Source organism: Symphalangus syndactylus, chromosome 13, assembly GCF_028878055.3.
Source record: "Symphalangus syndactylus isolate Jambi chromosome 13, NHGRI_mSymSyn1-v2.1_pri, whole genome shotgun sequence".
NCBI classification, from domain to species: Eukaryota; Metazoa; Chordata; class Mammalia; order Primates; family Hylobatidae; genus Symphalangus; species Symphalangus syndactylus.
Genome location: NC_072435.2, coordinates 97,183,293 through 97,410,000, shown reverse-complemented (window position 1 = coordinate 97,410,000; position 226,708 = coordinate 97,183,293). Strand labels below are relative to the sequence as shown.

The 226,708-nt window shown below is 42.0% G+C and overlaps 5 protein-coding genes, 2 non-coding genes and 2 pseudogenes across 15 annotated transcripts in view; 5 read left to right on the top strand and 4 right to left on the bottom strand.

Annotated features, from left to right (window-relative positions):
- Positions 1–13,391, bottom strand: part of DRAM1 (DNA damage regulated autophagy modulator 1) — a 49,484-nt gene extending 36,093 nt beyond the window's left edge. For 2 of the 3 annotated variants that reach the window (XM_055240332.2, XM_055240333.2), the window contains exon 1: positions 10,617–13,391. In XM_055240332.2, coding sequence (XP_055096307.1) covers positions 10,617–10,747 — 131 coding nt within the window. In that variant the 5' untranslated portion in view covers positions 10,748–13,391. The other variant, XM_055240334.2, reaches the window with a different exon arrangement.
- A 1,386-nt stretch (positions 13,392–14,777) lies between these two features.
- Positions 14,778–15,330, top strand: LOC134732042 (10 kDa heat shock protein, mitochondrial-like). The gene has a single exon (XM_063614341.1). It carries the CDS (start codon positions 14,967–14,969, stop codon positions 15,309–15,311), a length of 345 nt encoding a protein of 114 aa, XP_063470411.1. The 5' UTR covers positions 14,778–14,966; the 3' UTR covers positions 15,312–15,330.
- A 37,877-nt stretch (positions 15,331–53,207) lies between these two features.
- On the bottom strand, positions 53,208–54,037 carry LOC129461275 (insulin-induced gene 1 protein-like; annotated as a pseudogene).
- A 26,485-nt stretch (positions 54,038–80,522) lies between these two features.
- On the top strand, positions 80,523–167,556 carry GNPTAB (N-acetylglucosamine-1-phosphate transferase subunits alpha and beta). 2 transcript variants are annotated; one of them, XM_055240295.1, is made up of 21 exons: positions 80,523–80,914; positions 114,909–114,994; positions 121,585–121,704; positions 123,054–123,095; positions 125,450–125,655; positions 131,048–131,112; positions 131,383–131,517; positions 140,728–140,889; positions 141,300–141,479; positions 141,694–141,864; positions 143,732–143,855; positions 145,608–145,811; positions 146,585–147,687; positions 150,102–150,301; positions 150,519–150,738; positions 151,723–151,836; positions 154,179–154,264; positions 154,534–154,632; positions 158,336–158,503; positions 162,981–163,071; positions 165,834–167,556. In XM_055240295.1, exons 1-21 carry the CDS (start codon positions 80,798–80,800, stop codon positions 165,909–165,911), a joined length of 3,771 nt encoding a protein of 1,256 aa, XP_055096270.1. In that variant the 5' UTR covers positions 80,523–80,797; the 3' UTR covers positions 165,912–167,556. The 2 variants fall into 2 exon arrangements, 1 of the variants encoding a protein (XP_055096270.1); XR_010114916.1 differs by lacking the exons at positions 162,981–163,071; positions 165,834–167,556 and adding an exon at positions 157,789–158,044 and having other exon boundaries at positions 80,549–80,914; positions 158,336–158,430.
- Positions 115,171–115,263, top strand: LOC129461305 (uncharacterized; annotated as a pseudogene).
- Positions 121,729–121,829, bottom strand: LOC129461361 (small nucleolar RNA U13). Its single transcript, XR_008650510.1, has one exon. It is a non-coding gene; the product is annotated as a small nucleolar RNA U13 (small nucleolar RNA).
- Positions 146,382–146,485, top strand: LOC129461297 (U6 spliceosomal RNA). Its single transcript, XR_008650455.1, has one exon. It is a non-coding gene; the product is annotated as a U6 spliceosomal RNA (small nuclear RNA).
- Positions 167,557–173,337: 5,781 nt separating the features above from the next.
- Positions 173,338–206,808, top strand: SYCP3 (synaptonemal complex protein 3). 4 transcript variants are annotated; one of them, XM_055240326.2, is made up of 9 exons: positions 173,338–173,707; positions 175,059–175,204; positions 175,688–175,754; positions 175,915–175,949; positions 177,967–178,084; positions 179,323–179,422; positions 181,339–181,437; positions 183,745–183,849; positions 183,978–184,310. In XM_055240326.2, exons 1-9 carry the CDS (start codon positions 173,481–173,483, stop codon positions 184,029–184,031), a joined length of 951 nt encoding a protein of 316 aa, XP_055096301.1. In that variant the 5' UTR covers positions 173,338–173,480; the 3' UTR covers positions 184,032–184,310. The 4 variants fall into 4 exon arrangements, with proteins under 4 accessions (XP_055096301.1, XP_055096303.1, XP_055096302.1 ...); XM_055240328.1 differs by having other exon boundaries at positions 173,596–173,707; positions 175,055–175,204; XM_055240327.2 differs by lacking the exon at positions 183,978–184,310 and adding an exon at positions 201,301–201,444 and having other exon boundaries at positions 173,626–173,773; positions 175,055–175,204.
- CHPT1 (choline phosphotransferase 1) lies at positions 183,884–215,165 on the bottom strand. Of its 3 annotated transcripts, none has more exons than XR_008650444.2 (9): positions 214,649–215,164; positions 198,538–198,685; positions 198,129–198,270; positions 195,963–196,047; positions 192,534–192,665; positions 189,437–189,595; positions 188,915–189,040; positions 185,937–186,140; positions 183,884–184,057 (listed from the first exon to the last, which is right to left on the bottom strand). XR_008650444.2 is itself a non-coding variant. In XM_055240323.2 (9 exons), the coding sequence occupies exons 1-9, from the start codon at positions 214,919–214,921 to the stop codon at positions 184,013–184,015; spliced, it is 1,221 nt and encodes a 406-aa protein (XP_055096298.1). In that variant the 5' UTR covers positions 214,922–215,164; the 3' UTR covers positions 183,884–184,012. The 3 variants fall into 3 exon arrangements, 2 of the variants coding, with proteins under 2 accessions (XP_055096298.1, XP_055096299.1); XM_055240323.2 differs by having other exon boundaries at positions 186,030–186,140; XM_055240324.2 differs by lacking the exon at positions 192,534–192,665 and having other exon boundaries at positions 186,030–186,140; positions 214,649–215,165.
- Between the last annotated feature and the right edge of the window lie 11,543 nt (positions 215,166–226,708).

Genomic DNA, 226,708 nt, shown 5'->3' with positions numbered 1-226,708 from the left:
TCGCTTGAACCCAGGAGGCAGAGGTTGCAGTGAACCAAGATTGCAACACTGCACTCCAGCCTGAGTGACAGAGTGAGACTTCATCTCAAAAAAAAAAAAAAAAAGTCTTCAAAACTTGTATGAATGAATACATACCACAAACATTTTATTTTAACTTAAAGTGTATCAGTGTATATTCATTTGCCCACCTGTGGATGTAGACCAATGCCGTTACAAGAGTATGGGTCCACTATGTCTTCTTGGCATATAAATCACATCTACTCTGAATCATCTCATTTCCAATTTTGGTTTCCTTAAAGTGGAGGGAAGTCTTAAAAACACTTTTGAAGCAATTTGAATTCAGACTCCTTCCAGTTTTCCTTATACTTGTTTCCTAAATCTTTACAGTTGTGAGATCAATTACTAAAAGGACTGCAAATTTTTTTTGGACAATTTGTCTCTTTTTAATTTTTCCAAAGCATTCAACCAGTTTTTTTTTTTTTTTTTTTGAGACGGACTTTCACTCGTCGCCCAGGTCGGAGTGCAATGGCACAATCTCAGCTCACTGCAACCTCTGCCTCCCAGGTTCGAGTGACTCTCCTGCCTCAGCCTCCCGAGTAGCTGGGATTACGAGCGTGTGCCACCATGCCCGGCTAATTTTGTATTTTTAATAGACAAGGAGTTTCACCATGTTGGCCAGGCTGGTATTGAACTCTTGACCTCAGGTGATCCGCCCACCTCGGCCTCCCAAAGTGCTGGGATTACAGGCATGAGCCACTGCGTCTGGCCCAACCAAATTTTTTTAGAATTTATAATTCTATTTTTGCCTACACAGATCAACAGTTAACATGTATTGTGTTAAGTCACACAGTTACAATACAAAATACAACTGGCATGAACATAAATACAATTTGGGAATAAATACAATTGGCATTTGGTAAGAGTACAAAGACATGCATAAGAGAAGCAAGTACCTACAGAGTGGCCCTCACAGGAAGGAGTTTTGAGGGGTCATTGCTTCAGTCAGTGCATTTTTCAAAGAACATTTTTCAAAGTGCATTTTTCAAAGAACAAATTCATCAGTTAACCCAGCAAGCTGATTAAGTTGAGGCTACTAAATAAAAGAGTTTCTGATATTACATTCACATATAAAGCGATCACTTCTAAAATTAGCTCCCAATCAAACATCCTTTCTTATCCAGACCAATGTGGACTGGCCCCTTGATAATACTAATAGCAAGTGCTTCTACACACTATGTTCTTCCAACGGGATGTTAATGAGTTTTCTGTGAGTTCATGTTAATAATGAAGTATGTGCAATTATTAACCAATAGAGAAGCAGAGAGAAGTCAAGTAACCTGTCCAAAGTTCTACAGCTGGAACACATAATAGAACCATACCCTAATCCAGACTGTCTGTTCCAAAGCCGTTGCTCTTAATCATGCTATGTTCCCTCTCAGTATTATTATTAAATATTGTAAATAGTCAACAATGCAAGTCAAATCGACCACAAACTGGGACCGCAAATCTTCTGAAACACAGGGATTTCATTTCTAACTGTGCTGGAAAACAGAACTGCAACAAAAGTCAATGAACAATGAGATGCTGGCAGAATCAGTTAACAATTAAAGAGGAGGAAACTAACAAGGTTAATGAAACAGGACCATATGACACAAATTATCTTGTTCAACATTCAACCAATATTTACCAAGTGCCTGCAATGTGTCAGGCTCTGTCACAAATGCTGTGGACAAACCCCAAATCTCTATCTTCATGGAGCGTACATTTTGTGTGAGACAGGCAATAAACAAGATCAATATCCTTACATATAGATTAAGAATGGCCACTGGGAAGCCGGGCGCAGTGGCTCACACCTGTAATCCCAGCACTTTTGGAGGCCGAGGCGAGCAGATCACTTGAGGCCAGGAGTTCAAGACCAGCCTGGCCAACATGGTGAAACCCTGTCTCTACTAAAAATACAAAAAATTAGCTGGGCATGGTGGCAGGCGCCTGTAGTCCTGGCTACTCAGGAGGCTGACACAGGAGAATCACTTGAACTGGGAGGCAGGGGTTGCAGTGAGCTGAGATCATGCCACTGCTCTCCAGGCTGGGCAACAGAGCAAGACTCGGTCTAAAAAAAAAAAAAAAAAAAAAATGTCCAGTGCGAAAATTGGAGTCTTCAGACATTTTTGCAAAAATGAACCTCTTCATATCCCCCTTCAAAAGCTAAATGTGGTTCATGGGAAACCTGATGTTAAACCATTCATAGACAGCCTGCTCCTGGGGCACGGTTTCGTAGTAGCAGAGCAGCGCCCTCCCTCGATTTGAGCTACTGAAAGTCAGCACTTGACACAAGGGTTTATCAAAAACAAACAAAAAGGCCGGGCACGGTGGCTCACGCTTGTAATCCCAGCACTTTGGGAGGCCAAGGCGGGCGGATCACGAGGTCAGGAGATCGAGACCACGGTGAAACCCCGTCTCTACTAAAAATACAAAAAAATTAGCCGGGCGTGGTGGCGGACGCCTGTAGTCCCAGCTACTTGGAGAGGCTGAGGCAGGAGAATGGCGTGAACCCGGGAGGCGGAGCTTGCAGTGAGCCGAGATTGCGCCACTGCACTCCAGCCTGGGCGACAGAGCGAGACTCCATCTCAAAAAAAAAAAAAACAAACAAAAAGAGAAGAAGGAAACTTTCTTTAAAGTCAAATGTGAAATGAAAGACTTACTATAATATAATCATAAAATTGTATTGGAAAAAGAATGCAAGGCTGGGCGTGGTGGCCCACGCCTGTAATCCCAGCACTTTGGGAGGCCAAGGCGGGAGTTCAAGGCCAGCCTGACCAACATAGAGAAACCCCATCTCTACTAAAAATACAAAATTAGGCCGGGCGCGGTGGCTCACGCTTGTAATCCCAGCACTTTGGGAGGCCGAGGCGGGCGGATCACGAGGTCAGGAGACCGAGACCACGGTGAAACCCCGTCTCTACTAAAAATACAAAAAAATTAGCCGGGCGTGGTGGCGGGCGCCTGTAGTCCCAGCTACTCGGAGAGGCTGAGGCAGGAGAATGGCGTGAACCCGGGAGGCGGAGCTTGCAGTGAGCCGAGATCGTGCCACTGCACTCCAGCCTGGGTGACAGAGCGAGACTCCGTCTCAAAAAAAAAAAAAAAAAAAATTAGCCGGGCGTGGTGGCGCATGCCTCTAATCATGGCTACTCGGGAGGCTGAGGTGGGAGAATCGCTTGAACCAGGAGGCAGGAGGTTGCAGTGGGCCGAGATTGTGCCATTGCACTCCAGCCTGGGCAACAAAAGCGAAACTCCATCTCAAAAAAAAAAAAAGCATTTTCTCTATGAAGATCAGCATCTGAAGAATTAACACATACTTGTCATAACCCAAAATTTGTGATTGTTATATAAATGCAAGTTAAAATCGTTATTTTCCTAATTTTTAGTATCATTTTTGAAGTTAAAGACCTGACCAAACTTCTTTTACTTCATTTACTCTGCAATTTTGTTCCTCCTTTTAAAGTGGCTTGATTCTAGGTGACCCAGTTTTCTGTCATCAACTACTGAGCAGAGATTGTGGGGTCATGAGGTAGAACTATATGGGTGGCCAAAGGCCACAATCTATCCCACAAAACTGTATTCACACAGAAAGTGAGACGTGCTAATAAAGAGAAAAGCCAGGGTCTAGAATTGGCAACACTGAAGAGTAAAGGATCACGGAATATCATGGGCAAGATATGGCAAGAGACACATGCCAAAAAGAAGATGGAAGAGGCCGGGCGCGGTGGCTCACGCTTGTAATGCCAGCACTTTGGGAGGCCGAGGCGGGCGGATCACGAGGTCAGGAGATCGAGCCCACGGTGAAACCCCGTCTCTACTAAAAAAAAATACAAAAAATTAGCCGGGCATGGTGGTGGGCGCCTGTAGTCCCAGCTACTCGGAGAGGCTGAGGCAGGAGAATGGCATGAATCCGGGAGGCGGAGCTTGCAGTGAGCTGAGATCGCGCCACTGCACTCCAACCTGGGTGACGGAACAAAACTCCGTCTCAAAAAAAAAAAAAAAAAAGAAGATGGAAGACAGTGGTCTATCAGCTGGAAAAAGTTAATAATTTGATAAGAAACTATAACAAGTTAAGCATGATTTGGCTTGAGAATGTGGGTGTGGCCTTGTGCAAATCTTTTTTTTTTTTTTTTTTGAGACAGGGTGTCACTCCGTCACCCAAGCTGGAGCGCAGCAGTGTGATCACAGATCACTGCAGCCTCAGAGTCCAGGCTCAAGTGATCCTCCCACCTCAGGCTCCTGAGTAAGTGGGACTATATAGGTTCATCCCACCACGCCCAGCTAATTTTTTGTATGTATTGTAGAGACAGGGTTGCACCATATTGCCCATGGCTGGTCTCAAACTCCTGGACTCAAGTGATCAGCCCACTTTAGCCTCCCAAAGTGCTGGGATTATAGGCATGAGGCACCGCACCCGAGTGCAAATCTAAACTAATTTTTTGAGATTAGCTTTCACCTGTCCTTCCTTTTCATATGCTTTTGTTAATGGTTTCAGAATAAGAAATATCACTTTATGCTATCCTAACTTGTTGTATCTCATGGTGGTTGGTCCCATGTTTTTAATTTTTTTTTTCTTTTTTTTTTTGAGAAGGAGTCTCGCTCTGTCACCAGGCTGGAGTGCAGTGGCACAATCTCGGTCCACTGCAACCTCCGCCTCCAGGTTCAAGCAATTCTCCTGCCTCAGCCTCCTGAGTAGCTGGGACTACAGGCGCATGCCACCACGCCCAGCTAATTTTTGTACTTTTAGTAGAGATGGGGTTTCACGATGTTGGCCAGAATGGTTGCGATCTCTTGACCTCGTGATCCGCCCGCTTTGGCCTCCCAAAGTGCTGGGATTACAGGCGTGAGTGAGCCACTGCGCCCGGCCTCATGTTTTTAATTTAATTTTCTGATAGGAAACATTCATGCCGGGCACTGTGGCTCACGCCTGTAATCCCAGCACTTTGGGAGGCTGAGGCGGGCAGATCACGAGGTCAGGAGATCGAGACCATCCTGGCTAACATGGTGAAACCCCGTCTCTATTAAAAATACAAAAAAATTAGCCGGGTGTGGTGGCACATGCCTGTAATCCCAGCTACTCAGGAGGCTGAGGCAGGAAAATCGCTTGAACCCGGGAGGCAGAGGTTGCGGTGAGCTGAGATCGTGCCATTGCACTCCAGCCTGGGCAACAAGAGTGAAACTCCATCTCAAAAAAAAAAAAAAAAAAAAAAAAAAAAGAAACCTATTCATTTGGCTAAAAAATAAAACAAAAAGGTATGCCTTATAATCATCCTTTTTCCCCATCTGCCAATGTCTCACTGACCTTGACCTACTCCTCCCTCCATCACACAGATAAACCACTTTTATTAGTTTCTTTATGCAAGCTACTGCAAATATATATTATTTGTCTCCTCTTTTTTCTTAACTAATGAGAGCATATGTTGTTCTGCATCTTGCTTTTTCCCATGTAACAATGTATCTTGGAGATTTTTCCATATAAGTGTATTGACATAAAAAGAATCTGCTAGGTACAGAGAGCTTTCACTTGAGGTATCCTTTAATAAATAAACCATATTTATTTAGGCAATTCTCTACTGATGGTCATTTGTAGTTTCCAATCTTTTGTTATTCAAAGCAATGCCCTGAGTAACTTTGCAGAAATGCCATTCTTCACATGGGCATGTCTACCTATAGGATAAATTTCAAAAAAAAAAAAAAAAGGCTGTTGCATCAAATGATAGGGGTGTGTGTGTGTATCTGTCATTTCCTTAGATATTGCCCAAGTCCCACCATGGAGACTTAAATCAATTCACGTTCCTGTAAGCAATGTATGAGAGAGACTGTTTCCCCATATTCTCACCAGTACTAGTATAAAACAGTTGGGTTTCTGCTAACTGAGTAGATCACAACTGGCATCAGTGAGTTTTAATTTGAATATTTATTCCTATTCATAAAGTTGAGTATCTTTTCATATGTCTAAGAGCCATTTGCCAATTTATCCAATATGCTGAAGAATAACAATGCTACAAGGAGAAAGTATCTGATAAGGAAGCTGATTCTAAATGTCATAATGGGGAGAGGTCCTCCTTATGGTTGTGGCTCTTATTTAAAGTGTTCAACTGTGCTAAAAACATTAGACCATCAGGGGCCAGGCGCGGTGGCTCACGCCTGTAATCCCAGCACTTTAGGAGGCCGAGGCGGGCGGATCACAAGGTCAGGAGATTGAGACCATCCTGGCTAACATGGTGAAACCCCGTCTCTACTAAAAAAATACAAAAAATTAGCCGGGTGGGGTGGCGGGCGCCTGTAGTCCCAGCTACTCGGGAGGCTGAGGCAGGAAAATGGTGTGAACCTGGGAGACGGAGCTTGCAGTGAGCCGAGATCATGTCACTGCACTCCAGCCTGGGCGACTGAGCAAAACTCCATCTCAAAAAAAAAAAATTAGACCATCAGAATGGCTGAACAATGTTAGAATGTAAAAGGAAACTCATCCTGAGGACTTTCAAATCACTGACTAGCCACCAAACTGAATGGCCATGTCAAGCTTTTCCTTAAGGGATCTGCCCTGTCCTGGGGTAAAGAGTGAGTGCCCAAGAAATATTCATTCAGCAAATATTGAGAGCTTTCATGGATCTTACAATCCAGTGAAGGGAGACAGAAAATGAACATAATAAATAAGTTAAATCACCTGATTTGTTAGAAGGTGATACATGCTGTGGTGAATAATAAGACTGGATATGGGGACCAGTAGTGCTCAGGAGCAATTTTTATAAAGGGTGATCAGGGCAGGTCTCATCAAGATGATAACATTTGAACAAAGGAGGTAAGTGCAAATGTCTGCAGGAAGGTAACATTGGAACAAAAGAGGTAAGTGAAAAATAGCTGCAGGGAGAACACCTGGCAGAAGGAACAGCCACCACAAAGGTCTTGAGAAGGACGGGTGCTTGATGTGTTTAAGACACAAGGCCAGCATGGTTGAAGGGAAGTACAAAGAGTAGGGATAGAGGAGAGGAGGTGATGAGCTAAGAGATACCATCAGCCTGGCATGGGGTTGCACACTTTTAATCCCAAGTACTCAGGAGGCTGAGGTCAGGGGATTGCTTGAGCTGTGGAGTTCAAGACCAGCCTGAGCAACATAGCAAGATCCCATCTCCAAAAAAAAACAACAACAAAAAAAGAGATAAGGTTGAATATTTCAGGGCCAGTGGATAAATGTAGAGTTATCACTTCTCTGTGTCTGGTTCTTTTATTTTTTTGAGAAAGAGTCTCACTCAGTCACCCAGGCTGGAGTGCAGTGGCACAATCTCGGTTCACGGCAACCTCTGCCTCCCAGGTTCAAGTGATTCTCATGCCTCAGCCTCCTGAGTAGCTGGGATCACAGGAATGTGCCACCACGCTCAGCTAATTTTCTATATTTTTAGTAGAGACTGCGCCCCGCCTTCTTCTCTATGTGTGGTTCTTATCCACATCTTGTTGCTGCACCAAGGACTTGTTTTCTAGGAGCGGGCAGAGGCAATCCAGTGCTCCAGTTACTCAGGTAAGCAGAGAGCAAACAACCTAAAAGACCCAGGCACACATGGGCAATCAGTACAAATGTGTGTTGTGTGTTGGCTGAGAACTCCTGGCAACAAGGGGGCATGCCTTTTTCTCCTGTAATTCTGCTTTTCCTGAAGGCTTCCTTGTTAAATTTTAAACCCCTTCCTTGTAGGGTCTGTGATTTGAGCATCTCATAAGTGATTCACCTTGTCAGCTTATTTTCCGATTTCTGAATGTCTCCCATTTCAAGTTCATCTCGGAGTGATATTAATCACAACTACATCAGACACCTCTATGAACATTCAAAACCTGCCTTTGACAGCTTGGCCAATATCACATATTATCTGTCCTCAACCTTCAGATCTGGGACAAACATGGCTACTGTTTACTCAATAAGAAGCACTGCAGGCTGGGTGTGGTGGCTCGCGCCTGTAATCCCAACACTTTAGGAGGCTGAGGCAGGTGGATCATCTGAGGTCAGGAGTTTGAGACCAGCCTGGCCAACGTGGTGAAACCCTGTCTCTACTAAAAATACAAAAAAATTAGCTGGGCATGGTGGCAGCTGCCTGTAATCCCAGCTACTTGGGAGGCTGAGTCAGAAGAATTGCTTGAACTGGGAGGTGGAGGTTGCAGTGAGCCGAGATTGCACCATTGCACTCCAGCCTGGGCGACAGAGCAAGACTCTGTCTTAAAAAAAAAAAAAAAAAAAAAGGAAGCATTGCAGGACACAGCAAGATGCCATCTCTACAAAAAAAATTTAAAATTAGCAGGGCATGGTTGTGCATGCCTATCTACAGTCCCCAGCTATTCAAGAGGCTGAGGTGGGAGGATCAATGGAGCCCAGGAGGTCGAGGCTGCAGTGAGCTGTGATCCCACCACTGCACTACAGACTGGGCAACACAGCGAGACTTTGTCTGAAAAAACAAACAAACAAACAAAAGAAGCAGCACTGCAGGTAGAGCAGCTCTTTACCTTTTTTTTTTTCTGAGACGGAGTCTCACTCTGTCACCAGTCTGGAGTGCAGTGGCTCTATCTCGGCTCACTGCAACCTCTGCCTCCTGGGTTCAAGCAATTCTGCCTCAGCCTCCCGAGTAGCTGGGACTACAGGCGCACACCACCACGCCCAGCTAATTTCTGTATTTTTAGTAGAGATGGGGTTTCACCATGTTGGCCAGGATGGTCTCAATCTCTTGACCTCGTGATCCGCCAGCCTCGGCCTCCCAAAGTGCTGGGATTACAGACGTGAGCCACCATGCCCAGCTGAGCAGCTCTTTACTTTTACACAAGTCTAGAAGGATCTATCCTGCTTCAGAAGCAAGATGATGGCACTTGGGCCTGAGATGTGCCATGAGAAACCAAGCCTAGGTTTCTTCCAAGCATAATACCAGATGGGAGGGCCAGGCATGGTGGCTCACGCCTGTAATCCCAACACTCTGGGAGGCCAAAGCAAGGGGAATGCTTGAGCCCAGGAGTTTAAGACCAGCCTGGGCAATATAGTGAGACCTTGTCTCTACTGAAAATAAAAAATAATAATAAAAAATAGAAAAAAACAAAAGGCCAGATGAGAACATCTCCTTGATACACATAACATCTCTTCTTTCATAGGCAAAAACCACCACCATTACTGCAAATTTGCACTATTCTACCTATTGCTCTCTTCCCTGCATCTTTTAAGTGCTAGTTCCCTGGGAAAACTGGCTCACACCTGTAATCCTAGCATTTTGGGAGGCCAAGGCAAGAGGATCATTTGAGGTCAGGAATTTGAGACCAGCCTGACCAACATAGTGAAACCCTGTCTCTACTAAAAATACAAAAAAATTAAGCCAGGTGTGGTGGTGCACGCTTGTAATCTTAGCTACTAGGGAGGCTGAGGCAGAAGAATCGCTTGAACCCAGGAGGCAGAGGTTGCAGTGAGCCAAGATTGTGTCACTGCACTCCAGCCTGGGAGACAGAATGAGACTCTGTCTCAAAAAAATAAAAAAATTTTAAAAAATGCTAGTCCCCTCTTGCTCGATCTTTGTTTCCCCTTTCTCCACATTCCTCACCCCCACCCAAAAAAAAACGACAAAAAAAAAAAAAAACACACACACACAGAACATTGCTCACCAGACAGAATGGCTGCAGGCAAAAAGACGCCCTACATTTTCTATCATAGCAGTAACAAACCTTGGGTGTCACCAACCTTATCATCCGTTCACCAACCAATGCATGTCCAGAGGGGTCACACTACTTAGATAAGGATGGATGGTTCTAACGTTTAAAGAATCCTGCCACTATGAGAAAGGCACTGAGCTGGAACCCACATAGGAGGATCAGACCATTGTCCCTGGCACTGAAGTGCCCCTCGGGAAAGGTGGAGGCCAAAGCACAGGAAAAGTGAAGGGGTAAAATAACACAAAAGATGTCACAAGTTGTTGACAAGTTGAAGGCTTTGGGGTCACAGTGCCCAGAGGTGTGTCTGGTGCAGCTCCAGAGAATTTAAGCCAGACTCCCAGAGACCTGGGGGCAGCACAGTGTTGCTTTCTGCATGGCTGGGTGTGAATTCTGCTCCTACCATTAACTAGTGTGATATCAGTGTCACGTTGATGATATTTCATCAACTTTACACCACCGCTCCCTTGCAGGAATAATGAGCCCAAACATCCACTTCAAGGGATGTTAGGATGCAGAAGTGAAAATAGTGGCTGTTTAGCATATACCTGGATCTACCTCTTGTATAATATATGTCATCTATCAGGACCCATCTTGTTTTAATATCGCCTAAGAACATCCGGCTGAGATTCTGTCCCATACCCAGACTGAAAGCTCTACCGTCTATCCTGAACCTCTCCTTGCTGCCACCCTGTTCCATGCTCCGGGTACAGGCAGAAGTGCTCAGCGCCGCACCCGCTGCCTCACTAAACATCCCAGGCTGTCGGGAGCACCTCTCCTCCCGCTCACACCTCGGCCTGACCACCAACGACGCCCCCAGCTGGGTCCAGACGCCTTCCCTCCCCATCGGCAGCGCTCCCTGTAGTCCCTGTGCCTGCTCCTGGGGCCCTGGTGCCCACCCTGCCACTCACCTGATGTAGGGGAGGAAGGGATTGACGTGCCTGGAGAGCACGGCGACCACGTAGGAGATAATGAAGGCGGCTGACGACCAGGTCACCAAGAGGAAGGGGAGGAAAGCCATTCCCTTCAGGAAGCGCAGCATCACGCCGCCGCCGACGGAGTGCGACGCCCGGGCGTCGGGTTGCTCCGGGCTGCCTGGAGGCGGCGGCCGGGCGCGGACGGTCACGGACGGTGGGAGGGGAGGCTCCGCGACTGCCGGGACAGGCCCAGCCCCGGAGGGAGGGGAAGCGCGAGGAGCGGAGGGAGGGGAAGCGCGAGGAACGGAGGGAGGGGAAGTGCGAGGAACGGAGGGAGGGGAAGCGCGAGGAACGGAGCGAGGCTGCTGGCGGCGAGGCTGCTGGCGGCGAGGGTGCCGGCCAGAGTTGGTGGGGCGCGGGCTGCCCGGGCTTGTTGCGAAACGAGTGAAGTCACAAAGCGGCCCGGCAGGGTCGGAGGTGCGCGGCGACCTCCCAGCGGACGCGACGCCGGAGCCGCCGGAGGGGACGCGGGGGTCGGATTCCTTTCGCTTTTGGTTCGGACACTCGGCGGGAGCCGGGTTGGGAGCGGGCGGGCGGGCGGCGTGGGCTCACTGGCGAGGACGCCCGCTCTGGCATTCCCAACCTGGCTCTACCGCGCTGGCCCTTGCGCAACTCTGGAGAAAAGGATTTATTTCTCCCAACACCTCCCTCCCGGGGGATTTCCGGAGTGCCGTGTCTTGCACCCCGAGGGCGCCCCCTCTGAGGTCCCGCCGCTGGCGCGTCGCGGCAGAGAGAGTGGCCACCGCGTGGTGACACCCACGCCATCCGGTCGCGCTGCCGCTGCGGGGGTCGGGCAGAAGTGTTCAGTGAGGTTCGCCAGGCCACGGGGCGCGGATGTGGCTCCCACCTCAATGGTGAACACCCGAAAACCCAGACAGGGTGGGAACGGGTGGGGTGGAGAGTAGGCGGGTGGGGTGCGGGGCAGGTGGGTGAGACTGCGCTCCCAGGGAGCCGGGAGGCCCATTGTGCTGCTTTCCAGGAGAGCGCACCTGGAGAATATTTCCTGGAAATAAGATTTCCCAGGCCAGGCGCTGTGAATAGCCATCACTTTGGGAGGCGTCCAAAAGCCATCACTCCTGGAATGCCATCACTTTGGGAGGCCGAGGTGGGAGGATCGCTTGAACCCAAGAACTAGAGATCAGCCTGGGTAACATAGCGAAACCCTGCTTCTACAAAAAAAAAAAAAAAAAAAAAAAAAAAAAAAAAAAAAGGAAAGAAAGAGAGAAAAAGAGAAAAAAAGCCAGTTCCAGTTACTCAGGAGACTGAGTTGGGAGGATCACTTGAGCCTTGGGGGTCGAGGCTGCAGTGAGCCTTTATCACTCCACTTCACTCAGCCTGGGTGAAAAAGCAAGACCTTGTCTCAAAAAAAAAAAAAAAAAAATCCCCTTTCTGCCCTCCCGGTTCTGGAGTAGCCCAGACTTGGAGCCTTGGCCTAAGATGATTAATGGTGACTTGATATATTTCAAGCCCTGTGAAAGGGATTTGTGTTCTGGAGGCACTTATAAGCACATGATTTTGATAGTTTAGGGAGTCTGAGCCCAACATATGTGGTCGAAATTGTTGGGTCATTGGTGACCAAAGGTAGGTTCCTTTCAGCCACATACACATTTCATGGGTGCCATGCTAGGCTACAAAGATGAAAATAATAGTACCCTCAGGACTAGGACACTGATAGATCAAAATAACAAAATTAGGCCGGTCGTGGTGGCTCATGCCTGTAATCCTAGCACTTTGGGAGGCCAAGGTAGGTGGATCACCTGCGGTCAGGAATTCGAGACCAGCCTGGCCAACATGGCGAAACCCCATCTCTACTAAAAATACAAAAAATTAGCCAGGCACCATGGCTCGCGCCTGTAATCCCAGCTACTCAGGAGGCTGAGGCAGGAGAGTCGCTTGAACGTGGGAGGTGGAGGTTTTCTCAGCTGAGATCACACCACTACACTTCAGCCTAGGTGACAGAGCGAGACTCTGTCTCAAAAATATAAATAAATAAAATAACAAAATTATGTTATGTGGTTTATTAAATGGAAAGGAGAGGGTTTTAAAAAATAGAGACATGCCCAGAGCTGAGAGCCAGGGGCCTGGGCTCAGATGAAGGACCAGGGAGGTTTTCTGACAGATGACATCAGAGTTTTCAAAAAGGAAATAATTACTAACCAGGCAAAGAAAAATGAGATTAGCATTCCAGGCCTGAAAACAACTGGAGGAAATGCATACACAGAGCTTCCTTCCCTGGGACTATGAAAGCACTTAAATAAGTGTGAGGCAGCAAATGGAGAGAGGAACAAAGAGGCCAAGTCACCAGAATCCTGCTGAGAATCTTGGATTTTTGGTATTAAGGAGAAAGTAGGAACATGGGCAGACTAGTATTTCAAGAGATCACTGTGGCTGTGGAGTGAGTGCCCGCCATACAAAACAAAGTAGAAAATTTAAAATAAGGCTTTTTAGAAATCACAAAAGCTGGCCAGGCGTGGTAGCTCACAGTTCTATAATCCCAGCGCTTTGGGAGGCCGAAGCCTGGACAATATAGTGAGACCCGCACCCATATCTACAAAAAATTTAAAAATTAGCTGGGTGTGGTGGTGCATAACCTATGGTTCCAGCTACATGAGAGGCTCAGGTGGGAGTATCATTTGAGCCCAGAGTTCGAGGCTGCAGTGAGCTATGATCACACCACTGAACTCCAGCCTGGATCACAGATCGAGACTCTATTTCAAAAACAAATAAAAATTAAAAAACGGTCAGGTGCAGTGTAATCCCAGCACTTTGAGAGGTTGAGGCAGGCACATGACCTGAGGTCAGGAGTTCGAGACCAGCCTGGCCAATATGATGAGGCCCCCGTCTCTGTTGAAAATACAAAAATTAGCTGGGCATGGCGGAGCACGCCTGTAATCCCAGCTACTCAGGAAGCTAAGGCATGAGAATCGCTTGAACCTGGGAGGTAGAGATTGCAGTTGAGCTGAGATTGCAGCCACTGCACTTCACCCTGGACAATAGAGCGAGACCCTGTCTTAAAAAAAAAAAAATGGCCAGGCACAATGGCTCACGCCTGTAATTCCAGCACTTTGAGAGGTGGAGGCGGGTGGACCATGAGGTCAGGAGTTTAAGACCAGCCTGGCCAACATGGTGAAACCCGGTCACTGCTAAAAAATAGAAAAATTAGCCAGGTGTGGTGGCGGGCACCTGTAATCCCAGCTACTCAGGAGGCTGAGGCAGGAGAATTGCTTGAACCTGGGAGGCAGAGGTTGCCGTGAGCCGAGACCATGCAATTGCACTCCAGCCTGGGTGACAGATAGAGACTCTGTCTCTAAATAAATAAATAAATTTTAAAAATAAAAAATAAAAATCACAAAAGTTAGCAACCATGGTTTCATTGTAATCTCTACCTAGGTTTCTGTGTTCTGAAAATCACTCTATTCTTCCCTTTTTTCCTTTCCTGCCCTACTACTGATTCATCAGACTAAAAAAAAAAAAAAAAAAAACTCTCCCTAAGCAAAGAAATTAAAATATCAAAGGGAATTCACCTGTTCATCTTACCCTTCTGCTGCTTATGTAATTCCCTTAATTAAGTAATTCAATTGGCTAATCACTTTTAACACAAATATAAGAATTGTCTGGCCAGGTGTGGTGGCTCACACCTCGAATCCCAGCACTTTGGGAGGCCAAGGTGGGCGGATCACGAGGTCAGAAGATCAAGACCATCCTGGCTAACACGGTGAACCCCCGTCTCTACTAAAAATACAAAAACAAAATTAGCCGGGCGTGGTGGCCGGCGCCTGTAGTCCCAGCTACTCGGGAGGCTGAGGCAGGAGAATGGCGTGAACCTGGGAGGCAGAGCTTGCAGTGAGCCGAGATCGCGCCACTGCACTCCAGCCTGGGCGACAGAGCAAGACTGTCTCAAAAAAAAAAAAAAAAAAGATCTGAGGCCGGGCATGGTGGCTCACGCCTGTAATCCCAGCACTTTGGGAGGCCAAGGTGGGCGGATCACCTGAGGTCAGGAGTTCGAGACCAGCCCAGCCAACGTGGTGAAACCTCGTCTCTACTAAAAATACAAAAATGAGCCGGGCGTAGTGGTGGGCCTCTGTAATCCCAGCTACTTGGGAGGCTGAAGCAGGAGAATCGCTTGAGCCTGGAAGGCGGAGGTTGCAGTGAGCCGAGATCACACCACTGCACTCCAGCCTGGACAACAAAGAGCAAAACTCGGTCTCAAAAAAAAAAAAAAAAAAAAGAGTTGTCTGACTATAGAGCTAACAAGAATTTGTCGCTTAAGATGAGTATGTATACATGAGAGCAGAGTACGAGTCTGAGGCGGAGGGAGTCATGGCAGGCCAAGCGTTTAGAAAGTTTCTTCCACTCTTTGACCAAGTATTGGTTGAAAGGAGTGCTGCTGAAACTGTAACCAAAGGAGGCATTATGCTTCCAGAAAAATCTCAAGGAAAAGTATTGCAAGCAAGAGTAGTCGCTATTGGATCGGGGTCTAAAGGAAAGGGTGGAGAGATTCAACCAGTTAGTGTGGAAGTTGGAGATAAATTTCTTCTCCCAGAATGTGGAAGCACCGAAGTAATTCTAGATGACGAAGATTATTTCCTATTTAGAGATGGTGACATTCTTGGAAAGTACATAAGCTGAAACGTCACTATTGAAATGGCATCAACGGGAGGCTGCCCATTCCACTGAAGTTCTGAAATCTTTCATGTAAATAATTTCCATATTTCTCTTTTATAATAAACTAATGATAACAAATGACATCCAGTGTCTCCAAAATTGTTTCCTTGTACTGATATAAACATTTCCAAATAAAAATATGTAAATGAGTGGAAAAAAAGAGTATGTATACATATATGTTTAAAATAAAGACACTATAAATGTAAAAGTTCTGGCTTTTTTTTTTTTTTTTTTTTTTAGACAGAGTCTCACTCTGTCGCCCAGGCTGGAGTGCAGTAGTGCAATCTTGGCTCACTGCAACCTCTGCCTCCCGGGTTTAAGCAATTCTTGTGCCTCAGCCTCCCAAGTAGCTGGGACTACAGGCAAGCACCACATGCCCAGCTAATTTGTTGTTGTTGTTGTTGTTGTTGTTGTTGTTTTGAGATGGAGTCTCGCTCCCATCATGCAGGCTGGAGTGCAGTGGCACAGTCTCTGCTCACTGCAACCTCCACCTCCCGGGTTCAAGCGATTCTCCTTCCTCAGCCTCCCAAGTAGCTGGGATTACAGGCATGTGCCACCATGCCCGGCTAATTTTTGTATTTTTAGTAGAGATGGGGTTTCACCATGTTGGCCAGGCTGGTCTCGAATTGCTGGCTTCAAGTGATCTATCGCCTCAGCCTCCCAAAGTGCTGGGATTACAGGCGTGAGCCACTGAGCCTGGCCCTTCCCAGCACTTTGGGAGGCCAAGGCGGGTGGATCACCTGAGGTCAGGAGTTCAAGACCAGCCTGGCCAACATGATGAAACCCCACCTCTACTAAAAATACAAAAATTAGCTGGGCATGGTGGTGCATGCATGTAATCTCAGCTACTCAGAGGCTAAGGCAGGAGAATCTCTTGAACCTGGGAGGAGGAGGTTGCAGTGAGCCAAGATCACACCACTGCACTCCAGCCTGGGTGACAGAGTGAGACTCTATTTCAAATAAATAAATAAATAAAATGCTACTCCAGTGAACACAAGAACAATAAGAAAGTAAAACAGCCTTATTCCTGATATGTAGAAACCTTTAGTCTTGTAGATGGAAGATCAAATCTGCCACTACGTTTCCTTAAGCCAAAGCCTAATCCAGAGCAAGGCTCTACCTCTTAGTTCTGTGAAAGCCAAAAGAGGTGAAGAAGCTACGGAAGAAAAGTTTGAAGCCAGCAGAGGTTGGTTCATGAGATTTAAGGAAAGAAGCCATCTCTGTAACATAAAAGCACAAGGTGAAGCATCAAGTGCTAATACAGAAGCAGCAAATTACCCAGAAGATCTAGCTAAGATCATTGATAAAGGTGACTACACTAAACAACAGAAATTCAATGTAGATGAAACAGCCTTCTATTGGAAGAAGGTGCCACCTAGGACTTTCACAGCCAGAGATAGGTCAATGCCTGGCTTCAAAACTATCAAAAACAAGCCCTCTTATTAGGGGCTAATGCAGCTGGTGACTAAGTTGTAGCCAATGCTCATTTACCCTTCTTTTTTTTTTTTTTTTTTTTTTTGAGACAGAGTCTTGCTCTTTCACCCAGGCTGGAGTGCAGTGGCGCGATCTCGGCTCACTGCAGGCTCCGCCCCCCGGGGTTCACGCCATTCTCCTGCCTCAGCCTCCCGTGTAGCTGGGACTACAGGCGCCTGCCACCTCGCCCGGCTAATTTTTTGTATTTTTAGTAGAGACGGGGTTTCACCGTGTTAGCCAGGATGGTCTCGATCTCCTGACCTTGTGATCCGCCCGCGTCGGCCTCCCAAAGTGCTGGGATTACAGGCGTGAGCCACCGCGCCCGGCTGCTCATTTACCCTTCTAAAAATCCTAGAGCCCTTAAGAATTATGCTGGCCAGGCATGGTGGCTCATGCCTGTAACCCCAGCACTTTGGGAGGCCGAGGTGGGTGGAACACAAGGTCAGGAGATCGAGACCATCCTGGCTAACATGGTGAAACCCTGCTTCTACTAAAAATACAAAAAATTAGCCTGGTATGGTGGCACGCGCCTGTAGTCCCAGCTACTTGGGAGGCTGAGGCAGGAGAATCATTTGAACCTGGGAGGCAGAGATTGCAGTGAGCCAAGATCCCACCACTGCACTCCAGCCTGGGTGACAGCGAGACTCCATCTCAAAAAAAAAAAAAAAAGAATTATGCTAAATCTGCACTGTCTGTGTTCAATAAATGAATAACAACACGTGGATGATAGCACATCTGATTACAGCATGATTTACTGAATATTTTAAGCCCACTTTTGAGACCTACTGCTCAGTAGATTTATTTCAAAATATTACTGCTCACTGACAATGCACCTAGTCACACAAGAGCTCTGGTGGAGATGTACGAGGAGATTAATATTGTTTTTATGCTTGCCAACACAACCATTCTGCAGCCCATGGATTGAGGAGTAATTTCAACTTTCTTTTTTTTTTAAGAAAGGGTCTTGCTCTGACACTCAGGCTGGAGTGCAGTGGCATGATTGTGGGCTCACTGCAACCTCTGCCTACCAGGTTCAAGCTATCCTCCCACCTCGGCCTCCTAAGTAGCTAAGACTACAGGCATGTGCCACCATGCCCAACTAATTTTTTTAAATTTTTTGTAGATATGGGGTTTCTCCATGTTGCCCAGGCTGGCCTTGAACTCCTGAGCTCAAGCAATCTTCCTGCCTCAAAGTGCTGGGATTACAGGTGTGAGCCACCATGCCCAGCCCCTAACTTTCAAGTCTTATTGTAGAAATACATTTCATGAGGCTATACCTTCCATAGGTAGTGATTCCTCTGATGGATCTGGGCAAAGGATTCACCTTCTGGAAAGGCTTCATCATTCTAGACTCCATTAAGAACATTCATGATTCATGGGAGGAGGTCAAAATATTAACATTAAAGGGTGTTTGAAAGAACTTGATTCCAACCCTCATGGATGGCTTTGAGGGATTCAAGACTTCAGTGGAGGAAGTAACTCCTCCATTGTGGAAATAGCAAAATAACTAAAATTAGAAGTGGGGCCTGAAGATGTGACTGAATTGCAGCAATCTCACGATAAAAGGTAAACAGACAAGGAGTTACTTTTTTTTTTTTTTTTGAGATGGAGTCTCGATCTGTCACCCAGGCTGGAGTGCAGTAGTGTGATCTCAGCTCACCACAATCTCTGCCTCCCTGGTTCAAGCGATTCTCCTGCCTCAGCCTCCCGAGTAGCTGGGATTACAGGCGCAAGCCACTGCGCCCAGCTAATTTTTGTATTTTTAGTAGAGATGGGGTTTCTCCATGTTGTCCAGGCTAGTCTTGAACTCCTGACCTCAGGTGATCTGCTTGCCCCAGCCTCCCAAAATGCTGGGATTACAGGTGTGAGCCACTCCGCCCAGCCATACTTACTTCTTATGGATGAACAAAGAAAATGGTTTCTTGAGGTGGAGTCTACTCCTGTTGAAGATGATGTTAACACTGTTGAAATGATAACAAAAGACTTAGAATATTCCATAAACTTAATTGATAAAGGAACAGTAGAGCCTGAGAGAATTAACTCCAATTTTTAAAGAAGTTGTGCTGTAGGTAAAATGCTATCAGAGTTGCATGCTACAGAGAAATCTTTTGTAAAAGGAAGAGTCAATTTTCCCTGTCTTATTTTAAGAAACTTTGCCTTGGCCGGGCGCGGTGGCTCACGCCTGTAATCCCAGCACTTTGGAAGGCCGAGGCGGGCGGATCACGAGGTCAGGAGATCGAGACCATCCTGGCTAACACAGTGAAACCCTGTCTCTACTAAAAACACAAAAAAATTAGCCGGGCGCGGTGGCGGGCGCCTGTAGTCCCAGCTATTCGGGAGGCTGAGGCAGGAGAATGGCGTGAACCCGGGAGGCGGAGCTTGCAGTGAGCAGACATCGAGCCACTGCACTCCAGCCTGGGCAACAGAGCCAGACTCCATCTCCAAAAAAAAAAAAAAAAAAAGAAACTTTGCCATAGCCACCCCACCCTTCGGCAACCACCACCCTGTTAAGTCAGCAGACATCAATATCAAGGCATTACCCTCCAAGAGCAAAAAGATTATGACTTGCTGAAGGCTCAGATGATGATTAGCAATTTTTTGCAATAAAGTATTTTTAAAAATACATATTTATCTTTTTTTTTTTTCCATAGAGATGGAGACCTTGCTGTGTTGCCCAGGCTGGTCTTGAACTCCTGGCCTCAAGCCATACTTCTGCCTCAGCCTCCCAAAGTGCTGGGATTACAGGCATGAGCCACCATGCCCAGCCAGCAATAAAAGTTTTGTTTTTTTTGTTTGTTTGTTTGTTTTTGAGACAGAGTCTTGCTCTGTCACCCGGGCTGGAGTGAGGTGGTGCAATCTCGGCTTACTGCAAACTCTGCCTCCCGGGTTCAAGCAATTCTCCTGCCTCAGCCTCCTGAGTAGCTGGGACTAGGCGCCCTCCACCATGTCTGGTTAATTTTTGTATTTTCAGTAAAGACGAGGTTTTACCATATTGGCCAGGCTTGTCTCAAACTCCTGACCTTGTGATCCGCCCGCCTTGGCCTCCGAAAGTGCTAGGATTATAGGCGTTAGCCACTGCGCCCGGTCAATAAAGTTTTTTAAAAAATTAGTTTTTAACATATATATATATATATATATTTTTTTTTTTTTTTTTTTTTTTTTTTTGAGACGGAGTCTCGCTCTGTCGCCCAGGCTGGAGTGCAGTGGCGCCATCTCGGCTCACTGCAAGCTCCGCCTCCCAGGTTCACGCCATTCTCCTGCCTCAGCCTCCCAAGTAGCTGGGACTACAGGCACCCGCCACTACGCCCGGCTAATTTTTCTGTATTTTTAGTAGAGACGGGGTTTCACCTGTTAGCCAGGATGGTCTCGATCTCCTGACCTCGTGATCTGCCCGCCTCGGCCTCCCAAAGTGTTGGGATTACAGGCGTGAGCCACTGCGCCCGGCAGTTTTTAATATATTTTTTAAGGAGCCATGCTAATCTTCTCTATTGTTCCAATTTTAGTTTATGTGCTGCCAAAGCAAGCACTATTTTGTTTTTTTGTTTGTTTGTTTTTTCTTTTTTGTTTTTGTTTTTTTTTTTTTTTTGAGTCAGGGTCTCTCTGTCACCCAGGCTGGAATGCAGTGGTACAAAATTATGGCTTGCTACAGCCTTGACCTCATGGTCTCAACAGTCCTCCCACCTCAGCCTCCCAAGTAGCTGGGAACACAGGTGTGCATGACCATACCTAGCTAATTTTTTGACATTTTTGTAGAGATGAGGTTTCACTATGTTGTCCAAGCTGGTCTCAAACTCCTGAGCTCAAGTGATCCTTCTTCCTTGGCCTCCCAAAATGCTGGAATTACAGCCATGAGCCACTGTGCCTGGCCATATTTTTAAATTAAGGTCTGGGCCAGGCGCGGTGGCTCACGTTTGTAATCCCAGCACTTTGGGAGGCCGAGGCGGGTGGATCATGAGGTCAGGAGATCGAGACCATGGTGAAACCCCGTCTCTACTAAAAATACAAAAAAAAAAAAAATTAGCCGGGCGTGGTGGCGGGCACCTGTAGTCCCAGCTACTTGGAGAGGCTGAGGCAGGAGAATGGCGTGAACCCGGGAGGCGGAGCTTGCAGTGAGCCAAGATTGCGCCACTGCACTCCAGCCTGGGCGACAGAGCGAGACTCCGTCTCAAAAAAAAAAAAAAAAAAAAGGTCTGTACATGGTTTTTAAAGACATAATGCTATTGTGAACGTAATAGATTATAGTATAATGTAAATATAAATTCTACATGCACTGGAGAACAAAAAAAAAATCTTGTGACTCTACAACCGCCATTGCAAAATTATAACAGACAGTGAAAGAGATCTGACCTAACCAACTCCATCTTGCTTCTAACCTCCAAGCTGTCCTTGTTCATTCCTGGGCATAGGCCAAACTAACTTTGGGAGGAACTTAGTTTATAGACTGTAGTTTGAAACACAGACAATAACAGCCCTTTCCCGAAATAAACCCCCTTCTTGTGTGGGGCCTAGACTGCCTTTGTAGGACTAACAAATTACCCAAAAGATTAAAAATTATGGTTTAGGAGTCATGCAGCTGGAGGCTATAAGATTTACCCTCCCTAAACTACTCCTAAGATCAATGGCTTGGCTGGGTGTGGGTGGCTCAAGCCTGTAATCCCAGCACTTTGGGAGGCTGAGGCGGGTGTATCACCTGAGGTCAGGAGTTCGACATCAGCCTGACCAATATGGCGAAAACCCTGTCTCTACTAAAAATCCAAAATTAACTGGGAGTAGTGGCACATGCCTGTAATCACAGCTACTTGGGAGGCTGAGGCAGGAAAATCGCTTGAACCCGGGAGGCGGAGGTTGCAGTGAGCTGAGATCATGCCATTGCACTCCAGCCAGGGCAACAAGAGCGAAACTCCATCTCAAAAAATAAAAAAAAAAAAATTTAAAAAAAACATCAATGCTTGAGATATTTTGCACACCCTGCACTTGATGGATCAGCTGGCACCACCCAGATTGAAATAAAACTCCAGTCTCCTGTACAGCCGGCTCTGTCTAGGCAGTGGGCAAGGTGAACCTGTTGGGCAGATACAACTCTCTTTGAGATACTTTATTCCAGTGGTCTGCAATAAATTTACACTCCTTGGAAAGTAAAGATTATGACAGTAAGAAATGCAGAAGTCCTGGAAAACAATCTGGCTGGGTATGTTTAGGATACATAAAAGTTATGCTTCTCCCCTTGGATTGATTTCTGACTTTGCCTCTGGCAAAGGAAGTAATGCTGACTTAAAGGAAGGATCTGGATGGAATATCTTTTTGAGAATGAAGTCGTTCTGCCCTGGTGGCCACCATTTAATGAAAGACTGTATGATTGCTAATCTAAGTAATCCTCACCAGCACTCAGGTATTAGCCCCATTTTACAGGAGAGGAACTGAGGCTCAGGGTCGTGCAGCTAATGCATGGTGATATGGAATTTGAATCCAGATCTATGTGGCTCCAAAGCCTGTAAACTTAACCATGGTGAGGAACTGCCTCACTCTTCAAATTCCTCAAACTTCAGAATTACTGAAGGAAACTCCTTAAAATATATATGTAGCGCTCTCTTATTTTTGCATTTTTGTGTATGTGTATGTATATATGCATGATATATTTATACAATTTGAGGAAATTATACAATATTATATAACAACATAAACAATTGAGAAGCATCTGCAATTCCCTGCCAGCAAGTCAACTTTCTTAATGTCTTATTTCCAGCAGGGTGTAGTGGCACGTGTCTGTGTTCCTAGCTCCTCAGGAGGCTAGTGCAAGAGGGTTGCTTGAGCCCAGGAGTTTGAGGCTGCAGTGCTTATGATCCTGCCACTGCTCTCCAGCCTGGGCAACAGAGAGACACTGTCTCTAAAAGAAAAAAAAAAAAAGAGAAAAGAAAAAAAAAAGAAGAACATCTTATTTCTGTTTGGTTCTTATTCATAGAAATAATCAAAATCAAATTGTAATTGCAATTCTTTTTTTTTTTTTTTTTTTGAGACGGAGTCTCACACTATCGCCCAGGCTTGAGTGCAGTGGCGGCAGCACCATGTTGGCTCAATGCAACCTCTGCCGCCCGGGTTCAAGCGATTCTCCTCCCTCAGCCTCCCAAGTAGCTGGGATTACAGGCACCTGCCACTGTGCCTGGTAAATATTTGTGGTTTTAGTAGAGATGGGGTTTCATTATCTTGGCCAGGCTGATCTTGAACTCCTGACCTCGTGATCCACCCACCTTGGCCTCCCAAAGTGCTGGGATTACAGGCATGAGCCACCACACCTGGCCCAATCCTTTATCTTGATTATTTATATATATCAAATATTAAATTGTTCTAATCTTTGAGTTACTGCTTTTTTTTTTTTTTTTTTTTTTTTGAGACGGAGTCTTGCTCTGTCACCCAGGCTGGAGTGCAGTGGCGCAATCTCGGCTCACTGCAAGCTCCGCCTCCTGGGTTCACGCCATTCTCCTGACTCAGCCTCTCCGAGTAGCTGGGACTACAGGCGCCCGCCACCACGCCCGGCTAATTTTTTGTATTTTTAGTAGAGACGGGGTTTCACCATGGTCTCGATCTCCTGACCTCGTGATCCGCCTGCCTCGGCCTCCCAAAGTGCTGGGATTACAAGCGTGAGCCACCGCGCCCGGCCTGAGTTACTGCTTTTAATGGCTTCATATTAGCCCATTAAATTGCTGAACTATAATTTGCTTTACTACCCCGAATGCTGAACATTTATGTTTTTCCAGATATTTCTTCCTTTTGAAATAACACTTAACAGACATTTCAACTTTTTCTGTATTTCTTTTCTTTTCCCATGAGAGAGATTGCTCTGCAAAAGGGATACATGAACATTTTAAAATCTTCAGAAACACTCTAAATCATTTGAACGTGTTGTATTGATTTCATTGCCTCCAAGAACATGAATGTTCGTTTCATCATATATCACTTATTTTCTGGCTTTTTCTTTTTTTGTCAGAGTCTTGCTCTGTCACCCAGGCTAGAGCGCAGTGGCCTGATCTTAGCTCACTGCAACATCCACCTCTTGGGTTCAAGCGATTCTCCTGCCTCAGCCTCCTGAGTAGCTGGGATTACTGGTGCATACCAACACACCTGGCTAATTTTTGTATTTTTAGTAGAGATGAGGTTTCAGCATGTTCCCCAGGGCTGGTCTCAAACTCGTGGGCTCAAGGGATCCACCTGCCTTGGCCTGCCAAAGTGTTGGGATTACAAAGGTGAGCCACTGTGCCTGGCCCAAACTTCCTTTTAAAGCTAGCAATCCCTTATTTCATTAGTTATAAAGATCACTAGTTACACAGTGCAGCATCCATTTTCCCTTCCTCCTTAGTAGTAGAACACTGATTTAGCAAAGGCATATTCTGCCCCAAACAAAAGCACTAGATTTCAGAAAAAAATTTTTTTAAAACCCAAACATTGAAAAAACAGAAAGAAAAGCAACAACAACAAGAACAGAAAAAACAAAAAGACAAAACAAGCACAAAAAAGGCATTAGATTTCTTGGTCTCCCTTGCAGCTACAGGTGGCTGTGTGACTTTGTTTTGGCCTGTCATGTATAGTAAGTTTTGTTATGCGATATTGTAAGAAGGCTGCTTCAGGGAAGCTGACTTGCAATGTGATGAAATGGCTGGACTCTAGCAGCCATATTGGAGTATGAAGTCACTGACCTTAAGAAGAAAAGCAGTAAGTGAGAATAGTGAAGCAAAAAGATGGGTGCTATGGTTCCTTGCTGACATGGAGCTGCTAGGGTAGCCTGGATTGCCTAGCTCTGAACTTCTTTTATGTGAAAGAGAAATAAATTTCCATCTTGCTTAAGCCACTGTTATTTGGGGAATTTTCTTTTTTTTTTTTTTTTTTTTTTTTTGAGACAGAGTCTCGCTCTGTCGCCCAGGCTGGAGTGCAGTGGCGCAGTCTCAGCTCACTGCAAGCTCCGCCTCCCGGGTTCACGCCATTCTCCTGCCTCAGCCTCTCCGAGTAGCTGGGACTACAGGCGCTCGCCACCACGCCCGGCTAATTTTTTTGTATTTGTAGTAGAGACGGGGTTTCACCGTGGTCTCGATCTCCTGACCTCGTGATCCGCCCGCCTCGGCCTCCCAAAGTGCTGGGATTACAAGCGTGAGCCACCGCGCCTGGCCCAATTTGGGGAATTTTCTTTTACATGCAACCACAGTAACATTTCCTGTATTAATTGATTTATCACATTATCATATTCTCTTTATGATGTCTCTAAACCTCAAGTACCCAGTTGTACAGTGGGACATATTCCTAGAAAACTGGATATAAATTCATTCTCCTAAACAATACCATCTTTTTTTTTTTTTTTTTTTGAGACAGGGTCTTACTCTGTCTCACAGGCTGGGGTGCAGTGGTGTGATCAGAGATCACTGCAACTTCCATGTCCTAGGCAGAGACAGGGTCTTGCTATGTTGTCCAAGCTGATCTGGAACTCCTGGGCTTAAGCAGTCTTCCAGCCTAGACCTCCCAAAGTGCTGAGATTATAGGCATGAGCCACCACACACAGCCTTATGTTTACTTTTTTTTTAAGACAGAGTCTCAGGGCTGGGCGAGGTGGCTCACGCCTGTAATCCCAGCACTTTGGGAGGCCGAGGGGGGTGGATCACGAGGTCAGGAGATCAAGACCATCCTGGCTAACACAGTGAAACCCCGTCTTTACTAAAAATACAAAAAAAAAATTAGCTGGGCATGGTGGTGGGCGCCTGTAGTCCCAGCTACTAGGGAGGCTGAGGCAGGAGAATGGCATGAACCTGGGAGGCAGAGCTTGCAGTGAGCCGAGATTGTGCCACTGCACTCCAGACTGGGCGACAGAGCGAGACTCTGTCTCAAAAAAAAAAAAAAAAAAAAAAAAAGACAGAGTCTCGTTCTGTTGCCCAATCTTGGCTCACTGCAACCTCTGCCTCCCAAGTTCAAGCAATTCTCATGCCTCAGCCTCCTGAGTAGCTGAGATTACACGCACGTATCATCACACCCGGCTAACTTTTGTATTTTTTTTTTTTTTTTTTTTTTGAGACAGAGTCTCGCTCTGTCGCCCAGGCTGGAGTGCAGTGGCGCAATCTCGGCTCACTGCAAGCTCCGCTTCCCGGGTTCACGCCATTCTCCTGCCTCAGCCTCTCCGAGTAGCTGGGACTACAGGCGCCCGCCACCACGCCCGGCTAATTTTTTGTATTTTTAGTAGAGACGGGGTTTCACTGTGGTCTTGATCTCCCGACCTCGTGATCCGCCCGCCTCGGCCTCCCAAAGTGCTGGGATTACAAGCGTGAGCCACCGCGCCCGGCTAACTTTTGTATTTTTAATAGGGATGGGACTTCGCCATGTTGGCCAGGCTGGTCTCGAACTCGTGACCTAAAGTGATCCACCCACCTCGGCCTCCCAAAGTGCTGGGATTACAGGCGCTTGCCACTGTGCCCAGCCTAACAATACCATCTTTGACATACTGTCATGAACCCTCTTTAAATTACCTCACTGAGAGGGAGGCTATAGTGGACTATGATGATGCCACTGCACTCCAGTACGGGTGACAGAGTAAGACCCTGTCTCAGAAAAGAAAAAAAAAAAATTGTCCTTTTTGTAAACCTGAATATACATAGTCTGTATTTGTTTTAAGAGGCCTGCCTATTCCTTTACCAGGTCAGAACAATTTGACAAATTCAAACTGCAGTCCTCTTGTTCCTCTTTTTTTTTTTTTTTTTTTTTTTTGAGACGGAGTCTTGCTCTGTCACCCAGGCTGGAGTGCAGTGACAAGATCTCGGCTAACTGCAAGCTCCGCCTCCCGGGTTCACACCATTCTCCTGCCTCAGCCTCCCAAGTAGCTGGGACTACAGGAGCCCACCACCATGCCCGGCTAATTTTTTTTTGTATTTTTAGTAGAGTCGAGGTTTCACTGTGTTAGCCAGGATGGTCTCCATCTCTTTTTTTTGAGACGGAGTCTCTCTCTTTCACCCAGGCTGGAGTGCAGTGGCGCGATCTCGGCTCACTGCAGGCTCCGCCCCTCGGGGTTCACGCCATTCTCCTGCCTCAGCCTCCCTTGTAGCTGGGACTACAGGCGCCTGCCACCTCGCCCGGCTAATTTTTTGTATTTTTAGTAGAGACGGGGTTTCACCGTGTTAGCCAGGATGGTCTCGATCTCCTGACCTAGTGATCCGCCCGCCTCGGCCTCCCAAAGTGCTGGGATTACAGGCGTGAGCCACCGCGCCCGGCCCGGTCTCCATCTCTTGACCTCGTGATCCGCCCGCCTTGGCCTCCCAAAGTGCTGGGATTATAGGCGTGAGCCACCGAGCTCGGCCTCTTTTGTTCCTCTTAAATGGCATTGTTTTCATCCTTGGAGCTCCCACTTTAAGACACCACATTAAGTCACCTTTGACTGAATCCTAGACATTGTATTTGGAAAATTATTTTTAAGAAATAATTTTTAGCCAGGCACGGTGGCTCACGCTTGTAATCCCAGCACTTTGGGAGGCCGAGGCGGGCGGATCACGAGGTCAGGAGATCGAGACCACGGTGAAACCCCGTCTCTACTGAAAATACAAAAAAATTAGACGGGCGTGGTGGCGGGCGCCTGTAGTCCCAGCTACTTGGAGAGGCTGAGGCAGGAGAATGGCGTGAACCCAGGAGGCGGAGCTTGCAGTGGGCCGAGATCGCGCCACTGCACTCCAGCCTGGGCGACAGAGCGAGACTTCGTCTCAAAAAAAAATAATAATAATAATAATTTTTAAAATAATGTTAGGTCTTTTTTTTTGTTTAGCATCATTGGAGGTTATGATTTTAGGCTTTAAAGGATATTGCCTTCTCCAGAGGCACCTGGGACACTCGTTATTCAGCAGCAACTCAACTCCATTTTAGAGCTTGGGATTTTCTATGCCACCTAGATATCTGGTTATTTCTTGTTCACCTTACTTTAGCCCCACAGACCTGGCCTCCAAGGCTTATTCCTCTAGCCCTACACCTATGAGTAGTTGAAAGTTCTGCTCTGTGGCCTCTCCCAACTAGCAGACGTCCCTGGGCCAAAACAACCCCAGAGCTGGGCTCACTCCTCTGGATCTCTATGTACCAGGATATTATTTGGATAAATCTTTGATGCTTTTAAAAAAAAAATGATCTTCCTTCCCCCCTCCCTCCCTCCCTCCCTTCCTTTGTTTGTTGAGACGGTCTCCCTCTGTTGCCCAGCCTGGAGTGCAGCGGCATAATCTCGGCTCACTGCAACCCCCCTGCCTCCGGCTTCCGTGATTCTCCTGCCTCGGCCTGCGGAATACCTGGGATTGCAGGCGCACACCGCCGCGCCTGGCTGCTTTTTGTATTTTTGGTGGAGATGGGGTTTCACTGTGTTGTCCAGGCTAGTCTCCAACTCCTGACCTCAAGTGATCTGCCCGCCTTGGCCTCCCGAAGTGCTGGGATTACAGAAGGAGTCTCGCTCACTCAATGCTCAATGTTGCCCAGGCTGGAGTGCAGTGGCGTGATCTCGACTCGCTATAACCTCCACCTCCTAGCCGCCTGCCTTGGCCTCCCAAAGTGCTAAGATTACAGCCTCTGCCCGGCCACCCCGTCTAGGAAGTGAGGAGTGTCTCTGCCCGGCCGCCCCGTCTGGGAAGTGAGGAGCACGTCTGCCCTTCTGCCCATCGTCTGGGAAGTGAGGAGCTCCTCTGCCCGGCCGCCCCGTCTGGGATGTGAGGAGCGCCTCTGCCCAGCCGCCACCTCGTCTAGGAAGTGAGGAGCGCCTCTCCCCGGCCACCACCCTGTCTGGGAAGTGAGGAGCGCCTCTGCCTGGCCGCTGTGCAACCTTCCAAGTGTGAAGTGACAGCCTTCGTTGTAGAATGAATGAAGACACTGGCACTGATTATATAACACCTTGGCAGCTATCTCAAGTCGTTGATGTATTGGAATTATAGAAGAAAGCAAACACACAAATTTGACTAAAGGCGATTTTGTGACTTATTTCTATTGGCCCTGGCAAACCAAGGTTATTCTGGATGGAAATAGCCTTGAACAGGTGATATATATATGAACGTATCTGATTTTTTTTCCCTGTATAATTCTTACTTTGTGCATTTGATACTCAGTTGTGTTTGTAATCATGGAAAAATAAAAGCATATATTAAAAAAATGATTTTTGAGCCAGGAGCGGTGGCTCACGCCTGTAATCCCAGCACTTTGAGAGGCCGAGGAGGGCAGATCACCTGAGGTCGGGAGTTCAAGACCGGCCTGACCAACATGGAGAAACCCCATCTCTACTAAAAAATACAAAATTAGCCGGGCATGGTGGCGCATGCCTGTAATCCCAGCTACTCAGGAGACTAAGACAGGAGAATCGCTTGAACCTGGGAGGCAGTGGTTTAGTGAGCCGAGATTGTGCCATCTGCCATCACATTCCAGCCTGGGCAACAAGAGCGAAACTCCGTCTCAAAAATAAAAAAAAGATTTTAGGCTGGATGCAGTGGCTTACACCTGTGATCCCAGCACTTTGGGAGGCCGAGGTGGGCAGATTGCTTCAGCTCAGGAGTTCAAGACCAGCCTGGGCAACGTGGTGAAACCCTGTCTCTGCCAAAAATACAAAAAAAAAAAATTAGCCGAGCATGGTGGTGCGCAGCTGTATTCCCAGCTACTTGGGAGGCTGAGGTGGGAGGACTGCTTGAGCCTGGGAAGCAGAGTTTGCAATGAGCCAAGATTGTGCCACTGTACTCCAGCCCAGGCAAGAGAATGACACTCTGTCTCTAAAATAAAATAAAATAAAATAAAATAAAAATTTTTTTAAAAAAAGGAAAAAAATGAAAACAATTTTATATTTCCTCAGATTTTTCAGTTGTCTGAATTACTTCATCCACTATTATTTGAAGCAGAATCTCGGGTATTGTATCAGGTCCATTTCTTTTATTACAATAGGAATACCAGTCTGGGCAACACAATGAAACTGTAACCACCCAAGGGGTTCACCTTGCCTGCTGCCTAGACAGAGCCGATTCATCAAGACAGGGGAACTGCAAAAGAGAAAGAGTAATTCACACAGATCTGGTTGTGCGGGAGACTGGAGTTTTATTATTACTCAAATCAGTCTCCCCAGCATTCAGGGAGTAGAGTTTTTAAGGCTAACTTGGTGGGTTGGGGAAAGCCAGTGAACCAGGAGTGCTGATTGGTCGGGGATGAAATCACAGGGAGTCGAAGCTGTCTTCTTGCACTGAGTAGGTTCCTGGGTAGGGGACCACAAGATCAGATAAGCCAGCTTGTTGATCTGGGTGGTGCCAACTGATCCATCAAATGCAGGATCTGCAAAGTATCTCAAGCACTGATCTTAGGAGCAATTTAGGGAGCGTCAGAATCTTGTAGCCTCCAGCTGCATGACTCCTAAATCATAATTTCTTTTTTTTTTTTTTTTTTGAGACGGAGTCTCGCTCTGTTGCCCAGGCTGGAGTGCAGTGGCGCGATCTCGGCTCACTGCAAGCTCCGGCTCCCGGGTTCACGCCATTCTCCTGCCTCAGCCTCCCGAGTAGCTGGGACTACAGGCGCCCGCCAACACGCCCGGCTAATTTTTTTTTTTTTTTGTATTTTTAGTAGAGACGGGGTTTCACCGTGTTAGCCAGGATGGTCTCGATTTCCTGACCTCGTGATCCGCCCGCCTCGGCCTCCCAAAGTGCTGGGATTACAGGCTTGAGCCACCGCGCCCGGCCCTAAATCATAATTTCTAATGATTTTTTTCTTTTAGCTAATTTGTTAGTCCTACAAAAGCAGTCTAGTCTAATTGAGTAGGTGACAGAGCCAGATTCCATCCCAAAAAAAAAAAGACAGGGGAATTGGGCTGGGTTTGGTTGTTCGTGTCTGTAATCCCAGCACTCTGGGAGGCCAAGGCAGGAGGATCATTTGAGCTTAGAAGTTTGAGACCAGCCTGGGCAACATAGTGAGACCTTGTCTCTTTTGTTATTATTTAATTATTTTTTAAAAAAAGACAGGGGAGGCCGGGCGCGGTGGCTCACGCTTGTAATCCCAGCACTTTGGGAGGCCGAGGCGGGCGGATCACGAGGTCAGGAGATCGAGACCACGGTGAAACCTCGTCTCTACTAAAAATACAAAAAATTAGCCGGGGGTGGTGGCGGGCGCCTGTAGTCCCAGCTACTCGGAGAGGCTGAGGCAGGAGAATGGCGTGAACCCGGGAGGCGGAGCTTGCAGTGAGCCGAGATTGCGCCACTGCACTCCAGCCTGGGAGACAGAGCGAGTCTCCGTCTCAAAAAAAAAAAAAAAAAAAAAAAAAAAAAAAAAAAAAAAGACAGGGGAAAAGGGAAAAAAAAGGGGTAAAAAAAAGGACAATAAAGAGTAATGCACCCAGAGTTGGCTGTGCACGAGATCAGAGTGTTACTATTACTCAAATCAGTCTCACAGTCTAACTCTGGGATCAGAGTTTTTAAAATTTTTTTTATTTTTATTTATTTTGAGATGGAGTCTTGCTCTGCGTCACCAGGCCGGAGTGCAGTGAAGAGATCTCGGCTCACTGCAAACTCTGCCTCCCAGTTTCAAGCGATTCTCCTGACTCAGCCTCCTGAGTAGCTGGGACTACATGTGCGCACCACCACGCCCAGCTAATTTTTGTACTTTTAGTGGAGATGGAATTTCCCCATGTTGGCCAGGATGGTCTCGATCTCTTGACCTCGTGATCTGCCTGCCTCAGCCTCCCAAGATGCTGGGATTACAGGTGTGAGCCACCGTGCCTGGCCAGAGTTTTTTGTGAAACCGGAGTACTGATTGGCTGGGTCAGAAATGATATCTCCAGGAGTTGAAGGTGTCCTGTTGTGCTGAGTCAGTTCCTGGGTGGGGGACACAAGATCAGATAAGCCAGTTTATCAGTCTGGGTAGTGTCAGCTGATCTTTAAGTGCAGTGTCTGCAAAATATCTCAAACACTGATTTTAGGTTTTACAATAGTGATGTTAGATGTCATCCTCAGGAACAATTCAGGGAGGGTCAGAATCTTGTAGCCTCCAGCTGCATGACTCCTAAACCATAATTTTTAATCTTGTGGCTAATTTTTTAGTCCTATAGAGGCAGTCTAGTTCCCAGGCAAGAAGGGAGTTCGTTTTTATCATCTTTGTTTCAAACTATAGACTATAAACTAAGTTCCTCCTGCTCATCCTATGCCCAGGAATAAACAAGGACAGCTTGGAGGTTAGAAGCAAGATGGGGTTGGTTAGGTCAGATCTCTTTCATGTCTCAGTTATAATTCTGTAATGGCAGTTTTATTATCTTAAGTAAAATAACTCAGAAACAGCAAGTCAAGTGCCAAATGTTCTCACTTTTAAGGGGGAGCTAAATAATGTGTACACGTGAACATAGAGAGTGGAACAATAGACACTGGAGACTCAGAAGGGTGGGAGGAAGGGCATGAGGGATGAAAAATTACGTAATGAGTACAATGTACCCTATTAGGGTGATGGCTACACCAAAAGCCCAGATTTCACCACTATGGAATATATCCATGTAACAAAATGGCACTTGTATCCTCTAAATTGATTAAAAAAAAATTAAAACACCTAGTGAACCCCTAGCCAAATAAATAAATAATAAAAACTTACACTGGTAATTCCATTTCCTTCACCAAGTCTTTACTTCTTTTTTTTTTTAATTTGATTTGTTTTGGTTTTTTTTTTTGTTTTTGTTGTTGTTTTTGAGATGGAGTCTTGCTCTGTCACCCAGGCTGGAGTGCAGTGACACCACCTCAGCTCACTGCAACCTCCACCTCCTGGGTTCAAGCAATTCTCCTGCCTCAGCCTCGCAAGTAGCTGGGATTACAGGCACACGCCACCACCCCCAGCTAATTTTGTATTTTTAGTAGAGACGGGGTTTCACCATGTTGGCCAGGCTGGTCTCAAACTCCTGACCTTGTGATCCCCCCACCTCGGCCTCCCAAAGTGCTGGAATTACAGGCGTGACCCACCGTGCCCGGCCTTTTTTTTTTTTTTTTTTTTTTAATTTGGGACAGATTCTCGATCTATTGCCCAAACTAGAGTGCACTGGCATCATCTCGGCTCACTGCAACCTTTGCCTCCCAGGTTCAAGTGATTCTCCGGCCTCAGTCTCCCGAGTAGCTGGGATTACAGGCACACACCACCACACCCATCTAATTTTTATTTTTAGTAGAGACTGGGTTTCGCCATGTTAGCCAGGCTGGTCTTGAACTCCTGACCGCAGGTGATCTGCTGGCCTCGACCTCCCAAAGTACTGGGATTACAGGCATAAGCCACCATGCCCAGCCTCATGTCTTTACTTCTATATGTTTTTATTCACAGGCAGTAAAAACCTCAATTATCTCTCCATTCAAAAAGTTGGAATATCTCCTCTCTTTCTTTTTTTTTTTTTTTTTTTTTTGAGATGGAGTCTTGCTCTGTTGCCCAGGCTGGGGTGCAGTGGCATGATCTCACTTCACTGCAACCTCCGCCTCCCAGGTTCAAGAGATTCTCCTGCCTCAGCCTCCCAAGTAGCTGGGGTTACAGTCGCCTGCCACCACACTCAGCTAATGTTTGTATTTTTAGTAGAGACAGAGTTTTACCATGTTGGCCAGGCTAGTCTCAAACTCCCGACCTCGGGTGACCTGCCTGCCTCAGCCTCCGAAAGTGCTGGGATTACGGCCGTGAGCCACCGCGCCTGGCCAATCCCCTCTCTTACAGTATGGACTAAAGCTGGGCATGGTGGCTCATGCCAGGAGTTCAAGACCAACCTGAACAATACAGTGAAAACCCACCTCTACAAAAAATACAACAAATTGGCCAGGCATGGTGATACACACCTGTAGTTCCAGCTACTCAGGAGGCTGAGGTGGGAGGATTACCTGAGCCCAGAGGCAGAGGTTGCAATGAGCTGTGCTCACACCACTGCACTCCAGCCTAAGTGACAGAGTGAAACCCTGTCTGAAATAAATAAATAAAATGTAAAAAAATAATAAAAAGGAGTGTGGACTAAGTGATTTGCTTCTGAAGACTTGAGTATGGAAAGAGAAAAAAATATCTTTGCAGGAGAAATATGGTAGACACCAATTTAACAAGCTGATTAAAGTTAACATTGAAACCATCATTGCAAAATTATAACTGAGCTGACCTAACCAACTCCATTTTGCTTCCAACCTCCAAACTGTCCTTGTTCATTCCTGGGCGTAGGCTGAACTACCTTTGGGAGGAACTTACTTATAGTTATGGTTTAAAATAAAGATAAGCCAGGCGCGGTGGCTCACGCCTGTAATCCTAGCACTTTGGGAAGCCGAAGTGGGTGGATCACCTGAAGTCAGGAGTTCAAGACCAGCCTGACCAACATGGTGAAACCCTGTCTCTACTAAAAATACAAAAATTAGCCAGGCATGGTGATGGATGCCTGTAATCCCAACTACTCGGGAGGCTGAGGAAGAAGAATTGCTTGGACCCGGGAGGTGGAGTTTGCAGTGAGCTGAGATTGCACTATTGCACTCCAGCCTGGGCGACAGAGAGAGACTCTGTCTCAAAACAATCAAACAAACAAAAAACAAAACAATCACAAAAAAAACAAAGATGACAACAATGATAACAGCCCTTTCCCAAAACAAACCCCCTTCTTGCCTGGGGACTAGACTGCCTTTGTAGGAATAACAAATTAGCCACAAGATTAGAAATTATGGTTTAGGAATCATGCAGCTGGAGGCTACAAGATTCTGACCCTCCCTATACTGTTCCTAATGAAGCAGGATATTTCCCTGACCCCTTCACCGGACTTGCAACAGGAGTGCCTTGTTTACTTAGCCCACCACTCTCAACTCCTTGCAGGAAGAAGCACGCAAGTGAGCAAGGCAGGAACTGGAGTGCACAAGCACTGGAATTGGCTGACTGCTTCAGCACCAGTGGGATCAAACTCCACTCACGCAGGCCCATTGTGCTCCACCCCTTGCGGGAGGGAGCACACAGGTGAATGGGTGCAGGAGCCAGAGTTAGTGCTTTTGGGCACCAGCAGTAGTGAACTTTGTGCAGGCCCCTCAGCAGCATCCAGGCAGGGGTACCTGCAACTTCCAAATCCCCAGGGACATGTTACAGTGCTCTTTTAGCTCTGCCATCCATCAGCAACTTTGTTAACAGCTTGGTGGGCCCACTGCCCTTTCGTGTAGGCGGCTGCCCTCTGCCAGCAAAGGCAAAGGGCCAATAGACAGCCTTTTGAATCCACACTTGTGGCTCCTGAGCTCTTGTCCAGAGTCCAGGAGAAACGAGGTCACATAAACTAATTGAAGGATGGTCATGCAGGGGATTTTATGACTGATTAAAGTGGCTTACAGCGGGAAGGGGAGCTGAAAAAAAAGATGGAGTGGGTAGGTAATCTTCCCCTGAAGTCAGCTGTCTCTGGCCGGATTGTTCTCTGAAGTTATGCCATCAAACTGTCCCTCTGAAGTCAAGTCACTTCTCTCCAATGTCCAGCCATAGTCCCCAGTGTCCAGCTGCTTCTCCTTGCTGAAGGTGAGTCTGGGATATTTACAGGCACAGGCTAGGTCAGGGCGGGGCCATAGGTGATTTAGGAAAAGGCAACATTCAAGCGGGAAAACAGGGATGTAAGTTTTCCCTCACTCTGAGCCATGGTCTCAGGCTTTTCAGCTTGAGGGTGGGGCTTCGCCAGAGACCTGCCCCTGTCTGTCTAGAATTTCTCTGCCTCCTGCCTCTATCATTGTATCACTAAGATCAGTGCTTGAGATATTTTGCAGACCCTGCACTTGATGGATCAGCTGGAACCACCCTAGATCAATAAACTGGCTCATCTGATCTTGCGGCCCCCACCCAGGAACTGACTCAGCACAGGAGGACAGTTTCAACTTCCCCTGATTTTATCTCTGACCCAACCAATCAGCGCTCTTGACTCACTGACCTTCCCCACTCACCAAATTATTCTTAAAAACTCTGATCCCTTGCCAGGCACGGTGGCTCATGCCTGTAATCTCAGCACTTTGGGAGGCCAAGGTGGATGGATCACAAGGTCAGGAACTCTAGACCAGCTTGACCAACATGGTGAAACCCTGTCTCTACTAAAAATACAAAAATTAGCTGGGTGTGATGGCAGGCACCTGTAATCCCAGCTACTTGGGAGGCTGAGACAGGAGAATCGCTTGAACCAGGAAGGCGGAGGTTGCAGTGAGCTGAGATCGCACCATTGCACTCTAGCCTGGGCAACGAGAGCGAAACTCTGTCTCAAAAAAAGAAAAAAACAAACAAACAACTCTGATCCCCGAATGCTCAGGGAGACTGATCTGAGTAATAATACAACTCCTCCATCTCCCACACAGCTGGCTCTGCATGAATTACTCTTTCTCTATTGCAATTCCCCTGTCTTGATAAACTGGCTGTGTCTAGGCAGTGGACAAGGTGAACCCATTGGGCGGTTACAAATTTGGGGGCTCATCTGGGATTGCCCTGTAACTACCTGCCTATGGTTCAGTAGCCCCCCTCCAGCAATGGATCCAGAGGCCAGCCCAAGCAGCCACCTAGTTCTCTTGGACTGGGGGCTGACTCTGGTACTCTCTACTGGTGGGACATGGTTGACCCAAAGAGCATGGATTTAATTGCAATAGAGAAACAGTCCTGGAGAGTCATTCCTTAACTGTAGCCCTATCATGTGGTGTCTGTCTGTAGCCCCATGGTGTGGTGTCTGTCTGTAGCCCCATTGCAGGGTGTCTGTTTGTAGCTCCATCATAGGTTGTCTGTCTTGTTTGGTTCCTGGGAGGTCTCACTTGGCTCTCCCTTACTAACAGGAAGAGTCCTGATTCTGGAGACTTCTCCTTGAGGAGGAAGATTTCAGGGAGATTTCTCAGATGGAGAATAGGATAGTTTGGAAGGGATACTCTTGGAATTCTTGGTTAGGGATCTGATTTGGAAGGCCTTCTGTCCGTCATATCTTTGAGTGTGTTTGTATATGTGGAAGGGATCTCAGAAGGAATTGCTGATGGAAGACCAGCAGGCCTAACTCAGAGAACCCTTCTTATTTGTCTGGTCACATTTGGTGAGCCCTGAAGAAAGTTCAACAGGCCCGTCTTGGGGTGTAGTTCTCATAATTTGTGTGTGTGTGTGTGTGTGTGTGTGTGTGAGAGAGAGAGAGAGACATGGTCTCACTCTGTCACCCAGGCTGGAGTGCAGTGGCATGATCTCAGCTAACAACACCTGCTGCCCAGGTTTAAGCAATCCTCAGCCTCTCGAGTAGCTGAAGCTATGGGCATGTGCCACCACACCCGGCTAATTTTTGTATTTTTAGTAGAGATGGGGTTTCGTCATGCTGGTCAGGCTGGTCTTCAACTCCTGACCTCAGGGTTTTGCCATGTTAGCCAGGCTGGTCTCGAACTCCCAATCTAAAGTCATCTGCCCGCCTCAGCTTCCCAAAGTGCTAGGATTACAGACATGAGCCACTGTGCCTGACTAATTCTCACAATTTGGAAGGCCAAGGTGGGAGCATCATTGGAGCTCAGAAGTTCAAGCCCATCCTGGGCAACATAGTGAGACCCCTGTACCTACAAAAAAATTTAAAAATTTAGCCAAGTGTAATAGCTGGACTTAGCCGGGCGCGGTGGCTCACGCCTGTAATCCCAGCACTTTGGGAGGCTGAGGCGGGTGGATCACGAGGTCAGGAGATCGAGACCACGGTGAAACCCCGTCTCTACTAAAAATACAAAAAAATTAGCCAGGCGTGGTGGCGGGCGCCTGTAGTCCCAGCTACTCGGAGAGGCTGAGGCAGGAGAATGGCGTGAACCCGGGAGGCGGAGCTTGCAGTGAGCCGAGAGTGCGCCACTGCACTCCAGCCTGGGTGACAGAGCAAGACTCCGTCTCAAAAAAAAAAAAAAAAAAAAAAAAAAAAAAAAAAAAATAGCTGGACTTGTGGACCCAGCTACTCAGGAGTCTGAGGTAGGAGGATTGCTTGAACCCAGGGGGATGAAGCTGCAGTTAGCCATGATCTCCCCACTGCACTGCAGCTTGGGCAATAGATCAAGACCTTGTCTCAAAAACCAAAAATACAATCTCATATAATTTCACCCTTCATTAGTGTCTTAGTTTGGGCAGCTATAACAAATTACCATAGATAGAGTGGCTCCAATTACAATCATATATTTCTCACAGTTGTGGATGCTGGGAAGTCCAAGATCAAGGTGCTTGCAGATCCCATGTCTGGTGAACCCCAGCTTCCTGATTTGCATCCTTTTGCTGTGTCCTCCCAAGGTGGAGCGTATAAAGAGAGAGGAAGACAGCACACTTCATGACTTCTAATAAGGGCACCAATCCCATCATGAGGGCTCCACCCTCATGACCTAATTACCTCCCAAAGCCTCCACATTCTATTAGCATCCCGTTGTGGTTTTCTTTTTTTCTTTTTGAGACAGTCTTTCTGTGTCACCCAGGCTAGAGTGCAATGGAGTGATCTCAGCTCATTGCAACCTCTGCCTCCTGGGTTCAAGCAATTCTCCTGCCTCAGCCTCCCAAGTAACTGAGACTACAGGTGCATGCCACGACGCCCAGCTAATTTTTGTATTTTTAGTATAGATGGGGTTTCACTATGTTGGCCAGGTTGGTCTCAAACTCCTGACGTCAAGTGATCCACTTGCTCGGCCTCCCAAAGTGCTGAGATTACAGGCATGAGCCACTGCAACTGACCCCATTGGGGTTTAAGGTTTCAACAAATGACTTTGAAGGGGACACAAATATGTAGCTCATAACACTCAGTCACCTTATTGGTGCAGAATGCCTGGCATCCCAGCTAAACCCACCCTAAGCCTGGCCCTAAATGAAAACAGCTGACCCCATTTTTCTACCCAAATGCTACCTTTTTGGCCTGCCCTACCCCTATGCTGTGCCCACAAAGGACATCAGCTGGAGAAGCAAAACAAGCAAACAAACAACAACAACAACAAAAAAAAAACCAGCTAAGCGTGTGGGATACAAGCGGCTGAAAGGCAAGCAGAGAAGCAGCAATTGAGCCTTGGAGACTATGGATAGACACGGCTAACTTCAGATGGTGTGGCTTCAAGGAAAGATCCCTTCTTCCTGCACCATCCCCTTTCTAACTCCCATCCCACTGAGAGCCACATCCATCAACCAATAAAATCCTCTGCATACACTACCCTTCAATCTGTTTATGTGACCTGATTCTTCCTGGACGCCAGACAAGAACCCAGATGCCAAGAGGGCAGGGGCTTGAATTCTGCACACAGCCTGCCCCCACCAGAGATGAGTGACTGGCTGGTTCCAGCGTTCATTCCCTCCGGTTCCCACACTCACTTGCTCACATGCTACCTCTCATGAGGAGTGGCCAGCGGTGGACTGAGTGAAAAGAGCCATTCCAGTTCCTACCCATGAAGTGGGTCAAGGTCAAGGGAGCAATCCTGTTTCACTATGACAACCATACTACTTTTCTTTTTCTTTTCTTTATTTTATTTTATTTTATTTTTTTGAGATGGAGTCTGGCTCTGTCGCCCAGGCTGGAGTGCAATGGCGTGATCTCGGCTCACTGCAACCTCTGCCTCTGGGGTTCAAGAGATTCTACTGCCTCAGCCTCCTGAGTAGCTGGGATTACAGTCATATGCAACCATGTCTGGCTAATTTTTGTATTTTTAGTAGAGACCAGGTTTCACCATGTTGGTCAGGCTGGTCTGAAACTCCTGACCTAGTGATCCGCCCATCTTGGCCTCCCAAAGTGCTGAGATTACAGGCATGAGCCACTGCACCTAGTCTGACAACCATACCACTTTTCTAAGTTGTATTGTAGAAGCAGAAAACATATGTTGAGGCAGAAATGATGAGACATTCACCTGGGATAAGAGATTTATGCTACTTTTCTACTGTGTAGTTCTTGCTGGGAAGGGGCTTCTCAGGCAGGGACCTTATTTCCTAGGCCTCTGAGAAAAGAAAAACAGCTCAGAGCAGCCTGTGGTGTGGGAAGTATGCAAAATTCAGCAGGCCAGAGAGACATGAGCAGAGGACTTCAGCCATGCCCTGCCATGCCCAGGCCAGGGGACAATTGTTTAAAGATATTTTGTTCCTGACTAGCTGCCTTACCCATTGTCATTGAATTCCTGGAATTTGTGATACAAAGAACAATGTATGGCCAATCAATAGCTTATGTTATTTGAATATAAATTCTTGGGAAACAAGTTAGGAATTACCTTTTCTTTTTCTTAAAAATCTACTTGGCTGGGGGCTGGGGGGTAGTTTCAGGATAGACAAGCACATTAGTTATTATGTACTTTATTTCTATTATTATTATATTGTAATATATAATAAAATGATTATACAACTCACCATAATGTAAAATCAGTGGGAACCCTGAGCTTGTTCTCCTGCAACTAGACAGTCCCATCTGGGGGTGATGGGAGATAGTGACAGATCATCAGATATTAGATTCTCATAAGGAGCCCACATCCTAGATCCCTGGTATGCACAGTTCATAATAGGGTTCATGCTCCTATGAGAATCTAATGCTGCCACTGGTCTGACAGGAGGTGTGACTCAGGTGGTAATATAAGAGATGGGGAGTGGCTGTAAATACAGATGAAGCTCTGCTTGCTCACCTACTGCTCACCTCCTGCTGTGCAGCCTGGTTCCTAACAGGCCACAGATGGTACTGGTCCATGGTTCAGGGGTTGGGGGCCCCTGATGTATATAGTATCATTCTTACTTTGTAAAATAAAATGCATGTGTATTAACTTATGAAAAATAAGCATGAAGAATGAATCTGTAAAACGATATACCAAATTATTAGCAATGTCATCTGGAACTATATGATTCCTCTTCTGTTTTCATTTATAAAAATATCTGTATGCCTAATTTTTTTACACTGGATATATAGTATGTGTTCAATAAAGAAACAGGAAGGAAAAAGGGAGGGAGGGAGGGAAGGAGGGACGGAAGGAGGGAGGGAATGCATTCACACCCACACCTTTATATCTTTTTTTTTTTTTTAATAGAGACAGCATCTCACTATGTTTCCCAAGCTGGTCTTGACCTTATGGGCTCAAGCAATCCTCTCACCTTGTCCTCTCAAACTGGTGGGATTATGGGTGTGAGCCACAACACCCTGCCCACATCTTTATATCTGTTGAAAAAAATCAAGATACTATATTTTTAAATTGCAAGATCATAGGGATCATTATACCCAAGTAGATGTTACCATCCTCCATCCAAGAGTCCTTTGAAACACTTAAGTAAGTTTATTTGAGTGAGTGTGCATAACCATTGCTCTGAAAAAAAGGGGCACACATACTAGTGCATACTCTCTCTTTAAAAACACCATAAATACAACAACATCTACTCTCCCTTTTGTAATCAGGAAGAAACTTAAAACAAGCTCTTGAGGGTAGGGACCAGGTAGAATCTCTTGCTTCTATTCCTGCTTCTGGCATTGAGCATTGTTACAATGGGGATGGCAAGACTGGGACCAGCCGGTGCAGTGTCAGTGGTCACCATGTGAATGGCTCACCCTGTGTGTGTGCATGTGCATGTGTGTCTGTGTGATTGAGTGCACATATGCGCCTGCACATGTCTTTTTCATGGCAGAGGCCCCTCATCTATGAATGGATTCTAGGCCCTGTTCGCTGGTGTGGAGGGAAGCACTCCTCTATAGAAACTGGGGACACTTCAACATTTTCTCAATGAGTTTTGGATAAGACAGAGATTACACAGCGAGCTGGAAACTTTTCTCAGCTATACTTACTTGTATATAACTAACCTCCAAAGATATGCTGTTCATTTCTTTGTAGATCATTCACCTGGCAAAGCTTCTGTTCTTTCTTCAGGTTATTCTCCTAGAATGTAAGTTCCATGCAGGTAGGAATATCTTTCTCCTTTATTCACTACTGTATTCCCAGGCTTGGAGCTGGGCTTGACATAAGCACTTAATAAATGCTTGTGGATTGTATTCTCAGCAATGGCCTTCTTCAGGAAGCCTTTCCTAACAGCCCCAAAGTGTGACCTCTGTGTCACTTCTCTGTATCCTCAGGCTCTTTCTATTACAGATTTCACAATGTTAACTTGTCAACCTAGTGGATAGACTCTAGACTCTAAACGTTGTCAGCAGGAATTTAATCTCATATATTTCTATTTCCAGTGCCAAGCACCAGCACAAAGTAAGTGGTTAATACATGTTTATTGAAAACATATGTACCGATAGATGCATGCTTGATAGTAGTTTGACACTATTACCTAGAGAATCTGATGCTATACGTTTATACATACCAGCAGCATAGTAGCACCTCATAAAAGGTACTGTTAACCCCATGAGTACAGACATCAGAAGGAAGAAGCAAAGGTTTAAAATTTTTCTTTTTTTTTTTTTTTTTTTTTTTTTTGAGACGGAGTCTTGCTGTGTCACCCAGGCTGGAGTGCAGTGGCGCGATCTCGGCTCACTGCAAGCTCCGCCTCTCGGGTTCAGGCCATTCTCCTGCCTCAGCCTCCCGAGGAGCTGGGACTACAGGCGCCCGCCAACACGCCCGGCTAATTTTTTGTATTTTTAGTAGAGACAGGGTTTCACCGTGTTAGCCAGGATGGTCTCGATCTCCTGACCTCGTGATCCGCCCGCCTCGGCCTCCCAAAGTGCTGGGATTACAGGCTTGAGCCACCGCGCCCGGCCTAGGTTTAAAATTTTTCATTACTCAAAAGGAGAGAGCACCAGTGCCCTTTATGGGAATGACATTTGACTGTTTTAAGGATAACCTGATTATTACAAGTTATTACAAGTTTGGGCAATGGCATTAAATACATTTTAAGTTTCATATTTTTTGGCAGATGCTTTCATGCTACCAGAGATGAAGAAGAAAAGCACATTTGAGAAACTTGGGAATTTCCATTATGACAATGTGAGAAATTCTTGTAAGTTTTAAGAGGTCAGGTTTTTTTTCTCCCTTCCCCTTATGAATAGTTTCTAAATTACCTCATGAATATAGGAACTCATATGATCTGACTTTCTCAGTTTAGCTAATCATAAATCTCTATTTACTTCAACAATTCTACATAGGGCTTTCCTACAAAGTGCTGTTCATGTTTTCGTTGTCATTATCTGCAGACAAACTGAGTATGATACTCCCATTCGCAAAGATCTCATTGATTTATCTCACAAAGATCTCATTGATTTATCTCCCCACATAGTGAATATATTACAAAAAGAGGAAAAGATTTTGTCAGGTTTTTTCGTTTGTTTGTTTGTCTTTTGATACAGAGTCTCACTCTGTTGTCCAGGTTGGAGTGCAGTGGCATGATCTTGGCTCACTGCAACATCTGCCTCCCAGGTTCAAGCGATTCTCCCCATTTATCTTCCCGAGTAGCTGAGACTACAGGCACCCACCACTATGCCTGGCTAATTTTTGTATTTTCAGTAGAATTGGGGTTTCGCCGTGTTGCCCAGGCTGGTCTCAAACTCCTGACCTCAGATGACCCACCCACCTCGGCCTCCCTAAGTGCTGAGATTATAGTCATGAGCCACCACTCCTGGCCACAGTTGTTTTTCTTTTTATAATCTGAGATGAATTGGACAAGAATTGAAAGTGGCTACGGTAATGACAAAAAGTTCAGAAGGTAATTGTTTGCTTCCCTGCTCAAGGACAAAGAGAGGGGGAATCTTTTGAGAGAGGGGTTTCTTTCATAATTCTTTTACTTAATAATTAATATCTTGCTAGGCACAGTGGGTCACGCCTGTAATCCCAGCACTTTGGGAGACTGAGGCGGGTGGATCACTTGAGGTCAGGAGTTCGAGACCAGCCTGGCCAAAATGGTGAAACCCGACCTCTACTAAAAATACAAAAATAAGTCGGGCGTGGTGGCGTGCGCCTGCATTCCCAGCTACTCAGGAGGCTGAGGGCAAAGAATCACTTGAACCCTGGAAGCAGAGGTTCTGGTGAGCCCAGATCAAGCCACCGCACTCCAGCCTGGGAGACAGAAAGAGAATTAGTCTCAAAAAATATGTAATAATAATAATATTAATTACTGTCTTATTCAGAAACCACCATCCAAGATCCATGATTAATTCATTCAAATGTTGATTGAGGATGTACAATTTGTCATTGTGCATTGTGATAAAGGATATGGAAAGAAAACAGTGCCTGAATTCACGGTCATGGTGTTCAAATGAACTTGATTCGTCTAGGGGATAAGTGGTCCAGTGTGACTGGAACACATGAGGATAAGGCTGGGGAGATTGGTGGTGATGACATTGTAAAGGACCTCGTGTAACATGCTAAGGAGATTGGATTTTGCCCTGAGAGCAACAAGGAGAGCTCATGAGTAGGGTGGTGTCATCATCAAGTTTATTTTTTGTGGTGATAACTCTAGCAACCCTTGGATAGATTGGAATAGAGACAGCATTAGCGATTAACATCAGGAGGGTCATTTTAAGAAATGCTAAAAACCTAATTTAAGGCAGTAGATTGTGAATGGAGAAAAAGGATTTGTTGGCCAATTGGATGAGCAGAATAAGAGAGAGAGAAGAATTGAAGAAGAGGAGGAGTTGGTTCTAGTCTGAAAGGCTCAATGAACTGGGCATGGTGTCTAGTGCCTGTACACCCAACACTCTGGGAGTCTGAGGCGGGCAGATCACTTGAGGCCAAGAGTTCCAGACCAGCCTGGCTAACATTGTGAAACCCCATCTCTACTAAAAATAACACAAAATTTAGGCCAGCATGGTGGTGCACATCTGTAATCCCAGCTACTTGGGAGGCTGAGACATGAGAATTGCTTGAATTCGGGAGGTGGAGGTTGCAGTGAGCCAAGATGGTGACACTGCACTCCAGCCTAGGTGACAGTGAGAGTGTCTCAAAAAAAAAAAAGGGCTCAGTGAATATTAATCACTAATTGAGCCAGGGAATAGAAGAAGTCTGGAGGATTATGAATTTGGTTTTAGACATCCAACAGTTTGAGATGTCTGTAGGACACCTAGGTGAAGACAACTGCTAGATAGTTGGAAATTGACTTGGGAAACGTCAGTGGAAAGGGGTTGGTATATATGAGATTACCAAAGAGCAAATGCTGCAGTGGAATCAGCACAAAGGGGAAAAGAAGAGATTGGTTTGGGCAGATAAGCAGTCACTGGCAATCTTTGTAGGAATTTCAGGAGAGTGGTACAGATAGAAGCTGGATTGCATGGAACTGAAAAATAAAGCAGTAGGTTCAGACTTCTATTCCAAGAAGATAAGTGGAGAAGCACAAGAAGACAAAATGGAGGGATACATCTGGGGGTTAGGACAGAATGCTTTCTGAGAGAGAATATGAAGACATAGCAGAAGTAAGTGATGGAGCAAGAGCAGGAGGAGGAGGAAAGAATTAATAGTAACAAAAATGTGTTTACTTCTCAGAAAATTTTTACGTTTACCAATCTCAGCCATATAATTCATGTGCCTGTGCTTAGACCGGATATATCATTCAGGAGTTCTTTCCATTCTGGCCAATTATAATGACCCCAAATCCTAAGGGGCTGGAGAGTTACATAACAGCACTGTAATGCATTGCAGTTCCAGTGAGAGGTTAACATGTGACTCAATGAATAACTCAGCTTGCTGACACATTTATGGACAATGAGCCATCTGAGCATTTCAGAAAAAATTATAGATCTACGAAAAGGTTCCTTAGAGGTCATCTGGTCTAATGCCTTGGATATGTGCAAGAGGAAACTGTAAAACCATAGAGGTAATGTGGGCATACTCACATGCTATTTAGTGGCAGTCTCCATCATAATGATCATAATCCAGGCTTTATGGTCTCATCCAGGACCTTTGTCCTCACATTTATTTGGTTAAAATTAAAATAAGAGGCCAGGGCAGTGGCTGACACCTGTAATCCCAGCACTTTGGGAGGCTGAAGAGGGAGTATCACTTGAGGTCATGAGTTCGAGACCAGCCTGGCCAACAGGGTGAAACCCCGTCTCTACTAAAAATACAAAAATTAGCCATGCGTGGTGTTGTGCACTTGTAGTCCCAGCTTTCAGGAGGCTGTGGCAGGTGAATCACTTGAGCCCGGGAGGTGGAGGTTGCAGTGAGCTGAGATCACGCCACTACACTCCAGCCTGGGTGACAGAGCAAGACTCCATCTTCAAAAAAAAAAAGAATTAAAATAAGAAAAGTCTCATTTAAGATTGGCTCAAATTACTCATCAGCAGACCAAAATCTGAAGCATTAAGTATTCTGATTACTTTTTTATGTTTATTTTTTATAAACAGGTCTTTGTGGCAGAATGCATTCCAGTGCCTATCAAGTGCAGTTTTCTGTGTTTTTGCTCAATTCTGTCATTATTATATCATCATTAATATGTATTGAACTCCAATGTTTCATGATCAAAATTTAAATATTATGTGTTAGTCTGTTCTCATGCTGCTGTAAGGACATACCTGAGCCTGTGTAATTTATAAAGGAAAGGGGTTTAACTGGCTCACAGTTCCACAGGGCCGGGGAGGCCTCAGGAAACTTACAATCATGGCAGAAGGGGAAGTAAACATGTCCTTCTTCACATGGTGGCAGCAGGAAGTGCAGAGTGAAGGTGGTGTCAGGGGGACACCCTTTAAAACCATCAGATCTGGGGGAATCTCACTCACTGTCACGAGAACAGCATGGAGGTAACTGCCTCCATGATTCAATTACCTTCCACTAGGTCTCTCCCATGACATGTGGGGATTATGGGAACTATAGTTCAAGATGAGATTTAAGTGGGGACACAGCCAGACCGTATCATATATCTTAGCTATGTAAAAACATGTACTCTTGATTTTGTATAATTAATCTAAAAAGAGAAGAGGGGCAGAAGGACACTCAAATTTAATAGTTAAAGGGTGATATAAATGTTATACCTCCCCAACTAGTTTTTTGTCTATAATATTTTTCCTATTCTTGCAAACATTCCTCACTTTAAGACTAGGAGATGCTTATTGCCTCAGGGAAAAGAAAGAGAAGAACTAGCTTTAGGTCAAGGAAGAAAAAAAAATTTCTAAAAGGGACGTCTACCCAGAGGGAAGCCTTCCTCTGGTCTAGTGGTGCAGGGTGTAGAAGATGTGCAGGAAGAGATTAGACACCAAGACCCTTGCTTTACACATAGCTCCTTCTCCCTGTCGAAACTTGAGGGGTTGTAGTGATAAGTGTTAGCCAGCTTGCTTTAGGCAGACAGTAAGGGAAGGGTTCCCAGAGAACCTCCCACCCACCCCACAAGTGCTTGCACCAGATGTTTTGTGCAGATAAGGGAACTTGCACAGGGAGCTTGCCTAAACATGACTGCAGTGGAAAATTCCGTTCCTTAACATATACGCAGTACGGGAAATAAATCAACAGGGAGCTGCTCAGTCCAAGGGCCTGCATCAGTACTGGAAGGACAGGGTGGAGCCACCAGAAATTCATGCCTTAAGCCCTGGTATTCAACTGTGAAGGGGGCAACCAGTAACCTGCTTTCAGGTCCCCTCTTTTCGCTGAGAGCTTTCCTTTCACTTAATAAATTCTGCCCCACTCACTCTTCAAGTGTCTGCATGCCTAATTCTTCCTGGTTGTGAGATGAGAACCCAGACCTAGTGGTGGTAAGGAGTAAAAAATCCTGCATCAGTAGCTGATTAGAAAAGGGAAAACGCAGTTTATGTTGAAGAGAGAAAATACATGTAAAGACAGATTTAACCTGATTTCTTGTTTTGAAATGGAGAGAACGCCACTGCAGAGTGCACCTAGGCCTATGGTGATGTAATGGTAGCCTAATTAGCCGAATTCGATAGTGCAGACCTCCCTTGATGGCTTGGAAGAGAGTCAAAAGCACCCTTTTCAGCATCCTTTCTGGGGAAGTGAAAGGTAATTGAGTGTGACCTGCCATTGGGTCACCGTGAGGAAGCGGGTAGACAGGCCTGATAACCTCTACCACATGTCTGAGGGAGACAGTGGCTGAGTCTTGACGGGATGCAAAAGTGAGGTCAAGTCATATTTGTAGATCAATGGGCCCTACCACAACTGATATGGTTTGGCTGTGTCCTCACCCAAATCTCACCTTAAATTGTAATAATCCCCAGGTGTCAAGGGCAGGGACAGGTGGAGATAATTGAATCATGGGGCATTTTCACCCATACTGTTCCTGTGGTAGCGAATAAGTCTCTCAAGATCTGATGGTTTTATAAAGGGCAGTTTCCCTGCACAAGCTCTCTTGCCTGCCACCGTGTAAGACATGGCTTTGCTCCTCACTCACCTACCACCATGATAGTGAGGCCTCCCGGCCATGCGGAACTGAGTCAACTAAACCTCCTTCCTTTATAAATTACCCAGTCTCAGGTATGTCTTTATTAGCAGTGCATGAACAGACTAATATACGCCAACCAAGAGGACAGACCAATAGTCATACTGCACACTCCAGCAGCAAATGTCCCCAGTGTCCCAGTGGCTGAGCATAACCAGGGTATCAATACTAAGTTGAGCAAAAACCTGGAAGCCTACAAGGATTCCAAAGCCTATGGAGAGACTCTTTTATGGATAAATGAGCCAAGAGCACACATGGCTTGCCCATGGAACCCTGACACCTTGAAAAGTAAGAGAAAGACGGATGAAATGGCTCTGATGTGGAGTTAAATATTAGATTATTTAATATTTACCCAGCAAGAGATAGTCTTAACCATCTTGCAGAGACTAAGGGACCTTTATTTGACAAGTTTAACTCCTGTGGCATCCTACTTCTCTGCCCTCCTCCTCCCTCAAACCAAACGGAGTTTAGTGAGATTGTTTAGATCAATTATAAACAGAGACAAAGGAGTAACAGTTGTGGCATATGGGAGTTGTGGTATTTAAATTTTTAACCTTATGCTGGGCATGGTGGCTCACACCTATAATCCCAGTATTTTGGGAAGCCAAGGCAGGTGGATCATTTGAGGCCAGAAGTTCGAGACCAGCTGGGCCAACATGGCAAAACCTGAGTCTACTAAAAATACAAACAAAATTGGCCAGGCGTGGTGGCTCCTACCTGTAATCCTAGCACTTTGGGAGGCCAAGGCAGGCAGTTCACCTGAGGTCAGGAGTTCGAGACCAGCCTGGCCAACATGGTGAAATCCCACCTCTACTAAAAATACAAAAACGAGCTGGGCGTGGTGGTGGGAGCCTGTAATCCCAGCTACCCAGGAGGCTGAGACAGGAGAATCACCTGAACCCGGGAGACAGAGGTTGCAGTGAGCGGAGATCGCACCACTGCACTCCAGCCTGGGCAATAAACAGCGAAACTCCGTCTAAAAAAAAAAAAAAAAAATCAGCTGTGCGTGGGGGTGCAGGCCTGTGATCCCAGCTACTCAGGAGGCTGAGGCAGGAGAATCGCTTGAACCTGGGAGGCAGAGGGTGCAGTGAGCTGAGATCGTGCCACTGCACTTCAGCCTGGGTGACGGAGGAACACTGTCTCAAAAACTAATAATAATAAAATAAAATGAATAAATAAAATGTTAACCTTATAACACTTGTTGCTATGTATCAGGCACCATGCTGAGATCTTTATGTGCATTATCTCATTTGATCCACACAGCAGCCTTGTAAGTTATTATTATACCCGTTTTACACATGAGGAAACTGAGACTTAGAAATGATAAGAGGAGACTTGGTATCAAATCACACTGATTGATTCCAGAGGCTATGTTTTTGATGTTTCCCTGCAGGCCTCTATGTTTTCCCTGTAGGTCAAGTAGGATACTTAATGAAAGCATAAACATTTCAATAATCACTGATTGACTGAGGTTTTATATACCACCCTAAACTCTTATGTCTCTGAAGTTCCAAGCATCATTCATTCATTCAACAAATATTTTTGAGTACTTACTATGTGTCAGTCCCTGGGCTTAGCAATAGTTGTATAATGGTTAATAAACTGCATTTGACAAAATTGGGGTGGTCACCCAAAAGGAAATCAGGATCTCTTGCCCTGATGTTGAACCTAAGTCAGTTTTCAGACTTGGTACTGGTGGACTGAAGACGTGGCCAGGTCACCAGAATAAAGAACCCTGAAACATCATCTTGAGTATATTCTGTAATGATTTTCAGTCCTTTATCAAAAAGACCAGTGGTCATTTACTGAGGTAGCTGGGCACTGGGGAAAGAGGAATACCCAAAGGCATTCAAGGACCATTCAACACAGGCTGAGTTGACACTGAGATTTGGAGTCCTGAAGCATTATCATGTGTTGTTTGTCTTTGTCTTTTAGTGTTTAATTTAATAATAAGTACATCACACACTTAACATATATGAGTTTCAAACGTTTTTTCAGGGCTGGGTGTGGTGGCTCATGCCTATAAACCCAGCACTTTGGGAAGTCCAGGTGGGCAGATCGCTTGAGCCCAAGAGTTCCAGACCAGCCCGGGCGACATGGTGAGACCCCATCTCTAGAAAAACACACACACACACACACACACACACACACACAAGAAATTAGCCAAGCACGGAGGCACAGGCCTGTATTCCCAGCTATTTGGGAGGCTGAGATGGGAGGATCACTGGAGCTTATGAGGCAGAGGTTCCAGTGAGCTGAGATCACACCACTGCACCCCAGCCTGGGGGACAGAGTGAGACCCTGTCTCAAAACAAGCCACAAAAACAAAAAAAACAAATTTTAAAAACAGGATCTAGATTTGTCATTCCTCAGAATAAAGTTTTAATTGGTTTTGGATTTTTTTTCTTTTTTTTTTTTTTTTTGAGATGTAGTCTTGCTCTGCAACACAGGTTGCAGTGCAGTGGCACAATCTCAGCTCACTGCAACGTCCGCCTCCCATGTTCAAGTGATTCTCCTGCCTCAGCCTCCCTAGTAGCTGGGATTACAGGAGCACGCCACCACACCCAGCTAATTTTTGTATTTTTAGTAGAGACAGGGTTTCACTGTGTTGGTCAGGCTAGTCTCAAATGCCTGACCTCAGGTGATCCACCTGCCTTGGCCTCCCAAAGTGATGGGATTGCAGGTATGAGCCTCCATGCCTGGCCAAATTTGCATTTTTTAGGCTACATTATTTCTAACGGATATAGATTTATTTCCAGTTTAAGAGAAAAAGACATTGCACATGATCCAGAATGTTTTAAAGATTCATTTACTGCCTTTATCTAATAACTTCTGGTTTTTCATAAAATCCTGACATCTTAATTTGAAATTTTTTTCACATAAGTAATTATTTGTTTGCATTTTCAGAAAATGTATAAAAGATCAACCCAAAGTTCAGAATAATCTTTTTTTTTTTTGAGATGGAGTCTGGCTCTGTCGCCCAGGCTGGAGTGCAGTGGTGGGATCTCGGCTCACTGCAAGCTCTGCCTCCCGGGTTCACGCCATTCTCCTGCCTCAGCCTCCTGAATAGCTGGGACCACAGGTGCCCACCACCACGCCTGGCTAATTTTTTTGTATTTTTAGTAAAGACGGGGTTTCACCATGTTAGCCAGGATGGTCTCGATCTTCTGACCACATGATCCGCCTGCCTTGGCCTCCCAAAATGCTGGGATTACAGGCATGAGCCACCGCACCCGGCCAATAATCTTATTTTTAAAAACAAAATTCCTCTAAAACAAATTAGCTTCAGGAATCTAAAATTTACTCCAAGATCCCCCGAAACAAAGCAAAAAAACCCCCAAAACGATCATCACATACATGAAACCAAATACATAGATCAACACTCATAGGCAAGTTAGTCTAAGTTTTTATTCTACTGACTGGTGACTTCTATGTAAAATGAGTTTTTTAATCAAGCCACTTTCTCAGATTTTAAAACAAACCAAAAACATTCAAATTGCAAAATACAACAAGGTAAACTTGTAGGTAAAAATTAATAAACCCACAAAACTGGAGTACTTCAAAGGCTGAGGGTTCAGTGGAGGGTATAACACGAAAGGAACTTCACAAGTGAAAGAAACCATTGCCGAGTTTCCTCCATGCAGCACTGAAAGTAATGGAGAACGCTTCTCTTGAACATCTCACACGTTAAAAAACTAAATATTTAAGAGCTACAAAGCTCAGATTGGTTTTCATATACTTTGCACTTGAAGTTTAAAATCCAATACTTCCAAATTAGGTCTAATATGGTCTGTGCCATTAAATTGTGCTCACCGTTGTGCTCACTAATATCAAGGAATATTTGGAAACACCACATGATTAATGCAGTGACATATGCACTCTCCTTTTCACAAGGCAATCACAGATTGCAAATTCCATAGGGCTGTGGGAAAATAAAACCAGTCATCTCCATTCTGGAGTAACAAAGAGACAAACCATTTTGGCCCACTAAGATTGAACAGATAGGTACTCATTCTTAGATGATTATGGATTTGGAAATAAACTTCACAGACTGAGGTGAAAATTCCAATATATCACAGTGTAGAACCATGACTTTTCATTGCCTTTTGCTCAGTAAGATTGTCTACACAAACTTCCACGGGTGGAATGAAAAGCACTGTTGACTCACTGGTGATATGCACACGTGTGACCATGTAAGCACATCACTGTAGCATGAACGAGAGACACCATGAAGTGGGGCCACACTGCAACCCTACTTAGAGCACAACCTTTCTATACTCACTGCTGCTTCTTTTCTTCTTCTTCCTCCTTCTTCTTTCTTCTTCTTCTTCTTCTTCTTCTTCTTCTTCTTCTTCTTCTTCTTCTTCTTCTTCTTCTTCTTCTTCTTCTTTCTTCTTCTTCCTCTTCTTCTTCTTCACAAACTTTTTTTTTTGAGACAAAATTTCACTCTTATTGCACAGGCTGGAGTGCAATTGCGTGACCTCAGCTCACTGCAAACTCCACCTCCCGGGTTCAAGCGATTCTCCCGCCTCAGCCTCCTGAGTAGCTGGGATTACAGGCGCCTGCTACCATACCAGGCTAATTTTTGCATTTTTAGTAGAGACGGGGTTTCACCATGTTGGCCAGGCCGGTCTCGAACTCCTAACCTCAGGAGATCCACCAGCCTCGGCCTCCCAAAGTGCTAGGATTATGGGCGTGAGCCACTGCGCCTGGCCACACAAACTTATTTTTAAAAATTTTTTGGATAAATATTATTCCTATCATGCCATACTTCATCTTTGTTAAGCACCACCAACCCATCTCCTTTGGGCAGTGATAGAAAACTGATAGTTGGTAATTAAGTCTTAGTTCAAGGCTTTGAAATATGGCATCTTGTTTTAATCATGAATGAAATTTAACACTCAGGAAACTGCCACCTGCCTGAACCCACACAGCCTTGGCAGAATGTTCCAGGGCACAGAGAGGCACTAGTGCATTCAGTCAAGGTAGGACTTCAAGGTAAAGTAGTTATTTTCTCCACTTCACTATTGAACATCTTTCTCCATGAGTCATTTGTACAATCTGAATAGATTATTTAACAAAAAAGATAATCTTTGTCATAATCCACGATCAGATTTTCTTCCCAAATCTTACTTGCTCTTCAGAATTGGTGGTTTCGAGGACTCAGTCACTATGTGGCTTTTCAGGAACACCCATAGCTAACTGTGTCCTATGCTTCCCACTGTGACACCCCCTGAGAAAGATTATACATGGGAAACAAGAATGAACATAGAGGAAATCTGGGGATGTGTACTCATAGACACCATTACACACGGAAACTGAGTGATCAGAGCAGCTAGAAAGGCTATGGTGATCCCACGCTCGAGGCCACTTCTTGAACCATCAAATGTCCACCAAAAGCCCAAAGACAGGGCTGCTAACGTCAAGGACAGCTGGACATTATTGACAAAATCCAACTTGGCACTGGGATGGTTAATGCCAACAAAAGCTTCTATGCAGCGCATGACACTGCCCCACTCTCTTAAATTTGTGGGGTTCTCCGAGGTGACTGTCGGTACAATGGTACAGTAAACCAACAACAGCAGCTACTGTCCTGCAGCAGGGAGGGACCTATCAGGCCGAGAAAAAGATGGTGGCGATCACCTCCTCGGGGAAGAGGGGGATATTCCTCTGGATCTGCAGCAGGTTGAGGACCGGGCTAGGACCGCCCCTACTGAGAAGGGCACGAGGCTTCTCTGCACCAGGCGATGATGCCAGGTGTTGGTGTGGGGGCCTTCGGGCCCGGGGCTGCTCATCGTAGCACTGCGGCCCCCAGGAGCAGGGTCAGTGTCCGGGGCCCCATAGACCGCCAGCAGGGAGGGGCCAGAGACGGAGGTGCTGATCATATCCCCAACCTTGGCAGCCGGCCCCGCGGCCCCCGCTCACTGCGGGCCTCGACAGCTCGCGCTGTGCCCTCAGGAGCAGCTCCAGAAGTGGTCGTGCAATCTGGGCATCCGTCACCCCCATCGGAGAGGCACTTCCTGGCCCGGGCGGCGTGGAATGAAGAGTCGCGGCCTGGGACATCCCCAAGTGCGGCTTAGACGGAGGGCTTGAAATCATGCTTTCGAAACATTCGAGATTAGATGGAAAATACTAAGTATAGAACATTGAGAAAAATGATAAATTACACAATTCAAGAAATTCACAAAGGAAAAAATGTAAATGTCTCATAAATGTGTTAAAATTTAGCCCAAAGAGGCCAGGCTCGGTGGCTCACGCCTGTAATCCCAGCACTTTGGGAGGCCGAGGCGGCTGGATCAAGAGGTCAGGAATTCCAGGCCAGCCTGACCAACATAGTGAAACCCCGTCTCTACTAAAAATACAAAAAATTAGCCTGGCATAGTGGTGGGCGCCTGTAATCCCAGCTATTCGGGAGCCTGAGGCAGGAGAATCGTTTCAATCCGGGAGGAAGAGATTGCAGTAAACTGAGATTGTACCACTGCACTCCAGCCCGGGCGACTTTGCAAGACTCCATCTCAAAAAAAAAAAGAAAAAAAAAATTTAGCCCAAAGAGATTATTTAATTTATTTGAACTGCTGTAAGGAAGGTCTCAGCAGTTCCCTAAGACCCTTAAAAGTGAGATAAGGCTAATACAGGGAACAGTAAGTAGCAAGGACATGTAAGAAATGAGATTGTCCCATGGGAACATTCCAAAATAATCACTGCAAACTATTAGCAAAGTAGACTTTGGGTGAAGGTCAAGGTGAAAGAATGAAATCGGAGAATTCTACACTGAGCAGGGATTCTCAAAGGGATCTAAGACCATGTAACATTGTTAACCACTCTTGTTCCCAGCACAAGAAAACAATTAAATCTTCTGGGATGAAGGGTGGAGTGGAAATATCCACATCTTATATAGTCACCAAAGGTCACCCAGACTGAAGTCAACCAAAAATGAACTCTGAAACAGCTCTTCCAGATAAATAAGGTAGCTGGGCGCGGTGGCTCACGCCTGTAATCGGCTCACGCCGAGATGGGTGGATAACCTGAGGTCAGGAGTTCAAGACCAGCCTAGCCAACATGGTAAAACCCCATCTTTATTAAAAATACAAAAATTAGCCAGGTGTGATGGCACATGCCTGTGACCCAGCTATTCTGAAGGCTGAGGCAGGAGAAATGCTTGAACCTGGGATGCAGAGGTTGCAGTGAGCCAAGATCAAGGCCACTGCACTCCAGCCTGGGCCACAGAGCAAGACCCTGTCTCAAAAAAAAAAAAAAAAAAGCAAACAAATAAATAAGGTAACAAGCCAATATAATAAAAGTCAATAGCAACAATAAAAGCAAATGTACACTCACAAAGACTTCAGATATGCATACACATACACAAAGTATAAAATATTGAAGATAAAATAATTTAAAGAAATAAAGGATGGAATCACAAACATAAGCAAGCAAAAAAGCATATTATAAAATGTTTAGAAATATTTTAAAGGAATCAAACACAGCTTCTGGAAATAAAAATATATAATTGGCTGGGTGCGTGGCTCACACCTGTAATCTTAGCACTTTGGGAGGCCAAGGCTGAAGGATTCCTTGAGCCCAAGAGTTTGAGATGTGCCTGGGCAACATAGGGAGAGGCTGTCTCTACAAAAAAATTGAAAAATTAGCTGGGTGTGGTGGAGTGCATCTGTAATCTCAGCCACTCATGAGGCTGGGGTGGGAGGATTGCTTGAGCCCAGGAGGTCAGGACCACAGTGAGCCATACTTGTGCCACTGCACTCCAGCCTGGGCAATGAAGTGAGATCCTGTCTCAAAAAAAACATATTTTTAATGTATATGTATATTTATATATTATATTTATTATATATTTATATTTATATCATATTTATTATATTTATATTTAAAATATTTATTATATTTATATTTTTACACTTGATCTTAGCCAAAAGGCCGAGAAGCGATATATTTATATTTTTAAAGTATATATTTATATTTATTACATATATTTATATATATTTTGTCAAATGTATATATTTGACAAAAATTACAGTGGATGGATCAAACAATAAATTAGACATAGCCAAAGACAGAATTAAACTGGGATATAGACCTGAAGAAATTATATGGAACAGAGCACAAATAAACCAATGGAAAATATGAAAAAAAATAAAGAGGTATGGAGAAAGGAAGAACTAATATATATTAACGGAGACTGAGATGGAGAGAATAGAGTGAGAGAAGAAAGGCAATATTTGAACAAATAATGGCTTCTAAACCTGATAAAAATGTAACTTTACTAACGTAAATATAAGAAACACATGTATACCTAGCGGGATAAATAAAACAAGGTATAAATAGCAGTATTTTAAAAGTCGACAGGCTGTGTGCAGTGGCTCATGCTTGTAATCCCAGGACTTTGGGAGGCCAAGTCAGGATTGCTTGAGGCCAAGGATTCAATATCAGCCTGGGCAACACAGTGAGATCTTGTCTCCAAAATATATATGTATACACACACACACACACACACACATATACATATATATTTATGTGTATATACACATATATATAAAGAAAAAACTTTAAACAATCAGAGAGACAGATCACCTATAACTGACTACTGACTTCTCAAAAGCAAATGGATGCTGGAAGAGTATGGAATAAGATCTTCGCGGTGGCTCACGCCTGTAATCCCAGCACTTTGGGAGGCTGAGGCGGGCGGATCACAAGATCAGGAGATCGAGACCACGGTGAAACCCTGTCTCTACTAAAAATACAAAAAAAAAATTAGCTGGGCGCGGTGGCGGGCGCCTGTAGTCCCAGCTACTCGGGAGGCTGAGGCCAGAGAATGGCGTGTACCCAGGAGGCGGAGCTTGCAGTGAGCTGAGACCACGCCACTGCACTCCAGCCTGGGTGACAGAGAGAGACTCTGCCTCAAAAAAAAAAAAAAGAGGCCGGGCGCGGTGGCTCACGCTTGTAATCCCAGCACTTTGGGAGGCCGAGGCGGGCGGATCACGAGGTCAGGAGATCGAGACCACGGTGAAACCCCATCTCTACTAAAAATACAAAAAATTAGCCGGGCGTGGTGGCGGGCGCCTGTAGTCCCAGCTATTCGGAGAGGCTGAGGCAGGAGAATGGCATGAACCCGGGAGGCGGAGCTTGCAGTGAGCCGAGATTGTGCCACTGCACTCCAGCCTGGGTGACAGAGCAAGACTCCGTCTCAAAAAAAAAAAAAAAAAAAAAAAAAAAGAAAGTAAGGACAAAACCAAGTTATTTTGGAGAAGCAAAAATTGAGAATGTTTATCACTGATAGCTTTCTCACAGTAATCAGGGCAATGTAGTATTGGTGTAAGAAAAGATATGAAGTTCAGGCCGGGCACGGTGGCTCACGCCTGTAATCCCAGCACTTTGGGAGGCCGAGGCAGGTGGATCACAAGGTCAGGAGTTCAAGACCAGCCTGGCCGAGATGGTGAAACCCTGTCTCTACTAAAAATACAAAAAAATTAGCTGGGCGTGGTGGCAGGCTCCTGTAATCCCAGCTACTCGGAGGCTGAGGCAGAGAATTGCTTGAACCCAGGAGGCGGATGTTGCAGTGAGCTGAGATCATGCCACTGCACTCCAGCTGGGACACAGAGCAAGACTCTGTCTCAAAAAAAAAAAAAAGAAAAGATATGAAGTTCAATAGAACAAAAATAGATTGATAAATATAAGATCAGTTGATTCTTAAAATGGTGCCAAGCAACTCAATAGAAAAAGGAAAATCTTTTCTTTTCTTTTCTTTTTTTTTTGAGACGGAGTCTTGCTTTGTTGCCCAGGCTGGAGTGCAATGGCGCAATCTCGGCTCACTGCAACCTCTGCCTCCCAGGTTCAAGCAATTCTCCTGCCTCAGCCTCCCAAGTAGCTGAGATTACAGGTGTGGGCCACCATGCCCAGCTAATTTTTGTATTTTTAGTAGAGGTGGAGTTTCACCATGTTGGCTAGGCTGGTCTCGAACTCCTGACCTCAGGTGGTCTGCCCACCTTGGCCCCCGAAGTGCTGGGATTACAGGCGTGAGCCACCACGCCCGGCCAGAAAAACTTTTCAATAAAACATGCTGGATTGCCTGGCACAGTGGCTCACATCTGTAATCCCAGCACTTTGTGAGGCTGTGGTTGAAGGAGTGCTTGAGGCCAGGAGTTCAAGTTCAGCCTGAGCAACATAGCAAGACCCTGTCTTGAGCTGGGTGTGGTGGCTCACACCTGTAATCCCAGCACTTTTGGAGGCCAAGGTGGGCAGATCACTTGAGGCCAGGAGTTCGAGACCAGCCTGGCTAACATGGTGAAACCCCGTCTCCACTAAAAATACAAAAATTACCTGGCCTTGTTGATGCATGCCTGTAATCCCAGCTACTTAGGAGGCTGAGGCACGAGAATTGCTTGAACCTGGGAGGCAGACGTTGCAGTGAGCCGAGATCATGCTACTGCACCCCAGCCTGTGACAAAGCAAGACTCTGTTTCAAAAAAAAAAAAAAAGGTGGCTCACACCTGTAATCCTAGCACTTTGGGAGGCCGAGGTGGGTGGATCACGAGGTCAGGAGTTTGAGACCAGCCTGACCAAAATGGTGAAACCCCGTCTCTACTAAAAATACAAAAATTAGCCAAGTGTGGCGACACACGCCTGTAATCCCAGCTACTTAGGAGGCTGAGGCAGGAAAACCACTTGAACCCAGGAGGTGGAGGTTGCAGTGGGCTGAGATCGTGCCACTGCACTCCAGCCTGGGTGACAGAGCAAGACTCTATATCAAAAAATAAAATAAAATAAAATAAGACTCTGTCTCAAAAAAAAAAAAAGGTAATGAAAAGACAAGCCATAAGTGAGAGGTAATACTTATAAAACATAGTTGTGATGAAGGACCTATATTCAGAATATACAAAGAACTCTCAAAATTCAATAATAAGAACAAACAACCAATAAAAAATGTTGACAGGATTTCAGCAGACACTATGCTAAAGAAATTGTATAGGTGGCAAATATGCACATTAAGAGATGCTCAACCTCATTAGTGTATAAGGAAATGCAGAGTGAAACTACAATGGGATGTCACTAGGTACTAAGTAACATATCAAACATTGGCGAAGAGATGAAGGAACTGGAACTCCTATACACCACTGATTGGAATGCAGTGGTATAATGCTTTGGAAAAAACTATTTGGCAACATCACATTAAGTTAAACATACACTTACCATATAATCCAGTCATCCCACTATGAATTATTATTATTATTATTATTTGAGACATTTGAGACAGAGTCTTGCTCTGTCGCCCACACTGGAGTGCAGTGATGTGATCTCAGCTCACTGCAACCTCCATCTCCCAGGTTCAAGCGATTCCCCTGCCTCAGCCTCCTGAGTAGCTGGGACTACATATGCCTGCCACTACACCCAGCTAATTTTTGTATTTTTAGTAGAAGTGGGATTTCACCATGTTGGCCAGGCTAGTCTCGAACTCCTGACCTCAAATGATCCACTCTCAGCCTCTCAAAGTGCTGGGATTACAGGCGTGAGCCACCACACCAGGCCCACTCTTTATTATTTACCCAAAGATAAAAGAATGTGTGCATACAAAGATGTGTATGTGAACGTTTATAGCAGCTATATATTTATAATAGCCATAAACTGGAAACAACTCAGATGTTCAGCAACTCATGAATGGATAAACAAATTGTAGTACTGAGGTAGGAGATGGGACTTGACTCCAGAGTCAGGGCTCAGACACTGGACCAAATTGAGGACTAGCTAAAACAGGGATGGAGAAGAAGCAGCTTTCCATAAGATACACCCAGCAGTGTGTCATGTCAGTTTACCATTGCCATGGCAACACCTGGAAGTTACTACCCCTTTCCATGGCAACCACTGATGACCCAGAAGTTACCACCCTTTTCCTAGAAATTTCTGTGTAATAGGCCAGGCGCAGTGGCTCACGCTTGTGATCCCAGCACTTTGGGAGGCTGAGGCAGGCAGATCATGAGATCAGGTGTTCGAGGCCAGCCTGGCCCACACAGTGAAACCCCGTCTCTACTAAAAATACAAAAATTAGTTGGGCATGGTGGCAGGCGCCTGTAATCCCAGCTATTCGGGAGACTGAGGCATGAGAATCACTTGAACTCGGGAGGTGGAGGTTGCAGTGAGCCGGGACCATGTCACTGCACTCCAGCCTGGGCGACAGAGCTAGTCTTGAGGAAGAAAAAAAAAAAAGAAGTTTCTGTGTAATCTGCCCCTTAATTTGCAAGTAATTAAAGGTGGATATAAATATGACTGTGGAACTGCCTCTGAGCTGCTACTCTGGGCACACTGCCTATGGGGTGGCCCTGCTCTATGACAAGAGTCCCTCTGCTGCTGCTGTACACTGCCACTTCAAGAAAAGTTGCTATTTAACACCACCAGCTCACCCTTGAATTCTTTCCTGTGTGAGGCCAAGAATCTTCCCAGGCTATGCCCCAATTTTGGGTCTCGCCTGCCCTGCATCAGTACAACCAGATCCTGGAAACTACTCAGCAGTAAAGATTAAATAACTACCGATACATGAAACAACACGGATGTATCGTAAAAGTATTGTGCTAAGCCAGGCACAAACGCTATTCACTGTATGATTCCCTTTATGTGACATTCTAGAGAAGATAAGACTACAGGTACAAAAAATCGATTTCCAGAGACTGAGAGTGAAAAAAGGAGATTCATCTCAAAGGGCACAAGTGAAGTTTTTTGGGGGAGGTTGCTGGTAGAATCGTTTTCCTATCTTGATTGTGGGGGTGGTTACACAACTGCACACCTTTGTCAGAAGTCATTGCATTTTAAAAGGATGAATTTTACTGCATGTAAATAATACCTCAATAAATCTGACTTTTAAACAAGGATGAAAACATATCCTTACTATTGGCTTAACTCAAAATCATTAAACGTATTGAAATCACAGACTGATTAACATTTAGTGATGGAAGGGGTTGGAAGTCTGTGAAACTGCTATGCTCAGGCCGGGCGCAGTGGCTCACGCCTGTAATCCCAGCACTTTGGGAGGCCGAGGCGGGTGGATCACGAGGTCAGGAGATCGAGACCATCCTGGCTAGCATGGTGAAACCCCGTCTCTACTAAAAATACAAAAAAGTAGCTGGGCGTGGTGGCGGGCGCCTGTAGTCCCAGCTACTCGGGAGGATGAGGCAGGAGAATGGTGTGAACCTGGGAGGCGGAGCTTGCAGTGAGTGGAGATGGTGCCACTGCACTACTGCACTCCAGCCTGGGCAACAGAGCGAGACTCTGTCTCAAAAAAAAAAAAAAAAGAAACTGCTATGCTCATGCATTTAATAGATGAAAAGGTGGAGGGAAAAAAAGGTTTTTTCATCTCAGTAGTAATTAGGGAAAGACAACTTAGAACACCAATGGAGGTTTCTCAGTTTCATCAAGTCTCCATCTCAGGGCCTTTGCATCTCCTGACTGAAATGATCTTTCCTCCTGCCTGAAATGATCTTTCACGTGGCTCTCCCTCACTTCATTCACATGTGCTAAAAAGTCACTTCTTCTGAGACCCTTCCTGATGACACTATCTAACCCTTCATTTCATCACTCTCTACTTCCTTATCCTGCTTTATTTTTCTTCATCACACTTATCATCACCTAACACTGTATTGTATAGTAATTTACCGATTTCTTTATTGACTGTCTATCCTTGGTAGATTACACACTTAGTAGATTGTATACAATATCTACAGGGGAAGGAATTTTTTTTTATTGTCCATCGATTGTGTCTTTGGCCTAGCACAATGCTTGTAACATAATCGGTACTCAATGAATATTTGTTAAATAATTAAATGAATAAATGAATGAATAAGAAGTGATTTTATATAGGCAGTTTTCTTTCACTAGATGTGTAAAACTTAGAATGTTCTGGGAGATACAAAAAATTGGGTCCCTTTTTTTTTTTTTTGAGACAGGGTCTCATTCTGTTACCCAGCCTTTACTACAGTGATGAGATCACAGCTCACTGCAGTCTCAGCCTCTGGGGTTCCAGCGATCCTTCCATCTCAGCCTCTTGAGTAGCTGAGACTACAGATGCATGTCACCAGGCCCAACTAATTTTTGTATGTTTTGTAGAGATGGAATTTCACCACATTGCCCAGGCTGATCTTGAACTCCCGAGCTCAAGCGATCTGTCCCCGTTGGCCTCCCAAAGTGGTGGGATTACATGCCTGAGCCATCAGGCCTTGCCAGAAATTTAGTACTATTATATTCTATAGAGGAATGGAGACAGGCACAATGTTATTGGGAGGCAGTTAAGCAATATCTATCAAAATTAAAATGTGTGTACTTTTTTGATTCAGTAAGTCTATTTCTAGAGTCTATTTGACAGAAATATTTAGAAATATGTACAGAGATATACAAACAAGGATCTTCACTGTATCGTTAAATATAACAGTGAAGAATTAGTTAAAAAGTAAGGGAATTAGGCCGGGTGTGGTGGCTTATGCCTGTAATCTCAGCATTTTGGGAGGCCGAGGCTGGTGGATCACCTGAGGTCAGGAGTTCGAGACCAGCCTGGACAACGTGGCGAAACCCCGTCTCTACTAAAAATATAAATATTAGCCAGGCATAGTGGTGGGCACCTGTAATCCCAGCTACTTGGGAGGCTGAGGCAGGACAATCACTTGAACTTGGGAGGCGGAGGTTGCAGTGAGCCGAGATTGCACCACTACACTCCAGCCTGGGTAACAGAGCGCGACTCCATCTCGAAAAAAAAAAAAAAAGTAAGGGAATTATTATTACCTTTAAGCTAATTCTGTGGAATATGTTGCATCTGTAAAGAAAGAATAGGGTAGATTATATATTATTAACACGGAGACAATGCACTAGAGGACCGACCGTACAGAGTAATAGTGCACATTTTGGGCTCTGGAGCTCAGCTGTCTGGGTTTATACCCCAGCTTTGCCATTTACTAGCACTGTGTTCTTGGGCAAGTTACTTAATTTCTCTGTGTCTCAGTCTCATCTTCTGCCACACAAGGATTGCAGTTGTTCACCTTATAGAGTTAAATTTATTAATAATTGAAAGTACTTAGAACAGTGTCAGGAATATGGTAGGCACACAATAAATAACTTTATTGTTATGTTGTTCTTATAATAATAATTTTTATATATTTTACTGCTAATTGTTATTATTGCTACTATTATAGAAATAGTTTCAAAAGCTGCATTAGAGTAAGCTTTTCTAGGATGAGTTAGGAAGTGTGTTTGTTTTGCTTGTCATTGTAACCCCAGAGCCTAGCCAAGTATTTGGCACATAGTAAACCACGAATAAATATTGACTTATTGAATGATAATATATATATACCACAAGCTGTAGAACAATATGTATAATATGCCCTTTAAAAGGTAATTTGGCAGGGTACAGTGGCTCACGCCTGTAATTCCATCATTTTGGGAGGCCACGGCAAGCAGATCGTTTGAGATCGGGAGTTTGAAACCAGCCTGGCCAACATGGTGAAATCCCATCTCTACCAAAAATACAAAACACTGGCTGAGTGTGGTGGTGCATGCCTGTAATCCCAGCTAATTGGAAGGCTGAGGCAGGAGAATCACTTGTATCCAGGAGGCACAGGTTGCAGTGAGCTAAGATTGTGCCACTGTACTCCAGCCTGGGCAACAGAGCAAGACTCCATCTCAAAAAAAAAAAAAAAAAAGTAATTTATTTTTATTTTTTGAGATGGAGTTTCGCTCTTGTTGCCCAGGCTGGAGGGCAATGATGCGATCTCAGCTCACCACAACCTCCAGCCTCCGCCTCCTGGGTTCAAGCTTTCTCCTGCCTCAGCCTCCCTGAGTAGCTGGGATTACAGGCATGCACCACCATACTCAGCTAATTTTATATTTTTAGTAGAAGTGGGGTTTCTTCATGTTAGTCAGGCTGGTCTCGAACTCCCGATCTCAGGTGATCTGCCCACCTTGGCCTCCCAAAGTGCTGGAAGTACAGGCGTGAGCCACTGCGCCCAGCTGAAAAAGAGTAATTTAATGCTAAAGTGTTTAGAGATGAAGTATATTCACCTCTGCAACTTACTCCAAAATACATTTTTAAAAAGATGAATTATTGATGAATAGGAATTCGCATAGATGGCTGGATAGATATGTGATAAAGCAATAAGGCAAAATGTTAATAGTAGAATCTAAGTGGTGGGTACATGAGAGTTTCAGTGTACAAGGCTTTCAACTTTTGTGTATGAGACTGTGTATGTGTGTGTGTGTTCACCTGCACGTGCATACGTTTAGTTAGCATGGAAGAGATTGATCGTACAGGGTTTCTCAGCAGGGGGTGTTAGCAGCATTCCACATGTTCTGGAACATTGCTCTGTTGTTTGGGAGCCTACTGGACATACCACAGTTGTTAGCATCCCTGAGCACTATGCCCTCAACGAACAGTAGAGCTACTCACTGTGACAACCAAAAATGCTCTTGCACGTTTCCAAGTGCCCAAGTGTTGCGAACCATAATCCACATGAAACTGGTGACTATGATTACTTCTATGCAGTTTCATTTGAGGGGTCTGGGGTAAGGGAAGGAAGTAGAAAAAGAGAATATTACTTGTGTTGTACTTGTAATAAAAAAAAATGCTTACACCTTTTTAAAAAAAAAACAACTACATTACAGAAAATAATTGTCTGGAATAATACAATAGCTAACTCCTTAGGAGTGAGAACAAGGCCTTGGAGAGAAGGAAGTCTTTAACTTTTTACTCTATGCACCTTTAATTGCTTTTATTTTTATGAGTATGAATTGTTTTAGAATAATATAATTTTTTTTTCTAGGGATGGGGTCTCGCTATGTTGGCTAGGATGGTCTCACACTCCTGGCCTCAAGCAATCCTCCCACCTCAGCCTAGCACTCCCAAAGTACTAGGATTGCAGACATGAGCCACCATGCCCAGCCAGAACAATATAACATTGAGGTCAATTTACAAAAGAGAAAACAAAGGTGAAACATTTACAGAGAAAACAAGCATCAGGGAGAGCTATAGGAGATTTTGTCTTCTTTTACATGTTTTGTACTAAGAATATAATACTTTAAGAAAATAAAACTAAACTTTAAAAATAAAAAGAATATTAAAATGCATTTCAATCATACATGAAAGCAAATATTTACTATTAGCAGTAGGTTCTTTTGATTCTCAACTATATTTATTTAAAATTTTTAGCCAGGTTCTGTGGCTCACTCCTGTAATCTCAGCACTTTGGGAGTCCGAAGCAGGTGGATCACTTGAGGTCAGGAGTTCAAGACCAACCTGGCCAACATGGTGAAACCCTGTCTCTACTAAAAATACAAAAATTAGCTGGGCATGGTGGTGTGTGCCTGTAATCCTAGCTACTCAGGAGGCTGAGGAAGGAGAATCACTTGAGCCCGGGAGGCAGAGGTTGCAGTGAGCCGAGATCGTGCCACTGCACTCCAGCCTAGGTGACAGAGTGAGTGAGACCCTGTGGCTGGGCTGGGTGCAGCAGTTCACACTTGTAATCCCAGTGCTTTGGGAGGCTGAGGTGGGAGTATTGTTTGAACTCAGGAGTTTGAGACCAACCTGGGCAACACAGCAAAACCCCATCTCTATTTACTCTAAAATTAAAAAAAAAAAGAAATTATTAGGTGCAGTGGCTCACACCTGTATTCCCAGCACTTTGGGAAGCTGAGATGGGGGATCACTTGAGGCCAGGATTTGAGACCAGCCTGGGCAACATACTGAGAACCCATCTCTACAAAAAAAAAAAAAAAAAGTTTAATTAGCTGGGCGTGATTGTGCGTGCCTGTCATCCCAGCTACTCAGGAGGCTGAGGTGGGAGGATCACTTGAGCCCAGACTTCAAGGCTGCAGTGAGCTATGATTACACCACTGCACTCCAGCCTGAGTGGCAGAGTGAGATCCTGAAAAGAAAGAGAGAGAGAGAGAGAGAGCAAGAAAGAAAGAATCTTCTTTAGAGTAACCCAGTCCACACAGAAAGTAATTTATTGGTCATTTCCACTAGAAAGAGATTAGTCTGACTAGCTGGTTATGATCTTACTGTAGTCTTGTTACCATGGTTACTGAAGTCACAGTGATGTGCTTGCTGGTATTGAACATCTTTGGAAGTTATCATTATGGATTCTGTCACTTACTAGTGAAATGTGTTGACTCTTTGTTGCCATATTCTGTCATTTGGACAAGGAATTCAGGCAAGTTGTAGACCCATGTCCACCGTGAACAGATCATTCATTTATTTATTTTACAAGCGTTGCTGAGTCCCTACCCTGACAGAACGCTGGGGGGCACAATGAGGATTTGAAGTATGAAGCACAGACCCTGCCCTGAAAATGCTTATTCAAGAGACAAGTACATACATGAGGATTTTAATTAAACCGTGATGTTAAGTACCATGAAATTGTGAAGTCTCACATTTATAGAGGATTCAACAGTCCAATCCCATGAGATGGGTAATGCCCCATAAGGGATAAGAACTTACTAGCAGAAAAAAAAATCCATGAAGGGAGTTGGAGTGATTTCTGAGGTTCCAGCTTAAGACACTGGGAGAGTAATGGTGCCATTGATGGAGGCACAGAAGTTAAAACAGGGAGATGATTTAGGCACAAAAGATGGTGAGGGCCGGACGTGGTGGCTCACGCCTGTAATCCCAACACTTTGGGAGGCTGAGGCAGGCAGATCACTTGCAGTCAGGAGTTCAAGACCAGCCTAGCCAACACGATGAAACCCCGTCTCTATTAAAAATACAAAAATTAGTTGGGTGTGGTGGTGTGTGCCTGTAATCCCAGCTACTCAGGTTGCTGAGGCAGGAGAATTGCTTCAACCCAGGAGGCAGGGGGCTGCAGTGAGCCGAGATCACACCACTGCACTCCAGCCTGGACGACAGAGAAAGACCCTGACTCAAAAAAAAAAAAAAAAAAAAAAAGGTGAGATGGTGAGATGTTTGCTTTAGACCCTGAATGTGTTGGCTAGTCTTCATTTGCTCCCAGACTTATTCCCATACCCTTTGCTGACCACATGGATGGTTTTACGCAGACTTTCCTAACCTCTGGTTTCAACCAATGGGAGGCACCAGGAAGAGATCAAAGGGGTGTTTCTCTCCTGCCTAGCTGCATCCCTACTCACAGTGCTGCATCCCTCCACTATGGTAGGGCCTGTCATTTAGTTTCCTTCCCACGGCTCCAGTTCTCACCATGCTCACGTAACACCAGTTCTTGACGACATCATCAGATATCTCACTGCCTTCTATAAATTTTCTCTTTTTTTCCTCCTTTTTTTTTTTTTTTTTTTGAGATGGAGTCTCACTGTGTCCCCCAGGCTGGAGTGCAGTGGCGCAATCTTGGCTCACTCCAACCTGTGCCTCCCTGGTTCAGTAAATTCTCATGCCTCAGCCTCTTGAGTAGCTGGGACTACAGACACCCACCACCACACCTGGCTAATCTAGAAATTTTCTGGAAGACATTATAGTTGCCATGAAATAAAATGTAGAAGTAAAGCAGAGGGCAGAGGTCTAGTCTATGTGAACTGAACCACCACCTAGAAAGGGCAGGAGGTAGACTACAACCCAGAAAAGGAAATCATCAAAGATCTTCCAGAAAAATCAGAAATGTATTCTGTCCTGGACACCAAAGTAAGACAACATTTCAAGAAAAGGTTATTGAAGACATTATCCAATACTGCAGGAGGGTCAAGGAGAAGATAAACCAAAATATACTACTGGACTTGTTAGTTAGGATTCACTATATCCACTGCATTTCATTATTTCAGAGGTTAGTTTTAATAGAAGCAGGGGTAGATGCCAGGTTGTTGAAGGTTAACCAAATTTAAAAAGTGGGCAAAGAGTTTGAAGAAGACTTTTCAGCAAAGAAAGCACACAAATGGCATGCATATATAGTGGCACTATTCACCTATAATGAGTTTATTTTAATTTATTTATTTTGAGACAGGGTCTCACTCTGTTGCCCAGGCTGGATTACAATCTAGTGTCACGATCACAGCTCACTGCAGCCTCAACCCGCTGGGCTTAAGCAATCCTCCCACCTCAGCCTCCTAAGTAGCTGGGACTACAGGTGTGTGCCAACATGCCCAGCTAATTTAAAAAAAAATTTTTTTGTAGAAATTGGTCTCACTATGTTGCCCAGGCTAGTCTGGAGCTCCTGAGCTCAAATGATCCTCTCTCCTTGGCCTCCCAAAGTACTGGGTATATAGATGTGAGTTACTGTACCCAGCTAATGGGTCAATTTTATAAATCTTGTTTTTTTTTTGTGTGTGTGTGTGTGTGTGTTTTGAGACAAAGTCTTGCTCTGTCGCCCAGGCTGGAGTATAGTGGCACGATCTTGGTTCACTGCAACCTCCGCCTCCTGCATTTAAGCTATTCTCCTGCCTCAGCCTTCTGAGTAGCTGGGATTACAGGCCCACGCCACAATGCCTGGCTAATTTTGTGTATTTTTTTTACAGAGATGGGGTTTCACCATGTTGGCCTAGGTCTCAAACTCATGACTTGGTGATCCACCTGCCTTGGCCTCCCAAAGTGCTGGGATTACAGGCATGAGCCACCACACCTGGCCTAATTTTATAGGATCTTAATTATAATCTCAATAAAGTTAAATAGAGAATTTTCAAGGAAACTGAGGAAGAATAATTAAAGCAATATACATGATTGCTCAGCAGACAATGAGGCTTTGACCCATGATTTTTTGTTTATTTAGCCTTATTTGAGAGAAATTTATCTTAATATAAAAGCATGTTTCTAGAGGAGAATTCTCAAAATTAATTAGTGGTGAATCTGCATATTGTATGACACGAAAATAAATCCAAGAAGAATGACTTTACTTTGAATCTAGCTTAATATGAAGTAAGATGTGAAAATGGTAAAACCAGTCCTGCCTTATCTCATTTGCAATTTTAATGTTGCCGCTTTAAACTAAGAATCCAAAGGATATATAGGCCTTAGAAAGGAATAGGGCTGTCCACATTGGAAGGGACTTATAATGTAGCTTTTAGAATCTTTGTTTTACGTGCACCTCACAGCAGAGCAATTGAGATAAACCTGCAGCTAGTTTGAACTTGATGACAGAAGAAAAGACAACAGAAAATCTTTTTCCTTTTCATAAGCTTCTCTCTATTCACACCAACCCTAATAATTATTCACCCTTCTTTTGGTATAATCTAGGGGTTCTTGCCACATTCATTTATTCGTTCCTTTAGCCTAAAATGTCAGAAGCACCAGTTATTACTCTTTCACTGTGATGTTTACACTTTGGATAAATTAACTCTGAAATTTCCTTGTTGGTTGGCATCACCTGGACTTTTACTCTGCTCCTGGAATTGGTCACAGTAAGTTTAATACATCTAGAGCACTGCCAAAGCATTATAGCAAAATATCAGAGTACCCCTGACGGTATTCTGGAAAGCAGACTGTGCAAAATGCAAAAGTCTCCCTATTTAATTATGCACTTGACATTGCAATGAATTAGAGAAACAGCATTTATGGATAATCAAATATATATATTGAGTGCTCACTGCTTTGGGTGTTTTGTTTGCTTATTTGTTTGTTTCTGGTGAGGTTGGAAGCTTTGGTTTTAAGGAGATGAAAACTAAAGAAAGTTCCAAATGCTTGGAGTTCAGAAAATTGATCCAGTTTTCAAACACCAGGTACAAAGATGAAGGTAGGAGTTAGGTTTTGCAAATAGGTAGATTCTAGAAAGTATATCATGGTGGACTTCATATTTGATCCTGAGGCTTGTGAGAACTTAAACAGGGAAGAAATTAGGAACTAAGAGGGAGACAGGAGAGACAAGAGAGACAGAAAAACACACAGAGAGAATTTTTTCTCTTTCTTTCTTTCTCTCTCTCTCTTTCTTTCTTTCTTTCTTTTTTTTTTTTTTGAGACGGATTCTCACTCTGTTGCCCAGGCTGGAGTGCAGTGGCGTGATCTCGGCTCACTGCAAGCTCCACCTCCCCGGGTTCACGCCATTCTCCCGCCTCAGCCTCCCGAGTAGCTGGGACTACAGGTGCCTGCCACCGCGCCCGCTACTAAGCCCGGCTAATTTTTTGTATTTTTAGTAGAGACGGGGTTTCACCATGTTAGCCAGGATGGTCTTGACCTCCTGACTTTGTGATCCGCCCACCTTGGCCTCCCAAAGTGCTGGGATTACAGGTGTGAGCCACGGTGCCTGGCCTCTTTGTTTCTTTCTCTCTCTCTCTTTCTTTCTTTCTTTTCCCCCTCTCTCTACCTTCCTTCCTTCCTTTCTTCCTCCCTTCCTTCTTTTCTTTTTTCTTTTCTTTTGTCTTACTCTTTTGCCCAGGATGGAGTGCAGTGGTGCAATCATAGCTCATTGTAACCTCAAACTTCTTAGCTCAAGTGAGCCTCCCTCCTCAGCCTCCCAAGTAGCTAGAACTACAAGTCTGTACCACCACACCTAGCTAATTTAATTTTTCTTTTTGGGGGGTGGAGTCTCACTCTTATCGCCCAGGCTAGAGTACAACGGCACAATCTCGGCTCACTGCAACCTCCACCTCCCGGGTTCAAGTGATTCTCAAACCTCAGCCTCCTGAGTAGCTCAGATTACAGGCATGCGCCATCAGGCCTGGCTAATTTTTATATTTTTAGTAGAGACAGGGTTTCACCATGTTGGCCAGGCTGGTCTCGAACTCCTGATCTCAGGTGATCCACCCGCCTTGGCCTCTCAAAGTGCTGGGATTACAGGCGTGAGCCACTGCACCGGCTAATTTTTTTTCTTTTCATAGAGATGGGTCTCACGGTGTTGCCCAGGCTGGTCTTAAACTCCCGGGCTCAAGCGATCCTCCAACCTTGGCCTCCCAAAGCACTGGGATTACAGGCATGAGCCAAAGCCGTTGGTGAGAATATTTTCTTTTTGAGCAAACCTGAAACTTTACAAAAATGGACAATGTATTAGGCAACGAAGGAAGAGTCAATGAATTCCAAGGAGTTTTACTATTATACAAGCTATGTTCTCTTACCTTATTTTGGTCAGGGTAATTATTTGTAGATTAAAGAATCTATTCACTGATTTAAACAGAAAGGGATTAAGTTGGCTTACCCATAAGCCCTCAGGAGGTCTGAACAAAGAGTCTTTACCTATGACAATATCCTAGAAAGAGAATACTAGGTTGAATTTGTGAGATCAGGTCCTAATACTCCACTGAACTAAGCTGTCAAGGGAGCTACGGACGCCGCCGGGATCAGAAAGAGCAGGATCAGGATGCTTTCTACAGAGGCAGGAAGCCGCTTCCAGCTGCACCACACCTGCCTTGACTCACTCCAGCCAAAACAGGCGCCCTTTGCACTGCCTCTCTCTCTCCATGTAGCTTACTTCCAGGTTGAAATCTGTGAATTCACCTGATTAGGAGAACTTCAACCACACCTAGAACCCTGGCTTCAAGGATATGCCAATAATCAATTGTTGCCTCTCAGTTCCAAATTTAATGAATTGGACTTCTTTTGAAGCGTTTCTTTTGCAGTGAGTGTGATGTGAAGCTTTGCCACTAGAGGGCAATGAAGGAATGCTGCAGGAAGAAGGTGGCATCACCACCCCCCCAACCCTCTCCAGATTTTCTCTCCCTCCCTTCTTCTGTCCTTTTAAAAATATTTATTTATTTTGCATGAATTTTTTTTTACTGCTCTTTGTGGATCAGGGCTACCCCATAGTGTGCCCATTTATTTTTCTTTTTTTTTTTTTTTTTAGAGACGGGATCTCACTACACTGCCCAGGCTGATCTCAAACTCCTGGGCTCAAGTGATCCTCCCACCTTGGCCTCCCAAAGTGTGCTGGGATTACAGGCATGAGGCATTGTGCCTGGGTTTTTTGTTTGTTTTGTTGTTTTGGGTTTTTTTCACAGGGTCTTGCTCTGTCACCCAGGCTGGAGAGCAGTGGTACAATCACAGCTCACTGCAGCCTCAAACTCTTGGGCTCAGGAAACTCTCCTGCCTCAGCCTCCTGAGTACTGAGTAGCTGGTACTACAGGCATGGGCCACCATGCCCGGCTAATTTCTTTCTTTCTTTCTTTAAAAAGTTTTTGTAGAGATGAGGATCTCGATATGTTTCCCAGGCTGGTCTTGAACTCGTGACCTCAAGCAATCCTCCTGCCTTGGTGTTCCAAGGTTCTGGGACTACTGGCATGAGCCACTGGGCCAGCCTTCTTTTCCAGATTCCATTGTTTGGTTTTTGTGTTTTCTTCTTCCTGCCACATGGTGGGTTACAGTACCAGTATGGGAGGACATCAGCTGTGCTCTGAAGCAGCCATGTGTACCCAGAGATCACAGTATCTCAGAACCTTGCCACCCTGGCCTAGGCCTGGTGACCTCCTTGCCTTGGTCCTCCTGATGGGTACATTGTGTGCCCAGGCCTGACACCCACTGCAGTGCCCTAACTCCCAATTGTGCACCTGCATTCCATGCCAATATTGATAGGATGCAATAAAATTAGTAATTAGAGGGACATTTATGCTTTGGAAAACATTTATTAAAAAACCATAAAATTGGAAAAATTGAGCTAAGTATTGAATTTGAAAAATGAGTTCAAGAGCAACAGAGCAACAGAGCAAACAGAATAAGGGGGGAAAATTACAAAGACAGAGGCACAAATCAATGAACAGAAAACCACAGAACATTAGAGAGAATGACCCAAACAGGAAGCTGGGTTTTTTTTATCTGTTTGGTGTTTTTTTTTTGTTTTTTTTTTGAGATGGAGTCTCACTCTGTTGCCCAGGCTGGAGTGCAGTGGTGCAATCTTGGCTCACTGCAACCTCTGCCTCCCAGGTTCAGGTGATTCTTCCACCTCAGCCTCCTGAGTAGCTGGGACTACAGGCGCACGCCACCACACCCAGCACATTTTTTGTATTTTTAGTAGAGATGGCATCTCGATATATTTCCCAGGCTGGTATTGAAATCATGACCTCAAGCAATCCTCCTGCCTTGGTGTCCCAAGGTTCTGGGGCTACTGGCGTGAGGCACTGGGCCAGCCTTCTTTTCCAGATTCTATTGTGAGCCACCGTGCCTGGCAGAAGCTGGTTTTTGAAAAGATTACTTAGGCTGGGCACAGTGGCTCATGCCTGTAATCCCAGCACTCTGGGAGGCCAAGATGGGTGGATTGCCTGAGCTCAGGAGTTCAAGACCAGCCTGGACAACATGGCGAAACCCCATCTCTACAAAAAATACAAAAATTAGCCAGCCATCATGCTGCACGCCTGTAATCCCAGCTACTCTGGGGGCTGCAGTGGGAGGATCGCTTGAGCCCAGGAGGTCGAGGCTGCGGTAAGCCAAGATGGTACCACTGCACCCCAGCCAGGGTGACAGAGAGACGCTGTCTCTAAAAAAAGAAAAGGTTATTTAGGCAAAGGGAGAAAAGATACGAAGAAGTAGTAGACAAAATGAAGCAAACAAACAACCAGAGTCAATAGTAATAGAAATAACAGAGGTTTTAAAACCAAGTTGACACTAGTATATTCCCCCATATAAAAATGATTCCAAACTAGAAAGTTTTCCAAATGACTCTACCTCAAAACGTAGGGTTATTCTCTATAATACTCTACTGTCCTTTAATAACACACTGTAATTCAATTCATCAAAACTTTATACAACTCTGTGATTGGAACTTTTTTTATTTTGAAACAGAGTCCCTCTCTGTCGCCCAGGCTGGAGTGCAGTGGCGCAATCTCAGCTCACTGCAACCTCTGCCTCCCAGGCTCAAGCAATTCTCTTGCCTCAAGTCTCCCACATAGCTGAGATTACAGGCATACACTATCACACTGGCTAATTTTTGTATTTTTAGTAGAAATGTGGTTTCGCCATGTTGGCCAGGCTGGTTTCGAACTCCTGGGCTCAAGTGAACCACCCTCCTTGGCCTCCCAAAGTGCAGGTATTACAGGTGTGAGCCACTTCAGCCAATGGGTGGTACTTTTATCAGTGCAAAATATATTAATTCATGTAATACATTTTTATCAATTAGTTTCTATTGGCAAGACACAATGCTAAGATTAGGGATACATTTCTGGATAAGATGTGTCAGTCTCTTGCCTTTATGTTGTCTATATTCCAGTGGATGAAATGTACAAAAAAACTCACAAGTAAATATCACATAAACAGAATAAAGTATGGTTGGGCCTGGTGCGGTGGCTCATGCCTGTAACCCTAGGACTTTGGGAGGCCGAGGTGGGAGGATCACCTGAGGTCGAGAGTTTGAGACCAGCCTGGCTAACATGGTGAAAGCCCGTTTCTACTAAAAATACAAAATCAACTGGGCGTGGTGGCACATGCCTGTAATCCCAGCTACTTGGGAGGCTGAGGCAGGAGAATTGTTTGAACCTGGGAGGTAGGGGTTGCAGTGAGCCAAAACTGTGCCATTGCGCTCCAGCCTGGGTAACAGGGCGAGGCTCCATCTCAAAAAAAAAAAAAAAAAAAAAGGACAAAGTATGGTTACATTTATGTGAAAATTACGTATTTTATATATACATGATGTATTTGAACTCACAAAAAAGTTAACAGTGGGCCATGTTATGTTTTGGCTCTTGAAATTCTTCCATCCAAGTACTAACCAGGCCCAACCCTGCTTAGCTTTAAGGAGATCAGATGAAACTGGGTGCCTTCAGGGTGGTATGGCCATAGATTTGGCTCTTGATATTCTGTCAGAGGCTGGGTGCGGTGGCTTATGCCTGTAATCCCAGCACTTTGGGAGGCCGAGGAAGGCAGATCACCTGAAGCCAGAAGTTCGAGACCAGCCTGGCCAACATGGTGAAACCCCATTTCTACTAAAAATACAAAAATTAGCTGGGCACGGTGGCAGGAGCTTGTAATCCCAGATACTTGGGAAGCTGAGGCACTTGAACCAAGGAGGCAGAGGTTGCAATGAGCAGAGACCGTGCCAAAGCACTCCTGCCTGGGCATCAGAGTGAGACTCCATCTCAAAAAAAAAAAAAAAAAAAGGAAAAAGAAATTCTATCAGAAACAGTTAAATTACTTAATAATTTTGTTTGCACTAGTTTGCAAAAATTAAAAGCCATCTCACTTTCTTTTTAAAATATGTTTAGTTTTATTCCAGATTGAAGGGATACACACGCATGTTTGTTAAATAGGTATACCGAATACTAGTAAAGATTGAGCTTCTAGTGTACCCATTACCCAAATAGTGAACATTGTACCTGACAGGTAATTTTTCAACTCTCATCACCCCCCAACTGTCACCTTTTTTGGAGTCCCTGGTTTTTATTATTAATATTGTCATTTTTATGTCCATGTGTACCTGTTGTTTAGCTCCCAATGTCTTATAAATGAGAACATGCAGCATTTGACTTTCTGTTTCTGAGTGAGTTCACTTAGGATAATAGCACCCAGCTCCATTCATGTTGCTGCAAAGGACATAATTTCATTCTTTTTTATGGCTGTCTGGCTTTCTTAGACTAAAGAAAGGAATAGGATCACTTACAGCTTACATGTCTATGAATATACACTAAGGGAGGGAATAAAATCAAAATATGTTTCCTGGGAACAAGCAAGGTTTTCAAGCCTAGAGCTTAAAAGGAAAGCATTTACAACATGAACATTTTATCTTCTTATCATTAATAAAGCAAGGACTTAATTAAATATAGACTTAACAGGAGGTATTTTAACTTTAATCAGCTACTGAAAGCTCTTTAATTTTCTTACGAGCTCACGGTGAGGCTTTTGAAGCATACTATCTCTATGTACAAAATATGTGTAGGCCTGGGACAAGAGGTCCCTGTTTGAGCAAGATTGTTTACTTTGGATGTTCAGTTTTCACCCTGGCTAAGCAAAGGGAGACTCAAAGATCGTAAATGTTTTAGGGTCCAATACATAAAAGAATTCTCATTGTCTCCTGAGTTTTGAACCAATTGAGAAGATCATGCAAGATACAGGCAGATGAGGGTCAGCTTTAATATTAATGAAATTAACTGGAGAATGTTGTTTTACATCTGTGGACAAGGGTATATATAGGCTAATACTTCATCCCTGACTCAGAAACACTTTCTAGGCACTGGCTTGGGCCAAGGGACAGGAACTCCCATGCCTGGTCAAGAGTGGCTCAGAACATCTGCGGCAAATAAAAATACAGGACACAGCTGGGCACGATGGCTCACGCCTGTAATGCCAACATTTTGGGAGGCTGAGGTGGGTGTATCACCTGAGGTCAGGAGTTCAAGACCAGCCTGGCCAACATGGTGAAACTCCGTCTCTACTAAAAATACAAAAAATTAGCCAAGTGTGGTGGTGGGCACCTGTAATCTGAGCTACTCAGGAGGCTGAGGCATGAGAATCACTTGAACCCGAGAGGTGGAGGTTACAGTGAGCCAAGATCACGCCATTGCACTCTGGCCTGGGTAATAAAAGCAAAACTCCTTCTCAAAAAAATTAAAAATTAAAAATTAAAAATACAGGACACACAGTTATATGTGAATTTCAAGTAAATAAAGCTTTTTAAGTATTGCATGGGATTTGCTTATGCTAAATGTATGTGGCTGCTTATCTGAAATTCACATTTAACTGGGTATTTTATCTGGCAATTCTACTACCACTGGTCTCATTTCAACTCCTCAGGCCCCCTCCAATACATTTTCCACACCGCAGTTATGATAACTCTTGAAATTCATTATCTGATTGTGTCATTTGTTAGACTTTATTAAAATTCTTCATTGTCTTTAGGATAAGGTCTTTCATTCTTGCTATGGCCTTTAAGATCCTGCCAGACTCTGTAGTTCCATTTCATTGCATCTCCAGCCCTTCTTGCCTTAGATTAGGGTCTTCCACGTGGCCAGCCTTGCCTGGAACATAGTTCCCTTCCCACCCCACATCTTGAGTCCTCCAGCTCAATCTTTAGCATCACCTCCTCCAGGAAGCCATCCCTGACCTCCCAGGCTAGGTTAGTGCCCCTCACAATACTAATCCAATATATATATGCCCCTCCAGAGTGTAAATCCCACAAAAGCAGGGACCATGTCTTTCTCGGTACCCAAGTATTGGGGTACCTAAGTCACTACGAGATAAACTCAATGTCCAATAAAATGCCCAGCACAAAGCATTCATTCACAAATGCTGAATAAACACTAACCATCACTTAAACTTTTCTCATAGATTGTGCTCACCACTATATGCCATATTAGCCTACTGACTGTACTTGGAGGTACTGCTGCCTTCACTCTTTCTGCTCTTAGAGATATCTACATCATTGATGTGAAGATGATTACACTTTTAGAATTCATTTGACTTTTTAAAAAAATATTGTCTATCTCATTTTTTTCTCTAGTTACTTCGTCTTTGGGAGAAAGGCAGGAAAGGGAGCTTTTTATTTATTTATTTATCTGCTATAGACTGAGAACCCAGATGACAGTTTCTCGGAATTATATTTATCAGATTTTGAGAGAGGGACTGTGGGGTTCTTCTAAAAGCAAAACTCAGGGGTTTCATTGGGTTCCCGGGAATCCTTTTTGATTTTTTGGCTTTTCTGGCTCTTTTAGGTTGCCAGATAAAATATTTCCAGATAAATGGGATGCTACTGCATATTCTTTCCACTGTTCAGATGTGGAGAGTTTAAAATCATTTCCAGGCCAGGTGAGGGGGCTCCCAGCATGTTGGGAGGCCAAAGTGGGAGGATTGCTTGAGCCCAGGAGTTCAACACCAGCCTGGGCAACATAGTGAGACCCTGTCTCTATAAAAAATTAAAAAAAATAATTTTCACAAATTATGCAGTTACATACTACTAATGTTCTTGAAGTGCATATTTAATCAGTTAATTCTCCTGCTGAAAACCTCATTGTTTTCAGAACAAGGCTAAATGTTCTTTTCTTAAGTTTTTCCAACACTAAAAATGTCCCAGGCACTTGAGCATTTTCATATGTTATTTTATATAACCCTCCTAACTGTATAAAGTAGCTACTACAGGTGTATCATATTGCATCCATATTTATTTTACTCAAGTTCAACCATACTGCCTGAGGAGGGGGAAAAGGGAGTGAACAAGAGCAAGTTCTCTAGAAGAAAGGACTTAGACAATGCTCCTGACTTCCCTTGAGGCTGTCTAGTTGGAGCCTAAAGATAAAGGAAAAAATTTAAGGGTAATTCGTACTACAACAAAGCATACTTTTTAAGAAGGACAGGTTCTAGGCAAGGCTAGGACTAAAGTGAGGACAGTGAGGCACTTGTCTTGGATGCAAAATCCGAGGGAACTCCAAAAAACTGACTAATCAAGAGGAATAATATTTTAATGCTATATATATCTATATATAGATATATATAGATATATATATATTTTTTTTAGACGGAGTTTCACTGTTGTCGCCCAGGCTGGAGTGCAATGGCGCGATCTCGGCTCACCACAACCTCTGCCTCCTGGGTTCAAGCGATTCTCCTGCCTCAGCTTCCTGAGTAGCTGGGATTACAGGCATGTGCCACCACGCCCTGCTAATTTTGTATTTTTAGTAGAGATAGGGTTTCTCCATGTTGGTCAGGCTGGTCTCAGACTCCTGACCTCAGGTGATCCACCCACCTCGGCCTCCCAAAGTGCTGGGATTACAGGCGTGAGCCACCATGCCCAGCCTAATGCAATATTTTTAAAAAATCAAAATTAATGGTTGGGTGCAGTGGCTCATGCTTGTAATCCTAGCACTTTGGGAGGTCAAGGCAGGTGAATCAGTTGAGGTCAGGAGTTCAAGACCAGCCTGGCCAAGATGCTGAAACCCCATCTCTACTAAAAATGCAAAAATTAGCCGGGGGGTGGTGGCATGTGCCTGTAATCCCAGCTACTCAGGAGGCTGAGTCAGGAGAATTGCTTGAAGCCAGGAGGCAGAGGTTGCAGTGAGCTGAGGTCACGCCACTGCAACCCAGTCTGGGCAACAGAGCAAGACTCTGTGTCAAAAAAAAAAAAAAAAAAACCCAAAAAACAAAAAAAAACAGAAAACATTACTGAAGAATATCCATGAAAAGCAAAGCACCCAAACTTTATGTTTTATTTTACGTTTTAAATTTTTTTTATTTTAATAGGAACAGGGTCTATGTCTCAAACTGCTGGGCTCCCAGACTCCTGGGCTCAAGCTATCCTCCCACATTGACCTCCCAAAGTATTGGGATTACATACATGAGCCACCGCACCCAGCCCCAATATCAAAACTATAAACAAAGTCAGAATCTGACTCCAAACTTGCATGACTCATTTCACAATACCTTCCCCTAATCTTGGCCCTGTTCTACAGCCTAAGTACCTGGTTCAAATCTCGATTCTGTCATTTACTATTTGTGTGATGTTAGACAGTTAACTTTTTTCATCACAGTTTCTTGATCTGTAGAATGGGGATAATAATGGTATCTCCATTATAAGATTATTGTGAGGATTAGATGAGCTGGGCACATGGTAGATGCTACATAAATGTTGGCCATTATCCTGAGAGTCCTGTTGAGTGGCAGATGTTTTTATATCTGTTACCATGCTTTTTTACCCCTTCTGATTAAGTCCTCAGATCTGTTATCATGCTTGAAAAGACCTCAGAACTATATGTGTCTTGTACAACTGCAATAATCTTTTGCCATGTACATATAGCATATATCAATCATCTTTTTTTAAAGAAGGATTAAAAGAAGTGACAGCAAAGTGTAAAAATCTTGCCTTGGATTGGAGTGAAGCTAACCCCTTTTGCAAGTCTGTTAATTCCACCTGACCATCAAACTGAGGGTGCAAATTTGAGTATTTCCTGAAGCTGGTTCCCAAGATATTTTTAAAAATGCTTTGAATGATGGCAACATTAGATAAGTGTATTGTTTCCCAGGGTGACTAGGAAAAAAATCTTATTAACTAGGGTGCATTGGGATTAAGAAAAAGATCTCCCTTTCGTAAATCAGAGGCACCAAGGAAAGGATCTCGTGGGAAAAACCTGGTGTCAAAGTCGGATTACCTGGCCACCCCTGAGCTGGTTCCCCTCCAGTTCATCGCATGATTTCTGTCATAACAGCTCTTGTATTTAGTGGTTTACATGTTTATCTCCCCCACTAGACTCTCTGAGAACAGTGGCCAGGTGTAGTTCATTTCTGAATATCTGACACCAAGCACTATGCCACCTAACAGGCACAAATTACATATTTAACGAATAAATGAATGAATGAAATTCGGTTTTGGCAGATTTAACCCAAAGGTTTCCTCTTTCAAACAATATAGTTGGGGGGTTGGAGGAAAGGAGCCACATACAGCATCTCCTTTTAGCACCCTGCAGAGAATGCTAAGTGCAGAGAAGGTTTTATCACAAAAATATTCATGGCATTATAGTACTGTCTATGGCACAGTCTCGACGCAGGGGGCAGTTTTCTCTTGGTCGCCTGCCCAGCCGGTAAGGGGATCCCAGCTCAGCTCTGCTCCGCCACTCCCAGCCCAGCCCTCAGGGCCCGCTGCGCAAGCGCAGGTAGGGAGGGCGAGCACCTCCTCTATGCCCCTCCGTCCTCCAGGTGGCGCTGGAGACCCCGCCGCCGCCGCCGCCTCTCGCCCGGCCAGACCCGGGCGGCGCCGGCCGCCTCGCCGGCCGCAGGTCCGCCTCCGCCGCGGCGAGGGCGTGGGCTCCCGGCTTCCGGAAGCGGCGGCCGCGGCGCGGAGCCGAGCGGGCGTCAGTCGCCGGAGCTGCAATGAGCAGCGTCCGGAGGCTGTGACCTGCGCGCGGCGGCCCGACCGGGGCCCCTGAATGGCGGCTCGCTGAGGCGGCGGCGGCGGCTCAGGCTCTTCGGGGCGTGGCGTGGCGGCGAAGGGGTGATGCTATTCAAGCTCCTGCAGAGACAGACCTATACCTGCCTGTCCCACAGGTATGGGCTCTACGTGTGCTTCGTGGGCGTCGTTGTCACCATCGTCTCCGCCTTCCAGTTCGGAGAGGTGAGTAGCGGCGCTGCAGCCTGGACCGGGCGCCTCGACCCTGCACTGCCCTCGCCGTGCCCCGCGATGCCCCGATACAGTATGTGTTTTTTCATTATTAGAGACGGGATTTTGCCATGTTGCCCAGGCTGGTCTCGAACTCCTGAGCTAAGACGATCGCCCTGTTTCGGCGTCCCAGAGTGCTGGGATTACAAGCGTGAGCCACCGCGCCCGGCCAAATACAGTATTCTTTATCATAAACGTGTACAGAGACTGAGCGAGTCAGAACTGGAAAAAGGCATGTATGTGATTTTAGATATTGCTCCCTCGCCCACCTTTTTTAAAAATAGAGACGGAAGTCTCCCTATGTTGCCCAGGTTGGTCTGGAAGTCCTAGGCTCAAGTGATCCTCCCTTCTTGGCTTCCTAAAGTGCTGGGGTTACAGGCATGAGCTACCGCACCTGGCCTAAGAAAGCCACTTTTAGCAACGAGGAGGAAAGCTGTATTTTCAAGTGGTTTGAAATCTGTTCCTTAGTTTTAGTTTTAGTTTTTTTTTTTTTTTTTTTTGGTTGGAGGTTACAAAAGGTTTTAAAATTAACAGAGTAGTTTTTAGAAATGCCACAGTATACATTTGCTTGAAGTCTTTACCCATGCTGGATTGTAAGCTCCGTAAGAGAAGGTGCTGTCTGTAAATACTGTAACTCTGGCCCAAGCACAGGTGCTGCCAGAGTATGCAGTGCAAGTGTTTGTTTAATGGCTAAATTATATGGCATGAATTCTGAGCATGTACTTTTTTAGTAGTTCTTGGTTCTAGAGGCTGGGAAAAAATGTCTTACCATAAGGATGAGAAAGCTCCAGATTTGTAAGTGTGGAATATGTACTTAATAGTATAGTACTTGCTCCTCTTTGTTTCATGTGTTGCAACTTAATGTATCTGTGTGTAGTTAGGTGCCTTATTGCTTTTGTGTGATTTTTTTTGGCCTTGATTAATTTTGAGTTAACTGTTTATTAAGTCCCATGCAGTGCAAAGGTGACTTAAAGGCATCAGGTGTTAGAGTTTTTCATTTTATTTTATTTTTTTGAGACAGAGTCTTGCTCTGTTGCCCAGGCTGGAGTGCAGTGGCTTGATCTTGGCTCACTGCAACCTCTACCTCTCAGGTTCAAGAAATTCTCCTGCCTCAGCCTCCCGAGTAGCTGGGACTACCGGCGTGTACCACCATGCCCAGCTAATTTTTGTGTTTTTAGTAGAGATGGAGTTTCACTGTGTTGGCCAGGCTGGTCTCAAACTCCTGACCTCAAGTGATCTGCCTGCCTTGGCCTCCCAAAGTGTTGGGATTACAGGTGTAAGCCACCGCACCTGGCCCGAATTTTTCATTTTATATCCTTTTCTTTTTGCTTTCATTCCATGCTTGGCTGTTTACCAAAAGAGAGACATTTTGTTGCAGTCCTGAAATGGCCACAGATCATAAGGTTTGAAACAGACAAGAGAAATGAGAGGCAGACAGTGCCAACAGGTGTCATGAGAGGTGAAGGCAGCTGGCCTGTGGTTAACTTGTAAGGCATAGTGGACAAGAGGAGCTGCATGATTAGGCAGATTTGGGCTTGAATGCTGGCTCCAGTTGATAATGATCGTAATAGTAGCTAATACTTACATTGGTCTTAACAGGTATCAGGCACTCTCTTAATTGCTTTACATATATTAACTGATTTAATCCTCACAACATCACCCCTGTGGGATAGGTACTGTTATTATACCCATTTTATAGGTGATAGAGGCGTTTGCATAACAATCCAGCTAATTCGTGGCAGAGCTGGGCTTCAAACCAAGCCAGGCTGGCTCTTGAGCTGTGCTTTTTTTTTTTGAGACGGAGTCTCACACTGTTGCCCAAGCTGTAGTGCAATGGTGCAATCTCGGCTCACTGCAACCTCTGCCACCCGGGGTTCACGTGATTCTCCTGTCTCAGCCTCCCGAGTAGCTGGGATTACAGGCGCGTGCCACCACACCCGGCTAATTTTTTGTATTTTTAGTAGAGATGGGGTTTCACTATGTTGGCCAGACTGGTCTCGAACTCCTGACCTCGTGATTTGCTCGCTTTGGTCTCCCATGGGATTACAGGCGTGAGCCACCACGACCGGCCTAAGCTGTACTCTTAAGCACCCCTTTTTATGGTTTCTCAAACAGCCAGGCTGTTCCTTGTCTGATCTTAGGAAGGATATTTAACCGCTCTGAGCTTCCTCATCTTTGAAATGGAGGCCAGAATACCTTTCTTGCAGGGTTGATGATGAGGATTAAATAAGACCTGCATGTAAAGCACCTCACAAAGTTCCTACTACATAACAGACCCTCATTAAATGGTCATGGCTACTGCTGCTATTATATTATCAACTCTTTTATGTCCTTAAACCTTATTTTGAAATATATCCTTGAATCAGAATACTTTGATCATATAGTTAATATTACCAACTTGTTAATAATCTCACTAATTGTAATGGATTGTAAGCTCACTAATTGTAAGTGCTTTTGGACTAAGAAGATCATTGTTTTTTTGTTTTCTGTTTCGAGATAGAGTCTCACTCTTGCCCATGCTAGAGTGCAGTGGGGTGATCTTGGTTCACTGCAACCTCCACCTTCCAGGTTCAAGTAATTTTCCCTGCCCCACCCTCCGGAGTAGCTGGGATTATAGGCGCCCACCATCACGCCAGACTAATTTTTTTGTATTTTTAGTAGAGACGGAGTTTCACCGTGCTGGCCAGGCTGGTCTCAAACTCTGGACCTTAGGTGATCCGCCTGTCTTGGCCTCCCAAAATGCTGGGATTTTAGGTGCGAGCCACCGTGACTGGCCCTCAGAAGATCATTGTTAACTGTAAATTCGTTATCTTCTCCTCCTCCTCTCAATATAACAGGTATTTGATGCTGTATTTTGATAAGCCTTTTCTATACTCATCCAAACTTTGAGAAGTAGAATTGAGGGAAGGAAGTATCAAACAAAACAAGCTGGGTGAGGTGGCTCATGCCTGTAATCCCAGGACTTTGGGAGACTAAGGCTGGAGGATTGCTTGAAGCCAGGAGTTGGACTAGCCTGGGAAACAAAGGAAACCCTGTCTCTACAAAAAGAAATAAAAATAAAGGCTGGGCGTGGTGGCTCACACCTGTAATCCCAGCACTTTGGCAGGCCAAGGCAGGAGAATTGCTTGAGCTCAGGAGTTTGAGACCAGCCTGGGCAACATGGCGAAACTCTGTCTCTACAAAAAAAGTAGAGTAGTCCCAGCTGCTTGGGAGACTGGGGTGGGAGGATCACTTGAGCCCTGGTGGTTGAGGCTCCATGAGCCGTGATTGCACCACTGCACTTCAGTCTGGGTGACAGAGTGAAACCTTGTCTCAAAAATAAATACATAAATAAAAAAAGTTAGCTAGGTGTGGTGGCACATGCCTGTAGTCCCAGCTACTCAGGAGGCTGTGGCAGGAGTGTTGCTTGAGCCCAGGAGTTTGAGGTGCGGTGCCTATGATTGTGCCACGCACTCCAGCCTGGTAGACCCGGTCTCAAAAAAAAAAAAAAAAAACAACTCCTACAGGGAGAGCCCTCAGAATGGGACTAGTGGTCACAAAAATGCATTGCCTTGGGCTGTAGGTAGCAGGTATCAGTCTGTTGTAAATTAGTTAGCTCCACAAATGGGGTTAGTAGATTGACTGCTCTTAAGATTCTTTTTAGCTTAGAAACTTCCGGTTTTTAAATAATTTGTTCTCTGTTAGTTGCTACTGTATAGATTTTAAAACGTGTTTTTGAGTTAAAATTTATTATTTCAGGGCCATCATTATTTAATCGAACCATTTATATACAAGTCCGCAATTCTTCACCCTCAGGAAAATACAGACTATACCTAGCCTCAAGTCAGTTTAGTCATTTTGCCACCAAATAAGTACAGGGCAGGTCAAGTTTACTTGCCAAATAAGGTACAAAAAGATCTCTAGGTAGTGCTGGTCTGTTTTGAAAAAAAAAAAAAAAAAAAAAGAATCAGAAAAATAAAATTAAAAAAATTAAAAATTAGAAACAAAAAGTTAAAAGCCCCTCCAGTATTCAGAGCATTTTGGATTTCAGGATTACTAATAGAGGATTGTAGATTACTGTGTATGTGTGTGTGTGTATCTGTATCTGTGTGTGGGGGTATGGTGTATGTATAACGTATCACTTCCTTTGTGCGCTAAGTATGGAAACAAATATCCAAGAATTAACTTACATAAGGAAGCAAAATAGGTTCACATAGAATCTACTCGTAATGAATAGTAATTTTTCCCTGACCTCTCTGCTCCCTTTTGCTTTCCTGCTTTCTGTTGCCATTTTGAATCAATGAGTTATTTTCTGTGAAAAGGAGAATTGAAAACTGGGTCTAGCTCAAGTTGTGCTCAGCCTCAGTGGTGACCAGTGTCTCATACTGGCCTTATTTCAAGAAATTCGTTATCATTTTTGTATTTGATTAGTTCACTCATTAAACAGATATATTTGAGTGTGTTCTTGGCCACAGGCAACAAATAGATGAATTAGAAAGAGGCCTGGCCTGAGAGTGGGGACCGTCTGGCCTGCTCCTAGGTGCAGCACAAATTGTGATCCTCAGTGGTTCCCAAACTGAGTTACTCCCAGCTGCATTGTGGGTTGGGAGTAGCTCCTCTTATCTATTTTGTGTGGACTTGTTTTCAGGGGATGGGAAAGGTTTCATTGTTGAAAAAATGTTTACAAACTATGAGACTGTATTTCTAAGAGCCTCATTTTAGCTTTAATGTTTTGTGAATATACATTTATTGGATACTTCACATGAGAAGCATGAATTATAATGTAATGGATTTTATACTAGAGATGCCAGTGGTCACACAGAGCCTTTTTAAAGGGTCTCTTTCTTTTGGGGGGTTTGAGAGAGATACATAGTCCAGCTAACTATCAAAGTAGGGACCTTATCTTGTTCTCTGCTGTATTCTTAGCCACTAGAAAGTGATTGGTACCCAGTAGATGCTGAATAAATACTTGATGGATGCATGAATGAATGGATTGATTAATTGGGTTGATCTTAACTGACATCCTTTCAAATTTATTTCAAGTAAACGTAAATTTTTTGCTCTGATGTAGTGTTTATAGTTCCCTTTTATTTCTCAAATGTGATTGATCTGATTATAACTTGAACATTTTCATGCTCTGAGAGTCATTCCTGCTCTGGTAACTTTCTCTAAAAACCTGAGACCTGTTGTTAGACTGTACAGTGGAAGATGCTGTCTTCAGAATATACAGTGGAAAATGCTGTCAGAGATACAAATAATTATAGCTCATGCCTCTGGCTATTGTTTAGTTGAGATGAGGCCGAGATGTATGTATGAGGACTGAATAACAACACAGGGGAATAAGCAACTGAATGCCTGAGTTGGTACACAACAATTGCTTAGAAAGTCAGAAGACAGAAGAATGTTGTGGGCTGAAACATCCTCGAGGCAGTTCCGACACCTTTACAAGGAGGCATGAGCTTTAGGGAGGCTACATGGACAAGTAGGAGTTTAAACAGAAGAGAGACAAGGAAAGATTATTTTAGGAAGTGGTGGGAGTAATTTTAGCATAAAGTTGGGAATGTCAGAGAAGTTTGTGATCGCTTTTTCTTTTTGAATTACTAGTGGCTTAAAGTTGCGGCTGGAATTAGTTAACAGCACTAGGTTGCGAGTGACAGACTCCCAACTCAGACCTAGCTTATTAACTAGTTTATTAACCAGTTTATTAACTGGGATAATTGAAAAATATAGGATGAGGCCAGGTGTGGTGGCTCACGTGTGTAATCCCAGCACTTTGGGAGGCCAAGGCGAGTTCGAAACCGGCCTGGCCAGCATGGTAAAACCCTGTCTCTACTAAAAATACAAAAATTAACTGGGCGTGGTGGTGCATGCCTGTAGTCCCAGCTACTTGGTAGGCCGAGGCAGGAGAATTGCTTGAACCCTGGAGGCAGATGTTGCAGTGAGCCAAGATTGTGCCACTGCACTCTGGCTTGGGCGACAGAGTGAGGCTCTGTCTCAAACAAAACAAAACAAAACAAAAAGGTTAACAACAACAACAACAACAACAAAATATATATATGGTGAAATTTCTGGCAGGAGTGGATCGAGGTGCTCAAATGATGTCATCAGGAATCTCTTTTTGTCCCTGTTCCTCACCTTTGCCTTCCCCTCTTTTAGTTTACTTCTCAGCAAGCTCTCCTCATATGAGAACAAAGATTGCTGCTGGCAACCCCACCTTCTGTTCTGCCAGTTCAGTAACTGCAGCAGAAAGATAGCTTTTCTTTCTCATTAGTGCCAACTAGACCAGGGCTGCCTGCCTAGCCAGAGGAATGAGTGCCCTTGTTATACCCTTGTTAACCACTGGGATCGTCTCCAGAAATAGGGGAGTGGGTGGGGCTGTCAGTCTCAACTGAACCACGTGAACTGAGAGGAGAGCCCCAGAAGATAATCACGAGGCTGTTACCCAAAGAAGGGCTGGAACAACAGGTGTCTTGAAGACACTGGCTTCAGTCAAAACCCATTTCCTTTCCCTGGCTTTACTGTTGACATTGTGTCTGTGATAGCTGTTAGCCCTTTACCTTGCTCTAGAAGTGTAAAGTGGGTTGTTTCTATTTTTAATATCTGGTTAATTAATCTATCTGGGAAACTTGTTTTCTTGCATGGATATATTAATATGGAGCTTTATTAAACACAGCTCGTGTGCCCTTATAAATCTTTCAGTAATGATCAAATATATACCTTTAACTTAATATGGTGATTTAATAATTGCATTTGATCTTTCTCTTGAGATCTAAATATTGTTTATTTTGTTAATGATTTTATCACATTGTGAGAGAAAAACTTAACCTGACTTTTTTTTTTTTTTTTTGAGACAGAGTCTCGTTCTGTTGCCCAGGCTGGAGTGCAGTGGCGCAATCTCAGCTCACTGCAACCTCCACCTCCTGGGTTCAAGCGATATTCCTGTGTCAGCCTCCCGAGTAGCTGGGATTACAGGCACCCACCACAACACCTGGCTAATTTTTGTATTTTTAGTAGAGATGGGGTTACACCATGTTAGCCAGGCTGGTCTCAAACTCCTGACCTCAAGCAATTTGCCCGTCTTGGCCTCCCAAAGTGCTGGGATTACAGACGTAAGCCACTGCGCCTTGCCTTAACCGTGCCTGCTGCCTCTCCAACAAGCTCTAGATCCACACTTCCTACCAGCTGCCTACACCGCATACCTGGCACCCTGCCTTCCTAAGACTCGGCCTTGTTCATCATGGCACTTTTCCATTCCTAAGCCCAGATATAGTTTCAGAATAATTTCTCTAACAGTTTGGTGTTCCTCCAGCTTTTGAGAGGACTGTCAGAGGATGAAGGAAGAACTTGACCCAGGACCTCAGCAGTCCTTTCCTGGTATTGGTCCCAGTTATGCTTATAGAGCCATTCTTAAGCAAATCTCTTGAAAAGAGAAAGGGGCTACTTTTAGACCAGTCTGACCTACCTCTGAATCTCGGGACTGGTCTCCCAAATATTTGTTATGTAGGGGTAGGTTCCTTTATGGAAGAAGAATAGATAAGTGATGCTGGGTAGGCAGCTGGCTGTAATTGTCATGTTGAATAAGCACATCTTGTGGGATGTGTAGCCAATCCCTTTATTCTTTATCTTCCACTGGCTCTTTCTATTGTCTTGCACCCCTGCCCCTGGATGAAAATTCAGGTGGGCCTGAGATTTCTGTGGTCACTTCACACTACAGAACAGAATGTGAATTCAGCAATTAGAGTCTTCAGTCCTAAAGCATAACAGAACTTAAAGCCTAGGTTCCCTCTCCCATTACAGGCCTGCTGCAGGCAGAAAGCCTGCAGTGGAGGAAGGGAGGGTGGCCACAGTGGGCGTCTTCTCACTTTTCCTCACTTGATGCTTCTCTTTCTGCTCTGTAACCTGTTTCTGATCCCTCCTGTGTTGGAGCACATGGAAGAAAGGAAGGAAATGAGGACAGGAAACTTCTTCTTGAATGAGTGCAGGAGCTCTCTGGGATGTGCAGGTGTCAGAGCTTATTCTTTCTTGAGTGTTTTCAAGGGGCATCCTTCAGAGACCACAGCCACCGCCGTGCTCGAGTGGTCACCTGCTTTTCCCCTGATGAGACCAAATGCCTCTTCATTCCGTTTGGTTGCTTATTCCTTGCATAGATCCTAAGAATCTGATAATAATGGGAGCTTCTCATTTCAGCCTCTTTTGCCCAATGAGTAGGCCCAGGGTGACCTTCTGCTGGTTCTCTGTTGTATGTGGCCCACGTCCTTTGCTCAGACTAGGGGAGGGTGGGCTGATTCCAGCAGAGTGACAACGTCTCTCTTGTCCCCAGAGCAATTAGCCAGCCAGCACTTTATATTTTTCAGGTGTTACACAGACATGGTACCTACCCAACTTCATGGACCCATAGTGAGTTCTCTTGGTAATTTTGTGGAGCCCTTTTCTTGGGCGTAAGGAAGTGGGAAACAGACTTCCACTGCTCCTCCTTGAATGAGGTGGAGCAGGAGTCACAGAATGCCAGCTGCCTCTGAAAACCTCTTCTGATTGCCACCTGCCGGACCTTTCTACCATGATTTGGATGAGTCTGCAACTGTTCCTTAAGAAACTTTGCGTGTTGGCCCAACACTTCACTTTGGCATGTGGTATCTTGTATTTTGCTGCCTCAGAAGAAACTTATTTTTACATGCACAGCTTCTCAGTTTGGTTACCAGTTAATTGAGCTTGCCTGGGAGATGAAACTTATTTGCTATTTCTGTGCTCAGCATCCTGGTCACAAAGATGGAATCTTCCTTATCTTCAAATCCCTGTGCCCTGGCAGAGTGCCTGCCTCATTCATTCAGTGGCTAGTTAATTTTTGAGCACTGTACCAGGCCCCTGGGGATCCAGCAGTGAACAAAGCAGACTCAGCTCCTGCTGACAAGGAGCTTATATTCTGGTGGTGCAGTCAGACGTTAACTGCCACTTCATTACTATTGTGAGAAATGCTGCAAAAAAATAGAGCATCATTATGGAAGAGACCAGCAGTGAGAATCAGTTTGGTCTGGTGGCAGGGGATCAGGAGATGCTTGCTTTTTTTTTTTTTTTTTCTTTTTTTTGAGACGGAGTCTCGCTCTGCCACCCAGTCTGGAGTGCAGTGGCCACTGTCTCGGCTCACTGCAACCGCCACCTCCTGGGTTCAAGTGATTCTCCTGCCTCAGCCTCCTGAGTAGCTGGGATTACAGGCTTGCACTGCCACGCCCAGCAACTTTTTAAATTTTTAGTAGAGATGGGGTTTCACTGTGTTGGCCAGGCTGGTCTTGAATTCCTGACCTCAGGTGATCCACCCACTTCGGCCTCCCAAAGTGCTGGGATTACGGGTGTGAGCCACTGTGCCCGGCCGGGAGATGCTTTCTTGCTTGATGCTGTTTGAGTTCAACTGTAAAGGGTAAGAATTGCTGAGGCCGAGGACAGAGGAGGTCAAGTCACCTCTAGGACAGTGGTTCTTAGCTAGGTGTGATTTTGCCACATGTCTAGAAACATTTTTGGTTGATACAGCTGGGGCGTGGCATGGGGTTGCTGCTACTGGCATTTGGTGGGTAGAAGCCAGGGATCCTGCTGAACATCCTATAGTGCACGGCACAGCCGCTACAACAAAGAATCATCCAGCCCAAAATGCCGATAGTGCTGAAGTTGAGAAATCCAGAATTAGAAGGGGCAAGAATGGCTGCAGGGCAGTTAGTCTACAGGACTGGCCTGGGACTAGGTCAGTGGAAGGACATAGGAAGAGAAATGGACAGATTCAAGAGGCTTAAGAGGCAAAATCCTCTAGTTCTTATGTTCCATTAGGTGCTAGGCACTCCACTGACATCTTGGGATACAAAAGTCAGTCAGACAAGTTCATTTGCTCTCACAGACATTACTTGTAGTTCTTCAGTGAATATTTGTTGAATGAATACTTATAAGCATCAAAATTTATTTTTGTTGCTGATTGTGACTGAACTTAGGAAGAGTAGTTTAAGTGAGGTGCCTAACGTATATAAGACATCTTGCGTAGAGCCTGGTCCTAGGCATTCAGCTAATTAAGTGCCAACTGTCCCATCTCAGGATTGTTGTCCATGTGGCCAGAGTGCTCATGAAGACAGGACAGGAGACCACCCTGTGGGCTTATGCCTCTTAATCTTTCCTTAAATACAGAACAGAAGAACTCACAGTGATTTCTTTACCTTGGTGTGCTTTGTTATGATTGCTATGAAATCAGAGCGAGCAAGTCCTTTATTTAATATCGCTTGTACTGTATACTAATATATGTAGGCTTCCTCTAGTTCCTTCTAAAATATAACAGGAGTAACTATAATAGATTATATATATTCATGATATATCTTTTTAAAATTTCTGCTGTTCTTTAGATTGTTCTCATCTTGTGATACAGATGCAGAATCTTTAGCAGTTGATTAGTCAGCCTGTGTGTGATTCATATGCATACTAAATTACACAGGAAAAAGTGATCTTTCAGAAAGACCAGGTCAGGTCACACTCATTCAGGGAGTGAAACTTATTCTACGACCACACTAAAAACCATATTGCCCACTTTAAGATTACTTCCCAAAATTGCTTCATTTTTTAGGATTCTAGTTTTTCCTTTGATAAACCTTCCCCACCCCTTCATTTTCTCACTTCATTTCTGTCTCTCATTAATTCCAAATTAGATAAAGCTTCCAAGGCAAATTTTCAGAAGTTGTTCATGTGACAGGCTTACGGAGGTGTTCACTTTGGGCCAGTGTGTTACTCCATTTTCATACTGCTGTGAAGACATATGCGAGACTGGGTAGTTTATAAAGAAAAAGAGGTTTAGGCTCATGCCTGTAATCCCAGCACTTTGGGAGGCCAGGGCAGGTGGATCACCTCAGGTCAGGAGTTCAAGACCAGCCTGGCCATCATGGTGAAACCCTGTCTACTAAAAATACAAAAATTAGCCAAGTGTGGTGGTGGGCACCTGTAATCCCAGATACTTGGGAGGCTGAGGCAGGAGAATTGCTTGAACCTGGGAGGTGGAGGTTGCAGTGTGCCAAGATCGTGTCATTGCACTCCAGCCTGGGTGACAAGAGTGAGACTCTGTCTTAAAAAAAAAAAAACAAAAAAAAAAACTGAAAAAGAGGTTTAATGTACTTGCAGTTCCACATGGCTGGGGGGATGCCTTACAATCATGGTGAAAGGGGAAGGAGGAGCAAAGGCACATCTTGCATGGCGGCAGGCAAGAGAGCATGTGCAGAGGAACTGCCCTTTATAAAACCATCAGATCTTGTGAGACTTACTCACTGTCACAGGAACAGCATGGGAAAAGCCTACTCCCATGATTCGGTTACCTCCCATCAGGTCCCTCTCATGACACATGGGGATTATGGGAGCTACAGTTCAAAATGAGATTTGGGTGGGGACACAGCCAAACTATATTAGCCAGGTTGTCTACTGCTGACTAAAGACACAAAGGGCTGGGCATGGTGGCTCAGGCCTATAAGCCCAACACTTTGGGAGTCTGAGGTGGGTGGATCACCTGAAGTCAGGAGTTTGAGACCAGCCTAGCCAACATGGTGAAACCTCGTCTCTACTAAAAATACAAAAATTAGTCGGGTGTGGTGGCAGGTGCCTATCATCCCAGCTACTCAGGAGGCTAAGGCAGGAGAATCACTTGAATCTGGGAGGTGGAGGTTGCGGTGAGCCGATCGTGCTACTGCACTCCAGCCTGGGCAACAGAGTAAGACTCTGTCTCCAAAAAAAAAAAAAAAAAAGACACAAAGCTATTATTTAAATTGCTTTCTGCTCTGGAGGAACTCATAGTCCAGACAGGGAGATGGACAGGCAAGTAGGCAAACTTAAAATGTGTTGTGATGAATGCAGTTGAGTTGAAGAGGTAGGCATGGGTGTCAGGCACACTTTCTCAGATGGTGTGATACCTGAGCTTGGTCTGGAAGGAGATGGTTGAGTAAAGGAAGGGGAGTGTTTTTGTTTGTTTTGTTTTTTAAGGAAAAGATGCCATTGGTGTAAAGGTATGGATATGAGACATTATTAACTTCTAAGAACAAAAGTAGTTCTAAAGGGCTGCAGCATCTTTGGAGTGACAGGGGAATGAAGCCAAAGAGGCAGGTAGGGGCCAGTTTAGGACTTGCCTGCTGGGTGGTGCTAAGGAATGTGAATTCATCCTGAAGAAAATGGAGACCATCAAAGGATTTTAAGGAAGAAAGTAATGAAATCAAATCTGTGCTTAGAACAGTTGCTCTGGAGGTAATGTGGAAGATGAATTGCAGGTGGGAGAAAACGGGCGGCAGGAGACGGGGTGAAAATCCCACATCAAGTATAATGCTTCAGAATCCTAAGCTTTTTTGATATTTTTATTTTTTGAGACAGGATTTCACTATGTTCCCCAGGCTGGTCTTGAACTCCTGGGCTCAAGTGATCCTGCCACCTCAGCCTCCCCATAGCTGGGATTGTAGGCATGTGTCACCTTGGCTAGCTATTTGAAAAATTAATTACTTTAATTTTTAATTATTATGGCTATATAATAGTTATGCACATTTATGGAGTACATGTGATATTTTTATACATGCATACAATGTGTAATGATCAGGCTGGGTGCAGTGGCTCACACCTGAATCCCAGCACTTTGAGAGGCTTAGGTGGGTGGGTTGCTTGAACTCAGGTGTTCAAGACCAGCCTGGGCAACATGATGAAACCCCATCTCTACAAAAAAATACAAAACTTAGCTAGGTATGGTAGCACGTGCCTGTAGTCCCAGCTACTCTGCAGGCTGAGGTAGGAGGATCACTGGAGCCTAGGAGATTGAGGCTACATTGAGCCATGATTGTGCCACTGCTCCACCCTGGGTGACAGAGTGAGACCCTGTCTCAAAAAAAAAAAAAAAAAAAGTGGAATGATAAAATCTGGGTAATGGGGATATCCATCATCTCAACCACGTATCATTTCTTTGTGTTGGGAACATTCCAGATCCTCCCTTTTAGCTATTTTGAAATATACAATAAATTATTTTTAATTACAGTTGCCCTCTTGTGTTGTCGAACACTAGGACTATCTAACTGTATTTTTGTACCTATTAGCCAATCACTCTTCATCCCCACTGCCGCCACTACCCTTTCCATCCTCTGGTAACCACCATTCTATTCTCTACCTCCATGAGATCAGTTTTTTAGCTCCCACATATGAGTGAGAAATGTGAATGCAATTTGTTTTTCTGTGCCTGGCTTATTTTACTTAACATCATATCCTCCGGTTCCATCCATGTTGCTGCAAATTACAGGATTTTATTCTTATTTATGGCTGAATAATATCCCATTGTGTGTATATACCATTTTCTTTATGCATTCATCCATTGATGGACACTTAGCTTGCCTCCAAATCTTGGCCATTGTGAATAGTGCCGAAATAAACATGGGAGTGTAGATAGCTCTTCAATACACCGATTTCCTTTCTTTTGGGTTTATACCCAGTAGTGGGATTGCTAGATCATATAGTCGTTCTATTTTTAGTTTTTTTTGAGGAATCTTCAAAGTGTTTTCCATAGTGGCTATACTAATTTACATTCCCACTAACAGAGTACAAGCATTGCCTTTTTGCCAAGTCCTTGCTAGCATTTCTTATTTTCTGTCTTTTTGATAATAGCCACTTTGACTAAGGTGAGATATCTCACTGTGGTTTTAATTACATTTCCCTGATGACTTGTAATGTTGAGCATTTTTAAATATACCTATGGCCACTTACATGTGTCGTCTTTTGAGAAATGTCTATTCTGATATTTTGCCAATATTAAAATCAGATTATTTGGGTTTTTTTATGCCATTGAGTTGAGTTCCTTATATATTCTGATTATTAAACCCTTGTCAAATGAATAGTTTACAAATAATTTTTCTCATTCTGTAGGTAGTCTCTTCATTTTGTTGATTGTTTCCTTTGCTGTGCGGAAGCTTTTTAGATTGATGTAATCCCATTTGTCCGTTTATCTTTGGCTGTGTATTCTCTTTAGGTCTTACTCAAGAAACCTTTGCCCAGATGATTGTCCTGAATTTCCCCAGTTATTTTCTTCTAGTAGTTTGAAGTTTCAGGTCTTAGATTTAAGTCTTTAATCCATTTTGATTTGAGTTTTGTATATGGTGAGAGATAGGGGTCCAGTTGCATTCTTCTGCGTATGGAAATCGTTTTTCCCAGCACCATGCGTTGAAGAGATTGTCCTTTCCGCATTGTATGTTCTTGGCACTTTTGTCAGAAATTAGTTGGCTGTAAATCTGCGGATTTATTTCTGAATTCTCTATTCTCTTCCATTGATCTTTGTGTCTGTTTTATACCAGCACCATGCTGTTTTAGTTTCTATAGCTCTGTGGTGTATTTTGAAGTCAGGTAGTGTGATGCCTCAAGCTTAGTTCTTTTTGCAGTCTTTCAGGATTGCTTTGCCTGTTTGGGAGCAGAATCAGTGAGCATTGAATATTGATTTTTATAACTGTAAAAAGACCTGAAAGGAAAGTGTCTTTGTTTTTATAGACAGGCTTTTTTTTTTTTTTTTTTTGCAACAGGGTCTTGCTATGTTGTCCAGGCTGGAGTGCAGTGGCTATTCACAGACACGATCATAGCAAACTGCAGCCTCAAATTCCTGGGCTTAAGCAATCCTCTGACGTCAGCCCCCTGAGTAGCTGGGACTACGGGCGTGTACACCACCATGCCCAGCTAACGTTTATTGCTGCCTTATTGTTTGGCTTTGGACGAGTCTCTTTATTTCTTTATAATATAGAAGATAGAATAACTTACGTCAGAATTCTTCAAAATCACTTACAGTCTAGCATTTAACAGTGAGCTATTATGGGCCGGGCATGGTGGCTCATGCCTGTAATCCCAGCACTTTGGGAGGCCAAGGTGGGAGAGCAGCCTAGGCAACATGGTGAAACCCCATCTCTACAAAATACAAAATTAGCCAGCATAGTGGCATGCCCCTCTACTCCCAACTACTTGAGAGGCTAAGGTGGGAGGACTGCTTGAGCCTGGGAGGCAGAGGTTGCAGTGAGCCTGAGATCATGCCACTGCATTCCAGCCTGGGCAATGAAATGAGACCCTGTCTCAATAAAAAATAAAAAAAAGTAAGCTATGCTGCCAGCACTTTTCAAAGTATAATTTGGGGACTCCTGGGACCCCAAGATCCTTTTCAGTTATCCTTAAGGTCAAGCCTAGTTTTGTAATAATATTAGGACATTATTTGCCTTTTACTCACATTCTTTCATGAGAGCACAGTGGAGTTTTCTTGAGGCCTACAGGACATGTGACATTGCAACAGACTGATGTAGAACAGACATTGTCTTCTATTAAATAGACATTAAAGAGATTTTTAAAAATTACGAAGTACTGTTTCTCACTTTTTTTATTTTTGAAAATATAGTTATTATTTATGAGAAATACGTTAACCTGTAATGGGTTTATTTATTTTTAAATGAGTATTTATTTATTTATGAGACAGAGTCTTGCTCTGTTGCCCAGGCTGGAGTATAGTGACATCGTCCTGGCTCACTAGAACCTCCACCTCCCAGGTTCAAGCAATTCTCCTGCCTCAGCCTCATGAGTATCTGGGATTACAGGCGCCTGCCACCACACCCGGCTAATTTTTGTATTTTCAGTAGAGACAGGGTTTCACCATGTTGGCCAGGCTGATCTCGAACCTCTGACCTCAAGTGATCTGCCTGCCTCAGCCTCCCAAAGTGCTGGAATTACAGACGTGAGCCACCGCGTCCAGGCTAAATGAGCACCTAAATTTTTCCTCAGTTTTAATTTTAATACAGTAGATATCAATAAATATAATCCACATACATTTTTCAAAGCTGTTTGGAGTCCTCAATAATTTTTTTTTTTTTCGAGACAGGGTTTTACTCTCATTGCCCAGGCTGGAGTGCAATGGCTCAATCTCAGCTCACTGCAGCCTCTGCCTCCTGTGTTCAAGTGATTCTCCTGCCCGAGCCTCGCTGGTAGCTGGGACTACAGGCTTATGCCACCATACCTGGTTAATTTTTGTAGTTTTTGTAGAGATGGTGTTTCATCATGTTGCCCAACTGGTCTTGAACTCTTTTTTTTTTTTTTTTTTTTTTTTTTTTGAGATGGAGTCTCGCTCTGCTGCCCAGGCTGGAGTGCAGTGGCGCGATCTCGGCTCACTGCAAACTCTGCCTCCCGGGTTCAAGCGATTCTTCTGCCTCAGCCTCCTGAGTAGCTGGGACTACAGGTGCATGTCACCACACCCGGCTAATTTTTGTGTTTTTAGTAGAGACGGGGTTTCACCATATTGGCCAGGCTGGTCTCAAACTCCTGACCTTGTGATCTGCCCGCCTCACCTCCCAAAGTGCTGGGATTACAGGCGTGAGCCACTGTGCCCGGCCTGAACTCTTGAGCTCAAGTGATCCTCCTGCCTTGGCCTCCCAAAGTGCTGAGTTTACAGGTGTTAGCTACCATACCCAGCCAGTCCTCAATAATTTTTAAGAGTTTAAGGGGGTCTTGAGACCAAAAAGTTTGAGAACTGCTGTTCCTAGTATTTAACAAGAAACATATTTAAAAAAAAAAATATTGTATCTCTATCACGCAAATACAAATATAAGCCACTGTCATCTCTTAACACTCTTGCTCCATTATAATTCATTCTCCAGACCGCAACCAGAGTACATTTTTAAAAATGTGAATCAGATTATATCATGTCCATTGCACATAATAGAAAATCTGGACTCCTTTCAGTGTCTTATGTATGTCCCTAAATATAGCACCCTACCCACTTCTCTGAAGAGCCTGTATCAGGTAACCAGTGTGTATTGTGTAACTATTTCTACAAAAATGTCTTGTAACAAACTATCCCCAAATTTGCTGGCTTAAAATGAGAGCAGCAAACTCCACCTGTTTTTGTGTGGGCTGTAATTTAATAATGGCTTTTACATTTTCAATTGGTTTTTAAAAATTAATGTTTCACAACAACATGAAAATTATATGAAATTCATACTCTGGTTTCCCTTCGGATTGCATAAATCTTTTGCCTTTTACTAAGATTTCCATGGGGCTGGGTGTGGTGGCTTATGCCTGTAATCCCAGCAATTTGAGGGGCTGAGGCGGTAGGATCACTTGAGTCCAGGAGTTCAAGACCAACCTGGGCAACATAGTGAAACCCCATCTTTACCAAAAAAGAAACAAATAAACAAAAAAAAACAAAAAAACCACTTAGCTGGGCATGGTGGCGCATGTTCATAGTCCCAGCTACTCAGAGGCTGAGGTGGGAGGATTGCTTAAGTCTGGGAAGTTGGCACTGCAGTAAGCCGAGATTGTGCTACTGTGCTCCTGCCTGAGCAACATAGTAAGACCCCATCTCTACAAACAAAAATAAATAAATATTTTCATGGAGAGGAGCAACTCTGACTTTTTGTTTTATTTTTGAGACAGGGTCTTACTCTGTCACCCAGGTTGGAGTTCAGTGGCATGAACACAGCTCACTGCAGCCTTAGCCTCCTGGGCTCAAGATCCTTCTGCCTCAGCCTGTTGAGTAGCTGAGACCACAGGTGTGTGCCACCAAGCCCGGCTGATTTTTATATTTTTTTATAGGGATGGGGGGGTGTTCTCAGCATGTTGCCCAGGCTGGTCTTGAACTCGTAGACTCAAGCAGTCCTCCCACCTCAGCTTCCGAAAGTGCTGGGATTACATGTATGAGCCACTGCGCCCGGCCCAGCTTTGAGGTTTTCGCCAATTTTTTGAGGCCTTGCTTTGGCAAGGTGATACAGTTTGGATTTGTGTCCCTGACCAAATCTCATGTTGAATTGTCATTCCCAGTGTTGGAGAAGAGGCATGGTGGGAAGTGATTGGATCATAGTGGGGGATTTCCCCCTTGCTGTTCTTGTGATAGTGAGTAAGTTCTCAGAGCTGGTTGTTTATTTTAATTTAATTTTATTTGTTTTGAGACAGAGTCTCACTCCGTCGCCCAGGCCGGAGGGCAGTGGTGTAATGTCAGATCACTGCAACCTCTGCCTCCTGGGTTCAAGTAGTTCTTCTGCCTCAGCCTCCCAAGTAGCTAGAATTACAGGCACATGCCACCACGCCCAGCATTTTTTTAGTAGAGACGGGGTTTCACCATGTTGGCCAGGCTGGTCTTGAACTCCTGGCCTCAAGTGATCTGCCCACCTCGGCCTCCCAAAGTGCTGGGATTACAGGTGTGAGCCACCACTCCCTGCCTGAGATCTGGTTGTTTAAAAGTGTGTAGCACCGGCCGGACGCGGCGGCTCAGCCTGTAATCCCAGCACTTTGGGAGGCCGAGGCAGTTAGATCACCTGCAGTCAGGAGTTCAAGGCCAGCCTGGCCAACATGGTGAAACCCCATCTCTACTAAAAATACAAAAATTAGTTGGGTGTGGTGGCAGGCACCTGTAATCCCAGCTCCTTGGGAAGCTGAGGCAAGAGAATCACTTGAACCCAGGAGGCAGAGGTTGCAGTGAGCTGAGATCTCACCACTGCACTCCAGCCTGGGTGACACAGTGAGACTCCATCTCAAAGAAAAAAAAAAAAAAATGTGTGTAGCACCCTCCCCCTTTGCTCTCTTCCTCCTTCTCTGGCCATGTAAGATGATGTGCCAACTTCACCTTCGCCTTCTGCCATGATTGTAAGTTTCCTGAGGCCTCCCAGAAACGCTTCCTGTACATCCTGCAGAACTGTGAGTCAATTAAACCTCTTTTATTTATAAATTACTCAGTCTTAGGTAGTTCTTTGTAGCAATGCGAGAACAGACTAATCTACAGGGATAGAGTAAAAAAGAAAACAAAAAAAGAAAAAATTATGTGAAATTTAAATGTCAGTTTCTGTAATTTAAGTTTCATTGGAACACAGCCATGTCCACTTATTTACATGCTGTCCATGGTTATTTTCACATTACAGTGGCAGAATTAAATAGCTGAGACAGAAACTATATGGCCTGCAAAGTCTAAGATGTTATTATTCTTTTACAGAGAAAGATTTCCAGTCTTTGATTTACAGTGGCAATTACTTGCTCTCTGGATGTGCAGGTCATTGGTTAATTGATTGGGGTTGGACTTAGTTGCCTCTGCTCCACGGGTCTCTCATCCTCCAGGGACCAGCAAGCGAACCTAGTCATGTTCTCCTCAAGGCAAAGGTAGAGGCCGAGAGATCCTCTAGATAATCGCAAACCCTTCTGAGGTGTAGGCTCAGAACTGCTGCAGTCACCGTCTTTTTGTTCTTCGAAGGCATTCAACTTTTCTTAGGAGCTTTGTACTGGCTGTTCCATGAGCAGGAGAGCACTCCCCCCAGATCATCTGGTGACAGGCTTTCTTGTCACATAGGTCTCAGCTGTAACACTTCACTTGGGCCTTCCCCACCACCTGTCCCAAAGCAGCCTCTTTCCCCAAGTCCTTCTTTATCACATTCCCCTATTTTTCCTTTTTTTTTTTTTAAATAATACTTTTAGTGTCAATCTGAAATTGTATGTTGATATATATGATTTCTTACCTCTCTCCTTTAAAATGTAGGCTCTGTGGGAGCAGGGGCCTTTCTGTCTTATTCACCACTGTATTTTCGGCCCCCGGAAGCCTGGCACCTGGAAGTAAGCTGAGCGCAGAAATATTTTTTTCTACTGTCTAAATATGGAAAGGTCACCCGTGGTGAGCAGTTGCTAAATTTGACCTTAAAAGAAAGAATGTGGATTTAGTTTATATATATGTACATATATATATATATATATATATATATGAAATTGGAGTAGACTTTACATTTTAGAGCAGTTTAGGTTTACAGAAAAATTATATGGAAGGTACAGGAGATTCCCGTATACTCCCTCTCCCCTAAATAGTTTTCCATATATTTTTAATAGGCTTGTTTTATTTACTTATTATTAATTTTAGAGACTGGGTCTTGCTCTGTTGCCCAGGCTGGAGTGTAGTTGTACAGTCAGCTCACTGCAGCCTTGAACTCGTGGTCTGAAGAGATCTTCCTTCGCCCAGCCTCCCAAGTAGCTGGGTGTACAGGCACACACCACACCTTTTCTTGTAGAGACTGGGTCTCACTATATTGAACTGCTGGTCTGAAGGGATTCTCCTGCCTTGGCCTCCCAAAGCGCTGGGATTACAGATGTGAATCACCATACCTGGCCTGTTTCCCCTAAAAACACCTTGTGTCAGTGTGGTACATTTGTTGTAGTTGGCAAATCAATATTGATAGATTTTTTATTAACTAATTTACATAGATTACACCAGGATTCATTTTTTGTTTTATACAGTTCTGTGGGTTTTGACAAAAGCATAATGTCCTGTGTCTACCACTACAGTATTGTACAGAATAGTTTCACTGCCCTACAGTTGTTCTTGCTCTGTGCTTCACCTATTCATTCCCATCTTCTCCTTCCTCCCGCTGGCAACCGCTGATCTTTTTGCTGTGTCTGTAGTTGGGCCTTTTCCAGAATGTCATTTCTTGGAATCACATAATATGTAACCTTTTCAGTTTGCTTCTTTCCCTTAGTAATATTCATTTAAGCTTCCTCTATGTCTCTTCATGACTTGATGGCTCTTTTCTTTGTAGCACTGAATAATATTCCATTGTCTGGTGCCATTCACCTTTTGAAAGACATCTTGATTGCTTCCAGTTTGGGGCAATTTTGAATAAAGCTGCTATATACGTTTATGTGCAGGTTTTTATATGGACACAATTTTTCAACTCAGGTAAATACATAGGAGCATGACTGTGATAAGCCTATGTTTAGCTTTGTGAGACACTGCCAAACTGTCTTCCAAAGTGGCTGCACCATTTGAATTCCCACCAGCAATCAATGAGAATTGCTGTTGCTTCACATCTTTCCTGGCTTGGTGTTGTCAGTGTTTTGGATTTTAGCCATTCCATTAGGTGTGCAGTGGTATCTCATTGCTGTTTTAATTTGTTATTCCCTAATGACATGTGATGTTGAGCATCATTATATATACTTGTTTACCATCTGTATGTTTTCTTTGGTTGGGTATCTTCAGATTTTTTTGCCCAGGTTTTAATTGGGTTGTTTGTTTCCTTATTGTTGAATTTTAGGAGTTCTTTGTATATTTTGGATACCAGTCCCTTATCAGATATGTGTCTTACAAAGATTTTTTCTCAGTCAGTAGTTATCTTCTTATTCTTTTAACAGTGTCTCCCAGAGCAGAGCAGAAGTTTTTTTGAGACCGAGTTTTGCTCTTGTTGACCAGGCTGGAGTGCAATGGTGCAATCTCGGCTTACCGCAGCCTCTGCCTCCCTGGTTCAGGCGATTCTCCTCCTTCGGCCTCCCAAGTAGCTGGGATTACAGGCATGCACCACCACGCCCGGCTAATTTTGTATTTTTAGTAGAAAGATGGGGTTTCTCCACGTTGGCCAGGCTGGTCTCGAACTCCCGACCTCAGGTGATCCACTCACCTCAGCCTCCCAAAGTGCTGGGATTACAGGCATGAGCCACTGCACCCAGCCAGAAGTTTTTAATTAGTACAACTGATCAGTCTTTTTTTCACCTATGGATTGTACTTTTGGTGTTGTATCCAAAAAGTTACCATCAAATCCAAGGTCACCTAGATTTTCTATCTTTTTTTTTGGAGACAGAGTCTTGCTCTGTTATCCAGGCTGGAGTGCAGTGGTGTGAACACGACTCACTATAGCCTCCACCTCCTGAGTTCAAGTGATCCTCTTACCTCAGCTTCCTTAGTAGCTGGGTCCACAGGTGCATGCCGCTATGCCCAGCTTTTTTTTTTTTTTTTTTTTTTAATTGCCCAGGCTGGTCTTGAACTCCTGGGCTCAAGCAATCCTCCCACTTTGGCCTCCTAAAGTGGTGGGATTACAGGCATAAGCCACCATGCCCAGCCATGTAACTTTAGAGTCAGTTTGTCTATATCCTCAAAATAACTTGCTGAAATTTTAGTTGAGTTTGCATTGAATCTGTAGATCAAGTTGGGAAGAACTGACAACTTAACAATATTGAGCCTTCCTATCTATGAACATGGAATTTCATTTAGATCTTTGATTGTTTCCATTGGCTTTCTGTAGTTTTCTTCACAAAGATTTCATACATATTCATACATATTTTGTTAGAGTTATGCCTATGCATTTCTTAGTTTTCTTTTTTAGCAGGGGGTGCTAACCTAAATTGTATTGTGTTTTTCAGTTTCAAATTCCAATTGTTCATTGTTGGTATATAGGAAAGCACTTGACTTTTGACTTTTGTATGTTAACTTTGTTTTTATTTGTTTGTTTGTTTTTTGAGAGAGAGTCTTACTGTTGCACAGGCTGGAGTACAGTGGTGCTATCGTGCCTCAGTCCACTGAGTAGCTGGGACTACAAGTGCGCGCCACCACACCTGGCTAATTTTTGTATTTTTGGTAGAGATGGAGTTTCACCATGTTGGCCAGGCTGGTCTCAAACTCTTGTCCTTGGGTGATCCACCAGTCTGGGCCTCCAAAAGTGCTGGGATTACAGGTGTGAGCCACCGTGCTGGCCTTGTATGTTAACTTTGTATCCTGCAGTCTTACTATATTTGCTTATTTGTTTCAGATTTTTTTTGTTGTTGATTCTTTGGGATTTTCTACATAGACAGTCATGTCATCGGTGAACAAAGGCAGTTTTATTTTTTTTTCTTCTACTCGAACCAAGATAGTTTTATTTCATCGTTCTCAATCTGTTTACCTTTTATTTCCTTTTTTTGTCTTACTGCATCAGCTAGGACTTCAGGTACAATTTTGAATAAGAATGGTGATGGGAGGAGGAGTCCACACTTGTTCCTGGTTTTAGGAGGAAAGCATGTAGTTTCTCATCACTAAGTATGATATTAGGTGAAACTTTTTTTGTAGATGCTCTATCAAATTGAGGAAGTTCTCCTGTATTCCTAGTTTGCTGAAAGTTTTTATCATAAATTAATGTTGGATTGTCAAGTGCTTTTTCTGCATTTATTGGTATGGTCATAACAATTTTTCTTCTTTAGCTTGTTGATGTGAAGGATTTTATTAATTGATTTTTGGTTGTTAAACCAGGCTTGTATACCTGGAATGAATCCCAATTGGTTGTGGTAAATAATTCTTTTTATATATTGTTGGATTTGATTTGATAATATTTTATTGAGGGTTTTCGCATCTGTGTTCATGACAGATAGTGGTTTATAAGTTTCCTTTCTTGTAATGTCTTTGTCTTGTTTTGGTATTAGGGTAATTTTGGCCTCATAGAATGAATTAGGAAATGTTCTCTCTGCTTCCATTTTCTGGAAGAGATTGTAGAGAAGTGTTATCATTTTTTTTTTCCTTAAATGTTTGGTAAAATTCACCAGTGAAACCATCTGGGTCTGGGGCTGTCTATTTTGGAAGGTTATTAATTATTGATTCAAATTTTTTTTATAGATATAGCCCTATTCAGATGACCTCTTTCTCCTTTTTTGAGTTTTGGATCGTGCGTTTCAAGGAGTTGGTCCATTTCATCCAAATTATAAAATCCGTGGAGATAGAGTTGTTCATAATGCTCCTTTATTTTTTTAGGGGGGAAGGTATTGTAGTGATTTACTTTTCTTTTAAATTATTGTGGTTAAACATATATAACATAAAATTTGCCGTTTTAGCTATTTTTAATTGTATAACTCAGTGGCATTAGTTACATATACAAAGTTGTGCAACCATCACCACTGACTATTTCCAAAACTTTTTCACCGCCTCAAACAGGAACTTTGTAACCATTAAATTCATCAGTCATCTCTTCCTCTAGCTCCTGGTTGCCTCTAATCTACTTTCTGTTTCTATGGATTTGCCTGTTGTGGATATTTTATATAATGGAATCATACAATATTTGTCTTTTTGTTTCTTGTTGTTATTCTGGCAGTTTTGGCTTGTTTGTCTGTGTTTACATGGGGAAAGAAAAATTGTAGCAGCCTGTTCCACCATTTTGCTGATGTCAAGCTCCAGACTAATAGTTTTGATTGTTGCTTTTTTAATATAATATTTTATCAAACACTTTATCCCTTGACTACTTTGTAATGCTCCACAAAGGAAGAAACTTTGTTTTGGTCATTGCTATGTCCTCCGAATCTAGAATGATGCCACATAATATTTATTGACTGAGAAAATTAAGTTACTATGTTTTAAACGATTGTTTGAAAATGTGATTTTTAATAGCTTTATCATATTTATATGAATGTACCATAATTACTCAATTTCCTGTTTAATTTTTAAATCATGTTTAATGATCTAAACATTAGATCATTTCATTTTTATTTTTATTGGTAATAATGGTGATGATCATACAGAAGCCTTTGGGTGGATCTATGATAATTTCCTCGGCATATGTTTCTTGTAGTGGAATTAACCAGATCAAAAGGCATGAACATTTGTTTGTTTCTTTGGTAAACACTGCCAACTGCTCCTCAAGAAAGGAGCATTTTTTTTTTAAATGGCCTGGCAGCTATTTTTTAAAAAAATAACATTCTTGGCCTGGCTCAGGCCTGAATCCCAGCATTTTGGGAGGCAGAAGCAGGCAGATCGCTTGAGCCCAGGAGTTTGAGACCAACCTGGGTGATGTGGTGAAACCCCGTCTCTATAAAAAATCCAAAAATTAGCCAGACGTAGTGATGTGCACCTGTAGTCCTGGCTACGCAGGGGGCTGAGATGGGAGGATTGCTTGAGCCCTAGGCTCAGTACATCAAGGCTGCAGTGAAACTTGACGACGCGACTGCACTCCAGCCTGGGTGACAGAGCGAGACCCTGTCTCAAAACAAAAACAAAAACATTCTTTTCACCTTTTATGACTTTTTAGCCTTTCAAATTCATTTTTTAAAAGGCCTCTTCTTGGTGTATTTTAAAAATATTTTTAGGTAACTGTGTGAAATAAAATTCATTTGTTAGTGGAGGTAAATACAATAAGTTTCATAAACAGATATTGTGCAAAACTTCATTTCAGTAAACTTTTTTATGACAATTTTGCAAAAATAAAATTTGAAAATCTTAATTTGACTAGTTTGGCTTCTGGTTTACTAATTATACTAAAAGTATATACCAAGTTAAACCATTTTTTGTTCATATGTTGGTTATTTTTTTCACATGATATATTTTAATTATTTGTTTCATATTTGTCTCCCCAGTAGTCTGTGAGCCACTTGTGGGTTGTAATAAGTTCAGTGTTGTATCATAATTTTAATACCTTATACATCCTATAGTACTTTGTAGTTGTCAGAATATTTTAATATATTAATATATCAGCTCACTTGAATTTTCTAACAACCCTTAGGGGATAAGATAGTATTATTTAAATTTTACAGTTGAAATTTAGGGTTAAGTTGACTTGTCTAAAATCACAAAACTGGAGCTTGGGTCCAGTTGTTCTGACTTGCCACCTTGTGTATTTTTGTGACAGTCTTTAAGGTTTGAATAGCTCTAGCACTAATCAAACTTAGTGCCGTGACCAAAATCTATATTTCTCTTTGGCGCATTGTGGTGACCACTAACTGCATGTGGCTATTGAGCGCGTGAAATGTGGCTAGGTGATTAAGGTAGTGAATTTCTTATATTATTTAGTTTACATTTTAAATAATGACTTGTGGCCAGATACCATATTGGACAGTGCAGGTCTACCCTCATAGGTAGAATAACTATTTGCCAGGACATCATAACAAGAACTCAAACATTGGCTGCAGAGTAGGGCACTGGATTTAAAGTTCTTCCTGTAGAATTCGGTGATTCTGAAAACTGAGCAATAAAACAAGCAACCTAGATATATTGAGAAAGTCGGTTTGAATACTTTTTGAAAGTATTTTTGGTAGTTCGTTGGTTCTTTTTTTTTTTTTTTCTCTCTCTTTTCCTTTTAGCCAAGTGTGATTGCTAAGGGTTCTTTTTGTTTTCTTTTAGATATGACTTTTATATAGTAGAGTGCATTGTCAAAGCACAAAGCAATATTTTGTTTTGTTTTGTTTTTTTTTGAGACAGTCTCTCTCTGTCACCCAGGCTATAGTGCAGTGATGCTGATCTTGGTTCACCGTAACCTCCGGCTCCTGGGCTCAAGCAATTCTCCTGCCAGTAAGTGCTACCAGGCTTGGCTAACTTTAAAAAAAAATTTTTTTTTTTTTTTAATAGAGACAAGGTCTTACTATATTGCCCAGACTGGTCTTGAACTTCCAGGCTCAAGCGATCCTCCCGCCTCAGCCTCCCAAAGTACTGGGATTACAGGCACGAGCCACCATGCCTAGCCAGTATTCTTAATTCTGACTTCTAATACAATTTTCTTCCCTACTCCCCAAGTGGCAAACGCATCCTTCCTTTTTCTCCACTTCTTTATTTCCGTAAAAATCTCAGCTCTCTCTCTGTGGAAAAGTATGTCATGATTATTCCTTTTGTCTAACAGTGTTTATTTCAATCTGTACTCATTTAAAAGCTACACAGTAGTCCTACATCATTTCATGCGAATAAATGATTAATCCTTAACAGGAATGTCAGCTCCTCGAGGACAGAGCCCTGATTTCCGTTTTGTCTTCCTTAAAAAATCTGTTATGTTGTGTGTCTATTGCCATACAGAATCCAAAGAGGGTAGGCATGGTCTAGAAAAATGTCTGAGTTTAATTAGTGTTTGGCTAAATAGTGGTCATCCATCTTCAGTTTGAGTCATTTCCTTTAATTTATTTGAAGAGAAGAAATCATTCCTGTGTTAATAACCATTGAGCGGCCGGGCGCGGTGGCTCACGCTTGTAATCCCAGCACTTTGGGAGGCCGAGGCGGGCGGATCACAAGGTCAGGAGATCGAGACCACGGTGAAACCCCGTCTCTACTAAAAAATACAAAAAATTAGCCGGGCGTGGTGGCGGGCACCTGTAGTACCAGCTACTCGGAGAGGCTGAGGCAGGAGAATGGCGTGAACCCGGGACGCGGAGCTTGCAGTGAGCCGAGATTGCCCCACTGCACTCTAGCCTGGGCGAAAGAGCAAGATTCCGTCTCAAAAAAAAAAAAAAAAAAAAAAAAAAAAAAACCATTGAGCTCCTAATTTTTTAAAGTTGTGCTTTATCGCACTAAGCCACTTTGCATCAGGAAAACGGGTGTCTTTAATTGAATGTGATTAGAAATGCTTCTGGCGATCAGCAGATTTTACTTCCTGATTAATATCATAGGAGGAGGAGGTTTAGTAGAAAAGATAAAGCATAAAATATCTTTAATATATCTTAGTCTTTCTTTTAGTGCCTCAATGCAAAACAAATTTTGTTTTCAGAAACTAAGAAGACTTTTTGTAATCTAGGAACATAGTACATTGATCTTTTCTTTTTCCTTTGTCGGAGGGAAGACAAGATTAGAGGGACCTTGATTCTGAGGCAGCTTCTATCGCCTGTTGGCATGTTAAAGTGCCAGTCTTTGGGGTATCACTTTCTGAGTCTACTTGCTGGACTTTTGAGACTTTTTTTTTTTTTAAACTCAGCCTAATTCCCTGGACATTCATTAAAGTTGATGAGAGATTCCATCTTTTTCAGCACTCTTTTCAAGTCCTGGCTTCTTACAGAAGTGGCGTAGCCCAGGAGGTCTCCTCATGGTGTTATGTCTGGGAGTCTCCATCTGCTGTAACTGGAGATTAAGGATTTTAGTGGTTTTCTTTTTAGTATTGTCCTCAAGGGTGCTGGCAAGCTGATTTGCCAAATTAACTAGATCAGAGGTGGGCACAGTTTCCCATTCTGTTCGGGCCCTTTTGACAAGCTGGGAGAGTTCTTGAGAAAGGCTGTTCACTAACATGGAATAAAAGGCTACTTGAGTAGATTTAACATTTTCTTTAAATACAGCCTGGAGCCTACTGTAATAGTTGTACATTAGGTTCTTTCTTGGGCACAGGCCTGGAGATTTTTCCAGTCTAAGGCGTTAGGAAGAGCCTCGACAATAGACTTGTGGAGTGTTTTTTTTTTCTTCTGTGCCTTTGACTCTATCCATAGTCTTTAGAGGTGTTTTTGTCGAAATCCCCCTCAGGATCATGGCAGTGAGACTTGACCATCCAGTGTTGTGCCTGACCTTCACTGACAAGAATGTGAACCACCTACTGTGGGTCAGAAAAACCTGGCTGATAACCCTAAGTTACTATGTTGAATTAATCAGCAAATTGGTGAGGGTCCCCAGTAACCTCTGGAAGTTCCCTGGCAATGGCATGAAGTTCAGCCTTGCTCCAAAGAACAAAATAAATTTGGGGTCTAGAGGAATTGTCAATGAGTTTAATTTTCATTTCTTGCCGGGCGCGGTGGCTCACGCCTGTAATCCCAGCACTTTGGGAGGCCAAGGCGGGCGGATCACGAGGTCAGGAGATCGAGACCATCCTGGCCAACACGGTGAAACCCCGTCTCTACTAAAAAATACAAAAAATTAGCCGGGCGAGGTGGCGGGCGCCTGTAGTCCCAGCTACGCGGGAGGCTGAGGCAGGAGAATGGCGTGAACCCCGGGGGGCGGAGCCTGCAGTGAGCCGAGATTGCGCCACTGCACTGCAGCCTGGGTGAAAGAGCGAGACTCCGTCTCAAAAAAAATTTTTTTTCATTTCTTTCTTTCTTCTTTGCTCTCCCTTTTTTTTTTTTTTTTTTTTTTTTTTTTTTTTTTTTTTTTTTAAGAGACAGGGTCTTGCTCTGTCATCCAGGCTCGAGTGTACTGGTACGATCATGGCTCACTTCAGCCGCCAACTCTTGGGCTAAAGTGATCCTCCCAGCTTACCCTCCCAAGTAGCTGGGACTACAGGCATGCACTGTGCCCGGCTAATTGATTTTTGTTTGTTTGTTTGTTTGTTTTGAGACAGGATCTCAGTATGTTGCCCAGGCTGGCCATGAACTCCTGACTTCAAGCCATCCTCCAGCCTTGGTCTCCTGAGTAGCTGGACTCCAGGTGTGCATCACCATGCCTGGCTAATTAAAAACATTTTTTTTTTTTTTGAAGAGACAAGGTCTTACTGTGTTGCCCCAGCTGGTCTCGAATGCCCGACTTCAAGCGATCCTCCCTTCTTGGCCTTGCGAAATGCTGGAATTACAGACATGAGCCACCATACTCAGGCTAGTTTAACCAAATTGTTTTAATTTTATTTTTTTCCTTCATACAGCCTCCTTTAACTTTAAAGGGACAGATTTTGGTGGGCGAGAGAAAGGAGAACAGAGAAAAAACAAGGAAAGGGAAGTCTCATCTGTTCCAGAGAGGAAAGAGTTTGGGTCCTTAAGGCCTTATTGTTTTTTTAATTTTTTTCCAGTTTTTTTTTTTTTTTTTTTTTTTGGGAGACAGGGTCTCTTTCTGTCACCCAGGCTAGAGTGCAGTGGCACAGTAAATGCGCACTGCAACTTTCACCTCCTAGGCTCAAGTGATTCTCCCGCTTCAGCCTCCCAGCTAGCTGAGACTACAGGCACATCCCACCACGCCCGGCTAATTTTTTGGTGTTGTAGAGACAGGGTTTTGCCGTGTTGCCTATGCTGGTCTCGAACTCCTGGGCTCAAGTGATCCACCCACCTCTGCCTCCCAAAGTGCTGGGATTAAAGGTATGAGCAACTATGCCTGGCCTTTTTTTTTTTTTCTTGAGACAGGATCTCATTCTGTCACCTAGGCTGGAGTGCAGTGATGCAGTCATGGCTCACTGCAGCTTCCACCTCTTGGGCTCAAACAATTCTCCAGACTCAGCCTCCTGAGTAGCTGGGACTACAGGTGTGTGCCGCCATGCCTGGCCAATTTTTTATTTTTTGTAGAGATGAGGTCTCACTATGTTACCTAGGCTGGTCTTGAACTCCTGGCCTCAAGTGATTCTCCCAACTCAGCCTCCGAAAGTGCTGGCTTAACAGGCATCAGCCACCTGGCTCTTGTTTTTTCTTAACTGTTTATCTTAATTAATTTTGAGATTGTGTCTTGTAGAGAGGCAATTTTAGGATCCTGAGTGTGCTTAGAAGCTTCAAGGTACCAATTAAAGTATGCCTCCCACTCAGATTTTTAATTATAGGGCTGCTGTCTTCTATTTTTTTTTTTTTTTCTTTTGAGATGGAGTCTCACTCTGTCACCCAGGTTAGAGTGCAGTGGCATGAACTCAGCTCACTGCAACTTCCGCCTCCCAGGTTCAAGCGATTCTTCTGCCTTAGCCTCCCTAGTAGCTGGGATTACGGGCAACTGCCACCATGCATGGCTGATTTTTTTTTTTTTTGGTATTTTTAGTAGTGATGGGGTTTCACCATGTTGGCTAGGCTGAACTTGAACTCCTGACCTCAAGTGATCCTCCTTCCACGGCCTCCCAAAGTGCTGGGATTACAGGCATGAGCCACTGCGCCTGGCCCTAATTTTGTTCTAAGAAAGACAAGTTTGCGGACCCAAAAAATCTCCAGGATGGCCATCCAAATTAGTTTTGATGTTCTCTATCCATTGATTTAAAATTGTTCACAAGAGAAGATCATAATTTTTTTTTAATTAAAAAATTTTTTATAATAGGGAAAAAATAGAGACGAGGTCTCACTGTGTTGCTCAGGCTGGTCTTGAGCTCCTGGGCTCAGGCGATCCTCCCAATTCATCCTCCCAAAGTGCTAGGACTACAGGTGTGAGCCACCACACCTGGCCAAAGATCGTAATTTTTGAACATGTAGCTAGCTGGCAGAGGTCCCAGGAGGGGGACTATGATTGCATGCTTTAGCATTTTAGGATCCCATTCTGCTTCTCATTAATCTCCCAAGAGCAAAATAAGAACCTTATAAGCCCTGTCAGGGAATGTTTGGGGTTTGGACCAGTGTCCAACAAACTAAAGTACACGTACAAGTGTATGGAAACAAGTCAGAACAAAACCAAAACCAAAAGTTCTCTCTATTGGGGTTCTCTTCTACAACGTTGGCAATTCTTTCCATAGAGTACCATGTGTAATGAGAATTAAAGATCTTTATGCCCCTCCCCTTCCCTCCCACCCCCACCCCAAATCTAGAGGCTGATTAGAGATGCTGTGTTTTGGGGCAAGTAGACCACTTCAGTGCCTTCAGTGTTGAACTCATGAGGTTCTGGGTGGCCATGGGCATTGTCCAATCAAAAGAACTTTAAAAGGCCGTACCCTACTGGCAAGTACTTCCTGACTTTAGAGACAATGCATCCAAACAACCAATCCAGTAAAAGAACTCTTGTTCAGGTCTTCTTGTACAACCAGAACACTGACTTTTGGTGTTAATCTTTTTCCATCAAGCCTTGGGGGTTAGCAGCATTACAGGTAAGGAAAGCCCAACAGCATTTGCACAAAACAGTAGAGTCAGCCTGTCCCTTCCTTTCCCACTTTAAATCCTGATGGCTCACTTCTCTTCCTTACTAATAAATGTTCTTTGTCACATTTTTCCCATGATTAAATTTCATCTATATTAAAAACATGTTCAGGCAGATATCCTTTCTCATCGATGATTTTCTTTGGGAACTGATCTTCTGCCTTTTGGTCTGCAGAAGGTGCATCTCCTGTTATCTTGACATTTTTAAGCCAAATCTCTTTTTAAAATGATCAAACCATTCTTTGCTGGCATTACATTCTCCTGCTTTAGACCCTTATTGTCCTTTTGCTTTAAGTTGTTATCTAACAACTTTGCTTTTACTTGCGTTATGTTAGTCTGTAGGTATGTGTTTCTTATAGCAATTCTGGACCCACATTAAAGCGCATTTTCAATACAAGATAAAGAGGCATTTAGCAAAAAATGCAGTTTTCGAGCTGGCAGTGACAGCTTCATAATTTTTCATTGCCTTTTTTTTAAAAACAATGATTCTTAGCTAAATTCTTTTGTCTTGAAATGGCCAGCAACCACTGCTGCAGACCTCAATCTATGGTACATGTCAAACCATTCAGCTTTTTCTTGTAATGACATGACTTTCCTCTGCTTCTTGGGAGCACTTCCATCAGCACTAGTGGCACTTTCTAAGAGTCCCATGATGTTCTTCGCAGTTTACGGTATTGCACTAAATATGAAAAATACATAAGAAACATGAGAGATCACTTTTTACCGCAACATGCAGTTTACTAGAGACAAACTGCTCACGTGGAGATAATTAGTGTCACTACAGATACTCGCAACACGTGAGCTCGCTGCAATAGTAACAGGAGGTGGGTACAAAATTATTTTAGTACAGTATATACTACAGTTGATTTTATTCAGTTATGATTTATTGCTGCATTTTTATGTTTGTTTACATCTCAATTGCAAACAGTACCATGTACAGTCTGTGTTTGTATAAGTTTTGATACATTTTAACTTTTTATAATATAATAGATTTGTGTAAGTTCTGGATAATGAAAACAGAAGTGGTGGGTACAGCTTCCATGATGTTTCCTTAAAGGTGGGGCATGTCTTTCCCTTTCCTTTCTGCAGCTGGAATGAATTCTAAATGCCTAGGCCCTATAGCCCATCTGAATGTAGCAGGGACACTTCTTAGGGGCAGTGGAATAGGATGCTGGAGGAAGCCTGGGCAGGAAGGAGGACATGTGGAATAGAAGGAAAGGACACACAGAAAGATTAGATAGAAGAGAATGAGCTGGCAAAGGAGATGGAAAAGGAGCCACCAGGGCGACAGGAGGGAAAACCAAGAAAACATTTCCACAAAGAGGAACTGGGCAACTGCTATGAATACTTGAGTAAGGGATGAGGAAAATGCTGTTGAGTTTGACAATGTGGGGGCCTTGGTAAGGCCACTAAAGTGATGAAAACATAAGTGATACTGGAGTGAGCTGAAGGATGAATGGGAAAGCAGGAGATGACCTTGAAAGGGACAGAAAATGTGGGGTAGAGGGACTCACTGGAATGGATATGGAGTGAAGGGAAGGTGTTCCCAAGGTACGGGAACATGTTTGTGTGCCAATGGGAATAATCCTACTGAAAGGAAAAGAGAGGCAAGGTCTTGAGAACACACAAGTTGATGAGATCCAGAGCAAATAGAGATTGGATGTCTGTAAGGTGGAGGGACACTTCCTCTATGGTAAGAGAAATGAAAAAGAAAATGGGATATATGTGTGGGTAGGTTTCTAGATTTAGGGTGCAAACATGAGGGAACTTCATCTAAAGCTTTCCATTTTCTCCTGAAATATTTAGCAAGGTCGTTAGCTGAAACCTCACAGGTAATAAGGTCCTTATCCTCCCATATCTTGTCAGTCCCTTATGTTTGTTGGTTTTTTGTTTTTTTGAGATGGAGTCTCGCTCTGTTGCCCAGGCTGGAGTGCAGTGGCACGATCTTGGCTTACTGCAACCTATGCCTCCCAGGTTCAAGCAATTCTCCTGTCTCAGCCTCCCGAGTAGCTGGGATTACTGGCTCACGTCTCCATGCCCAGCTAATTTTTTGTATTTTAGTAGAGACGGGGTTTCACCGTGTTGCCCTGGCTGGTTTCGAACTCCTGAGCTCAGGGAATCCACCCTCCTCAGCCTCCCAAAGTGCTAGGATTACAGGCGTGAGCCACCGTGCCCAACCTGTCCCTTCTGTTTCTGCTTGTGTTTGTAAATGCTCTGAGAAGAGTCTAACTTTAGATGGATTCTGTAACTGCCTTAAAATCCTTCAGTGCTTCCAAAGCACAGAAGGCACGTCACGCTTAGGGCCCAGCTTTCTTTCCTAGACCCATTTGTCAACAATTATCTACCTGTCATCTGGACAAAGCCAGCCACACAGTTGCCCTGAAACAATTTGCCCTTGCTGCTTCTCAGCCTTCCAGCATGCTCTTCCAACTGGCTGGCCCTGTCCTTTTTTCCCTACCTGGTGAACTCATTCTTCAAGACCCATTTCAAATACCACATCCTTTTAAACCTCTTTGATTCCGCTACCCCATTCCAAGCATGGTGAGACACTAAGTGTTTTAGTTTGTCTGTGTCAGGAACTGTAGCTTATTCACCTGGATCTAACATGATGTATGTGGTAGGCAGTAAGTGAATACATGAATTTGATTGCTTTACCCATTTCTCTAGCAATTCTAATGAAATTAAAATGAAATGAAAGTTATATACTCTTAGTCTTTGATGCGAAGAAAACGTTTCTTTTTCTTTGTTCTAGGTGGTTCTGGAATGGAGCCGAGATCAATACCATGTTTTGTTTGATTCCTATAGAGACAATATTGCTGGAAAGTCCTTTCAGAATCGGTAAGATCTATTTTGGAGAAATCTGTTTTTTGGACCTAAATCATAAGTCATGAAATAGCTATCCTGTAAATATGACAGTTTAAGGGGTCTGAGTTATAGATATGGTTTAACTTACTCAAAAGTATGCCGATCTGATGTATTCACTTTAGCAGCACATATACTAAAAAAAAAAAAAAAAAAAAAAAAATTGGAACAATACAGAGAAGATTAGTGTGGCCCCTCTGCAAGGGTGACACACCAATTCATGAAGTATTCCATAAAATATTTTTTTAAAATAAGGAAAGAAAAAAATAATATGTCCATCTGAAGAAAAGTGTGTTCACCACATTTTGTGGGTGAAAAATCTGATTCACAGAGAGTAATCCCACCTTGTAGTTTATTGGGTACCTTAAATTGCATGATTGCATTTTCTGTCTCCCCAGGTCTGTGAAGTAAAGGGAATTTCATCCCCCTGTAGGATGAGGAAACCAGGTGGCTACTACACAGCCAGTTTCTGAGCCCTGGCCAGAATTCTGTTGACAGCATCCTGTGAACTGGGACCACTTCCCAGTAACCACTGGGGCTGAACCCCACTCCATTGGTCACTCTTGCTGCTTATCTGTGAGGGAGGAGCAAACAGCCTCATACCTCATAGTGTGGGTCTTTCTCTTGGAAGGCCAAGCTTCTTAGTGCCGCCATTCTGGAATGCAGCCTTCACCATTTCTTGTCTTTGGGGATTTTTTTTTCCTCTTCACAAGACAGGCCTCAGAATGGAAGCAATTTTTTTTCAATACCCTCCTTCCCTTTTTGCAGATAAAATGAATCACACAAGTCCTTTCTAGTTTTTGTTTCTGTCTTCTCACTATTTTTTTGGTTTGTTTTAGAAAATGTAGTCATTTCATTATAAAAGGTGCTTATTTATTTTATTTTATTTTATTTTTATTTTTTTTGGAGACAGAGTTGCACTCTCACCCAGGCTGGAGTGCAGTGGCACGATTTCGGCTTACTGCAACCTCTGCCTCCCGGGTTCAAGCGATTCTCCTGCCTTAGCCTCCCGAGTAGCTGGGATTACAGGCATGCACCACCACGCACAGCTAATTTTTGTATTTTTAGTAGAGACAGAGTTTCGCCATGTTGGCCAGGCTGGTCTCAAACTCCTGACCTCAGGTGATCCACCCGCCTCGGCTTCCCAAAGTGCTGAGGTTACAGGCATGAACCACTGCTCTCGGCCTATTGTCATTTTAAAATGAATTAAGTATTTTTAAAATGTTTCAGTTTTATTTTCAAGTATGGCAAATATGGATAATTATAACCTTATAAACTAAAGCACTTTGGGGTCCATAATAATTTTTTAATTTTAAGGGACCAATCAGTAAAAGTTTGAGGACCATTCCTTAATATAGCAGTTCTGAAACTTTAGCTTGCAGTGGAGGGCTTAAGAAAATAACAGTTATTTCCCAGCCCAGAGTTTCTGCATCTGTAGGTCTCAGAGGGGTTCTGAGAATTTGCACTTCTACCGAACTTCCTGGTGATACCAAAGTTGCTGGTCTGGTGCCCCCACTGTGAAAACTACTGCATTAAAGGATTTTTAATGAAATATAATTTTCACTTTAACAAGTTAATTTCCCTAAGGAAAGTTCTAAGTTGATTAACTTTTTAAAATCAGATATTTATTGATTTGTGTCTTATGCTGTGCCACGTGCAGATGGTGCACAGTTGCATAGATCCCTGCCCTGAAGGAGCTTCAAACCTTTTTTAAAATTTTTAAATTAATTTTAAAAATTAATTCATTACTTATTTATTTTTAGAGATGAGGTCTTACTGTATTGCCCAGGCTGATCACAAACTCCTGGACTCAAGCAGTCCTCCCATCTTGACCTCCCAAAGTGATGGGATTAAAGGGATGAGTCACCATGCCCAGCTGCTTTAAACTTTTAGAAAACTAGCTTATTAGAAAATGCAGATTTTGAGGTCAGCAGTTTTAATCAAACACTCTTGTTCTCTTTCTAAAGAGGTTTAGAAAGTTGTACTAAAATATAGTTTGATTTTTATGTAGGCATATATTCAAAATTTTGATGATGACAAATAAATGGATCATATATAACATTTCACATGGTCTAATATATTTTAAGATACCATAACATTGATATATTTTCATTATTTTGCTAGTTTGTCTACAAATTTTTTATTTTAAAAATTTTTTTATTTTAATAGAGATGGGGTCTTGCTGTATTGCCCAGGCTGGTCTCCAACTCCTGACTTCAAGCGATCCTCTTACCTCAGCCTCTCAAAGTGTTAAGATAACAGGTGTGAGCCACCATGCTTGGCCAGTATAAATCTTTTTAAGGTTGTTTGCTCTGAATGAAAAAAATCCCATTCCATCTGTCAGTAAAAGTGAATATGTAAACTACCCACTGCTACTAATTGTGAGGCATTAAGTCAATCTGAGGCTCAATTTTGTCATCTGTAAAATGTGGATATTGGATTAAGATCTGTTAGATGAAGATTACAATCTCTTCCAACTCTTCAGTTCTAAAATACAATTTAAGGCCAGGCGTGGTGGCTCACACCTGTAATCCTAGCACTTTGGGAGGCCAAGGCGGGCACATCACATGAGGTCAGGAGTTCAAGACCAGCCTGGCCAACATAGTGAAACCCCGTCTCTACCAAAAATACAAAAATTAGCCAGGGCGGTGGTGGGTGCCTATAATCCCAGCTACTTGGGAGGCTGAGGCAGAGAGAATTGGTTGAACCTGGGAGGCATGGGTTGCAGTGAGCTGAGATGGCACCATTGCACTCCAGCCTGGGCAACAGAGCGAGACTCTATCTCTAAATAAGTAAATAAATAAATAAGTAAGTAAGACAAAATACTATTTAAGTTCTCTGTTTTCTCACCTACTTTATAGAATGTAGAACCAAGGGACTAAGTGGCTTTAATATTCACTTAAACTAAACAGTGATTAAAATGAAAGTTGTGTCAGTGTCATCGCTGCTTTGGTTCTGAGTTATGAGGGACTTAGTTTTCAGCTCCAAAATAAAGCATTCCTTCTCATCTGTGAACCAAGATAGTGGTCTGGTGGTTAGAATGAAAGATTCAGAGTGTGACCATGTCTAATAGGAAAACAACTGACTCATTGACCTCGTGCAGATCACACAATCTCCTTCCATTTGTCAGTTTCACCAAAGTTAAATTGATCATGTAGTACATACAGTATATTATGTTTTAATCAGCTAAATATATATATTAAAAATATTTAATAGCAGATGATTACTTTTACAGGAAAACTTAAGATGTAATTCTCCTCTCCTTTAACCTTTTCTTTTAAAAACACATCACTGAAGCAGTTTTTTAAAATTTATTTTTAGTCTGAGCATAAATCACCTGGGAGGCTGGGAATGAGATGACCTTGGATAATTTACATGTGGGCAGTGTGAGGCAGATGGATTTTTTTTTAGATGAGAAAGACTGATATATATGATAAAGGAATGAACTAATAGGCAACAAATATGTATTAAACGCCACCCATGTAGGAGGAACTATTCTAGGCCCTAGGCATATAGTGGTGAACGAAATGAACTCATTGGCCTTATATAGAATTGGCATTTTGGTGGGGAAAAAAAGTGAAGTATATAACCTACATATAAATCAGTGGTTCCCAAAGTGCAATTTCTGGACCAGCAACATCAGCATTACCTGAGAGCTTGTGAGAAAAGGAAATTCTACAAACACTAGAATTTATTTATTGATAAATTCAGAAAAACCCTAGATAGGGAAACCTTTGCAAATCATTACAGTAGGGAGAGAGAGCCTGAAGATGTAGGAAAGAGAGAAAATAATTAATGAAGCAGGGCACAGAATGCATGATAACATTTCTGCCCTAGAGATATTCCATCTAGTGGAAGATAGGGCTGCATGGAAAATAGCACAGCACAGTACGATCAGGATTCCTTACAGTCCAAAGTAGTGTGGAAGCTGCATATTAGCTATAGATTCTCTTTGTGAGGGGTGAGGGAAGGGAGGGAATTGAGGACGGATGAGGTGGTTAAAGGAAGCATGAAAGAAAGAATGTTCTAGGCAGAAGGAAAAGCATGTTCAAAGGTACAAAGTCCTGCAAGTTCATTTCATCTTTGGACAAGGGTATACAATTGGATCATCCAGAACACAAGGTGCAGGTTATGAAGGACTTTGGACCTTATTCTGCAGGCAGTAGTAAAGCTTGACAAGACAGTTGGTAAATACTCCGCTATCACATATGCCAGAGAATAAGGTGATTCCTTTTTTTCCTGATGAAGCTCTGGAATTCTGTTATCTCTTTGACCTTTATCTTAACTATTCTCTTCCATTTGCTCTCTCCCCTCTGCTCAGGGGACTTGGCCTCTGGGTCCTTGAACAAGCAAGATATGTGCCTGCCTCAGGGCATTTGCATTTAGTGTTTCCTTTCTCTGGCACATTCTTCTCTCAGTTACCCACCTGGCTGGCTTCCTCACTTCCTTCATATCTTTGCTGAAATGTCGCCTTCTTGTTGAGGCCATCTCTGATCTCCCTATTTCAAACTGACCACCCCCCCCCCCCCACCCTATAGACACTCTTTCTATCCCCATTTGCTGCTTGACTTTCTCCACAACATTTAACATCATCTGACTTTATTTATTTGATTTACTTCCTGTCTTCTCCCTTCTGGAATGTAAGCTCCATGAAGGCACAGATTTGGGCTTTGTTTTATTTACTGCTGAAACCCTAGCACCTAGAACAGTACCTAGCACATACTAAGTGCTAAATAAGAATTATTCAGTGAATGGATAAACTCATCCAGTTATCTCCCCTACTTCTTGTAAGCTAAAAGTTGTTGTCATTTCTTTGTATTTTTTCATTCCATAATTCAAAAGATTTATCCACCAAGTGGCATTTATTTTCCCACGAGATAATATGGTAGCAACTGAAAGTCTAGGCTGTGCCTGGGCTGTGAGGGGGACAAAAGGAGGGTATGCTTTGGTCCTTGGCCTAAAAATAAAACTGCAAAATCCATACGGTTTCTTGGAAAGTTCTAAACTTCAAATAGCACTATTTAAAGCAAATTTGCCCAACATGTGGGCCGCATGTGGCCAAGGATGGCTTTGAATGTGGCCCAACACAAATTTGTAAACTTTCTTAAAACATGATGAGATTTTTTTTTTTTTGCGTTTGTATGTGTGTGTGTGTGTGTGTGTGTGTGTGTTTTAGCTCATCTACTATCTTTAGTGTTAGTGTATTTTACGTGTGGCCCAAGACAAGTCTTCTCCCACTGTGGCCCAGGGAAGCCGAAAGATTGGACACCCCTGACCTAAAATAATATCAGTACCCAGATGTACACATGAACTCCTGTGTCATAAGTCAGAGTGGCATGCATCCAGGCAGGCCCCTGAAAGATGGGTAGGTTTTTGGTAAGTGACAGAAAAGGGAAGAGTGCTTTTGGCAGGGATAAAATCTGGGTAAAATCACTAAGGTGAGGCTTAAACAACATACTCAAGAATCAAAAGCCTGCCTGACTCTTTATTATGAGGATAAGATGATCAGGAAGAAATGGTGCAAGTTCAGGAAGGTCTTCTGTACTAGTGTCTCATATGTCAACAAATACTTATTGGACACCTATGTGTGAGGCACTCTTCTCATTGCTCGGATACTTTAGAGAACAAAGCAGGAAAGTTTTCTGCTTTCTTGGAGCTTACATTCTAGCAGATGGCCACACATAATTAATGGAATGGGTTACAAGTTAATTATTTAATATGTTAGAAGAGTAGTAAGTGCTGTAAAAAAAAAGGAAAAGCAGAGATGAGGCTGGGGAGGGTCTGGGCTTGCGGGGAGCAAGGCACAAGAAGGCTACAGCATTAAGTAGGACTAGGTCTTCATCGTGGGTTTTGATAACTTTTTTTGTAATTTGTTCTTTTTTTTTAGAGACAAGGCCTCTATCTGTTGCCCAGGCTGGAGTGCAGTGGTACGATCGTAGCTCACTGCAGTCCCACCTCAGCCTTCTGAGTAGCTGGGACTACAGATGCACACCACCATACCCAGCTGATTTTTAAAATTTTTTGTAGAGACAGGTTCTCACTATGTTGCCCAGGCTGGTCTCAAACTCCTGGGCTCAAGCGATCCTCCCACCTTGGCCTCCCAAAGTGCTGTGGTTATAGGCGTGAGCCACTGTGCAGAGCCTGTAATTTTGTTCTTTAAACTTCTAATTTATTTTCTATGTTTGACTGCATTTGCATCCCATCTCCCTTGTTTGCTAAATTATGTGAACAGGCAGTTTAATGTAAACTGAGCTTCCAAGACTACTTCACCCATGAACAATCTTTAAATCTTTAATATTAGCCTTCTTACAGAGTGGCTGTGAGGATCAAGTGATGCAAATTACCTAAGTGTCTAGCATAATACAACTCACAGAGAAGGTACTTCACAAATATTAGCCCCCCAGCTGCAGTTTGTAAACATGCAGTTCTGTGATGATGTGTCATGGTTGGATTACTTCTTCATAGATTTTTTTTCATAATCTCTGGGTTTAAACCCTGTGATATTCTTATTCCCAAATATGCTGGAAAAATGCATTTAAGCTGGAGGATTTGTTGGTTTGCCCTAGGCTTTGTCTGCCCATGCCGATCGACGTTGTTTACACCTGGGTGAATGGCACAGATCTTGAACTACTGAAGGAACTGCAGCAGGTCAGAGAACAGATGGAGGAGGAGCAGAAAGCAATGAGGTAAAACTGATTTTTTTTTTTCCACATCAGATGGGTAATGTGGCGATGTAATAAGGTCTGAGGGTGGTACATCTCACACATGAGCATGAAAACCCAATCATCATGCTAATGAACTACAAAAGGATCTGGTAAAACTGCTTTTTAAAAAACAAAACAGGCCAGGCATGGTGTCTCACACCTGTAATCCCAGAACTTTGGGAGGTGGAGGTGGGAGGATCACTGAGGCCAGGAGTTCAAGACCAGCCTGGGCAACATAGTGAGATTTCATCTCTACAAAAAATAAAAAGTTTGTTGGGTGTGATGGTGCACGCCTGCAGTCCCAGCTACTCGGGAGGCTGAGGCAGGAGAATCATTTGAGCTCAGGAGGTTGAGGCTGCAGTGATCCGTAATTGTGCCACTGCCCTCCAACTTGGGTGACAGAGCGAGACCCTGTCTCAAAAAAGAAAAAGAAAAGAAAAGAAAACAAAACACATAGTCCTGTGAGTACAAGTAAACATGCATTAGAGAAGGGTAAGTTGATTTTCACAGTGCCATCCAAACAAACTTGCCTCTCAGTTCATGCCATTACGAGATCTTGGCAGTCATCCGTCTGGCCTGTTCTTCTTGGTGCCCAAGGAGAACTCAGCCACTTTTGCCAGATACTGGCCTCACTTTGTTAGATGATGATTTTATAAATATGGTGCCCTAGTGACAGCTTGCTCTCCAAGGGACCTAAAGACAGAGGACCCCCTCCCCCAACCCCCTGGCTGCCTGCTTACTCATGTTGAGCCCCAGGTGTGGTATCTTCTTGAAATAAGTGTTTATTATGAAAAATATCTCCACAGTAAGACAGATTCTTCCCTTGAAAAATATAATAGGCCCACAGACTTGTTTCCATTTGAAAATGGCAGTAAAAAGTATATTCTTTTTATGCCTTTTAGGAATAAATTACAGACTATGGAATTAGAAACTTTGGTACTTTTTATTTAATATATGAGATTGGTCATTTTATTTACTTTATCTGGGAAAGATACAGCTGACTTCTGGATAGCCATAAGAGGTAGGAACCTGGCTGATGTAATTCCCCTTTGATTCGTTAGGAGTATTTCTTAGTACCTGCTTGTTGCCTTCTTTGTGAATGTCAAGAGTGCACCCCAGTGCAGGTCTTTGGCCACCTTATATTGGAGCAAATTCATTTTCTCTTTGTTAGAGGTTATATGACTTTTCCAGTGCATGAAAATGGCTGACAGCCTGGTACTATGTTTTACTAATAAAATATAAAAGTTTATGCTCTAAGCAAACCGTGTTGGTTACAGTGGGAGGTACACTAGCCCATATGTATGTAATAAACTGTATTTGCTTTTTATTAGAGAAATCCTTGGGAAAAACACAACGGAACCAACTAAGAAGAGGTAAGCATTTTGATTTCCTCTCAAGAATAAAAATTGAAGGATTGAAGTGAAATTTCAGATTATCATTTGTTTTTATTGGGTACACAGGATTTTGTATTTACTCTATTACTCATATAGTTTTTGACCCCAAATTAGGTACATCTATTAGATGGGAAATTTTGCAGTGCTGAGTGCATCGTTGACTGAGAACTCTGGTTATTTTGCTAACCAAAGCTTCACTGCATTGGGGAGGGTTAGAGTCCCAAGATTTCCTTCTCTATAGTTCCCTCTCATTAATCTGTCCTGGTGTATTGTTCTCTTGGTCCACTTACACTCTAACTTCTACCCAGTATTTTCATTTATAAAATTTATGTCCATCAGTTACTTATAGGTTGAATATATACATCCTTTCTTTAAAAGCTATGAAGCTGTATATTTTATGTTTAAGAACCTGGGAAGGAGATTTAGCCCAACAACAAGAACCAAATACACCTATCTTGACTTGAGTCATTCCTGACTCTGATAGGTCCTTAAAACAAGACTGTCTCACTGACAGGCAATCTCTGTTAATTGTCACCTCCCCACTTAACCATCAGACTGTTAAAAACACTTATTGATAGAGAAGATCCTGAGAATTTCAAGATCCAGAAGTGCCTTCTTTTTTGTTTTTTGTTTTTTTTTTTTTTGAGACGCAGTTTCGCCCTCGTAGCCCAGGCTGGAGTGCAATGGCACGATCTCGGCTCACCGCAACCTCCGCCTCCCAGGTTCAAGCAATACTGCCTCAGCCTCCGGAGTAGCTAGGATTACAGGCATGCACCACCACGCCCAGCAAATTTTGTATTTTTAGTAGAGACGGGGGTTTCTCCATGTTGGTCAGGCTGGTCTTGAACTCCCGACCTCAGGTGATCCGCCTGCCTTGGCCTCCCAAAGTACTGGGATTACAGGCCTGAGCCACCACGCCCAGCCTCAGAAGTGCCTTCTAAGCTGTCTTTTTGTGTTAATTATATAGCTTTATTTATAAACTATATTAACATAAATACTCTTTTTTAAATGGTTTTTGGATTATTTAAATAAAAGCAATGGTGCAACATGAGATTGAGAGGAAAGTGAAAAGAAAAAACTCACAAAATTTTATAACTCTTACTTAACAACTGTTATTTTTATTCCCTTTTCATGCATATTTGAATAGTTGTAGTTTATAATCTGTGGGCAGTTTTGTATCCTTTTTAAACTTTATATAATTTATATGTATGTATCATGTTGATGCATTATCTTCATGCTTCATATCTTTCAGTTTTAATAGTTGTATAATATTCCATAAAGTGACTACTGTAATTTACTAAATGTTGGGCATTTCTGTATTTCACTATTGTCAATATTTCATGATACTTATATATACGTCTGTGGCGTTTTCTGTGTGTGGGTTTGTTTTTCCTGTTTTGTTTCTCTTTCCTACTTGGACTGGACTAGATTCCTAAAAATAAGATTACTGAGGAAGAAGCTTATGTATGTTTTTATGGTTCTGAATAAGTATATATGTATACATATGTGTATTAGACGAGCATATATCTATATATTACCAACTTGCTTTCCTAAAAGAGTTGGTGTCGTTTGAAGTGACACCAGCAGTATTTAAGAGAAGGAGATTTACTGCACTTGTGCTAATATTGAGTCATCATTTTTTGAGGGGTGCTGATTTAGTAAAGGTGATAGCTTATTGTTTTTTACATTTCTTTATTAAGGAAGTTGAACAATTTTTTATACTGTTTAACTGGTTATAGGTCCTACTTTGTGAATTTTCTAGCCATATCCTTTGCCCATCCATTTTTTTATTCAGGTAATATGTTTATTGTAGATATTTCTTATAATCAGATAGAAGTATCTCATATAAATTTATTTTAGAACCACGTCACAGTTGCTTTTGTTTACATCAATGTAGTGTCATATCCAATGTATTTGGTTGTTTTCTAACTGGAATTGGTAACTTGTATCTGGTAACGTGACACTCTATTAACCAGAATCTGCCTCCTTCCTAATCTGCCCAATAATGGGCTTTATTGGAATTATGAATGATCTTTAAAAAATGATAGTAATGAAGTGCTTAATTTCATGTGGATTTTGGAATTAGTAAATATTGGTGGGAATCTCATTAATGGGAGTTTGAAAGCTCTATCTTTGGAGTCGGATTTAACAATTTTATATCATACTTGCTAATTTAACTTTTGTATCCATGAGATAAAAGTCTTCATTTGTTAAAATATTATGATTTTTTATGGGCTATAAAAAAATCTGAAAAATCTAGTAGTATGACAAGCTTCTCATTGTTGATTAAATTTCAAGAATGTAGTTGTAAGCTTGTTGGTGTTTCTTTCCAGTGAGAAGCAGTTAGAGTGTTTGCTGACACACTGCATTAAGGTGCCAATGCTTGTCCTGGACCCAGCCCTGCCAGCCAACATCACCCTGAAGGACCTGCCATCTCTTTATCCTTCTTTTCATTCTGCCAGTGACATATTCAATGTTGCGAAACCAAAAAACCCTTCTACTAATGTCTCAGTTGTTGTTTTTGACAGTACTAAGGATGGTAAGATCTTTTTATGGATATTTTAAAATCATGTTATCATTGGATGTTTGAATAACAAAATTCTGAGTGGAATAGAAATGATTCATTCTTAAATGTCTGAGAAACTTTTCTAAAAATGCACAAAGAGAAGCAAAAGAGCTGCCATTGTATTTTGGCCTTAACCTCAAAAAGGGATTGCTGCATATATTTTACTCTGTGTAATACACATTCCTTTCTGTGCTGTGATGAGGACTTTCAATCTGATATCACAATTACCTTGTTCTCTTGGCTATGAATTATTCTAGAGGCAATTTTTCTACCATATAACTCCTCTACAAGGTAGCATTCTGCAGTTTGGACAGAACATACCTGGAGTATTCATTCTTTACATTCTGAGATATATGAACTGAATGTCTGTGTTTCCTCCAAAATTTGTGTGTTGAAATCATAACCCCCCGCATGATGGTATTGGGAGGTGGAGCCTTTGATGGGATTAGTGCCCTTATAAAAGAGATCCCAGGCTGGGCATAGTGGCTCATGCCTGTAATCCCAGCAATTTTGGGAGACTAAGGAGGATTGCTTGAGCCTAAGGAGTTCAAGACCAGCCTGGGCAACATAGTAAGAACCTGTCTCTACCAAACAACAACAACAACAAACACAGCTGGACATGGTGGTATGTGCCTATAGTCATAGCTACTTGGGAGGCTAAGGCAGGAGGATCGCTTGAGCCCAGGAATTCAAGGCTGAGCAGTACTCCAGCCTGGACAGTAGAATGAGGCCTTGCCTCAAAATAATAAATAATAGCAAAAGAGACTCCAGAGAGCTCCCTCTGCTCTCCACCATGTGACGTTATGAGAAGATGCCATCTGCAACCTAGAAGAGTACCCTCACCAAAACCCAAGCGTGCTGGCACTCTGATCTCAGACTTTGGCCACCAGAACTGTGAAAAACAGATTTCTGTTGTTTATAAGACAACAGATGATTTGGGCAGATAATGGAATTAAAATGGTAATTCCTGGCATAAAACTGCACCCACATCCTTAGAGATCCCATTCTCTCACTTGACCAGTGCACTGCTGAGCCCATAACCTGCATCTTCTGCTCTAGCCTCTTGTCTGTCTCATTCCTCCTCTGCATGAATTGTCTCTATTTGGAAGGTCTGTGGTTTTTATGTGTGAAATGAAAGCTGCCATGCTCCCTTTCCAACACCAAGTCTAGTTCTCTAGCTCCCATTCTGTCAGTGTCAGACCTCCCAGCTTAAATCTTTGAAACCATCTTTGACTCCTTACTTTTTACATCTATAACTAATAATTAACTTCATCCTATGACTTGCTTTTTTTTTTTCCCCCATGATTCTTAGGTTCTTACCGTACTTATTTCCTCCACACCAGACTGAATTCCCTCACACAGACTCCAGTAGTAAGACTCCTGCTCTATGTAAAGTCCTTCTCAGTCTGTCTGGCACACAGGTCTCAAATAAATCTGAAAACCCTGATTTTATGGGTTCACTGCCTTTATGAAAAGAATAATAGAGCAGTGTATGTTTGCTTTTCACATGGATACAAACTTCTCTTCCTGGTGTTTGGGATTCAGCTTTAATTGCCTTGATTTTGTCAGTTGATCCCCACATCCCTGCCCTCCGTGCATCACATTGCAGCTGTCAATGTCTTCACACATGTGGTGCTAGGCCTTGTGTCCCGCTGCCTGTCCCCTTCCCCTTCCCTCTCAGTACATCCCCTGCTTCGTCCAGCCCCACTTCAAGTCCTCTCTCCTTCGTGAAGCTCCTGGACTAGTATATTCACAATGATTTTATTTTTACTTTTCTATATTTCTATAATACTTACAATCTAACTCATAACTTAGGTTTTGATTGCACAGGAGTTTATGATTTTTCTCATGGAATTTTTATATTGAACAGAAAACTTACCACTCACCAGTTTATATCCTGATCAGTGCCTAACAGTGCTCGCTCCCTGATACTTACAAGTTATTTTGAGTTTGAGGTTGGGCGTGGTGGCTCACGCCTATAATCCCAGCACTTTGGGAGGCCAAGGTGGGCAGATTGCTTGAGCTCAGGAGTTGAAAACCAGCCTTGGTAACATGGGAAAACCCTGTCTATACAAAAAAAAAAAAAAAAAACAAAAAAAAAACTTAGTCTGGCATGATGGCATGCACCTTTAATCCCAGCTACTTGGGAGGCTCAGATGGGATGATCACTTGAGCCTGGGAGGTTGAGGCTGCGGTGAGCTGAGATTGCACCACTGATCTCCAGCCTGGGCAAGAGTGAGACTCTGTCTGAAAAAAAAAAAAAAGTTATTTTTAGTATGAAAGGAAGTGTTAACCTTTCCAAGTATAAATGTCTGCCGCTTCACTCTATAGATCCTGAACTGATTTGTACCTTAGCACTCACATATTCCAACTACAGCCTGGAGCTGGGTCTACTCAGTAAAGTAGTTTTTCCAGTCAAGCTTATACTTTTTGATTTATAGCAAACAAATTTCCTCCAGTGGCAATTCATTTTACCTCTAGACTAAACTGATTTTAAAAGGAACCACAAACTGCTTCCTTATAACTTTCTCACATAGGTTAAAGTTGTACCTCATATGGTCACACAGAACTCATGTAATCCCTCTCCCTTAGGACATTTTATTTTCCTTTCTTTGGCTGTCCCTCAGGGACTTGTCAGTGTCCCAGTTTGCTCTTCTCAGATTAGTTTTAAAATGTGTCAATGGGAAGTGAACATTCTATTTTAGTGTGGTTCCGTCTTGGCAGGGAGAGCAGGACTGTCCGTTTAACGAGTGCTTATTAAGTGCCTGCTGTGTGCCAGGTACTATTCCCTGTACTGAAGATATAGCAGGGAACAGATGGGCAAAAATCTCTGCCCTTACCTTGAGTTTACATCTTGGTGGAGGGAGTCAGAGAGTCAGATGGTAAACATGATAAATAAGTAGATTACATAGTTTGTAGAAGATAATGCTGTGGGAAAAAACCAAGCAGGGGCAGCAGCAGAGGAAGTGTCAGCCAGGGCAGGGGGTTGCAATTCTAATTTGGATGGTAGGGACATTCCTCACTCAGAAGATGACTTTTGAGTGGAAATTTGAAGAAGGTGAGGTAGCCAGCAACGCGAATATCTGGGGAAAGAGTGATCTGGGTAAGTAGAATAGCCATTGCAAAGGCCCTGAGGCAGGAGTGTATCTGGCATGTTTGAAGGAAAGCAAGGAGGCCAGTGTGGCTGGAATGGAGTGAACAAGACAGAGGCAGGCAGTAGATGAACCTGAAGAAGCAAGCAGGGAACCAAATGGTGTAGGCCCTGGTAACCATAACAAGGACCTGGCTTTAACTTGGAGTGGGATGAGGAATCACCAGAGGGTTTTGTGTAGAAATGTAATGTGGTCTGACTTACATTCCAGGGGGTCAATCTGGCTTCTTTGGTGGAAATAACTGAGGAGGGGCAAAAGTTGTGATAATTCAGACAAGAGGGAAGGTTGCTTAGACTAGGGAGGTGCAGTGAAGATAAGAAGTGGTTGGATTCTGGACATTTTGAAGGTCAACCCAACAGGGTTTCCTAATGATTCGGTGTTGGAGAACATCATCACCTTTTTTGTTTGATGTACTTTACTTTTGTTTAAAAGCACAAAAATGTGATGGAAATTCAGTATGGCCACAGCACATTGTTGACTCATACTGAACTCACTGTTGAGTAAAACTTATCTTTAAAAAAAAAACAACTTATATGCTCTAATGCTCAAATACCTATTTTAGTGTATGCTTCTATAGTTGGTTTTGGTACCAAGTTATAAAGGTTTTACTTCATAGGAGATTTTATTTTGTCAGATTTGACTCATTGCTCCAAATAGTCACAAATTTGAGGAATCCATAGTCTCTTACCCAGGACAGTAGCTTCTCTGCCATCTTCATATGAATCTACACATTTCACAAGCATGCCTTCTGTAACTTCCAAAACATTGATAGAGGGTTCAGCAAGACAGGACCTGTGACTAATCTCCTAAACCTCCCTCTAGGTTGATTGTGCCTTTGTTATCTACACCTCTTTGGTAGAATTGGTTAAGTTCTAGCCCACCTGAGCATCAAGCCTGTATGTCTTTGTTATATCCATGAAGATGACATGAGATGCTTTTAGCTACTTTGTTGAGATTACAAATACATATACCAGGTCTGTTAGGTAGAATTCATCATATCAATGGAAAGAGAGAGAGAAAAGTTTATCTGATAAAGTTGTAATGAACTCATGCTCTTAGCAGCCAGTGCTTCCTCTAAAGATAAACAGTGTATTATGAAGGCTTTCTTTTCTCCAGTGCTCACCAACTATTTTGTTTTGTTTCAGTTTTTGAGACCAGGTCTCACTCTCACCCAGGCTAGAGTGCAGTGGCATGATCATGGCTCACCACAGCCCCAACCCCCGGGGCTCAGATGATCCTCCCATCTCAGCCTCCTGAGTAGCTGGGACTATAGGTGCACACCACCACACTCGGCTAGTTTTTGTGTTTGTTTGTTTGTTTGTTTGTTTTTTGTAGAGACAGGGTTTTGCTATGTTGCCCAGGCTGATCTAGAACTTCTGGGCTCAAGTGATACTCCTGCCACAGCCTCCCAAGGTGCTAGGATTACAGGCATGAGCTACTGTGTCCTGTAACTATAGTACACTTGAGACTCATGCCCAGGATTGACATCTCATCTCAACAGGCTGTAATTTGGAGAACCTGCCTTCTTTGTTTATCTTGAAGATCAGAATTGGAGCTTTCTGACCTCTCTTCTGTTTTCCACAATCCCTGAATGTCAGCAGCGAGTTTGCTGATCTCAGTTGTCCCCATCACTAACTCTCTCCCAGTTGGGCTGTGTCACCCCCAATCCCTGCCGTGACTTATGATGCTCCATTCAGCAGCACTCAATTAATTTTAGGGATTCATTATGAAAAAACTATGCTTCTTAAGGAACCACATGATCCATAGTAGCCCCCTGCTGTTAACATACATGCCACTGCCTGGCGTTCAAGGGCCCCCTTTGGTTACCCTTGTTTCCTAGTACTCACCACTCCCAAATATTTTACTCTAGTCAAACAATTCTTTTTTATCCCCCGTCTTTGCACATACATCTGTGATTTCTGTCATCCTATCATTTCCTTCTTCACATTCTAGCTTAAATTTGACTGCTTCCATGAAGCATTCCCTTTATGTCAATCACCTTTGGTATTGTGAAATTTCACATTTCAATGTACCCTGATTTACATTGTTCCCCTTTTGTTGAATGGGCTAATTTTGTCTCTTTCAGCTTCCTTTTTTTTGACCATATATTATGCTGCTTTAATAGCTCTCAGAATGTTTTCACAATGTTCTGCCAGATACCATAGTTAAGTATTCTATACAAATGTGCTTGTTTATTGTATTCTTGGTTGTAGTTGAAGATGCCCACTCTGGACTGCTTAAAGGAAACAACAGACAGACAGTATGGAGGGGCTACTTGGTATGTTATTTTAAATTTAATTGCATTTTTACAATAGACTAGAATAAAAATATGAATAATAAAGCTGTTTTTCTTTGAGAATCTTTTTAATGTTTATTTTTTATCTAAGGGTAGCTTACTAATATTAATGACTATTGATTCAAGTAATCCTAAAAATCATATTTTGAAGCTTGTGTTGTGATGCAATAGATCTTTACTAGTTTCCTCAACTGTAGGTTTTCACCAGCCCCATGATGTGGAAAATGAGTTGTGTTTTTCCCCTTATTTTAGACAACAGATAAAGAAGTCCCTGGATTAGTGCTAATGCAAGATTTGGCTTTCCTGAGTGGATTTCCACCAACATTCAAGGAAACAAATCAACTAAAAACAAAATTGCCAGAAAGTCTTTCCTCTAAAGTCAAACTGGTAAGAACATAGAAAATAGGGCAATTAGCCTGGCACATTCTCATTTAATGTGTGATTCTTTTCTTGTGGTCCATTTTTTCCCCGAAGTTTAGCTGATAAACATAAGAAGCAAAGAGGGATTCTGTTCTGCCAGAATAGCCTCACTCCTTACTTTTAATTTGGGCAAAAATCTAAGAGTCTTATTTGGTTTGCTTGTTCCCTGGATAGAGCAGGATTCATTTGTTTAACAGATGAGCTCCTACAATGTCTTAGGTGACCTTACAGCTGCTGGGGATGCAGCAGTAGACAAAACAGACAAAGGCCCGGATGGAACTTAGGGTGTGAACAGTGGAAGCATGGGAGGAGGAGATGAGGGGAAGTCATAAATGTCATCAATGTACACAGCCTGTTGTTTACCCAAAGCTTTCACTCATAAAGGTAGTGTGCTTCAGGTACGTGGAACATTTGCTAATGAGAACCATTCATTAGTAGCTAATTGAGGGACAAATATATTTAAAATTTATACTTACTAGCTCTTCAGGCTTGACCATTGATGCCATTTGTTAAGGTGGACTCCGGAGGCTGGCCTGGGACATGCCTTTTCCTTAACATGTATTGTTTTCAGAGCCTTTGTCTGATTGACTTAGGACATGGTCCATGTGGGTGTTCTATTTGACCTTACGTCAGGATGCCTGCTATTCTGTCAGAAGTGTTTCAGGTTGTAAATCGTGAATGTCCCATCTCTTAGAGTAGAGAGCATAAAGTCCTTGTCTCAGAATTTGTGAGGCTCTAGTTTTCCTGATTTTATAAAGAAATGCTCTTTGAGTTCTGCCACTGGGTTTAGCTTACCTGATTCTTACTTCTTCCTGTTGTATGTCATTTAACAATTTTGAGGGTGAAAGGATGAAGATGGAGTAGTGATGGGGGAGCCGTGATTAGAGGTGGCTAGAGAGGAGTTTTTACTTAGTTCCAGTCTTAACCATGTTTTTGTATGCACCCCCCCAACCAAATTCCTTTTAACTTGTTTCTCCCTACCCCAGACCAAGTGTTTTACTGTTTTATGATACATTGTATTATCCTTGTAATACAATGGTAATGTGAATAACCACTTACGAATTTTTTACTTTTTTCATATTTTTCTTCATAACTTTATTTTTTTTGAGAGAGAGAATCTCGCTCCGTCACCCAGGCTGGAGTGCAGTGGTGCGATCTGGGCACACTGCAACCTCTGCCTCCCAGATTCAAATGATTCTCCTGCCTCAGCCTCCAAATAGCTGGGATTACAGGCATGCACCACCATGCCTGGCTAATTTTTGTATTTTAAGTAGAGAGGGGGTTTTGCCATGTTGACCAGGCTGGTCTCCAACTTCTGACCTTGGGTTATCCCGTCACCTCGGCCTCCTAAAGTGCTGGGATTACAGGCATGAGCCACCGCTCCTTGCCCTTCATGACTTTCTTTATTGTACTTTGAAATACTGTAATGCCTGGCTATATTAGAGTTGAATTTGTTCTTAACTGCAGTTATTTTAGAATAGATAGTACATCTCTCCTTCCTCTGAGTTATTTTTAGTACTGATTTGGACAGATAAAACCATAGATTAACTTTCATTTCAGCCAGTGTTTATTTGACTTCTTGGCTTCCTAGTTATTAGTTCTAGAATTATAGATACATGTGGCCGGGCGCGGTGGCTCACGCTTGTAATCCCAGCACTTTGGGAGGCCGAGGCGGGCGGATCACGAGGTCAGGAGATCGAGACCACGGTGAAACCCCGTCTCTACTAAAAATACAAAAAATTAGCCGGGCGTGGTGGCGGGCGCCTGTAGTCCCAGCTACTCGGAGAGGCTGAGGCAGGAGAATGGCATGAACCCGGGAGGCGGAGTTTGCAGTGAGCCGAGATTGTGCCACTGCACTCCAGCCTGGGTGACAGAGCAAGACTCCGTCTCAAAAAAAAAAAAAAAAAAAAGAATTATAGATACATGTATATCTGTACTTTTGACCACCAGTTCAACTTGCTTATTTAGACAGAATGGCATTCTTGATTCTGTTTATATAATTTCAATATAATAAATGCTGAAAAGAAAGAAGGTTCATTCCACTTCTCCACACTCCACTCTGTTTGAATATCCCACATCACTTGGCCTGCTGCAGCTGCCCACCAGTGCAGACTGCTCTCATGCGTCTACCGGCGATGGGTATGTGCTGCCAGAGAATGCCACTCCCAAGTCATGGTTGACACTTCAGCAAACTATTTTTGGGTGGCAGGTGTGGTATAAGCAGGTCGAGGTGGAGTGGGGTAGCAACTTGAATTGAACAAGGAAAACCAGCAGGCTCCAGGCATGGTGAGACTCCTTTCCACAGTTCACTCTCCCAGTGGGAGATTTATTTGGATTTTCAGAGTTGTTTTTGTGGAGGCCAACACCTCTCAGAGCATCAAGCTAATCACACATAATGTTCTTTGAAGGTTGTTTTCATAATTCCAACACCTGTGATCAACTTCAGGGACTAGGACTTAAGATTTTTAGAGACTTAGAGAGAAAATGAGAAAGAGGAAGAACAGAAGCAGTGTCAGCATTTGAGTCCAGGCCTCGAGTGACTTGCTTTCCTTAGGCTCTGCTTCCTGATTACATTATGAGTACTCTGAGAATGAAGTTTCCTATCACTGGGTTCCCAACCAAACAAAACACCTTTTGTGTGTATGATGAGCTCCAAATAAGAGTTTATACAGAGTGCCATGAGAACATCTGGGCTTTAGGTGTACTTGGGGTCAAGGCAGGCTTTGCATAATAGAAGCATTTTAGCTGGGCCCTAAACAGAGCAGCCATTCTCCCAGCAGAGAAGGGAGCAGAAGAGACCATTCTATGTAGAGAGAACAGCCTGAGCAAAAGGACTGGAGGCCTGAACGTAAATGGTGTTTTCAGGGAACCAAGGCAATGGTTTCTAGCACAGGCAGGGATTTTGGTGAGGATGAGATTGTAAAGACAGGTTGAGGTCAGGTTGAGAAACGTCTCTGTTAAGAAGCCTAGATTTTTTCCTGAGGGCCAGGGGAAGTCACAGTCTGATCTGCTTCTAAGGAACATAACAGGGAAAGGTGTGGTAGGAAAACCAGTTCAGCTGCTGCTGCCATAGCCCAGTAAGACGTTCCCATGCAACAAGTTCCTTGGCAGTGGGATGCCAACGATGGAAATGGTTCCAGAAGCATCTGAGAGAAACAACATCACTTGGTGACTTACAAGCTATTCAGGAGGAGGAAGGGGAGAATGAAAGGGGAGGTGGACCTTTCTGGTGAAGATGGAAGTGATGGAATTAACCACACTCAGAGCTTCAGTGGCAGAAGCAAGTGTCTTTTGGCAGGAGACCCAGAGCTCAGTTTCGGATGTGTTGCATTAGGGGTGTACGTGGTATGTCAGAGGAGAGGGCTGTTAGGCATTGGACTTCAAGACTTGAACTGTTGAACCACTTTGCCCTCCCAGGTTCCCCCAGGAGGCCTTTGCCATGGCCTGTGGCCCTGGAGCCACCTAGGGCTCAGCTCAGCTCTGCCCCATAGATTCTCACTAGGCCACGGGTGTCTCAGGACAGGTACTGCCCTATTCACCTTTTTACCCTTAGTGATTACTTGGCACTTAGGGGGCTGCTTAAGGAATGAGCCATATGCAGCAATGTCTTGGGATATATAGGGAAACATTTTCAGCAGTATGATTATTCATAGGAGTCACTCTGGGCACAGAAATGTGTCTTTGTACATTGTTGTATATACACAACAACTAGGCCTTTGTCATCCTGTTTAGAACAAAACCTGAAGTTTTTCGTTTTTGTTTTTTTTCCTGAGGCAGGAGTATGGGACTTGAAAATAGTTTCATTTGTAAGATAATGGATTTGAATTCATAAAATCTTTTGACTGTAGTCTTATAAATCAGTCTTTTCTGTAAGAGGCTTTCTAATTTGAGATACCTTGAGGTGGGTCCTTTAATGATCTGATTAATTACTCTCTAATTTATCTGTATAATTTTTGTGTATGATGGACACAGAATTCACCTTTTGATAAATCAGATCATCAGTCCTTATTTTCAGATCCCTCTAAATCATTTTGTATCCATAGACATTTTCATTCATGGTGGGTTTTTGCATTTATTTTTTGATTTTTGCTTTTGTTCACTTCTTTTTTAAACATATTTTAGAGCAAGTGGGAAATCTTCCCAAAGCTGCCAAGTGAATTCTCATGCTAGGTTTCTTTCAATTATAGTAGTTGCTGAGTGAATGTGCAAAAGGTGGAGGAGATGTAGACCCTGTCCTCAAGCATTTATAGTCACATTTTGGAAGCAGCGTGTGTGTATAGAGTTGGCAGTTGGAAACAGGAAAGGTCTGTGTGAGTCAGAGACATGGGGGAAGTTTTCACAGAGAAAGAGGCTGCGCTGGGTTCTTGAAGACTGAACAGGTGGTTTGTGCAGGCAGGGTGGGAACAGCATATTGTCCTGCATGGACTCTGCCCCCTCAAAACTCTGGTCAGGGCCTAAGGTCACAGTAAATTGTCATAGTTTTGTACTAATGCCTTTTCTTTTAGATAATTCTCTGAAACCACCGTGTGCACTTGTTCTTTTAAAGCATGGTACCTTTTTCTTTTTTTGTTTTATTTCTAAAATAAAAAAGCTTCAGTAGATGAAACAACCAACTCTGAAACTGATTAAGTTTTAGAAAACTACCAGGATATATTAAGATCTAGTAGCGGCCGGGCGCAGTGGCTCACGCCTGTAATCCCAGCACTTTGAGAGGCCGAGGCAGGCAGATCATGAGGTCAGGAGATTGAGACCATCCTGGCCAACATGGTGAAACTCCATCTCTACTAAAAATGCAAAAATTAGCTGGGTGTGGTGGCACGTGCCTGTAATCCCAGCTACTCGGGAGGCTAAGGCACGAGAATCGCTTGAACCTAGGAGGCGGAGGTTGCGGTGAGCTGAGATGGTGCCACTGCACTCCAGCCTGGTGACGGAGTGAGACTCCGTCTCAAAAAAAAAAAAAAAAAAAAAAAGATCTAATAGCTTTGAATTGTTGAATCACTTAAAGCACTAATTTGGTTTTCAGTTGATGTTAGCAGACATGTGGGTTTTTTTTCCTAACAGATTTTTAATGATTTTAAATCAAATTAATCCAAAATGAAAGTAGATTACACCTTCTGAATTTGTAAGCACTTTAAAGTTGTTAGGAATATAACTTCTAATAGGAAAGCCTTTGTTATTTTGGATTTGCATGTTCTTCTAGACCAAGTTTTCTCCACCTTTGCACCATTGACAGTTTAGACCTGTTGCCGCTATCCTTAGGGGACTGTCCTATGTATTGTAGGATGTTTAGCAGCATCCCAAGTCTCTATCCTCCAGGAGTATTTGCAGATATGTGATTGTTTAGACAACTTGACGCAGCCTTTCTTTTTGGCATTGAAAAATGACCAGTTTGGTATCATGATTTTTAACTAAGGCTTATCTTAAAATACAACTATTTTGTCTGCCTCAAAAGGATACTTTCTCTTTTGCACTCATTATTTTTCTTGACTTAAAAACATGCATTCAAACTTATGTTGGCTACTATTGTTTTTAAAGCCAATTTTTAAATATAGGCTACAATGCTGAGAACAGTAGAACGAACTGTTTAATATTCTCATAATAAGCAATATTTTAAAGTGGTTCTATATATTTTATATTAATATACTCTAATCTTGCCTTGATAAGTTAATCATTTATAGAATTTAAAAGCGAAGATTATTTACACTGTTTTTTCAATTCTTATATCTTGTGACTTGGTCAGTTATACTGAATTATACTGAATTTAATACTCCTGGGATTGTTTTATCATCCCTGTCCTATGTTATACAGTGTACAAAATGTAAAATGTTAGATTTGCTTCCAATATATACATACATATGTCCATATTGTATCTAGAAGTTTAACTGTGAAGTATCAAGCACTTGAAATCTGGTTTCCATACTGTCATGCCATTGAAATTGGTCTCCACTGACCTACTAATTACACATTCCACTTAATTTTGTTTCTTGTCCCTTAATTTTGATGCTTGTTGTCTTTAGAAATATAACAGAATTAACATTTTTTTCTGAATTAACATTTTTTTCTCTTGGGTTCTACAACACTGCTTCTCCTGACCGTCATCTATATTGTCTTTCGTTGACTCAAATTGATCCACCAGTTGCTCAGTCGTTGTAGCCTACCCAGGCCCTGGCCTCAACCACCATTTAGTTCTCCCTCTGTCTGTCTTCCCTTGCCTCATACTCCTACAAGTACCAGGTGTATCAGTCATGTTATTCTAGATGATGCTGCTAGAACAAACATTCAAGAATCTCAATGGCTAAAAACAACAAAGCTTTATTTCTTAGGCATGCTACGTGTTGTTCACTGTGGGTCTATAGGGAGTGGGTGTAGAAGTTGTTCCCTTTTGCAGAAACTTATAATTTATGTAAACTTAAAATTTAAAGTAAGATGCCATTTATGGAGGCAGTTGCCCACAATTGCCCAACCCACGAACTCCAGCCTTAGGCACAAACTACAACTGCTCTTGCCACTACCTTCTCTCTTCTGACAAAAGTAATGATGATGTCCAGGATTGGGGTGCCACCTAGTGGCTGTCAGAGGGTACTTCCCCACCCTTTTTACAGTGGCAGAAAATCTTTCTCATACATCTCAGTATTACCTTAACCTCATTAATTTTCATCTTTCCGAATTATTGTATACTTACTATAGAAAAGCCTCTTCTTGCTCTTTTATGCATATATAATTAGAAACCAACCCTAGGCAAGGCTGCTAATAAAAGAATAGTTTTAGTGATATACCTTCTTATCAAACAAAGAGCCATCACAACTTATGAAATTAAACTAGACACACCCCTTCTTCGAGGTTACGCCAAGCCAGCGCCTGAGCCTGAAACTGGCCTGCAGCCCCTCAGCTTCGCCCACTGCCTTCCGACCCTGGACCTTTGCAAAGTGAATAAGCTTCAAGACTTCGTGAAAATGTATAAGCAGGATCCAAACATTCTGCAAACCGAGGAAATGTGCTTCCTGAGGGAGCAGGTGGAGAGCATGGGGGGTGAAGTACCATGTGCTACTCAGAAAGCTATTATAAATCAGAAGAAAATATCAAGGAATTAAAAACAGGTAGTAAGAAGGTGGAGGAAAACATAAGCACAGACGAACTATCAAGTGAGGAAAGTGATCTAGAAATTGATAATGAATCTGTGATTGAACCAGACACTGATGCCCCTCAAGAAATGGGAGATGGAGGTCATGCCCAGTGGCTCACGCCTGTAATCCCAGCACTTTGGGAGGCTGAGGCGGGCAGATTGTATGTCAGGAGACCAGCCTGGCCAATGTGATGAAATCCTGCCTCTACTAAAAATACAAAAAAAATTAGCTGGGCATGGTGGTGCTTGCCTGTAATCCCAGCTATTTGGGAGGCTGAGGCAGGAGAATCACTTGAACCCGGGAGATGGAGGTTGCAGTGAGCCGAGATCACATCACTGCACTCCAGCCTGGGCGACAGATTCAGACTCCATCTCAAAAAATAGAAATAAAAGTAAGTAAATAAATTATTCTAGAATAGTGACTTTTTCTCTCCAGGGAGCCCTCAGAAATGCTTTGGGGTGCTGTGAGAGGGAGGAAAGGAACAAGAGAGGCCAGAGGGTGGACAGGGACCCAGGCAGACTACTAATCCCCCTGTGTGGCCTGCCTCCCAATACCCAGCACATATGCCGAGGCAAGATGGTGACTCAGTGAGAACCAACTTAGTGAGTGCTAGATATGTGCCAGGCACTCACTAAGTAAAAGAGGTAAAAGTGATGAGTCAGGAAGACAGTTACATGCATCTGCAGGTGCTCACACATGCACCTGCACCTAATCTGTGAGAAGAGTTAATAGCCTACATAATAAGGGGAAAAGATATAAATGAAATTTCTAACTCTCACCTCTGGTGTTTTGGACTACATAACACTCAGGAAACTGCTTAGAAAATGAGCTAAGAATAGTCATGCGGCAAATAGAAGAGCTCAGAATAAGCTCATAATAATTTGTGTTTGCTTCTGTTTTATAGATTGAGAAGACCATAAGCTCTTTTAGAAGTACTAGTTCAGCAGAAGGATTTTACTGTCCTACATTTGTGGTTTTCAGGCCTCTCCCCTTTTCCTGAGTGATGAAAGCCTCTTCATAGGAAGTTGTGTGATACAGAGTCAGAACAGAAAACAGATAAAGAGTGGTGTGGACTTTGGTAGGGGTGGCAAAGCCTGTTTGTAGAACTTGATGTTTGTGATGTTCACTCTTAGATTTATGATTGCCCCAAAAGCTTTGCCCCAAAAGGTAGTTTTCCCATGGAAGCACTTCAGGCAGTCCTGCTGAAGATGCTTCTCCCAGGCATGTGGCACAAAAGCTGTTCAGACACCCCACTAGCAGATGTGCTTGTCACCAATTCCAGCAAGGTTAATTACATTGCAGGTTTTTTGCGCAATATAAGCAGATTGGTAATATTCTAGAAGAAAAGTCACAGAACTGTTGGCCAGCAGGCGTACTTGCAAAGAAGTCAAAAATCATTTGAGCCAACATTGAAAAATTGGGGAGATTTCATACAACACTTGGGGATTCTTGCCTCTCAGGAGATCTGGCAGCACTTGGTGCCATTGAGTGGTTGCAGCTTTCAGATGGCTCTGAGATGTCCAGTTTGCCACTGCCTTTACCACTCCTTGTTTTTAGATGCCTGTTTTGTTAACATTCATTTGGGAAATGCATCTGGTCTGTGTAGGTCTTTTTGTTAATGTTTTGATATTGTCTTACCATTTCAAGATTAAAGATCAGACCGGTTGCAGTGGCTCACGCCTGTAATCCCAGCACTTTGGGAGGCCAAGGCAGGTGGATCACCTGAGGTCAGGAGTTGGAGACCAGCCTGGCCAACATGGCGAAACCCTGTCTCTACTAAAAATACAAAAATTTGCCGGGCTTGGTGATGCAGTCCTGTAGTCCCAGCTACTCGGGAGGCTGAGGCAAGAGAATCGCTTGAACCCGGGAGGTGGAGATTGAGGTGAGCAGAGATCGCGCCACTGCGCTCCAGCCCGGCGACAGAGCGAGAGCGAGACTCTGTCTCAAAAAAAAAAAAAAAAAAAGGAAAGATTAAAGGGCAGACTGGGAATTTAAAGGTGCTTCATCCTTGAGATTCAGTCTTTTCATGTGTAATCCTCTTGTTATTTGATAGTTGCAGTTGTATTCAGAGGCCAGTGTAGCGCTTCTAAAACTGAATAACCCCAAGGATTTTCAAGAGTTGAATAAGCAAACTAAGAAGAACATGACCATTGATGGAAAAGAACTGACCATAAGTCCTGCATATTTATTATGGGATCTGAGTGCCATCAGCCAGGTAAGGGATGCACAGAAGCTTTTACAGCCCAAATCAAGGGTTAAGATGTTAAAAATGTGTAAGTTACTATATTAGAAGAGGGAAGGGGACTTACAGAGAGGTGAGTTGATTGGAATTTTTCTAATTTTCCAGTCACTGCCATTGGTTTGGTATTAACTGAAGTGACCTAGAATCAGATCCAAGAACCTTCTTTATAAAGTGTGTTAGAGAAATGCTGTCTCTTTGAATTTTGGGTTTAAAAATATATATACTGAATCTTTTGCATTTTTTGTAATGTTTAAAATTAGGACTCCATCTTTAAAAGTCTGCCAGAGCACCTTGAGAGCAGATGGGCAGAAGGAAAGGACAAAGAGGAGGAGGTATGACTTAAGGGGTATTTCACATCTTCATATGCCGAGTGTTTTTCTCAGTCTAAGCAGGATGAAGACATCTCTGCCAGTCGTTTTGAAGATAACGAAGAACTGAGGTACTCATTGCGATCTATCGAGAGGCATGCACCATGGGTTCGGAATATTTTCATTGTCACCAATGGGCAGATTCCATCCTGGCTGAACCTTGACAATCCTCGAGTGACGATAGTAACACACCAGGTACAGGACTTTCTAAAAATTACGAGACTGTGATTTCTAATTCTGCTCTTTTAGTGTGGTACAGGGATTTCCATAATTTCATTCTCTTTACCCTTCTACCTCCATTTCTGCCTTTCTTTAGCACTTCATTGCCTTCCCTTCCTTCCTTTCAAAAACTAAACCAAACCCAAACAGCTCTCATTCACTCTCTTTTTTTGTTTGTTTTTGTTAAAAGGATGTTTTTCGAAATTTGAGCCACTTGCCTACCTTTAGTTCACCTGCTATTGAAAGTCACATTCATCGCATCGAAGGGCTGTCCCAGAAGTTTATTTACCTAAATGATGATGTCATGTTTGGGAAGGATGTCTGGCCAGATGATTTTTACAGTCACTCCAAAGGCCAGAAGGTGAGTGCCTAAGAGGAGGGGGGATATCTAGCATGGAAGTCACTTAGCAAATCAGAAAATCAGTGCACATACTACTGTAGTCAAATATCAAACAGGCCAGACATGGTGGCTCACACCTGTAATCCCAGTACTTTGGGAGGCGGAGGTGGGTGGATCACTTGACCCTAGGAGTTTGAGACCAGCTTGGGAAGCATAGTGAGACCCCTGTCTTTACAAAAAGTAAAACAAGTATCTGGGCCTGGTGGAATACTCATGTAGTCCCAGCTACTTGGGTGTCGGGGGGCCGTGGGGGGTGTAGGGGGTCACTGGCCAAGATGGGAAGATTGCTTAAGCCTGAATGCTGAGGCTGCAGTGAGCTGTGATTGTGCCACTGCACCCCAGCTTGGGTGACAGAGTGAGAACCTGATCTTGAAAAATAAAATAAAAAAATATATATATATGAGATTAAATAATCATTTTTGAGTGCTAAGCTCAGAAGTCAACAATTAAGAAGGGAGAACACTACAATTAGAAATTTGCTTTCCTACATTCTTAGACACTCAGGACCCACACTTTTTCCCAACCATCTAAATGTTCTACTACGATAGCAGAAAAGGCAAAATCACTGTGAAACAGAAAATCATGGTTAGAATGTCAGCAAAATGGTCAAAATAGAAAGTTAAGTTAGTGCTCAAAGCTGTAGATGAAATTTCATTTAAGGCAGCCTGTTGCACTCTAACTTTGTTGAGAGGTAGGATGGAGAAGTGGTTAAGAGTGCAGACTTGGGGCCAACTCTTCAGGATGACCTTGGGCAGTGGCTCTACCTCTGTGTTTTCTGTCTGCATAGTGAGGAAAGTACAAATAACCTTGTAGCGTTGTTAGAAGGGTTCAATGATAAGTTAGAGACTTATCACCGTAAACTTACAAGTTATAAAACTCTGCAACTGTAAGTGCTAATAACACAAAACTACTTTGTCTGTTATTGTTTATGCTACCCAACCAGGCCCATTTGCCTGTTCCCCTATTGACTTGTCTCCTCTGTATCAGATTGTAGGGCTCAAAGTTGAGCTTGTGGCTTAACAAGGGGACAAACAAGATCAATGACTGTGCGGTGCTTTTCCTGCTGACAGGTGTGCCTTGGTGCTGAGGAGTGTGAGCATAGGAGGCTTAAATCAGATAGGATAGGGAAGAAAGCCCATCCGAATTGACATGTACTGTGAAGAACAGGTAAGAGTTAGTTTAGGTGAAAAAAGACATTCCAATTAGAATATGCAAAGGCACAGAGATTTTTAAAGAGGAGTGTATTTGTTTTTCAATGATTTTAAATTTAAAAAGTAACCGTGTACCCCATCACTCATTCTGAGAGCAGGTGAATGCACAGCTCAGAATGCTGTGCCAATTAATTTATCACAGGGCCTTAAGCCTGAAGATAGAGGATATTATCTCCAGCCTTGAGACAAGATTATGCACAAATACACTAATGAGCTACTGATAATTGTTAAAGAAAAGCAGTGACTGTGCATATTTCCCACCAGCTTTGACATGCTTTGGTACTTGCAGTCAAGTCTGGCATGGTGCTACTTTATTTCATAGTAGATTATCAAAGCATGTTGTGAGAGACTAATCCATGAGTTGAATCCTTGTCTGCTTTCCTTGAGTAATGGAAAAAAAGTAAATATGCTCAGTAAGAACAGTCAACGCAGCAGGATCTAAACAATGACTATAGGTACAGGCAAACTTAAAGCACTTGTGAGTGTGAACACTCAGCCCTTTGAAAATTTTAATCTTTCTAGAGACTTAATTTCTTTTTATAAAGGGAATCTTAACTCAAGAATAAAACGTATCAGAAGCCAAAAGTCATTTTATTTTCTCTTTGGTTTTATTGTAGGTTTATTTGACATGGCCTGTGCCAAACTGTGCTGAGGGCTGCCCAGGTTCCTGGATTAAAGATGGCTATTGTGACAAGGCTTGTAATAATTCAGCCTGTGATTGGGATGGTGGGGATTGCTCTGGTAAGGATGTGTTAAACTGTAATTCATTCATTTTTATGGAATATATTCTTCTTAATTATTATTGAACATGTGCTATAGACTTAACCAAACATTCTTTTTGTATTAATAAAGAGTCAGTAATGCTGGGCATGGTGGCTCATGCTTATAATAATCCAGTGCTTTGCAAAGCTGAGCTGAGAGGATTGCTTGAGGTCAGGAGTTCAAGACCAGCCTGGGCAACATCGTAAGACCTCATCTCTATTAAAAAAAAATTAGCCAAGTGTGGTGGTGCACACCTGTAGTCCTAGCTACTTGGGAGGCTAAGGCAGGAGGATCATTTGAGCCTAGGAGTTAGAAGCTGCTGTGAGCTGTGATTGCACCATTGTACTCTAACCTGGGTGGCAGAGTGACAGCCTCTCTCAAAACAAACAAACAAAAAAAATCAGTAATCAATGGACTCTTTGGAGGTGGTAATTAGTGCTCCCATGTGGCCCAGTTTATTCATTGTTGAGGGCATTGAACAAGAGAAAATACACTTGAAAATGTCTTCTTATTTAAAATATGAAAATCTGGAATACACTTAGTTATATAAATCCAAGAGCAAGAATCACTCTAACTGGTTCTTATAGGAGCTCACTGCTGGTAGCTTTCAGCAGCAGATTGTGATAGGTCACAGAATTACTAAAGAGTTGCAAAAGAAATAAGTATTTTCTCTCCTCAGCAGCTTTTCCCTCTCCCTCACATAGTTATATTTTGACTTGTTGATAATAGCAATTTGTTATATTTACTTACTGCCTTTCAATTTATAAAGCATTAAATTTATAGAGCATTATTCATTATATTCACTTGAATTTTGTTTGTTACCTGAGAGAAAGTATGTACACAAATGTTATCATCCCCATTTCCATATGAAGAAACGGATTTGGAAATGTTTGAATATTGGAGAAAACAAAGCTTCAAGTTGTATTTCAGTCAGATATGTCAGATGCGCTTTAGCTGCGGAGAGAGAATACAGATGTGCAAAGCAGATCTGTGTAGACCAGAGAAGTCAGTCTCTACTGGAACATTAGCATTTGATAACAAGGGGTATCAAACATGATACCCACGTTTGGACATGTTTTTGGCAATTCTGATAGTCACAGTCTTTGGAATAATCTCTTCTTGTTTTTGTGCTCCTCCATTTCTGTCAGCACGTGCCCCTTGAGCAAATGTAAGGTCTGTACTTGTAGGTTGCACAGCTACAAAATGCCAAGGCCTGTTCATCACGCTTCTGTCAAGTAACTCCCTTTTAAGTTTATTTTCTTCTTAATGTATATGAGATCTTCTACTAAAGAATGAGGTGAACCTTTTCTGACTAAAACTACACATCAACCTTGAAAACATTAATATGAAATAAGGAACTGTCTTTTCCGTTTTTTGTTTGTTTTTTGAGACGGAGTTTCACTCTTGTTGCCCAGGCTGGAGTGCAGTGTCGTAATCTTGGCTCAATGCAATCTCCGCCTCCCGGGTTCAAGCAATTCCCCTGCCTCAGTCTCCCAAGTAGTTGGGATTACAGGCGCCCACCATCCCGCCCAGCTAATTTTTGTGTTTTTAGCAGAGATGGGGTCTTACCCTGTTGGCCAGGCTGGTCTCAAACTCCTGACCTCAGGTGATCCAGCCACCTCTGCCTCCCAAAGTGTTGAGATTACAGGCATGAGCCACCGCGCCCAGTCCAGAACTGTCTTTCAAAATTGTAATTACAGCAAGAATCCCTCTTCTTCCTCCGCTCTACAGGTAGCAGTGGAGGGAGTCGCTATATTGCAGGAGGTGGAGGTACTGGGAGTATTGGAGTTGGACAGCCCTGGCAGTTTGGTGGAGGAATAAACAGTGTCTCTTACTGTAATCAGGGATGTGCGAATTCCTGGCTCGCTGATAAGTTCTGTGACCAAGCGTGCAATGTCTTGTCCTGTGGGTTTGATGCTGGCGACTGTGGGCAAGGTATGTTTACTGCCAAACAAACAAGAATGGGAGGATAAAAAATCCTTGACAGGTAGAGAGAGTTTTGAATGGCTTTTGTTATTTAAAATATGATTCTCTGTGTATCCCTTTTCCAGCCTTGCATTCAAACTAGTTTTAAAAGTAAGAGAACAACATAAATCACTAAAGAGGATCTTTTTCTATTATTGTTGCAGTCTGGTGTTTTGTTTTGTTTGGACCAAGCAGATTTACCTTAGCTGAAAATAGGTGGTGAAGTTTTAATTTGGAAACAAAAAAGGATATCAATAATTCGTTAAATAAAGATGGTTCAAATACTGGATTTTGTTGATAGCGTATTAATGGAGTTTGTTTTGGCAGAAAGTTTTTTTCAAATGGATAAAAAGATGGAAATTGATTATTGTAATTTATTGTTAAGAATCATGCCATATCTCTATAGTGAGTCAGGATCACTATTTCACAGTAATTATTGTGACCGCCTCAGATAGTGAAATGAGCCCTATACCAGTAACTGTTGTATTAGGATATCTGATTATTTTGAAATTAAAGTCTCTCTTAGAAAGTGAAAACTCAGTGCTTACTTCAGCAGCACATATACTAAAATTAGAACAGTTTAGGCATTAGCATGGCCCCTGCACAAGGATGACATGCAAATTCATGATGCATTCCCTATTTTTTTTTTAAAGAAAGTGAAAACTCAGACTCAAAGAGTTAAAGGAAAACAGAGGAAAAATGCCTAGTTAAAAAAAAAAAATCATGTTTGTTTTTTCCTCTAGATCATTTTCATGAATTGTATAAAGTGATCCTTCTCCCAAACCAGACTCACTATATTATTCCAAAAGGTGAATGCCTGCCTTATTTCAGCTTTGCAGAAATAGCCAAAAGAGGAGTTGAAGGTGCCTATAGTGACAATCCAATAATTCGACATGCTTCTATTGCCAACAAGTGGAAAACCATCCACCTCATAATGCACAGTGGAATGAATGCCACCACAATACATTTTAATCTCACATTTCAAAATACAAATGATGAAGAGTTCAAAATCCAGATAACAGTGGAGGTGGACACAAGGGAGGGACCAAAACTGAATTCTACGGCCCAGAAGGGTTACGAAAATTTAGTTAGTCCCATAACACTTCTTCCAGAGGCAGAAATCCTTTTTGAGGATATTCCCAAAGAAAAACGCTTCCCGAAGTTTAAGAGACATGATGTTAACTCAACAAGGAGAGCCCAGGAAGAGGTGAAAATTCCCCTGGTAAATGTTTCACTCCTTCCAAAAGACACCCAGTTGAGTCTCAATAACTTGGATTTGCAACTGGAACATGGAGACATCACTTTGAAAGGATACAATTTGTCCAAGTCAGCCTTGCTGAGATCATTTCTGATGAACTCACAGCATGCTAACATAAAAAATCAAGCTATAATAACAGATGAAACAAATGACAGTTTGGTGGCTCCACAGGAAAAACAGGTTCATAAAAGCATCTTGCCGAACAGCTTAGGAGTGTCTGAAAGATTACAGAGGTTGACTTTTCCTGCAGTGAGTGTAAAAGTGAATGGTCATGACCAGGGTCAGAATCCATCCATGGACTTGGAGACCACAGCAAGATTTAGATTGGAAACTCACACCCAAAAAACAGTAGGCGGAAATGTGACAAAAGAAAAGCCCTCATCTCTGATTGTTCCACTGGAAAGCCAGATGACAAAAGAAAAGAAAATCACAGGGAAAGAAAAAGAGAACAACAGAATGGAGGAAAATGCTGAAAATCACATAGGTGTTACTGAAGTGTTACTGGGAAGAAAGCTGCAGCATTACACAGATAGTTACTTGGGCTTTTTGCCATGGGAGAAGAAAAAATATTTCCAAGATCTTCTTGACGTAAGTAACATCCAGCCTCATTCTTTCTCATGCTCAGGAAGAGTAGATAATATCATTATAGCTACCATTTATTCAGCACTTCCCTGTGCCAGCCATGGAACTAAATGCTTTTCTTACATGGTTTCATTTAATTTACCCAATAACCTAATAATAAAAAATGTCATATGAAGGTATTTATTATTGCTATCCCCATTTTGTAGTTTAGGAGAAACAGCCCAAGTGTGAATGAGTAAGAGATTTAGCCAGGGGCGTACTTCGAGGAAGGAGAGTGGGAAGTGGCATGTTGTCTTGTCTTGACGTTTCAGATATGGTATTATTCCAGCTTTACTGATGAAAAACCCTGAAGTTCAGTTAACTTCATTAGCTTCCCCAACATTACAACAGCAAATCAGCGTGAGCCAAGCCTCAAAGTTGGACTGCTTGTCGCCCTGTACCATGGCTTCACTGTGCTGTGGTGTCATCTGTACCTCTCTTCAGTGCTCTCATGGTGCTAACCACTGGGGAATGCAAGATGACGGGAACATAGCCACTGCTCATGGAAACTCAGGGACCAGTAGAGAAGACAAATTTGTGGGGAGATAACTGTAGCAAAGAGATGTGTCTGTGTTGAGATATGGGCAAGAAGTTCAGAGGGAGGACTCCTTAGCTCTGCCTAGAAGTACTAGGGAAGGCATACAGGAGGAAGTGCCCTGTGGACTGACCTTCGAAGGGGTGGGAGTTGACAGGCCAACAAAAAAAATCATACAGTCTGGGCTGAATAGTGAAGGCATATAGCCACGAGTGGGTGTTAGGCTGGGAGAAAAGAGAGTGAAGGAGGAACTATGTTCTCACCATTTTAGGAAGTATCTTATGCCTTGCACATGAGGCATTTACAGATTGTCTAGTGAAGGACTGCAGTGTTCTTGACTATGTTTATTTCCTCAGTTTCCCCCATTTTCTTTCCTTTTTTTTTTTTTTTTTTTTTTGAGATGGAGTTTCGCTCTTTTTCCCAAGCTGGAGTGCAATGGCATGATCTCGGCTCACTGTAGTCTTTGCCTCCCAGGTTCAAGAGAGTCTCCTGTCTCAGCCTCCTGAGTGGCTGGGATTACAGGCACATGCCAGCATGCCTGGCCAATTTTTTGTATTTTTAGTGGAGATGGGGTTTCACCATGTTAGCCAGGCTGGTCTCGAACTCCTGACTTAAGGTGATCCAGCCGTCTCGGCCTCCCAAAGTGCTGGGATTACAGGCGTGAGCCACCGTGCCCGGCCTCTTTCCTTTTTTTTTTTTTTTTTTTTTTTTAATTTACAAAAGCATTATAGGCTAGTAGTAAAAATTGCAAGCAATTCAAAAATATACAGTAAATAAAGAAAAGTTCTTCCTTCTTCAGTGTCCCTCCTGGGAGATAATTGCTGTTAATAGTTTGATGGGTATTCTTCCAGTATTTTTCTATAGCTATGCAAACATACCTATATGTATGTATAGTTATATAGAGAGAAATATATGTATAGTGTAAATTTACATATATTTCCCTGCAGTTGCCTTTTGATGTAGTAGTATGTGGGCAAATGCCGTTATTTATTTATTTATTTATACCCATGCCAGTGCCATTATTCTTTTTAATAGCTGCAGGGTAGTTATTTCCAATGTTTTGTGATTACAAATAGTGTTGCAGTGAATACTCTCGTACATATATCTTACATTTCAGTGAGTTTCAGTTCTGCAGGTAGAATTAGCTTAGCAGGAATAAACTTTAAATATATCTTTCTGAAATGTTGCACCACTTCATATTTCCACAAACAGTATACAACAGTGCTGCTTGTTTCACTACAGTCTAACCAACACCAGTTAATATCAGTCTCCTTACATTTTTATTTTTATCAGTTTGAGAAGCAGAAATATTTCTGTAAAGTGTTTGAATGCTTTGCCAATTTTCTTTGCCTATTTAGTTCTGCCACTGACTGGTTTTGATTTTATAATATTAAAACTATTATAAGATGAAACCAAATTTGTTTCTAGTCCTTGTGCTTAAAACTCAAGGACTTGCACATTTGATATCACCTACAGAAATAGCTTGATATTGAAAGTACTATCAAATGTATATGTAAATAAATTTTCTAAATGTTGCATTGAATTGGCTTTGAAATCTCACAGTCAGTGACCAGTCCTTGAAGAATACCCTCCATATGTGACTGTTATGTAGCTCTCCATCGTACAGCTGTTGTTCTCAAACCAATATTGGTGATACTTGCACTGAAATCCAGTTGAGTCCCGCTAAGTCCAGTTTAGATCCTTAAAGTGACCTGTTAACATGTATTTCATTTGCTCCTAATGAAGAGTTCGTGACTAGTTATTACCACATTATATAAAATGTCGTAACAAAGTACACTTATGCACTAAACATAATGCTGAGTTACATGTAGAATTCTCTTTTCAGGAAGAAGAGTCATTGAAGACACAATTGGCATACTTCACTGATAGCAAAAATACTGGGAGGCAACTAAAAGATACATTTGCAGATTCCCTCAGATATGTAAATAAAATTCTAAATAGCAAGTTTGGATTCACATCGCGGAAAGTCCCTGCTCACATGCCTCACATGATTGACCGGATTGTTATGCAAGAACTGCAAGATATGTAAGTCTTGCTCGTGTTTGAGTTGTTTGCTTGTGTTCAGAACTAAGGCTACTTGAAATGTGCATATTTACCATGCTAAATTTATGGCTCTAATATTTGAGGACTAATATGTTAAAGGTATTATCTAAGTGGGAAAGAAAAAAGTCCATCTCTGCAAATGTTAGATACGGTACATACTTTGAATATCCAGAGTTCGTAATATGTTATATTTGGACAGGTTCCCTGAAGAATTTGACAAGACGTCATTTCACAAAGTGCGCCATTCTGAGGATATGCAGTTTGCCTTCTCTTATTTTTATTATCTCATGAGTGCAGTGCAACCACTGAATATATCTCAAGTCTTTGATGAAGTTGATACAGACCAATCTGGTGTCTTGTCTGACAGAGAAATCCGAACACTGGCTACCAGAATTCACGAACTGCCGTTAAGTTTGCAGGTGTTGTATTGTCTTATTCTAAACTTTTTGATGTTTTAAATGAGAATTTTTAAATTCTAGTCAGGCGCGGTAGCTCACACCTGTAATCCCAGCACTTTGGGAGGCCGAGGCAGCTGAGCTCAGGAGTTCGAGACCAACTTGGGCAACACAGTGAAACCCCGTCTCTACTAAAAATACAAAAAATTATCCGGATGTGGCAGCATGCGCCTGTCATTCCAGCTACTTGGGAGGCTGAGACAAGAGAATCGCTTCAACCTGGGAGGTGGAGGTTGCAGTGAGCCAAGGTGGTGCCACTGCACTCCAGCCTGGGCAACAGAGTGAGACTCTGTCTCAAAAAATAAAATAAAATTTTAATTCTGACCATGTCTCTTTTTCCCCTACATATTTTAATTTATTGCAAGTAAAAATAATTCTTAATATTTACTGTGGGTATTCATAGCTAGTCTGTTTTAGTGCTAGAATTATAACCAAATTTGAGGTTCGTATTTTATGAAATTACTTTTTGCAGGTTTTCAGTAGGGATTGATCTTGTAGTGTCTGGAAAAGAGCCAGACCATACCTGCATATGAGATTCTTGTGGTATATTCATTCTAGGACTTCAGGTGTGGCTAGCTGGAGATCTCAGCCAGGCCCCTCCTTCATGGCATCCTCTAGTCCCAGGAGTAGGAAACTCACTAATGGGGGTGCCCAGATGAATCTAGCTGCAGGGCATGATTTCTCCTGAGCTCTGGACCACCTTGTGTAAATGGGTATCTCAGAGGCCAGAATGTTCTTTGAGATGAAGATGAAATATTTGTGTTGGCATTGTCTCATTCTGCTCTTCTTAGAGCGCCTTTATCGTAAGAATCATGCAGTCAGACTCTCTTTGAAGATAGCATTTAAACCATTTTTGGAAGCTTTCACTTAATTTTTATTTTTAAAACCACAGTCATTACCTACAATGCTTATGTATAACAGGTTTATCTTCTTCTTTTTCTTTGTTAGGATTTGACAGGTCTGGAACACATGCTAATAAATTGCTCAAAAATGCTTCCTGCTGATATCACTCAGCTAAATAATATTCCACCAACTCAGGAATCCTACTATGATCCCAATCTGGTAAGTGGAATGGGTTACTTTTATGTACAACAGAAAGTACATCCTTATCAAGTGTTACTTACAGCATTTCTGTATAGCACTTTAGAACTAGAAGCAGGCTCTATGGTTTTATATGTCTTTGTTGCAAAATAGTAGCACAGGTAATCCGAATCATTCATAGTTTGCTTTGGAATCTTACTGTTCACCCCATAGATGCGTAATTTGGATTTGTTGCTTATATTCCATAAGCGGATGTCCTGTTTACTAAGGGTGACAGAAAATAGCCCCAGAGTATTCTCATTGGCCAGAGAGAACAATCCTGAGGTTTAACAATCAAGGAGATATTCATCACATGGAATGTCATCGTTCATCAAAGCTGAATTGCTTTAATGCTGGCACTTCATTTTCCCAATAGGGGCAGTGGGTGATTAACACACGACTACATTGGAATGTCATTTGGCTGAAATAATTGAAAGACTGTAGATTATAAGAGACATTTTAGTTTCAGAGAAGTTATAATGTGAAGAAAATCATAGAAATGATGAAATGAATATAATACAAGCCATTAATCTGCTAATTTTTTTTTTTAGCTTTATTTTCAGGGCTCTTTTTCACAAAGTAATCTTTTTTTTTTTTTTTTTTTTTTTTTTTTTGAGATGGAGTCTCGCTCTTTCACCCAGGCCAGAGTGCAGTGGCACTATCTCGGCTCACTGCAAGCTCCACCTCCCGGGTTCACGCCATTCTCCTGCCTCAGCCTCCCAAGTAGCTGGGACTACAGGTGCCCGCCACCACACCCGGCTAATTTTTTGTATTTTTAGTAGAGACAGGGTTTCACTGTGTTAGCTAGGATGGTCTCGATCTCCTGACCTTGTGATCCGCCCGCCTTGGCCTCCCAAAGTGCTGGGATTACAGGCGTGAGCCACCGTGCCTGGCAAAAAATTCTTATATAATAAAATTAGGTGGGGAAAATAATGGGGACTACCATATAGACAGTATGAGTTGAACTATAAAAATCCTCTAAGTACATATACAACACACATACCCCAAAAGACAACAGAAATGACAGTAGGTTAAATCACAGGTAGTTTTTAATATCCTTTTTGTACACTAGAATTTTTCGTATTTTCTACAATGAGTAGATTTTGCTTTCATAATCAGAATGAAGTGGTATTTTTAAAAAATTACTATCTTGCAAATCTTCAAGCCATGTATAAATCATGACTGCAGATAGGACACCTCCTCCCTTCATGAGTAGACACAGTGTGACAAGTGGCAGCCATTGGTGGTGAAAGAGGTCAGCATAGGAGCCATCAGAGCACATAGTATGAGTGTTGCCTATCACATGTAGATTAGTTTAGCATATGGCATGGGTTAGTATATGGATATGTGCTACTGAAAAGCCAATTCTCTAAATGTGCTAAGACTTAACATTACCAAATTAATAAAGTTGAGATAAATAGAGGAGTAAGACCTGGTATCAGCCTTAAAGGAACTTGTTCTAGTGGGATTGGCAGATAGGAATCAGCAGGTCAAGAATGAGACTAGGGCTGGGCACGGTGGCACGTGCCTATAATGTCAACACTTTGGGAGGCCAAGGTGGGCAGATCACCTGAGGTCAGGAGTTCAAGACCAGCCTGGCCAACATGGTGAAACCCCTTCTATAGTAAAAAATACAAAAATTGATCGGGTGCGATGGCTCATGCCTTTAATCCCAGCATTTTGGGAGGCCAAGGCGGGCAGATCACTTGAGGTCAGGAGTTCGAGACCAGCCTGGCCAACATGGTGAAACCCCGTATCTACTAAAAATACAAAAATGAGTTGGGTGTGGTGGCGGGTTCCTGTAATCCCAGCTACTTGGGAAACTGAGATAGGAGAATCACTTGAACCTGAGAGGTGGAAGTTGCAGTAAGCTGAGATTGCGCCACTGCACTCCAGCCTGGGCGACAGAGTGAGACTCCGTCTCAAAAAAAAAAAAAGAATGAGACTATGAGACTATTTGTGGGTCAGGAATTCACCAGATGCCTCACACAGAGCTGGTACGCAGTCAGGCTGATAACAGAAGAGCAGCTCGTCTGTGTACTTCAGCAGTTTATTTGGGGTTTTTGGCATGATCCAATAGGATAAAGTACTTCAGGTTTGGTTTGTGAAAAATGCGTTATAAACTCTCTATTATATAAATGGTAGTAATTGTTTGCCAGTATGTTCTTAAAGATGAAAAAGATGTATATGTAGTCACAGTTGGTGTTTTTCTTACCTCCAGAGAGAACAGAATCAAAGTTTTAAAAATCAGAACTTAGATTAGGACTAAATTGCCCTAGTTTCAGCTCTGATGTGATATCTGATCTACTTATATTTTCTCATAGCCACCGGTCACTAAAAGTCTAGTAACAAACTGTAAACCAGTAACTGACAAAATCCACAAAGCATATAAGGACAAAAACAAATATAGGTAAGTAGTACACACATACTCCCTTTGTTTACTATAAGAGTAATCACAAAGGTCTGGCTTTTTCATAATTCTACAATATTTTGTCTATTAAGCACTGTTCTAAAATTTAAATGAGATTGTTTGCTGTAGTAGTATTAAAAGTTTAAGTTAACTTAAGCATCTGTGGATGTTGAGTCCACTACGGTTTTAAAAAATGTATTTTCTATTGAAGTTTTATTTTTTATATCCATGTAATTATTTAAACTCTTCAAATACGTTTTGATAATTAGGTTTGAAATCATGGGAGAAGAAGAAATCGCTTTTAAAATGATTCGTACCAACGTTTCTCATGTGGTTGGCCAGTTGGATGACATAAGAAAAAACCCTAGGTACTGATTTTTATATATAATTTTTAATTATGCAAATAAACCTGAGTAAAAGGACTGGAGAGAAGGGAGTAGCTTATTTCTGTATCGAACAGACCAAAAGGCCTAACAGTGGAGGCAGTGTTGGAGCTGGGGGTTGAGTGAGAGATAGGAGTTGCAAGTTGAGGTAGGGTCCCCCATGCAGAGGGATGAGCCTGAACTTCTAAGAACTGGGTTCTATTAATAACAAGCTGTTCAGGGAGACCCAGGGACAGATCGCATTGTGGGGAGGTGAGGCCAGGCAGCTGGGACATTCTAGAAATGCCTTTTTAGAATTATGGCATTTCTAAAAAGGTACTTCCAGAACAGTTGTTCAGATGGTTAGATTTGTCTTAGCAATTCAAAGTAAAGTTGAGATTGGCTGTTGAGGAAAAAGGAATGCTACCATAAATGTGAACCTTAATCCAGTATACTCCAGCCATCCTTTGGGGATGAATAAATTTTCAGGTTTACTTAAGCCTTAACAATTTCTTTACTAGCCCCTTAACTGTTACTTTAGCAGGTTTGATAAAATGTGCTAAAAATACGCATTTTTGAGTTTTTAACTTTAGTGGGAAATAGGTGTTTCATCAACGTCTTTGGAAAATAAAGACACTGGCATATAAACTATATTTTTTTGAGACAGGATCTCACTGTTGCCCAAGCTGGAGTGCAGTAATGCAAACACAGCTCACTGTAGCCTCGACCTCCTGGGCTCAAGCAATCCTCCCACCTCAGCCTCCTGAGTAGTGGAACCACAGACATGAGCTGCTGCACCCAGCTAAAATTGAGTATTTTTAATTTCTGAGTCTTTTAAATGCATTTGGAGGTCTTTAGTTTTACCTCACTGAAGTTAGGATTTTAATTATAAATAATCAAAGATGTGAACCTTATAGACATTTTAAAGCCATTATATTTTTTCTACAAATCCTGTTCTTACTTGGAGGAGAAAGAAATTGGAATTTTCAAAAAAAAAAAAAATATCTTTAACACCTATTTAGTGTCTTCAGTAATCCAGTAAAATACTTGATTTTTTTACAAAATGTTTCCCACAAGCCAAGCAAACCATAAGCTACAATAATTACCCAGCGTACAGCCCTCTTTGCATATGCTGTTCCCTCCACTTAAAGTTTACTGTTTCAATTTCTTAAAATAACTTTAGCTTTTAAGAACCAATTTTGATGGGAGTACAGACTTCCCCCCATTTTCTTGATGAGCTCTCTCCGTCATGTGTAGTAATAATGTGAGAATTTGCAGTTTTTAGTTGTAGCCTATACTTTTAGGTCTTTGTGCCAATTTGAAAGTTACTGGGTTAAAGTATTCATAGACATTTTCATGGTACTTAAAGGGACAGGGGTTTAGTAAAAAGAAACATAGCAAGCCAGGCTTTTTCCACAGTTTGCCAGGCCCAGCTGCCTCTTGTGTACCTGAACAGATTTTATCATAACCCTTGTTTATGTTGTTTTGTTTTATTTTGATGAAGGCTTATTTTAAGTTAGGCATGGAAAACTAGACTTCAGACTGACTTCAGCTTTAAGGACATGTTTATCCCGTTAACAGGGAGTCTGGGATAGACAATATCCAGGCTTTGTTTTTCTCTGACTTTCTTAGCTCTGCTTGTGGTGGCTTCATCGTCAGGCCACAGACCATTAATACATTCTAGAACTTTAACATTGGTTAAATAATAGCATCTAATAGCCTGTCTTCAACCTTCCCCCAGTTGCCTCCAAATGTCCTTGATAGCTGTTGTCTGCCTCTTTTGTTTGTTTTTAATCCAAGATACAGTCAAGGCTCATATATTATATTAGGTTGACATAGCTCTTTAGTATCCTTTAATTTAAAGCAGTCTCCAGGTTTAGAGAAAGATGAATGAGCTTTCACATACCCCTCACTTGTCTTCCTTCTTCAGAAGTGTAGGCTACAACTAAAACTTCCTTCTTCAGAAGAAAGACAAGTGATTTATATTTATTTACTTCCGTTTATATTTGACCTTGTTTCATCTAAACACACCCACTCCATCACTGCTACCTGATTAATATTAAGTGAATCTCAAACATTGTATCATTTTAGCTCCACATTTTTTGTATGTGTCTCCAAAATATAAAGATTCTTAAAAATATAACCACAATACCATTATCACCCTAAAAAAATCAATAATGATTCCTTCATATGACCAACTACTTTGTCAATGTACACCTTTCACTCCTCTTAACTTTCATAAAGACTTATGTGTTTTTTTGGTTTTTAAGTTTGTTGGTTTGAAGTTAAATCTATGGGTTTTCCCTCCATCTCTCTTTTTTTAACCATATAATTTTTTGCATGTGTATATGAAGAAATCTGATTATAGATTCTATAGCTATCTTATACTTTGTCCTTCTCCGATTGAATCCTAGTTGTTTAACAAGTTTCTATGTCTCTTGTATTTCCCATAAATTGGTAGTTGGATCTGAAGGCTTTATCAGGTTTGTTTGATTTTTTTTTTTTTTTTAAATTTTGGTGAATCTACTTCAAAAGTATTGGCCTACCTACAAGGCCCTTTAATGGGCCCTTAGTTTAGTGACCTTTGCCTTGAAAGGAACTTGAAACAAGCAAGGAAGCACCACTGTAATCTGCTTTTTTGCCAGAACTGTAGCATCTCACAGCTTGGTTAGAGACATAGTAAGCAGAAATTACCAAATTCATATAATCTGTAGCTTAAGGCACTGTCTCTCTCTCTCAATTATTTACATGATTTTTCTTTGTAATATAACTATCATTTCAGAGAACTTGGTTTTGATTTTTTTTTTAATCTTTTTGAGACAGAGTCTCACTTTGTCACCCAGGCTGGAGTGCAGTGGTGCAATCTAAAGATTGCTCACTGCAACCTCTGCCTCCTGAGTTAAGCAATTCTTGTGCCTCAGCCTCTCGAGTAGCTGGGATTATAGGCGTGCCACCACACCCGGCTAATTTTTTTGTATTTTTAGTAGAGATGGGGTTTCACCGTGTTGGCTAGGCTGGTCTCAAATTTCTGACCTCAAGTGATCAGCCTACCTTGATGTCCCAAAGTGCTGGGATTATAGGCATGAGCCACTGTGCATGGCCTTCAGAGAACTTGGTTTTAGGTACTTACGGATTGTCTTTCTTTTTTTTCCCTCACTGCAGCCCCTGCCTCCCGGGTTCAAGCGATTCTCCTGCCTCAGCTTCCTGAAGAGCTGGGACCACAGGCACGCGCCACCACATCTGGCTAATTTTTGTATTTGTAGTAGAGACGGGGTTTCGCCATGTTGGTCAAGCTGGTCTCAAACTCCTGACCTCAGGTGATCTGCCCACCTCTGCCTCCCAAAGTGCTGGGATTACAGGTGTGAGCCACCGTGCCTGGCCACTGATTGTCTTTGCTAGCTGCCAACAAAATATTCTGGTCAGTTAACTACATTTATTGAACAATTAATTCAGGACACTCTAAAAGGAAGTCATTAAATTAATTTACTCCCATGGCTAAAAGGCCATCTACCCTAGTTCTCTTGTTTTATAGGTGAGGAATATCTAAAGAAAAATTTTATAGAATATCATTCCCCCAGAGAATCATATCAGCAAATATACCAACTTGGGACATAAGTCCATTTAAGATATATTTGGAATCCACATCCTTGTTTTGTTAGGTCAGGATTATCCGTATGTAACTAATCACCCTGGCTCTCTGTTATTTCAGGAAGTTTGTTTGCTTGAATGACAACATTGACCACAATCATAAAGATGCTCAGACAGTGAAGGCTGTTCTCAGGGACTTCTATGAATCCATGTTCCCCATACCTTCCCAATTTGAGCTGCCAAGAGAGTATCGAAACCGTTTCCTTCATATGCATGAGCTGCAGGAATGGTAAATTCTCATGTTTTATATATGCATGTGTGTGTGTGAGTGTATACATGCGTATGTATCTATATGTTAGTGATGAAATTTTTTTTTATGAAATTTCTCTTTTTTTTTTTTTTGAGACGGAGTTGCATTCTTGTTGCCCAAGCTGGAGTGCAATGGCACAATCTCAGCTCACTGCAACCTCTGCCTCCTGGGTACAATGATTCTCCTGCCTCAGCCTCCTGAGTAGCTGGGATTACAGGCATGTGCCACGAAGCCCAGCTAATTTTTTGTATTTTTAGTAGAAACAGGGTTTCACCATGTTAGCCAGGGTGGTCTCGAACTCCTGACCTCAGGTGATCTGCCCGCCTCGGCCTCCCAAAGTGCTGGGATTACAGGTGTGAGCCACCGTGCTCGGCCAAAATTTATTTAACATGTTATTTGCTCTGTAATTTCTTTGTAAAATGTATAGTTATAATTTTTATTGCATTTAATATTTGAAAGACATTTATTTGCATTTTAAGGGATTTGAAAAAATGTGTAACTGGGTACTTTCAGTCTAGTTGGAACTTCATTTATTCAACTGTTTGTTGACCAATGTGTAAGTGAAGGGATTGCTTAGTATAAAATGAGAGGTACATGAGGTCGGTATGTACTGAGCTGATAGTCAGCTCAGTAAGTCCTGAAGGCAGAATCTCAGAAGTGGTGAGAAGGGAACAATGAGCAAAAGCTTGGAGGTAGGAATGATCAGGGCAATTTGGGGGCTAGCCCAGCTTAGTTGGAGAATTCATATAGAAATAGTGGAGTGTAAACCTGGAAAGGTACTAGGAGCCATTTCATTCAGTACTTCAACAACCAGACTATCTGGTTAGCCTTTATAACCAAGCGGGAAACTTTATAATGAGTAAAGGATTGAGTTAAGCAGTTTGTTTTGTTTTCTTTTGTTTTGAGACAGAGTCTTGCTCTGTCACCCAGGCTGGAGTGCAGTGGCATGATGTCTACTCACTGCAACCTCCACCTTCTGGGTTCAAGCGATTCTCATGCCTCAGCCTCCCAAGTAGCTGGAATTACAGGCATATGCCCAGCTAATTTTTGTTATTTTTGGTAGAGACAGGGTTTTGCCAGGTTGGCCAGGCTGGTCTCAAACTCCTTGGTTCAAGCGATCCTCCCGCCTCAGGCTCCCAAAGTGCTGGGATTACAGGCATGAGCCACCGCATCCAGCCCTAATTTTCATTCTTATATTTGTTAAATCAGCTAATTTATTATCTACTGTGGGAATAATCACTAGCAATATTGAGTGTTTAAGTAACAAGTACCTTACTAAGGCCTTTTTTTTTTTTTTTTAACTGTAACATGGTACTTGACTAAGAGCTTTTCATGCACATTCTCATTTAACTATTCTAACAACTCTGTAGTAGGTCCATTTTATCCTCAGCACAGCAACAGGAAGTAACTTGCATAAGGCATCGCAGCACCTGAATGGGGGAGCCCACATATGAACCTGGGCAGCCCATTCCCCAGATTCTGGCCTACAACACCTACTAAGTGTGCTTCATCATCATCACTGCTGTCAGAGTAGCTACACTTTTTCTTGAGAACCTGTTGTATGCCAAACACCGTGCTGGGCAAGATATTTACTCTCTACAATTAAAAGTTTTGTTATTGCCACATTGCAGATGAGAACATAGTAATGTGAGTTGAGTAACTTGCTCTAGCTGAAGTAGCTGGCAAGTGGCTGATCCAGCCTGACTCCCAGTCTTCTGCACATTCCAATATATTCCAAAGCTGCTTTATAAGTTTTCTTCATCTTTCATTCTACTGCCATTGCCAACATTTAATTATAAAGATAATTTTATCTTTCAGTTTAGGAAGATTTTTGACCCTTTGCTTGCCTCTCTGTGCCAGGTGCTAGGAATACTAAGATGAAAGGCATGTGGTACTGGGCTTTGAGATGCTCACAGTCTATCCAGGGAGAGAGATACCAGGCAAATTGTGATACGGTATATTGAGGGCAGCAATAAGAGTTCAATGCAGTTGGTGTACGTAGGAAGGACCAGCTGATTCTGTTATGGGAAGGTGACATTTGGACTTGATTTTGAATTATGAAAATGACATTTCCATGTAAGAAAGAGCATTCCTGGTAGAAGAAATGGCATGTGCAAAGGCACAGAGGTGTAAGTCCTGTGTCGAGAAAAAAGATTGTGAAAGGCTATATTTGAATTAGACTTTTTTCTTTTGAGAATGGACCCCCAGGAGAGATTTTTTTTAGATGTTTGTCATGATCAGACTTCATGATTTGAGATGATAACAGTATTAGTGGGGAGGTTGGAGTGGTGAAGAAGTTACTTAGAGTGGGGCAGGGTTGCCTGGGAACTGGAGGCAGGGACACAAGTATATAAGCATTTCACTAGTCCTAGAAACAGTCAGTCAGGTGTGAACCAAGGATACAGCCCAGGCAATAAAGAGAAAGCAGTAGACGAATTGGGAGACACTTTAAAGGGGAAATTGGCAGACCTTGGCACTAGAACTCCTTGGTGTCTTGGAGTTAGACAAATGAGACAATTAGGATGAATATTGCTGCTATCTTTATGTTTTTATTTTCATAAGGAGAAGTTATTACTGAATCATGGGTCTTGTCTCCCAGAAATGGCAAGGAATGGCTTCTCACAGTTTTCACCTTCCCTTAACTCAGAGGAAAAAGATCATTAGGTGGTTCTAAGTCTTAACTCTCCAAATCCAATTTGTGACTAAATTTACCCTCAAAGGTCCATTTGAATAAGAAAGAAGTGGGCTTAAAAGTAATTTGAGGGGACCTTGATTTCTGTGCTGTACAAATGGTGTGAATCAGGTGTGGGTGCTCTTGCAGTCATTCCCCTGCCCTGGAGGCTGCTTGCTCCTCATCCTGCTCAGTTCTGCATTGTCTCTCACTGCTAGCCCTGCTTTCTAGAAGCTGTCTTGTTTCTCTTTTCCTCCCTGAGTTCCATGCCATCTTTCCCTGGTTGCCTGCACTGACTTTCTTCCTGTTCCCACAGAAGCCCATTCCTTTTGGGGTATAGCACTGCACAGCCATCTGTCTGGTTGTGTTTGTCTCTCTCGGTAGACTGTGAGCCCTCTTCCAGGGCAAAGATGGTGTCTTACTGCTGAGTCCACAGTGCCTCCCTAGAACATAGCAGGCGCTCATTGGATGGGTTCTTTCGTGGCTGGGGCATTAGCTCTCTGTAGTCTGTGGCTGCTTAGCTCTTTAAGAATCCACATTGATTCTGAATGACACTAGACATTAGTTGACAGAGCTGGTTATGATCCTATTAACAGAAGTGGGAAATAGAAGGGGAAGAGCTGTGTGTGGGAGAGTACCATTTTGGATGTGTGACTTGAGGTAGAGACACCCACGCCCAAACAGTGGAAAATGAGAATCTGTAACTCAGCACAGAGGCCAGAGTTTGGTAGTTACTAGCATATCTTCCAAACCTATGGTAAGCATTTTTATTTAATCTTCGTAACCAGTTGTTCATTATTTCCAAATTACAGATGAGGAAATGGCTGTACTGCCTCTTTTTATCCCCAATATTCTGTTGGCTCCAGGTCCAGTTGATTCTACCTCAGGAATGTCTCTTCTGTTGCTTATTTCTTTTTATTGTCACTGCTTCCTTTCATGCCTGGACTAAAACTAAACTGCCTGCCTTCCTTGTTTGTCCATCCTTCAAATGGCCAACATGTTTACCCTGATTATGTCACACATATCCCCACCTGTCTGTTTCATCCACTTTCCCACTAGAGTGTTCTGTCCAGACCCCACGGTGTGGTTTTGCAAAGCAGTTGCAGTTCACACCCTCTCACCTTCACCTGGCTTAGTTCCCCCCATGCTGCCACATGGATTCACTCTACTCAGTCCTGTAGGGCCCAGCTGGCCACCGTGCCACTCTACTGCTCCTTCTCTTTCTCATCTATATGCTTCTTGTCCCCTTTAAGGCTTACAGGAAATGCCACCATCTCTGTGGTGCTGTCCTCATTTCTCTAAGTTTTTCACAAGACTTTGCTTTTGATAATGCATATTTCTGTCTGTCTTATGTGATGGCAAGTCATCAGTCAGCATGTCAGCAACGCCTCAGGTTTCTAAACACTTAAAGCAGGGACTTCATCTTGTTCATCTCTCCATATCCACAGGAAGTATTTATCAAGAAACTGAGTGAATAAATAAGTATGAGTGAATAAAAATGAATGTAAGAGTGGTTTTGTTTAAGTGCCAGAAGTAATTTTCTTTTGAAGTCCTCTCCCCTGCGTGGATAACTTTACTAATTCAAGTATAATATTTACTATGACATAATAAAAAATCTGAACTCATGTTGGAAATGTATATTGTGTGAGCATTTTAGAATGGCAAGACAATGTTTTTGTGTTTTCCAACATTGTTTTTATAAAACTAGCACATAAATAATGCTTAACTAATGGTAGTGAAACCATATACAGAAGTACATAGTTGCTTTCTTCTCTCTCTGCACAGGAGGGCTTATCGAGACAAATTGAAGTTTTGGACCCATTGTGTACTAGCAACATTGATTATGTTTACTGTATTCTCATTTTTTGCTGAGCAGGTAAGTTTTATATATTTTATGTGGGTATTAAATGGTATTTCTTGGTATACTAGCATCTAGAAAATGATACACATTTACAATCAAAATTTTAACCTCTCTTATTGTCTTATAGCTCATATGTGAATATGTTAAATATGTTTCACAACATTCAGGCAGCAAATATAACAGTCTTTTATTCGTTTCTCTTCTAAATCCATTACCAGTATTCTTTTTATCTGGAACTCAGCAGATTAACTTGTAGAAATCAGGCTAAAACCAAGTAGCTCTAAGTATTTATAACCAAAAAGCCATCTAGAATCCTTATCTAATGTTAATTTTCTATGGGTCTCCAATTTTCTTCCTCTCTTTCACGCTTCCTTGAGTGAGCACAGTGTCTTCAGACATCCCACGGTTCCGTTGTGTTGGTCCCACTCACACCAGTAGCTCCCATTTATCTTTCTTTCAATCGCTAGGAGTTCTCCCTCCTCTCTCCTCCTTCCTCCTCTCCTTGTCAGCCCCTCTACACCTGGGCTTTCCTCTGCATGCATGTACACATGCAGCCTCCTTGAGGTGAGTGTCCAGAAGTCGGAGGGAGATTTGTGAGGTAACAAGAAAGGGATAAGAGAGTCCTCATTAGGCTATTCACATATGAAATACTCTGAAGACAAAGGATTGAAGGAGGGGAATGGGCATCTTTACTGACCTGACTTGGGTGTGGCAAGTGACTTGGCCTCTGCTCCAATCAAGGTGACTATTGAGTGGAGCTTTTCTAGCTGTCACTCAAATGAAACGTACACCAAGTTGACTTATTCCAAGAAGGACAAGCACTTAAGTACTGAGAGCTTTAGGATAAATGAATGGGCTTCTTGCTGTAAATGGAAGGAAATTCAGGAAACAGAGACTGGGCAGGTGAACAGGACAGCAACTTAACCTTCATCTGCTTCCCAGGGATTGTACATCTTTTTTTTTTTTTTTTTTTTTTTTTTTTTGAGACGGAGTCTTTCTCTGTCCCCCAGGCTGGAGTGCAGTGGCGCGATCTCGCTCACCACAACCTCCACCTCCTGGGTTCACGCCATTCTCCTGCCTCAGCCTCCCGAGTAGCTGGGACCACAGGCGCCCGCCAACACGCCCGGCTAATTTTTTGTATTTTTTAGTAGAGACGGAGTTTCACTGTGTTAGCCAGGATGGTCTCGATCTCCTGACCTCGTGATCCACCCGCCTCGGCCTCCCAAAGTGCTGGGATTACAGGCTTGAGCCACCGCGCCCGGCCCTGTACATCTTGTTCTTGATGTTTGTTACCATTGTTGCTGGCAGGTAAAAGTCTTATGAAAAAGCTCAGAAAGGCTGTACCTGCTTTTAGAACAGGGTCCAGTGAGAAACCTTTGAGTCTGCTGTGCTGACCTAGGATGGGGAAGGAAAGGAGCCCTGACTCAAAGGAGCAGCCATTAATGGAAAGGAAGAGGAGTGTCAGTCTTTCCTCTGTGTCATCTATACCAGTAGAGAATAGGGAACTAGAGAGGAAGGAAGAGGGAAGGGAAGGGCAGGTTAAATCCCAACACCCTGCTCTCTACTGGAGTCAGACTCCTTCCTCCTGCCATGCCTGCCACCTTCACAAACAAAGCAGCCAATGCTGCCTCTTCCTCCCCTCCAAAATCCCAGCTCATCATTCAAACCATGGTGTCTTATGTTTGGGCAAAGCCCTGCCTCCTCCTACAGATGAAGGAACAAGTCAGTCCTACATGGTTGGGGAGAGGGAAGACAGGGTAAATATAGAAATCCTAGATGGAAAACATAAAGAGCACGTTAGGCCGGGTGTGGTGGCTCATGCCTGTCATCCCAGCACTTTGGGAAGCCAAGGTGGGCAGATGACTTGAAATCAGGAATTCAAGACCAGCCTGGTCAACATGGTGAAACCTCATCTTTACCAAAAATGCAAAAATAGCCGGGCGTGGTGGTGGGCATCTGTAGTCTCAGCAACTCAGGACGCTGAGGCAGGAGAATTGCTTGAACCCTGGAGGTGAAGGTTACAGTGAGCCAAGATCGCACCACTGCACTCCAGCCTGGGCAACAGTGAGTGAGACTCTGTCTCAAAAAAAAAAAAAAAAAAAACCCACATTTTTAAATTGAAATTTTATTATAATGTTGATTTGGTTTTCTATTTCAGATGTATTATGGGTAAACTTTTTATGAGAAAAAAGCATTCAAGTTCTAAGCTACTAATTTACAAATGAACTTTTATATTACAATCCATTTTTAAATTGGGTGTTACCTGTGTTCTCCAATGATTGTGATTAGGTTAAGTAGAGGGGAGAGAAATGCTGATAGGATTTTCAATATAGGTGTATGGCTGTTTTTTAATCCTATCTTACAAACATAGTCATTTTCAAACTCGGAGACAGTGTCTTAAGGCTAAATAGAGCCAGTTTCCTTCAATAGAAAGGCTTGACAAATGGACATCTTGAAAATAAATATGCTTTGGTAATAGCTGTGTAAAAATCTGTAGTTGTAGGTCTTAGAAAAATGAAGCATGGGCCGAAATAATTTTAATCCTCTTGGGTCTCTTTGTGGGCACTTATCTAGGCATATTATCCCTACAAAGCTAAACAAAACTAATGTTTGTTTTTGTTTTGGAAGAGGAATGATGGAGATTTGTTTGTTGTCTATTTTTTATGTATAAGATTGTGGAAATGATTAAGGTCATATGGCTCTTAGAAAGTTTGATGCACTTATATTCTTTCATCAACGTGAGTATTAAAATGTATTTTCTGTCTTTCATCATTTAGTTAATTGCACTTAAGCGGAAGATATTTCCCAGAAGGAGGATACACAAAGAAGCTAGTCCCAATCGAATCAGAGTATAGAAGATCTTCATTTGAAAACCATCTACCTCCGCATTTATTGAGCATTTTAAAACTCAGCTTCACAGAGATGTCTTTGTGACGTGATGCTTAGCAGTTTGGTCCGAAGAAGAAAAATATCCAGTACCATGCTGTTTTGTGGCATGAATATAGCCCACTGACCAGGAATTATTTAACCAACCCACTGCAAACTTGTGTGTTGAGCAGCTCTGAACTGATTTTACTTTTAAAGAATTTGCTCATGGACCTGTCATCCTTTTTATAAAAAGGCTCACTGACAAGAGACAGCTGTTAATTTCCCACAGCAATCATTGCAGACTAACCTTATTATGAGAAGCCTATGCCAGCTGGGAGTAATTGCTAAGAGGCCCCAGTCTTTGCATTCCATAGCCTTTTGCTAAAGTTTTGCACTTTTTTTTTCATTTCCCATTTTTAAAATAAGTAGTTACTAAGTTAACTAGTTATTCTTGCTTCTGAGTATAATGAATTGGGATGTCTAAACCTATTTTTATAGATGTTATTTAAATAATGCAGCAATATCACCTTTTATTGACAATACCTAAATTATGAGTTTTATTAATATTTAAGACTGTAAATGGTCTTAAACCACTAACTACTGAAGAGCTCAATGATTGACATCTGAAATGCTTTGTAATTATTGACTTCAGCCCCTAAGAATACTATGATTTCATGTGCAGGTCTAATTTCAAAGGGCTAGAGTTAGTAACAGTACTACTTACCAGATGTAATTATGTTTTGGAAATGTACATATTCAAACAGAAGTGCCTCATTTTAGAAATGAGTAGTGCTGATGGCACTGGCACATTACAGTGGTGTCTTGTTTAATACTCATTGGTATATTCCAGTAGCTATCTCTCTCAGTCGGTTTTTGATAGAACAGAGGCCAGCAAACTTTATTTGTAAAAGGCTGGATAGTAAATTATTGCAGGCCACCTGTGTCTTTGTCATACATTCTTCTTGTTGTTTGTTTTTTTCAAACGACCCTCTAAAAATGTAAAAACCATGTTTAGCTTGCAGCTGTACAAAAACTGCCCACCAGGCAGATGTGACCCTCAGGCCATCATTTGCCAATCACTGAGAATTAGTTTTTGTTGTTGTTGTTTTTGAGACAGAGTCTTGCTCTGTTGCCCAGGCTGGGGTGCAGTGGCGCAATCTCAGCTCACTGCAACCTCTGCCTCCTGGGTTCAAGCAGTTCTGTCTCAGCCTCCTAAGTAGCTGGGACTACAGGTGCATGCCGCCACACCTGGCTAATTTTTGTATTTTTAGTAGAGACGGGGGTTCCACCATATTGGTCAGGCTGGTCTCGAACTCCTGACCTCAGGTGATCCACTTGCCTCTGAGATTACAGGCATAAGCCACTGCACCCAGCCGAGAATTAGTATTTTTATGTATGGTTAAACCTTGGCGTCTAGCCATATTTTGTTTATGTCATAATACAATGGATTTGTGAAGAGCAGATTCCATGAGTAACTCTGACAGGTATTTTAGATCATGATCTCAACAATATTCTTTCAAAATGGCATATATCTTTTGTACAAAGAAGTTGAAATGTAAATACTGTGTTTGTGCTGTAAGAGTTGTGTATTTCAAAAACTCAAATCTCATAAAAAGTTAAATTTTTGTTTGACACTTTGATTTTTAAATCTTTGAGGATTGAGTTTACTGTTACTCAGATTCAGCAGTCACTTGAGTGCCTTTACTGTGTATCAGGTTCTGTGCTGAACATTACTAAAATTAAGTGGAAAGTAAGGAAAGATTAGTATTATACAGAAGAATGTTGCTTTATAGGGGGGAAAATAGTTTCTAAATGGAATTTATCATATGGTAAAATTTAGGATATCTGGATCTCATTATAAAAGCTGAGATTTATTCTAGAAAAGTTAGAGAAATGAACATTTGTCTGTAATGACGATTTCTGTGGTTAGATGAATATAGTCCATACCTAATTAGGAGCTTGATAATGGGATGGATAATACAATCATAGGCTATTCATAGAGTCATTCTAATGATTCTGTGATTCAGTAGAACCATTAGAACAGAGGAACCTCAGAAGTTGATGAACAGTCAGATGGTCAGAACCATTTGTTCACATGAAATCCTATAGATAAGGTCACTCTGTGTTTTAGTTTTTTGTGCTGCCGTAACAAAATACCTCAGACTGGGTAATTTACAAAGAACAGAAATTTGTTTTCTTATAGTTCTGGAGGCCAAGAGTCCAAGATCAAGGGGCTAGCAGATTTAGTTGTCTGGTGAGGGCTGCTTTCTGCTTTTAAGATGGCTTCTTGAATGCCATGTCCTCACAGAGCAGAAGGGCAAGAAGGCACAAACTGCCTCTGTCAAGCCCTTTAATAAAGACGTCTAATTGAATTCATGAGGGCTCTGTTCCCATGACTTATTAACCCTCTGAAAGCCCCACCTCATAATACTTTTAAATTGCCAGTTAAGTTTCAACATGAATTTTGGACAGATAAAAATATTAACCACAGCATTCTGTGGTACAAAAGGAGGAAGGCTGCTCCTCCTGCCTGATTCTCAAGGTGTTGCCTCCAGCTCCCAGACCCTTCAGGCAGAGTTTCAAAACAACTGTCTGGACCAACCCTTGCTTTTTATCAGCAAGGACACTAAGGCCAGGGGGATGACATGACTTGCTCAAGGTCTTACAACCAGTTAGAGGAAGAGGTAGGGTGGGAACCCGGGTTGTCCCTCTTTCCTGTCCCCACTAGCCCATGCTGCCTCCCCAGGACTGTGGCACATGTGGGTGAAGAGCACACACTGCAGGTCAGACTACGGGAGTTCAAGTCCTGGATCCTGGACGCTGCTTGCCATGATTTAGCTTTCTCTGCCAAAATGTGGGAGGCAATACTGGTAGCTACCACAGAGGCTTATGGTGATAATCAGAGGAAATGACATGTGCGACACACGCAGCCCAGTGCCTAGCAAATAGTCCCGCCTGCTAAATGTCAGTGGTGATGATGGTAATGATGAAAATTCGTGTTAAAGACTGTTGTCCAGGCCAGAGGTGAGGCTCCTAGTCTAGTCAGGGTGAGATGATTACATTGCTCTTAGCTAAAAAACTGATACATTTTCTAATTAAAAAGGATTTTTTTAACCTACCTTATGTCTTCAAAAGTGTTTTTTTTGTTTGTTTCTTTTGAGACAGGATCTCACTCTGTTGCCCCAGGCTGGAGAGCAGTGGCGTGATCTCAGCTGACTGCAGCGTCAACCTCCCAGGCTCAAGCAGTCCTCTCACCTCAGCTTCCTGAGCAGCTGTGACTACAGGTATGCTCCACCACACCCGACTAATTTTGTTTATATTTTTGTAGAGACAGGGTCTTACTATATTATCCAGGCTGTCTCGAATTCCTGGGCTCAAGCAGTACTCCTGCCTCGGCCTTCCACGGTGCTGGGATTACAGGTGTGAGCCACTGCACCTGGCAAAAGTGTTCATTTTGAAAATTATTTCTACATATACCAAGAAGTATACAAATAATAACAGATCAAGGATTTAAACTAAAGTGTAATCACTACTTAGGTCAAAACATCTAAGGAAGAAACAGCACCAGTTCCACACAAATTCTTCCAGAGAGCAGAAAAAAGCAAAATACAGTATCATCCAACTCATCCCTTGAAACACAACCCCAACAGTAAAACCTGGCTCAGATACCACAAGACAAAAACCATGGGCAGTCTACTGCAAAAGAATCCCAAACAAAATACAGGCCAAATTCAGTTATTCCCAGAAGAACAACACTTCACAGTCAAGCGGGGCCTACTCCAGGAATGCAAATTTGGCCCAACACGTGAAAATCAATTCACCACATCAGCAGGACCAAAAGAGAAACTGGATGAAAATCTCAACAGATCTTTCTTTAAAAAAGACCATAAAAAATTTTAAAAAGACCAATAGATGAATTCTCATCTGCTCAACAGTTATCAGGACTTTGCCACATTTATTCATGCTCTGTTTTTCTTTGTGATATATTTTAAGGGAAATCCCAGGCTTCCTTGTGACAGGAGTACAGAGCCATGGTGGTTAAAGGGATGTGAAGGGGGCTTCTTGTCAGTCTAATTGCTTTTCTCCTCTCACTTGCCCTAATAACAGCTACATCTTACTGTACACAATCTATGTGCTAAATGCTTTATGTTCAGAATCTCATTTCATCCACACCATATCCCCATTTATCAGTGAGGGAACTGGGGCCCAACTAGGTTTAGTGCTTCACCTCAGGTCTATTAAGTAACAGAGACAGCTTTTCCACCCAAGTCTCTACAAAATTAATTTTTAGCCACTAAATAAACTTGGATTGCAAGGGACAAATCTAACTAAAACAAAGAGGGGTACAAGAGGAAGATACTCTTCCTGAAACATTGCTCAGCACTGTCTATCTGTGCCTGTCTATGCACATCAGCTTTTCTCTCCTTGGTGAGGACATGGCAGTTCCTGGCTCACATACTCCAGAAAGGCAGGAAGTTTCCTCTCTGGCTTCAATATAGAAAATCCTAGTGGGAGGTGAGTTACTGTGATTGGCTCATTCTGGGCTCTGTGCCCACCTCTGTAGCCAGAGGGATGGAGATGTTTACCCAAGGAAGGAGGGGAGGGATGCTGGGCTGACAAAAACATCACCTTCCAGCTTCACAGATTAGAGATGTTGCAGGTGGATGACCAAGTTCCTGGATTAGGTACTCAAGGTGAAGGCAAGCCCCCATACTTGAAAGCAATTGGAAAAATCAAATCTGTTGATACAGAATACAGTGAACCTTGTAAATTTTTCATTACTGAAAGGATTCAAAAAAATGTAAAGCATTAGTACAGTAACTGCCACATAATAAATGTACCATAAATGGTGGCTTTTATGATTCACAATTAGTCCCAATTGGAATCCTGCTTTTTCTCTCTTGCCAGCCTCATTCTTGGCCTCATATTGCGTCAGCCACGTTGCATTTTCCCAAATGTGCTGTGCACTCTTACGCCTCCATACCCTTAAAGATGCGGTTCTTATTACCTACTGAGTAGTTTATCTATGGAGACATTTCTATGAGTTTTTAAAAATTATTATAAATAGAGATGGGGTCTCGCCATTTTGTCCAGACTGGTCTCAAACTCCTGGGCTCAAACGATCCTCCTACCTCGGCCTCCAAAAGTGCCGAGATTACAGGCATGAGCCACTTCTCCTGGCCTCTAAGATTTCGACTATATTACCTGAGTTCTTTGAGACTGAATAAGGAAACAAGGGATGTAATATTTAGGTTTTCAAACAATAATGACAAGACTCTACACCATTGGTTACTAAAGAAAATGGGAAAATGTTTTGTTAGGAATCCAGATAATTGGAATAAATGGGTGATGATCTATATGGGGAAGTATTAAAAATGTGGTCATCTAAGAATGAATACTGAGACAGGTATGAAATATTGGTGTCGGTTAAAAATTATCTATAAATTACCTGCTGAAGCACATGGTGAAATCTCCAGACATGCTCTTTATAGCAGTGAAATGCCAAGGTGCTGGAGACAATCTTGGGAAATTTTTACTACGAATAAAGAAGAAAAATGACAGATGCTCTTCTGTAAGAGTCACTGTAGGAAAAACAACTGAATATGATGATGTAGTGAATGGAACTACTTAATAAGAACAGCATCTATAAGGATATGGAGGCATAAGAGTGCACAGCAATCTGGGAAAATGCAATGTGGCTGACGCAGTATGAGGCCAAGAATGAGGCTGGCAAGAGAGGAAATGCAGGATTCCAATTGGGACCAATTGTGAATCATAAAAGCCACCATTTATGGCTCATTTATTATGTGGCAGGTACTGTACTAACGCTTTACAAACATTTTTTTGAATCCTTTCAGTAATGAAAAATTTAGAAGATTCACTGCATCCTGTATCAACAGGTTTGATGTAGTGAATGGAATTACAGGAACGAGTCTGGGAGTCGTCATCAGTCATTCCTTACCCAATACACTGGTGTATTTAAACGAGCCAGTGGAATGCTGAGCATCATAAGGAAGAGGATTCAAAGCAAAACAGTAAACAGGAGGGTTCCTTTGAATCTCTTACTTGAACTAGGCAGTTGAAAAGTGATTGGCGTCAATAAGATCCTGAAGCCTTTGCCAAATATTAAAGAAGTAAAATATAGGCCAGGCAAGTTGGCTCATGCCTGTAATCCCAGCACTTTGGAAGGCCGAGGTGAGAGTATCATTTGAGCCTAGGAGTTTGGGAACAGCCTGGGCAACATAGTGATACCCCATCTTGGCAAACTTTTTTTTTTTTCCTTAATTAGCCAGGCATGGTGGCACGTGTGTGAGTCCCAGCTATGCAGGAGGCAGAGACGGGGATCATTTGGGCCCAGGAAATCAAGGCTGCAGTGAGCTGTGATCATGCCATGCCACTGCACTTCAGCCTTGGCAAGAGAGCAAAACCCTGTCTCAAAAAAAAAAAAAGGTAAAACGTATGATTTCACATAGAAAAAGGATTGTAGAGCTGTGAGCAAACTAAGGCAGGTACAAAGGTTGAAATATATTTTAAAATTATTTGGGGGAAAATACATATAAGCACAGAAAAAAAGGATGAAAGGAATAATACCCCCAATTTTAAACTGTATATTATTCCTGGGTAGTGGGATTATAGGTGAGTTTCATTTCCTTCATAAATTATATCTTCAAAAATTGTTTTGCAATTGATAGGTGATTTCCAGTTACACCAAATAATTGTTTTACAATTATACTCCCACCCACTGAATGGGTTCCCTGTGTTACATAGATTCATTATCACTCCGTGTAGTCATGTTTTGTAGTTTTGCCATTCTAGTGGACTGTCAGAACACTACATAGACTATGGGACAATTTGTTGTAATGCCAAACGTGAACGAAACTAAGCCGTGTTGTTTAACGACACATTTTCATGTGGTAATAAAACATGGAAAATAAGGAAGGGTGAAAGATTTACATAAATTTAGGATAATTTTCTTATATCCCTGAATGGGGAAGGGTGGGGTCCTGGTGAGGATTGGATGGAAAGGCCTGCCTGAGGAGATTCAGTGAATGTTGGTAAAGCCCTACTTCATAAATTAGGTGGTATGTTCATCATGTTTCATAATTTACATATTATTCCGCAATTTTCTTTTTTTTTTCTTTTTTTTTTTTTTTGACATGGAGTCTCACTCTGTTGCCCAGGCTGGAGTGCAATGGCGTGGTCCTGCTCACTGCAACCTCTGCCTCCTGGGTTCAAGCGATTCTCCTGCCTCAGCTTCCCAAGTAGCTGGGATTACAGGCGCCCGCCACCACGTCGGGCTAATTCTTGATTTTTAGTAGAGACGGGTTTCGCTATGTTGGACAGGCTGGTCTGGAACTCCTGACCTCAAGTGATCCGTCTGCCTCGGCCTCCCAAAGTGCTGGGATTACAGGTGTGAGCCACTGCGCCCAGCCGCAATTTTCAATTATAAACATTAAAAACTTAAAAACTGGAAGGCACCAGGCCTCAAGTGTACTCGCAGCCTGCCCCGGCGGCCAAAGCACCTTGGGCCAGCGATTTGGGCGCGCAATCGCCCCATGGGGGCGGAGCCTCGCCACCCAGTTCACGCCTGCGCTCTGTGTCCAGCCAATCAGCGACGTGTCCGGATGAGGCGAGACTGGCTTTTCTCCTGTGCGAATCCCAGCTTGCCTCAGAAGCGTCGCGGAGAAGGGGCCACCTCAGGTGAAGCGCGCTTGTGGAGGAGTTGTGGAGGACGTCTGTCGACGACCGGTAACTGGTCCTCGGCCATTGCGGTGTGTTTCAGGTGTGAGCAGGGGAGGCGTCTGTCTATCGCAGGTGTGCAGGCCAGAGGCTGCCCTTGACCAGTGAGGTAAATCTTACCTTCTGGCGTCGCCTGGGGCCTCTGACGAGAAAACGGAGGCCGCGAACCTCACTGAGGACAGGGCCTTGAGCAGGAGAGGGGCTGGTGGGAAGCGGGCGGGCTGGGCTGGGGCTGGGCCCCATCGCTACACCCTGGGACCACTGACAGCAGGGACGCGGCGGGGCCGGGCAGGGCCCTACCTCGCTCGACGCGTGTCTCCCTCCTGCCCGCTCCACACCGAGGGCGCCTTTCGTGGTTCCTCGATATATTTGTTGTCGAAATCTTTTGCCGGCGTTCATTTTCCGAGACCTAAATTGCGGGACGTTTTTTTTATTTGTCTTATTATGAGCTTATTTCTGGCATCCTCGTGACGTGTCCCGCCAGCAACTATAATTTCCCCGCGTGACTGAGCGGCCTACTACAGTTGTCCAGATTTAGCCAGAATCTGGCAGAGTTCCCAAAATTCGGAACTCCCAGGCCTCAGGGGCCACCTCTCCAGCACTGCGCGCTTGGAGTCGGGGTGGACGCTGTCGCCCAGGCTGGAGTGCAGTGGGGCCATCACAGCTCACTGCAACCTCCGCCTCCCGGGCTGAAGCGATTCTCCTGCCTCAGCCTCCTGAGTAACTGACATCACAGGCACCCGCCACCGCGCCCGGCTAATTTTTGTATGTTTAGTAGAGACGGGGTTTCACCATGTTGGCCAGGCTGGTCTTGAACTCCTGACCTCAGGTTAATCCACCCACCTCGGCCTCCCAAAGTGATGGGATTACAGGCATGAGCCACCGCGCCCGACCATTTTTGTTGTTCTTTTTTGAGGGGAAGTTTCACTCTTGTCACCTAGGTTGGAGTGCAGTGGCTGCGATCTTGGCTCACTGTAACCTCTGTCTCCCGGGTTCAAGCGATTCTCCTGCCTCAGCCTCCTGAGCAGCTGGGACTACAGGCACGTGCCACCACGCCCGGTTAATTTTGTTTTTTGTTTTTTTTTTTTTTTCAGTAGAGATGGGGTTTCACCATGTTGGCCAGGCTGGTCTTGAACTCCTGACCTCAGGTGATCTGCCTGCCTCAACTTTCCAAAGTGCTGGTATTTCAGGCGTGAGCTACCGTGCTTGGCCTATTTATTATTTTTTAACAAATGTCATTATCTTAACTTTTGGACCCCCAAATAAATGAGGAAACTGTTAAAATTGTATTCAACAATCCTTGTTCGGTATCTCCTTTGATATTTAAACTTTTACCAGTGTATTAAAATGATGTCTTTGGATTCAGGTTCAAGACATTTGTTTTTTAAAGTCAGGAAGCATCTAAATATGGTGTCCTCCGGAAAAAAGTATTCCAGGAAATCTGGGAAGCCGTCCATGGAAGATCAGTTAACGAGAGCCTATGACTTTGAGACTGAAGATAAGAAAGATCTGAGTGGTTCAGAGGAAGATGTTATTGAAGGTACAGTACATCTCATGTTGGGCAGTGATGTCCTTCGGTTCATTTGTTTTGAACCCATTGAGACTATCGTACAACTTAGTTTGTAAAGCATTTTCAGGTATGGTCTTCCCTCCCCCGGTATTTGTGGTTACAGAACCTGCTGACACGGATGGCCAGCTGTACTTTGTGTTTCTCATTTAATCCTTATATTGCGGTATCGGCAACTCTTGCTTTTGCAGTTATTTCCAAAATATCTGATATATAGTATGTGGCTTACTGTGACATTAACCCAGGGAGACTTGAAAAATTATTCCTATAAAATGGTCCTGAATCCTGATTTAATTTCATTTAACCTGCAGAGAATATTGCATTTTTATGTCTGCTTTGAAACTGTATGTTGGCAAAGAGCCAAAAAAATCCCCAAATGAAGATGTTTCATTAAAACTTACCAAAATAACCTATTCGGTTTCAAAAGTTTTTTTTTTTTTTTAATTGTCAATACAGGGAAGACTGCAGTCATTGAGAAACGTAGGAAGAAAAGGTCTTCTGCAGGAGTAGTTGAAGATATGGGGTAACGTGTTCAAAATAATTTTTGTTTCTTAGATAAAGCACTTCAAGAAAAGTTGCTAACAAATAATATATGTAAAATACTTGGCATCTGGTATTTCTTCCAAAACAAGCATGGTATTTTGTGGATCTTCTAAAGTGTTTAAAATGTAATTTCTTTCCAGGGGTGAAGTACAGAATATGCTGGAAGGAGTTGGAGGTATGTTTTAGGAGATACTTGTATTTAAAGAAAATTGTTTTAAGCCATATAATTTTTATAACAAATGTTAATAATGGACTATAAGACTGTTATTTAATGCCTTGTTCTCACATAGAAAATTCTGCATAAGTATTTGTGATTTAGCATCATAGATTTTCATAGTTAATCTTTTCCATGATGTTAAGAGTGAATGGTGCTTTTATTTTATACATATGTGAATTTAATGGACTATGGAATTTTAGAAGAAAAATGCACAGGAAAAGTCTTTACCTTTCTTTGTATTCACAGACTAAGTGATATACACACACACACACACACACATACATACATACATATATTTGTATATAAGTTTTTCATTTTTTCAGTTTATTTTCTGACTTCCTATGTTCTTTAGGGAGGACAGTGTAAATTAAGCCTCTAAAATAACTCTTTTTACATTAATAAACTATGTAGTTGATACTAAAGACAATTTTGCTAGATAGAGTTTTATAATTAGGTTCAAAAATTCCCAAGTTTTAAATAATATATTAAGTATCAATAATATGACCTTTGTTAGAGATTAGTTATTATTAAAAAAGAGTTAATATTTAGCTCCTCTAAATGGATTATTCATACAGTCACATCTTTTTTGAAAGCTTTGCTCTGTCTGGTGGTGAAAAAGTGCTTGTTTAATAAATTTATTATAGATAATACTGAAAGCACAAAATATTTATGGAATAGTGCAGCTCCAGCATGATTACTGAAAGATGCCTATTTATGGTAGATCCATAAGATAAAGGCTTATGTTTAGCAAAGCATTATTTGAAGTAGTAAACATTTTATGAAATGCAGTTCTTATGGGTAAAAATGCCCAATAAAGAGCTCCATAAAAGCATTTAAAACTGATCTTATTCACCTATTTCTCATTGGAAAATAAAGTGATCTTAAATTAATTTATCTAGAAATTTACTTAAACTAAGATTTTTTTCTGTCCTTGGTCTTTGTCTCTTTTAGTAAAAAAATGTATTTAGAAGTATCATTGATGGCCAGGCACAGGGGCTCACACCTATAATTCCAGCACTTTGGAAGGCCAAGGCAGGAGGACTGCTTGAGGCCAGTAGTTCAAGACCAGCTTGGTCAACATAGTGAGACCGCCCCCGTGTCTTTAAAAAAAAAAAAAAAAAAAAAAAAAAAAAAAAATATATATATATATATATATATATATATATAATTGATTATATTAAAAATAGTTTTCTTCTTTAACTATTTTTATCCTTTCTGGATTCTCTTTTTTAATAGAGTACTTTTACATATTTTTTATAATGAGTTCTAACAATAATTCATTGAACTGTGTCCTTTTAATTGGGGTGTATTTTATAAATTTAGATAAATTTAGCCTTTTAAATAATTTTTTTTTATTTTTGAAACGGAGTCTCACTCTGTCCCCAGGCTGGAGTGCAGTGGTGCAATCTCAGCTCACTGCAACCTCCGCCTCCCGGGTTCAAGCAATTCTCCTGCCTCAGTCTGCCGAGTAGTTGTGACTACAGGTGCGTGCCACCACGCCCAGCTAATTTTTGTATTTTTAGTAGAGACAGGGTTTCACCATGTTGGTCAGGATGGTTTCGATCTTTTGACCTCGTGATCTGCCCGCCTCGGACTCCCAAAGTGCTGGGATTACAGGTGTGAGCCACCGTGCCTGACCTACATTTAGCCTTTATTAACAGTGTTTTCTCATGGGGAAATTTAAAGTCTGTCCTTGGCACATTGTTTTGTTTATTAGCTCTTTTTTATTGTTCCTAAGTTAAAAAATTATCTCCAGTTAGGAAAATCAGAATTTGGGTGCTAGTAGCTAAGAGTTTTCTCAGAAAAAAAAAGTAAGCAAATAATTCTGCATTTTGAAATTATGCCTATTTCTAAATTTAAGTTTAAATGTCTTTCTAATATTGTTGAACCAACCTTACCCATATTTACTTGAATATGTGGGAACAAAATACTTTTTTCAACATTAAATTTTAATGAATTTTTATTTTCAATCTAGTTGACATTAACAAGGCTCTTCTTGCCAAGAGAAAGAGACTAGAAATGTATACCAAGGCTTCTCTCAAAACTAGTAACCAGAAAATCGAACATGTTTGGAAAACACAACAAGATCAAAGGTAAAGTGGTTGCTTTTTTAGAGCCACATTTCTTAGTATTTACTGGTGTAAATTACTTATGAAAAATACTATTCTAGGCTGGGCACGGTGGCTCATGCCGGTAATCCCAGCACTTTGGGAGGCCAAGGCGGGCAGATCACTTGAGGTCAGGAGTTAGAGACCAGCCTGGCCAACATGGTGAAACTCCGTCTCTACTAAAAATACAAAAATTAGCCAGGCGTGCTCGCTTGAACCCAGGAGGCAGAGGTTACAGTGAGCCAAGATCGTGACACTGCACTCTAGCCTGGGCAACAGAGTGAGACTCTGTCAAAAAAAAAAAGAAAAGAAAAATACTATTCTGGTTATTGAGGTTTCTAGTGAAAATGTATTTGGCTTGATTTTTCTCTGATAGTCCTGTAGCCCTATAACCTCACTCCTTCATAGAATTGACATTATTTCCTAAAAAATCAATAAAGATCACTTTTTTCCTTTTAGGTAACAAGTGAGGTTATAAAAGTAATTTCGTTTTTTGTTGTTGTTTTATGAGATGGGGGTCTCATTATGTTGCCTAGGCTGGTCTTGAACTCCTAGGCTCAAGCTATCCTCTCACCTCAGCCTCCCAAAGTGCTGGGATTATAGGCATGAACCACCGTGCCCAGCCTAAAAGTAATTTATGTTCATTCTAGAAATACACTAGTTGAATAAAAGGTAAATGTCATAAAAACCATTAGTCTTATGACGGTGAATTATGTTCAACAATGTGGAAAAACACAATCTTGTATCATATATAATTTGTATGTTTTAGCTGACTTAACTCTTCTTTTGTATAAAATCTTTGTTAAGCCAAAATAGGGAAAAAAATTAAGCGAACTATTTCTATTTAGAAATCTTATAGAATAAATACAATCACCTTATTTAATGTATTTGTTATATCAGAATCTATATTCAATAGGAAAAAAATGAAAAACTGCTTAGAGATCAGATGAATTTCTTTTTGAAAATTTATATATACAATAAAACTTCCTTAGTTTTCAAGAGCTAAAGCTTGTGACAGGGCTTTTCTTCTATTAGTTTGTTAGAAAAAAAATACTTCTGGAATCAGTGTAAATCATGATTTTACTTTTTGGTTTCCCATCAAAAGACTTAAGCTGCAGGTATTTCCTTTTCTTATATAGTATAAATGTGTCAACTCAGTTTTGTTTTAAATTCTTTTTATATTGATATGAAATATGACAATAATTCATCATTATGTTTTACAGGCAGAAGCTTAACCAAGAATATTCTCAGCAGTTTCTGACTTTGTTTCAGCAGTGGGATTTAGATATACAGAAAGCTGAGGAACAAGAAGAAAAAATACTTGTTGGTATCATGATTAGGTTTATAATTAACCAAGTCTCAAGTAGGAATGGAGAACCTAGCCTTTTATTGTGACCAAAGGAACTGAGCTAGGTTTAATTAACCATTGCTGGCCATGTGTTTTAAACCTGCTGAACTGTAAACCACAGATGTATAGGCACATACCATACTCATAAAAGGCATTGGTCTTTGCTTTTTATATTGTTTGGGATTCTTGCATTTCCAAGTGACAGAAATTTGTCAAAGTACAAAAGAAGGATTATTGGTTTATATAAAAGAAGTCGGGGCAGTTTAGCTTCAGGCATAGCCAGATGGGAACAGGGAAGGGGTTGCTCATGTAGTGTCATCTGGGTTCTGTCATCAGTTCTCAGTAAGGTGTCTCAATGTTGTAAGCAAGATAGTTTTTACAGTCCTAGGCTTATTACAAGTTTAGTAAACCCAGTGGACTGAGAAAATCTTTCTCCATAGCTCTGACAAAAAATTCCTCTGGGAAAATATGACTGATGGAGTTTGGATCATTTGCCCATTCTTGAACCAATCATTGTATAGTTAGCCCTCTATATGTAAGGGTTCCGCATCTGTGTATTCAACCAATCGTGGATGAAAAATATTTGGAAGAGGCTGGGCGTGGTGGTTCATGCCTGTAATCCCAGCACTTTGGGAGGCCGAGGCGGGTGGATCACCTGAGGTTGGGAGTTTGAGACCAGCCTGACCAATATGGTAAAAAGCCATCTCTACTAAAAATACAAAAATTAGCCGGGCTGTGATGGCAGGTGCCTATAATCCAAGTTACTCAGGAGGCTGAGGCGGGAGCATCACTTGAACCTGGGAGGCGGAGGCTGCAGTGAGCCGAGATCGTGCCTCGTGCCACTGCACTCCAGCCTGGGTGACAGAGGGAGAAACTTCCTTAAAAAAAAAAAAAAAAGAAAAGAAAAAATGCAAATTGGAAAAATAATCCAGTGTTACAACTATATAGCATTTACATTGTGTTAGGTATTATAAGAGATCTAGAAATGATTTAAAGTATGTGGAAGGATGTGCATTGGTTATATGCAAATATGATGCCATTTTGTAACAGGAACTCGAGCATCTGCACATTTTGGTCTCCTGAGGGGTTGAGTGTCCTGGAACTGGTCCCCCCAGGATACCTAGGGATGTCTGTAGTCAGAACATAGTTGACTTTTAATGGCCAGACTTGTGTTACCTCCAAGTGAGGATATTGGGGGTAGGGATGACAGTGTAAAATAGATAGGATGGATTTGTGGTGCTGATAGATTATTGAGCTGTAGTACTAAAGAGAGTAAGTTAGAATGGTAAAGAAGTAGTGGTTAAATACTAGGATAGATAGAGAAACAGTATGTATAATGGTTAGAGCCTGGATGCCAGCAACAATACTGTTTTGGATCAAATTCTTGTTTGAGCAATTGTAGCTGTGAAACCATGGACAGATTATGCCTCAGTTTACTCATCTATGAAAGGGGAATGCTGAGTATCTATCTCTTAGAAAGTTTACCATTGTTAATACTGTGTAGTGGTTAGAGTTATTAGTAATGACAAAATCTAGGGTGGGAGTATGTAAGTCAATGGCTAAAGTAGGGTAGAGGCCAAAATCATTGAGAAACAGGTCACGGAATGGAAAACCATTATTACTGGAAGGATCATCTGTGTGGACATTGAAATCAGCAAGAATTAAGACAATGACTTGATTTTTGTTAAAATTTCCCATTCAGCAACTGGTAGGATTAATATATTGTTACATATTAGTGGTGAACATAAATTATCTAAACATGGTCATAATAGTTGTTAAAATTTTAAAAGCATTGATTTTTAACACTTTAAGTTTAATGTAGAATTATTTTTTCTAAATTTAAAATTTTACCCAAACTGTTCTTACAGTTTTTTTTCTTTTATATTTGTAGAATATGTTTCGACAGCAACAAAAGATTCTTCAACAATCTAGAATTGTTCAGAGCCAGAGACTGAAAACAATTAGACAGTTATATGAGCAGTTCATAAAGGTTTGTTGTATGTTGTAACACAATACATCGTTATAAAACATAATATATTTATGGAAGTGGAAGATAATTTTTTCTAAGTTTATGGGAAAAAACATTTTACACTTTAACTACTTTTCCATTTTGAATTCATTGTTTCTGATTTAAGTGATAAATGTATTTTTACTTGAGGATTCAAATGGTTTTGTCGGGATTATTCAAGACAGGAAATGGTAAATTGGGAAAAAATCCATACTTTAATAACACTTTAGTCATAGTTCTCTGTTTAACTGAAAATAGACTCTATAATAATCATTTTTAGGCTGTATTTTACTTGTTTTTGTATCCCCAGTGTTTGTTAAATAGAAAGTACCCAAATTATTGAATTCTCGTTTTCAAATGTATCATAGAAGTATTTTATGGCACATTTGCTTTTAGAATTATTACAGTGACTAAAAATGAATTTATATCCAACATAAAATAATAGATATAATAGACATCTGATGATTAAAAGTCTGTGGATTGATAATTACCTACTGACACATACATATTAGCAAATTGTAGTGTGTACCCCTCTTGTTCTGGCAGAAATATACTTTTTAGTAACTATTCATAGAAGCTCAATGGAATCTTGCATATACTTTTTTTCAGTGGTGGTTCCTTTAGATAGTCTTGTGCAAATACATGTTAAAATCACATTAAAGGAATTGGGATGCTCTGAGTAAACTAGTAAAATTGTTTTAAAATAAGTATTTCAGAATAACTTTAATATATATGGCCGAGCACAGTGGCTCACACTTTGGGATGCCATGGCGAGATCACTTGAGCCCAGGATTTCAAGACCAGCCTGAGCAACATGACAAAACCCCATGTCTATTAAGAACAAACAAACAAACAAAAATAGCTAGGCATGGTGGCACTCACCTGTAGTCCCAGCTACTGGGAAGGCTGAGGTGGGAGGATCACTTGAGCCCTGGAGGCAAAGGTTGCAGTGAGCTGAAATCGTACTACTGTACTCCAGCCTGGGTGACAGTGAGACCCTGCCTCAAAAAAAAAAAAAAAATTATACACACACACGTTATTTTAAAAAGTATTTCCAAGTGGAAAACTTGTTGTCTTGTTCTAATGCTCTGAGAACCATTTGGTAATTGGTGTGAAGGTTTGATAAAGTACTAGATAAAGATTTCTTCTAAATGTTATCACTAAATGTTACTATTTAGGATAGGAACTATAGTATAACCTTTGGTTCCTCCATCTCCTTTCTCTGTCACATCCAGTTATTACTAGGCCCTGTAATTTTTACTTCTGCAGTGGTTCTTTCTTTTAATGCCCACTGCTACTACCCTAGTTCAGGACCTCATTATTATTTGCTTGTACCATTAAAATTCTTAACTGATTTCTCTGTTCTCCAATCTATCCTTCCTAGATCTGCCATATTATCTTTTAAAAATACATCTCTTCCCTCTTGAAAAACTGTCAGTAGCCTCCGTTCTAAATTCGTAGATATTCAAGATCCCCCTATGACATGACCCTCTTTTTAAGCTTCATTTACTACATTTGTTCATTACCCCACCCCTCCACATAACTGCTTTCTCTCAGTTCACTATGTACTTCCATGCTTCTGCTTATGCCCTTCCCCTAGAATATTTTTAACTCCTTTTATCTATTGAAATCTTAGTATTTTGCCCACTAAATTGGAATTAATCCCCATTTTCCACTATATCACCACAGCAAGTTGTGCTTCCATTCCTATTATAAAATTTTTGTTTCTATGTTTTTTTCTCATTGCCATCAGGAAACAATCATGTATTATTGTTTTTTAATTTCTCCACAGCACTTAATACAGCACCTTTTACATAGTAGGCACCAGATTATTTGTTGAATGAATAATAAAGATGTAAGACATAATTTTTATTTTTCATAACGTGAAAGAGGTTGTACTGTAGATTATTTTATTCCCTGTAGTGAATTCATGGCACACTATTAGTCATAAGTAGATTATTACTTGATATTTGGAAAGCTTAATAGAAATGGTTTTTACTGATATGGGACTTCCAGTCTTTTTTGTCTTGACCTTAACAGTTCAGGAAACCCATTTTGGGCAAAGTATACTACATTGTACTTCCTATAACATTTTATTCATATCTTATATTTTTATCTTTTATAGTAGGTATTTTGGTATTCATGTATTACTTAGAATATTTTTATTGCAAATAGATAATGAGCATTTGAATATTTAAAAATTACTACTTTTGAAAATTAATTGTACAAGTTTAGAACCTGAAATGAAAAGTGGTGCTTTGTAACTTAACTAGTCTTTTGTGTTTTTAGAGTATGGAAGAGTTGGAGAAGAATCATGATAATCTACTTACTGGTGCACAAAATGAATTTAAAAAAGAAATGGCTATGTTGCAAAAAAAAATTATGATGGAAACTGTAAGTGATCATATTGAAATTAAAAAAATAAGGATTAATATAAGCAATGAAATATTTTATTTGCTGAAATAGGTATAACACTTAACTAACAATTAAACAAATGTTTAATATCTCCTTCCATGAAACAGCAGCAGCAAGAGATAGCAAGTGTTCGGAAGTCTCTTCAATCCATGTTATTCTGATGACTCTTTGAAGAAAGAACTTGAACCTAAGTAATATGATACAATTATAACATTAGCTAAGAAGCATATTGTAAGTCTTTAGAATAGTTTAATTGTAACATCTTTAATCATAAACCTGTTTCATTGTAAGACCTCCCTTTCTGTTAAGTAAAATCTAAATAGTTGTTATGAGTTAGCAACTATTCCTAAAGAATATGTATTAAGCTTTCAGCTCTTTAGTAATGATAGTGAATTTTTCTCTCTTAACACTGTCAATTAAATAAAGACGATTTAATTTTAGGTTTGGCTTCATTGTATCTGTATCAATCCCAAAAGGTAGAAAACGCAAGTATAGAAGGTTATATTCTTTAAGGAAAAAATGATCAAATGATCTGCCCGCCTCGGCCTCCCCAAGTGCTGGGATTACAGGTGTGAGCCACCATGCCTGGCCTCCTGCTTTTCCATGTTTTAAATTTTAATTTTTGCCTCTAAAACTCACCCTTATCTTAGTTATAATAAGGTTTTCCAAGTTTTAAAAAAACAGGTGCCTACAGATAAACTTTTTCTAATTGTGACAACCTACTTGTACAGGAAGAAATTAGTCTTTCACCATTAACAAATATTTGACATTACTTCCTAAATTTTTGAACTTTGTAAAGGATTTTCGTTTTAAGCCAAAATATATATTAGAATATAAATCATAAGTACTATTCATCCTTGTAAGGAAGTCCTTATTTGGGAAGTTTTACCAATAGTTGTTAGTTAAGAGGCAAAATAAGTACTCCAGTGTTTTCTGTGTACTTAATTCCCGTAAGTATGTTTTTTTGCTTTTAAGGAATATCATCTTTTACTGTTTTCTTCAATATACCTTTTTCTCGCCTAAAACAGATGTAGTACATAAATTACTCCTTTAATTTTTTGATTACTTCATCATATGACATATGGTCTACTGAACTATTATATAAAATTAAAAATAGAGTCAGATGGGAATCTGAAGATTTGGATCCCCAGAGATCTTTGTGATAGTTCTAGTAGTATTCATAACGAGTAATCTAAATACATTTAAATTAGAGTGGAAAGATAAGAATCAGTACCTAATGTACTTAGTGGTTGAATAACTTTTACTTATTTTATGCCTTATCACCTCAAATGAGTCAGTGTGTACTTAAAGTAACTTTTATATTCTAAAAGGAAGATTTTTTTTTACCATGTTTTTCTAAGTTACTAATTTTCTTACATGTCAACTGACTTTTAGCTACTGTTTCATTTTTCATGAAAGGGAATATTTAACATCCACTTTTCGGTGACAGTGAAATTTTAACTCAAAATATCAAGGAACAAGTTACCTTCAGTGTAAAGACTTGGATGTTTTTCTGAACTGGTACAAGAAATTCCCTTTATTAAATACAAATTTTACTTAAAAAATTCCTGTAGCCCTTTTAAATTCTAGTATACTAAAAGCAAGTATTTTCTTTTATAACATACTAATATGCCTCTTTTGAAAAATGATTAGTATAAAAAATTTCTTAGAACATCACTTGATTCAATAATTACAATATTATAAGCCATGCACTTAAGCAGTATTGAATCACTTCTCAGTTTTTAGCAGTCAAAGTAAGCACCCTCAAGATGGCTAAAATCCTTTATGTTCTGAATATTTATGTAATCCTTTGGCGGTGAAAACCCTGTGTCTGCTAAGTCTCAGAGACAAACTGCTACTTAGGATTACAGGGGTTCACTGTTGTCCTCAGGATTGACATTTCTTTAGTCTTGTTTCTAATTAATATGTAGACTATTCTGAGAACATCTGTGATAAAAAATGATGATACACACAACGGGGGCTTCATAACTAAAATAGACACAATGAAATCTACAGGGTTTATGTTTTATATTCAAATATAACCTTATTATTTATGGTATACTAGCCTCCTGCACAGGGGGATTTCCTTCACTCATAGATTCCCCTAACTTCATCTCCTCTTTTCCTTGGGCTATTAGTCAGTCAATATGCTTGTGAACCTGTTCAGGTGCTTGATGACATGCAGTCTTGAATATATTTAGATGAAGGTGTCTTGAAATTTGCAGGCACAAAGCACTAAAGTATATCACCATATCAAATGAAGAAATCACCTTTAGAAGCAAAAAAAATATAAAATGGATTATGATCTATCTTTTCTCAAGTAGCACTATTCTGTTTCTCCCCCAAATATCAAACCTTAACCTAAAATTCTTCACCAAAAATACTACATTTTAAAGCACTTTAATACATTTCAAATTTGGACCTCATTGTAGTCCTCTGGAAAATGCAGGTTATTTCAGTTATAGACACTGAGGCTCAGAGGTAAAAAAGAGGACTAAAATACAGAAGCTAGAAAGTAACAACCCAACTCTCCTGACTCCACATTGTTTCAACTTCCTGCTGTGCCACGAAGCTGCAAATTTCCTTCTAGAAGAGGTTATCAGTCATCTTATAATGAACTAATTCCATCATATACATTTCTGTTTCTTTGAGGTTAGTTGTAAGAAGGTAAAAGGTCTAGAAAAGATACCATACTTGAAGCATATACAAAATTGTGTTTACAAATTTAAAGATGGCCTCTATTTAGAAACTTTGCCCAGAGTCTACAGTCAAATGCTTCTCTTCAGAAAATGAAACCCAGGAGAAAAAGGAGCCTCATAGCTCTGCCCTTGGAGAGGGAATTGTCACCCATGAGGGGAAAATCTCTATCATTTACATTAAAAGCTTACTTGAAAAGCACCACATTGTGTGTGTGGCTTTTTTTTTTTTTTTTTTTTTTTTGTCATCCACATAGTGTTTTAAATAAAAATTGAATTTGACTTCCTCAGTTTACCAGTCTCCATCACAGGTATAAACCAGGCCAATTACTCGTTACAATAGATGATTGATTTTTTTAAACACCTGATATTTTAATTCAACAATTCCACTTGGTAATACATACCTAAGTTCACTAAACGAAAACTTACATTGAGTTTTTAGATATTTTGATTAATTACCCCCTATTTTTTAAACTGGATTGTTCTGGAGCCCTAAAATTTTTTTTTTTTTTTTTTTGAGACGGGGTCTTGCTCTGTCACCCAGGCTGGAGTGCAGTGGCGCGATCTTGGCTCACTGCAAGCTCCGCCTCCTGGGCTCACGCCATTCTCCTGCCTCAGCCTCCCGAGTAGCTGGGACTAGAGGCACCCGCCACGACGCCCAGCTAATTTTTTGTATTTTTGAGTAGAGACGGGGTTTCACCGTGTTAGCCAGGATGGTCTCGATCTCCCGACCTTGTGATCCGCCCGCCCTGGCCTCCCAAAGTGCTGGGATTACAGGCGTGAGCCACCGCGCCCGGCCTTGGAGCCCTAAAAATATTTATAGTGGATACCAAATTAAAGGACATTATTCTGATTTTTAAACATTTTTAAAAAAATTTTGCCTGAAAACGTTCATTGTCCACCTCAAAGAATTAAGGACATCTCACTGCCACCATAGGAAGAATGACAACTTCTGAATGGACTATGAATGAATATTACATTATTAAGTTACTCCAGAAAAAGCATACTACACAACCTAGTAAAGGACCATTAGATGTACTCCCGTAATCCATGCACAGAATGGATACAGATTTTTTTAAATATCCAAATCTAACAAATACAGTGAGATTATCTGAATTATCCAAAGAAAGATTCACTGCAGGGCTTTGGGGGGTTTTGTTTTGGTGTACTTCAGTATATTTATATATCACTATGAATTTGGTGACAACCAGTGGGTCCAGAGATAGAAATACAACAAAACTATTCAAAGCCACCATTAATTGGAGACCAACCATAAAGATATGTCTCAATAATAGAAAAAAATGTAATAATGCTCCATTTATCCAACTTTGTAATTGAAGTGTTACCAATATTTTCTTTTCCTTAGATGGCTGACGTGTCTCCCTCAAGCACTATATTCTGTATTTTATAATCATTTTGAATAGAAATTAATATCTATGTCATCCACATCCTTTCCTTAAGCAGGATATAATCAAAGAGAATTTAATTTAATTGATGACTGAGTCATCATTAATACAAATTATGCACTATTCTCAAGGGCCATACACATATAAAGGGTTCCTTACATCTAGCATAAAATGGTCTGAGAATCCTGTATTTAGTAGCACTGTCTATTCTGTTTTGTTTCCTCAATATTAGCTGACAATTCTCGATGCAATAAAGTACCCACCTTTGCTAGTACTAACCCCATCTAATTTTCCTGTTACTTGCTGTAAACTGGGAATGAAGTCTTTGGGCAGAGTAAAGTGGTTTTTGGCATCTTTGTACTGGTATTTTGGGGGAGAAAAATATAGCTATTTTTAGGTAGACAGTTGTGTTTCCAAGAATCTAGGTTGTTGGAAACCTGGCCTATAGATATGTGGCCATTTCTACACACAATATAAAATTATTCACAGCTTAGAAGAAGTAATTTCAAATACTCAGAAACATTTATTGTGTATATTGTATAGACTAGATCTTTTTTTTTTTTTTTTTTTTGAGACAGAGTCTCACTCTGTCACCCAGGCTGGAGTGCAGTGGCATGATCTTGACTCACTGCAACCTCTGCCTCCCAGATTCAAGTGATTCGCCTGCCTCAGCCTCCTGAGTAGCTGGGATTACAGGGATGCACCACCACGCCTGGCTAATTTTTTGTATTTTTTGGTACAGACAGAGTTTTACCATGTTGGCCAGGTTGGCCTCAAACTCCTGACCTCAAATGATCCGTCCACCTTGGCCTCCCAAAGTGCTGGGATTACAGGTGTGAGCCACCACGCCTGGCCTAGACTAGATCTTGAGGCTACTGATAGCTCACTGAAATATCTCTTAAGCATTGTTAAAAAATAAATAAAATGGAGAAAAATACTTACCATTGCTATCCATAGAACAACATATTCGTCTATAAAATTATTAAAGTACTGGTCTAAAAACAAAAGACCTGGCCCCAAAAAGACAGTGTCTTGAAGATACAGTTCACTTTTGGTCATGTGAGCTATCTATAAAAAAACAAAATAATTTTACTATTAAGTTTTAAATGTGTTAGCTTTTACGACAGAATTAATTATAACTTTAATTCAGTATTAAAACAGACCACTTAATCTCACATTTGATATAAGAATACTTTTCTACACCTTCTCAAATTCACAACTGGGTAGCTTATTAAAGTTTCTAATGTTTAAATTTCTTGATATCAGAAAGTTGTAAATGATAACTACAGCTAAACAATTTAACTGAATATAACATAACTCCTATCACAGTTTTGCTTGGAGCACAAATAGCTATTATGATTTTGACACTACAAAAAAACCCTATACATTTTATGAAATAATTTCCAGCTTTGTGTTTGATGACCAAGTATATTATTTATATCATGAATAATAAAAATTTCTTACCACTAATTTTTGTGAGACTTTAGCAAAGACACATCCAAACATTAGGGTATAAAGACAAGGATGCTTTTCAAACACATCAGCTGCTGACTTTTTATAGATCATTATTGCCAGTATAATAATTAGTCCTATGTGGAGTCCAGGTGACAAGACACTGGTGCCCTAAGGGATAAAGCAGAAAATCAGTATCACATTTTAACACTGCATTTATTACAATGTAGACATTTTCTGACCATCTATTTTGTGCAAGAGGCCTAAAGAACAGTGTGATGCAGTGTATGGCCTATAGGAGTGTACAAACCTGAGTTGTGCTTTTCAAGGTTTCATAGAACCTGAGGGTGACAGAGACATAATACAGTGCCACAGATGTCTGATTCCAGTTTGATATTCACACACGTTTTAAACTGGCTAAAAATTAATGCAGTTTATTCTATAGCAACTTTTACTATGTTGAAGGCCATCCACATGTGGATTGCCAAATTAACATAATTTTGTGGAGATACTGAAATAGAGCTTATTCTGCCAATTCTACAAAACATCACTGATGAAGAAGAATAAGAATAGTTTAGTTCTATTCAGGTTTCCTTCTTTTTTCCTATTTTCTTTTCTTTTTCTTTTTTTTAATTTTTTGTGTTTTTAGTAGAGACAGGATTTCCCCATGTTGCCCAGGCCAGTCTTGAACTCCTGGGCTCAAGCAATCCTCCCAGCCTCAGCTTCCCAAAGTGCTGGGATTACAGGCGTGAGCCACCACACCCAGCTTATCCTAGTTTCTTTCTACACCAACATCCCCACGTCCTTTTTTTTTTGCATTCAGACTGCAAATGTTCTTTTATGTAAAATTGTAAAATCCAGACCATTACATTTTTATCTATGTGAATTAGTATCCTCTTGGCACTGCTTATCCTAAACGAAATATTGAAATAAGTTTGGTATTGAGGTTATTAAGTCTATAACCAATTTAAATGGGTTCACAAGAACAGCTTTACTCTTGTTTATTAAGTTTACATGTTTTAAGTTAGAACTTACTATAAAATTACTGTAATACCATATTATAAAATTATATACATGACACTGTATAGTAATAAATTATAAAAATCTAATAGTGCTTTATATTATGGTTCTTAAATTTCATTCAAGAAAAAAAAATCTGCTCCTAAAAAAGCTGGAAAAATACCAGTTTAAGAGTTTGAAACCAACCACTTGCTAACTTGTGTTTAAGTCATCCTTCAAACATCTAACGGTTTTTTTATGAAAATATTCTTTTTTTTTTTTTTTTTTTTTGAGATGGAGTCTAGCTCTGTCACCCAGGCTACAGTGCAGTGGCATGATCTTGCCTTACTGCAACCTCTGCCTCCCAGGTTCAATCGATTTTCCTGCCTCAGCCTCCCGAGTAGCTGGGATTACAGGTGCCCGCCACTAAGCCCAGATAATTTTTGTATTTTTAGTAGAGACGGGGTTTCATTGTGTTGGTCAGACTGGTCTTGAACTCCTGACCTCATGATCTGCCTGCTTCGGCCTCCCAAAGTGCTGGGATTACAAGCATGAGCCACCGCACCTGGCCAAAAATATTCTTTAGAGTAGACAGTGATCATTACTAAATCTTGTTTTCTTCAATGGAATTTTCCAACTAATGTTCTATGTTATCATCCACAGTCAAGCAACATGGATTCCTAAGCACAGTACTATACCGAGATCAACTGACAAAACACCTCAAAAAATGACAACTTTTCCAAATATATCAGAACTTGTATTTCTAGATGAATTGTATACTTTGCTTTTGAATTATGTATATAAAGTGTATTCATAAATATTGACAATTTGTCAATTATGAGGATCCCTTTGAAATTGTCTCCAAAGTCTATTTACAAGTCTTTTAAAAGAATGAGACTTTTTTTTTTTATTAAAAATGCTATATCTAATGTTTAATATTTTATTAGACCTTGCTCCAAATTACTTTAATTTAAAGGATAGAAATTTTGAACTATACAACAAAAGAAATTAAAGTGAATATGCTATAGTTTAAAGCAATCCTAAAAGGCATTCTGTTTTTTTTTTTTTGAAAAAAAAAAAAAAAAAAAAAATCTGTCACCCAGGCTGGAGTGCAGTGGCACCGTCTCAGCTTACTGCAACCACCACCTCCTGGTTCAAGCAATTGTCCTGCCTCAGCCTCCCAAGTAGCTAGGTGGATTTACAAAAGCATGGGCCACCATGCCCAGCTAATTTTTTTGTATTTTTGGTAGAGACAGGGTTTCACCATGTTGGCCAGGCTGGTCTCGAACTCCTGACCTCAAGTGATCCACCTGCCTCGGCCTCCCAAATTGCTAGGATTACAAGCATGAGCCACTGTGCCCGGCCCTGAAAAAGGCATTATAACAATGTTTTGGTATAAGATGGTATCACTGGAATAAGTACTTGTCTTCTTCTGTTCAACTACCTTGAAAATGACAATAGGCTTTTTAAAAACATAGGTGTTACATTTGTTTAAAAAGTTTGCAGGAATTCCAACTCTTGCCCACTTAAAAGTACTGAAGTTTTAAAAAACAAATATGAAAAAATACAAAAGCATTATATTTAATACTTGCATGAGCAAGCTGTAAAGAACACAAGCACAAAGTATACCCACTTAAGAATTAAAGTTAAAATTTTACCTTTTGAAATATTAGAATAGTTCTTTCAAATATATTTCAGTGAAATTTCAATAAAATTTACTTGATGAGTAATAAATTGCCCCATATGTGAAACCATTGACCTCTGGCTGCTTTCCTGCTTTCAATCAGGAACTCATACATTCCCTACCCTTCCTCCTCTCTGCTATTAGTTCAAGGCACAAAATGCAGGAAAACAAATGGCAACTCTTAATTATGTGCAGCAATGAAACTAGATGTCAGAAAAGTCTATGCAGAGCAAGCCTGTAGAAAGAGGAAAATATCAGTTTAAACTGTTTTTAAAATGCTTTTGTACTATGTGCCTAAAATGAATTCTTTAAGATACTTAGTTTCCTTCCCCATTCTTGAACTTTGGCATATTTTAATCTTTTTATAGCTGGTGATAAGAAAATTTATCATAAAATTGACACTGAATGATGAAATTAATGCCTTACTGCTATAGTGGATCCATTCTTGCCAACACCACCATGGAGGATAACATGGAAATAATTTGAACAGGAAAATATTACTCCACCTAGAAATCCAAGAACTGGAAGGATCTTCAATTTTATTTCTAGAATAGGAATCTTTAGGGGTAGAAGAAAGAAACAATTAAGACAACAGAATTTTGTTTTTTTACTAAATAATAAAGAAACATAATGATAAGCCCTGTACAATAAGCTATCCTTTTTCTTGTGATCAAACCTCAACTTCTGGAATATAGTCCAAAGTGATAACTTAAAAACTTTTTTTATTTAACTTTTTTAGTTTTTAAATTTTTATTATTATTTTTAGACTAGCCAAGTACAGTAGTGAGGGGGGGAAAGAGAAGAACAAGGAGTTTGACCTGTAACTGACTGTAAGCAATCAGTTGAGATAACTGACTACCACTGGACCAGCCTAAAGTGACTTTTTTTTTGAAACTGCTTTCTTCCTAAGTGAAAAATGAATCCACCAAACCAGCTTAGTCTGTTTATATAACTATGACTAAATGTTTAATCTCATAAGATTTCATCTGACTTAAACATGAAAAAGGATAGTTCACTTGAATTTAGTAGCTTCTAAAAAGTAGCATCACAGGAAAGGGAGACACCATGATTTGCATCATAAATGTAACAAATATCATGATGTGTATGCAAGCAAAAAATCTGTGTAGTTAATATCCAGGATTAAATCTCTAGCAATATATTTACCTGTTGGTCAACTGCTGTTCAAGAAAACTTCCAAAGGCAGCAAAGGATTTAAAAAACAGTAACAATGAATTGCCAGAAGCTAGAGGCTACTATGTTTAGAAAATAGACTGAAATAATGTACCAAAATTTGTGGAAACTACAGGTTAGTAATTAAATTTAGAAAACCTGAATCAAAAGTAAGTATTCTTGTTGGTAGGAATAAGCAGGTATGTTTTCTTCCTACAATATTGCCAAAACATTGAGTGAAACAATTTTAAGATTCAATTCCAAATTTAAGACAACCACACCTGACTTAATAACTAGAGTTGTCTAACTGTTCTAGGTCTACATTTACCTTCTTTTTTTTTTTTTTTTTTTTTTTTGAGACGGAGTCTCCTGTCGCCCAGGGCTGGAGTGCAGTGGCGCAATCTTGGCTCACTGCAACCTCTGCCTCCCAGGTTCAAGTGATTCTCCTGCCTCAGTCTCCCGAGTAGCTGGGATTACAGGTGCCCATCACCACACCCGGCTAATCTGTATATTTTTAGCAGAGACAGGGTTTTGCCATGTTGGCCAGGCTGGTCTTTAACTCCTGACCTCAGGTGATCGGCCCGTACATTTACCTTCTTACGGGCACAACCTGAACAGTTACTACAAAAAACACATAGCATCCCTCTGTTATCTTGTATGGGCCTATAGTAGCATATCCTTGATTCTATTTACTCTTACATGATGAGAGGGAATATGAATGTACTGGGGAATCTATCACTACTACTTAAAAACATGACCAAAGTCTATTTTGGAGCCTACTGACAAATGATAATTGGCAATTCTGATACTAAATGCTACAGGGAAATCTTTTTTTTTTTTTTTTTAAAGATGGGGTCTTGCTGTGTCACTCAGACAGGAGTGTAATCAGTGGCATGATAATGGCTCACTGCAGCCTTGAACTCCTGGGTTCAGCTGACCCTCCTGCCTCAGCCTCCTGAGTAGATGGGACTACAGGTGCATGCCACCATGCCCGGCTAAAATTTTAAAGAGTTTTTGTAGAGGCAAGGTCTTGCTAAGTTGCCCAGGCTGGTCTTGAACTCCTGGCCTCATACTGTGTTTTTAATGGACTTAATTTTTTACAGTGGTTTTAGGTTTGCAACAAAATTTGAGTGGAAAAGTATATAGCCACCCTCCCCTCTGCCAACAACATCCTACACCAGAGTGGTACATTTGTTACAACTGGTGAACCTACATTGACACATCATTATCACCCAAAGTTCATAGTTTACATTAGAGTTCAATCTTGGTGTTGTACATTCTATGTGCTATGACAAATGTATAATGACATGTAGCCATCATTTAGTATCATACAAAATAGTTTTACTCCCCTAAAAATTCTCTGTGTTTCACCTATTCATCCCTTCTTCCTCCAACCCATGGTAACTTCTGATCCCTTTACTGTCTCCATAATTTTGCCTTTTTAAAGAATGTCATACAGTTGGAATCACACAATATGCAGCCTTTTCAGATTGGCTTCTTTCTCTTAGTAATAAACATTTAAGGTTCCTCCATAACTTCTTGGAACTCCATAAGTTCCTCGCATAACTTCTTTTCATGGCTTGATAGCTCATTTCTTTTTAGCATTAGTTTATCCAGCTAAGATGAAGGACATCTTAGTTGCTTTCAAATTTTGGCAATTATGAATAAAGCTGCTATAAACATTTGTGTACAGGTTTCTGTATGGACATAAGTTTTCAAATCATTTAGGTAAATAACAAGGAGTGTGACTGCTGATCATGTGGTAAAACTATGTTTAGTTTTGTATCACTTACTATTTTTACTAGATGTATAGCTTAGTGATTACATACAGTCTGGAATCAGTCTGTTTAATTCCTAGCTCCAGCACTTCTCATGTGTCCTTGGACAAATTACTTAATCGCCCTAAGACTTATTTATCAAGCATAATACTAATAATATCTATTTTATAGGATTGTTCTGAGGGGCAGATAAAACTGATGGTAAATGTTTAGGAACATAAGTATTGAATGACTGTTAGTTGTTGACTATTGATATCCTTATTATTATTCTTAACACTATGAGCAGAAAGTGCGAGTCAGTTAGCCAGTATGGTGGACTTAGGTTGTGGTAACAGGATAATTGTTTCTTCAGAAATGTTCTTCTTTTGCAAAAAAGCTTGAATTTATGACAGTGGCCTCCTAAGAGCCAACTTTTATGAAAATACTGAGGTCACCAAGCAGGCAGAAAATAAAAACATTCCTTAATATGTGAATCTTCACCTCAAGGTAGATTATAAAAATGCAAATTAACTACTTTCCTAATATTGAGTGACTAGTTTTAAATGTAAAATATTTTACTGGATTTATTTTTAAAATATTTATTTTATTTCACCCTAGAAAAAGTTATTCCAATGTGTGTTTTCTGTTGTTGTTTTTGTTTCATTTAGTATTAGGGAAATGAGGTTGTTTTCTTCTATGTGGCAATATATTTATGCATAGGAGGAAATGCCATAAGGTATATAGGATAATACACATTATAAAATGAAGAAAAAAATGTTAAGAAATGGAACAAATATTAAATACACCAATAAAAAAGAGAAAAAAATTAAATACAATGCCAAGGATTTCTGAAGAAAATTAACAATGCAATACTTTTTCCTAAATATTTGAAAAGTACTTAATTATAAATTTAAATATTCAGATTTACCGTATAGTCCCACATTGTTGCTCCTCCAAATGCAGACAATACGAAGACAACCACTAAAGCTATCTGAATTTCAGTTACATCCACTCTAAAGAGGAAGGACAAAGAATAGATAAGGTGTTTGTAAATAAAATTCCTGAATATGGAGGTTAATCACGTATTAAATAGCAAAGATGGAAAAATCTCTGTAGGCTTAGTTTATTTTTACCTTTACTTCTATTATTGAATTATCAGTTGACTACACTGTTAAGTTAAAAAGGTTACAGAACAACATGTGCTCACACATAGGTAACAGTACATGCAGAAGGAAAAAAATATATACCATATATCAAATTGCTAATAGTTATCACTGATGTTATAAAGACTTTTATTTTCTAATTTATGTACTCCTGTAAAGTCTGAAGTTTTTTCACAACAATTACCCACTACTTGTGTACATAAGGAAAAATTATAATAAAAACAACCATATGATTTAAGGCAAATTTAAACACTCCCAGGCCAATGTCACTTAAAAAGTAGGGAAAATTCCAAGAGTCTTCTTCACTGAGGTACTAATAGTCACTGTAGTTTTTTTAGTTTCCATAGACATTTTTCCCCTAATAAATATTCTTAAATTTCTCAAAAAACCACTAACCAATCAGCATCAGTCCCTCTAGTCTGCATTCCCCTGAAGCTGTCACTCTCTCTCCTATGCTACTCGAATAGGCTCACCGAAAATTAGTCAACATTTGTAATTTTCTCCTCTCTTCATGTTTGTTGCTTAACCCACTGTAGTCTGGCTTTTGGCCCCATTATTCTACTAAAATTGTTTAAGGTGAATTGACCTTCAATTTTCAATTTCAATTAAAGGATACAAATCTAAGGGATACATTTCATTAATTATCTTGCATAACTTCTTTACAATATTTAAGATGCTGATCATACCCTCTTTCTTGAAAAGCTCTGCTGTGTTTTTATCTATTCCATGTTCTCTCCTGATTTTCCTCCCTTGCTGGAGCTCTTCTCATGCTCCTTCCTAGACTGCCTGTTTATTCATATCTTAGATGATGCTTTCAGAATTCCATCTGGAATTTTATAGTCTATGAACAATTTTATCTGTACTTAAAACTACCATCTATATGCTAATGACTTCTAAATCCTTATCTCCAATCTACATTTTTTCCTGAGCTCTAGATTTTTATATCTGTCTACATACTTTACATCTCTGCCTGGATGCCCCAATGTCTTTAGATGGAGGTAATACCCACCTTACGGGATAAATGTAAGGAATAAGTAAGATAATGCCCGTGAAGCTCTTAGTACAATGCCTGAAACAGGTAAGTGCTCGATAGGTGGTAAATACAATTATTCCGTAATTGAGAATCAACTGCCTGAAGCCTGCCCTCTGCTAAATGGTCCATAGTTTTGAGCTTCTCCTATCATTTATCATTAGAGATTTTTTTCAGAGCTACTGTTTCTCCTTTTCAGCAATAAAGTGGGGCTAAAAAGAATCAGTAGACATGGGAAGCCAAAGCCAAAATGAGCAAATGACAAAGTTCTTAAAAGGATCAGACCGAGAGGGAGCTATATGAAAAAGAGGAACAGAGAATAGCATTCCTGCTTTGTGCACTATTTCCTGGTCTCTAAGAAAGAGGCACCAGAGGCAGATAATACTATCTAATGTTTAGCACTAGCATTTACAAGGTGCTTTTACATTATCTCACCAATTGCCTACCACAGTTGAGAGTCTCACAATTACCTGATGCTGGTGACTGTTGTCAAGGCGGGTCCCCTTTCTGTGCACACGAAGATTCGACCAAAAAAGGACCTTAGACTCCATACTGCATTATTTTATTATATGAATCAAATGCTTATTTAAGTACTGCATAACCCTTTTCTATATTATTCAGGTCCCTTAATTTTCTTTTAATCCTCTCTATTGTAAACTTGGGCTAATGATTAAGTTGGAGAAGAGGAGAAGAAAAATAAAATTATTATCAAATAATGTAACTATTTATAACATGCAGAATACCTAAAAGACTTAAGGTGTAGCATTTATGAGTACTCTGACGAATTAATTTAAATTACTGATTGAAGATTTGTTCTCCTTATTATTGATGAATGATATAACAGATTGTGCAAATGAATTCAATTATATTTTTTAATGTACAACTTAAAAAGCATACTTACTTTCCAAATCTCAACACGCCTGAAACATAAGTCTGCCAATGAGCGCAATAAAACACAAACATCCCAATAAAAGAGCAGAAAAAAAACCAGTCAGGATGAGTTCCTAAGCGAGCAGCAATTGAAGCTCCCACTGCCATAAATACTGAAAGAAACAAAGTTTAAGAATCATTAAGAATTAAAAATAATTTATGAAATAATTGCCCTATGCTGTTTAGAAATACAGAGCTCTAAGGAAATAATCATGGCATTAAAATAAAGTACACTTATCAAAATGAATTCTTGACATACTTTTTAAACAACTCCATACATTCGCTTCCAAATGTATATCCATCCAAAAACTGACCATTCGGACAGCTCAGTTCATTGTATTTTTAAGGTATCATAAAAAAAAAAAACTCCACTAATTTACCTGTGGAAAGAGAGTCACAACCATGGTCAAAGAGCTCCCCTAAAGGAGAACAAGAGTTTGTTCTTCTGGCTTGTTTCCCATCAATGGCATCCAGTGACTGGTAAATAAAAAGTCCCAGTGCACATAAAAGGTATGTCCAGTATGGTGCCTATAAAAAATGTAAATAAAATAAAGATTGTTAAGTGATAATAAGCTTTCTGAAAATAGCTCAACCTAAGGCTTCACACTTTGTAGCACCCCGTGTGTTATAAAGAACGTTTCTAACCCTCATTCTACAGATGAGAATTAAATTGAGAAATTGAATTAACTGCTTTAAGTCATCTAGGTAGAGGGTCACAGAAGTCCACAATGTAAGAAACACAAAGTTAAACAACTGAGTAAGGATTAGGACCCTGATCTTGATTCTTACATCCATGGCTTTTTTAATATAATACTATGCATTATGCCACAGATTTGAAATTACTGTTAAATTTTTGCTGTGAAAAAAGACCTTAGGGGCCAACTGCCAACCTCTGCTTCCATTCACAATGGAGTATCAGGGACTAGATTTACTCTCCCACCTTATATAACTAGAAAGGCAATAAAATATATTTAAAAAAAAAAAAAACAAAAAACAGTTTTCAAACATTACAGGCAGTGCAGGCTTGTGATCCCTCACAGAAGGGAAACAAATGAGATGAGCCCTGCGACTGCTCCAGCTCACTTCCCAGAGTCAGTTTCCAGGCCACAGTGCAGGTCCCATGACTAGAACAGAGTCCAGCGATCATGCTGTGTTTAAGAGAAACACAAAGTTCAGGAAGGTCAAGGCAATTAGGATTTGTGAGGCAGAGTGCCTGAGAGGACAGAGCTGCACAGAGAGAGGAGCACAAGTTGTGGACGTCTTACGGAAGGGTATCTTTCAGTCTTCGGCTGAGAACTCACCTGTGCCTGAATGAGATGAAACTAACAAAGGCCAGGGAGAGAAGCACTGCAATGTTGAAGCTCAGACAATTCTCAAAGCTCATACATGGCTGGGACATTCATGTTCCCGCCAGGCAAAGCAGAAAGCCTCATTAATACCTGGGGCATTGGGTAAAGTTCTCAGAAGTGTACTGCCTTACCAGCAGGCATAAATTAACCCTAGACTGAAGGCTTCTCTGGACAGCCCTAACAAAACTTAAAATCCAGCCTCAAAAGGATCCAAGTAATTCCTGGCAACTTAACTACAGCCATCACAAAGTACATCTTAGGGGAAAAAAATCTAGTATCCTAAAGGTAAAATTCACAAGGTTTGGCATTCAGTAAAAAATTACCAGTCATGCAAAGAAGCAGGAGAATATAATCGACAACTAGGAGTAAAATCCATATAATCAGAATACAATCAGAATCAATATGAACAGAAGTAATAGAATTAGCAGATGAGGACATCAAAATAGTTATTATAAATATGCTCCACATGTTCAAGAAAGTAGAGGAAAACAGGAAAATTATAAACAGAAATGGAAGAAAAGACTCAAGTGAAACCTCTAGAAATGAAAATTACAATATTTGAATTGTAAAATAAACTGGGTGAGATTAACACCATATTAGACACCACAGAAGAAAAGATCAATAAGCATGTACCCACGGAAACTATCCAAAATGACGAAAGAAAAATGACTAAAAATAATTGAACTGTGCATCAGCGAGTGGTGGGACAACAGAAAGCAGTCTAGCACATATGTAACTGGAGTCTTAGAAAGAGAAAAGAGCGGATGGGGGCATGAAAAATATAAGAAGAAATAAATGATGAAAAATGTCCAAAGTTGAAATCTATAAACCCACATGTCCAAGAAGCTCAACAAACCCCAAACAGAATAAATATTTTTTAAAAACCCATCAAGGCACATCATAATTAAATCAATGAAAACTAGTAGTAAGCAGAAAATCACAGGCCAGGTTCGGTGGCTCACACGTATAATCCTAGCACTTTGGGAGGCCAAGGTGGGCAGATTGCTTAAGCCCAGGGGTTCAAGACCAGCCTGGGCAACATGGTGAACCCCATCTCTACAAAAGATACAAAAATTAGCCTGGTGCAGTGGCGTACACTTGTAGTCCCAGCTACTCAGGAGGCTGAGGTGGGAGGATCACCCAAGCCTGGGGAAGTCGAGGCTGCAGTGAGCAGTGAGTGCCACTGTACTCCAGCCTGGGTGACAGAGCGAGACCCTGTCTTGAAGAGTAAAATAAATAAAATACCATATTCAGTTCCAATGAGCAGGTTCTTAAAAGTTTATCTTGGAAACTATGAAACAATTTAAGAAAGGGCAAACAGAAAACTGAGCAGTCATCATGACAGTACAAAAATGAAAAACAACACATCCTACCCAGAATCTTTTGAAAGAATCCCAAAGTGTCTTGCAGAGAACAATTCTGTTAACCTAGTAAATTCTTTTCAAACTAGTAAATTCTTTCTTAAAGATAAATTTTATTATGTATACAACATGATGTTATGGGATATGTAGATAGATGGAAACGGTACTAAACTGAAGCAAATTACCGTATCCATCATCTCACATAGTTACCCATTTTTTTGTTTTTGTGGCAAGAGCAGCTAAAATCTATTCATTTTACAGTTCAATTTTTTTAACCTATACCCCTCAGGTTGTACATCAGATCTCTAGACCTGCTCATCTTCCAAAGCTGTAATGTTGTATCCTTTGACCTGCCTCTTCCCATTTCCTCCCCTTTATGCCCCTCTGCTCCTGATAACCAGTTTCATTCTCTACCTCTGAATTTTTTTTTCAGATTCTGTGTATAAGCGAGATCAAGATCACACAATATTTCTCTTTCTGTGTCCGGCTTATTTCACTTAGCATAATGTCTCCCAGGCTCATCCATGTTGTGGTAAATGGCAAGATTTTGTTCTTTCGGGCTCAGTAATATTCCATTGTGTATACTACAGTTTCTTTATCCATTCATATGTTAACAGACATGCTGTTTCTGTATTTTGGCTACTGTGAATAATGCTACAATGATCATGGGAATGCAAATATGTTTTTAAGGTGATGATTTCATTTCCTTTGGGTATAGTTTTACAGTTTTCTTATATTTAGGTATTTTATCCATTTTGAGTTTATTTTTGTATACGGTGTAACGTAAGGTCCAATTTCCTTCTTTTGGCCTATGGAAATCATTTTCCCAGCATTATTTATTGAAGAGACTATCCTTTCCCCATTGTGTCCTCTTGGGGCCCTTATCAAAAATTAGTTGACCATATCAAACTAGCAAATTCTTACCCATTTTTTCTACTATGAGAAATTGTTTTTAATTTTGATGATTAAAGGAAGGCAAAGTTACACGTCAAACATATGTAAAATTGGACGTTGAAGTTACTAAAATTTCTGTAATGACAAAATGTCAGAGGGATCTTCCATTTCTCTATGTAACTCTTTATACTGAAAATCTGGATCTTCTCAAGGAGAACTCTAAAAGTCAACATTTAAAGCTTAATTCTGATCTCTGATCTGAGAAACTAGGTACAGGCAGGTCTCATGGTCAGGTATTAACTGAAATTCATACTGAAATAAATTTGATTAACCCTTACACCACAACTGGTGGTGACTCTGCCCCAAATTACATCCCGCTCTTCATTTAGAAAAGGGAAATGAAGACTGTTCACCAGTTTAAAAGTACTTCATTAGGATACTAGCGGCGTTTAAATAGGGAGAGACTGGGAATGTAAACAGGGAAGAGAGGAAGTCTAGGCAGAAACCAAAGTTTCTGGCTGAAAGTGAAAGATTTACTGGAGTCAGTGACTAGATCCATGTTCCTGGAACAGGTAATTTACAAGAGATAATATTGCAAAGGTAATGTGATCTTAAACAGTACAACAAAGGGCATTTCTTTTCTTTCCTTTTTTTGTTCTTGAGACAGGGTCTCGCTCTGTCGCCCAGGCTGGAGTGCAGTAAAGGATCTTGGCTCGCTGCAACCTCCGCCTTCCAGGCCCAAGTGATCCCAAAGTAGCTGAGACTACAGGCGCACGCCACCACACCCAGCTAAATTTTTATATTTTTGGTAGAGACGGGGTTTCGCCATGTCGCCCAGGCCGGTCGGTCTCCAACTCCTGACCTTAAATGATCCACCTGCCTCAGCCTCCCAAAGTGCTGGGATTACAGGCATGAGCCACTACACCCAGCTGACAAAGAGCATTTCTAACGTATTATTTCAATTAATACATAAATCCACAGAGATAGGGCAGTTATTATCATATTCTTTTTGTTAAAGATGAAAGTGAAACGGAGGAGTGATAATTTACATCAAGGCAAGCACTTAGGCTGGGTCGAGGAACTAGATCAGGTCTTCCAACTTGCACTTTGATGAGATTTATCCTACCACAGGCCACACAGACTGAATGGAACTCTTCACCTGAAATCTTCACAAACTCCCTATTCCATCAAACCTGCTGATAAGCACTTTCCCCCTCACACAATACACTTTCAAGTGGTAGTGAGCCACAGGAAATGGTGCCAGCCACAAGAGTCTTTCTTTTAAACCCAGAAAGGCACAATGATCTGCCAATATTTGGTTCACTCCTTTTCCAATTCTTCCCAAATCTTTCCAAGTTTTCCCAGTCTTCCCAAGGCCTCAGGAGCCAGACCTATCTTCTCTTTTTCCTTTGGTCACCACCTCCATTCCTAGGTGAAAGCGATTAAATAGTTTGCATTTTCTCACTTTTTTTCTAACTTGTTATCCCTGCAAACAGGCTGGGATTTATTTGGCCAGGCACAGCAGAACAACTTCCTTCCAGGTATCCCTTTCCAAAAATGGTACAATTATAGATTAGATTTTTTTTTTTAGACACAGGTCTCACTCTGTTGCCCAGGCTGGAGTGCAGAGGCACATGTTGTAACCTCAGACTCCTGGGTTCATGCAGTCCTCCCACCTCAGCCTCCTCAGTAGCTAGGACTACAGGTGTGCACCACCATGCCTGGTTAATTTTTTAAATTTTTTGTAGAGACAGTGTCTGGCTATGTTACCCAGGCTGGTCTCAAACTCCTGGCCTCAAACTATCCTTCTGCCTCAGCCTCCCAAAATGCTGGGATTATAGGCGAGTGCCACCGTGCCTAGCCAGAAGAGACTCTTGATGGAAGCGGGAGCTACAGAGCCTCCCTAACTCAATTCTAGTTTTCACGTTAACTTATTTTCAAAAAATTTAAATGTAAGGATGAAAAACTCACCCTTGGATTGTGAATTATAAAGTCATAAGCAATGTTTGTTAGAAGAAATCTATTCCAAGTAGTAGAACTTCTCTAGGTAATATTCCATTCTAACATTTAAAGTTTTTATGGCTGGATGTGGTGGCTCACACCTGTAATCCCAGCACTTTGGGAGGCCAAGGTGGGCTGATCACTTGAGGTCAGTAGTTTGAGACAAGCCTGGCCAACATGGTAAAAATCTGTCTCTATTAAAAATACAAAAATTAGCCGGCTGTGGTGGCATACTCCTGTAATCCCAGCTACTCAGGAGGCTGAGGCACGAGAACTGCTTGAACCCAGGAGGCAGAGGTTGAAGTGAGCCACTGCACTCCAGCTGGGGCAACAGAGTGAGAACCTGTCTCTAAATAATTAAATAAATAAATAAATAAATACGTTTTTAATTATATAGTTTTCATAATATCTACTGTATCCAAATTTAACAATGTTACAGAACTCTTTCCAGGTCAAACACAGAGATCTACATCATTCTTTTTAATGACTGCATGGTATTCAATTATGTGGCTATATCATGATTTAAGTAATAGCTTCCCTAACAATGAATTTTACTTGATATATTAAATTTCATATAAATTTATTCTAGAAAACAAAATAACTCCTAAAAATCAATCATAACCCCTTGTCATTAAAAAAACCCCACTGATTAAAATTTAAATTGTTTTTCAATTATACACTGAAAAAGAGCTGTATAAAATACGCATTTGGGAAATTTTAGCTTTTCTAGTTATTTGAATTATTCATAGGATTCTAATCATTACAGGATTAGATAAAACTAAATTATGATTTTAAAACTTCCTCAATGCTTTCTTACAACACTGTAACTATTGTACAGAAGCACAAAAAAATTAAACTGACATCCTAGCCAGGAAGTCATACACTCCTACCATTGTCTCAAAGACACAAAGCTTATACTGGAAAAAAGCAAACAGCAAGTCTGATAGTCCATTAATTTATTCAATTTTCACACATTATTTACTCTTCCAGGAAACATCCAGAGGTGAACTGCACGTCTGACAAAATCCTGTATGCTCTCTGCATTCTCTGGAAAAAGGCCCATAAGTATATGAATCTTAACGTTTCCATATTAAGAGACGGAACTACGCAGTGACTGAAGGAGAAAGATTGAGGTGAGAGAGGAGGCATCTACTTCTCTTCTTCCTTGCCCACAACCCTGTAACTCACTGAGAAACAGCACTAGTGCCTTCATCTTGGTCTCCCTAATCAAAGCCACCTGCCCCCCACATACCCAATCCAAAACGCCAAAATTAACTCTTCCCTTTTCCTTGCCTTCTCACCTAAGATATTTCATTTTCTAAGGCTGAACTGATTAAAGCACAGAGAGGGCAAGGATTGTGTCTTTCTCACTCACCCCTACATTCCCAGTACTCTAGAATATTACTCTGGCACAGAGTATATGTTTAACCAATATCCCTCAATTAATGGGCCAAGTGTGACAATAAAGGTGTTTGTGCAAAAATAATTTTCTATTTGTATTACAGGAGATTTAGGGGAGCGCCTTCATGTGCTTAGTTTAGAAGCACATCAAGGAGCACATGAGTTTAGGAGTAGCTCTTCTGGCCACTCCTAAACCAATCTTAGAAGACGTAGAAGATATAGAATGACCACAAGCTCTTTACTCACTGATAAGAGTCTCTTCGCAGCATAACTCTCGATCACCCACCTTTATACTCCAGCTCCATTCCACCCACAAAGTCCTCTTGTTTATTTATGACTTAATACTGTCTCATGGCTTTTTCCTTTCTAAACACTCTTCTCACCCAATTCAGCAAAGCACTCACGTGCCCCCTCCTTCAAGGACTGCTTGATACACCTCTTACTCCACCTACAACTTCATCTAGGGAGAAATCAAAGGACACAAACCTACCTATCTCCAGTCATTCCATTCCTACCTACTCCCTTAAAAATACACCTTCTACAAATATTTTTCAGGGTTAAAGCAGTCTTTGCAAATATATAGGCCTTCTGTTGTACAAAATATGCTCATTAGATGGTTAGTACCTCAGGTATACAAATATAAGGAACTACATGACAATGATGTTCATGACTTTATAACAATGCACTGTTTCTGTTGTCTAGTTTCCTTGATTTTAAATGATTTCACAGGTAGCGGAACAAATTTAAAAAGCAAAGCTTTGAAATTATCATCTTTAGTTAATGAAGTAAAGATCTAATTTAACTAAGGGAAGTAATTCTACATAAGTCATTAATTGTTTCATAATTATAGCCTCCCATTTTTTCAAATAAGAGTTGTATAACTCCATTTTCTGTTGCTATAACAGAATACTAGACACTGGGTAATTTATAAAGAAAAGACTTATTTGGCTCATGGTTCTGGAGCCTGGGAAGCCCAAGGGCATGACACTGGCATCTGGTGAAAGCCTCATGCTGAGATCCACTGAGCTCACTGGACAAATTTCACTTACAGCCTCAAAATACTGATTTTTCTGGAACATGTTCTTAGGTCTTCTCTAAATGAAAATGCTAGACTAGATAGTTTCTGAGGTATGTTTCAGCTCTAGATTGATGTCATCTCATTTGTATGTGGCCCTATCTTTCATATTAGAATGTAATCGTCTCATGGGCATGAGATATGTATTCTATTTTTCTTTCTTTCTTTCTTTCTTTCTTTCTTTCTTTCTTTCTTTCTTTTTTTTTTCTCTCTCTCTCTCTCCCTCTTCTTTCTTTCTTTCTTCTTCAGACAGAGTCTTGCTCTGTCGCCCAGGCTGGAGTGCAGTAGTGCAATCTTCACTCACTGCAACCTCCGCCTCCCAGGTTCAACTGATTCTCCTGTCTCAGCCTCCTGAGTAGCTGGGATTACAGATGTGCACCACCACACCTGGCTAGTTTTTGTATTTTTAGTAGAGATGGGGTTTCACCATGTTGGTCAGGCTGGTCTCAAACTCCTGACCTCGAGATCCACCCACCTAGGCCTCCCAAAGTCCTGGGATTACAGGCATGAGTCACCGCACCCGGCCACGTATTCTATTTTTCTAAAAATCTTCTGTAGAAGCTAAATACATAGATGATGAAAATCAGGCTGGGTGTGGTAGCTCACCACTTTGGAAGGCTGCGGCGGGCAGATCACTTGAGGCCAGGAGTTCAAGACCAGCTTGGCCAACATAGTGAAACCCCGTGTCTACTAAAAATACAAAAATTAGCCGGGCGTGGGGGTGCACGCCTGTAATCCCAGCTACTTGGGAGGCTGAGGTGGGAGGATCACTTGAGGCCAGTAGGCCAAGGTTGCAGTGAGCCAAGTGAGACCCTATCTCAAAAACACAAACAAACAAACAAAACAAAAAAGCAATGGGAAGAATACATGCCCCAGGTTTTTCTTGCAGAGTGGTTGGGGCATAGACTCTAGACTCTACTTGCACCCACATCTGCTCTGCTACTTACTGGCTAAATGAGTTGGATGAATTACTTTACAGTGCCTTAGTCTCTCCGTTTGAAAATGGTAATAATCATTGCTCCTCTCTCATTGTGAAAATTAAATGACTTATCACACGTAAAATGTTTATAAAAGTGCTGGGCATATGGAAGGAGCTCAGTATTTGTTACTGTTACTGTTATTACCGATACTCCATCAGATAATTTTAGGTGATCTGTAGGTAAATTTTTCATTTGAATATTTATGTTTATTTTAATATATTTTGAAAAAATTTAATGTATTTTGAAAAATAGGGCCAGGTGCGGTGGCTCATGCTTGTAACCCCAGCACTTTGGGAGGCTGAGGTGGGTGGATCACCGAAGTCAGGAGTTCGAGCCCAGCCTGACCAACATAGTGAAACCCCATCTCTACTAAAAACACAAAATTAGCCAGGCATGGTGGCGCACACTTGTAATCCCAGCTGCTTGGGAGGCTGAGGCAGGAGGATCACTTGAACCCAGGAGGCGGAGGTAGCAGTGAGCCAAGGTTGCACCATTGCACTCCAGCCTGGGCAACAAGAGCGAAACTCCACCTCAAAAAAAAAGAAAAATAGCATATCTATGATTTTATAAATATTAAGTCAGAGTAAAAGTTTTTAAAAGAGTTGATTTAAGGTTGGCATAAAGAAAAATAGTAAATAAAAGCAAGTATAGATAATATATAAAAGAAAAAATCTTCCCAAACTAGGAAATACTGGAACTATACAATGTTCATTATGTAAATTTTTATACTAAAAAAAAAAAAAACAACAACTCTTTGCTTGAAATGGCCTTGGGTGAACTGACATCTCTGCAGAAGGGAATTAGATAACCAATAACCATTAGGTCAGCTGGTAACAAGAAGATTTCAATTATCCAAACATTGACTTTTTTCTTCATAAAAATAGAAACTGCATTTCTAAGACATAGGAAGAAAGGACATTAGAAGACATATTGTGCATATGTGAAAAACATGTAATGCTAGTGTGCTGCCAAAGGTAGACTTTCCACCCAGACAGGTGACTCTTAAGATTTTTTTTTCATTTCGTTATTCCAGGGGTCACAAGAGATTCTACGATTTTTAAAAGAGAATTTATGGAGTTTCTAATAGACTGCTAACCTGACTCTGGAAGACATAAGAAGTAGAAATGGGCCGGGCGCGGTGGCTCACGCCTGTAATCCCAGCACTTTGGGAGACCTAGGCGGGCGGATCACGAGGTCAGGAGATCGAGACCATCCTGGCTAACACGGTGAAACCCCGTCTCTACTAAAAATACAAAAAAATTAGCCGGGCGTGATGGCGGGCGCCTGTAGTCCCAGCTATGCGGGAGGTTGAGGCAGGAGAATGGCGTGAACCCGGGAGGCGGAGCTTGCAGTGAGCCGAGATCGCACCACTGCACTCCCGCCTGGGCGACAGAGCAAGACTCCGTCTCAAAAAAAAAAAAAAAAAAGAAGTAGAAATGACTGATTGCTCCATTCCTACAACTGCTCTAACGCAATAAGTGCCTAAGATGTGCTTATGACACACCGTTTACTGGGAGCCTGTGATGGGCAGGGCGCTTCCTTTTTTACGGAGGGAGGGTTCCTACCTGAGGCCTGGGGAGGCTCCAGAGGAGCCTTGGTGGTCAGAAAAGGTAAGACCATTCTCTGCCAAGCCAATCAGGAAGGCCCTAGAGGCTTACTGGTTTCAACCCAGACCTTTGGTCTTGGCTCAGTTTAGGAACCAGCATTTGAGAAGAGCACATCCATTTTTAGGAAATTAGGCAGGTTATAAGCTGCGGCAAAGGAAACCAGACTGACATCACACATAAATGCAGTTAAACCAGCACTTCAGGGCCAATGGGGTTTTCTCATGACCTGAGAAATCTGTACTTTGAAAGGTGGCCTTTATTTTTATGTTTAGTGTGAATCATTTTGGTTTTCTTTCTTCTTTAATACTTACGAGGGTTGTTGTTGAAAATGCCAGCCTGTCACTGTGCTAAGGGGAACAAAAAGAGAGAGGGGTATGAAGAGAATTCCCCCGAGGCCAAATCTATCATCCACATCAACTGTACTGGGTTGCTTCTGTTCTGTTCTTTAACTTCGCAAAACCCAAGTGGTCTAGCTGTAGCCTTCTACCCCAATCAAATGCACCAGGAGGAAAATTTAAAGCTTCTTCTAAATACCACAATGCCATGTTTTATCCACACTTGAACCAGAATTCGAAAGGAGAAACAGTTTTATTCTTTAGGAATTAAGTATAGTGAAACCATAGGAATCAAGGGAAGCTACCTCCACATTATCTGAAGAGTCTCCTTCTAGATGGCTGGGGACTAATGGTGAGGCAAGGAGGCACCATGGCTGTAGAAGTTAAGGGGACATTCATTCTCACAGTCCTGCAAAGGCCTCCTTAAATTTTGAGTCCTGGCTTGCCTCACCCTAAGTCCCTCCCTGCTTCTATCTCCTGGAAATCTGGAGTTTACATTTTGTTTTAATGAGAGAGGTCACGCCCTTACAAGAGTCCTGCCTTAATAAATGATGCTTGAAAAGTTACTGAGCTGGTTTTAAAAAAGTGGGAGTAAAAGAGTGATTAAAAAGGAAATATACTAGATCTCAAAGAAACCAAATCCTATAAAAAAAAGTCTGAGTAGGAATCTAAAGGTTATTTCCTTTTCTTTCTATTATTCCCCCCCAAAATAACTCTTCAATATGTAATAAAAAAGTAGTACAATACGTAGTACAAAGATAACCTTAAGAAATGGTTTATTCTCTGTTTAAAATATGAGTTATTTAAATAAGTTATTTAAACAGAGAATAAACCATTTCTTAAGGTGTTTCTGGCATGCTCAGGTATACTTACTTTTCAGTTCAACTCTTTATCATCACAAACACAAGAAATGCATTAATTAATGCCCTTTGACCTGACCTTAAGCTAGGCACTTGTCCCTGCTATAAACATATTCTTAATAAAGACACTGACATGGATTTATATGCACAGATCACGAAGACAGGGCAGAAACACTTAATCAGATATGTAATAGAGAATGGAGTAACAGTTTATACCAGTCAAACACAAGTGCATGGAGTTAGTAGGAGAGACTGCTACTAGGCTGGAGTTAGAAGAACTAGATTCAAATCACCTGGTTATCACATATATAAATGTAGGAGTTACATTAAATAATCTCTAAGGTCCTTCCAAACTCTAAGAATCTGTGATTCTATTTTAAGATTAGGTAGCCAAGGAATGGGGGCCAGGGACTACCTACTTAGGGTGATGTTCAGATAGAACTGCTTCATCAAAGTGAGGAGACAAAGTTCTTGTTTTCTCCATTTGCCCCAACACTTGCTTACTCTACTTAAAACTACCAAGGCCAAACAATTGCTAGGTATTTAACCCAAGAACAGCTAAAACTGAATAAGGGTTGAAAACCATCATCTCTTGACATCACATTGTGTTATTTCATTCCTGCAGCCAATAATTTAGAAAACAAATGTTTGTTTTCTAAATTATTGCATCTGTTTGATGCAAAATTATAAGCATCTGTTTGATGTAAAGCACTGTGCTATAGAGATTATACAAATGAACAAGCAATTGCTGTCTGAACTTAAAATCTGGTAGGTTGTCCTGCTCAATAAGGACACAGATAACCAAAATAAAACGGTGAAGATCCACAGGAGAGCTACAAAGCCCTACAAAGGAAGCATAGCTTCTGGCTTGGAATCCTGGCCCCCACTTAAAGGTATACCCCTCTAGAAGAGGATAATTTTCCTTCAGTTTCCTCATCTATAAAATGAGGATATTAATAGTACCTTATTCATAAGGTTGTTGAGAGAATTCAATGAGAGAATAAAAGTGACTTAAAATCATCCCTGATACACAGTAAATACCCAGTAAAAGTTAGTTATTGTTATTATCATGGGAATTCAGAGTGGTTGATTTGACTTAGGAAAAGGAAGATAACTTTCATAAGGATATAGTGTTAGAATTGAGTGTTGAAAGATGGGTGCATAGTTGGATAACTGGTACAGAAGAAAGGAAGAGGAAGGGGAAAAGAGAGGGATAAGAAGGAGAGAAATCCTTGCTAGAGTAAGAAGTTCAATTTGGCTGGAGTACAAAGTTCCTTAATGGAAATGATGGCTTGAAAAGCAGTTTGCAGAAGCTAAATATAAATCACAACTTTTTTTTCTATTAGTTTCCCTTTATCCCCAGTCATGTTCTAGAAATTAGCATCATACTTAAAAACATATCAAATGTTATTATTCATGCACTCAGTATTAAAGCCTATATGAGTAGATAAGCCCAAGCATCTAAATCCAAAAACCTTATGTGCTTTTGCTGACCCTTTCTGGAAGCAATCTGTCAAGTCTGAAAAAGCACTAAGAATTCTTAAGTCTGAGAATCAGAAAAGAAGTCCTAAGCCAGGTGAAAGTCACTTAACATCTCTGGGCTTCAATTTCCTCTAATGAAAACATTTACTACTGTTACTTTAGGATAGATGGATAGAAGAAATACTGAGGTGGTAGAAGGGCCATTGTAGGAAGCGGAAAACTTGCTAACCTCTTCGGCTGATACAAGACACAAATGCAACCATGGATGTGAAAGCACTTTACATATTTGTATTATACAAAACACAGGATCTTTTTATTTTTTAAGTCATACCAACTTAGATCTGAATCCTACCTGATCCAGTCATTTGCTAGTTCTATGACCTTAAGGGAAAATAGCCAGAAACTGCTACACTCTTCACACTATTGCTGGGCTTTCACCAAACAAGCAATGTGGATCCTGTAATGGCGTTTCCCCTCCCTGCATCAGTCACTCAGAAGCATATGTAGGTTCTAATGACATACATTTCAGAAACTCTTAACTCTCATTTCCCCTTCTTGGGCCATTTGATTTTGCACTTTATTTTTAAATGCCTCCAATCCCCACCCTCCACCCCCACCTTTTTTTTTTTCACATGAGGCTGATCCTAAAAACTAATTAATCATAAATGTACCTCTTCCATCAGGCCTCCCTTTACCTCCCCAAGCAGAAGCTCTTGACTTTTTTTGTATGCCCTGCTCTTTCTAAGTGTTCAACAAATGCTTCTTAAATTAATAATAACATTGAAGAGTCCACAACTTAACTGGCCAATATCAGAAACATTCAAATGCTGTTAGCTAAATCTGGACCCAATCAAAACTAAATTTTATTCTGTGTTTTCAGGATGTTGTCTAATAACAGTAATATTTTTAATGTGTTGAGTAGGCCGGGCGCGGTGGCTCAAACCTGTAATCCCAGCACTTTGGGAGGCCGAGGTGGGCGGATCACGAGGTCAGGAGATCGAGACCATCCTGGCTAACACGGTGAAACCCCGTCTCTACTAAAAATACAAAAAATTAGCCGGGCGTGTTGGCGGGCGCCTGTAGTCCCAGCTACTCAGGAGGCTGAGGCAGGAGAATGGCGTGAACCCGGGAGGCAGAGCTTGCGGTGAGCCGAGATTGCGCCACTGCACTCCAGCCTGGGGGACAGAGCAAGACTCCGTCTCAAAAAAAAAAAAAAAAAAAAAAAAAATGTGTTGAGTAATATTTTTAATTTGTTAGGCACATCACAATCTTTCACATTTATCTGCATATATATCATTTGGTCCTCAAATGCATCCTTGTCAAGTTGTTTTGGCAGGCATTATTTTCTATTTTATATGTGGGAACACAGACCCAGCAGGTCTGTGGTGGAAGAGCCAGTGAGAAACCAAGACCTCCACTTCCAACCCAGCAATCCTTTCATTCTAACGCACTCCCTCTGGTAAATTCTAAAAACAGGCAGCAAAACAGCCAAAAACTAAAGCAGCTTACTTTTTCATATGTAATATGTAAATGAATAGCAATGGCAAATGACAATGGGAATGTCTATTAAGAAATATATAATAAGTCTGGCACGGTGGCTCACTCCTGTAATCCCAGCACTTTGGGAGGCCGAGGCAGGCGGATCACTTGAGGTCAGGAGTTCGAGACCAGCCTGGCTAACATGGTGAAACCCCGTCTCTACTAAAAATACAAAAATTAGCTGGGCGTGGTGGCAGGCACGTGTAGTCCCAGCTACTCAGGAGGCTGAGGCAAGGGAATCGCTTGAACCCAGGAGGCAGAGGTTGCAGTGAGCCGAGATCACCACACTGCCCTCCAGCCTGGGTGACACAGCGAGACTGTCTCAAAAAAAAAAAAAAGAAAGAAAGAAAAGAAATACATAATAAGCATATCGATCCATTGACAAGATATTTTAAAATGTAGGCTCGATCAAATTTTTGTTTTTAAAGGATGCATGAGCCTGGCCAACATGGTGAAACCCCGTATCTACTAAAAACACAAAAGTGAGTCGGCCATGGTGGCACGCACCTGTAATCCCAGCTACTTGGAAGGCTGAGGCAGAAGAATCGCTTGAACCCTGAAGGCGGAGGTTGCAGTGAGCCGAGATCCGGCCACGGCACGGCACTCCAGCCTGGGTGACAGAGTAAACCCCTGTCTCAAAAACAACAACAACAAAATGGATGCATGCAGGGAGGGCATGAAATATTTCCACTGTATTTCTGTTAATCCATCCTCAACCCCCATGAGTCCTCCACAAGGCCTACACTCAAATGACTATAAAGGGACTTCACTATTTGGAGCAGAGAATAGAAAGTAATGTCACAGAATGTGCAATGTAATATTTATCCCACGTAGTATAAACTATAGATGGGAATGAACTCCACTCTGCCCTCATCCCTCCACACTCAGCCCAAAGGGTGCTTCTGATGAACAGCTATCCAAAGCCTATATTTACTCCTTATTTTGTACAAAGGTCAAATGTAGTTATTGCTAATAAAATGTTGGGTTTTTTTTAAAGCCCTAGGTTGTGATGACAAAAAAAATATTGCCTTGATAACATTCCAGTTTGTTTTTCTTGAAAAAGTCGATGAAGCAAAGAGGAAGTTACCTCTTAACTCATCTTTGATCAGTGCTACCAGTCATTTCAAGATCACTAGCTCAACCTTCCAGAAACGAACGGTTACGAAAGTATTCAAAGAGCGTCTCGGGGCTTGGCACAAGTCCCTGTGCCAGGCAGGACGGAGATGGGGGTGTTCAGTCCCCAGTGTGCAAAGCACCCGACCGCGGGTCCATCCCACAGGTTGGCGCCGCATGGGATAGTGGCTGGGCAGGCGCCCTCCGGCCCGTCCGCGGCCGTCGGGAGGACCTGCGGGGACATGGGACCTAGGGCAGTGACCTTAACAGCCCCTCCGCTGCCCAGGGGAGGCTCGGGATGGTCACGGGATTGGGATAGTGGCGTGACAGTCTCCAGGCGGCCCAGGGCGGACACCGCCCGGGGCAGTGGCCAGTCCGCCCCTCCGGGGCCCGGGAGAGGCTCAGCCTCGCGTGGGTCCGCCCTTCCCCCGGCGCCTCCAGCGACCCGCCCGCAGCGCAACTGGGGCCGGGCTCGGGCGAGCGGCCAGCCCTACCTCCTCGGTGGCCGTGGGACAGTAGGAGATGAGCACGAGCGTGGTGACCACGTTGACGGCGAGCCCCAGCAGGGTGATAGAGTTGGGGGCCATCCAGAGCGGGATCCACTGGAGCAGCCAGGTCCAGTAGAGCTGCAGCGGCGGCTCGAGCAGCGAGACGCCCGCCGCGCTGTAGCGGTGCTCCTCCAGTCGCCGCAGCTGCGCTGCGCTCAGAGGCTCGCTCAGCGCCCTCAGCCAGCGCGGCGCGGGCCTGGCCCCGGCGCCTGCCGCCATGGCCGCCTGCGGGCCCCGCCGCCGCCACCGAGGGCAGCCCGCGCCTGGCGCCGGGGGCAGGGAGAGGTGGAGGGAGGGGCTGGCGGCCGGGGCCTGCGACGGCCGGGCTGGACTCACCGGTCGGGCCCGCACGGCAGAGGTCGAGGTCAGGCCGGGCTGCCCGGGTCCCGGGGCCCCAGCCCCAGAAGCCGTGGGGCCGCGGGTGCGGCTCGCGGGCGGGGCGGGGCCTCGGGGAAGGGTCCGGCTGGGGGCGGGGCGGAGGGGGTCCGGCTGGGGGCGGGGCGGAGGGAGTCCGGCTGGGGGCGGGGCGGAGGGGGTCCGGCTAGGGGCGGGGCGGAGGGGCTCCGGCTGGGGGCGGGGCGGAGGGGGTCCGGCTAGGGGCGGGGCGGAGGGGCTCCGGCTAGGGGCGGGGAGGCGGGCGCCAGGCTCGCGGGTCACCCTCGGCGCCCGCCAACGGCAACTTGTTATTGGCGATCAAGGTCCCTGACTCCCTAGGGGCCGGCTGCACTGCGCCTGGGATCTGATTTCTTAACCTACGGCATCGGATTACGCCCTGAGGTCGTCTCCTCGCGGACCGCACCGCGACCGAGCCGGTTCCTCTCCTAGGGGTGGGAACACCACTCCGGTCGCCCATTGTTAACCACTGGAGGACCACGCTGCCCGCAGAGCCTGGGGGTTTTCGTGTGAGAACACAGTTTTGCGGGGCTCGGGTCACGGGGGTGACGGCCCCATCTGTCCTGCTTGGTAAAACACACAAGCACAATTCTCCCTTTCTGTACGGAGGAAGGCGGCCCTGCCATGTATTCGCTCTAGAGACCCATCACTGCGGATTCAGAGACCAAGGTTTTGAAACTGAAAATCAAGGCTTAGAACACTAACAAGGAGACCGAATGGCTGAAACCCCGATACCTATTTTCTTCAGCGCATTTGATACCAACAAGGGTGGACATTTTTACACATACTCTTCCTGGAATAGAGGGCAGGAGTGTCCTCCCCTTGCACGGGGGAACAGGCTGGCTTGCCACACGCATTGGTAGGTCACCGGCCCCTTATCTCACAGCGCACTCACTTGGACAGGGGACATCTGTCATAAACATGCTCTGTTGCACAACCTGAGACAGGCCTGTCACTTGCTTTGCTCTTCACTTCATGGTTCTGATCTGCACGCACTTTCTAAGGCCTAGGACAAGACAGAAATTGCTTCCAAGACACTTGTGTGGCGCAACCTCTATCGGCAAGTGCAGTTTGCCTCACGGGCTTCGTCAAACACTTGGCACAGGGGTCCACAAACTGCTGCCTGTGGGCCAGACCCAGCCCACCACCTGTTTTCCTACAGCCCTCCAGCTAAGTATGGTTTTGACATTTTTAAATGATTGGAAAAAAATCAAAAGAATACAATTTCGTGATGTGAAATTATATGAAATTCAAAGTTCAGTGCCACGAATAAAGCCATGTTTATTCCTTACCTATTGTTTGGCTGCCTTCATGCTACAAGGGCAGCAGAATTCAGTTGTGATGGCTGGCAAAGCCTGGAATATGTCCTACTAGGCCCTTTAAGGAAAAAAGTGGCAACCACTGCCTTAGAGCAATGAGGGTGTCTACAGACCAAGCGTATATGTTTTAGGAATATGGATCTCCTCATCTTTAGTGTGAAAAACGATGCTGACAAACGCAGGAAAGGAAATGGAATGATGGAGATCCACTTTTAACAATGCCGGTTTATGTGCAGTGAACTTGACAGTACCTACTTTTTAATTTACCAATGCCATGAACAGTCCAAGGAAAAAATCCTTTTCCAGATTAGCAGATTTCACTGTATTAAAGGTAATTTTTAATGTACATCAAAAGACATCATCAAGAGAATGAAAAGACAAGCCATAAACTGGGAAAAGGTATTTCCCTCAAAACCCACAATGAGTAGTACCCAGATTATGTAAAGAACTCCTAAAAATCAATCAGAATAAAAAATAATCAACTGGGCTATGTTCAGTTTCTATAGGAGAAGCCCTGGAACATGGTAATGTTCCAGGGTGCACTTATGAACATGAATGAATTGCACAAGCATATGTTGAGTGAAAAAAAAAAAGAAGCAGGTGTATTAGTCAGCTTGGATTGTCTTAACAAAATACCATAGACTGAATAGCTTAGGCAACAGGAATTTATTTCTCTCTCACATAAAAGAAGTACAGAATTGGCATTCCAAGACTGGTACGATGTTTCCATGGTCATCAGGACTCAGGCTCTTCTGTCTCTCTGCTCCAGTATCCTCTCCGACTTGTATCTATAAGGCCATCTCATGATTCAGAATGGCTGGTGAAGCTCCAGTCATCCTATTTGCATTTCAAGCAGCAGGAAGGAGGAAGAGGAGAGGAAAAAAAAAAAAAAGGTGGATATCACTGGCTGGTGAGCAAACTGGGGTGCCTCTCCAAAACTCCCAAACAACATTTCTCCATACAGTAGTCCCCCTTTGTCCCTGGTTTTACTTTCTGCAGTTTTAGTTACCCACAGTCGACCAAAGTCCAAAAATATTAAATAGAAAATTCCAGAAATAAACAAAGTATGAATTTTAAATTGCATGCCATTCTGAGTAGCATGATGAAATCTCACCCAGTCCCGCTCTTCCCCACTCAGGACTTACAACATCTCTTTGTCCAGTGTATCCCTGCTATATAAGCCACCTGTCCTTTATTCACTTATTAGCCATCTTGGTTATTAGAAACAACATAGTACATATAGGGTTCGGTATTATCCATAGTTTAGGTAACAATTGGGGGTCTTGGAATATATCCCTGGAGATAAGGGGACTTTTGTATTATGTATCTCATTGGCCAGAACTTAATTATGTGGCGTACCCAAGTGGAAGTGTTAGCTAGGAAGAGTAGATGGTTACAACTACTTGAAAAACAACCTGGCATGATCTGGTGAAGTTGAAGACGCGTATACTCTGACACCACAATTCTGATCCAGAAATAGATCCTCAAGAAATTCTTGCACATGTATCCTAGGAGATAAGTATAAGAATATTCATGACACCTTTGTCTGTACAATAACTAAAAGCTGTAAATAACTTATATGTCCACTAATATTGAATGGGTAAATAAACTGGTATTTTCAAGTAATTTAATATTATATAGCAAGTTTAATATGGCAGTAAAAAATTACTGAACTACAGGTGCACTTACGAACATGAATGAATTGCACAAGCATATGTTGAGTGAAAAAAAAAAGCAGATGTATTAGTCAGCTTGGATTGTCATAACAAAATACCATAGACTGAATAGTTTCAACAACAGGAATTTATTTCTCACAGTTCTGGAGGCTGGGAAGTCCAAAGTCAAAGTGTGTTTCTTAGTGAGAACTCTCTTCCTGGCTTGCAGATGGCCACCTTCTATGTCTTCACATGGCAGACAGAGAGAGAAAGAGAGGAAGCTCTCTGGTGTCTCCTTATAAAGTCCTTATAAAGGCACTAATCCCATCATGAAGGCCCCACCCTTGTGATATCCAATATCCTAAAGGCTCCATCTCCAAATACCATCACATTGTGGAGGATTAGGGCTTCAACATATGAATTGGGGGTGGAGTAGGGGCAGGATACCATTCCGTCCATAACAGCAGGTCATAGGCAAAATACACACAGTATTATTTTACTTACATAAACTTCAAAAACATGCGACTGCACTTTGCAGTTCCCATGTGGCAAAGCTATGAAGAAAAGGAAAAGAATTATAAGTACAATCCTGATAGTGGTTACTCCTGATAGAAAGGAAGGGAAATGCAATTATAGAGGGGCATGTGGCAAGTTTCAAGGGTATTGGTAATTTTTTAGAATGCAGCTAGGCAAACTACAGCAGCCTAACTGGAATAGAAGTTTATTTTTCCCACATCGATGTCTGGGTAGGCATGGTAGGGCTACATGGCAGCTCGATGGTGTCAAAGACACAGATTTCTTCCATTTTATTAGTCTGCCACCCTTCAGATGGTGCCCTTGTCCTTGTGATCAAAAATGGCTGGCCACGACTCCCAACCAATTGGAAGGGGAAAAAGAGAAGGGGCTGCTATGCTCCTTTCTTCTGAAGGCCATGATCAAAGGTTGCACACATCACTTCTGCTCTCATCCCACTGGCCAGAACCTGGCCACATGGCTGCTATGCCTAACCGTAAAAGAGCCTGCAAATGCAATCTTTAGCCAGCCAGCCACCTGCCCAGGTAAAATTTCTTTTATTTGTTTATTTATTTATTTATTTATTTAGAGACAGAGTCTTGCTCTGTCGCCCAGGCTGGAGTGCAGTGGCACAATCTGAGCTCACTGCAACCTCTTCCCAGGTTCAAGTTATTCACCTGCCTCAGCATCCTGAGTAGCTGAGACTTGTAGTCCACCACACCTAGCTAATTTTTGCATTTTTAGTAGGGATGGGGTTTTACCATGTTGGCCAGGCTGGTCTCAAATACCTGACCCCAAATGATCCTCCCGCCTTGACCCTCTAAAATGCTGGGATTACAGGTGTGAGCCACCACAACCGGCCAAAACATTTCTATTATTATTGAAAAGTGAGAGAGTGGGTATTGCGGGGGGCCATCAAGCTGTCTCAATCACACTTTTTTAACTGAGTAGTAGTAACATGTTCATTTTACTATTATTTATGCAATCTATATCTATCTACATAGATATAGATGGCATATTTGTATATTTTGCAAATATGAAATGTCATAATTTAAAAATAGTGAAAGTAGGCCAGGTGCGGTGGCTCACGCCTGTAATCCCAGCACCTTGGGAGGCCAAGGCGGGTGGATCACGAGGTCAGGAGATCAAGACCATCCTGGCTAACACGGTGAAACCCCGTCTCTACTAAAAACACAAAAAGTTAGCCGGGCGTGGTGGAGGGCATCTGTAGTCCCAGCTACTCGGGAGGCTGAGGCAGGAGGATGGTGTGAACCTGGGAGGCGGAGCTGGCAGTGAGCCGAGATCGCACCACTGCACTCTAACCTGGGTGATAGAGCGAGACTCCATCTCAAAAAAAAAAAGTGAAAATAATAAATATAAAAACCATTTTTAAACTACTCATCATGCTCTAAATTGATTTTTCCATGTACTTCTTTGCTGAATTTTTGGAAATTTCAAATTAATTCAAGACATACTAAGTCATATTTATTTCTTCTACCTTACCCCACTCTAATATACTCTAATGTCAAAAAAGTATATTAGAGATTTCCTATTATTTTATTTCTTGAATCATGGCTCCCCTCCATTTTCATGGTTTGTTACATAGTGATTGATATATACAATGTTTCCCCCTTTTCTTGAATTAACATAGTAGCTCACATTTATGAGTTTCTATCCTATGCCAAGTACTGTTCTAAACATCAGGAGTTACTTCAGTTACTCCTCACAAAAGCTCTATAAAATAGACCATTGTTATCCCCATTTTACAGTTGGGGAAATTGAAGCACAGTGAGGTTCAAAAACTTACCCACGGCTGCACAGCTAGTATAGTGGTAAAGCCAGGATTCAAGCCCATGTACTCTGATTTCAGAGCTTATGTTCCCAACGACTGCAAAATGCAACCTAATAAGTTACATGTATTAAATATAGGACTTTAATGGGTACTTTTGTCAATATGGAACAGTCTAGTTTCTATGTATCATGTTGGTTTTGTGCCATTCCAGTCCATTCTAAATATTATGAAAAAATTATTGTACTAAATTTACTAAAACTAATAAAATATTCCCTTGTTCAGAAGCCTTTGATAAAGTCCAACTTCCTTCACTTGGCATTTGCAGGCCCAGTCTACCCTCCTAGTCTTACCTCCCTAATATCTCTTCCCCCATTCTCCTCCCTAAGTCTCATGCTCCAGCTGTGTGGGCCCATTGGCTGTCCGCAAACCCACTCTCATTTGTTCCCTGTTGGGGAGTACCCTCAATCCCTTATTATTCCTAGCACACTGCCCATCACTCAAATTCCACACTTAAATTCCACCTTCTCGAAAATGACCTCTCAGACTCTTCCAGTTTGATCCCTCTTACTCCCACACCATCAGAGCACTTTGTACCTTGTAATGCAGGCTATCTTTGTTCAGTTATTTGTGTATTGTTCAGCCTCCCTGCCCAGGTCATAGAGTGTCAGACCAAGCCTGCACTGAGTATGCTCCTCAATGCCTGGCATCCAGTAGACATCCATAATTTAAAAAATATATATTTTAAAATGATTACAGACACACAGGAAGTTGCAAAAATAGTACAAAGAATCCCTTGTATAGCCTTCACACAGCCTCCTCCTATGGTAACATCTTACATTTCCATAGCACGATAGGGATGCATAAATGTTTATTTGATGGTTTAACTAAATTGCATTCCTTTCCCAAAGGAGAAAGAACATCTTGATTTAGGCTCTCAGTTTTAACTAGTTCTTTTGTGTAACTTTCACTCATGTTTCAAGTCTTCCTTAACATCCTCAATCTCTAGGCCAACTTTCCACAAAATATTAAATCATGTCATATAAGCAGATTAGGCACTGTTGTGTGTGAAATAACCAGTTAGAAGCCCATGGACTTTCATTGGTTTGGAAGAAAGAGTGGGTTGCAATAAGAAATCACCTGGCTAGAGACCGGGCGCGGTGGCTCACGCCTGTAATCCCAGCACTTTGGGAGGCTGAGGCAGGCAGATCACTTGAGGCCAGGAGTTTGAGACTAGCTTGGCCAAAACGGTGAAGCCCAGTCGCTACTAAAAATACAAAAATTAGCCATGTGTGGTGGCATGCACTTGCAATCCCAGCTACTCAGAAGGCTGAGGCAGGAGAATTGCTTGAACCCAGGAGGCGGAGGATACAGTGAGCTCAGATCATGCCACTGTACTCCAGCATGGGCAACAGAGTGAGACCCTGTCTCAATAAATAAATAAATAAATAAATAAATAAATAAATAAATAAATCACCTGGCTAGGTTTGCATTGCAGTAGAATTTTATCATCAGGGCATCAAGCTATCTGTGTGAGTGTTTAGAATTCTGAGCTTTAGATACACAGGCTGGGGTATTTGTGATAAGCATAGTTTTATGGTATAATACTTGCTTTACTTGCTTGGGTTTTATATTTTTATAGTTTTGTCCTTTGAGACTCTAAAGTCTAAATTTTATGGAACTATGGTCTTTACAAAATACATGGGTAGATATTCAGTGTTCAATAATAGATTGACTGAAACCTTTGCTCTCCTCTCTAAAAATGCTTAATTTCCTGGACAAGATCAGAAAACAAAATTTCACAATACAGTCCCTAAGATGTTATAATTGTGCCCTTTATCTGAAATTGCAAAAGCAATTTAGGGTTAAGAAAACTGATTTCCTTCAGAGACACGGTTCTTAGCATTGGGTCTTGTTTATATCCTTTAATCATTTTTTATTTATAATCTTTTTCTGAGTTTATCTTCTACTGCTCTAAAACGCTTTCTATGGTATGGTTTGAGAAGCACTAGAGGGAACATCCTTCCTCAAAAATTCCTTTTTCAGGAACCCAGACATCCCACAGTGAGTTAGCCTTTGAGTCAGGGCTTTTAGGAGTAACAGGTTAAGTTATATTTAGACATTAGGCTAGGTCATTATCAGCAATACCTGGGAGGGGATACATTTATCAGGATGTTTTTCCTCTGGGACAGCTAAGAGAGAATGCCTCCAAATAATAGCCATGCAAGGAACAAGACAGAAAGAGTCTGGAGCATGGGCTCTCCAACATGAATGAGCACATGAATCACTGGGGATCCTGTTAAAATGCAGATTCTGAACTTAAGGATCTGGGTCAGGGCTAGAAAGTTTTCATTTCTTTTTTTTTTTTCAGATGGAGTCTCGCTCTTGCTGCTCAAGCTGGAGTGCAGTGGCGCGATCTTGGCTCACTGCAAACTCCGCCTCCCGCGTTCAAGGGATTCTCCTGCCTCAGCTTCCTGAGTAGCTGGGATTACAGGCACGCGCCACCACGCCCGGCTGATTTTTGTACTTTTAGTAGAGACAGGGTTTCGCCATGTTGGCCAGGCTGGCCTCCAACTTCTGACCTCAGGTATCTGCCTGCCTCGGCCTCCCAAAGTGCTGGGATTACAGGGGCGAGCCACCGCGCCCGGCACAAGAGTTTTCATTTCTAAGAAGCTCCCAGGTGGTCAGCTGAGTAATGAGGGACTGACGCACACGGTCTTAGGAGGCCTGGGTGGAGGCACCACTCTGAGCGCTCTGGCTCTCAGGCCTTCAACTACACCTCCAGCCTTCCTTCCTGGGTTTTGTGGGCAGCAAATCACGGGATGTCTCAGCTTCCATAATTCCATGACGAATACCTTATAATTAATCTCTTTCTAGATTTTTCGTTCTTTTTCTTTCCTCTTTTCCCTTTCCTTTCCGTTCCTTCCTTCTGTCCCTCTTCTTTCCTTCCTCTCCTATTGGTTGTTCCTCTGAAGAACCCTAATATAATAGCCAAGTTATAGCCTTGAAGACTGAAAGACCCCAGGTCCACGCTTGTCAGGGATGTTTCAGAGTCACCTGTCCTTGAGTGAACCATACTGGGTTTGACCATTAAACTAAAAGAACTGCTTTCGCTTATTCTATGGGTGACTTTTTTATAAAGTGTAATACAATGACAGGCATCTCTGCAGTCACCAGTGTAGATTGAAGACCAGAGGCCTTTCCTTCTCTCCATTTTCTGGGCACCAAGAAAGATTCCTGTTGACTCTGGAATCTGAATCCCCAAACAGGACAGAGAATTTCTCAATCTCCCTAGCTAGTGGAGAGCTCAGAGTTACATTTAATCTGATTTAGAAAAGTGAAGTAATATGGTAAGTCCTGTTCTCCATCCTAGTGTGATACACACATTGATAATAACAAATACATAAACCACACTATCCAGCTTCTGCATTGTTATAGTGCTCTCTTATATCTGCATCCTGCTTTGTTTATATGTTCCCCTCTGTATACTAGTCTTATACATTATAAATTCCTTGAAGGCATAAAGTACCTCTTTTTTTTTTTTTTTTTTGAGATACGGTCTGACTCTGTTGTCCAGGCTGGGAGTACAGTGGTGCCATCTCAGCTCACTGCAATCTCCACCTCCTGGGTTTAAGCGATTCTCATGTATCAGCCTTCTGAGTAGCTGGGACTACAGGTGCGTGCTACCACACCTGGATAATTTTTTGTAGAGACGGGATTTTGCTATCTTGCCCAGGCTAGCCTTGAACTCCTGCACTCAAGTGATCTGCCTGCCTTGGTCTCCCAAAGTGCCGGGATTACAGACAGGAGCCACCATGCCCAGCCTGAAGTACCTTATTTATCAAGTTGCAAGCTGAATCCATTACAGTACCATGCAGATATCAGACATTCAATAACTCATTTGTTGAGCTGAATAGTGCTTCAGAATTTACTCTAAAAATGAATGGTTAAGGGCATATTACCTTGTTCCAATGTCTCTTAGAATTAATTTTTTTCTACTTTGATATTAATTTAGATGAGAACATTCATTAAGCCTTCTTTTAAGGTAAATAAAGAAATGTGAGCCTTAAAAGAAATTTTTTTTTTGGAGACAGGGTCTCACTTTGTTGCCCAGGCTGGAGTACAGTGGTGCGATCTTTGCTCACTGCAACCTCCACCTCCCAGGTTCAAGCTATTCTTGTGCCTCAGCTTCCCAAGTAGCTGGGACTACAGGTGTGTGCCACCACGCCCAACTAATTTTTGTATTTTTAGTAGAGACAAGGCTTCACCATGCTGCATAGGCTGGTCTCGAACTCCCAGCCTCAAGTGATCTGCCCACCTCGGCCTCTAAAAGTGCTGGGATTACAGGCGTGAGCCACCGTGCCTGGCCTAAAATTTTTAATGAATGTTTAGCTCCCCAAAAGAATTTTTGGTAAATTTCTGTGATATGTAATTTTTTAATAGAGTGAAATTTAAACAAAATTATAGAAAAACCAATAGTAATGACAGCTTCTGAAATTTTTTGCTCTTTGCAGTTTCACAATAGACTTTTTCTTCCTTATTAGAACTTTGCAGTGCATGTGTACCCTTAATATAAGGAAAGATTATATGTAGAAAAGTAACATTATCTAGTACAAAATATAATTAAAGAGCCTAAGTCATATGTGGGGAACCAAAATTCAGCAGGGAGGTTTTACAGTCTCTTTTAGGCTATGTAAAACCATACACGTGTAAGCAGCCTAAGTAGCTTGGCCAATGTCTTGGCAAAACTGCTCCTGAGTATCTGAATTAAGCAGCCAGCTCAGCTGCTGCGCTATGGCTAAGACCCAGCAGCTAGGCTGCAGGGACCACGTTGATTGGGTTTGCCACATTGTCATTTCTTTGGTTTGTACATAGACATAAAGCTTTCATGTCTTTATAGATGAGCCAGAATTCTTTCATGTTAAAATACCTTAGCCAATACTGTGCATGTAGCTTTCTTGATTAAAATTGGTGTTTAGGCCGGGCGCGGTGGCTCACGCTTGTAATCCCAGCACTTTCGGAGGCCGAGGCGGGCGGATCACAAGGTCAGGAGAGCGAGACCACGGTGAAACCCCGTCTCTACTAAAAATACAAAAAATTAGCCGGGCATGGTGGCGGGCGCCTGTAGTCCCAGCTACTCAGAGAGGCTGAGGTAGGAGAATGGCATGAACCTGGGAGGCAGAGCTTGCAGTGAGCCGAGATCGCGCCACTGCACTCCAGCCTGGGTGACAGAGGGAGACTCCGTCTCAAAAAAAAAAAAAAATTGGTGTTTACCACGTATGTTTATTGTAGCACTACTCAACAATAGCAAAGACTTGGAACCAACACAAATGTCCAACAATGATAGACTGGATTAAGAAAATGTGGCACATATACACTATGGAATACTAAGCAGCCATAAAAAATGATGAGTTCATGTCCTTTGTAGAGACATGGATGAAGCTGGAAACCATCATTCTCATTAAACTATTGCAAGGACAAAAAACCAAACACCGCATGTTCTCATTCATAGGTGGAAATTGAACAATGAGAACACTTGGACACAGGAAGGGGAACATCACACACCGGCGCCTGTTGTGGGGTGTGGGGAGGGGAGAGGGATAGCATTAGGAGATATACCTAATGTAAATGATGAGTTAATGGGTGCCACACACCAACATGGCACATGTATACATATGTAACAAACCTGCACGTTGTGCACATGTACCCTAGAACTTATAGTATAATAAATATATATATATATATAAATCAATGGGTCATAGAAATAAAAATAAAATAAAATAAAATAAAATTGGTGTTTACACAGGGATTGCACACAATGTTATTCTGGAGTTGTTGGGAGCATAGGAGCAGGGGTGATAGCCAATGTTCTTAACAACCAGTAAGGCAACATCACCAACCAATTTCAACAGAGATATATAGAGCCACCATAGTTTGGACATAAACTAGACTTTCTCTTGTTTTCAAATGTACTGCAATGACCTGAATCATTCACCCTTCCCTTTACGAGCCCAACATCAACCCAGATCCATGACCACCACAGAACTTCCCAGCTAAAATCTGGAAAGAAAAAAGAGCAGATGTTTAAAATGTCATCCAAAGAAGCCATGGGCCCACCAACAAGTCACAATATACTTAGCTCCTGCAACAAAAGACCATAAAGAAAAACAGAGGGGAGGCAAGGGAATAAACAGTAATGCTGTGGTACCTTACAGTTCGATTCTACTCCCTTAACTGAAACTTTATATCAGGAAAAGTAAAGGAAGTTGCTGAAAAGATTATGGGTTAGTATAAATGTTTCTCAGCTGCTAGATTTTTTTTATAAAGGTTTCCATCA

Bases quoted from the DNA above. Each gene is read 5' to 3' on its own strand.
- LOC134732042 (XM_063614341.1), top strand. From the start codon at position 14,967: ATGAGAGCAGAGTACGAGTCTGAGGCGGAGGGAGTCATGGCAGGCCAA.
- CHPT1 (XM_055240323.2), bottom strand. From the start codon at position 214,921: ATGGCGGCAGGCGCCGGGGCCAGGCCCGCGCCGCGCTGGCTGAGGGCG. The intron at 198,271-198,537 runs GTAAATTAGTGG...TGTTTCTTTCAG, and splicing joins TTGTGACTCTCTTTCCACAG to TATTTATGGCAGTGGGAGCT. The intron at 192,666-195,962 runs GTAAATCTGAAT...CTACCCCTAAAG, and splicing joins CAACAATGTGGGACTATACG to ATTCCTATTCTAGAAATAAA.
- GNPTAB (XM_055240295.1), top strand. From the start codon at position 80,798: ATGCTATTCAAGCTCCTGCAGAGACAGACCTATACCTGCCTGTCCCAC. The intron at 140,890-141,299 runs GTAAGGGATGCA...TGTTTTTCTCAG, and splicing joins ATCTGAGTGCCATCAGCCAG to TCTAAGCAGGATGAAGACAT. The intron at 150,302-150,518 runs GTAAGTCTTGCT...ATATTTGGACAG, and splicing joins ATGCAAGAACTGCAAGATAT to GTTCCCTGAAGAATTTGACA.
- SYCP3 (XM_055240326.2), top strand. From the start codon at position 173,481: ATGGGGGCGGAGCCTCGCCACCCAGTTCACGCCTGCGCTCTGTGTCCA. The intron at 175,755-175,914 runs GTAACGTGTTCA...ATTTCTTTCCAG, and splicing joins GGAGTAGTTGAAGATATGGG to GGGTGAAGTACAGAATATGC. The intron at 183,850-183,977 runs GTAAGTGATCAT...TCCATGAAACAG, and splicing joins AAAAAATTATGATGGAAACT to CAGCAGCAAGAGATAGCAAG.